The sequence below is a fragment of the Erpetoichthys calabaricus genome, chromosome 3 (assembly GCF_900747795.2).
Source record: "Erpetoichthys calabaricus chromosome 3, fErpCal1.3, whole genome shotgun sequence".
Taxonomy (NCBI): Eukaryota; Metazoa; Chordata; class Cladistia; order Polypteriformes; family Polypteridae; genus Erpetoichthys; species Erpetoichthys calabaricus.
The window spans coordinates 304,887,885-305,165,974 of NC_041396.2; the positions used below are offsets into that span (position 1 = coordinate 304,887,885).

General features: G+C 44.3%; 3 protein-coding genes across 8 annotated transcripts; 2 read left to right on the top strand and 1 right to left on the bottom strand.

Moving 5' to 3' along the window:
* Positions 1-6,570: 6,570 nt before the first annotated feature.
* cdk4 (cyclin-dependent kinase 4) lies at positions 6,571-61,225 on the top strand. 2 transcript variants are annotated; one of them, XM_028798655.2, is made up of 9 exons: positions 6,609-6,721; positions 41,004-41,138; positions 51,638-51,863; positions 52,928-53,063; positions 53,157-53,324; positions 53,425-53,534; positions 53,677-53,727; positions 60,736-60,871; positions 60,955-61,225. In XM_028798655.2, exons 3-9 carry the CDS (start codon positions 51,646-51,648, stop codon positions 61,033-61,035), a joined length of 900 nt encoding a protein of 299 aa, XP_028654488.2. In that variant the 5' UTR covers positions 6,609-6,721; positions 41,004-41,138; positions 51,638-51,645; the 3' UTR covers positions 61,036-61,225. The 2 variants fall into 2 exon arrangements, with proteins under 2 accessions (XP_051781051.1, XP_028654488.2); XM_051925091.1 differs by lacking the exon at positions 41,004-41,138 and having other exon boundaries at positions 6,571-6,721.
* A 44-nt stretch (positions 61,226-61,269) lies between these two features.
* On the bottom strand, positions 61,270-159,592 carry tspan31 (tetraspanin 31). Its single transcript, XM_028798658.2, has 6 exons — positions 159,430-159,592; positions 113,962-114,129; positions 100,616-100,696; positions 100,363-100,503; positions 99,997-100,107; positions 61,270-61,934 (listed from the first exon to the last, which is right to left on the bottom strand). Exons 1-6 carry the CDS (start codon positions 159,490-159,492, stop codon positions 61,860-61,862), a joined length of 639 nt encoding a protein of 212 aa, XP_028654491.1. The 5' UTR covers positions 159,493-159,592; the 3' UTR covers positions 61,270-61,859.
* A 59,532-nt stretch (positions 159,593-219,124) lies between these two features.
* agap2 (ArfGAP with GTPase domain, ankyrin repeat and PH domain 2) lies at positions 219,125-271,503 on the top strand. 5 transcript variants are annotated; one of them, XM_028798636.2, is made up of 19 exons: positions 219,125-219,591; positions 228,131-228,189; positions 228,289-228,376; positions 228,713-228,798; positions 232,806-232,947; positions 246,080-246,214; positions 246,313-246,434; positions 248,151-248,303; positions 248,409-248,495; positions 248,573-248,677; positions 254,241-254,406; positions 254,945-255,049; positions 255,228-255,392; positions 260,370-260,429; positions 263,204-263,355; positions 266,260-266,350; positions 266,441-266,663; positions 268,778-269,039; positions 269,126-271,503. In XM_028798636.2, exons 1-19 carry the CDS (start codon positions 219,435-219,437, stop codon positions 269,330-269,332), a joined length of 2,565 nt encoding a protein of 854 aa, XP_028654469.1. In that variant the 5' UTR covers positions 219,125-219,434; the 3' UTR covers positions 269,333-271,503. The 5 variants fall into 5 exon arrangements, with proteins under 5 accessions (XP_028654469.1, XP_028654471.1, XP_028654466.1 ...); XM_028798633.2 differs by lacking the exon at positions 219,125-219,591 and adding an exon at positions 221,777-223,394; XM_028798634.2 differs by lacking the exon at positions 219,125-219,591 and adding an exon at positions 221,777-223,394 and having other exon boundaries at positions 255,231-255,392.
* Positions 271,504-278,090: the final 6,587 nt, after the last annotated feature.

The following is a 278,090-nucleotide window of genomic DNA, read 5'->3' on the forward strand; positions in this document are numbered from 1 at the left end:
TTGCTGTCCAGTGTAAGGCACCTTTGAATGTGAATTTGAATTGTGAAGCCCCTGGACCAATTTGCATTGAAAGAAACGAAAGACGTCCCCTCGAAACCCTTAATAAAGCCTATCTGAGTAGCCACTTGAAAAGGGAGAAACACTCGAGGACTGGAAAGTTGCACATGTAATTCCAGTCATAAAAGGAAGGAGACAAAATGGATCTGTCAATCGCAGAGCTATAGCCCTTATACTGCATCTGTATCCTATGGAAACAATTCTGCTCATAAAAATAAAAGGAAGACTTTTTAATGAGAGTATAGCATCAAGTCAATGACACTTGTGGGCTATTGATCTGCTCAGTTAAGTAGCAGGGGGGCTTGTTCTTCAGTTTCTGCTGCTTTGGTGCACTAGAGGGGCAACAATGAGACGATCCCCCAAAACAGGAATGAATGGTTTAACAGGTGGAGGGAGGCCACTGACATTTTTCCCTCCTCATCTGTTTTGTCACTCATTTTGCATTTGGCTATGGTCAGTGTCACTACTGGTAGCATGAGGCCATACCTGGACCTTACAGAGCTGGCACAGGTAGTCCAACTTCTCCAGGATGCCACATCAATACCACGTGGCATTGCCAGAAGTTTTGCTGTGTCTCCCAGCACAGTCTCAAGGGCATGGAGGAGATTCCAGGAGACAGACAGGCAGTTACTCTAGGAGAGCTGGCAGGGCCCCTCCTAGAAGGTCCTTAACCCATCAGCAGGACCGAGGAACAGGATGAGCATTGGCAGAGCCTACAAAATGACCTCCAGCAGGCAGGCAGGCCGGCCACTGGTGTGAATGTCTCTGAGCAAACAATCAGAAACTGACTTCATGAGGGGGGCCTGAAGGCCTGACGTCCTCTAGTGGGCACCGTGGAGCTCGATTGGCATTTGCCATAGAATACCAGAATTGGTGCCCAGTGCTTTTCACAGATGAGAGTAGGTTCACCCTGAGCACATGTGACAGACGTGAAAGAGTCTGGAGAAGCCGTGGAGAACGTTATGCTGCCTGACCAGTTTGGTGGTGGGTCAGTGATGGTATATCTGGGGAGGCATATCCATGGAGGGACGCACAGACCTCTACAGGCTAGACAACGGCGGGCACCTTGACTGTGTGGGGAACAGCCTGGACACAGACAGGCAGACATCGTTTTGTTACCCAACACACGTTTATTATACAACTGTTACTTACAATTATTGTGCCACACAACCCACAGACTCCCCCCAAAGTCCAGGCCAATACCACAACGCCTTTCCTTCAGACCGCCTCCTTCTCTCTCCTTCCAGACCTCGTCCTCTTCCACCTGACTCCAGCCTCGAATGAAGGGAAGCGGCCCCTTTTATCCATACCTGGATGTGCTCCAGGTGTGCACTGGCAATCTTCCACCCGACACACCCCAGTGTGGTGGAAGTGCCGGCTGTCTCCCCGGAAGCACTCCAGGTGTTCCCTCTCTTCTTCCCCCCAGCACTTCCTGGTGTGGCGGAAGTGCTGGGGTCCAGGGTCCATCAGGCACAGGAACGCCCCCTGGCGGGGACCACAGGCCCCTACAGGGTTGAGCTTCTAAGCTCTGTACCCGTGGCCCCCAATACAACCAGGGCGGTCGCCCCCTCGTGGTCTGGAGGAGGCATGAGCCCTCCTCCTGTCTCCCTGGGCGTCCCAGCCGGGTAGGAACCCCAGCTGGGTGCCACAACTGCTATTAGGTATTGGGATGAAATCCTTGGACCCATTGTCAGACCCTATGTTGGTTCCTCCTGGTGCACGACAATGCCCGGCCGCATGTGGCGAGAGGATGAAGAGATTGTTACCATTGACTGCCCCCCCACCCTCTCACTCGCCTGACATCAATCCAGTAGAACACCTCTGGGTGGGACACTATGTTTGGGTCTATCCTACGCCTGAGCCTGTCCAGGAGCTCAGTGATGCCCTGGTCCAGATCTGGGAGGAGTTCCCTCAGGACACCATCCCTCGTCTTATTAGGACGTTGTCAGGCATGGGTGGGGGGCATACAAACTACTGAGTACGATTTGGAGTTGCTGCAATGAAATTTCGGCTAAATGGACTCGCCTGCCTGCCCGCCTCATCATTTTTCCCTTTGATTTTCAGGGTGTCCCCCTGTAGGTTCATCATTTTCATTTCCATCCTTTCGTTCCTCAAACATCACCATGTCAGTCCAGATCAGTTGAGAGAGCCAGCATTGAGATCTGATGGGTTTTCAAAGTGGTCCTTTAATTTTTTTGTGCAGCTTATAATAAGTAACAAGTTAGAACCGAACCTGTATAAAATAATAATATACTAAATAACAGCCAGCATGGGTTTATGGTTGGAAGATCTTGCCAAACCAATCTTTTAAACTGGAATGGTAGACAAAAACAAAGCACACGTCACAATTGACTTTGATTGGGGTGGAGTGGTGGCTATGAAGCAACGGATAGTTGCTGCAATCGGAAGGTTGCTGGTTCGAATCCCATAAATGCCAGGTGTGACTCTACTCCGTTGGGAACCTTGAGCAAGACCCTCAACCTGCAATTGCTTCATCCTGGGTATGATGTTAACATGCATCCAGCCCTTCAAGCGGGTCCTCCAAGTTGCAGGGAAAACCGGTGGCAGGATTGGCACTTCAGCCACCGTAAAAAAAAACCTCACAATGTTCCAGTGTGGTGCTGAGGTATCAACTGCTGCACGGCTGCACTCAGGTCCCAATCTGGGGGTTTCTTCACATGGCAATGCATTGTAAGCCGCAAAAGCTCCCAACCTCTTTGATACAGTGGTCCCACACTGTTGATTAATTCTGAAACTAGAAACTGTAGACATAAGAGGTAACGTACAAAAGTGGAAATCAGGTTGGTGAGCCAGCATGAGACAAAGAGTGCAGGTAAGAGGAAAATGGAGTGAGATCATCAGCGGAGTCCATCTGGGCTCTGTCCTGGGACTAGTGTTAGATCTGTACTAAAATTGTGACTTCGGAATTGATGGCACTTTTTGGGACTCCGTACTGGAAATCAAAATGGTACCAAAAAAAAAAACTAATGGATAACAGGAGTTACCCCCCTATCCCCAACCCCCGTCCTAAAGCAGCCTCCCTGCTCCGCCACACAAGTGAGCACCTCCCTGCATCGCCACACTCCACAAAATCAATACAAGGAGCGGGCGTTTTGGTGAAGACAGCAACATGTAATACACATATATTTTATCAAAGAATGGGGATGGTGGAGAAGATCTCCGGCAGTTGTGATCAACTGAATGCAAGGTGCATGAAAACTACAACTTACTTCTGGTACCGAAATTAAGGAAATACCGGTGTACTGTACGGTATTAAAAATGGTCTTTCAATACCAATATACTGTGCAACCCTACCTAGGACCCTTGATTACCTTTTCTGATTTATAGTAATACCACTGACTGCCAAACTGGTGAAATTAGCAGATACGGAAATTGGAGGAATGGCAGACACTGAGGGGGCAGCAAAAACAATTCAAAATAATTTGGCAAGTTTTCAAAATGGGGGAACGTGCAGTTAAATGAAGAAAAGTGCAAAGTGCTACACATAGGGAAAAGTAACAGAAATTATAAGTGCTAGATAGATAGATAGATAGATAGATAGATAGATAGATAGATAGATAGATAGATAGATAGATAGATAGATAGATAGATAGATAATTCATCCCCTCATGAAATTCAGGAAGGTGGGACACACTGTTGTAAAGGAAGCAACCTCTGAGAAGGATTTAGGGGTTAATATGGACACAACATTTTCACCATCTTAGCAGTGCACAGAAGTGATTTAAAAAGCAAATAAAATGTTAGGCAATGTCATAAAAAACATTGAATATGAATTAAGAAATATTACGCTCAGTCTATATAATAAATTAATGAGCCACAGCATGAAGTTATGGGAAAGAGAAGTGGAAGCTCAGATAAGAAGTGAGGTGATGATTAGTGAGCAGTAGGATGGTTTCATGCCAAGAAAGAGCACCACAGATGAGATATTTGCTCCAAGGTTGTTGACAGAGAAGTAGAGAGAGAAGGCCAGAAAGAGTTGCATTGCGTCTTTGTGGACCTGGAAAAAGCAGATGACAGGGGGCCTCAAGAGGAGCTGTGGTATTGTATGAGGAAGTCGGGAGTGGCAGACAAGTACATAAGAGTTGTACAGGATATGTACGAGGGAAGTGTGGCTGTGGTGAGGTCTGCGGTAGGAGTGACGGAGGTGGGATTACATCAGGGATCGGCTCTGAGCCCTTTCTTATTTTAATGGTGATGGACAGGTTGACAGATTAGATTAGACAGGAGACCCCGTGGACTGTGATGTTTGCCAATGACATTGTGATCTGTAGCGAGAGTAGGGAGCAGGTTGAGGAGACCCTGGAGATGTGAAGATCTGCTCTAGAGAGAAGAAGAATGAAGGTCAGTAGGAACAAGACAGAATACATGTGTGTGAATGAGAGGGAGGTCAGTGGAATGGTGAGGATGCAGGGAGTAGAATTGACAAAGGTGGAGGAGTTTAAATACTTGGGATCAACAGTACAGAGTAATGGGGATTCCACAAGAGAAGTGAAAAAGAGAGTGCAGGCAGGGTGGAATGAGTGGAAAAGAGTGTCAGGAGTGATTTGTGACAGACGGGTATCAGCAAGAATGAAAGGGAAGGTCTACAGGACGGTAGTGAGACCATCTATGTTATATGGGCTGGAGACGGTGGCACAGGAGACAGAGCTGGAGGTGGCAGAGTTAAAGATGCTAAGATTCGCATTGAGCGTGACAAGGATGGATAGGATTAGAAATGAGGACATTAGAGGGTCAGCTCAGGTGGGATGGTTGGGAGCCAAAGTCAGAGAGGCGAGATTGCGTTTGTTTGGACATGTGCAGAGGAGAAGTGCTGGGGATATTGGGAGAAGGATGCTAAGGATAGAGCTGCCAGGTAAGAGGAGAAGAGGAAGGCCTAAGAGGTTTATGGATATGGTGAGAGAGGACATGTAGGTGATGGGTGTGACAGAACAAGATGACGAGGAGAGGAAGGTATGGAAGAAGATGATCCGCTGTAGCAACCCCTAACAGGAGCAGCCCAAAGAAGAAGCAGAAGAACAACACTCAGACTATATAATGCGGTAGTGATACCACATCCGGAGTATTAAGGTTGCCAAGCTAGAAGAAAGAGATAGCAGCACTTGAAGAAGGGCAGTGAAAAGCAACCAAGTGCATCCCAGGAAATGCCGTAATCTGACAAACTCAGAGAATTAAACCTGTTTAGATTCCAGCAACGGAGACCATGCAGGAGGACCTTATCCAGGTCTTCCAAATCCTCAAAGGGAATTGATGAAGAAGATCCAGCAGAATTCTTTCAGCTCAACGGTGAACCACGTACTAAAAGAGACCTGTGGAAATTAAGGGAAAGTGCATTTAGGACTGAAGCCAGGAAGCACTTCTTTAGTCAAACAGCTGTGGGATTTTGGAACACACTATTGAGTCATGGAGTTAGATCATAAGAACAAAAGAAATTTGACAGATGAGAGGAGACTAGATAGATAGATAGATAGATAGATAGATAGATAGATAGGATACTTTATTAATCCCAAGGGGAAATTCACTAATTAATTAGTTACTATTCAATCCATCAGGCTTGTTTGTTTAACTAATAGCTAAGCTGTCCCGGGGTCTCTTCTATATACTTCAAGCAGAAATCCTTCAAGGTTTTAGGACTGAAGCCAGAAAGCAGCTATTTATGAAAATAGTTGTTGGGAATCTGGAACAAACTACTGAGACATGGAGTTGAAGCAGACACAGTGACAGCTCTTAAGAAATGTCTGGGCCAGATATAGGGACAGCTTAGCTATTAGGTACACAAATGACTGACAAATGGACAGAATGGTCTCTTCTTGTTTGTCAGATTTCTTATGTAACTGGTGCAGCAGGAACCTCAGCCCTGATGTTCTCAGACATCCGTGTAAGAAACACGTAAGTGCCACTGAGACTACTGGGACCCTCGCCAAAAATCTGGTAGAAACTGTCGTTTTTATTTTACCCAATAAGATGGCTTCATCCGGTCTCTTGTTTTTATGCATTCTTTAACACTTACGCCATCCCTGCCTTCAACATCATGACAGGCTTCCCACACACAGGCAGTCAGTTGACCGCTGGCTGTCAAATGTCTCGACGATGCCAAGATGTCTCCAGCCTGAGGCTAACAAGGGCCCTGAAAAAGATGGCATAACGTCCGATCCTCCTCTCACAATTGTAACTCTGTCAGCGCCCACACACCGAGGTGAACAACTGTGACGGGGGCGGGGGAATGTGGATTCGGACGTTCTACTTTTACCCACCCGTCCGTCCGTCTGTCCGTCCATCCGCCGCCCTCGTTTTCGAACAGCTGACAAGACAACAATGCGGAAGGAAACGAGGCGAGGCCTCCGTACGCAGCCGGCGACCTGCCTAGCAACAGAGCCTGGCCTCCAATCGAGAGGCTGCAGGCGGGAGCTACCGGCGCAGAGGTGTATGGGAGAAGACGTCAACTCTGGCGCGTGCTGCCGCACTTGAGCCACGCCCCCAATTTGGGCGGGCTAACCGTTCTCGACTTTGATTGGCTGCCGGGTGTAAGGAACGATGAATGGAATCGGTGAATGAAGAGTCTGTGCATGGGCCGCAGTAAGCGCGCGTTTCGGCTGGATGTCACCAAGGCTTGTGAAGATGTTCGCCTCGCGGTGAGCACCGGCGGGTAAGTAACAAAATGAAAGTGGGGGGAATGTTTGGGAACAATGAGCTAGATTGGCCAGGAAAATGAGCTTTGAAGCAACAGCGGTAGCAGCGTTTGGTGTATCCCCGAAGTGGATAGCGAGGAAAGGCGCGAACGGCACCATGTGCAGACCTCAACTACCCCGCCTGGGCCCGAGGGGGAGGGGAGGAAAGGAAAGAAAAGAAAAACAAGTGGAAGTGCGAGGTGGGCCAAGGCGAGCACTCGAGGGTCCCGGCGGCTGCAAACAAAGAGCACCAGAGAGCCGGGGAAGGGGGGGATCTCGGATAGGCCGAGCCGAGGCCCCCCTCTGCAACTTCCATCCAGAGCCCCCCTGGTTCTTCGCGTCTCGTGTGACTCCGCTGGACTGCGCCCAGGCTCCCCTTCCACGCCTCCCAGCTCGGGCAGGATGCGCTCCGCGTGCCGTTTGTTCTTGTCCCGTAGATTCGGGGATTTTCTTTGTGCGACTTTTTAGCAGACTTCTGTGGCACAAAACCCGCGGAGCTCCGTATTTACGCCCAGCATTGCCGTTCCCAGACTGTCGAGTTGACTTCCCAGTGTGCCTTTAACACGATTTATGTAAGCTCAGGGATGGCGTCCCTCGGCATTTTTTTTTACCAGTTCCCCCGAGGGCCTTCGGTTTGTCTGGCTTTAACTTATGCGGTGCTTTTTCAGGTTATTCCCATTTGTTCCTTTTTCAGTGGTCCTCTTCTGGTTTACCAGCCATTACGTGTTCCAGGCTCATGATACTCGCCTAACTGCACGTTTTAATTCCCTGCCCCAACCAATTTCTGTTCTTGTTAGAGAAAAGTGGATTCTGGGATTGTCTGCAGTACACCTCTTTATTTGGCCCCAGAGGGAACTTTGACCAATTACAGAGGCTCTTTAAATATAAATAGGCACACACTATGGTCTAAACCAGGAGTCTCCAACTCCAATCCTGAACGGCCCCAGTGGCTGCTGGTTTTCATTCTAACCCTATTCTTGATTAATGACCTGTTTTTGCTGCTAATGAACTTCTTTTGAATTAATTTTAATTGAATTTTTTTAAAGATTTGTTTTCTGGAAATTCTTCATCGTTCCTCTGAATTGCTTCATTTCTTTCCGTTAAACAGAAATGAAATGTGAAGTTAGTGAGCCAACAGAAGACAAGTTCTGGTTCTCAAACTCCAACCAATTTCATTCCAACCAGTTGCTTAATTAGGTGCAGAGTCTTGTTAATTAAACCCGTTTTTTTAATTCCATGGCTTGTTGCTGCTCTCATTGTGCAACAGCATACATTTTCAAAATAGATTTTTTTATTTTCTTTACTTTTCTTAAGAGCAGTGTTAATGTTTTGGGGACCTCAGCAAATCAACATTCCTGAGACCTCCACTCTTTTTATTTTCAGATATTGTGCGATGGTCACATGTTTTGGTTAATTTTGTATGTCATTATTGTTTGCTGGCTAATTAAGGAAAAAGAAACAAGGAGTCTGAGTCTTCAAGTGCAAGTCATTCAAAATTAATCCAAAAGAAGTTCATTAGCAGCAAAAAGAGGTCACTAATTAATTAAGAAAAGGGTTAGAATGAAAAGCTGCAGCAACTGTGGTCCTCTAGGACCGGAGTTTGAGATCCCTGGTCTAAACACACATCAAAACGACTAACGGGGCTGTAGAGTTGCACATACTGATTCCTCAGTATTTGTTAACTTTAACTCCTCGGTTTGTAGTTAAACTCATTATATTTTCTATGTTGATTGAAAGCCCTCAACATACAAGATACAAGGCATTGTGTTACTGCCAGCGTGACTCATCAGGCTGCTTTTTAGCACTTGAACCGGTTGATGTTTGGGTTCAAAGGCTGTAGCAATGTTCTTGTGGCTCACGCATGCTAAATGACATTAAAGATAAGACTAAACTTGAAAAATTGATGCCATATTTTTATGCAAAGTCTAGAAAATAGTTTTAATCAAGTTGGTATATGTGAAATAAAAAATTTTAACACATTATATGACAATTTACATTTAGTCAGTCGGTACATTTTTACAGACTCCAGTATCCCAATAATTTCTTTCGACTTCTCAGCCATGCTGACTTAAAGGGAAGAAAATCTAATTAAAAAGAGAAACTTCTGACTTGACAGTCCCAGTGAGGTGCTATACAGGCGTATTACCGTTGATATAAAGGAACTCTTAGTAGTTTTTCTTGGCACATTTCTGCCGAATAATCTGTTGTGTGAAATGTCCTCCGTGTTAGTGTGACAGAGAGATGTGTAGCATTATTCATAATGGAACTCAGATCTGTTTTAATTACCTCCTTTGCTGCAACCTCCAGGTCGTCTAGAGTGCGTCCCATAGCATGCCCTTTTAATTTACTTGTTGATTCGGTGGGCCTCTGTTGAAATGATGTTACCAGGACAGCACACCACAAGTGTAGAAAAATTGCACTGGCTATCAGAAGATGTGAAGTATTTCGCTACCCACATTAAAGGAATACAGTCTTGTAAAAAAAAAATGGAGCATGCTTTGCCCTTTCTTAAATAGCTTTTCTGTTGTGACTGCAGTCCAACTTGTCATTGACATGGAGCCCCAAGTACTTCTAGCAGGTCACCACCTCCACATCTTCTCCCTGAATAGTGACCGGTCATAGAGGCTCTTTGGTGCAGCGAAGGTTAATAATCAGTTCCTTCGTTTTGCTGAAGTTCCAGATGATTCTTTCTCCTCCTGACTGTTATATTCTATCTCATTCCTCTTATCAATACACCCCATAAGTGCAGAATTGTCTTGAGAATTTCTGCAAGTGATATGACCTGCTGTTATTTGTATAGTCTGAGTTGTACAGAATGAAGAATAAATGAGACGATGGTTCCCTGTGGTGCTTACCACGGTTCTATGGGATGAGAATTTGTTTTGTACCCATATTTATCAAGTGTCTTATGGTAGGAAAAATGGTCCTAACTAGTTCAAACATTCTCTGAGTGATAGCCCTACTCTTAGAAGTAGTAGTAAAAGGATTTTATCAGTTTTCCTAATTTAGGAAAGAACCCCTAGCTTAATCAGGAATTAGCAGAGCTTGTGAGCTATCCTAACTTGCTAGCAGCTATCAGAAAATGGCATTCGGCAGATATTGGCATGCACTTCCCCAGGAAAGGCTGAATGTTTTGGAAACACTTTATAATAATGAACCTACACATATCAGTTTGACAGAGATGGAATAGTAGTATTTGTAACCAGTCTTGCATGCGTTACATAATCAATCTATCTACACAAAGAAGCATTGCATTTTTAGCTGAAATGAAAAATGTTGATAGCGTTACTTTTTTGGCCATAAGGAAAATGCACATTTGCAGTAGTGATGATCTGGGTCTCTTGCAATCAGCCATTTCTGAAATTTTTCACTAAACTTTGAAGGGCCTTGCAATGCAAAGAGTGATATGCAGATTCATTCATTTTCACACCACTCCACTTGTGGTCATGTTGGAGCAAGGTGCACTCATGCAATTTGGCATGCACATAAAGATTGTTGCCCCAAGTGTAGATGAGCACACACGTGAATTGCACGCAATATTGTAGTGACAATAGACAGGTGGTCATGGATGTAAAAGTAGTTGGCATATTACTCTAAAGCAGTGGTCTGAAACTCCAGTCCTGGAGGGCCACGGTGGCTGCAGGTTTTCATTCTAACGCTTTTCTTAATTGGTGACCTTTTTTGCTGCTGATTAACTTCTTTTGACTTAATTTTAATTGTCTTGTTTTTTTTTTAAGATTTGTTCCCCTGAATTTCTTCATCGTTCCTCTGAATTGCTTCATTTCTTTCTTTAAACAGAAATGAAATGTGAAGTGAGTGAGCCAACAGAAGACCAACTAAGTCAGGTCCGCCAACTCCAACCAATTTCATTCCAGCCAGCTGTATAATTAGGCGCCGAGTCTTGTCATTAATTAAACCCGTTCTTTAATTCCACGGCTTGTTGCTGCTCTCATTGTGCAATAGCAGACATTTTCAAAATTGTTGATTTTTTTTTTTCTTTTGTAAGAGCACTTTTAAAATGTTTTGGGGTCCTGAGCAGATCAACATTCCTGAAGCCTCCACCCTTTTTATTTTCAGATATTATGTGATGGTCACAGTTTGCTGCTCATGTTTTTGGTTCATTTTGTATCTCATTACTGTTTAGCTGCTAAGTAAGGAAAAAGAAAGTTACTGGGTCTGAGTCTTCAAGAACAAGTCAATTAAAATTAATTCCAAGGAAGTTAATTAGCAGCAAAAACAGGTCACTAATTAAGAAAAGGGTTAGAATGAAAAGCTGCAGCCACTGCGGCCCTCCAGGACTGGAGTTTGAGATCGCTGCTGTAAAGATGGGTGGATCTGCATGGATGATGAACAGAAAATGTTACCAAAGTACAGTGAACTCTGTATTACACAAACCTTTGAAATGTTCATGTTGCACTTTATAAACCCAGTAAGGTTCAAGAAGGTGAGGGGTAGATGAATACAACATTTTATTTCTAGAGCACATTTTCATACTTTATAGGATGAAGAGAAAAAAGACAAAATATAAAAAAATTAGGTAATACTAATTAACATAGAATAAAAGCAAGGTCTGATGTCCAGGGAGGACAGAAAATACAAAATACAGCCTGGTACCATATAAGGAGGGAATCGTGGAAAGGGACACGGCATGCAACACTGGAAGCTGAAGGGTACATACGACTTATAGCTGTAGCTGATTTCAGTAACTGTTACTTTACGAGGCATTTCCTCTTCTGAAAGTACAGCTGTGGATCATTTATCGTGGAATAAATGTCATTTATTGGGGCTTATTCTTATTCACTGTGTGTCTTGGTTTGCCCATCGTGGTGCTCTTTACACTAGTATTCTTAATGGTTTTGAGAACTGGCAACAGTTAGGTGCAGCTTAGCTCAATATCTTCTTTTTCTTCCTCTTCTCATCTTCCTACTTTGAATATTTATTATTACCTTTGTGGTGAAGACTTAGGATCAGTATCCGAAAGCTACAAAACATCATAGGTGCCAAATGTGCAGCAAGGGGTTGTGTAAAATCATGTCGTCATTCATTCTCCGACATGGACAAGTAGAATTCCTTGTTACAACTTGTCATGTTCTCCTCTGAAGTAGGACAAATTCATACCCTAATCATACTTTTAGTGCAATTCTAAGGTGCTTGATATGTATGGGCGCTAATCTTCCTTTTTACTGTGTTTAAAATTCCAGGTGTAGCTGGCCAGCAGGCTGTTTCTGAAATTTTATAGGCTTGCTGAACCAGTCTTCCTCCTACACTTATACAACATGATTTTCTTTAGAAGTTTATTAGTAGCCCAGTGTTTGCACTATTAGGCTGCAATTTCAGAGATTCTGAAATGCTAACATGTTTTTAAAGGATTACTTTTTACTTATGCCATACTTTTTGTAGTGATGGCTGAGACAAATTTTGTTACATTTTTGGGGGAGAAGGTACGTGACAGAAATTCTAGTAGAACAGAACCCAATTGTGGCCAGCACTGGATAGTGGCAAGCAATGGTGGGGATGCCCATGAAAAATATTCTCGTGTGGTTCATTTTGTATAATTCACTTGTCCGTTATACATTTGTATGCTTAGGTTGGGAGCATGCACTGATACAGCGTATTGCCACCCCCACCACAGGCCAAACTAGGACCCAAATTAGGACACGAGCATAGCTTGAACCGTGAAGAATACATGCATTTTATTTTAAAATAGTGCCAGCAGCCATAGTACCTGGCATTTCAGAACAGGTAATCCACCTGAAGCTAAGCATGTTTGGGCCTGGCCAGTACTTGGCTGGGAGATCATCTAAGAAAAGCTTGGGTTGCTGGTGAAAGAGAGGTATTGGTGAGGCTAGCTGAGGGCACTTACCCAGTTGTCTGTTTGTGAATCCCAATGACACGGGCACTGTGCTTTGGATGGCACATAAAACCAAAGTCTTTACTCTCTGTGGTCATTAAAGATCTCTGGGTATTTTTTTGAAAAGTGTAGGGTTTCTCCTTGGTATGCTCTCATCAGGTTTTTTAAGGCCAATACCAATTTCATGTTATTTGATTAGGCGATTCTGATTCATATCTTAATACATAATTCGCCAGCCTCCTCACTCACTCACGTCCGTCTGAAGCCGAATGCGCAGTAGCCCGAAAAACATTACGAGACCGGCATTGCGGCAGGCGGTGGACTTACGGCTGCGAAAATTCAAAGAGAAAGGCGACTTCGATTAAAGCTCTAGAGGCCTGAAAGGCGATTTCGACCACAGCTCGAGGCCTAATTACGCATTCTGATTCAATTACGCATTCATTCAATACACCGATATCAGGTTTGTGGTGCTTATACTTATTACTATTCCACTTGTGCCCGTTTCCTCTTACGTTGTCGAAACGGGCTCTTTGTCTAGTGTGTGTGTGTGTATACAGTGGTGTGAAAAACTATTTGCCCCCTTCCTGATTTCTTATTCTTTTGCATGTTTGTCACACAAAATGTTTCTGATCATCAAACACATTTAACCATTAGTCAAATATAACACAAGTAAACACAAAATGCAGTTTTTAAATGATGGTTTTTATTATTTAGGGAGAAAAAAAATCCAAACCTACATGGCCCTGTGTGAAAAAGTAATTGCCCCCTTGTTAAAAAATAACCTAACTGTGGTGTATCACACCTGAGTTCAATTTCCGTAGCCACCCCCAGGCCTGATTACTGCCACACCTGTTTCAATCAAGAAATCACTTAAATAGGAGCTGCCTGACACAGAGAAGTAGACCAAAAGCACCTCAAAAGCTAGACATCATGCCAAGATCCAAAGAAATTCAGGAACAAATGAGAACAGAAGTAATTGAGATCTATCAGTCTGGTAAAGGTGTTAAAGCCATTTCTAAAGCTTTGGGACTTCAGCGAACCACAGTGAGAGCCATTATCCACAAATGGCAAAAACATGGAACAGCGGTGAACCTTCCCAGGAGTGGCCAGCCGACCAAAATTACCCCAAGAGCGCAGAGACGACTCATCCGAACGGTCACAAAAGACCCCAGGACAACGTCTAAAGAACTGCAGGCCTCACTTGCCTCAATTAAGGTCAGTGTTCACGACTCCACCATAAGAAAGAGACTGGGCAAAAACGGCCTGCATGGCAGATTTCCAAGACGCAAACCACTGTTAAGCAAAAAGAACATTAGGGCTCGTCTCAATTTTGCTAAGAAACATCTCAATGATTGCCAAGACTTTTGGGAAAATACCTTGTGGACTGATGAGTCAAAAGTTGAACTTTTTGGAAGGCAAATGTCCCGTTACATCTGGCGTAAAAGGAACACAGCATTTCAGAAAAAGAACATCATACCAACAGTAAAATATGGTGGTGGTAGTGTGATGGTCTGGGGTTGTTTTGCTGCTTCAGGACCTGGAAGGCTTGCTGTGATAGATGGAACCATGAATTCTACTGTCTACCAAAAAAATCCTGAAGGAGAATGTCCGGCCATCTGTTCGTCAACTCAAGCTGAAGCGATCTTGGGTGCTGCAACAGGACAATGACCCAAAACACACCAGCAAATCCACCTCTGAATGGCTGAAGAAAAACAAAATGAAGACTTTGGAGTGGCCTAGTCAAAGTCCTGACCTGAATCCAATTGAGATGCTATGGCATGACCTTAAAAAGGCGGTTCATGCTAGAAAACCCTCAAATAAAGGTGAATTACAACAATTTTGCAAAGATGAGTGGGCCAAAATTCCTCCAGAGCGCTGTCAAAGACTCATTGCAAGTTATCGCAAACGCTTGATTGCAGTTATTGCTGCTAAGGGTGGCCCAACCAGTTATTAGGTTCAGGGGGCAATTACTTTTTCACACAGGGCCATGTAGGTTTGGATTTTTTTTTTCTCCCTAAATAAATAATAAAAACCACCATTTACAAACTGCATTTTGTGTTTACTTGTGTTATATTTGACTAATGGTTAAATGTGTTTGATGATCAGAAACATTTTGTGTGACAAACATGCAAAAGAATAAGAAATCAGGAAGGGGGCAAATAGTTTTTCACACCACTGTGTGTGTATATATATATATATATATATATATATATATATATAAAATTTTCTTGCTCCCGCTATCTCACCAGAGCCACAAACATCGTTAACCTCCTTCTGGGGGGGAAAAAACACTTAAAAAGCGTTGCATTTTAATTTTTTTTCTGTTGTAGGTAGACATTTTGATTATGTACCTACAAGATGCTCTGGATTGATCCACAATGTGCAGGGTCAACTTGTGTCTCTTTAGCGGTGGTGTGGAAATGATTTGTTCTACAAGCTGACATGTAAAGTTTGCATTACATGCAGTTTTACCATCTTTTTGTTTGTATAAGACAAATGTATTCCAAATGAACCGTTCCACCAGATAATGAAATATTTTTGTAGTATTTCTTTTGTTGCTGCCGCATGACAGGATAGAAAGTCAATTTTTGATCTGCACGATCTGCTCTCGTGCAACTACTCCCCAGTGGAATGGTATAACTTTTACTGTATTACTTACTACCGGTTCCATTGTCATTTTATCTCATTTCTTTTGAACTATTTTTTTCCTGTTTGCTTTGTGTATCCAGTTGGAGAGGCCCTCATAATTTTGTGGTAATTATTTTACATTGACAATAAAGGCTTTCAGTTCAGTTTCTTGGCTTGGGACTGGATCCATGAGTTAATAATAATAATAATAATATTTAAAATATTAACTAGCCTTGATAACTGTCAGATGGGTTTAAGAAAAAAAAAATTGTAAAAATATTTGCTATCTTTTACCATACAAGTATTGGAGCCTTTCTTGATCTGCTCTCCCTCTTCGAGCACATTCCCAAAAGGCCTGCTTCTCAGTTCAAGGCACCATGCTTGCCTCCTTTTGCTTTTGTACTTCTGTCTTTGAAGATGACTCTTTGCCTGCCTCCTACACCTTTTATTCCTCCTTGTGTTTCTCAGATTTGCACTTCCTCTTTCAATCACGTCACCAATACCAAACTGACCAGATTGTTCTGTGGGACTGGGCACTCAGACTTCAGTGTTTTATTACATTGTAGACGGCTGAAAACAACAGCAGGTGTTCCACCCATTCTACTTAACATAAATGATCTCAATCAGTCCTAATGATTTTCAGGCTTCACATGGAAGAACTTGATGATGATGGTCATGTGGAACTCTGGCCTGCAATCCATCAATGTAAGGACAGCACGTCGGACCTTACTTTTATTCTATGTTAATTAGTATTGCCTAATATTTTTTTATATTTTGTCTTTTTTCTCTCTCTCTCTTCAACTTGTAAAGCAGGGGTCACCAAGTCCGGTCCTGGAGGACCACAGTGGCTGCTGGTTTTCATTGTAACCCCTTTTTTTTTTTTTTTTATATATATATATTTTTTTTAGTGAGTGCCCTGTTTGTGCTGCTAATTAACTTCTTGTGAATTAATTTTAATTGAATTGCTTTTTGAGATTTGTTCCCCTGAATTTCTTCGTTTGTCTGAATTGCTTCATTACTTTTCTTAAATGGTACCTAAACAGAAATGAAATGTGAAGTGAGGGAGCCAACAGAAGACCAACTCAGTCAGGGTCCCAAATGCCAACCAATTTCACTCCAACCAGCTGCTTCATGAGGTGCCAATTCTTGTCGTTAATTAAACTCGTTCTCTAATTCCGTGGCATGTTGCTGCACTCATGGTGCATTAGCAGACATTTCTGAAATTGTTGACTTTCTTTCTAAGAGCACTGTTAAAATGTTTTGGGGACCTGAGCAGATCATCATTCTTGAGACCTTCATCTTTCTTTTATTTTCAGATTTTATACTTTGGACACCAGTTGTTTTGGCTCATTTTGTGTATCATTGTTTGCTAATTAAGGAAAAAGAAACAAGAGGTCAGAGTCTACAGGAGCAAGTCAATTAAAATGAATTCAAAAGACATTAATTAGCAGCAAAAACGGGTCACTCATTAAGAAAAGGGTGAGAATGAAAACCTGCAGCCACTGTGGTCCTCCAGGAAAGGAGTTAAAGCACTTGTGAGCTACATCATTTGTATGAAAATGTGCTATAGAAATAAATGTTGTTGTAGATACACGATGTAAATGACACATTCCCATAATGCAGTGCTTTTTAAATGAAGATGGGATTTTTGAGTGAGGGGGAGAGGCAGATCCACAAATGGATAACAGACTATTTGACTGTATGTTACAATTTTTTTTCAGTGAAATCTTTTGATTGCATTTTTTTTTTTTGTTTAACCAACTCTGCAAACTACATGGTAGCATGTAAATTATCATTTTTGAGTAGAGTATTCCTTTAGGGAAATAGAAAATTGAGCTTTTGAAATGCCCTGTAAAATGAAGGTAGTTTTGAGTGTGTCCTTGTGTAGGTTGACAAAGGAACTTCCTGAGTGGTTAAGTGGGCATATTGCGGCTGAACTAGGATGAGTGGATGCTGCCGGTTGGAGATGTGAGGAAAGACTGAAGGAGTTTGTGCACTGTGATAAAGGCGCTATATATGTGTCCGACCTGAGACAGACACTGGAGGCATACTGATAAAACAAATGTTTAATTTTTATTTCTTCGCCTGTGAGCAACGCCTTCCCTGTTCCCACAGGTACAACACAGTCCCCACAAGCACAACTCCACACAATACTTTTATGTCTTATTCTTCCTCCCCTCCTCCTCCTCCTCCCGACTCTGGCCTCCGGAGTAGTGGCTGCTGGCTCCTTTTATAATACACCCGGAAGTGCTCCAGGTGCTTGATGACTTAATTTCCGGCAGCACTTCCAGGTGTGGTGGAAGGACTGCCCATAAGGGCTCAGCAGCTCCATCTACAGCACCTCCTGGCGGTGCCTATGGATCCCAACAGGGCTGCACCAAAGTCCATCTCCCATGAAGCCCTGTGGGAGTCCAAGGCACCGCTACAACCCAGTGGGGTTGCCATCTAGCATCCCGGGGCGGTAACGTACTGGCTACGCTTCCTCCCCTGGTCCTCTTGGAGTGGAGGTGTTTCAGGCCGCACACTAAAGCACTTAACCACTGACGGACGTTAAGAGGTGACATGAAGTGCTTAAATTTACGATGTAAATTAGTCCACTGGGTCGAAACTATTAGTTAAAATGAGTTCAACAAGAACACAGAAACACAGCTGGAAACTTCTTAAGGTAAATTTCATGCAAATGTTAGGAAGGTTTTATTCACAAAGAGAACTTGGTCACTTGTTTCATGTGTCTACAGTAATGTGGTAGACAGCAGGATTCCAGGAACACTGAAAAATTTAAAATTGATGTTTTTTGATTAATTTGGTGGATAGGATTGGCAAGCTTTGGACTGAAAGGCCTGTTCTCGTCAAAAGTTTTTCAAATGTTCTTTTTCTGTTTGCACTTTGAGCTACATTATTTGTATGAAAATGTGCTATATAAATAATTGTTGTTTGTGCACACCTGGCCTGTGTTGTCACATTTACCTGAAAACAGGTCGGAGAAGAGCTGAACAGATTGATTAGAGTTGGTCTGTTGAAATTTACAACATATTGTGTGTATTCAAATTGAGACTCTGTTTGAAGCTATGTCACTTTAATAAATGAGAGCAAAAGCAATCCTGATGTGCACTTAAATGGTGTGTAACCGTTGAGTTTTGCTTTGCTATTTTCTGACAAGTTCATCTTTATTTACATTTACTTGTGAATCGTCCAGGACATAATGATCAAATTTTACTTTTACTGTAGTGCTGTAACACTAGGGCTTTGATTTCAACAAAATTCATAAATATGCATATTTACACCAGACATGAGACCACTAACTTTTTTTGGGGTTGTGGTGAAGGTTTCCAATGGAGTGTTGGAGAATAAAAAATATCTTGCTTGTTTCATTTGGAATTGTTTTTTAATTCAAACGTTCATTGCTGGTGAGAAGACTTGACACTTTCACTTAGGAGATATCCCACCTGTCCCCTTCACTTCATGGATTGTTAAGTGATCGCTGATTTTTTTTGTTTTTTTGGACCAGAGGGGCTAATAGCAGGAGTAGCTTCATTGTATATTTCCAAAATAGTTCCAGGTAAGTTGTACTTGGAAAGGTTTGAGGATCAAAAGTCTCTTGTGTTTTAAAAATTTGGTAAAATTCAAAGCAAAGCATTCACCTAAAGGAACACATTGATTATGCACATACAAAAGTACTTCTTTCTATGCTACTTATGTTTAAGGCTTAAGTAGCTTGATTTTCTTTAAGTTTCTTTAACACATGAATTGTGGCATACAGTACCTCCTGACATGGTCAGAGAGCTTTATGCCTCTACTATACCATTTTTAGTCCAGTGGTCTCAAATTCTGGTCCTGGAGGGCCGCAGTGGCTATAGATTTTCATTCTCACCCTTTTCTTAATTAGTGACCTGTTTTTGCTGCTAATTCTTTTTAATTCATTTTAATTGACTTGCTCTTGAAGACCCAGGCCTCTTAATTGTTTGCTTTACCTTAATTAGCAGCCAAACAATAATGAGATATAAAATGAGTCAAAACATGAGCAGCAAACTGTGGCCATCATACGATATCTGAAAATACAGAAAGATGACGGTCTCAGGAATCTTGATGTGCTCAGGTGCCCAAAACATTTTAACAGTGCTCTTACAAAAGAGAAAATCGACAATTACGGAAATGTATGCTTTTGTACAGTAAGAGCAGCAACAAGCCATGGAATTAAAGAATGGGTTTAATTACCAAGAATCAGCACCTAATTAAGCAACTGGTTGGAATGAAATTGATTGGCGTTTGAGGCCCTGACTTAGTTTGTCTCCTGTTGGCTCACTCACTTCATGTTTCATTTCTGCTTGGGTGCCATTTATGGAAAGAAGTGAAGCAATTCAGAGGAATAATGAAGGAATTCAGGGGAATAATTCTTAAAAAAAAAAAAAAAAAAAAAAAGAAAGAAAATGAGTTAATTAGCAGCAAAAATTGGTCACCAGTTAAGAAAAGTGTTAGAATGAAAACATGTAGCCCTCCAGGACTGGAGTTTGAGACCACTGTTTTAGTCTAATCCAGGGGTCTCCAACTCCAGTCCTGGAGATCTACTTTGACTGCAAGTTTTCATTCTAACTCTTTTTAATTAGTGACCAGTTTTTGCTTCTAATTATTTCCCTTTATTTTAATTGACTTGGACCGCTGAATTGTTTTTTTTTTTTTTTTTTTTTTTTTTTTTTTCCCCTTAAACGGCACCTAAACATAAATTTGATGTGAACTGAGCCAACAGACGACCAACTAAATTGGGGACTCAAACTCCAACCAATTTCAGTTTCTTAATTTGAAGTCAGTTCTCATTGCTAATTAAAACTTATGTAATTCCATGGTGCACATTCTACCATGGCAGACATTTCTAAAACTGTTGATTTATCTTTTTTAAGAGCGTGTGGACCTGAGCAGATCAATATTACTGAGGCCGTCACCTTTCTTTATTTTGTTATTGTGTGATGGACACAGGTTGTTGTTTGTGTTGGTACATTTTCAGTATTAATATTGTTTGGTTGCTAATTAAGGAAAAAATAATTAAGGGGCCTGAATCTTAAGTTCTGCATCAATTAAAATTAAGGCAAAGAGTTAATTAGCAGCAAAATCTGGGCACTAATTAAGAAAAGAGTTAGAATGAAAACCTGCAGCCACAGTAGCTCTCCAGAACTGGAGTTGGAGACCCCCGGTCTAAATAGTTCATGTTTCTGTGTAACTGTTTATTCTATTGTTACACCTTGCCTGAAGAAGGGGCCTGAGTTGCCTCAAAAGCTTGCATATTGTAATCTTTTTAGTTAGCCAATAAAAGGTGTCATTTTGCTTGGATTTTCTCTATTGTTACTCCAGAAATAGACAGAACTTTATTTTTCCCCGTGGGAAATTTGGCAATATAATAGTTTTAAGAATATTCCATTATCAAGTTGGCTACATGGATAATGGAAGATTCCCTATAAGCTATGCTAAACCTACATTCTATTCTAATTAATTAATTCTGTGAAATTAACATTAACTTTCAAAGACTGGCTCTTACAGCAAGAGTAACTGAAGTATTAAGAAACCCAATATGACTCCCAGCCCGATTTTTTTTTTTTTTTTTTTTTTTTTTAAAAATATTCCCACTTCTAGCATATGCATGTCTTTGTATGTGATTGCTTTCTTTTCTAAGTATGCATCTGCATTTCTGTAAGAGTCAACCTCCTGAAAAGTATCCCATCAGTAATTGTATCGACGGCTGCTTCTCTCTTCAGCATTTGCAATCATTAAGTTCCAGATGTCATCACATCTGATACAAGGCAACAAGTCTGCCATATCAGTAAGGGAAATCCCATAGGAGTTGTTGTGCAAAAAGTAGATTCAGAATTGTTCACCAGAATCTCAAAACATTCAGACACCGAGGTAATAATGAGAGATGACATGAATTGCAACCTTGTGTAATTGATGATTATCATCATTCTGTGCAGGGAGGTAACTGGAGAGAAACGCCTTTTGACATGCTTGAAAGCAGTGAAGTACACACATACCTCATCAGTGTTTTAAGGAACTGCATGCTTTTTAAGATTAGGATTGTAATCACATTAAAAAGTGTAAACTGTTAATCCTGTGAGCTTGTTTGGTTATCGAATAGTTATCTCGTCCAGATACGTTTTAAAAGTTGTCAGGGTTTAATACTTGAGCACAACTTGGTGGCTTGTTCCAAGTTACCATTACCTTTCTTGTGAAAATGTGTGACTTCCACAAGGTGTCCTAATACACATGATTCACTCTTTAAATAATTCTTATATATCGCTTTTATCAGTGCCTTTGACAAATCTGAAGACCTGGATCAGAGTCCTTGTGCTGCTGTCTCTGCTCAAGACTAACGCAGATTTAATGTCCTTAGCCTATCCAGGGAGTGACTTGCCCTTTATTCCCAGAATTCACTTGGTTTCTCGTTTATGCACGGACCTGTAGATCTGCTTATTGTAACATGATGACCCAGAACTGCACACAGCACTCCGCAAATGTGGTCTTACTGGCACATCTGAACAACATGGGCTAAGTTTTTATTCGCCATGTAAATCTCAAGTCAGTGTTGCTCATCTTGCATTTGTGTGGTATGCACTGTACCTTCTCCTTTGTGTACTACTTTGTACTTGACTGCTTTTTCAACATAATGAATTGTCCAAGTGTTTACTTTATTTTTCCTCTACCTCCAATTTTCATATTTAAGTTTCTTGAGTTTAGTAACTATATCAGAATCTTTATTAATTTATATTAGAAAGAGTAGCAGTCTGAGCAAAGATGGGCTTCACTGGTGTCCTCGTCCCATTCTTCTCCTATTTGTACTCTTTGTCTCTCTGGCTAATTAAGCATCTTAAAACTTAGTTGTGTATGTTGCATCTGACACCAGTGGTTTCTAGTTTCAGAATTAATTTGGATTGGTGTTGTAACAGAGACTGTTCGAAAGTACAATAAAGTTATCCTGTTTTTATTTGGTTTTCTACTCGGGTTTCTGAGAGAAACTTGTAAAAGGTATACAACTATATGAATTAAATACAAATTGTCTTTCATGTAAATGTGACATCCTGATTTTTTTTTTTTCGGTGTTATTATGAAAAGAATTTTGTTCACTGAGCCGTAGTCTTTCAGAAATGTTGCTCCATTTATAAAATACTTAAGTCTGTGTTCCTAAAGGTAATTCTTTCTCTACCTTCTATCATGTTTCCTTTTGTCTTTACCTGGAAGGGAACAAAGGCAAAATTGTCACGAGGCCTAGTGGCAGCAGATGTAAAATTGCCCGCTTTTCTCCTTGGTCACTGCATGTGCTCTGTAGTATGATACAACTTCTTTTAACTTGCAAGTATGCCCACAGTAAGGCACATTACACAATAATGATATATGACTTCCTTAAAATACCTTTTCAAAACCTATCGCCACCTCTGTGGACATAAGCCCATTTGAACTGTTGCTCCCATTTCAACCTGCTCTTGTCAGTTGCACTTGTTTTCCAGTGTTGTGGCAATTTGTCAGTCAGTCATTTTCTAACCCGCTGTATCCTAACACAGGGTCACAGGGGTCTGATGGAGCCAATTCAAGCCAGCACAGGGCGCAAGGCAGGAACAAACCCTGGGCAGGGTGCCAGCCCACCACAGGGCACACACACACACTAGGGACAATTTAGGATTGGCAGTACACCTAACCTGCATGTCTTTGGACTGTGGGAGGAAACCAGAGCACCCGGAGGAAATCCATGCAGACATGGGGAGAACATGCAAGCTCCACGCAGGGAGGGCCCGGGAAGTGAACCCAGGTGTCCTTACTGCGAGGCAGCCGCGCTACCACTGCATCACTGTGCCGCCCCCTGTGGCATTTTGTGTTTACAAAAATACTGAGCACAAGCCTTATTGTCTTATTCGGTTTTATTTACCTGACATCTTTATCCAGGGTGACTTGAATCATTTGAGAGGTTCAATTCTGCCCCCAAATTGGAAAATTTCCCATGGCAATTCAATATCAGTTGTGACATTAGAACCCACAACTTCAAGGTTTAACGTCTTAACCTCATAACCCCTAGCCCACTACTGCCTACAAGGCAAAATAGTTTCTGGACCCGAAAGAGCACAGCTCATCTGCACTTTTCATTACTAACTATTTATCTATCACTGGGTAGTCTACTCTTGTCCTGGAGGTCTGCATTGGTTGCTGGTGTTTTGCTTTAAGTCAATTTTTAATTGGAATCCTTTTACTTATTAAAAGCAAGATTTTTTTTTTTTTATTTAGTTCTGCTTATTTGGTGAACACCTTTATGCAAAGTGACTTATAACATTTGAGATGCAATTCCTCTGCGCCTCCCCCTATTCCCCAGTATAAGCACAGGCGGGTGAAGTGACTTGTACGTGGTCACACAGTGTCGCTAGCAGGATTTAAAACGACATCCTCGGTCCAAAGCCTAAACCAACACATAACACTGCCTGATAACTCGTTAGTTACGTTTCAGAATTGTTTATTGCCTGCTGTTTAGTTTTAAACAGCAACATTTTAGTTTTTGTTGGTTGGTTGCGAAAACGGGCAACCTCAATTAATAATGAGGTGCAGATGACAAAGGAACCAGCAGCTCTTCAGCTACTGTGATTCTATTTAAACCTGTGTGTGTGTGTGTGTGTGTGCAGCATGAAGTGTCTGTGTTGATGCTGTGTTTTGAAATAAATGAGAAAGAGAAGGGAAGGATCAAGAGATAAAAATTGCTTCTGCACCACAAAACATATAGATAATAATCTCCAAAAAAAAAAAAAAAATTCATGTGATAAAGAATGAAATCACTAACAAGTTATATAATAATCTGCTAGGCCTGGCTTCTGACTATGAATTCAGTTGCAATGAAAGCCTGCAGCCACTGTGGACCTCCAAGACAGGAGCTGAATTTCCCTTTCTCTAGACTGGTAAAAAATAATAATTTTATTTCTATAGTGCCTTTCCCATGCTCAAGGCATTAATTTACTTACACCCAACCATTCTGGTGTGGGCTACAGCATTCCTTGAGCCTCAGCTGGAATAAGTGCATTCAGGAGTGGATAGATGAACTGTCAAATTGTTTACACCTGAAGAAAATTAGATTGATTTTATCAGGGAATCCCATTGGTTATTGCTCCATCCACAATTTCATCACTGGGGTATTGGCAAGACCGCTTGCCCAAACAAATACTAATGTTACTTTTAGCAACTTCCCGCCATGCCACCCCCCCCCCCCCCTTTCTTTCTTTTAAACCACAAACTTTCAAAGGAGGAACATCCATTCTCCGATTTAATTGGTAACACAAATTACAAGTTGCATTCTTAAACACATTGTATTTCTACTTGCTGTTCGGCAGTGTTTATTTATTTATTTATTTTTTTAAACCATTTTATTGCAGGAAGGATGTCTGCTTTCTTAATTTATGAACAAACTACACATTAAGCCCGTTATAATAACGGGCGCTAGAACAGTAGACCATAAAGATTAGTAGGAACAGTCTATATTAAATGGCAAGGGACCTTTTACCTCATTACATTTTTTCCGTAAAATGCGTGTAATTTTCTGTGACAGTAATACTGGCTTTGCTGTCCGTAATATGCATTTAATTTTTTGTCACAACAGTGGGCAATCAGCAGATTCTCCCCAGCAACTGATGTAATGTGTGTGAAAATAAATCTACTTGTACTTTACCGGGCCAAGCTTCTTAATCGCAAATCTGACTTCCTCAGAGTGAACACTTGCACAACAATGGGGAAGCTAGTCTCCGCGTCTCAGTATCCGATTGGATTTTTCGTTTTTTCTGTTTTAGATCTTACCTCATTTACCGAAATCCGATTGGATCTGCCGCGCGATATTTTATAGGTCCTGCCTTCTCTATCTTGTGTGACGCGTCAGGCGGCCTTTTTATGCATCTGCTTTGAAGCATCGCACCGTGCCCCGCGCATGCGCTCTTCACCAGAAGACACACACACACAGGCACTGGATGCACACAGGGGTTTTATTAAAGAGGATTAATTTGTAACATCTTGTGCTGAACTTATCCCTGTCATTTTGGGTTAAAGTATATTGACAATATGCAACATATATTCAAATAATGTCAGTAAAAATTGCCTGATATCCGTGTATTGTCAAACCTTGGTACATGGGTGCTTGGAAAGAGTTCACAGAAAAAGAGGGTTTGAGTGGAGGACTTGAGGAAACGCACAGAAACAAGGAAGGAGGATGGATTCAGGTGTGTTTGAGGAGATTACCAAACTTTTTATATATTGGTTCTGTTTTTTTTTTGTTTTTTTTTTTTTTTTTTTTTTTCTAGCAAAACCAGGACACATCTTTTCACCTAGTGGAAAAAAGTTTTTCTTTTCAGAGCATGTAAGCTGATGGAAATGGGGAACTGTCCACATGACCTTTGGCAAGTTGACCACTGCTGTTGTGCTATTGTTTGGTGCAGCTTCATTTAACATTGATGGAATAAGCTATTTGACTTTTGTGATCGTAGGCTAGAGCAGTGGTTCTCAAACTATGTCATGAGGGACCCCATGTGGCTGCAGATTTTTGTTCCAACCAACTTCCATTTTTAATTGAACTCTGCCTAATTAAGTGAGCTGGGTAATTTTTTTTATTAAGCAGTTATATACAAATAATTTGGTTAATAACTTTTTAACAATATTTTTAATCGACTTTTCCAGATGGGGGGTATTCCATGAAGCTCACTTATGAAATCAAGACTTGGCTGAGGATGCCTCGCTTGAATAAACCTCGTTTTCCAGTCTAGGCCCAGTCAGCTCCATGAACACCGAAGTGTTTCTCGTTAACTCCAAACAGGCTTTGACAATCCACGATTATGCGTACACTTATGCGATTTAAGCAGCTCCGAGAACCAATCCTCAATAACATCTATCAGGGCTCAAAAAGCACTGCGGTGTGGTGTGATATCTCGGTGTATTGAGTACCTGGGACTTTAAGCGTGAAATGGTTGTGATGTATTATGGGATAGCTTAAAAATGAGTTTTATTTAATTGGGTAAAGTTTTGTTTTTTTGAATCGGCATAAAATGGAAGAACATTAACTGTAAAAGTGGTGGTCCTTTCAGCAGTTGATCAAAAAATAATAGTTGAGCAATAACTCACAATGCAAATGTCTGCTCTTAAAGCTGGAGAGGCTGCAAGGCAATCCAGACCAATGTCCAAGAACATTACAGTTCTGAATTTGTGCATTACATAATTAAATATTAATGGCATTATTCATATCTGTATGTTATATAGTGCCTTTCGCATCTATCTTCTGTCTATCAATCAAAAAATCCAATATCCACTTTTCATGAGTGAACTACTTAACGGATTTAGGTCAGGTTTTTCCTATAATTTGCTTGAACATTCAGGGTGATATTGCGTCTTCTCTCATCGCACTAAGTATCATAGTTTGCTTGCAGGAGTGATTTAGTAGCACTAATCTGAGACAGAGGCTGCGGGCCGGTGGGAGGGGGAAGCATGACGTTAGGAGTGTGGAGCCAGGCAGGGCCCTCATCAGTCACGGGCTAGCCTCTGTTCGAATCAGTCTACCTCTGGCCACGTTTTGGAGTGTATCTTGCCTCCGCTTAGCTAGCATACCTATTTGTTTATTGACTTTTAAAGTTTGTCCTATTTCACTTCTATGTGGCCAGAGCTGCAGGTGACAGCTAGTTAAAAAAATATTTAAACATTAATTTATGAACATCATGCTTGAAACACTTAAAAGAAGTATTCAGTAGTGATATTAAGCGCATTTGGCATCAATTGAAAATTATATACAAGAAAGTACTTCATAATTCCTAGAATACAGTCAAAGTAAAAAGTATGTGAACCCCTAGGAATTAGACATATAGATAATTCCCATATAAAACATGGTTGTATCTTCATGTCAGTCACAACAAGTAAGCCCGCGATTCGCTAGCAAATCGGAAATCCAGGAATGGCAATCGGTTTCTGTTCCGTCCAATATCTGGATGGATGACACATCATGGAGGGTGGGTGCATCTGGGGAAATGTCATTTAATTCAATACGCATATCTGTATTAAAGCGGTTTCGTTCTGTGGAGACGTGATTCTGTTGCCTTTGCTGACACCGACTGCTGGGTCTATATTACTGGCACAGTGGATTAGAGCAAGTGTAGTGAACAGGTTGTGTTGTTTGGGTGGCACCTACTGACTCTGGGAAGCCGCTGCGTTTGACTCTGAGGCGTGTGCCACAGCGCGATATGCGCCTCGGTGGGAAGCCGCTGCGTGATGAAATATCATGGAGGGTATATGCGGTGGTGTGGGCGGTTGCGTCCGGGCGGCTGTACAACCTGGCGTGCACGCTGTACCTCGGGTGTAGTTCACAGATCGTAGGCATGGTAAAGTTTCCATTTAATTCACTAACCCTATTTGAACTAAAGCGGTTTCTTTGTGTGGGCGCCTTCGTTCATTGTTTGTATCCATGACTGTACAGGTTGTGTTGTCTGGGCGTCACCTACTGACTCTGGGAAGCTGCCGCGTTTTGGGAAGCCGCTGCGTTTGACTCTGGGGCGGGCGCCGCTGCGTTTTGGGAAGCCGCTGCGTTTGACTCTGGACTCTGGGGCGGGCGCCAAGGCCACAGTGAGCATGCATGCATTTGACTCTGGACTCTGGAGCGGGCGCCAAGGCCGCAGTGCGCATGCGCCTTGGTGCGTCCGCCGTGCATAAATTAACTGTGGTTTAGTAAGATAGATAATAAACAAACAGTCTCCTATAACTAATCATACACAGATTTTCAGAGAATTTTTGACCATTTTGAATAAATCATTCAAACTATGAAACTGAAGGTTGGACAAAGTAAGTGAACCCTAAGCTAATGACTTTTTAAAAAGCTCATTGCAGTCAGAATTTAGCACACCTGGAGTCCATTTAATGAAACGTGTTCAGAGGTGTGGCATAGAATTACTTTGATTGATCAAAAACACTAAACTTTGAGCTTTTGACAAGAAGCATACCCAGATGGGAATCATGTCTTGCAGAAAAGAGCTGAGAATTGTTAATCTACAGAAGGCTGGAAAGGGTTACAAAGTCCTCTCAAAGATTTGAGATATTCATCAGTCTACTGTTAGGCAAGTTGTCTATAAATGGAGACAATTTGGTATTGTGGCTACTCTGCCTAGAAGTGGGCGCCCTGCCAAGATGACCCCAAAAGCACAACGCAAAGTCAGCAATGAGGTAAAGAAGAACCCTAGAGTGACAGCAAAGGACTTGAAGAAGTCATTAGAACTGGCTAACATCTCTGTTCATGAGTCAACTATACACAAAACATTGAACAAGAAAGGAGTCCATGGCAGGACACCAAGAAGGAAGACACTGCTATCAAAAAAAGAACATTGCTGAATGCCTGAAGTTTGGGAAAGAGCACTTGGACACTCCACAACGGTACCGGGAAAATGTTTTGTGGAGTGATGAAACCAAAATTGAATTATTTGGGAGGAACAAGCAGAACTTCATTTGGCTTAAAGGGCACTGCATATCAACATCAAAACATCATCCCTACAGCAAAGTATGGTGGAGAAAACATCATGATTTGGGCCTGCTTTGCTGCATCAGGGCCTGGACAGCTTGTCATCCTTGAGGGGGGAAAATGAATTCTCACGTTTATCAACAAATTCTCCAGGATAATGTGAGGGTGTCTGTCTGTCAACTTAAGCTCAGAAGAGGCTGGGTGATGCAACAGGACAATGACCCCAAACATCGCAGCAAATCCACAGCACAATGGCTTCAGAAGAACAAACTCCGCCTTTTGGAGTGGCCCAATCAGAGCCCAGATCTCAATCCTATTGAGATAATGTGGAATGACTTGAAGCGAACCATACACAGAAGACAACCAAAGAATATAGAAGAGTTAAGGCAGTTCTGCAGGGAAGATTGGGCTCAACTTCTACCTGCACGATGTGCAGGTCTGATCTGCGGTTGCAGGAAGCGCCTGTTTGAGGTCATTGCTGCCAAAGGAGGGTCAACCAGTTATTAAATACCAAGGTTCAGTTACTTTTTCCACTAGCACTGTGAACGCTGAATGCATTTGTAAAATAGACATGAAAGAATAGATTTTTTTGTGTGTCATTGGCTTAAGCTCATTGTGTATATCAGTACCTGTGACTTAGATGAAGATCAGATCACTTTTTATGACCATTTCATACAGTAAACCAGATAATTCTAAAGGGTTCACATACTTTTTACTTTGACTGTATATTTAATTGCAAATCTTTGCTCTCATCAGAATGTCAGATCGGACAATGTGACTGGTCATCCACATCATTGTCATTTGAAAGAAATGTCCTCTGCATTGATGTTATGAATGCTTTTTTCATTTACATATCTGGTCACTGATTAGCTTGGCACTACCATTATTTATACATTAGTGTAGTCTGTTGGGCTTATGACGTTTGGAAAGCTGAAATAACCTTATCAACAGTCACCAATACGACTTTGGATAAATGCACATCCAAAAACAAAGTCCTATTAATACCAATGAATTGCACACTGCTCAGACATTTGCTGCGGCAATGTCTGGATTCAACTAATTACATATGAAGCAGTTCTTTGTAATTTTGTAGTCACCAGGAAATGCCAGTGTCGTCTGCACTGTGTAGTCCTGCCCTTTTAACTCTTTGCTGCAGACAGCCCAAGTGGGCTCATTCATTGGAATAGACCCACCATTATTGATTCCACAGGCTGTTGAAAGCAAACCAACTTTTTAGGCATTGAATGTAACCACGAACATCTGTGTGAAAATCCTCATCACGAGGACCAGCCGTGACAAATTTATTGTAATGAGTTTTGTACTTACTGCCTTATCCTCAATTACAGAACATTTTGTATTTTTAATATTTTGATACTGGCTTGGGGGGGGGGGGGGGAAACAATGGATTATTTTAAAAATAGTAATTGTATTGATGTTTGCAATTTAATCTATTAATATATTATACTCCATTATTTTACAATGTACATAGCCCACTGTCTTTTTGATACAAGTCATGACAGTGTTTCTTTCTAATCCTTATTTGTGCAGATGGTTTAAAGCTCTAAGCCATATGTGACGATGTGAGAACGCTGTGATTGATCCTAGCAGGTCTTTAAGTGTGCCATTTTTTTTTTCTTTTACATTCCACATCTCTGAGCTACTTTAGTTGTACTTTCATAAACTGATTTTAATACAGAACTCAGTTTTTTTTTTTTACCTTTAACTATTGCTGCTATCTTTTTCTGTCTCGCTGACTAAAATGGCAATCCTGTCGCTCATAAAAGGCTGAAACAAATGGCATAATTTTAAGTGATGTTCATTTGCAATCGTAGTTTAGGTTTAAATTTTTTACCATTTTGTAGGGAACGTGTAAGATTAATTTTAATGGAGAATTCTGCAACATTAGATATGTCCCAAAAAAAAACCTTCATTTTGCTTCTCTTCGAAAATGCTACTGGACACGGCTTTGTGTATTTTATTTTCTGCTTGTGACTAGGAATTGAATCCATAAGAATGTAGCAAAACCGTTGAGAAATTATGAGCATATGGTGTGCTTTGTAATGTGATACTTCAGCCACCTCATCTCCTTTGTAAGTCACCTCATATTTGGACCTGCAGAATTGTGGTATACTTGATTGATTGATTGATTGATTTTATTTTTTTAATTCTCCTTTTCACTACTGTTTGCCCATGTGATTTTCTTTCTCTTTTTATAGGTATTCCTTTTGTGCATTTGTATGTATATGCAGTATATTGTATGTGTGTGTATATATTGTACTAGCTATCCCCTGCAGCTTGCCCGCGTATTAGTGAAACAGGGCAGTGAGGTGGGCCCGACCCAGCTCTCTACTCCTGACGTCACTCTTCCCCCACCCCTTGGCCCGCAGCCTCTGTCTTGGATTAGTGCGAATATATTGCTCCTGCAAGCGAACTATGATTCTTAGCGCAATGAGAGACGTCGAAAAATCAACCAAATGTTTAAGCAGTTCTGTCGTTCGCTAACTAAATGGAGTTAAGGTTATGACCTGAGGCAGACGCGCGAGTGCTTGCAGCCCGATGAGTCTCTCTCGGATTTGCGTTAATACATCGGTATCGCGAGCGAACTGTGATACTCCGCATGATGAGAAAGTCGCAAAATCAACGGAATGTTCAAGCAAATTATAGAACCCCCCCCCCCGATCTAAATCCGTTAAGTAGTTCTCTCGTGAAAAGCGGACAGACATACAAACGGGTCTAAAAAAACTATAATAAATTTTGCGCTTGGACCACGACATTTTTAAAACCGTTTCTTAGCGAGCACCTTATAGGCAAAGGGTAACCTACATTCCAAATTTCAAGTCCTCAAGGTTCATGATGAGTGAATCGGTGGTATTTGGCTTTTATATATATAGACGAGACATTAAGCCCGTTACAGTAACGGGCGCTAGAACAGTAGTGCATAAACATTAGTAGGAACAGTCTATATTAAATGGCAAGGGACCGTCTATTTTCTGTTACAGTAATACTGGCTTGTATGTGGCTGTAATATGCATCACTGTATTGTGTGCCTTTAATTTTCTCTTGCAGTAATACGTCTCTCCAGCAAGTACTGTGCAGTTGCCCAGCAAGTATTTTAATCTGTGCTGGCGTGCAGCTGATTATTGTATGTGTGGCGTCTCCCCAGCAACGGATTTTATGTGTGCGAAAATAAATCTACTTTTAAAAGTCATCCTATTGTAATATCATGAAAATTCATATATTTAGGAAAACCCTTTCAACGACTGACACTTTAACAAACTTGGCCCAGTAAAGTATAATCGCAAATCTGACATCCTCAGAGTGAACACTTGCACAACAACAAACACTAATCCCACCTCTTTGGGGAAGCTGGTCTCCGCATCTCAGTACCCGATTGGATTTTTCGTGCGTTATGTTTTAGGTCTTACCTCATTTACAGAAATCCGATTGGATCGGCCGCGCGATATTTTATAGGTCCCGCCCTCTCTCTTGTGTGACGTGTCGGACGGCCTTTGAAGCATCGCACCGTGCCCCTCGCATGCGCATTTCACCAGAAGACACACACGCGGACACATGGACGCACACAGGGGTTTTATTAAAGAGGATATAGAGATATGAAACATACATAGATGGCTCATTGAAAATCTTGGCCACACATACATAAAAACATACCCCAGTTACAAACAAGTGACTCATGAAAATGCGCGTATAAGAAAGTCATTTAACTCTCTTGAGTCTGATTTTTCTTTTTTCATCATGGCAACATGCATTTTATTTAAAAAAAAAACCAAACAAAAAAAAAAACAAACTCCCTTTTCATGAAAAATGTCAAAATTCTATTTTTATTACTCAAACTGTGGAAAACACACATTTATTAGTTGTATCAGCTCTCTGCACATGACAGTTTTGAAGTGTATGAAACTGTTCAAAGCAAACAATTGCATGCACTGCTAAGCCACATGGCATTCCATTTTTCTGCAGCCCTGTCATTTTCTTGTGACAGCTCCAAATCCTCCTCTGAAAATGCAGAATCCAAACTGTCAACAATACACAAAGTGTATTCTGCAAAGGATATTTTTGACAAGTGCCACTAGCAGTATTTAATGCCATGCTGTAAGTGCACCCAACTTGCTTTATCTTGAGGCCTTTGGTGCCATCTAGTGCATCAAACTCCTTAATATATTGTAGGGAACTTTTTCTCTACTACATGTAAGGGGCAAAATCACATACTCGAGGATGTCTGTGGAAATGAAGAAGTGCATTTAACACTGAAGCTAGGAAGCACTTCTTTACACACAGACTTCTGAGACATGGATTTGAAGCAGAAACCATGGGAACTCGTAAGAATCTGAATGAGATATTAGGACAGCTTTGATATTAGCTGAACAAACGGGCCTGATGGACTGAGTGGGCTCCTCTTGTTTGTCAAATTTCTTACGTTCCTAAATGTTTCTCTGTGTGCAGCCTTCAATTCTTTAATGCTGACTCCCCACCCCGACACCTGCCCTTGAAAAAGTTAATACCCATTTTATTTTAACAAAACCGCAGTGAAGCTGAATATTTGAAGTTTCAAGGACCAAGTGTGGTTCGAGTTTTCCAGCGTGTGCTGCCAGCTCTAACGCTGGATCATCTTCAGTCATTACGAGTGCATCTTGCTGCTTCCTGCAGGTCAGAGAGGGACTGGATGCAGCAAACACCTTTTGACCTAATCACAGTCTCTCAGTCAATCATAGGGTTAGGGTTAGTATGTGTTCGTATGCTATTGTTTTAGTTTGTTTGTCGTGTGTTGCTCACATATCTTCTTGCATTATCCTGAGTATCCTGCCTGTAAAACAAGATAGTGAAATAGCTGAAAAAGACCATTGGTCTCATTGTTTTTGAATGTGAAACCTGCAGTGATGAAGCTTGGGTAAACAGCCTTATGTTTAATGGAGGGAAGTTTCATCAAAATAAACCCAAATAAGACAAATGTTCTTATTCTAGTTGTAACAATTTTTGTACAGGTTAGATTGTTGTCTGGGGCCAACATTTTTTTTCTTTTTGAATTTAAATTTATGTTTGTGTTGCAAAATTTACCTTATTAAGGAGTTCTTAGAATGGATTAGACTCACAAAGTAAGAAATCGCTGTCTTTTGAATTATGGCCCAGGCGTGCATGCAGTGGTTGCTTCAGCCAGTGCAATTTTGAGTAATTCCAAGTAGGAGAGGTCAGCACAAGAGAAATGTTGTTGTGTGTTCTTGAAGATCGCTGATGTTTGGATGGGCCTCATTCCGTGACCTGTCAGTTGATGCTGATAGGTTACATTTCTGTTGAAATGCGTGGTTATCTGTCATGCGGTTTATTAGCCTGCATGTGTTAACTGGCACATTTGTGCAGAATGTTGAAGGGGGTAAAGACAGTTTTCTGATATTTGGCTCGGCTGAGGCTTGTGTTGCTCACCAACATGTCAAGAATAAACGTTATATATCATGAGGTGAACAGCTCTTTTAGAAAAACCTCAAAATGGTTTCCTTAATTCTCAAGTGTGGTAGGTGAAGTGACTAAATTGGCAATCTTGTATTTTACCCTTTTTAGGCAGTAGTGGACAAACTGCTTTAGTTTTCAATTTTTGCACTGCGTTTCTCTTGGTTGTCCAAAACTTGGTCTGTTGGTATTGACTTGGGAAATTTCAAAGCATGATTGTACTATTTGAGAAGCTATGCTGTGTCACATTTTATTTGTTTTTTACCCCCAAGTTCATTAAGAGTCGTATCAATACAAACTCCATATGTGACTCATGGAAGGTCCTCTAATGCAGAGCTAAAGGCCATTCGAAGGTGTATGGCAGCAGGAAGCTAAGCGGTAGTTTTAAGATGGCTTAATCTGGTTAATGGGTAAGCTTACTATTTTTCTGTCACCTGTGAACCCCAAGTTACAAAGAGTACCATTGTAAGCTGCAACAACAGACTTTTTAAAATGTATAAAAAAAATTCTTCACTTTAGAACACAGGGGTGCGGAAATCCAACGCCCGACTCGTCCGACACAGGTAAATTGACCGTCGGACAAGCGTGTTTTTCTGGTTTCAGTTGTCCGCGGACAAGTGCAAGAGACAAGAGAAAAAATATGTGTTGTGCAGGGCACATCTTTAACACTACTTTCAAATTTTAAACATTTGGGTATGTACTTCATGCGGAAACCGTCTACTTAAGCATGTTCTTCATGTCTGAAATTGGTCTTCAATATTGTTTACAAAATGACGGCTGATTTTTCAAAGGGGAAGCACTCTTATGGTCTTGCATAAGTATTTTACCCTACTATTTACACACTTGGAGATGCGGTCATTTTTTTCATGCTGACATTACGATGTAATCTGATGATTTTTCATTTTAATCAATAACTTTTATATATTACCAGTAACGGTGTACTGCACGGTAACGTGCAGTGAATACACTTGACTTGTACATTCCTAGTTTTCATCCTCTTTCTCTGTCTCTGTTTAGCATTCGTTTGCTCAGAGGTTGATGCGCTTGCTGCTTCCTGAGCAGTTCTTCTTTTCTCCACCCTAGCGGCTCACTGCTTCTCTTCTTTCGTTGGCATCTTTTTGCTTTAAAACTGATTGTTAGTTTTTGTGTTGCAATTACTTAGTACGTTTTCTTTAATTTTTCACTTAAGCTGGCACTTAAGCCTTCAATCTGCCACAAGAATGATTAGCGAAGGTGGTGGGGAATGAGAACGGCGCATATACGCATGCGCCGCACGGCCTCCCTGCTGCGCGGTGCTGAGAGTTGATTCAACAATAAAATAAAATAACAATGAAGAGTAATACAAATCACCCCAAAAGCGGATAGTAGACGTCACGTAGTATATGTGTACCAAATTTCAAGTCAATAAGTGAAACGGTTTGCGAGCTACAGGTGATTTAAAATCCTGGCCAGACAAACAGCCACGGTAGTGTACAGTATTATAGAAGACGATTGATAAAATTCATTGTTTCTACATAAAAATGCGGTCATTTTACTTACAATGCAAATGTTTTCACCACATAACAAAGCTTGTTAGGCAGTTAATCTTTCCTGAAATTTGCGATTTCACGTAGGTTGTGATATATTGAGGAGTTAAGAAATTTATTGCGTGACAACATCAATTTTGATGAGCTGTCTATAGATCGTTTTTGATTTAGAGAATTTTTCATATAAAACAAGTTGGTTTCACGCTGTCAGTTTATTAAAAATAAAGAAGAAAACATTCTAACGGTTTCCAAATGTTATGAAATATCTATATAAATCTTCACTTAGACGTGATTATTTTTTCTTCTTGTGAGAGATTATTCTCCAATATGAATTTAGTAAAGAGTTCTCTAAGAACCCGCCTGACTCAGGAAAACCTTCAAAACCAGATGCGCATTGTTGTTAATGGCAAACCTTTAGAAGAGTATGACCCACTACCAGCTGTGGAATTCTGGCTGTCATCTGGCAACAGGCACATCGCTCATAAAAACCTGAAAAGTCATCAGCAATCCACTTCTGCAGGACCATCAGTCCAGGAACCATGCAGTTCAGCTCAAGCAGAAATGAACAGCATTCAGTCCATGCTGTCTGAGATGGTAAAGATTCTTGGGGGAGAAGATGTTGCAAGACAAAAGCTGAAGAACATGGCAAAAAATGAATCAGGACAGTGTTCTGTTACGTAACTGTAATATGTGAAACAGAACTAGTGTAGCTATAATGAAGGCATTGTTTATTAGTGAGTTAAAATGAGAAGAGAATCTTTATATAATGTTCTAGAGCAAGGTGGCAAAATACTACTCCCTGAAAGAACTTTTTTCAGTTTTAAAATGGAAGGCAGTTTTGGTATCAATAAAAGAGATCAGAAAAAATAAACTATTTTTCACTTTTGTTATTTGTTTATGGGCAAGTGAATTTAACTGGCGGACAAGTGGATTTTCTAAGTTTACTTGTCCGTGGACAAATAGAAAAAAATTTGATTTCCACACCCCTGGAACACAATGTCATCTGGCAAATTAACGCATACCATGATTGTGAAGAGACATTTTCGACTTGGGGAAAAAAAATACTGAACCTTTTTGTGCACTTTTAATCTTTCCCCACTAGATGTCACTGATTTTCCAAACCTAGTGTTTATTATGCTTATTGCTCATACTGCAGTACAGCACTAATTCCATGTTTGGACCGGTTTAATCTTCAGGCGTTTTTCACACTCATATTTCGTCTGCTTTGTGCTGAATTGGGAGATGATTAGTTACTTAAACGTCTCAAGATAGTTTTGGGTTGCATTTCACACAGGAAGCTTTCAAGCAAACCAGAAGTAACAAATGCCCCATGGGTGTGTTCTGGATTGCATTCATTGCGGCAGAGGCAATGTTTTATTTAGGGAAAATCGTCTTGAAGATTCAACAAGAGCACCGATACATTTACAATGATTATTTGTTTAACAAGTAGAGCTCTGTGGGCAGAATGTCTTTGTATCTGATAATTAGAAGAGAACATGAAAATGCGTTGCTGTGCATATTACAGAAAGGACACATTCCCTCGAGGTTATTCTTTGGTAAGTTCTACTGAGGGAATACAGTGACGTGCATCAGTTTCCTTTAGACAGTAGACGTATCGAGTGAAATTTCATTTCTGTTCATGATGTTGCATATTTCCTCTCCAATAGCCTAATCTCATCTCTTATTTGAGTTCTCTTTAAATCACGTGTCCACTGTCTTTTAGTACAGTAAATATTGATTCGTAGTGTTTATTTGGGATTGTTGATTCATATTTGCTTACTAGTGTTGCATCGGTACCAAAATTTTGACTTCAGTATCAATACCCGCATCTGAAGCTCAGTACCACTAATAAACGGTTCCAAAACAAATAGCGGAACTCCACAACCTCCCCTCCCTGATGTGCTGCACCATCTCGCAAACGACGCATTGCTTCCCTCTTGATAACCATGAACTCCCGATTACGTCAAAGTAATAATTCTCCTGTGAAGTACAGATCACATTGAAGCATTTAGTCTCATTCCGTGAGGTCTTGAAATGGACATATTTTTTTCTACAAGTGCCATAGCAAGTTTTTGGAGTGACAACAACTCTGCAATTGACAGGAAACTTGATGTTTCCTTCTAGTACTGTAAACCCCAAAATGCTTGTACTGTTTTAAAATTAATATGCGGCCACATGTCTGGGACACTCGGGTAAAGAGAGGGGTGGAGCTGTCAACTGATCACCACCTGGGAGGATGTGGGGGGGTGGGGGAGGATTCCAGTCAGGCCTGGTAGGCCCAAGCGTGTTATGAGGGTCTGCTGGGAACGTCTGGCAGAGCCCCCTGTCAGAAGCAGCTTCAACTCCCACCTTTGGCGGAACTTCAACCACGTCCCGAGGGAGGTGGGGGACATTGAATCCGAATGGGCCATGTTCTGTGCCTCTATTGTTGAGGCGGCTGACCGGAGCTGTGGCCGTAATGTGGTCGGTGCCTGTTGTGGCGGCAATCCCCGAACCCGTTGGTGGACACCGGCGATGAAGGATGCCGTCAAGCTGAAGGAGTCCTACCGGTCCCTTTTGTCCAGTGGGACTCTGGAGGCAGCTAATAGGTACCGGCAGGCCAAGCGGAATGCGGCTTCGGTGGTTGCTGAGGCAAAAACTCTGGTGTGGGAGGAGTTTGGGGAGGCCATGGAGAACGACTTTCGGACGGCTTCGAGGAGATTCTGGTCCACCATCCGGCGTCTCAGGAGGGGGAAGCAGTGCAGTGTCAACACTGTGTATATGGTGGGGATGGTGCGCTGCTGACCTCGACTCGGGTCGGTGGGGGGGGAGTACTTCGAAGACCACCTCAATCCCACTAACATGCCTTCCAATGAGGAAGCAGAGCCTGGGGACTTGGAGGTGGGCTCCCCCATCTCTGGGACTGAGGTCACTGAGATGGTCAAAAAAACTCCTTGGTGGCAGGGCCCCGGGGGTGGATGAGATACTCCCGGAGTTCCTCAAGGCTCTGGATATTGTAGGACTGTCTTGGTTGACACGTCTCTGCAACATCGCATGGACATCAGGGACAGTGCCTCTGGATTGGCAGACTGGGGTGGTGGTCCCCCTCTTTAAGAAGGGGGACCGGAGGGTGTGTTCCAACTACAGAGGGATCACACTTCTCAGCCTCTCTGGAAAAGTCTATTCGGGGGTTCTGGAGAGGAGGGTCCGTCGGATATTCGAACCTCGGATTCAGGAGGATCAATGTGGTTTTTGTCCTAGTTGTGGACCAGCTCTACACCCTTAGCAGAGTCCTGTAGGGTGCATGGGAGTTCGCCCAACCAGTCTACATGTGTTTTGTGGACTTGGAAAAGGCGTTCGACCGTGTCCCTCGGGGAATCCTGTGGGGGGTGGTCCGGGAGTATGGGGTACCGGACCCCCTGATAAGGGCTGTTCGGTCCCTGTACAATCGGTGCCAGAGCTTGGTCCGCATTGCCGGCAGTAAGTCGAACCCGTTTCCAGTGAGAGTTGGACTCCGCCATGGCTGCCCTTTGTCACCGATTCTGTTCATAACTTTTATGGACGGAATTTCTAGGCGCAGCCAGGGTGTTGAGGGGGTCCGGTTTGGTGGACTCAGGATTGGGTCACTGCTTTTTGCAGATGATGTTGTCTTGTTTGCTTCATCAGGCAGTGATCTTCAGCTCTCTCTGGATTGGTTCGCAGCTGAGTGTGAAGCGGCTGGGATGGGAATCAGCACCTCAAAATCTGAGACCATGGTCCTCAGCCGGAAAAGGGTGGAGTGCCCTCTCAGGGTTGGGAGCGAGATCCTGCCTCAAGTGGAGGAGTTCAAGTATCTCGGGGTCTTGTTCACGAGTGAGGGAAGAATGGAGCGTGAGATCGACAGGCGGATCGGTGCGGCGTCCACAGTGATGAGGACTCTGCATCGGTCTGTCATGGTGAAAAAGGAGCTGAGCCATAAGGCAAAGCTCTCAATTTACCAGTCGATCTACGCTCCTACCCTCACCTATGGTCATGAGCTATGGGTAGTGACCGAAAGAATGAGATCGCGAATACAAGTGGCTGAAATGAGTTTCCTCCGCAGGGTGTCTGGGCTCTCCCTTAAAGATAGGGTGAGAAGCTCAGTCATCCGGGAGGGGCTCAGAGTAGAGCCGCTGCTCCTCCGCATCGAGGGGAGTCAGATGAGGTGGCTCGGGCATCTGATCAGGATGCCTCCTGGACGCCTGCCTGGTGAGGTGTTCCGGGCACGTCCAACCGGAAGGAGGCCCCGAGGAAGACCCAGGACACGCTGGAGGGACTATGTCTCCCGGCTGGCCTGGGAACACCTCCGGATTCTCCCGGAAGAGCTAGAAGAAGTGGCTGGGGAGAGGGAAGTCTGGGCATCTCTGCTCAAGCTGCTGCCCCCGCAACCCGACCTCGGATAAGTGGAAGAGGGTGGATGGATGGATGGATGGATGTATATGCATGTGTGGATTTATTTTTATACTGAGATTGCCTAGTTACTGGTAGAAATGTTTTCCCATAATGCACTGTATTCCCTGTAGTTAGATTGGTCCCTTGTTAAATCAGTCATTCTAGGGTTTGCTTGGTGTTGCACTGAGACCCTTTGGAAATGGTGATGGTTTTGGTTGGCACTACAGTGCGATTGGCATGTCTGCATCTACCTATGGGTAAAATCACTCCAGAGTTCCAAAAAATCTGTTCCAAATGAACAAGGTGAGCGAAAACACCACAAGTTACGGCCCTGTGGGTCATTAGTCCTACACAGGCAATGTCAAGTCACCTAGCATGCAGTTCTTTGGAAGTGGAGATGAAAAGCAACATACTTACAGAATGAGCAAAGACCCCAGAGACACTAAGAGGATAAATCGGCCATTGCTAAATTTTAGTGTGCAGGAATGTAATTGGCGTATATATTTTGAGGATTGTGTGTCCAGTGGGTGGACAGAAAGCCACTGTAGTTGTCAGCTGTAATTGCAGAGACTGATTCATGAAGGAAAAAGCTCTTTTGGAGCTGGCTGTGCTACTCAGCAGGCATGCTAGCAGTGACATTAAGGCTTGGCTCGTGGTCACTGCTGATTATAGCCTCTATACCACACACCCATGACCAGCTAACAAAATGGATTCAGCTGTAAGGTTGCTGGTCCTGTGCAACCCTGAGCAAGTTACATAACCCGTTGGAGAGCCATGCAAAGCAAAAAAACGTACATACCACTCAATCTGTACTTAAAGGGTTTTGCAGTGCTGTTTGCTTTAGAAAAGTGCTAAACAAAATAAAGGTGATTTTGTTTTGTTCTCATTCCTGTTTTTTATATATATATGTTTAAACTTAGACCTCTGATTTGTGTGCTGCCTTTGTCGGATTTGTGTTTCCACATACCGTGATGTGGAATTCGGATTTCGAATTACCAGTGGCGTCCACCTTGCACATTGTGTCGTGGATTTGCGCTCGCTGTCAGGTCTGAACGGTATGTGACACGCTTGTTGTTGATGTAGCATATTGAAGGGGGTCCTCCCACTGCTGACTCATACAAAATTTGAAGTGCCTGGTCTGTCCATGTGAATGTGTTGCTAGGTTGCTAGTGTTTTGTCAAGTATGCTGGCTTTGCACTCGCTGCCTGCCATCTGACTACCAGATTTCATAACCGTACTTAAGTATAAACCTAACATCTTGACCTGTTTGTGTGTGTTTTAAACTGATGGCTTGGGGACTGCCAATGGACAACAGTTAGTGGTGGGGTAGGAATCGCCCTTGGAATCCATGATGGCATGTCAATCATGATAATCATTTTTGAACTAATCTTACATGTAGACATTTGTTCCCATTACATATTGAAGTGTACCCCAAATCAGTTGTTCCCTCCAGGGTCCCATGTCTTGCACTGTACCAATAGGAACAGCAGTGGTGCCATCTTACCAGCTAAGGGAGCTGCAGCATCACGTGTCTGTTAAAGGACTATATTAGAGAAGCAGCGGCAGCCTGACCCCAATTTTAAATGGACTCGTTGGATGCTCCTTTTGTGATGCAGAGAGATCTAGGTTAACCACAGTTTAGAAAGAGGACAGCCAGTTCTTCAACGCAATTAGCTGAGAAGAATTCCATCTGGAAGCAAGGAGCAGTTTAGCGGCTACTGCATCCAAGCAGATAAACCAGAGAGAGCAGGGCCTGAGAGGTTTAGGAGAATAAGAATTCATAGCATAGCAGAAATTGTAGCTGACATCAAAGATGGCGAGTGAAAAACGATGGAGCAGGAAGATGAAACTGGCAAATGTGCATAAACACTTGGAGAACACCGAGGGAGCAAAGATGAAGAGGATCAATGCAAATGCCTGGTAAATGTAGTCTATGAGCAGCAAGATCAAGAATATGCCCACTGAGGTTATCCATCCATCCATCCATTATCCAACCCGCTATATCCTAACTACAGGGTCACGGGAGGTCTGCTGGAGCCAATCCCAGCCAACACAGGGCGCAAGGTAGGAACAAACCCCGGGCAGGGTGCCAGCCCACCGCAGCACTGAGGTTATCAAAAGTATCAAAATAATGATAAAATATCGGTTTGTAACCTTTTTTTTAAAAAAAAAAAAAATGTTTCAATACTCCTTTTTCATGGGATGAGTCCTTATAGCCTACATTAGGAATGCATTTCCGGTTTGCTTTGGCTTTTGACAATTGAGTCTCATAGGTTGCCAGTGTGCATGGCTGGACTTGCAGCACCTTTTCTATCAAATCACAGGTATTAATAAGATGGCAACTTCAGCAGTGTCAGAACCTTAATTGGCGTGATAATGTAAGTCTGTATGAAATTGACATTGTTACTGCACAATGCCAACTAAAGGGGCTAACGCAACCAATTATACCAAACCCATGAAGGACCCTATATGCAAGTCGATACAAGGAATTTGAAGTGGGCATTGTGGAACAGAGTGACTTGTAGAGTCCCAGAAATAGTTGGGGTGCCAGCTGGGCCACTCTGTTTCATTTTCTTTGCAGAAATAAGAACTAAAAAGACTGAAATTAATATTCACATGGAAGAGACGCTATAACACAGGAGGCGCTCAAGTAGCATCGAACTGGGAGTTCTGTCCTGCTGTGAGTTCAGGTTATCAGTGACACTCCACCTTATGGGATGGGCCCTTTCGTTTCTTTTGGACTGGAAAGGTATGGGGCATGGTCACTGTTTCCTGGGCTGGCTTCTCAGAGGTGTGGTGCTAAGTGACAATACTGTCGGCGACGGTGACCTCTCTCGCCCTGGTGTCATACCGCATACCTGATCAGAGCCGGCAAGGTGGTTCTTGGATGCACATGTGTGAAAGTATCTTATTTCTCAATTATGGAAATATTCATCAGTTAAAGCCTATAAACTATTGCATTTGAAGTAGGGATGTGGCTTTTACTTATTTTTTATTTTTCTTTCCCCCCCCCTCTCTACAGGTTAAAATGTTTTTGTCAACTATTAAACATTTTGTTGCATTAAGACGGGGGTCTACAACTATTTATCTGTGGGACAGTTTTTATTCTGCACTGTTCAGAATTGGTGGCAACAAGTGCTGGTGATAGTGGCAACACTCTTTAGTACGAGGGCTCTGTCTCTCCCATAATATTTAAACTCTCGCTGGAAACTGTATTGCTGCAGCACGTTGGTTTCTGTTGATACATTTTCATTTCCTCACATTTACTATATGAAGTTGAGCGCTGTGCTTAGTTGCACAAACATTTGTGTGCTCATTTGCTTCCAGCTGTGCTGCAGAGCATGTGTTTAGTATGGCACGGCTCAATTGCAGCCCAACAAGAGCTTGCCGTGGCTTCGTGGAAGAGCATGTCGACATATTAGCCTTTCTTGAAAAAAAAAAAAAAAGTGGAAGTTGCCGAGACATCGTGGTCTTGTTACAGAAAAACGCAGTGTGCCTGTTTGCATTTATGCAAAGCCTGCAAGTGTCTTGGTGGTCTATTTGTGGGTTAATTTTCTGAATAAGTGCACTACTTTGTTTATATTAATGTAAAGTTTATTTACCGTTTACAGAAGGCACATTGTTTTTTACTTGAATGTTTAGATTAACCTTAGTAATCCCATGGGGAAATTCATATATCTATAATATATCTCTGTCTTACATCTTATAAAAATAAATATATATATTATACTGCATATAAATGTCTATACGTGGAAGTGTGTGCATCTGTCTGTCCAGCCCAGATGTGAGAGGTGGAGTCGGGGTGAGGGCTCCACCTCCAAGGATACGCAAGCGAGGCCAGCATGTTGGCAAAGTGAAACCTCCTAAGAAAGACTTACTCACTTAGCGGCTAATACACAAGCGAAGCGAGCTCGCCGGCAAAATGAAACCTCTGAAGAAACTGTTACCTGACATCTCATTTTATTAACATTTATTTATTTATTTATTTTTTCTTGACAATTCCAATAGTTTCCATGACCCCGTGCTTTTTACAGCACAGGCTTACACAGCTAGTTTATATATAAATGTCTACGCATGGAAGTGTGTGTGTGTCTGTCTGTCCGGCCCAGACATGAGAGGTGGAGTTGGGGTAAGGGATCCAACTTCGTTGGATACACAAGCCAGGCCAGCACGTCGGCAAAACAAAAACTCAGAAGAAAGACAGTCACTTAGCTGTGAACATCGGCAAAATGTTATCCCTTTAACTTTTCCTCCTGCTGCTAATGCACAAGCGAGGCGAGCACATCAGCAAAACGAATCCTCTTAGGAGAGAGAGTAGTTTGTTTCAATTATCGAACATATCTTCATTTCAGTTTTTTTTTTTTTTTTTCCTGATGATTTCAATAGTTTCTAGGACCCCGGGCTTTTACAGCACGGGCTTACACAGCTAGTAAACATCCTCTTTAATAAAACCCCTGTGTGCATCCAGTGTCCGTGTGTGTGCGTCTTCTGGTGGAGTGCGCATGCACGGGGCATGGTGCGATGCTTCAAGGGCTGCCAAGCGTCACACAAAACAGAGAGGGCGGGACCTATAAAATATCGCGTGGCGATCCAATCAGATTTCAGTAAATGAGGTAACACTTAAAAAATAAGGCACGAAAAATCCAATCGGGTACTGAGATGCGGAGACCAGCTTCCCCCAAAGAGGTGGGATTAGTGTGTGTTGTTGTGCAATTGTTCACTCTGAGGATGTCAGCTTGGCCCGGTAAAGTGTCAGTCGTTGAAGGGGTTTTCCTAAATATACAAATTTTCATGATATTACAATAGGATGACTTTTAAAAGTAGATTTATTTTCGCGCACATAAAATCCGTTGCTGGGGAGATGCCACACATACAGTAATCAGCTGCACACCAGCACAGATTAAAATACTTGCTAGGGAACTGCACAGTACTTGCTAGGGAGACACAACAGGCATAATTATCAGCTGCACGCCACACATTACATCAGTTGCTGGGGAGAATCTGCTGATTGCCCACTATTGTGACAGAAAATTAAACACATTTTACAGACATCAAAGCCAGTATTACTGTCAGAATTACAGGCATTTTACGGAAATACAAACCAGTAATACTGCGAGAGAAAATTAAAGGCACACAATACAGAGACGCATATTACAGCCACATACAAGCCAGTAAATATATAGCCATTTAATATAGACTGTTCCTACTAATGTTTATGCACTGCTGTTCTTAATGTCTAGTAAACATAATAAAAGAAGATAAAGGAAGAGGTTGGAATGCCAAAGTGAGGCTGAGGATTCTGGGATGATTGAAGGCCAGAAATATCAGATTCTTGTTTTTCTTCCATCTGTGTGTGTTGTATCAATATAAATAAAGTTAGAAGTTTGAGTGGGTATTTATCTGCCACCTGGTGGTCTAATTGCTGACACCACAATCTGTTACATTACAGTGCTCTGAGCTGGCATTCGGTGAAGATCACCCTATAAAAATAAACTGAATTACATTACCTGATGCGAGTCGGACAAAAGGGTGATGCCATACTGCACAGAATTAACTACATGTTACTCAGTTATTAAAACTAGGCCTGGCATATGCCAGTTGATTACAGAGCCTGACTGTCTTTTGTTTCGTGCCAGATTTAGATGGGATATGCTGCAATGGGTTGCTTGCAAAGCTTACAGGTCTTCAGATCTGAATTGACACAAACTTTTGCATTTAGTTAATAGAGGAAGTAGATTGAATTCCAAATGTGATAGGGAGACTCCTGCATACTAGGGACACTCCGATCAGGGCCGATACCAATCATTGATTTGGTGTTACCGAATATTCTGTGGTTTGTTTTTTAATATAACTTTGGGTTTGCAGGAGCTTAGTGTAAGACACAGACGTCTGGTGTTCTATATGAAAGTGTTAACTTGTGTTAGGGCTGGGCGGTATGACCAAAATTCTATATCGTGGTATTATTCAAAATTAATACCAGTTTCACAGTATTCAACAGTATTTTTTTTCCCCCATGAACGAGTGGATGTTAACCACATTTTCCACTGCAATTACTGCAGTAGACTGGCTAAGAATCCCTATTCCACTGTTCTGGGAATTGTACATTGTACAAGAAAACATCTCAATGTGCACAAAAGTATTAATACAGGTTTGCATGGCCCCATAAAGTGATAGTTTTCAAGGGGGTGGCACTAATGAAGAGAAGGAATCACATTGTATTACAGTTGCAGTCAAAATATAGAACCATTTTACTGAACAAATTTTGCAAACAACATATTTTTAACCATCCAAAGAGACATTTAGACTTAGTAAAATATCCAGAGGTGCTTGTCAAAAGTTGTATTGCAGTGAACATCTTAGAAAAAGAATAAATAGTAAATTATTTTTTGTAAACTAACTCCACTTTCTGTTAATGTTAATCTCTGTCAACTGACACGTTAGCTATATGGACTGTAATGCCATTGGTTATCTCGATCCACCGCTTGCTTTTTTTGTCGTAAGCAGTACTCTAGCAAATGCGTCTACAAGTGACGTCTGACTCGAGTGTCTGCTAGCTTTTTCAGTTTTAGGACGTGGAGGGTGCCAATCTTAGTTTCATACATTCATGGTACTCCAAAGCATGTTTGTGGCTAAGGTGGTGCAGCAAATTGCTTGTATTGCCGCCTTCGGCAGCAACTTTAGCTCGACACCATTTGTAGTAAATAGTTGTTTGGTCCACATCCGACCTTTTAAAACCAAAATCTCCAGACAACACACGTGGCTCCTTTTTTCAGCAAAAGTTCTTCTGTGTCATCATGTTCAAGTTTATCGTCTGCTACAGCTTCAATTTCAGAATGTTCTCTGTCCATTTTCACTGCTCAATACCTCCACTAACGCATGTACTCCGTTGCATGCGTGTTTAGCGGTGTAGCAGTGAAAAAGGTCCCCCCTTAAACAGTTTCCCGCTGCGCCATGTTCTAAATGCTGTTTAGGCTATTTAAACCGGTATTGTGGTATAAGAAAAATCCATATCATAACAAAAATAAACTGTTTTCGGTATGAACCGCTATACCTCCCAGCACTAACTTGTGTATTTTTATAATTAAATTATAGACCACACATGTTAGCTGTTTATTGACAAAATGAAATTCAGTAGGCTTTATGTTAAAAAATAAATTTGTATTGTCTGCATATTGATTTGGCAAAGTGAAGGTTTATGGATGTGGTGAGAGAGGGCATGCAGGTGATGGGTGTGACAGAACAAGATGCAGAGGACAGAAAGATATGGAAGAAGATGATCCCTAACGGGAGCAGCCGAAAAGAAGAAAAATGTTAAAAAAGAAAACTAAAACAAAATGAGAGCTCTCAGGTTAGCCAACAAATATAGTTAAAACTTTAGCACACATTTGAATGTATTCAAACATACAATACTCAGAATTGTTACTTAATGTATGTCTTTTAAATACACTATATTATGAATAGTAACCGTAGCGGCAGTAGAAACCACAGCAAAATCGAAAGCAAAGAGTTCAAAATCCTTTCTGTACTCGGCGACTGTTATTTAAATTTCAAAGCCACCGCACAGGTGCTCCCTATAAGAGACACGAATGTGCACAGTTTTCTGCTGTCTGGAACTGACTGCTGAGTGAGCAAGCCTACACGTAGCACTTTACTGCTTGTCAGGACTGCAAGCTGTAAATGAAATTGACCATGAAAAGAGTGCAAATCCTTCCATCCATAAACACTAGCACAGTGCTTCACTGCATTTTTGATTTCTTTTTACTTGCAGTGCGTCTACAAGCATGCAGCCCTTACGAATCAGTTGTGTGGATTTTGCAGCCTTCAAAATAAGGGGTGGATGAAAACACGGCCTTTTCCCCCAAAATGGAATTCCCTATGTATCCAAAGTGACATTATCGAGAAGAATACAAAACCGCACACACACACACACACACTTGGTCCACCCTGTACTGCTGACACCCATGCTTTCTTAAAAGAAGCTAATTGGCTCTCTGGTCCTTGAAGGAAAAAAAATAGAAGAAAATGACAAGATCTGTAGGATGTCATTAGTTAAAATTAACAAAGTAAATTTGCCCTGGTACATAGTGTGTGGACTCCGACTTGTTAAGTTTGAAGCGCTGAACTCCAAAAGCTTGTGTTTAATGAGAAACGGATGGAATAAAACTGAATGGAGTCTTTTACCCCCTTTTATCTATGCAGCAGAACAGTAATAAAGGTATCCTGAATATTGTTAATGACTCCTCTTTGTTTTAGGTGTTGTGTGTCAAGCCAGCAGCCATGTTGGATGGGGACGCCACATATTGGTGGCGGTAGCTAAAGTGCATTGGTGACACTGAAAAAGCAGTTCACGGGGGAGATTTTAAATTGTTATTTTTCATTTGCATTAATGAGAATGTCTCGGTGTTGAGCTGCAGTTAGGGAATCACAGGATTTTAAGAGTGTTTTGGGACAGGACCAGGAAATGAATGATACTTCTGGGGTACCAGAGATGTGCTTCTATATTTAATAAAGATACTAATAAGTAAAGTGCTGTTTAAAAAGGGGAGCAGTGGGGCAGACAAGTTTCCCAAACTGTGACGTCGGGCACAATGATGTGTTAATAATGACAATTCCACATTATGATGTGCAAAATATCACAACTACGAGAAGCGTGTCTGGAGTAACACAGCACTGAAATTGGTACGAGGAAATCCGAATCACAGTTGAGCGTCTGCCTTTGCCTTTTGAATGGGACCCATTTCAGATCAATTCAAATCATGAAGTTCCATCTGACAGCCCTAAAATAAATAAAATGAACTTAAATGCATACTTTTTTAAGTAATAAAATATATATGGAAAATATGTATTCATAATACATGCAGTGTAAAATAAAATGCTTCTAATTACAAGCTGTCTTAACTTTTTTTTTTTTTTTTTGTAATGTGTCAGTTTATTTAAAAAAAGTAGTGCTCACCTTTTCTCCAACAAGACGACATGTCTGTTCTGACACATTAATTCAATCAGTTGATTTTGGCAGGTAAACATGGCTTAAATGTACATAAGTATACAAGCACTTCTGCTTTTGAATCCTTCTTAATCAGTAATTGCACTACGGCTTTTTTTGCTGTTAAAATGCTCATTTTCTTTGTTTATGCAGGGTTTTTTTTTTTTTTTTCTCTGCAGTGTACAAAGTTAGATGTTCATAATTCTTGATGTAATTATAAATGTAGATTGCTATTTTAATTATTCGCTACTTTTTACTTACCAAAACGTACACTGTATGATGCACAAACAAGTAGTAAACACAGTACAGACCATTAAATAAAAGCTGCAAATCAATCTAAGATGTTTATGAAGAAGACACAAGGCTGACATGTTCAATGTGCCAAATTGTTCACAAGCCTGTTTACTAAGCAGTCATTTCAAATTATTCTTTATATCTTCGTTTTTCTAATTAAAAATGTAAGCTGCTGTACTTGAGAACTGTAGGAATTTGACAGATGAGGTGAGACCATTCCATCCGTCCAGCTTGTTTGTTTAGCTGACGGCCAATATCTCCTCCAGATTCTTCTTGGAGATTCCCAAGGTTTCTGCTTCAACTCCATGTCTTGGTAGTTTGTTCCAGAGTCCCCACAACTCTTTGCATAAACGTGCTTCCTGGTGTCCGTTTTAAATGCACTTTCCACTGATGCCCTCGAGTACGTGATTCACCCTTAAACCAAAAGAATGTTGCTGGATCTCCTTCATCAAAGCCTTTGAGGATTTTAAATACCTGGATGAGGTCCCACTGCAGTCTCCTCTGCTCAGATTTGAACAGGTTTAAATGTCTGAACATGTCATTCAGTCCCATGATGCACTTTGTTGCTCTTCTATGCGCACCTTCTAGTGCTGCTATGTCTGTCTAGTAGTGTGGTCACCAGAACTGCACACAGCACTCCAGATGCGGTCTTAAGAGTGCATTATATAGTTGTCCCTCGACTTAAATTCAACAGTTTTTATGGTATAACCTAACATAGTTTGCCTTTTTAATTGCTTTTGATGATGAAAATGTTGCATCAACATAAACCCCTAAGCCTTTTTCAGAGGTTGCTTCCTGTAGCTCAATGTCTCCCATCTTGTATTTATAATTGACGTAATGAGTAATTTTGCTCACGTGTAGCACTTTGCACTTTCCTACAAAACAAAGTTTTCCAGATGTTCGTCCAGTGCTGACTAATCCATCCATCCATCCATTTTCCAACCCGCTGAATCCGAACACAGGGTCACGGGGGTCTGCTGGAGCCAATCCCAGCCAACACAGGGCACAAGGCAGGAAACAATCCAGGGCAGGGTGCCAACCCACCGCAGGACACACACAAACACACCCACACACCAAGCACACACTAGGGCCAATTTAGAATCGCCAATCCACCTAACCAGCATGTCTTTAGACTGTGGGAGGAAACCGGAGCGCCCGGAGGAAACCCACGCAGACACGGGGAGAACATGCAAACTCCACGCAGGGAGGACCCAGGAATCGAACCCAGGTCCCCAGATCTCCCAACTGCGAGGCAGCAGCGCTACCCACTGCGCCACCGTGCCGCCCGTGCTGACTAATCTTAATTGTAATTGATTTTTCTTTTCTTATAACTTTCTCATCTCATAAAGCACTTTGAGCTACATTGTTGTATGAAAATGTGTCACAGAAATAAATGTTGCAACACTTGCCTTCAGTTTACTGATGATCTGGCCAAAAGAAAAAATAACAGTTCTTTATCCATAGCTAGCAGTATCCTTGTGTTGTATATTTTAAGAGAGAAAAATCTCAATGCACCGAATTTCAGGATACAAAATGTGGCCAATATAATATGCATTGTGTGACATTACCACTTAACTGAAATGAAACACACAAAACAAATGCAAACGAAAGCCGGGTTGAGGTTTAAAAATGTAATTGAAAAGATAGATAGATACTTTATTAATCCCGAGGGGAAATTCACATTTCATCAGCTAAGGGATATGCCAGCCTGACTGCAATGTGGCAGAACTGTAATTCACAGGCTCTATAAAGAAGTGAAGGTGAAAGTTGTCCGTGCATAACACTCTGTGTAAATGGGGGCTGGGACCACCAGGTAATGGTTTCCCTCAACGCACCCACAAATTCAGTACAACTGTCATTGTTATTGCAAAAAATCTACAGAATGAAAATGCAAACTTGGTTTTGACCTTCTGTGTTCGTGTCCCCTTTCTCCATTGCCTCAGATGTGTGTTTTTGTGTGTCCATTCCTTATTTTTATTCTTTGAGTCTGTGCCGATGAAGCCGCACACACTTCCCCATATGGTGCACTTGTCTTCAAGGTCTGGATGAGAGGCGCCTGGGTAGCCTTTGTACTTCTAAGCACTGTTAACCAGATTGGGTTTCACTGCTGCCTCAATAATTTTATGGCCTTCATTTTAAAACTCTTTCCTGGTCACTCGGCTCCTGTCAACTTTGGAGAGTGCCCAAGTTTGTTCCTGGAGTGATCTGCTCCCATGTGTGCCCACTTGAATGGTCAAACAGCATTGCTTGATCTCGAGTGTCCTTTTGTTCCCGCAGCTCCAGACATGGCACAGGAGTGTCAAATGCAGTATGAGCCAGTGGCCGAGATAGGAGGCGGCGCTTATGGCACGGTATACAAGGCCCGGGACCTGCAGAGCGGGAAATTTGTGGCCTTGAAGAGTGTCCGAGTTCAGAGGGATCAGGATGGGGTGCCATTATCAACACTCCGGGAAGTGACCCTTCTGAAACAGCTGGAACAGTTTGACCACCCGAACATCGTCAAGTAAGTAAGATGCGTTTTGTGGTGAGGCCCAGGCACTTGATTGATTTTTAGGCTCTTCTTTTAGTAGTTTCCTGGCCACTGTATGCCAGTGTCGAAATGTGTGATGTAGGTGGCATTACCATTGTCCAGTCCAGATGTAATCCGTAGGGGCCACAGTGTCTGCCGGTTTTGCTTCCTGTCTTAAATCGGTGATTGTTTTCTACTGTTAATTGACTTCTGTTCTCTTCATTTTAATTCCCTTGGTTTTTGTGAGACTTGGTTCTCTGAATTGCACCTTTTTTCCATAAGTGACCTCTTCTTCTTTCAGCTGCTCCCATTAGGGGTTGCCACAGCGGATAATCTTCTTCCATATCTTTAACCCGGGGCTCGACCGATCTGTTATGGAAATTTGTACTGTTGTCCGCATGTTGATTTGGCAAAATTTTACACCGGATGCCCTTCCTGATGTAACCCTCCCCATTTATCCGGGCTTGGGACTGCCATGAAGAAACACACTGGTTTGTGCATCCCCTGTGGTTGGGTTCTAAATGACCGCCAAACAAAAATGAGATGTGATGCGAGCAAACAGGTAAGTCGGGCTTCAAACCCCAACCAGGGTTCCTTAATTAGAAGCTGAATAGCGCTATTAATTTAACCAGTTATTTAATTCCATGGGCTATTGCTTGCACTCTCATTCTGCACAGCAAACATTTCCAAAATGGTGGATCTTCTTTACTCTACTCTAAGAGAACCTTCAAAAAGTTTTGTAGACCTGAGCACATTACTGGGACCTTCACCTTCCTCTATTTCCAGATATTGTGTGATGGCCAACTAACCGGAGTCTGTGTGTTGGCTTGTTTTGAATATCATTGTTTGGCTTCTAATTAAGGAAAAAAGAAACAATTAAGGAGTCTTAAATAGCAAGTCCATTACAATTAAGGCAAAAGAAGTAGGAGCAACAACTGGCCACTAATAAAGAAGATGGTTAGAATGAAAAACCTGCAGCCACCGCAGTCCTTGAGTAGCACAACTAGGACACTTCACTAGTTGCACAGCTCCAGCTCTCTTGTTTCCGTTTGCTGCAGGTTGATGGATGTGTGTGCCACCATCCGAACAGACCAGGAGATTAGAGTTACATTAGTGTTTGAGCATGTGGACCAAGACCTGAAGACCTACCTAGAGAAGGCTCCAGCCCCAGGGCTTCCTGCCTGCAGGATCCAGGTGTGTTTTTTTTTCTTTTTTCTGTCTGGTTTGTGCACAGCTGCACATTTTGACACCATGTTCCATAACACAGTGTGTTTCCTTTATTTTTAGGACCTCATGAAGCAGCTCCTGAGTGGCCTGTCCTTTCTCCACGCAAACCGGATTGTCCATCGTGACCTCAAGCCCGAGAACATTCTGGTGACCAGCCGCGGGCAAGTGAAACTGGCCGACTTTGGCCTGGCCCGTATTTACAGCTGTCACATGGCGCTGACACCAGTGGTAAGAGCTCTGTTATTGCTTCAAGGGTCTGCACCACCACTTGTAGTTATGTCTCTCCCCCTTCCCTACTCCCAACAATACTCTCCTCTGACCTTTACAGGTGGTGACACTCTGGTACCGGGCTCCAGAGGTGCTGCTGCTGTCCACATACGCCACGCCGGTTGACATCTGGAGCACTGGCTGCATCTTTGCAGAAATGTTCAGACGGAAGTAAGTTTTCATGTCTTCCTCGTTGTGGTGGATGTTTTGTGCTTCTGTGTATGTGTTCCATTCCTGGTGTGTCCGATGGGAGGCTGTGACTGTCGGATTACTCTTCTACTATTCATTCAGCATTCTCTCTCTCGCCTTACAGGCCGCTGTTCTGTGGAGATTCAGAGATGAGTCAGCTGGGAAAGATTTTTGAGTAAGTGAACCGTACATAATAGCGATGTGGGAGCGCATTTAAACACTTGTTCATTTTCTGAGAAGTTTTTACCAGCCTCTTTTCTTGATCTATCCGCGCATTTATCTTACATTTCAGAATTACTCCTAAGAATCACACTAAAGGCCTGACTAAGATAAGAATTTGTGCTGCCTCAGAGTAGGACACCAGAAGTAGTTTTTGAAACATCCTTCGCCTAATCAGTTAGTTGTTTGAGAATGAATGACATCATGATTTTATGGCAGTCTGAGCCACAGAATTGCACTTGTGATGATAGTTGGTAGTTTCCTTGGAAATGTCATTTTGTGGTTTTCTGATGCTAAAACTTAGTAGTCAAACGAACAGGATTACTACCTTCAAATAAAAGGTTTATGACACTCTCATGAAGTACTCCAGAGTCGCATGTTGACGCAGGCTACTTTGTAACAAAGTCAAGAATAAAACTAACAAGCACCGAGATGGAAAGGCTGAGACAAACACCGAATAAGAGTTAAGCCTGATAATGGAAGTGTTTATTCAACCATGAACGATCCACAGCCATAGTTACACACGAATCACCATCCCTGCTGTTTAGGCCACAGGAAATGCCTCGTAAAATCTCTTTAGTGTTCATTCCGGAGATTGGTTTGCAGCAACTCTCCACTCCTCTTGTTTTTCCACTGCCTTTTTCATTTTTTTGGGTTGTTCCTGCTTCCTACATCTTTCATTTGCTTAAGATATTACAAATGTGGTCTTCCTCAGCCTCCTGAGACTTTCCTTTCGGCAGAATTCAATTAACTTCTCGCCCCTCTCATTTCTAATCCAAAATCCCCAACAACATCTTCATCTTTTCCCTGTCCTACGACTGCATTCATATCACCCATTATGACAGGATTCCCATCTCCCTTTACTCTACCGGTTATTTCTTCCAAGTCATCCTGTCAAGTCTCTTCTTCATGGCTTGTGACTATAATAGTGTCCCTGGGTTTTTTTTTCCCCTACTCAAATCATTTACACTTGTCCTCTTATTCTCATTCTTTTTCCTTATAGTCCTGCTGTTCCAGAATGAGTAACCCTGTAGTTGCCACTCCAAAAATCACCAGGATTCAGTCGTCATGTTTGTAATACTCCCAGTACATTAATTTTCATTCCTTGTTTCAAATTCTCTAGCTTTCTGTACCCTAAAAGAGAGCAAATGTTCCATGTGGCTATCCTTCTTTCTTGATCTTTTGTTACTTTCGGTCATTGTATTATCATGGCAATTCCCTCTACTTAACCTTTCCCTATTTTCTTTAAGGGTAAGTGAACTCATCAGGTTTGTTACTGGGTTGTTCTACTGTCACACTTTACGAATAGCACACACATACATAGATATATACATAGACTAACCACAAAAGCACCGTATGAAAGACATACGTATACACATGCATGTTATTACCACACGAGTACCTCATGAATAACACGTGCACTGTCCGCTTTCCCTAGTACTCCAAGGGACTTGCTTATCGTAGGCTTGAACAACCTGCAATGTCTTACATATACAGTGGAACCTCGGTTCACGAACGTCTCTGAACACGTACAAATCGGATTACGACCAAAAAGTTTGCCGATCTTTTGCATCTGTTCACGACCACACACTCAGTTGATGAACAAGCCAGTTTCCCTTCCGGTTTGTACGTGCCGATTTCCACACGTGTTGCATTGTTCTTGGTCCGACATGCGTGCTTTCACTGTGAACTCTTTGTGCGCTATTTCGTTTCCCTTCCGGGTTGTACGCGCCGGTGATTTGTGCATGTGTTCAGTCTCTCCCTGTAGTACATTGTTCTCGGTCAGACATGCATCGCGCGGAGGGACTCTCCCTCAAAACTGTAACTTCCTCTCCACTCAGCTTCCTGCTCACTTCCTTCATGCCAGAACTTGACTCATGCAAGGTTAGTTTTCTTGGTTGTTTATGGTTAGTTTTTTTTTATAAATTGCAGATTTTTCAAATGTTCATTTTTTTTCCCTGTGCTTAAAACTTTATATAAAAAAAAAAAAAAAAAAAAAAAAAAAAAAAAAAGTGTTTACAGCGAGCGGTTCGTAAGCCTGATAGCGTGAACTTCTGCAATGTTAGTTTTCTGTTATTCAATGTTTTTACATTTAGTTTACTATTACACTGTGCATTCTATGGTATAATTAACTATTTTTGTGCTTAAAAATCTTTTTTAAAAATATATTTACATACAGTTTGTACCGTCCAGAATGGATCAATTATATTTACATACAATCCTGTGGGGGAAATTACTTCGGGTCATGACCAAAGTGGGTTGCGACCAGAGTTTTGGAATGAATTACGGTTGTGACCCGAGGTTCCACTGTATCCCAGACCTAAATGGTCTCCAAGAATATATTAAAACTAGGGGGTCCCCCCCCACTCTCCAACCCCCCCGGCCTGCGCTATGTGCCAGCCACTTCACGTCTCTGCCGCTCGCGTTGTCAAGAGACGGGGCTGAACAGACCCCAGGGACACGCGGTCGCTCCTCTTAAACGGTGATACAATGGGAACCAGTTTTTTTCACGGGGGGTAAAAGTCTTAGCAGTGAGGCTCATACGTGATTTTCCCCCTAGTCATGTTTAAAGTCATACTGTGGGAACCGAAGGAGTTCCCTTGGCCATCTGGCAGGTATAACCCTCCCAGCAAGCCCTGGGTTTTTATCTCGGCTGGCCGTGCCCTTACGTTTTCTGCATTCCATATCTGAACCACCTCAATTGGCTTCTCTCGAGGTGGAGGGTCCGCGGCTCTACTCTGAGCCTCTGCTGGATGGCTGTGCTTCTCACCCCCTCTCTAAAGGGAGAGCCCAGCCATCTTGCAGCTTGTACCCTTGATCTCATTCATTTGGTCATTACTCCCAAGCACATGACCATAGGTGAGGGTAGGGACGTAGATCGACTAGTAAATCGAGACTTTCACCTTCCGACTCGGCTCTTTCTTCATCATTCTGTCGATCTCGCCCTTTGAACGACCCACTGTGTACAGTTTTATATAAAATCTGTTACTAAACAGGGTGGCTACCAACATCCACTCCAGTCATTGTACCGGACATAACCAGTGTGTATAGTCCATCTATCTTCGGGAAAACTAGCAAATTGCATAAATGCACCTTGCTCAGGGCTGTCTTTTTGCATGGCACGCTGGGCAGTTGCTAATCTATGTATGTTGGGACTTGCTTGAGTGGTTGTGTAGGTGCCCCAGTGCACTGCTTTGCTGGGGGGGGGGGTTTATAATGCTGTTAAGCCGGCATTGACCTTGCTTTAATTTAACAATACCTCCCCCCTCCGCCGGTATTCAACATGAGGTAATGTTATTATTAATCTGTGTTACCTTGTGTGGCGTAAGGGTGCAAAAATTCAAGAATTGGTTGTAACATCATTGCAATGGCAAAGCTGCCCTTTAAGCATAACATTGTCAACACTTTATTTTGACTGACAGCACTTCACTCATTTTAGCAGTCACATGATGTACGTGGTTTGAATATTTTTCCATCTCGTGTTAAGAGTTTGTTGTTCACGTTGCACCCAGAATACTTCCCACCTCTCTCTCTCTCTCTCTCTTCCGGCAGCTTCTAGCGCGTTAGCACAGCTGCTCTCCTAAATCCCAGAGAAGTTTGGAGTAGTTTCCTACATTGACAAAAAATTGTTAAAAGTGTTTTTACTCCTGAGGGGAGGACTGAGATTTGAACCATCCATCCATTCATCCTCTTCCGCTTATCCGAGATTGGGTCGTGGGGGCAGCAGCTTGAGCAGAAATGCCCAGACTTCCCTCTCCCCGGCCACTTCTTCTAGCTCTTCCGGGAGAATCCCGAGGTGTTCCCAGGCCAGCCGAGAGATATAGTCCCTCCAGTGTGTCCTGGGTCTTCCCTGGGGCCTCCTCCTGGTTAGACGTGCCCAGAACACGTCACCAGGGAGGCATCCTGATCAGATGCCCGAGCCACCTCATGTGACTCCTCTCAATGCGGAGGAGCAGCGGCTCTACTCTGAACTTCTTACCCTGTCTTTAAGGGAAAGCCCGCTTGTATTCGCAATCTTGTTCTTTCGGTCACTACCCATAGCTCATGACCATAGGTGAGGGTAGGAACATAGATCGACTGGTAAATTGAGAGCTTTGCCTTGCGGCTCAGCCCCTTTTTCTCCACGACAGACCGATGCAGAACCCTCATCACTGCAGACGCCGCACCGATCCGCCTGTCGATCTCACGCTGCATTCTTCCCTCACTCGTAAACAAGACCCTGAGATACTTGAACTCCTCCACTTGGGGCAGGATCTCGCTCCCAACCCTGAGAGGGCACTCCACCCTTTTCCGGCTGAGGACCATGGTCTCGGATTTGGAGGTGCTGATTCCCATCCCAGCTGCTTCACACTCAGCTGCGAACCGATCCAGAGAGAGCTGAAGATCACGGCCTGATGAAGCAAACAGGACAACATCATCTGCAAAAAGCAGTGACCCAGGCCTAAGCCCACCAAACTGGACCCCCTCAACACCCTGGCTGCACCTAGAAATTCTGTCCATAAAAGTTATGAACAGAATTGGTGACAAAGGGCAGCCCTGGCGGAGTCCAACTCTCACTGGAAATGGGTTCGACTTACTGCCGACAATGCGGACGAAGCTCTGACACCGGTTGTACAGGGACCGAACAGCCCTTGTCAGGGGGTCCGGTACCCCATACTCCCGGAGCATGCCCCACAGGATTCCCTGAGGGACACGGTCAAACGCCTTTTCCAAGTCCACAAAACACATGTAGACTGGTTGGGCAAACTCCCATACACCCTCCAGGACCCTGCCAAGGGTGTAGAGCTGGTCCACGACTAGGACAATAACCACACTGATCCTCCTGAATCCGAGGTGCGACTATGTGACGGACCCTCCTCTCCAGGAGCCCCGAATAGACTTTTCCAGGGAGGCTGAGGAGTGTGATCCCTCTGTTGTTGGAACACACCCTCCGGTCCCCCTTCTTAAAGAGGGGGATGACCACCCTGGTCTGCCAATCCAGAGGTTGAGATTTGAGCCTGTTAGGACCATTTTCCTACTCTGAGACACCTGGGAACGTTGCCCGTATCTTATTTCTCGGACATTCTCTCTCAATGGAAGTGTCGCGTAATCTCTTGGCTCCACGTCCTCATTTGCTGGTACAGTGAGTTGAAAAAGTATTTGAGCCCCTAGACAAAGTTTAAAATTTCTTGTAATATTTTTGGGCGGCATGGTGGCGCAGTGGTAGCGCTGCTGCCTCCCAGTTAGGAGACCTGGGTTTGCTTCCCGGGTCCTCCGTGTGTGGAGTTTGCATGTTCTCCCCGTGTCCGCGTGGGTTTCCTCCCAACGTCCAAAGACATGCAGGTTAGGTGCATTAGCGATCCTAAATTGTCCCTAGTGTGTGTGAATGTGTGCCCTGCGGTGGGCTGGCACCCTGCCTGGGGTTTGTCTCCTACCTTGCGCCCTGTGCTGGCTGGGACTGGCTCCAGCAGACCCCCCGTGACCCTGTATTAGGATATAGCGGGTTGGGTGATGGATGGATGTAATATTTTTTTCTTTGAAAATGCATCTTTAGTTTCATACTGTTACATGTAAATGAGGACCTCTTGGACAATACATTTTCACTAAAAAAAATAATGAAAAATCAAATCATGCTACAACGATAAAGAACATATCAGTGAAATCTGCTGTCGAATAAGTATTCGAGCCCTAATAGCTTGGAGACTGTATGATTGTTAACAGCGTAATAAAGGTAATGAGAATGGGTGTAAACAGTCAAGCCATAAATCCTCTAGCAGGTTGACAGGTCTCGAAGTGATTTAGGCCAGTTCTTAGGAACATACGACTGAGAAATCTGCACAAGTGGCTTATTTGGTGAAACCTCAAAAACTGACAAAAATGAAGACAAGGGAACTTTCTAATGACTGGAGACACTCTGTGATTAAGATGGTTAAAGATGGCAATAGAGTGCCAGGAAGACTGCCAAGCTCCTTAGCCTCAGTGTGTCCACTGTGAAGGCCATCATAGTGAAGTTGAAGACAACTGGAACCCTAGTAAACGGGCCTAGGTCAGGCCACCCTGTTAAAAGAACAAAGAAAATGTCAAGACCAGTCTGAGACGAGCAAAGAACGGTCTGCAGCTGGAGTGCACAAGACTACAATATCGAAGGAAGGCTGTATGACAGAGTTGCCAGAAAAAAAAGCCACTACTAAAAAAAAAATGCCATCCGAAAGCTCGATTCAAATTCGCTAACAGACATCTTGACAAGAGTTCTGCAATCTGGAGTCAGGTACTTTGGTCTGATATGAGAGCAAAATTGAATTTTTGGCCTCAACACAAAGGTAAACGTTTGTCTTGGGGACAGAAAGGCAAACACCATACCTACCGTCAAGCATGGGGGTGGGGGGGATTTTGGAAGAAAGCCTTCAAAAGTCAGTCATGAAATTGGGACTCTGACGACACTATCCCCTTTTCAACAGGACAATGATGTGAAACACTGGACAAAAGTAACCCAAGCATGGTTCAACAAAAAGAAGACCCAGGTTTTGCAGTGGCCAACCCAGAGGCTAGATCTGAAAATTTGTGGCATGATCTCTAAATTGCAGGTTGCAAACGAAAGACTTTGCCCAGTTGGAGCAGTTCTGTGAGCTGCTATTCTCCATCTTAGGTGTGCTAAGCTTGTAGATGGCTATCCAAAGCGATGGCAAGCAGTTATTGGTGCTGCTACCACGTATTGACTGGGTGTCATGTGAAGGGGTCCGTTACTTTTTCAACAGCATTTTTCACGACATGCCTGTCAATTTGCATTTGTGTAGTTCACCAAGCTGTAAATGTTTGAAAATACGTACAAAGAAATAAAAGTTCACTGTGATTTTTTTATAGGTTGTAATGATGCAAGATGGAAATATGGGGGGGGGGGGGGGGGGGGGTTGAGTAATTTTTCAACCCACTGTAAGTGCTTTGTTGCTCTCTTCATCTGCCATTTTTGTTTTTGAAATTTCTGCAGCTTCATTGGCCTTCCTCCAGAAGATGAATGGCCTACTGCCGTTACCGTGCCACGCTGCACTTTTGCGTCTCCGAGCCCACGACCAGTTGGGGATTACGTCCCAGAGATGGATCCACAGGGAGCTGCGTTGTTACGGGTATGACACACACACCATTTGATCCGGGTGTGACGCCACATCTCTCCTCGGTTCTCCTCACTGTTCTGCCTTTTCTCTTGCAGGAAATGTTAACGTTCAACCCACTTCGGCGCATCTCCGCACAGAAGGCCTTGGAGCACCCGTACTTCACAGAGATGGTCTGAGGTGAACCTACCTGCCCGTGGTGGCGTTTTTTTTTTTTTGAAATGTTTCTACACAAAGCAGATTGACACTTTGAGCACATATGTGGCTGGTAGCTCTGCTCCCAAAGCAGCCTCATGGCACACCGATTATGTTGGAACTGGGATGGTGCGATGTAAAGTTGGTAATTTTTATTAAACATTTACATTTTGAGCGGTTCAAGTGGTTTGATTGTGGAAGGAAGCAGGAGACACACAGAGGGAGGGCACTAAAGCCTTTATTCCATAAAAATCACATTAAATTGCACAATGACATCACTGGGAACAAAAAAAAAAAAAGCACAAATTCATAATTGTTCCAGCACATTTTTTTTTTGGCAAATTAAATTAAGAAAAATGATGCTTGCAGGTACCACCGGGGGCAGTGGAGCTGGCACTGCCAGAGTGAAGCTGTTTGCCTCGATGGCTGAAGGACTGTCTGGGTGCACAGAGGGTGCTTGTGGCACACTGGCTCAGTTGTTGTATGGCAGCGGTTTGTGTACAGGAGACTCGAGTCCGAGGGGATGTGTGCTGCTGGAAGGGGGTGGGGGGGGGGGGGGAGAGAAGGAGTCCATAATTCACTTCAGGCTTTGGGGGATAACCCCACTTCCATGTGTCATAAGTTAGTCGCACCCAATAGCAAAGAATGTGCAGTAGTGACCTGGGAGGAGCCACCTTCCTCTTCTTCCTCCCACTCGAGTATCAGTAAGCATAGTGGGGGGTGTGGTGGGGGGGGTCAGACTGCCATCCATGGGGGGGTGAAGGCTGACGGGCTGGGTGTGCACAGGTAACAGAAGGACACAAGATGTTTACAAGAAGGCGCTGGGATTGGCTCGGGGGTCCTTCTGGTTTCTGTACCGCATGGCCAACCAAACACCCAGGATCTGAAAGACAAAAGTAACACAGGATTTGTTAGTGGGGGGGGGGGCACTATAGTGGCTTGGCTGGCTTTGAGATGGGGGGGGGGGGGTTACTGGCTGTAACTTGCATTGTCTTATAGTTGAGGGTCGACATTTCTGTGTGGGTTTACTGGAGAATTCCACATTCAGGCGTTTTTTGGGAACTGGATTCTAAACCCGGGCAGCACGATGCTGTGAAAAAGTATTTGCCCCTCCCTGATCTACAGTTGTAAGTTTGGAATAATGAATTCCCACAGGCAGACTGTAATATTGCAGAAAGGGGGAGAAGAGTAAATGTAGGCCACCATGCTGATTAGATAACGTTTTAATATATTAACAGCTGTACTGCCTCTGTGAAGAAGGGAATGTAGCCAGCCCTGCATCATCCAAACCTCACCACGTATACAGAGTTTACTTGAAGAACACAGGGCCTCGATTACAGAAAATTCCAGAAGTTGTTCTGAATCTGAATTCTTTATTGGCCAACTACACTACTGTGCCTTAGGAATGTCAATGCAACATAACAGGGATGATACGGAATACAAAAGATAAATAGAAGATGAAATATGAGGCAGCGTACAAGCGGAATTAAAGTGTCCAGGCAGTCCAGTGTGCAGGAATAGCGAGTAGAAGCTCAGACCTGATCAGTCAGATTAATGTCACTTGTTTAAGTTTGCCAGACAGGTGATGCCCTGGCGAGTCAGATCAGCGATAATCTTTTGTGCCCACCGCCCGCTCACCCTGCACTCGTATAGCAGTTCATTGTGCGGTCGCTTCCAGCCTATGATACATTCACTGGCTCAGATGATGCGTTGAAACTAAGTGGTCAGAAACCATAATTGGGTCACAGGAGGAGTTTAAAAAAAAAAAAAAAAAAAAAAAAGTACCATCTCTGACTAAATATAAATTGCAGTTGTGTTCAGAATAATTGCAGTGTGTTTAAAAAAAGTGAATCAAGCTGTAAATCCTTAAGTCATTTCTGCTAAAGGGGGCAATGCTGGCTTCTGAGGCCAATTAGATTATTACATCAATTTGATATTTACAGAGGTGTTCAGAACAGTGACGTGTGGCAAGGACTCCTTCAGAGTCAGAATTACAAATCTGTGCACCCCAAAGAGTCTCTTATAGACTATTCAGTTGGCACATTGACTACTGGTTATGTGTCATATCTCATCTCACTCTTTATACACACACACACAGGAGAGGTGCATATTTGGCTAAGAAGGAACATTATGTTTATAGCGGCGACAGAGAGCGCATTTGCTCCTCGCCCTCCATGTGTTGTAAAGTTGCCGTTGCAATTCCACAATTCAAACTCATTCAATACAAATGAAAGTACAGAGTGGTGTAAAAAAAAACAAAAAAAAAACGGATTTCACTTTTGACCTTAACTGAAATATTTAGTTGTTTTTAAAAGCTTAATGCTGATACTTTAATCAATTTTAATACAGACTGTTCAACAAAAGGATATCAAGACAAACAAAAGAATATTTAACTTAATGTCAAAATTTAGTTTTTAAATATTAGATTGTTTTTTTTTCTTAGTCTGATCATTTTTTATAAAATTGAAAAACGTTTATGGTCTTACCATTATTTGTAAATGACGTCCATGCGCCTATCCTACTCCTTGAAAATCTGTCACTTTCTTATAAAAGTCCTCCTTATTCTCCTTTAGTTTTAAAAATTTTAATCTTCCATTTTGGCAGTAAGTCAGAACAAAAATTAAAACTAAATGGCCCACTGCAGTGCACTTGACTTTCTGATGTCACTAACTTATCAGCGCCTCTGCGGAGAAGAACAGCAACAATGAGCACCTGTTGGGCTCACATGTGCCCCCTTCTGGGCGCCATGGTACTGTCAGCCTCACTCGCCTTGTGCCTTCTCCCTGCAGTTTTATGTCTGATCATCGAGATTAAATATGTCCCACACATTCATTAAAGATATTCACCAGACTGTGGAAGGTCAGGGTGTATAATAAACGGGTATGCAAACCTTATATTGGTGACAGACAGACAGGCATCGACCCAGCGTGTGAGGGAGAGCGCAGTCCGAGGGGAGGGGAGACTCCTTGCTGCCGCATGTCTCCGCTGTATTTGAACAGGAAATGCGCCAATTCAGCAATTTTGACTACAAAAATGATCGAAATTATTGGAATCATACACCTTTGTTATCATTATTGGTATTTTTACTTTTCATAATGACAGGGGAGGCTCACCTGCCTCCCCTGACCGCACACCCCTGGTTCAGAATATAATAGCAGTGTGTTTTTAAAAAAGTGAATCAAGCTCCACATCCTTATCAGAGCTTTTATTTCCATACATGCAAATGCGTCGGGTCCACTGCACATTCTATTACAACAAATCCAACCATGAAGAAAAATTGATCAAAAATGGAATATTAGGCTGTTCAAAATAATAGCAGTGTGGAGTTCAATTCGTGAGGTTCTCAATTATGGCCCTTATTTAAGGAAGGAAGGCAGCAGACGTCGCACATGCTAGTCAGAGTGCACTTCTCTCTGAAAGTCTGGGTAAGAGAGGTCACTCCAGACATTGTTCAAAAGAACAGCGTACTTTGATTAAAAAGTTGATTGTTGAGAAGAAAACCTGAAAAGTGCAGAAAATGAGCAGCTGCTCAGCTCAAATGATTACAAATGGCAACCAAAAAATTGAAAGACATGGAAGAAAACTGAAAACTACCATTGGAATGGATCAAAGAATAACCAAAATGACAAAGACTCGTCTGAAGTGACCTGTGAGTACCTGTGTGACAATCTGCCAAAGAACACACTAAAGAGAAATGGCACATCATTTTGTGGACTGTTCTTTTTAGGTTTTGGTGCAAACGACCCCCCAAAAATGAAATTCAAGCCACGGAACACTGAAGCATCATGATATGGGGATGTTTCTCATGCGGTGTGCTATCGGGCCTATTTATCATGGATCAGTTTGAAGACCTCAGAATACCTGAAGAGGAAATGCCCTCGAAATGGGGGCTTCAACAAGACCACGACCCCAAAACACACCAATAACCCAGCAACAGGATTGACGTTACGGAGCGGCCAGCCCAATCCCCGGACCTTAACTTGTGGGCTCATATCAAAAATGATGTTTCTGAGGCAAAACCAAGAACTGAGGAATGAAGTTGGTCAACTCCATGCCAACAGAGACGGGCAGCAGTTCTCAGAAACAACAAAATAGGAGTTCAGTGATGCAAAGGAAAGCAAAACCTTGAAACATTTTTCAGTTTATACAGCAAAATGATTTGAGTTTGTCAAGAAGAGTGCAGACACTTCTATTTGTTTCCCTTTTCTTCACTTTCTGTACAGGAATAACACAAATTTGATGAAGTTTTTCTTCATGTGTTGATTTGGAACAGAATGTGCAGTGTTCCAATGCATTTGCGTGTACAGAAAGAAAAGCAATGATGAGGACTCTGTGCTTTATTCACTTTTTTTAAACACACTGCCTACGGATTCAATGAAGCGTTTCTTTTAATGCTCGGTCTCCTATATAATAAAACAGTAAGGGCTGTGTGTCCAGTCCCACAGAGCAATCTGATTGGTCAGTTTAGGCTTTTGGTGAGGCGATGAAACAGGAAGTGAGAGGAGGAGGAGGAATAGTGGAGGAGGCACACTGAGGGAGTCGTCACCAAAAATGACAGGAGGAGAGAAAGGCACCTTGAAAATCTGAGCAGCCAGCTTTACACGGCCAAGAGAGGCTCAGACACACCCGAAAACAAGGAAAGGCGCTGAAGGAACACACGGGGCAAAAATATTTGCGATTGCAGGTCTTCAATAATAAATAATTTGGGGGAAAAAGCCACAGCGCCATCGCTATGGCATTTAAACCCAAACGTGAACGGGTTCGAGTCTTGAGGAGGAGTCTGCTGATGATGCGGGAGGGGAGTGCTGAAGCGCCCTTTGTCTTGTAGCAAATCTACGAGAGAAGTTGGAGGAATGAGAAATTGACGAGGCGGTGGGTTTTGTGTTGTGTGTTTATTAGATGTTGAGGCACAAACCCACCGTCTTTATTAAAAAAAAAAAAAACACCTCCATTTTACACGGGTGTGTCACTCCACTTGGGGTGATGTCCTTTGGCAAAAAAAAAAAACACCGTGCTGAAATGTCGTCACGGGCTGCCATAAATTGCCAAACAAGCACGAAACCACTGTGGGCGACGTCACTTTTAAAAGTAACTTGGCTACATTACACATTTTTGACTGCGACGGTCCAGGTTGGCTCCACACTCCTCGAGACGCTTCTAGGACTTGCCTGACCCCACAGCCATCAATGAAGAGGACACACCGTGTCACAAAAACAGCTAGGGGTTCAAATCAAATCCCCTCAGTGCAAAATATCCAAAATACTTATAAATAGTCCGGAATAAAAAAGCAAAAGTAAACAGGGTGGAGGTTAAGGAAAGGCCAAAGTCAAACGCTAAATGGTGCATTAAAATGAAGGGCAGGACCAACAGCCAGCGCCACGGCCCTGCCTCTCTAAACCTGACATTTCCTCGGCTTACCCCGCAGCACAGAGCGACGTCTCCACAACTGACACATCAACCGTTACATCCAGACTCGTGTCCCCTACTGGCAGACCCTCTGTGTTCTGCAGGGGCTTTGCTCCTATTTGTGCTGCCATTCCCTCATTGCCCACAGAAGTCTTCACGTGCGCCCACCTGGCACTTCAAAAGACGATGAACCACAGCGAGTGGCCAAAACGGTAACTGACGGACTGACAGACCACCAGCCTGCCCACTTTCATCTCTCTGTGACACTGCCCTTTCTTACCTTTAAATTTCTGACGTCTTGCATCATCCTGTTCTTATCATTCTCTTTTGTTTCTTCCCCATCCTCGTGCCTTAGCTTTTGGGGGGGGGGGGGGCAGTTGCAGCAGTCATGCCCCCCCCATAGCTAACGAGGGAATGGGTCAGTACTGCACATGTTGCATATCAATACTCCATTCCCCCGCACGCTACCTACACACCACCCAAGGGCTAAGATTTTTTTTTTTTGTCCCCCCCCACCCCAACATAACAGACAGCAGAGAAGAATTTTTAAAAAGCTCGGCAAGGTGAGGTGCATCAAGTGGAATGGCAGGAGTATCGGGGTGGCAAACCCGTGCCGAAGCAGTGGAGACGAGCGACTGACTGTTCAAAAACAAGAGGGCAGGGAGAGACGAGGAGGTCTGCGCTTCTGCACTTGCTGGGGCTCAACGCCTTATTTTTTTTTATTGAAGTTTAGCAGGCAAAGAAAATAAAAAAAAGATAGAAACGACTAACTACTGTACGCAGCTGAATGTGCAATTGTCCAATGTGCAGATCCGCTCTGCTGAACCTTAATAATAATAATAATTCATTACATTTATATAGCACTTTTCTCAGTACTCAAAGTGCTATCCACACTGGGAGGTACCGGAAAGTGAACCCACAATCTTCCACAGTCTCCTTACTGCAAAGCAGCAGCACTACCACTGCGCCACCTGTGAGGACAATGCACAGGGGGAAAAAGACCACCGGCTGGGGTTTGTTTCTGAAAATTTTTCCCAGTGGGGCATTTTATTCAGTGACGACCCCCCCCTCCTCCCCAAGGAGTCTACACAATTTCTGAGGGATTAATGGGAGCTGCTCCCCCAAGTTGGGTTGAGTGGGTTCAGTTTCGAGGAGGGTCTCGCTGCAGACCTCTGGGGCCGCACCAAAGTGAGCTCAGACCCCTTCAGTTTTTTAGACACTTTGTTAGCCTTAATAATTCATTACATTTATTTAGCGCTTTTCTCAGTACTCAAAGCGCTATCCACACAGGGAGGAACCGGGAAGCGAACCCACAATCTTCCACAGTCTCCTTACTGCAAAGCAGCAGCACTACTACTGCGTCAAGTACTATACAATACAATACAATTTATTATTGTAAAGCCCAAACTCACACAAGAAGTGCTGCAATGGGCTTTAACAGGCCCTGCCTCTTGACAGCCCCCCCAAGCCCCAGCCTTGACTCTCTAAGAAGACAAGGAACAACTCCCCCCTCCCCAAAAAAATGGAAGCAGCCTTGGGAAAGGCAGTTGAAAGAGAGACCCCTTTCCAGGTAGGTTGGGCATAGAGTGGGAGTCAATACAATGATATCACAAATGAATTGTATTGTATTGTACTGTACTGTACTCTGCTCTACTGGCAGCCACTTCATCATGGAGTCCCCATTAATTTTACTGAATCAGCCCGCAGTCTCTTTGTTATCTTTGACTTTCGCAGGTCATTACAAAGTTGTCCAAATCAGGTTTCTTCCATCTTAAAAATGTTGGGAAATTAAGGCGTTTTCTAAATAAGCGGAATACTGAGAAATTACTTCCTGCATTTATTTCTAGTAGGATTGACTACTGCAATGCGGTGTTCACTGGATGTTCAAACTGTTCTTCAGTCAGCTGCCAGTTAATCCAAAATGTTGCTGCAAGAACAACAAAATACGAACACATCACTCCAATCCTCACACTCGCTCCCGGTTAAGTTCAAAATCCTCCTTTTAACAGATGAAGCCTTAAATGGCCGAGGTCCGGCTTACTTATCTGAACTTATCATGACTTACAAACCTGAGCGCACATTAAGATCTCAAGGTGCCGGTCTGCTTAGGATCCCAAGGATTAATAAAATAACAGTGGGAGGTATTGTAATGCCGGCTGCCCGCTCACCGGTTATTTTTTGCCTCCACTCTGTCATGCCAAGGCATGGCAATGCACCATAAGGATTAATGGCTTGGACCTGAGACCCTGAGGTTGTGAGGTCAAATCTCACTACTGACACCTGTGTGACCCCGAGCAGGTCACTTCACTTGCCTCTGTGTTCCAACTGGAGAAACAAAACAAATGTTAACAATTGTATCTCAAATGCTGTAAGTCACCTTTTGTAGGGTTATATTAAAAGAGGGGCATTGGGGTTAAAGATGTGCGGGTTGTGAGGTCAAGTCCCATGCCTGACGCCTGTGTGACCCTGAGCTCCAATTCGAAGAACAATACAAAAGAAATGTAAACAATTGTCTCCTCAGATGTTGTAAATCGCTTTGGATAAATGTGTCGACCAAATCATAACGGCAGCCATGCTAAGATGGATTATAGGCCCTACAGCAGGTTTAAGGGCTGTAGTGGTTTAGGCTTTGGACTCCAAACCCTGAGGTTATGAGGTTCAAATCCCATTACTGACACCACTGTGTGACTCTGCGCAAGTCCCCTGGACCTGCCTGTGTGCTCCAATTGGAAAAACCAAAAAATAAATGGAACCAACCGTATTAGAAATGTTGCAAGTCCATCCATCGTCCAACCCGCTATATCCTAACTACAGGGTCACTGGGGTCTGCTGCAGCCAAAACCAGCCAACACAGGGCACAAGGCAGGAAACAAACCCCGGGCAGGGTGCCAGCCCACCGCAGATGTTGTAAGTCACCTTGGACAAAGGTGTCAGCCATTGTCAATCTACTGTTTTATATAGTGCCTTTCACCCCTATCTGTCTGCCTAGGCACTGTGGCTTAGCAGTTCTACAGCTTTGGACTTTGGGTTGTGAGGTCAAATCCAACTACTGACACCACTGTGTGACTCTGCGCAAGTCCCCTTGACCTGCCTGTGTGCTCCAATTGGAAAAACCAAAACAGAAATGAAACCAACCGTATTAGGAATGTTGTAAGTCACCTTGGATGAAGGCGTCAGCCAGGTAAGTAAAAGTAGATGGATGGCCGGTCGTAGTCTGGTGGATCCAGAGCTGTGTCAGGTTAGCTCGTCGCTCTGTTAACTATTTAAGGTTTTAGCCCCGTCTCGCTAACAGCCACACCTCCAGGTGCGTCGCACTAAACAAGCAAGCAGAGAAAACTGACATTTCCAGCAAACCTCCTGTAGGAGGCGACGGAGTGCACAGGAAAGGCCGTGTCACAAGCCTAACGAGGACGGAAAGGGCGTCCATCTGAGTGTCAGACTTGAAGTGTTAAAGCACCGGCATGAAAGGAAACGTCCGCTTCAAATTATTATTAAAGCAACGCGGTCCACTCGCATGTTTTGAACACAAATGGAGGTCATGTGTGAGCCCCCAGGGATGCTTACAGATATTTGTCATTTAAATGAAAGGCCTTCGGGAAAACAGGTGTTGGTGTAAAGTGGGAATGAACCCGTGCAAGAAACCCTTAACTGATCTTTATGGGATGGCACGACGGGCAAAGATACCAACTGGACAGAAATTGAGCCAAAACGAGAAAATAAAGAAGTCTGTGTGCCCTATCCAGTGGGCATCAAATGTTCAAGGGGGCAGAAAGCACAGTCCAGAAATGACCCCGTAAGAAACGCATTGGCTGGAGAGCGGACAGATTTTCAAAAGCAGAATTAGACGAGCCCTCCAAGGGCACATCCAGGAAGACCACCGGGGTAATCCATCTTTATTTAGGAAAAAACAGCTTCCTGTCACTCGGGTCTGAAATTGGGCTACCAGTTGTGACTAGGAAAGCAAAAGCCATAATGTGATGGGGGGGCACACTGATGGACGGCTGATCAACGCTGGCAAAGGAGAGAGGAGGGACAGCACAGGGCAGTTCACTAAGAGACGACTAAGTCCACTGGGCCAGTTAAAACGGCTCAGCAACGGCTTTGTTATCTCGCTGCTCTCTTGTGAGGAAGGTTTTGACAGGAGGGCATCAGAGCGCGGTGTGCCAACTGCACAGCAGCAGACTGGAGGCCATTACAGAGAGTCGCCAATACAGTGCAAAAGACCACTGGACTTCCTCTGCCCTCACGGGAGGAAGACCTGCTGCCTCCGCAGAGCCTGCACCATCTCAAGGGTACAACTCAGCCCGGCATCACCTTTTTTTTCTGTGCGTTCCCAGACCCTGAGGACTCGCACTAAAAGGCTCAAATCCAGTTAAACTCCAGTTCAGCTCAGAATCGTAGGTCGTCGGGTAAAGTATTTAACGTATACCTCACGTACATGTACTCTGGTGCATGGAATGGAATGGAGAAGACCCAGCATGACATGTCAGAGGCACAGGAGTGTAGAAGAGAGAGAAGGGCGTGTGTTTGAACTACAATGGTGGAACTGCACGGGGAAGTAGCAAAAGCAGACCAACGGGGAGAATACCAGGAGGGATTTGCGATACGAGAGGCGTGTGATCAAATGAAGAGAAGTGGAAATACACGGTACAGTGATTTGGGGGGTGTGTGGGGGGTTCCAGCTGGTAACTGGAAGGGTGCGGGTTCAAATCCCAGCAGTGCCAGAAGGAAAGCTACTCTGGTGGGCTTCTGAACAAGGCCCTTAACTTGCAGTTGCTCCAGGGGTGCTGTATGGATAGCTGAGCCTGTACTCGGACCCCCCAGTGCTTGTCTCTTTCTCCCTCTCCGTGCATCTTCTTAATGCAAGAAATTGTATATGGTAAACAGAATGAATTATATTTTTTTTTCTGGGGAGATCAACCTTCTCCAAAAGGTGGAGTGGTGGCTCTGAGGCTAGGGGTCTGCACTGGCCATCGGAAGGTTGCCGGTTCAAATCCCGTAAAATGCCAATAGGGACTCTGCTCTGTTAGATAGATAGATACTTTATTAATCCCGTTGGGCCCTTAACCTGCAATTGCTGAGTGCTTTGAGTAGTGAGAAAAGCGCTATATAAATGCAAAGAATTTATTATTATTAAAAGTGATGTTCCACATGGTGACCAGCAGGGGTCAGTGCTGGACCGCTGCTCTTTTTAACATCAGTGAATTCGGACCGTCTTCAGACCCCTGCACTTTCTCGCTTTACTGGGTTGTAGATTTCATAAATTTGACATTTTTGGCGGGCGGCACGGTGGCGCAGTGGGTAGCGCTGCTGCCTCGCAGTTGGGAGATCTGGGGGACCTGGGTTCGCTTCCCGGGTCCTCCCTGCGTGGAGTTTGCATGTTCTCCCCGTGTCTGCGTGGGTTTCCTCCGGGCGCTCCGGTTTCCTCCCACAGTCCAAAGACATGCAGGTTAGGTGGATTGGCAATTCTAAATTGGCCCTACTGTGTGCTTGGTGTGTGGGTGTGTTTGTGTGTGGCCTGCGGTGGGCTGGCACCCTGCCCGGGATTGTTTCCTGCCTTGTGCCCTGTGTTGGCTGGGATTGGATCCAGCGGACCCACGTGACCCTGTGTTCGGATTCAGCGGGTTGGAAAATGGATGGATGGATGGACATTTTTGGCCCGTCAACCAACCCTCAGTAACCCATAATGACAAAGTGAAAATGTTTTGCAACTTTAAAAAGCACAAACTGAAACCTCTCATTCCTACACGTGTTCAGACCCTTCATTCTGTACTTTGTAGAAGACCCTCCCTCTGGCAGCGATTCCACCTTTGAGTCTTTTTTTTGGCGAATCTCTACAAGCTTTGCACCCCTGCGTTTCGGCAGTTTATCCCCTTTCTTCCTGGCAGATCCTCTCAAGTGCCGTTGGACTGGATGGGAAGCGTCTTCGGCCCTCTTCTGGTCACACTTTGGGCTGGGCCACTCGAGGACACTTTGTCCCAAAGCAACTGCACTCTATGCTTCGGGTCACTGAGATGGCATGCACTCTGAAGCAGGTCCTCTTCAAGGACCACCCTGTGTTTGGCTGCATTGATCCTTTGCGCAATTCTTTCCAGACCCCCTGCTACCCATTAACATGGCACGGCCCCCGTCAGGCAGGTCTCCTCCAGGCGTAGTGGTTGCAGTCCCATCTCTCGTCTCGTCGTCTTCTCAGTCTACTTGGCAAATGCCTACTCAAGAGCGGCTCCTGTCTGGCCCACCTTACCATAAAAGTGTGGGGTTCTTGGGAGCGCCGATGATGGGGTCGTCCTTCCGGCAGCTTCTCCCATCTTAGCAGAGGACATCTGAAGCTTTGGGTTCTCGCTCACCAACTTGTCCGGGGTCTACCTTGCCCAATTACTCAATTTGGCTGGTTGACTCTAAGACTCTTCTCGAGGTCACAGTGCTCCTGGGGACCCTCAAAGCTTTTGAATTATTATTACTATTTTTTTTTTTAGATACCCTCACCCTAAATCTCTGCCTCACCTAATTTTAATCGTGGAGGTCATTTCTTGGTGTTTATCCCGACAGGCGGTGTGAATCATTGGCACACCCGGGCCTTTCTAAACGACGTCCAGTCGACTCGGCTTGTCGAGTTCTAGAAACATCTCGAGGAGAATTAAAAGCAAACAGGGGGCACTTGAGCGCCTGAGAATATTTGGGGGGGGTCCACAGCAAAGGGGGACCGAGTGATTTCAGTTTTGGGGTTTGAATAAAATGGCCGACCTTTTATCAAAACATGTTGTCACTTTGTCATTACGGGTTATTAAGGGGTAGAGCAATGGGCAAAAATGTCAAAGTTGTCCTTTTAAAATAAAATCTTCAACTCTATTAGGTGTGCAGAAAGTCAAGGGGGGGCTGAAGACGTTCAAATTCAGTGCTTTTACAGTTCAGTGCGTACGTTTAGTAAAAGACAGTAAACTTTATTACATTTGTTCATACAGAGTTATGATTTATTTGATAAACTGATAAAAACACTGCATTGTGATTTTCACTCCCCACCTTACATTTACTAACGTTCAAATTTCTGTCGCACCTGCATGTGCTTCAAATTTTGCCGCCTGTCCGTCAGCTGCCCTGTACACCAGGTTATCGATTGTATTCTTGTCAAATCGTTTAGAGATGGTACCCTCCCTCATGTCACGTTTACCCCCACAAAGAGTCAAAGAACGTAACATTTTTTTCAACAACAGAAAATGTTATTAACGTGTAACATGAATAAAGTAGGAAAGGCCTGTCGAGTGTCACCGCGTCACGGGACCAACACCAACACACAGCCCCCCTGCGTGCGGCACAGTCGCTCTTTCTTGGCACACATTGCTTATTTTTTTTTTTTTCTGTTGCTGGCACATGAGAGGGTAGAATGTCCATGCCAGACCAGCACGATGGACGCACCCTTTGTGTTATCGTAGGCGACCACAGTGCCAGGCTAAGTAACTGAAAACATTGACAAACACAGCTTAGGGGGGCTAACATCTCTCTCGTCATTCTACTTGACGGCAATCATTTTGCTCTTTTATGAAATGCAGCTTACTAACACCACAGCAGGCAGGCACATCACGGCGGTTTGATCACCCAGTGCCCTGGCATACAGCAGCTTCACCTCCTCAACACCATCGCTGGATTCTAAACTAACCGTTTAATGTCACTTTACTCTAAACCTGCCGTTACGACTCGTCACTGACACGCCGCTGTGCTCCGCTTCAGGGCACTGCCACGCTAACTGTGATTGTGAAAAACATGCAGCAGTAGTCACCAAGTTTTGATAGAATGACGTTACTTCAACCACTAGACAGAGAAGAATGCTGTCCACACACAGACACAGTACACAGACCCTGGAGAGCGGACATCACAAGGCTCCCCAAGTGAGACTCGGGATACATCCATTAATATATGGGAAGAGTGAAGAGGAACAGGCCTGGTGATCTGCTCGGGGAACACAGTTAGACAATACGGTGTGTGCGAGCCATATGAGTTAGAGATGGTGGTTTGATGTGTAATCTGACCACCTTATCAAATATTAGATTCTCTCTAAAGATCTGAAGCCATTCATTATGATATCTGTCTATCTATATATACATACACATACACATCTGGAAAGATGGATAGATATGAAAGGCACTATATGATAGATACTGTGGTGGGCTGGCACCCTGCCCGGGGTTTGTTTCCTGCCTTGAGCCCTATGTTGGCTGGGATTGGCTCCAGCAGACCCCCGTGACCCTGTAGTTAGGATATAGCGGGTTGGATACTGGATGGATATATAATAGATATGAAAGGCACTATATAATATAGATATGAAAGGCACTTTATAAGATACATAGATATGAAAGGCACTATATGATAGATAGATCGATATGAAAGGCACTATATGATAGATATGAAAGGCGCTATATAAGAGATATGAAAGGCACTATATGATAGATATGAAAGGCACTTTATAATAGATATGAAAGGCACTATATAAGAGATATGAAAGGCACTTTATAATAGATAGATATGAAAGGCGCTATATAATAGATAGATACCTAGATAGATAGATTCTGCACATGAGAATGGGGTCAAATACATTCAAACATCACAACAATCTGGATCATTAAGCTGAACTAAGCTCACCAGTCCTGTCCACTTCATTCTTCTAAAGTAACATCAAGTTGAGTGCGGAGGGTCCCTAAAGTCCTCCTGTCCACCACACCATCTGGTGACTTCTTCCAAGTGTCCGTGCTTCTGTTTCCTAATGTTTTTGTGACATTCACCCTTCTCAAGTTTACAGCTGTGTCCCCGTGTTCTTGATGACTTCATTTTAAAGTCACCGTCTGATCCACTACACTAATTCCCTTCCTCATTTTAAATACTTCAGTCAGGTCTCCTCCTCATCTCTGTAAAGGCTCAGCTCTTTTAATCTTTCCTCGTAACTGTAGCCCCTCAATCAGCCTCGTACCTCTTCTCTGGACTTTCTCCAGTGCTGCTGTGTCTTTATGGAGTCATAAACTGACCACACCAGTGTGTTATAAAACTTGAGCAGAACCTCCTGTGACTTGTACTCCACACATCAAGGCGCTATATAACCTGACATTGTTAGCCTTCTTAATGGCTTCTGAACACTGCCTGGTGGTCGATAGCTTAGAGTCCACTACGACTCCTAAATCCTTCTCATAAGGTGGTCTTTTTATTTTCAGACCCCCCATTGTGTATTCACACCTCCCATTTTTCCTTCCTATGTGTCTTTACATTTACTGACATTAAATTTCATCTGCCCAAGCCTGTCTGCTGTCCCAGTCCCTCCGTGATGATGTAACAGATTCTTGATGATCTTCCAGTCCACCTATCTTGGTATCATCTGCCAACTTCACCAGCTTGTTCCTTATATTCTTATCTAAAACATTGTTACCGGCAATGTATGAAAAGCAGGTGTTGTATAGAATGCCAAAAATTGGACGTCAAAGTATGAAATGATTTAATACTTCACAAATTTCCTAAGCATTGTATGCAATGCCAAAAGACAAACCAGCAAAGTAGGAAAATACTCCCATTAATGACGTTTCTAATGTCACGTGACTTTCAACGCTCACCTAAGACGGAGAATTCCCCATTTGCATTTCATTCTTTGTTCGAAGTGACGACATTCGCTATTTTGACTTTGTTCAGCAAGGACTCTAGTCTAGCCCATACTGTGCTGTATGAAAATGGAAGAGCAAGATGTAGTGTCCGAGAAGGAATCACGGCGTGTTGACATGCAATGACGATTCTACGATGAACTGTCTAAAGTGCGAGCCAATGCTGCAAAAAAAAACAGTGCTCTCCTAACTGAAACTACTTACCAGAAGTTAGCGAGTGATGTGAAAAAGGCCAAGATGACTACTAAGAAGGAACCACAGGACTACCGGCTGCTGAATCGCTATGATGTGATGTTAGTGGAAACTGATTCATCCTGTTAAAGAAGGCGTTAGTGCTCTCCAGCAGTTCGACATCACGGACTCCGAGTTATTTAACGCACTTCATGGCGCTCATTTGGCCACGGATGACGTGACAGAATGTTGAAAGAACTTTCACCCAAATACAAGAACGTTACTCGTCGTGATATTGAAGTGTACATTCACCTTTGTGAGCCGTGCCAGAAAAAACAAAAAGGTATTAAAAGGTGCTGTTGTGAAGCCTGTGCTTCTTTCTGAATTGAATTCCCATCGTCAGGTCGATGTCATTGATTTTCAGTCCCAACCTGACAGGGAATACAAATTGATAATGGTGTGCCAAGATCATCTCACGAATTCAGTGGTTCTCAAGGTTCTGACTTCTCTCACAGGTGGCGCGGTGGTAGCGCCACTGCTTTGCAATAAGGAGATTGTGGGTTGGCATCCCGGGTCCTCCCTGTGTGGAGTGGTGAGAAAAGCGCCACATAAATGTAAAGAATTATTAATGAGAATGGAAGAAGTTGCCTACAACCTGGTGACATATTCTTGTAGCCTGGGGCTCCATCCATTCTACAGTCTGACAACGGCAGGGAATTTGAGAACAACGTGCTGAGCAGCTTGAAGGAGTATTGAAGGCCTTTTCAAGTTTGCTATGTTTGCTGGCGGTGATCAGCATGAGCTCAAGCACGTGCAGAAGGAATTCCGCATCAAGCTCAGGGCGGCAAAGGAGCAGTACAGGAGAAAGCTGGAGCAGAAGTTGCAGAATAACAGCATGAAGAAAGTGTGGAATGGGATGAAGATCATCTCTGGCTGCAGCTCGAAGCGGGGTGCCACCATCGAGGGAGACGTGGAGAGAGCACACCAGATGAACAACTTCTTTAACAGGCTTGACCACCCTAATCCACTCTCACCTTGGAGTACTGCACCCTCCACACATCCTTCTGCTGATACCAGCATAGGAGAGACATCCCCACCCATAATTACAACAGCGCAAGTGAGCAGAGAGCTGAGGAGAGTTCATGCCAGCAAAGCAGCAGGTCCAGATGGAGTATCGCCATGACTGCTGAAGGCCTGTGCACCGGAGCTGGGGAGTCCTCTACAGAGCATCTTCAACCTGAGCCTGGAACAGGGGAGAGTCCCGAGGCTTTGGAAAACATCTTGTATCACCCCAGTCCCAAAGGTATCATGTCCTAGTGAGCTGAATGACTTCCGGCCTGTCGCTCTAACATCACATGTGATTAAGACCATGGAGAGGCTGCTGCTTCACCAATGGAGGCCACAGGTTCAACACGCCCTTGACCCTCTGCAGTTTGCATATCAGGAGAAGGTGGGAGCGGAGGATGCCATCATCTACATGCAACACCGATCCCTCTCTCACTTGGACAGAGGCAGTGGTGCAGTAAGAATTATGTTTCTGGACTTCTCTAGCGCCTTCAACACCATCCAACCTCTGCTCCTTAGGGACAAGCTGACAGAGATAGGATTAGATTCATACCTGGTGTCATGGATCATGGACTATCTTACAGACAGACCTCAGTATGTGCGTCTTGGGAACTGCAGGTCTGACATTGTGGTCAGCAGCACAGGAGCGCCACAGCGGACTGTACTTTCACCGGTCCTGTTCAGCCTATATACATCAGACTTCCAATACAACTCAGGAGTCCTGCCATGTGCAAAAGTTCACTGACGACTCTGCTATCGTGGGCTGCATCAGGAGTGGGCAGGAGGAGGAGTATAGGGACATCATCAATGACTTTGTTAAATGGTGCGACTCAAACCACCTACAACTGAACACCAGCAAAACCAAGGAGCTGGTGATGGATTTAGGAGGCCCAGACCCCTCATGGACCCCGTGATCATCAGTGGTGACTGTGTGCAGATGGTGCAGACCTATAAATACCTGGGAGTGCAGCTGGATGATAAATTAGACTGGACTGCCAATACTGATGATCTGTGCAAGAGAGGACAGAGCCGACTATACTTCCTGAGAAGGCTGGCGTCCTTCAACATCTGCAATAAGATGCTGCAGATGTTCTATCAGACAGTTGTGGTGAGCGCCCTCTTCTACGCGGTGGTGTGCTGGAGAGGCAGCATAAAGAAGAGGGACGCCTCACGCCTGGACAGACTGGTGAGGAAGGCAGGCTCTATTGTAGGTATGGAGCTGGACAGTTTGACATCCGTGGCAGAGCGACGGGCGCTGAGCAGACTCCTGTCAATCATGGAGAATCCACTGCATCCACTAAACAGGATCATCTCCAGACAGAAGAGCAGCTTCAGCGACAGACTGCTGTCACCGTCCTGCTCCACTGACAGACTGAGGAGATCGTTCCTCCACCACACTATGCGACTCTTCAATTCCACTCAGGGGGGTAAACGTTAACATTATATAAAGTTACTGTCTGTTATACCTGCATTGTTATCACTCTTTAATTTAATATTGTTATTGTCAGTATGCTGCTGCTGGAGTATGGGAATTTAACAAAGTATCTATCTATCTATATTATATAGTGCCTTTCACACCTATCTATCTATCTAAGGCCTTTTCACGTTTGACTTTTTTGTGCAAAAGACAATTCAGTGCAATTTAAAATACATTTTTTTTCCCTTCCTTGCTGCAACAAGTAGGTTCAAATTTTATTTTCTTGTTTTCCTCAATAAGAAAGTCCTATTCTTTATTTTGTATTTCTTTCTTTCTCATATACGCCTTTTCAAGACTCTCTTTTAATACTCTGTCTGAATAGCCTTTGTCATTCTATACAATGCCTAGGGAAAGCATATATAATAATTTGGATATTTCATACTTTGCCCAATAACACCAGGAATTCTATATATTAGACCATCAATTATGTTCTCTGTTAGGCTTTTCTCTGAATTTACTATCTTACTCCTCTTTATTTATTTATCTGGTTTAGTACAATGCTCTGTACTAATTTCCCATCGGGATTAATAAAGTATCTATCTATCTATCTATCTATCTATCTATCTATCTATCTATCTATCTATCTATCTATCTATCTATCTATCTATCTACCCTGCCGTTCTTTCTTAAATTTTCTTTCTTGTGACGTGCCTTGAGCATTGGAAAGGTGCTATATAAATAAAATGTGTTATTATATATTGCCTAGGCGTTCTATACAATGCCTGCTTTTCATACATTGCTGATATATATTTATATTACAAATTGCAGCCACCCCACACTGCCCCCTGCTGGTCACCACTCTTAACGTCCCCCAGTTTTGATGAGGTTCCTCACCCCATCACCCTCTGCTTCCTGTCTTTGAGCCAATTCTGCCCCCATCTACACCCCCACCCTGCACTGCCACTTCTTTATAGTATGTGAATATACAAAAGCACATTTCTTTCTTTTTATTTTGTATATGATGCACTGAATTAATCTCTGAGCAGAGCATATGCTGTAGATGATAACATGCTGATGTAATATAAAGAGGTCCATATATACAGGTGCTGGTCATAAAATTAGAATATCATGACAAAGTTGATTTATTTCAGTAATTCCATTGAAAAAGTGAAACTTGTATATTAGATTCATTCATTACACACAGACTGATGTATTTCCAATGTTTATTTCTTTTAATGTTGATGATTTTAACTGACAACTAATGAAAGTCCCAAATTCAGTATCTCGGAAAATTAGAATATCAGTTAAGACCAATGCAAAAAAAGGATTTTTAGAAATGTTGGCCAACTGAAAGGTATGAACATGAAAAGTATGAGCATGTACAGCACTCAATATTTCGTTGGGGCTCCTCTGGCCTGGATTACTGCAGCAATGCGGCGTGGCATGGAGTCGATCAGTCTGTGGCACTGCTCAGGTGTTATGAGAGCCCATGTTGCTCTGATAGTGGCCTTCAGCTCTTCTGAATTGTTGGGTCTGGCGTATTGCATCTTCCTCTTCACAATACCTCATAGATTTTCTATGGGGTTAAGGTCAGGCGAGTTTGCTGGCCAATCAAGAACAGGGATACCATGGTCCTTAAACCAGGTACTGGTAGCTTTGGCACTGTGTGCAGGTGCCAGGTCCTGTTGGAAAATGAAATCTGCATCTCCATAAAGTTCGTCAGCAGCAGGAAGCATGAAGTGCTCTAAAACTTCCTGATAGATGGCTGGCGTTGACCTTGGACCCTAAGAAAACACAAGGAACCAACACCAGCAGATGATATGGCACCCCAAACCATCACTGACTGTGGAAACTTTACACTGGACCTCAGGCAACGTGGATTCTGTGCCTCTCCTCTCTTCCCCCAGACTCTGGGACCTTGATTTCCAAAGGAAATGCAAAATTTACTTTCCTCAGAGAACATAACTTTGGACCACTCAGCAGCAGTCCCAGGTGAGACGCTTCTGACGCTGTCTCTTGTTCAAGAGTGGCTTGACACAAGGAATGCGACAGCTGAAACCCATGTCTTGCATACGTCTGTGCCTGGTGGTTCTTCAAGCACTGACTCCAGCTGCAGTCCACTCTTTGTGAATCTCCCCCACATTTTTGAATGGGTTTTGTTTCCCAATCCTCTCCAGGGTGCGGTTATCCCTATTGCTTGTACACTTTTTTCTACCACATCTTGTCCTTCCCTTCGCCTCTCTATTAATGTGCTTGGACACAGAGCTCTGTGAACAGCCAGCCTCTTTAGCAATGACCTTTTGTGTCTTGTCCTCCTTGTACGAGGTGTCAATGGTCGTCTTTTGGACAACTGTCAAGTCTGCAGTCTTCCCTATGATTGTGTAGCCTACAGAACTCGACTGAGAGACCATTTAAAGGCTTTTGAGTTAATTAGCTGATTAGAGTGTGGCACCAGGTGTCTTCAATATTGAACCTTTTCACAATATTCTAATTTTCCAAGATACTGAATTTGGGACTTTCATTAGTTGTCAGTTATAATCATCAACATTAAAAGAAATAAACATTTGAAATACATCAGTCTGTGTGTAATGAATGAATCTAATATACAAGTTTCACTTTTTAAATGGAATTACTGAAATAAATCAACTTTTTCATGATATTCTAATTTTATGAGCAGCACCTGTATGACATGAGATCATCCTGTATTACATTCCATAGAGAGACAAACAATGCATTCCTTCCAAGGCTCAGGGCGACCCTAAGGGTGCGCATACTTGAATCATTTCACCCAACTTACAGCAGATGAATAAAACGCAATCTAACTGAAAAGCGCTCCGTGTCACTAGTGAGGCCCAGAGCCGAGGGTGTTACTCACACAGGAAGTCCTCAGTCACAAATGACTAATTACTTCTCTCAGACCGTAACGGGACTGTCTCACTTACTACTAGTGGGATTACTATTCACATAAAGTATTTTCATTACTTTCTAAAGCCCCGTGAAAACAAAACTTCACAGCAGAGAAATGACTGGCTCCACCACCAGCACACTGTACAGTCGGGGCCAAAAAGTTTGGAGCGTGAGCCCAGTGTTGGTTTGCCGCTTCAGTGTTTTTAGATCTTTATATCAGATGCAGCTCAGAAGTTTCAAAGGCTTTCATTGACAATGACATGAAGTTGATGCACATGCGACTCTTCAGTACCACCCGGGGGGGGGTAAACATTAACATTATTCAAAGTTATTGTCTGTCTGTATACCTGCATTGTTATCACTCTTTCATTTAATATTGTTCTTTATCAGTATGCTGCTGCTGGAGTATGTGAATTTCCCCTTGGGATTAATAAAGTATCTATCTATCTATTATATAGTGTCTTCTATCTATCTATCTGCAGTGTTGGCCCTTCTTTCTTTTTCAAGACCTCTGTGATTCGCCCTGGCAGGCTGTCAGTCAACTTCTGGGCCCAATCCTGACTGATGGCCACCGCCCATTCTTGTAAAGTCAGAATTGGTGGCTTTTTGTTTGTCCACCCGCCTCTTGCATGGCCATCTTAACAGCATTATAGGCCCCGGCCCCCAAAAAGGGCAAAGCAGTACACTGGGCTCCCTACCTACACAACCACTCAGCAAGTCACAACATTCATAGATTAGCATGGGACCCCCGGCAACTGCCCAGCATGCCCATGCGTTAAGACAGCCCTGGCCTCTTGAGGATTGACCCCAAATTCTCAATGGGGAGTTTCCAGGCCATGAACTCCAAATGTCGATGTTTTGTTCCCCGAGCCACTCACTTCTCATTTTTTGATTGACAATGACATAAACTTGATGCACAGTGTCTCCACATTGGCAGTGTTGGCCCTTCTTTCTTTTTTAAGACCTCTGTGATTCACCCTGGCAGGCTGTCAATCAACTTCTGGGCCCAATCCTGACTGATGGCCGCCGCCCATTCTTGCAGAATCAGAACTGGTGGCTTTTTGTTTGTCCACCCGCCTCTTGAGGATGTACTTCAAGTTCTCCATTGGGCCATGGGCCCCAAATGTCAGTGTTTTGTTCCCCCAATCCACTCAGTTGTAACTTTTGCTTTATGGCCCGGTGCTCCATTATGTTGGTCACCAAACTGTTGTTGGATGGTTGGTAGAAGTTGCTCACGGGTGGTGTTTTGCTCCCATTCTTTATTCTTGGCTGTGCTTGTGACCTGCACTTGCCTTGGCTGACATGAATGGTCTCAGGATGCTTAACTGTTGGCCTGGCACAGGACTAATGGTAGCGCCGCTCACCTTTTCTTCATCAGAGACAATGACTTGACCCCAGCAGTCCAATCCCAGAATATCAGTCTGTCCCTGATGGCTTCTTTGCTGCTCTACTTGACACCCACCAGGCCATCCTCCACAAGTCTTCACCTCACTCACATCTGCCTGCCTGCTGCCATTCCTGAGCCAGCTCTGCCCTGACAGTGCCCTGATGCCAAACCATGAATAAAGAATGGGACCCAAACATCCTCCGAGAGCAACTTCTGCCAACCATCCAAGAACAGTTTGGTGACCAACATGACAGAGCAGTGGGGCAGAAGGCAAAAGTGACAATTGAGTGGCTTGGGGATCAAATCATCGACATTTGGGGGTCCTTGGCCAGGAAACTCCCCATTTGAGAATTTGGGGTCAATCCTCAAGAGGCCAGGGCTGTCTTAATGCATGGGCATGCCGGGCAGTTGCCGGGGGTCCCATGCTATTCTATGAATGTTGTCATTGGTTGGTTGGTAGGTAGGTAGGTAGATAGATAGATAGATAGATAGATGTGAAAGGCACTATATAACAGATAGATATATAGTGCCTTTCACATCTATCTATCTATCTATCTGTTATAGTGCCTTTCACATCTATCTATCTATCTATCTGTTATAGTGCCTTTCACATCTATCTATCTATCTATCTGTTATAGTGCCTTTCATATCTATCTATCTATTATATAGTGCCTTTCACATCTATCTATCTATCTATCTAATAGATAGATAGATAGATGTGAAAGGCACTATAACAGATAGATAGATAGATAGATAGATAGATAGATAGATAGATAGATAGATAGATAGATAGATAGATAGATAGATGTGAAAGGCACTATATAATAGATAGATAGATAGATGTGAAAGGCACTATATAATAGATAGATAGATAGATGTGAAAGGCACTATATAATAGATACTTTATTAATCCCAAGGGGAAATTCACATACTCCAGCAGCAGCAGCATACTGATATAAAAAACAATATTAAATTAAAGAGTGATAACAATGTAGGTAAAAACAGACAATAACTTTGAATAATGTTAACGTTTACCCACCCCGTGTGGAATTGAAGAGTCGCATAGTTTAGGGGAGGAACGATCTCCTCAGTCTGTCAGGGGAGCAGGACGGTGACAGCAGTCTGTCACTGAAGCTGTTCCTTTGTCTGGAGATGACACTGTTTAGTGGATGCATTAGACGGTTGTGTAGGTAGAGGGGTCCCAGTGCACTGCTTTGCCCGGGGGGCTATAATGCTGTTAAGATGGTCTTGCAAGAGGCGGGTGGACAAACAAAACCCGACCAATTCTGATTCTGCAAGGATGGGAGGCGGCCATCAGTCAGGATTGGGCCCAGAAGTTGATTGACAGCCTGCCAGGGCGAATCACAGAAGTCTTGAAAAAGAAACATTGCCAATATGGACACTGTGCATAAACGCCATGTCATTGTCAATCAAAGCCTTTGAAACTTCTGAGCTGCTTGTCATTCTACTTCAGTATCTCATCTGACAAAGATCTAAAAACACTGAAGCGGCAGACTTTGTGAACACCAACACTGGGCTCATTCTCAAAACGTCTGGCCACAACTGTACCTTAAATTAACTCACTAAAAAAACAGAACACCGTCACTGGCGGGGTTTGGCCACTAGGGGACCGCACTTCCTACAAATTTTAAAAGAATGGTATAATACAGTAAGTCTGTGTTGCGTTAGCCTAAAGACTGAGACAATGTCTGTGAGTAGCAGGAGTGACGGGTCCAAGTCCACAGACAGCCTCAAGCATTTGTTACTTTTGGAAATGAACCAGAAAGGAGAGTGAGAGGCAGCAACATCCAGAGGTTATAAGTGCCAGGCTAAGATCATGACTGGCACAGGATGTTCTGGATCAAGGCCTGCCAGGGGGGGCTTCAATGACTATGAATGGACTAGTGTGCTAAGTGCACTTAGAAACCAAACATTCTATGAAACTGCTGTGCTTTCTGAGATTATTTTGTGTTATTAATGACTCAAGTGCAGTTTTCATGCTGTAATTAACAGGCTACAGCTCTGCTCTACTCTGACAGACTCAGAAGATTAAACCTGTTAAGAGGAGACTGTGTGGGGACCTCCTCAATGGCAAGTCGATCCAGCAACAGCACTCCTTCGGCTTAAGGATGAGTCGCATACTCAAGGACATCAGCGGAAATGAAGGGGAAGTGCACTTAAAACTGAAGGCGTGTTATGGGGCTCTGGAATAAAAAACTACCGAGACGTGGCGTTGAAGCAGAAACCCTGACAACCATTAAGAAGCACCTGGGTGACATTTTGGGACAAGTGACAAATGGGCTGAGTGGTCTCCTCTGATTTGTCACAATTCTTATGTAGCAGCAGGCCGAGTGGGGCTAGGCACTCAAGTCTCAGTTGAATGGGAGGGGCTACATGCTTGAGTGGCCAGAGACTGGGTGGGGCTAGACACTTGAGTCTCAATTAAATGGGAGGGGCTAGGCACTTGAGTCTCAATTAAATGGGAGGGGCTAGGCACTTGAGTCTCAATTAAATGGGAGGGGCTACATGCTTGAGTTATACTTCACGCGACGCATGCTGCAGCGGATGCTCCTGCTACGCAAGCGTTGTAAGTGTTTATACCTGCGTGTGTACCTTACGTAAATCTGGAGGATCTGGTGTGTAACAACTTCTTTCTTTATTCTTGTGTGGATCATTTGCCTTTAATTTTCACTAAATATTTTTATAAATGAACTTTTGGACGGAGAGATTTGTTTCGACACGCGTTTTACCCGTGCTTGAACTCACCTTATACTTCGGCGGCTACAGTGCGTTTATTTTAGTTTTTGGGACTGCGTTAGGGCTGAGGGACACAGAGAAGGGGTGGCACGGTGGCGCAGTGGGTAGCGCTGCTGCCTCGCAGTTGGGAGACCTGGGGGCCTGGGTTCGCTTCCCGGGTCGTCCCTGCGTGGAGTTTGCATGTTCTCCCCGTGTCTGCGTGGGTTTCCACCCACAGTCCAAAGACATGCAGGTTAGGTGGATTGGCGATTTTAAATTGGCCCTAGTGTGTGCTTGGTGTGTTTGTGTGTGTCCTGTGGTGGGTTGGCACCCTGCCCGGGATTGGTTCCTGCCTTGTGCCCTGTGTTGGCTGCGATTGGCTCCAGCAGACCCCCGTGACCCTGTGTTCGGATTCAGCGGGTTGGATAATGGATGGATGGATGGACACGGGGAAGACGTGGATGTCAGCTGAAGAAAATATTGTTGATTTTAGTGTGCCTCCATTGTCAGTCTGTGCCGGGCTGGGTGAGTATATAGCGCCTTTTATCACAACACTAAAATAAATTAAAAAAAGGAGCTTACAAACAATAAACTGCTGCAAGGGAGGCAGGCCCATCTGCTCGGGCTGTAGGAATTCACTGAATGGCAGGGGTCCACCAACAGCGTAAATGTGATCTAATTTGTACAAAAGGAGAGGGGGCTTTGATAACGGACAGCAAGGATCTACTAAGACAGACTGGGCAAAAATACTAATGAAGATCACCATTCCGGTTTGAATCATCAAGTGTGTGGCACAAGGACAGCAGAGAACCAATCATTTCTACACTGGCTGGACACGAAGCACCAAATCTGTAATGGCGCCAGCCTTTTAACAGTAACAGGAATACTGAGCTACACTCAAGTGTGACTACAAGTAGACAAATTAGTCCAGAAGGAACAATCATATAAACCCCCAAGTAAAAACGAAACGTACAAATAAGTCACAGTGGTGATGGCAGAACATCAGAAATTTGAGAAACGAGGGGAGACCATCCAGTCTATAAGGCCTGTTTATTTAGCTAAGCTGTCCCAACTTCTCATCGATTCGTCTCAAAGGTGGTGCAAGGTTTCTGCTTCAAATCCACTTGGTCATGCATGCACGTTGGAGGACCTCCTCATGGGCGCAATCGAGGTACATGATAACCTACCGTGGCGAGAGGGGGCGCTGCTGCCAACCTTCTCCTCTCCCCGCAGCCCCTTCCGGCGCATGCACTATTTATAAAGAAGCTGGGCTGCTCAGAAGGAGTCGTCAATTCTCTCCCGAGAGCAAATCACTGCATGGAGCTCCCAAGAAATGACCCTGACGCTACGTCAAAAAAAAAAGCTGACGGCGTATTTTGGGGTTTGTCCAAGTGGCATGTGAGGTGCATTTTGAGCTGGGCTTCCTACAATGAAATGGGACGACTCTGTTGGCATCACGAAATTGTCGTCCTGCCATTCCTGCTCACAGTCACAATATACAGTAGATATACTTACCGGGTCAGGTCAGGTTGGGGAGCCTGCACTCATACAGCGCGCTGCCGCACCCACCACACGACGAAACAGTTCAGGATCCTGCTTGGTGCCATGAGGCAGACACGCGGTGCAGTCCCACCCTTCACAAATGACCATCTATCTGCTGCTGCCAGGTGTTACGCGAGTGTCCCCTTCACCTGGTCCAGCCACTCGGTTCCTCAACAATGAGGGTCCTGCAAGCTGGACCACCCTTGGGTAACGGTGCCACATGGCCGTAGTGCCGTAACTGACACCCCCTCACAATGCAGGTCATGTGCTTCGTTCATTCAGGGCTCTGTGAGCAACACAAAGTCACACCAGAGGTACCCAAGGACCCACTGAAGAGACGCACATGAAGGAGTCCAGTCTTCATCTCAGGTCACTGGATAGCGTCACAAACCGGGGGCACCAGGACTCTAAAGACTTGGACCTTCGTCCTTTTGCAGATATCGGGAGGGCCACACACAGCGACTTCATGACCCGCCATAGGAAGAGTCACCAGACGAGGTCAATGACGAGGTTGACACTCTCTCCACAGACAGACACACTGCTGATGGCCGTGCCCAAGAGGTCATTAAAGGCCTGGTTCTTTGGTTTTTATCAGGACCTTCGCAAGCCCAGACACTCCCAACTACTCGCTCAGTCTCTCGAGACCCCCCATCAACTCCGCGGAGATCACAGCATCATCAGCAAAGTCGAGATCAGTGAATCTCTCTTTGCCAACAGATGCCCCCCAGCTACTGGACCCCATGACTCTGCCCAACACACAGTCCATACAAGCATTGAACAGAGTAGGAGCAGAACACACCACTGACGGACCCCAAAATCAACTGAGACGGTCTGCCTCCACTTTGCAGAGCACTCGCAGTACCAGTGGACAGGCCGGCCATGATATCCAGCAACCTTGAGGGGATCCCGTAAAGACTCAGGATGTCCTACAGGACAATCAAGTCAAATGCTTTATGAAAATTGAAAAAAAAGGCTGCAAAAAACTCTGCCGATATTTGCATTTGCGCTCCATGAGAGCCCTCAGTGCCAGGATGAGGTCGATGGTCGACTTCTTAGGTGTAAAACCAGACGGATCAGGGAGACTGGGTGGTTCACAGCTAACTGGAGAATCAGCCTCAAAAACCAGGGACCCAGAGATATCCACTGTCGGCCAAATCGGGAAATGGCCAGTGTCGCTGTAAATTGACCGGCCAATGTCCAATCTTTTCCTCAATTTTGGGATTTGGCCAGCCAGTTTGCGAAATAGCATGGGGTGATCGGACAAAGTCGGAAGAAAAAAGGCACGATAAGGCGATTTGTTGAGCACTTAGTAGTTTGATTGCATCGAGTGCAGCCTTGGCGGCTCTTGTTGAGAAAGCGGACGCCACTTGGTTGTTTCACAATAATTAAGATTAGGCATATACAGTGGGGCAAAAAAGTATTTAGTCAGCCACCAATTGTGCAAGTTCTTCCACTTAAAAAGATGAGAGAGGCCTGTAATTTTCATCATAGGTATACCTCAACTATGAGAGACAAAATGAGAAAAAAAAATCCAGAAAATCACATTGTCTGATTTTTAAAGAATTTATTTGCAAATTATGGTGGAAAATAAGTATTTGGTCACCTACAAACAAGCAAGATTTCTGGCTCTCACAGACCTGTAACTTCTTCTGTAAGAGGAGCTCCTCTGTCCTCCACTCGTTACCTGTATTAATGGCAGCTGTTTGAACTCGTTATCAATATAAAAGACACCTGTCCACAACCTCAAACAGTCACACTCCAAACTCCACTATGGCCAAGACCAAAGAGCTGTCAAAGGACACCAGAAACAAAATTGTAGACCTGCACCAGGCTGGGAAGACTGAATCTGCAATAGGTAAGCAGCTTGGTGTGAAGAAATCAACTGTGGGAGCAATTATTAGAAAATGGAAGACATACAAGACCACTGATAATCTCCCTCGATCTGGGGCTCCACGCAAGATCTCACCCCGTGGGGTCAAAATGATCACAAGAATGGTGAGCAAAAATCCCAGAACCACACGGGGGGGACCTAGTGAATGACCTGCAGAGAGCTGGGACCAAAGTAACAAAGGCTACCATCAGTAACACACTACGCCACCAGGGACTCAAATCCTGCAATGCCAGACGTGTCCCCCTGCTTAAGCCAGTACATGTGCAGGCCCGTCTGAAGTTTGATGGAGAGCATTTGGATGATCCAGAAGAGGATTGGGAGAATGTCATATGGTCAGATGAAAAAAACTCTACTAGTCGTGTTTGGAGGAGAAAGAATGCTTTGTTGCATCCAAAGAACACCATGTAAGCTTGATGTGATGGCACTTCTCAGACACAAGCAAGAGATTATATTCGAAAATAATCTTATTCGTATTTTTCCCGACTTCTCACCATCAACAGCTGCAAAACGCAGATCCTACAACGACATTAAAAGGATGCTACGGGAAGCCGATATCAAATACAGCCTCTTGTATCCTGCCAAACTGAAAGTGGAAGTTCAAGATGGACATTATATTTTCTTCAGCAAAGAAGAAGCTGAAAAAGAATTAAAGAAGCTGTTTCCGACACTTTTTTTGAAAGTTAATTAAAATTAAAGAGCCGTATTCTATCAAGGCACGGGAAAGACCTATGATCTGATCGCTGGATCCATGTTTAAAGAGACTGGTATTATAATTATACATCTCTTATTTTCTTTTTTTTTTTTTAATCTTAATATCTTAACTTAAAAGCGCTGAAGATTATTTCAAGATTAAATATTGTTAATGAGAACATTTTCGGCAGATAGTATTAAGGATTTAACTGTAAAAGATATCTCTATTTTAATTCTGTAACGCCGCTGCAGGGTGGGGTTTGTTTTGTTTTGGACGTGCTCTGTCTCTTCGTATGTCAGAGGACTGGAACATCGCGAAGTGGAGTCTAGCCTCATGTGGGGAGGCAAAATGGGGGGGTGGGGGGATAAAGGGGGGAGAGAAGGAGAGCAGGTTATATCTAATCTATTCTTATAATCCTTATAATTATAAATATCAATGCAGCAACAGGCTAACATGCAACAACTCCTGGGGAATCTTGAAACTAAGATTAAAACTGCCATATTACCAATTAAAACTATAAAATGACATTAAAAACTCAGAATCAATGTCTCCATGATGGGACAGTTAACTTTGTGAGCTGGAATGTTAAAGGCCTGAATCACGAATTAAAGAGAAAGAAAGTATGCTCTCACCTAACAGGCTTAAACGCTAAAATAGTATTTTTACAGGAGACCCACTTACTAGCCAAGGATCAGTTCAGATTACAAAAAGACTGGACTGGCCAAATGTTCCATTCTAGCTTTATAAAGAAAACTAGAGGGGTGGGAATTCTCATACACAGAACAGTTCCATTTGTAGCATCAGAGGTAGTGTCGGACCCAGAAGGGAGATATGTGATGGTCATGGGCAACTTATATAACAGTAAAATGATTTTGATAAATGTTTATGCACCCAATGTTGATGATAAGGAATTCATGCAAAATCTATTTGCATCCATTCCCAATGTGAACACTCATAAAATTATAATGGCTGGGGACTTTAATTGTGTTTTAAATCCACTCTTAGATAGGACTCCTGTGACAGGGGGGACGACATCTAATACTGCAAAGATAATTACACAGTTTTTAAATGATCACAACTTATCAGACCCCTGGAGGTTTCTTAACCCAAACTCAAGAACATATTCGTTCTACTCACCAGTGCATTATAGCTACTCAAGAATTGATTATTTTTTTATAGATAATAATTTCCTGCCTACAATTAAATCATGCAAATATGACACAATTGCTATCTCTGACCATGCCCCTCTAGTCTTGGAGCTAAAATCAATAAGCCCCTCGTACTCACCTCGTAGATGGCGTCTTAACCCTCTTTTATTGGCAGACGAGAACTGCACAGAATTTATATCCAAACAAATCAGCTTCTTCCTAGAGACAAACACGTCTACAGAGGTTTCTGCAGGAACACTCTGGGAAACTCTAAAGGCCTTCCTAAGAGGCCAGATTATTTCATATCTTTCCCATAGAAATAAATTAGAAACCAAGAAAGTGTCAGAGCTAAGAAATGAAATTACTAGAATAGATGAAGAACAAGCCAGGCGTCCAAGTGAAGCTCTTCACAGGAAAAGGCAGGCCCTGCATACAGAACTTAACATCTTAACAACTAAAGAAACTGAACAACTTATTTATAAGTCTAGACAGCATTACTATGAACACGGAGAAAAAGCTAATAAGCTTTTAGCTCAACAAATTCATAAACAAGAAGTTCACAATGCAATACCAGTAATCACCAACAAGAATGGAGAAGAAATCATCGACCATAATAAAATAATGCACACATTTAGAGATTACTATAAGTCTTTATATTCCACTGATCCCAAAGAAGACAACACGCAATCTAATGCATTTCTGGATAATTCACAAATACCACAAATAGATGCTTTAAGTGCTGAGGAACTGGATAAACCTCTAACGCTAACAGAATTACTAGACGCTATAAAGTCACTACAAAGCGGGAAATCATCAGGCCCTGATGGTTACCCCGTAGAGTTTTATAAGAAATTCTCCACTCAGCTAGCTCCACTCTTATTGGTAACATTTACAGAAGCTAAAGACCACCAAATACTACCTCAAACATTTCGACAAGCATTAATCACCGTCTTTCCTAAACAAAATAAGGACTTGTTACAATGTGCATCATATAGACCAATTTCACTCCTGAATAATGATGTTAAGATACTCTCAAAAATCCTAGCTAGAAGGATGGAGAAAGTGCTGCCCTCGGTAATATCACAAGATCAAACTGGATTTATTAAAGGCCGACATCTATCTTCAAATCTCCGACGCTTGTTTAATGTTATATATTCACCAGCAAAATCAAACACCCCAGAGATATTACTATCATTAGACGCAGAAAAGGCATTTGACATGATCGAATGGAATTACCTTTTCACTGCATTGGAGAAATTTGGGTTTGGCCCGAATATTTGTGCTTGGATTAAACTACTGTATACCAGTCCAGAAGCTTCAGTTTGTATTAATAAAATTTGCTCAGACTACTTTAAACTAGAACGTGGTACCAGACAAGGATGTCCCTTGTCGCCACTGTTGTTTGCAATCGCTATTGAACCACTGGCGGTTCACTGCCGAAATTCTCATCAGATAAAGGGGATTGTCAGAGAAGGACTGGAACAGAAAATTTCTCTATATGCAGATGATATGGTCTTATATATATCGGACCCAGAAAACACTGTCCCTGCTGTTTTAACAGCACTAACAGAATTTCAAAAGATATCTGGTCTTAGAATTAATCTGAATAAAAGTATACTCTTTCCAGTGAACTCACAAGCATATAATATTAAATTAGACACCCTACCTTTTACCATAGCAGATCAGTTTAAATACCTAGGGGTAAATATCACAAGTAAACATAAAGCTCTTTATCAACAAAATTTTGGCGTCTGTATGGAAAAAATTAAGCAAGACTTGCATAGATGGTCAACCCTTCATCTCACTCTAGCCGGAAGAATTAACATTGTTAAGATGAATATCCTTCCTAAACTTCTCTTTTTATTTCAAAACATTTCAATATATATCAATAAATCGTTTTTTAAACAGTTAGATTCAATAATAACCTCATTCATTTGGAACTCAAAACACCCACGTATCCGAAGAGCGACCCTACAAAGACCTCAGGCAGAAGGTGGCATGGCTTTACCTAATTTTCAGTTTTATTACTGGGCAGCAAACATACAAGCCATAAAAACCTTGACACAAATAAATGCACATACACAGGCTTGGTCTGCAATAGAAGTAAAATCCTGTAGTACTTCTTTATATTCCCTGCTCTGCTCTCCAATAAATGAAAGTTATCGCAAATATACTAATAACCCAATTGTGCTTTACTCACTCAGAATATGGAACCAAATTAGGAAGCATTTTAAGATGGAAAATCTTTTATCAGTGGCACCTTTGCAAGGGAACCACCTCTTTCAACCGTCGCAAGTATATCCAGTTTTTAATACCTGGAAAAGTTTTGGGATTAAAATGCTCAGAGATCTTTATATAGACAACATATTTACATCTTTTGAACAATTACGTTCAAAATTTAACCTCCCAGCTACACATTTCTTTTACTATCTTCAAATTAGAAATTTTGTTAAACAGAAATTGCCCGATTTCCCCCACCTTGCACCCTCCACAATGCTGGAAAAAATACTGCTCAATTCCGAGGAAACAAACACTATTTCCGCAATATATAAAATCTTATTAGAGTCCCTACCTTTCAAAGATCCAAGAGGACATTGGGAAGAAGATCTCTTAATCAATATATCAGAAAAGGAGTGGAAGGTAGCAAAGCAGAGAATTCACTCGAGTTCTATATGCGCAAAGCATAGAATTATTCAACTAAAAATTATATATCGAGCTCATCTGTCTCGCTTAAAACTGTCCAAAATGTTTCCAGGCCAGGATCCAACCTGCGAGCGCTGCAACCAAGCTCCTGCCTCAATGGGTCACATGTTCTGGGCCTGCACCAAACTAACATCATTTTGGACAAAAATTTTTAAGTGCCTCTCAGACAGCCTTAGTATCGCAATCCCTCCTAACCCACTAACAGCTGTGTTTGGTGTTCTTCCAGATGGACTTGAAGTGGAGAAGGACAAGCAAACGGTGATTGCATTCACTACACTCTTGGCACGCAGACTTATTTTGTTAAATTGGAAGAATCCTAATTCTCCTCTTATAAGTCAGTGGGAAACTGATGTTTTATATTATTTGAAATTGGAAAAAATCAAATTTTCAGTTAGAGGATCTGTACAAAATTTTTTCAAAACTTGGCAGGATTTAATCAATATTATTTTAGAATAAGAGAATTAACTATTATTGTATTTAACTCCCTTCTCCATCTCTTATTTATATAGATATTTACTTCTCCCCTTCTTTTGTCTAATGTTGCCTTATTAAAAAGCTTAAAGAAATTTTCCTTTAGCTAAGCTCTCCTTCTCAGGGGTGGGGTTTGATTTGTTTTCAAATTTGTTGGGTTATAAATGGATCTGTTTGTATGGAATGATTACAATGAAAATTAATAAAATAAAAATATAAAAAAAAAAAAAAAAAAAAAAAAAACCAAAGAACACCATACCTACTGTAAAGCATGGGGGTGGACACATCATGCTTTGGGGCTGTTTTTCTGCAAAGGGACCAGGATGACTGATCCGTGTAAAGGAAAGAATGAATGGGGCCATGTATCGTCAGATTTTGAGTGAAAACCTCCTTCCATCAGCAAGGGCATTGAAGATGAAACGTGACTGGGTCTTTCAGCATGACAATGACCCAAACACACCGCCCGGGTAACGAAGGAGTGGCTTCGTAAGAAGCATTTCAAGGTCCTGGAGTGGCCTAGCCAGTCTTCAGATCTCAACCCCATAGAAAATCTTTGGAGGGAGTTGAAAGTCCGTGTTGCCCAGCGACACCCCCAAAACATCACTGCTCTAGAGGAGATCTGCATGGAGGAATGGGCCAAAATACCAGCAACAGTGTGTGAAAACCTTGTGAAGACTTACAGAAAACGTTTGACCTCTGTCATTGCCAACAAAGGGTATATAACAAAGTATTGAGATGAACTTTTGTTATTGACCAAATACTTTTTTTCCACCATAATTTGCAAATAAATTCTTCAACAATCAGACAATGTGATTTTCTGGTTTTTTTTTCTCATTTTGTCTCTCATAGTTGAGGTATACCTATGATGAAAATTACAGGCCTCTCTCATCTTTTTAAGTGGGAGAACTTGCACAATTGGTGGCCGACTAAATACTTTTTTGCCCCACTGTAAGCAGGTTTCACATTTCTGTTATCATTTTAGCCCTAAAATAGTGACTTAACATCAGGGACCTGTTTTATTGACCTTAAGGTTAGCGTTTGGGCGAGAGGAAGGCCGTCTCACGTGGCGTCCGCTTTTTGAACAAGACCCGCCTTGAGCACCTTTCTTGTGCAGAATGGACAATTCACTTCTGAATCTGCATCTGAAAGTTTTTAGACATCTTCACACCTTGAGCAGACAGTCTGACATCAGCGCATCGGATTTTGGTCAGGGAATTGTCTCCACTTCGTGAAATGGTCGGCCAAAGTAGCATATACGCTGGTATATATTGTAGTAATTTGGACTTTCGCCACACCTCTCGGCCAAAATGCGAAACGACCAGCCAATTCAGGAACTGGCCAAACTTTGGATTTTGGCCGTAACATACATACACGTATATATACCGTATTTTTTACTCAATAAGACGTACTTTATTTTCCCCAAAGGAAGGGTGGAAATGTCTGTGTGTCTTATGGAGCGAATATTGTGTCACAGACCGTGATGTGTACAGGGTCCGTATACCCCTATCTTTGGGAGGATTTTGAAAGCTAAAGGTTACCTCTTAGGAATCCAAAACATCTGTATGGGTCCCTCCATGATCTCTGCATAGCTGAATGCACCGCCAGGTTCTCCTGCTCATGTTCTGCAACATTTGCGGGGTGACTTTCTGGAACGCTGCATGAACCGCATGTTTCAGTTCATCATTCGGTGAATAATGGCACTTCTGCGCGTCTTCTTTGATAAACCCCCAGAGTGCACTATCTGGAGTTGTGAGATCAGGGCTTCTCAGAGGCCACAGAAGAGGAGTGGGATTGTTGTTTGATCCTCGTCTGATCCAACTATTCCCAAAAACATCGTTGAGGCGATCACGCATGGTGATTGCAACATGGGCATGTGCCCCGTCTTGTTGAAACCAAACACTGTCAAGGAAGCCCTGGTTTCTCAGTTGCGGGATGAGCCAGCCATTCAGCATTTCCAGATAACTGATTTGGTTAACAGAACCATCAAAAAAATAAGGGCCAAACAAATGCCGTGCTGTCATTCCGGCCCAGATCATCACGTGTGGTGGGCTCTGCTCAATTTCTTCAAAGAAATGTGGATTTTCTTTTCCCCAGAAAAACATGTTTCGATTGCGGGAGCTGCGATAAATCACGCACTCGTCAGAGAACATAACCTTTTCCTTCTCAGCATTTTTTGGAAATTAGTGCAGCATCAGATCACAAGCTTCCTGACTTATGTCACCCATCGCTTCGTCTTGGAACAACCGCCACGTTGTTGCGATTTCTTGAGCGGCAGCACCAGACGGGATGTCGGAAACACACCTCGAAATACCGGGAAGACTTGGGCTGATGTCCACAGGAACCAAATTGTCATGGTTATTCCTATAAATGCTCCTAAAGATAGGGGTATATGGACTTTGTCCAGATGTCGAGGGCAGCAATCAGCTGTTAATGACGACAAAACTCACTGCTACGTCCATAGGCATTCCCTCTTTGCTTGGAGGAATGTTAGACTCATTGACTCGCCATCTAATTCTTGCGTGTGCGTGAGTTACGAAATGTAAACAAAGGCAAGATGGCATCGATGTCTCACGAGGGAGTGAAGCGAGTGCAGAAAACAAAATACTCGGCAGACAATGTTTTGCACATTATCGCTGATTTTTCTGAATCTGATTTTGTTGACAGTGATCAGGAGATCGAGCAGGAGAGTGAGGAACTGGCATCAGCTGATCGGACACCAGCCAATGCCGCCCCAGCTGAGCGCATTCGTGCAGCCGACATACTTATGGCAAGGTTCGTGTGGGACGAATACTCAATACAAACTGGCTACCGGACTTCACAAGACAGCACGGCTTGCCGTTGGACATGACGGATTACCAGCCGCTGGACTACTTCAGGCTGCTGTCTCCTGATGCTGTCAGACGAGACACACAGGTATGCAGAGCAATGCTTTGAATCGCGGGCTTCGCTTGCACCGCATTCTCGTTTTTCAAAGTGGAAACTCACAACAAAAGACGAGATGAAGGGCTTTGTGGCATTACAAATAGAGATGGGACTGGACTGGCGATATAACTTCAGGGAGCATTGGTCCAAACGTGCTTTGTCCCCTGGTGGCTTTGGACAGGTTATGCTGCATGATGATAGGTACGTGCTGCTGCAAAGTGACTGTGAGCAACTCAGCTTCATAAATTCTGACACTAGCGATGAGGAGTTCTTGGGGTTTCCATAAAACTAGAAGAGTGTTTGAACCTTAAAGTACAGCACAATACAATTTGTGTTTAGCCCAAAATCACACAAGAAGTGCCGCAATGGGCTTTAACAGGCCCTGCCTCTTGATAGCCCCCCAGCCTTGACTCTCTAAGAAGACAAGAAAAAACTCCCAAAAATGACCCTTGTAGGGGAAAAAATGGAAGAAACCCTGGAAAGACCCCTTTCCAGGTAGGGTGGGTGTGCAGTGGGTGTCAAAAAGAATGGGGGGGGGGGGGTCAGTACAATAAAATACAATACAATACACAGTCTCTCCTCATACGTTAATGACAGAGATGATGGTTCTTAATGCCGCTGTCGACTTTACATGGTTGAAATGTTATTCTGCTATATTTCACATAGATAGATAGATAGATAGATAGATAGATAGATAGATAGATAGATAGATAGATAGATAGATAGATAGATAGATAGATAGATAGATAGATAGATAGATAGATAGATAGATAGATAGATAGATAGATAGATAGATAGATAGATAGATAGATAGATAGATAGATAGATAGATAGATAGATAGATAGATAGATAGATAGATAGATAGATAGATAGATAGATAGATAGATAGATAGATAGATAGATAGATAGATAGATAGATAGATAGATAGATAGATAGATAGATAGATAGATAGATAGATAGATAGATAGATAGATAGATAGATAGATAGATAGATAGATAGATAGATAGATAGATAGATAGATAGATAGATAGATAGATAGATAGATACTTTATTAATCCCAAGAGGAAATTCACAAAAATATTGTAATAGTAAGTGCGTCCAGGGAACGAATCCACATAAAATAAAATGATAGGAGTGATCAATAAAAAAGAGAAAAATAAAAGTAGAAAAATGAAGTTGTACACGGAGCTGCTGAAAAGGCTGCCACTGTCGGCGGTGCCTGAGTCATCAACATCGATGAGCACATAAAATAGTACACCATTTGGATCAGAATAATTTTTTTCTTGTTTCTCTCCTCTAAACCTAGGAGCTTCTAATGGTCAGGTGCGTCTCAAGGAGCGAAAAATACAGCATACACACACACACATACATACATATATGATGTGGTGAGAGAAGACATGCAGGTAATAATAATAATTAATTACATTTATATAGCACTTTTCTCAGTACTCAAAGTGCTATCCACACAGGGAGGAACCGGGAAGCGAACCACCAATCTTCCAAAGTCTCCTTACTGCAAATCAGCAGCACTACCACTGCGCCACCTAATGGACGTGACAGAGCACGATGACAGGGACAGGAAGATATGGAACAAGATGATCTGCTGTGGCGACCCCTAACGGGAGTGCGTGCACACACACACACACACACACACACACACACACATCTATATCAAAAGCTCTACTCCACAAATCCATCCATCCATTATCCAACCTGCTATATCCTAACACAGGGTCACGGGGGGTCTGCCGGAGCCAATCCCAGCCAACGCAAGGCACAAGGCAGGAAACAACCCCGGGCAGGGCGCCAGCCCACCACAGCGTGCACACACACACACACACACACACACACACACACACACACACAAGGGACAATTTAGAATCACCAATGCACCCAACCTGCATGTCTTTAGACTGTGGGAGGAAACCCACACAGGCACGGGGAGAACATGCAAACTCCATTAGATTTATGAAGGAGTGTCATGTGGTGCTCCCTTGTCCATTTTTCTTTACAGAAGACCATTATGACCATAATCCTGTACACCTTTAAGTGTATTATTTATTTATTAAGCGTAGTTCAGGTGCTTAAACCAAATATGCTGCCATTTTTAAACATCGTCATAACATTTCCTCTTAAAATAATGTATGAAAGAATTACATTTGTATTAATTATAAACTAACAGAAACAAACCAAAAGAGGAAGACATATACACCAATGTGGGTGACAAGGGCTTAATGTTCCAAATCACTTCCTTGTGTTGGGTATGATTGCGCCTGTGGTTTGGGGCTCATACGTCTACATTTATTTATATCAAAATGTCCACTCCAGAAACGTTACAAATATTTGATGCTGATGAGCGTCATGAGTATCCATTTTGCTCTCTAGGAGACAAGACCATTACGACGCCATTCCCAATGTGAACTGGTTTACTATTCAAAGGCAGCAGGTTACAACCTTTCCATGACAGTCTGAGACAGCTGTTATCGAGTGTTATTTATTTATTAAGTGTGGTTCAACATTCAGATGCTTAAACCAAAATAGGCTGCCATTTTTATCTTCATCTTGAATAATGTGTGCAAAAATGACATTTTTATTAATTATGAACTAACAAAAACAATAAAAAAAAAAAAAGGAGGAGGGCAGACACACCGATGTGGGTGGCAAGGGCACAAGTTACCTGGTGCCTCCACTTTCCAGAAGCACCAATGAAAATCGACCACCGGTAACAAATTGAACTCAGCAAATCCGCACTGCGAGACGCTGAACACAAAAGCACATGCAAGACGACAGCGGGCTCATCTCTGAGCATCTGATGAAATTTCTATGAGTCAACACACAGAAAGACCTCACCTCTGTGAAACTGAAAAACAGGCCAACTCCGCCAAGGATCTGCAGGGCCTCCTTTGAATGATGAAGCATCTTCTCACCGCATGTGAAGCAGGGGAGCGACTGTTTACAAGTCTAGGGTTAAAAAAAAATAGATAAATAAACAAAACAAGCTAGAGAGGCAGTCTAAGAAGAGTGACGCCAAGGGGCATTCACAGGTTTACGTCTAGTTACAAAAGTAGAAACTCAGTAGGTTGCTCACAGACTTCAAGCACGGACTGAGGCCTGAAGACTCTGTGGAGCCTGCCTGGGCTGAGAGAGCTCAGAGACCGCGGCCCGTTACCCAACCTCACACCAAATTATGAAGTGCTGTGACCCAAAACCACTCACCGCCGGACAGCTGCTGTAGTCTGCCTGGAAGATGGCGGCGCTCTGTGTGTTATTGAGCATCCCGCAGCAGTTGAGTTGCTTTTCTACACTCTGCCGGGTGTTGTTGCTCAGGGTCCCCCAGGTAGCATTCAGCAGTTGTACCTGTGGGTGGGGGGGAAAAATGAGCCGTACAGGTTAATTCTGCGCACAGGGCACTTGAAATAAAAATTTACAAACAAACAAAAAACGTGCAGAGAAGGCTGACTTGGCATACCTGCTGATCTTGATTCATCGCCAAACAGGAACAAGACACCCCAAACTGAATGAGGAAGACCAGAAACAAGATGACCATGTACTGGAAAGAGTTAAGAGAAACAGAGCAGCACCTAAAACCACAACATCCTGCGTGACACGGCAAGAGCTGCCACCATGTTAACTTGTGGTCTACGCAGCAGCAGCAGCAACTACAGCGAAGATCAGCCACAAGAAGTGCACACTTAGCATTGGCATGATGCACTTTTATTATATTTCCACATTTTGATTAAGTAACACCACCTTTTAGGAAGCCACAATATGTGACATCGTTTTTCAGACCCCCGGTGGGATATGGAAGGTGTTTGGCAGGATTATCTGAAAAACTTCAGCTTAACAGGGACGCAGTTTTATTTTTTATAGATCTTAAACTAAGAATTGTGAGAGAATAATTTAGATGTAATATAATTTCGACTAAGGGGCTCGGCCCCCTTGCTTGCACTACACCCTGTTTAAATCAGTTCCTTAGTGATTATGATGATTATTACTATTTTACATTATAAAAACTAGGGGGTTTTGCCCCCTGCTCACTTCACTCGCCAACCCCCAGGTGGGCACTACGCGCTAGCCTCTTGGCGGCTCTGCCTCTCGTGAATGGGGAAGCGGATGTCCAATTTAAACAGATTTGTTATTTTCATTGCTATTGTTACATATGCATAATAGAGCTAACTACTTTACATGACAGCGAGTAAGTAACCAAAGTAAAAAATAGTAAAATGTAAATAAATCGAAAGAAAATTCTGTTTCATGTTGCGTTAGAGGTATTCATTGCGTTATATGTTTTTGCTCTTTTTGGCTTCGAAATTAACACACAAACACTTTTTAAACTTACTTCCTTCTTTCGGCTGCTCCCGTTAGGGGTCACCACAGTGGATCATCATCCTTCATATCTTTCTGTCTTCTGCATCTAACACTTTTCAGTAAAAACAATATTTAGAATGAACTTTTCGTCAATATCACTTTGAATGTTGATTTTCAAATGTTGAATGTTGTTGTTAGGAGTTACATCGTGACAACGCAGCGTATAACTGCCTGTGAGTGAATTTCGTTTCTTTCTCTCTAATAAATAAACCGACTTTTTCGAATGTTTGTCTCTGTGATTTGTTAATTGTCATAGCAAAAGCTATTCTAACAGGAAACCGTAAACGTTTGAATGAATGGCATATCAAGATCTCCTTTGGTGTCTAATGTTAGATTTACTCCATTACCTTTCTTGTCACCTGTTAAAATTTGACATGTCAGAATAGTTCGACCAATTTTCAGTACAACTAATCTTATCCTATTGCATAGCCCATTACTCAGACATCAATTACACAATTACATTACAATACGTCCTTCTTTTTACGTTAATTCGGCCGGTGGCAGACTGCACGGTGTTAACGGTTGCAGATATTCTTCATGATATTATAAGCTGATGTTTTCATCTTCCACACCATCACCACCAACTGTTCCATCAGAGTCTATTAATACTCATTTAACTAATTTGCCATGTAACTGATCGACAATTTTCATGTTAATTCATTTGACTTTGTCGTTTCTCGGTTTACCCGTGTACTCATTTCTTCTGTTGATAACCGTTCAATAAGATTTGGACACAATATGTCTTCTTTAATTGGGAACTTAAAGTGAGGAAAACTATTTTACATTACAGCGAGTAATTAACCGTAGTAAAAAATAGTCAAACTTCATAAATTGAAAGAAAACGTGTATGTTTTTGCATTTACATCATTTTTATTAAGTTCAAAATAAGAATTTTATTTTTTCGCTACCTGTAAAGCTTGTGCTTCTTCACCTTCTTTAAATTGAATCATATTCCTAATCGGTAATAAGTCAACAGAAAGACTTCGACAGTTCCATTAAGTGCCACCCGCTTTCCATTGCACTGACGCACCGAGTATTTAAATATGCTTGAACTTCGTCCTGAGACTGTTCTTTCGATAAAGTTATGCGTACTCTATTGTGCCCTTTATACTCATAACCGATGCACAACACTCAACATTAATGTCACCATCGAATAGTTTGAGCCAATACGGGTTATACGGTACAATCATTAAAATATCAATCATCACAATTTTAACAACTTTCTTTACGTGATTAGTGTGTTGTTCGTGACGATTATCTCGGCATCGATAATCAGGAAAGCCAGCCTTAGTCATATTTGTTGTTTGAACGAACGCTTTAGGAAATTTCTTTAAACACTTCTTTTCTTTCGAGTCCCAACATACTGAATCTTTTAAATGAGTGAGACGTGTTTAATGACTTTGTACCATCATTCAGGATTGGTCTCTCTGTTTAGAAGTTCAGCACAGACAAAATGATCGACATCATCAGGAGGTAATCAGTTATTTTGCAAAGTAACTAATAAATGCATGTGAGGGGTTTGCAGATAAATTTCGTGTACAGGTCGATACTTTTTGGACGTATGGATTTGTATCCATTATTGGCAGTAGAATTTCTAATAAGTCCAATTGTTTAACTCTTTCGATTCTTTGTTGCATCAATAGAATAGAAACCTGAACAAACTGTGGTTTCTTTACAATTAAACTTGTCGTAGTTTTAATTGTTGTGGGACCACAGATTCTCATAGCGTATGGTCCTGAATCGTGTAAATCTACCTTTTTGGGCGTTGGATGATGCAAACGTGAACAGATTATTGTAGACTCGGTAATTTTTGCCTGTAGTGTTTGTGGATTTCACTTTCACCAAACAACAAATCTTTTAATTCTCGTGGATATGCTTTCCTAATTGGGAAGAATCCCTACTTTTCCCTGATGGCAACACAAATTAGACAATCTACAAGTCTCTGACTTAAAGTTTAAAGCCGAACAATCTCTACCTACTTCTGTCATATCACCTGTGTCAATATATTCAATCTGTTTTCGCTGTTTCGTTATTTCATCAAGTACAGTACACCCCCAAAATTCATGTGAAAGGTGTTAAGACACATGAACCGAGGCAGTGCTTTGAGAGCTGGGTCTACGTTAGACATTGCAGGGGACGATGATAAGGGACACAGTTATTAACTTCTTTTGCCCTTTTTTAACCTTAAAGTGGAAGAGGATACCCTGGAGGACCTCTGACTGCACTTCTGCTACCACCTTTTCTGGTCCATTCACTACATAAGAAGTGCTCAGACCAGAAGATGCTGTTTATTCACAGAATCTGCTACCCAAGAAAACAGATCCTCGTTATATGAAGCAAACCCCAAACGCCTGAGAAGTTCATATTTTGGAACTTAACTTTTCTTTTTCATCCAAATAAAACAGGTTGTCTCCTTGCTGGGACCCCAATCCTTTAACTGTTCCAGTCTCCATTTGTTACACCAGTGAAAGAGAAGGACGAGAGCTACCGTATATACTCGCAGATAAGTTCTTCCGTGGATAAGTCAGGAGTTGATTTTATCGTATAATTTCTGGTATTTTATAATGTCGGTCGTGTAAGTCGAATGTGGAAAACTCACGCTATTGGTACAAGGGATTACAATATGCTAATGCCCACCTGAGAGAGTAACCACTTGTATTGTGCCTACGTGACCACATGGTAATACCCAAACTATTCCAAAATGATGTTTGCACTGATTTGTGTTTTTTGTATCACACACCCTCATACACCTTTATCGTAAGAGCATCCCTTATCTACGATGGATTGTTCAATCAGAAGAAAATATGAAGCTGGTTTTAAATTAAATGTTGTTGGAGTAGCGAAAGAAATTGGTGACTGCGCTGCTGCAACAAAATTTAATGCGCCTGAAAAACTGGTGTGAGATTGGAGGAGGCAAGAAGATGCATCTCTATTATAAAAAAAAATCTTGTCAGAGAGACAAGATCTTCTCGCAAGTCAATTTGACGTCCCGCGAGAGACACTTTAACATCAGCGAGACAGAAGGACACCTGCTGTACAGGCTTTTAAATGATCGTCGCGCAGCGAGACAAGCAGAACACGCAGCTCGGCAGCAGCAGCACAAACAGCAGCTGATCCATCTGCTTCTCCTTAGCGTATATATATATATATATATATATATATATATATATATCATTCATAGGTTGAATGACTTTCGGCCTGTTGCTCTGACATCACATGTGATGAAGACCATGGAGAGGCTGCTGCTTCACCACCTTAGGCCACAGGTTCAACACGCCCTCGACCCTCTGCAGTTTGCATATCAGGAGAAGGTGGGAGCGGAGGATGCCATCATCTATATGCTACACTGATCACTCTCTCACTTGGACAGAGGCAGTGGTGCTGTAAGAATTATGTTTCTAGACTTCTCTAGCGCCTTCAACACAATCCAACCTCTGCTCCTTAGGGTCAAGCTGACAGAGATGGGAGTAGATTCATACCTAGTGCCATGGATCGTGGACTATCTTACAGACAGACCTCAGTATGTGCGTCTTGAGAACTGCAGGTCTGACATTGTGGTCAGCAACACAGGAGCGTCACAAGGGACTGTACTTTCTCCGGTCCTGTTCAGCCTATATACATCAGACTTCCAATACAACTTGGAGTCCTGCCACGTGCAAAAGTTCGCTGATGACACTGCTATCGTGGGCTGCATCAGGAGTGGGCTGGAGGAGGAGTATAGGGACCTAATCAATGACTTTGTTAAATGGTGCAACTGAACACCAGCAAAACCAAAGAGCTGGTGGTGGATTTTAGGAGGCCCAGACCCCTCATGGACCCCGTGATCATCAGAGGTGACTGTGTGCAGAGGGTGCAGACCTATAAATACCTGGGAGTGCAGCTGGATGATAAATTAGACTGGACTGCCAATACTGATGATCTGTGCAAGAGAGGACAGAGCCGACTATACTTCCTTAGAAGGCTGGCGTCCTGCAACATCTGCAATAAGATGCTGCAGATGTTCTATCAAACGGTTGTGGCGAGCGCCCTCTTCTACACGGTGGTGTGCTGGGGAGGCAGCATTAAGAAGAAAGATGCCTCACGCCTGGACAAACTGGTGAGGAAGGCAGGCTCTGTCCAGCTCCATGCCAAGTTTGACATCTGTGGCAGAGCGACGGGCGCTCAGCAGGCTCCTATCAATTATGGAGAATCCACTGCATCCACTAAGTAGTATCATCTCTAAACAGAGGAGCACCTTCAGCGACAGACTGCTGTCAATGTCCTGCTCCACTGACAGACTGAGGAGTTCGTTCCTCCCCCAAACTATGCGACTCTTCAATTCCACCCGGGGGGGTAAACGTTAACATTTAACATTATACATAGTTATTGTCTGTTTTTTCACCTGCATTATCATCATTCTTTAATTTAATATTATTTATTGTATCAGTATGCTGCTGCTGGAGAATGTGAATTTCCCATTGGGATTAATAAAGTATCTATCTATCATAGGAAGCAAAACCCGTGAGACTGTGACTTTTGCACGTCACGCCCTACTTACAAACAATTTAAAACAAGTCCACGGATATCTAACCTCGCAGTTGTTGGAATGCTTTTGGCAGACACACTTCATGTGCTCCCAGCAAGCCAGCAGATGATCCGACCGCATCTCCTTGGCATGCATTCAGCCCCCCCCCCAATTCACAACGCGAGCAGCGTTATACGTCCCGTAAGAAAGAGATGTAACCACGCCTGGGGCCAGAAATAAAAGGACAAATATTGTTTTTACAAAAGTTTTAAAGTAAAAGTGAAAATAATGCATATGTAACAATTCACATGTAAATAACGACCTCTTTAAATCGTTTATCCGGTTAACCAAACCTGGGGGTGGGCGAGCAAAGCGAGCAGGGGGTGGGGCACCCTAATAAATAAATGTGTCATTTTTTTGAATCAGCGTACAAGTCGGAGTCTGATTTTATGGGTTGCAAGATCTATGTGAGTATATACGCTATTAGTAATGCAGAAGGTGTATAATAACACTATACAAAGTTATTGTCTGTTTTACGTGTATTTTTATCACTCTTTAATATTGTTTTTTTTATCAGTATGCTGCTGGAATATGTGAATTGGGATTAATAAAGTATCTATCTATCTAATGAAGGGAGATGCTGGAATGGCAGGTGACTGGGTGGGGATTTTCGGGTCTTTAGTGTCCCGTGTTCTCAGGTCAGTGAAATTCTAATCCATATGCAACTCATTCCCACTACTCTGCACCATAATTAGTGAGTAGAATAACCTGACCTCAAAACTTAAATAATTACATAATTGCAGTAATAATTAATGCCAAAGACGTCGTTTAACAACAAAAAAACAATTATATGTACATTTTTTTATTTAACTAAAACGAAAGCATTTCCACAAAAAGGCATACATGCAAATTGGAATTGGAATGCCATTTTCTAACCTGTTATAATTAGTAGGTCAGCACACTTCTGACTGTCTGCTTTGCATTACAAATTCATTTGCTGAAGTGGCATGAGAGCTGCAGGAATGCATTTGATTTGGATGGGAGGCAAGGTGGGGGACCTAAAGGCTTGGTCAGCTTCACACCTCGCAAGAAGAAGTTGAAGATGGAAGGACAGCAGCTGCTCAAATCTCACCACTCCTCGGCCACTAAACCACAACTGAATTTCGCCGAGTGACTACAAATCACAAGATTGTTTTGAGTTGTCACGCCAATTCCAAGAAGCTTATTGTAATGTGTGGGTAAGCAAAGGTGACAATCATTCTGGCAGCTTGCCAATGTAAAGAGCACCAGGATATGAACAAGGACATAACACGAAAGGGAGCAAATAAACCCCACGGGCAACTCCACTGCCGTGTGCACCTTTCACAGCTATTGAGTGAATGAGTTCAGTCTGCTTTAAATCTGGACGCTGCGATGTCTCACATCTCCAATGGATTACCGAGAGGGCCTACAAACTGACTACAGTGGTAAGGGACGCACCATACAGCTAAGAAGATGAAATTCCTGGCTTTACAGAACCCCATTTGACTCTGTGGTCAGAGATACTGGGGCTGGGTGGTCTCGTGCCCTTGGAACCCCTGCAGATTTTTTTTTTTTTTTTTCTCCAGCCCTCTGGATTTTTTTTTTCTGCCCTCTCTGGCCATCTGACCTTAATTTATTGTTTGTTATTTAGAGTTGCCTAATTTTATTTATTTTATATAAATATATATATAATGTATATATACACATACATATACTGTATATACATACATACACACACACACAGTTAGGTCCATAAATATTTGGACAGAGACAACTTTTGTCTAATTTTGGTTCCGTACATTACCACAATGAATTTTAAATGAAACAACTCCGATGCAGTTGAAGTGCAGACTTTCAGCTTTAATTCAGTGGGGTGAACAAAACGATTACACAAAAATGTGAGGCAACTAAAGCATTTTGTGAACACAATCCCTTCATTTCAGGAGCTCAAAAGTAATTGGACAATTGACTCAAAGGCTATTTCATGGGCAGGTGTGTGCAAGTCCGTCGTTATGTCCTCATCAACTAAGCAGATAAAAGGCCTGGAGTTGATTTGAGGTGCGGTGCTTGCATGTGGAAGATTTTGCTGTGAACAGACAACATGCGGTCAAAGGAGCTCTCCATGTAGGTGAATGAAGCCATCCTTAAGCTGCGAAAACAGAAAAAACCCATCTGAGAAATTGCTACAATATTACGAGTGTCAAAATCGACAATTTGGTACATCCTGAGAAAGAAAGCAAGCACTGGTGAAGTCAGCAACGCAAAAAGACCTGGACGTCCACGGAAGACAACAGTGGTGGATGATCGCAGAATCATTTCCATGGTGAAGAGAAACCCCTTCACAACAGCCAACCAAGTGAACAACACTCTCCAGGGGGTCGGCGTATCGATATCCAAGTCTACCATAAAGAGAAGACTGCATGAAAGTAAATACAGAGGGTGCACTGCAAGGTGTAAGCCACTCATAAGCCTCAAGAATAGAAAGGCGAGATTGGACTTTGCTAAAGAACATCTAAAAAAGCCAGCACAGTTCTGGAAAAACATTCTTTGGACAGATGAGACCAAGATCAACCTCTACCAGAATGATGGCAAGAAAAAAGTATGGAGAAGGCGTGGAACAGCTCATTATCCAAAGCATAGCACATCATCTGTAAAACACGGTGGAGGGAGGCAGTGTGATGGCTGCCAGTGGCACTGGGACACTAGTGTTTATTGATGATGTGACACAGGACAGAAGCAGCCGAATGAATTCTGAGGTGTTCAGAGACATACTGTCGCTCAAATCCAGCTAAATACAGCAGTCAAAGTGATTCATGATACAGATGGACAATGACCCAAAACATACAGCCAAAGCAACCCAGGAGTTTATTAAAGCAAAGAAGTGGAAAATTCTTGAATGGCCAAGTCAGTCACCTGATCTTAACCCAACTGAGCAGGCATTTCACTTGTTGAAGACTAAACTTCAGACAGAAAGGCCCACAAACAAACAGCAACTGAAAGCCGCTGCAGTAAAGGCCTGGCAGAGCATTAAAAAGGAGGAAACCCAACATCTGGTGATGTCCAGGAGTTCAGGCTGTCATTGCCAGCAAAGGGTTTTCAACCAAGTATTAGAAATGAACATTTGATTTCCAGTTATTTCATTTGTCCAATTACTTTTGAGCCTCTGAAATGAAGGGATTGTGTTCACAAAATGCTTTAGTTGCCTCACATTTTTATGCAATCGTTTTGTTCCTCCTAAAGTACATCAAGGATGCCATCCCTGCTAGATTTGACAACCATCAGTTCGCCTACAGGAGGAACAGATGTACAGAGGATGCCGTCTCAATGGCACTTCACATCTGCAGTGCCCTAACACTTACGTTAGGATGCTATTTGTCGATTTGAGTTCAGTGTTTAACACCACAATCCCAGAGAAGCTGGTACAAAAGCTTCATAATCTGAGTCTGTCCACATCATTGTGTCTATGGATCAGGGACTTTCTCACCAACAGGCCTCAGGTGGTTAGAATTGGAGATCGTACATCAGCCACACTGGTTTTGAACACGGGGACGCCACAGGGTTGTGTGCTCAGCCCAGCACTCTTCACATTATTTACGCACGACTGCTCTGCCATCCATGCCACAAATATGGTTGTGAAGTCTACGGATGATATGGCTGTGGTGGGTCTCATATCAGACATTGATGAGACTCAGTACAGAAAGGAGATACAACACATAGCACTATGGTGCTCAGCCAACAACCTCATCTTGAACACCAGCAAGACCAAAGAGCTCATTGTGGACTATAGGAGGTCCAGAAGAACAGAACATGCTCCTATATTCATACATGAGGAGGCTGTAATGTGTGTGTGGACAATATCAAGTTCTTGGGTATCCACATCATATCGGATCTGACCAGGTCTTTGAGCACATCTCACTTGATAAAGAAGGCCCAACAAAGACTCTTCTTCCTCAGGAAGATGAGATGTGCTGGATTCTCCTCTCCACTGCTCACAAACTTGTACAGATCCACTAGACACTCTGTGCACAATTATTATGCGAGTATTTTGACTGTATCATAATTTTCATGCATATATTCCATCTGCAAGTTGTATAAACTTAAATGCTTATTTGATTTAAGCATATCAGGTGATGTGTATTTGTGTAATGAGGGAGGGTGAGGCCTAAGGAGACCAACACCCTATATCAAGGTGTGCATAATTATTAGGCATCTTCTGTTCCTCAGGCAAAATGGGCCAAAAAAATTAGATTTAACTCACTCTGAAAAGTCAAAAATTGTAAAAAGTCTTTCAGAGGGATGCAGCGCTCTCCAAACTGCTAAGATATTGGGGCCTGATCATACAACCATCAAGCATTTTGTTGCAAATAGTCAACAGGGTCGCAAGAAATGTGTTGAGAAAAAAAAGACGCAAATTAACTTCCACAGATTTGAGAAGAATCAAACGTGAAGCAACCAGGAACCCGTTATCTTCTAGTGCTGTCAAATTCCAGAACTGCAACCTACCTGTAGTGCCTAGAAGTGCAAGGTGTTCAGTGCTCAGAGACACGGCCAAGGTAAGGAAGCTGAAACCCGACCACCACTCAACAAGACACATAAACTGAAACGTCAAGACTGGGCCAAGGAGTATCTGAAAACAGATTTGTCAAAGGTTTTATGGACCGATGAGACGAGAGTGACACTTGATGGACCAGATGGATGGGTCCGTGGCTGGATCAGTCAGGATTTGACTCAGATGCCAGTACCAGTGGGGTACTGGTATGGGCTGGTATTATTAAAGATGAGCTAGTTGGACCTTTTCGGGTTGAAGATGGACTCAAATTCAACTCCCAAACCCACTGCCAGTTTTTAGAAGACACTTTCTTCAAGCAGTGGTACAGGAAAAAGGCAGCATCTTTCAAGAGGACCATGATTTAGATGCAGGACAATGCTCCATCATACACATCCAAGTACTCCACTGCGTGGCTAGCCAGTAAAGGCCTCAAAGATGACAGAATAATGACATGGCCCCCTTCCTCACCTCACCTGACCTAAACCCTATTGAGAACTTGTGGGCCCTTCTTAAACGGGAGGTTTACAGGGAAGGAAAACAGTCCACCTCTCTGAACAGAGTCTGGGAGGCTGTGGTCACTGCTGCACAAAAAGTCGATCGGCAACAGATCAAGAAACTGACAGATTCCATGAATAGAAGGCTTACTTGCTAGAGTATGTGAATTTGCTCTTGGGATTAATAAAGTATCTTATCTATCTATCTATATTATATAGTGCCTTTCATACCCATCTATCTATCACTGTTATTGAAAAGAAGGGTGGCTATACTGGACACGGATTTCTTTTTTCATGCCAGAAATATTTGGAAATTATATGTTGTTTGTTTATTATTCTCACTTTAACAGATGATAACAAGGGAGATCAGGAAAATGTACATTTATGATTTAGTTGCATAATACAGTGCATCCAGAAAGTATTCACAGCACGTCACTTTTTCCACATTTTGTTATTTTACAGCCTTATTCCAAAATGGATTCAATTCATTTTTTCCTCAGAATTCTACACACAACACCCCATAATGACAACGTGAAAAAAGTTTACTTGAGGTTTTTGCAAATTTATTAAAAATAAAAAAACTGAGAAATCCCATGTCCATAAGTATTCACAGCCTTTGCTCAATACTTTGTCGATGCACCTTTGGCCACAATTCCAGCCTCAAGTCTTTTTGAATATGATGCCACAAGCTTGGCACACCTATCCTTGGCCAGTTTGGCCCATTCCTCTTTGCAGCACCTCTCTAGCTCCATCAGGTTGGATGGGAAGCGTCGGTGCACAGCCATTTTAAGATCTCTCCAGAGATGTTCAATCGGATTCAAGTCTGGGCTCTGGCTGGGCCACTCAAGGACATTCACAGAGTTGTCCTGAAGCCACTCCTTTGATATCTTGGCTGTGTGCTTAGGGTTGTTGTCCTGCTGAAAGATGAACCGTCGCCCCAGTCTGAGGTCAAGAGCGCTCTGGAGCAGGTTTTCATCCAGGATGTCTCTGTTCATTGCTGCAGTCATCTTTCCCTTTATCCTGACTAGTCTCCCAGTTCCCCACAGCATGATGCTGCCACCACCATGCTTCACTGTAGGGATGGTATTGGCCTGGTGATGAGTGGTGCCTGGTTTCCTCCAAATGTGACGCCTGGCATTCACACCAAAGAGTTCAATCTTTGTCTCATCAGACCAGAGAATTTTCTTTCTCATGGTTTGAGAGTCCTTCAGATGCCTTTTGGCAAACTCCAGGTGGGCTGCCATGTGCCTTTTACTAAGGAGTGGCTTCCGTCTGGCCACTCTACCATACAGGCCTAACTGGTGGATTGCTGCAGAGATGGTTGTCCTTCTGGAAGGCTCTCCTCTCTCCACAGAGGACCTCTGACAGAGTGACCATCGGGTTCTTGGTCACCTCCCTGACTAAGGCCCTTCTCCCCCAATCACTCAGTTTAGATGGCCGGCCAGCTCTAGGAAGAGTCCTGGTGGTTTCAAACTTCTTCCACTTATGGATGATGGAGGCCACTGTGCTCATTGGGACCTTCAAAGCAGCAGAAATTTTTCTGTAACCTTCCTCAGATTTGTGCCTCGAGACAATCCTGTCTCGGAGGTCTACAGACAATTCCTTTGACTTCATGCTTGGTTTGTGCTCTGACATGAACTGTCAACTGTTGGACCTTATATAGACAGGTGTGTGCCTTTCCAAATCATGTCCAGTCAACTGAATTTACCACAGGTGGACTGCAGTGAAGCTGCAGAAACATCTCAAGGATGATCAGGGGAAACAGGATGCACCTGAGCTCAATTTGGAGCTTCATGGCAAAGGCTGTGAATACTTATGGACATGGGATTTCTCAGTTTTTTTATTTTTAATAAATTTGCAAAAACTTCAAGTAAACGTTTTTCACGTTGTCATTATGGGGTGTTGTGTGTAGAATTCTGAGGAAAAAAATGAATTTAATCCATTTTGGAATAAGGCTGTAACATAACAAAATGTGGAGAAAGTGATGCACTGGGAATACTTTCCGGATGCACTGTAATTCTGCACACTAATAGTTGCCTAATAATTGTGCACACACGTGTATTCCCCTGATAATGTTCACACTCACATTTCCCTTGCATAACATTCAGGTTTCAGGTTTATTCATATTTTGGATTGACTGATGGCACTGTATTTGTTTCATATTAAAATTAATACAAAAATACAACTTGCCTAATAATAATTGTGCACACAGTGTAGAAAGCATTCTCAGTCACAGTATGACAGTGTGGTACGGCAGCTGCACAGGACAGGACAGGAAGGACTTGGCATGGGTGGTGAGAACAGCACAGGGGATTGTGGGAAGTCCTCTCCTAGACCTGGACTCTGTATATGCTGGAAGGGTGCAGAAGAAGGCCAAATGTATAGCTGCAGATCTCACCCATCTAGGAAATGGGCTGTTTGCCTTCGGGAAAGCGGTACAGAAACATAAAAACACGTACCAGAAGACTGAAAGACAGCTTTTTCCCCAGAGCTGTGAAGTCCATCTGCCCCTGCTGATACCCACACACACACATCTACCCCTAACCTGCCCCCCTGTAGACGTGCACACGCACTTTTCCTCGTAATCCTCCCCTGCAGACCCACACACAAAGATCACTGGTCTCTGCAGGCGTACTACCTCAGGAAAAGTCTGGACTTGATGTTGTATTGCTGCTGTCTTTTACACTTATTATGTCTATTTATTTTATTATTTATAGTGTATTGTGTATTTAAGTATTCTGCCTTGAAGCAGAGTCCTACCAACAAAACATTTCGTTATGTGTATGCATAATGACAACACAGAATTCTATCTATCTATCTATGTAACTTGTCACCGTACTCTGCACTGAATGGGTGACATTTTTCTGATGAAAGGATACAAAGAAGAGCATCACTTGATGGTGGTTTACGGCACCAATGAGTCCCACAAAGGAGATCAGTAGCAGGAAGACGCCAACAGCGATGACTCCGCCGATGATGTGGATACTCGAGACGATGCCAAACCCTTTTCCCCAGGCAGCGACGCCAATCAGCAGCAGGCCCACCAACTAGAAGAATGACAGAGAAAGAAAGAGAGATCAATGAGACAGCCTACCGGAAGTCTTGGCCAGAGCCATCCCTGACCACAATACTCCGACAGATATGGCAATGTAAAAAACATGAGAGCCCAGTTAAGTCCATCTGTCTGTTTATTTGCTGTAAAGACCAAAACTGCTGTAGCACTGAGTGCTGACGTCGAGTGCGAGACAGTTGGACCAGAGTCCATGAGGCCAGGGAGACAACAATAACTGCATGTTTACTGCTTCACAAGACTTTATTATTAACTGCAGTGTTCTGCCTGTGGACTTTTTGCCGCACTGCATTTTAGTTTGCCTTAGTAGTGTTCTCTGCGATTGGTTGGCACCCTGCCCGGGATTGGTTCCTGCCGTGTGCCCTGTGTTGGCTGGGATTGGCTCCAGCAGACCCCCGTGACCCTGTGTTCGGATTCAGCGGGTTGGAAAATGGATGGATAGTAGTGTTCTCCCCACTGAACAGTTGGCTGGCTGGTGAGCTCTGCAGTGACTTGCAGTAAATGGGTAAGGAGCGTGTAAGCTAAAGGAAAGAGGTGGTCAGATGATACGTCTGGAGACAACTCTGAATGAATCTCGCTCGAGTAGATGGTTCAGCACATGTGACATTTCTCAACCAATCCAATACCCCCTTAAAGGCGGAGCTCAAAACAGCAACAGGAATTTAAACAGCAAAGATCTATGAAGCTCTTGTGAACGTCCAATGACCGATAAGCAAGCCTGTGGTTATGATGGATAAACTGTTGTGAAGCCAACCCCGGACACAGACTGGCAGGGCACCAATCTGGCACACACAGTCCTTTCTTGTCGCCAGTCCTTCTGCCTCCACTCCCCTACCCCCCCCCCCCCCCCCCCCCCCATTGGTAGGGCCTAGCTCCCTTTATAGGGCACCCAAAAGGACTCCAGGTGCCCAACGAGCTTCTTCAAGCCACACTTCCAGGTGGCCAAATTAAAGGCCCTGGAAATGTCCTTGTCCCATGACCCCACTAGAAACCAAGGGGGCTGTGTGTCCGGGGGAGAAACTGTCCTGAAAATACTCTCCCCCCCATCCCCCCCCCCTCCGGGTCCTTCCACATTTAGGGTGTCCCGGCCGCCCGCCTGCCACACTAGCCATGGCTGTAAAGACTCTCAAAAATGTTAAACACGTACAGTGCCCACCATAATATTTGGGACAAAGACACGTTTTTCCTTGACTTCCCCTTCCGCTCCACAGTTTAAAACTACAAATCAAACCATTGAGACGTCATCATAGTGCACATGGGAGATTTTGATTTAAGGTTTTCTGCATACACTTTGGTCAAGTCAAGTTGGGGAGCATGCACTGGTACAGCATGTTGGTCCACCCACTACACGACGAAACCCCCCAGGCAGACACGCGGTCCAGTCCCACCCTCGGGAAACGACCCTCTATCTGTCACAGCCAGATGTTATGTGGGCGTCCCCTTGGCCTGATCCAGCCACTCGGGTCCCCAACAATGAGGATCTTACGCGCTCTATCACGCCATGGCCGTAGTGCCATAACTGACGCTCCCTCACAATGCTGGTCATGTGCCTCATTCGGGACTCCATGAGCAACACAAAGTCAAACCAGCGGGACCCAAGGATTCTACAAAGAGACACAGGAGTCCAGTCTTCATCTCAGGTCACTGATCTCACAAACATATACAGTTGTGCTTGAAAGTTTGTGAACCCTCTAGAATTTTCTAGATTTCTGCCTAAATTTGACCTAAAACATCATCAGATTTTCACTCAAGTCCTAAAAGTAGATAAAGAGAAACCAGTTAAACAAATGAGACAAAAATATTATACTTGGTCATTTATTTATTAAGGAAAATGATCGAATATTCCATATTGGTGAGTGGCAAAAGTATGTGAACCTTTGCTTTCAGTATCTGGTGTGACCCCCCCATTGCAGCAATAACTGCAACTAAACGTTTGGGGTGACTGTTGATCAGCCCTGAATTTGAGCCCATTCCTCCGCACAGAACAGCTTCAACTCTGGGATGTTGGTGGGTTTCCTCACATGAACTGCTCCCTTCAGGTCCTTCCACAACATTTCGATTGGACTTTGACTTGGCCATTCCAAAACATTCACTTTATTCTTCTTCAACCATTCTTTGGTAGAACGACTTGTGTGCTTAGGGGTCGTTGTCTTGCTGTATGACCCACCTTCTCTTGAGATTCAGTTCATGGACAGATGTCCTGACATTTTCCTTTAGAATTCTCTGATACAATTCAGAATTCATTGTTCCATCAATGAAGGCAAGCCGTCCTGGCCCAGATGCAGCAAAACAGGCCCAAGCCATGATACCACCACCACCATGTTTCACAGATGGGATAAGGTTCTTATGCTGGAATGCAGTGTTTTCCTTTCTCCACACAACACGTTTCATTTAAACCAAAAAGTTCTATTTTGGTCTCATCCGTCCACAAAACCTTCTTCCAGTAGCCTTCTGGTTTGTTCACGTGATCTTTAGCAAACTGCAGACGAGCAGCAATGTTTTTTTGGAGAGCAGTGGCTTTCTCCTTGCCACCCTGCAATGCACACCATTGTTGTTGAGTGTTCTCATGATGGTGGACTCATGAACATGAACATCAGCCAATGTGAGAGAGGCCTTCAGTTGCTTAGAAGTCACCCTGGGGTCCTTTGTGACCTCGCCGACTATTACACACCTTGCTCTTGGAGTGATCTTTGTTGGTCGACACTCCTGGGGAGGGTAACAATGGTCTTGAATTTCCTCCATTTGTACGAAATCTGTCTGACTGTGGATTGGTGGAGTCCAAACTCTTTAGAGATGGTTTTGTAACCTTTTCCAGCCTGATGAGCTTCAACAACTCTTTATCTGAGGTCCTCAGAAATCTCCTTTGTTTGTGCCATGATACACTTCCACAAAGATGTGTTGTGAAGAGCAGACTTTGATAGATCAAAACTCAGGGTGCCCACTCACACCTGATTGTCATCCCATTGACTCGAATTTCACCTTCAAACTAACTGCTAATCCTAGAGCTTCACATACTTTTGCCACTCACAAATATGGAATATTCGATCATTTTCCTCAATAAATAAATGACCAAGTATAATATTTTTGTCTCATTTGTTTAACTGGTTTCTCTTTATCTACTTTTAGAACTTGAGTGAAAATCTGATGATGTTTTAGGTCATATTGATGGAGAAATCTAGAAAATTCTAAAGGGTTCACAAACTTTCAAGCACAACTGTAGCAAGACAGGAAGCACCAGGACTCTAAAGACTTGGACCTTCATCCTTTTGTATAGATATCGGGAGAGGCACGCACCCCTTTCCAGCGACCTCTTAACCCCCCCATGCTCTTCCAATCCATCTACTGACTTCATAGGAAGAGTCACCAGAGTCGCATGAATGTCACTGCCGAGGTAAGTAAGCCCCTCGACGAGGTCGACATTCTCTCCGCAGACAGACACACCGCTGCTGGCCGTGCCCAAGAGGTCAGACCACGTAGAAATTTCTACAGTTTTTCTACATTAGATAGGCATGTTATTGATGGACCGAAATGTGCAGATGTGATGGATGGATATGAAAGGCACTATATACCAGATAGACAGACAGACAGATATGAAAGGCACTATATGATAGATAGACAGACAGACAGACAGACAGACAGACAGACATTATTAATCCCAATGGGAAATTCATTGTATTGAAATGGTGGAAGGAGTACTTTGGAGAACTTGCGAACACAGACAATGAGAGAGAGTGTGAGTTGGATGAAGTGGAGATAGTAAATCACAAAAGTACTGGGATCAGCAAGGCTGAAGTGAGGAGAAGCAATGAAGGGGGTGAAAAGTGGAACAATAGTTGGCCCAGATAATGTACAAGTGGAGGTATGGAGATGTTTAGATGAGATGTCAGTAGAGTTTCTAATTAGAATTTTTAACAACATTTTGCCTGAGGAGTGGAGAAAAAATATATTAGTACCAGTTTTCAAGAATAAGGGAGATGTGCAGAGCTGCAGTAACTACAGGGGTATAAAGTTGATCAGCAACACCATGAAGATATGGGAAAGAGTGATGGATGCTAGGCTGAGAGGAGCGGTGGAGATCTGTGAGCAGCAATATGGTTTCATGCCTGGAAAGAGTACTACAGATATGATGATTGCTTTAAGAGTGTTGATGATGAAGTACAGAGAAGGTCAGAAGGAACTGCATTGCGCGTTTGTGGACTTAGAGACAAAGAGTATGACAAGGTGCCAAGTGAGGAGTTGTGGTACTGTATGAGGAAGTCGGGAGTGGCAGTCAAGTATGAGGGCTGTGCAGGATGTGAGTGAGGACAGTGTAACTGCAGTGAGGTGTGCGTTACGAATGACAGCCTGGTCCAAGGTGAGAGTGGGATTACATCAGGGATTGGCTCGGAGCCCTTTTCTGGTTGCAATGGTGAAGGACGGGTTGACAGATGAGGTGGACTGTGATGTTTGCGGATGACATTGTGAACTGTAGTGAGAGTAGAGAGCAGGTTGAGATGAACCTGGAGAGGTGTACAGTAGGGACAGACTGGGGAGAAAGGGAATGATAGTCAATTGGAGTGAGATGGAGTCCATGCGTGTTAATGAGAGGGGCGGTGGTGGAAGGAGCACAGGTGGTGAAGGTAGACAAGCTTAAATACTTGTGTTCAACAGGCCAAAGCAACAGAGAGGTGAAGAATGGCATGTGTGCGATTTGTGACAGAAGAATACCTGCAAGAGTGAAAAGGAAGGCAGTGGGACCAGCTATGTTGATGTCTGGTTTGGAGACGGTGGCACTGATGAAAAGGCTGAAGTGGCGGAGTTGAAGAGGAAAAGATTTTTCACTCGGGGTAATGAGGGTAGACGGGATTAGGTAGGAGTATATTAGAGGGACAACAGAGGTATGACAGTTTGGTGACCAAGTGACAGAGGCGAGATCGAGACGGTTTGAGCACGATATGCAGAGGAGAGGCGAGGGGTACATCGGGAAAAGAATGTGGAGGAAGGAACTGTCAGACAAGAGGAAAAGAGAAAGGCCAAAGAGGAGGACATGAAGGAAGCTGGAATGGCAGAAAATGATGTCAAAGACGGGAAGAGATGGAGACGCATGATCTACTGTGGAGACCCTACATTGGAGCAGCCAGAAGAAGAAGAAGATGACGACGACATGTTTGTATTGCACATGTCAAAAGACACTGCAAGTTATTATGACAAAATTTCACTTCAGCTTTTCAGTCTGTGGTGCTGTTAGCAAACACATCTGCCGTGTCCACACAACGCAAGGGCCAAGCGTTGATTTCGTTAAAAACAAGTTTAAAAAAAATAAAACTGGGTATGCAGTCCTACACAAAGCAAAGCAACTTTTGAATATGCGTCTTTATTTACAGTGCACTTAAAAAAAATCATCAGAACCCTTCACTTTCTTTGTACTTTGCATTGTCGTGATGAAAGTCCAAACACGGAATCCAAATCCAATGCGATATTGATGAAAACGTAATTTAAAAAAAAATTGTTCTTACACTTTTACTGTAAAACTCCAGTAAGTTTAAAAAAATGTGTGTGTTAATTTCAAAGTCAAACAGAACAAAATCGTATAATGCAACGAAAAGCTCGAACGCAACATGAAACAATTTTCTTTCAATTATTTACTAGGGTTAATTACTCGCTGTAATGTAAGACAGTTAGTTCTATTAGGCGGAGTGGTGGCTCTGAGGCTAGGGAGCTGCACTGGCAATCGGAAGGTTGCCGGTTCGAATCCCGTAAATGCCAATATGGACTCTGCTCTGTTGGGCCCTTAAGCAAGGCCCTTAACCTGCAATTGCTAAGCGCTTTGAGTAGTGAGAAAAGCGCTATATAAATGCAAAAAAAAAAAAATTATAATTATTATTATTATGCATACGTAACAATACCCATGAAAATAACAATCTGTTTAAATTGGACATCCGCATCCCCATACGTGAGCAGCAGAGCCGCCAACAGGCTAGCGCATAGTGCCCACCTGGGGGTTGGCGAGTGAAGTGAGCAGGGGGCAAAGCCCCCTAGTTTGTACAATATATATATTATATATATATATATATATATATATATATATATATATATATATATATATATATATATATATATATACTATCTCATCAGAACTTACTCAGCTCACAACCTGCCTTAGTGAAATTAAAACCTGGATGGAGCAGAACTCTTTAAAATTAAATTGCAATAAAACTGAACTCCTGCAAATTGGGACTAAAATGCAACTTAATAAAATGAGCTCCTTCCCAGTCCATCTTGGCGGTGATCTCATCAGACCTGCCTCTACTGTAAAAAATCTTGGTGTCATTTTTGATTCCTCCCTCACTTATTCCACCCACATAAATCACATTAAGAAACTTTCTTACTTTCACCTCCGTAACATATCCCGTGTTCGCTCCTTCCTCTCCTTCTCTAACGCTGAGAAACTTGTCCCTGCTTTTATCACATCCCGCATCGATTATTGTAATTCCCTACTGGCAGGTGCCCCTTCTAATCTTAGATCACAGCTCCAGCTTATTCAAAACTCGGCTGTAAGAGTCCTTACTCGAACCAGCAGCAGCGAGCACATCACACCCATCCTGCTCCGTCTCCACTGGCTCCCTGTGTCCTACAGAATCGAATATAAAATCCTACTAATAACCTACAAAGCCTTAAATGCCCTCGCACCAAACTACATCAGTGACCTCCTCCATCACTATGTGCCTGCCCGCCCACTAAGGTCCTCTGATTCTGGTAATCTTGTTGTGCCCCTCACTAATCTACACTCCATGGGTGACAGCAGGGCCTTCAGCTGTATAGCGTCCAGACTCTGGAATGACCTACCGAAATTAATCAGGACAGCTGACTCCATGAATTCTTTTAAAAAACAACTCAAAACTCATCTGTTCAGTTTGTCTTTTAGCTCGACTTGACTTTATTACCCTTCTCTCAGTTTACTTCTCTGTCAAGATGCCAACGTAACCTGTGTGTGTGTGTGTGTGTGTGTGTGTGCGAGACCATCAATTATGGTGTCTGTTTTTTTTTTTTCAGAATTTACTGTCTAAATCTTCTTTATTTATTTATCTGGTTTGTACAATGCTATATACTGTATATGCTGCCGTTCTTTATTATATTCTGTAAGTGCCTTGAGCATGGGAAAGGCGCTATATAAATAAAATGTATTATTATTATTATTATTATAATGTAAAATAGTTATAATCACTACGTAAAACAGCAAGATATACTTGATGGGGCCTCCTGAACAAAACAGGGACATTTTTCCAGGAGGAACCCCCAACAAAAGGGGTGCCCCCCCACTGCTACAATTTCCATGGGGAAACGCTAAATGTTGTTTGTCTGTGTAAATTATTTCAGATTTAAATAAAGAACAAACAATGTGAGCAAAATGATAAATAAAGCAATTAACAGCCTGCATTCCCATAGTAACGGAAACTTCCACTTTTCTGATTTACTGTTGCTGCTACTGTATGTCATTCGTTTATTCATTCTATTTCTAATTTGTGTTTTTCATTGGTTCCTGCTTTGTCTTTGACATCTTGTAAAGCACTTTGAGCTTCGTTCTAGGAATGAAAATGTGCTATAGAAATGTTATTGGTTTGTATAAAAAAGGTGAACACACAAAAAGATCAGATAAAAAAAAAAACATGCAAAGCAATAGAACAATCTAAATAAAGGCAGACATATGTTGACAAATGTAACACTTTTTGCATAGTGCGGCTCACATCACATCACCTCGCTCATTCTCAGACTCTTCTTTCTTCTCACAATTCCATAGCAGTTGACCACATTTATACAACAAAGTGTAAATTCAGCTGTAGTCGGGCAAACGAAACCGCAAACAGGGGTGGTGAGAGCAGAACAGCAGAGCCAATTAACGTGAATGACGATCAAAGCTTCTCTCTCATTTTTAACTAACAACTTATGAAAACAGGAAACAAGAAAAACCTCAATTCAGCCATTTAAAAATGAAGTAAGCAATTAAGGGTTCAGAATTGTACCAAGCGAGTCAAATAAAAAAGGGCGCTGAGCAGACTCCTGTCAATTATGGAGAATCCACTGAACAGGATCATCTCCAGACAGAGGAGCAGCTTCAGAGACAGACTTCTGTCACCGTCCTTCTCACTGACAGACTGAGGAGATCGTTCCTCCCCCACACTACGCAACTTTTCAATTCCACCCGGGGGGGTAAACGTTAACATTATACAAAGTTACAAAGTATACCTGCATTGTTACCACTCTAATTTAATATTGTTTTTATCAGTATGCTGCTGCTGGAGTATGTGAATTTAATGAAGTATCTATCTATTGTCACACACGTGCGCATGGGAGGCAGCTAAAGGGCTTGAGTGACAGCAGTTCTGAGACATGCCAGGAGGTGGCAGAGTGCACCAACTCTTTTTCTCTCTTGCCTGCAGACCATTCCTGGGAGGTTCCACCTGGCTCTCGTGACATCATTTCCAGGACCGAGCCAATGGAACGAGACCTTACTGGCTCCAGCCCCTCTGACATCACGTCCGGGCTCAAACCAATGGAGAACGAACACGACCCTGATCCTTATGACCTCACTTCCTGTCTTCCCCTTTAAAACCCTGCCCTTTTTCCAAAGTCCTCAGTCTTGTCTTGGACTCAGTTGTACGCACATCAGTGCTGTGTATTTTCATAAAAACGACTTTGCAGCCAGGATACCAGATTATACGGGTGGCTGCCCCAAACCTTTATCTGAGTATGTCTCATTTTTGTGACACTATCTAAAAATAAAGGTCAAGAAACACACACTGTTTAACCCCTTAACCGCCCTCTGCCGGATATATCTGGCATCGTAGCGTTATTGCGGACACCTTACTGCCGGAATTATCCGTCACATTTGCCTGTGGTTATGTGAATGCCTGGCGCGTAGTATAACTGACAGTTTGGCGTGGGTATTATTACTACGTTGTATTTCGACAACTCTGCGCTTGTATTGGCTGCTCACGTGACATGATTCAAAAGTGAAAGCTGTGAATATGGCGAAACGTAAACTGACTTCAAGTGAGGTTTTGCAGGCGATTTTGGACAATAATTCTGATCATGATTGTAGCAGTTCTGAAGAAGATTTTAGCGACAATGATGATCAGCAACGTGCGCTGCATGATACTGTGAATGACGACGCATCGGATGATGGCGATGAGTGGGTGTATTCCCAGCATCTCAACTGGACTGCTGCCCGTTATCTGAGCCAGATATGAAAGATCCAAACCGTGACCGCTTGTTCAAGCTACGTCCTTTGATTGACCATTTATTTGAAACATTTCAGCAGGTATTTCAGCAGGTAAATACTGCTTGAATAAATGTAAAGTAAAAAAACAAAAATTGTTCAGATTTCTCCTGGCATGGGGAATATTTAGGGAGTTGGCGGTTAAGGGGTTAAGTAGCAAATAAATGAGTTCTAATTAAGAAACTGCTTGAAGCAAAACCCTGCAGCCGCTGCGGCCCTCCAAATGTGCACGAGTGAGGACCATTAAAAAAGTCACCCTATTGAAGACGGGGAGAGACGGGGGCTTCATTTCATTTCAAAGTTTTCCATCAGGTTTGCCTGAAGAGGACATTGGGTAGGACTGGACTTGTCCACTGGAGGTGATCTACCTGAAGTCTGAATAAGAAACATTGATATTATGCCGACGAGTGTTGCACCGAAATGGTTTTGATTTGAACTGAACCCCCAAAGGCTTTGGTATCAATCCCCCCCCCCCCCCCAAAAAAATACTGTCACATCCCAGGCCACCAATGAGGTGACGGAGTCAGGTAGTGCTTTGGTCAGGCCAGCATTTTCATGTCAGTTTTCATTTTCCCAATACAGTGGAACCTCGGGTCACGACCGCAATTTGTTCTAAAACTCTGGTTGCAACCCAATTAATTTCCCCCCATAGGATTGTATGTAAATACAATTAATCCGTTCCGGACCGTACAAATTGTATGTAAATATTTTTTTTTTTTTTTTTTTTAAGATTTTTAAGCACAGAAATAATTACAGTAATCCCTCCTCCATCGCGGAGGTTGCGTTCCAGAGCCACCCGCGAAATAAGAAAATCCGCGAAGTAGAAACCATATGTTTATATGGTTATTTTTATATTGTCATGCTTGGGTCACAGATTTGCAAAGAAACACAGGAGGTTGTAGAGAGACAGGAACGTTATTCAAACACTGCAAACAAACATTTGTCTCTTTTTCAAAAGTTTAAACTGTGCTCCATGACAAGACAGAGATGACAGTTCTGTCTCACAATTAAAAGAATGCAAACATATCTTCCTCTTCAAAGGAGTGCGCGTCAGGAGCACAGAATGTCAGAAAGAGAGAGGAAAGCAAACAAATCAATACGCTGTTTGGCTTTTAAGTATGCAAAGCACCGCGGCACAAAGCTGTTGAAGGCGGCAGCTCACACCCCCTCCGTCAGAGAGATAGAGAGACAGAGTTTGTTTTTCAGTCAAAAATCAATACGTGCCCTTCGAGCTTTTAAGTATGCGAAGCACCGTGCAGCATGTCGTTTCAGGAAGCAACTGCACAAAAGATAGCAACGTGAAGATAATCTTTCAGCATTTTTAGACGAGTGTCCGTATTGTCTAGGTGTGCGAACAGCCCCCCTGCTCAATCCCCCTACATCAGGATCAGAGAAAGTCAGCGCAAGAGACAGAGAAAAGTAAGTTGGGTAGCTTCTCAGCCATCTGCCAATAGCGTCCCTTGTATGAAATCAACTGGGCAAACCAACTGAGGAAGCATGTACCAGAAATTAAAAGACCCATTGTCCTCAGAAACCCGCAAAGCAGCGAAAAATCTGCGATATATATTTAAATATGCTTACATATAAAATCCGCGATAGAGTGAAGCCGCGAAAGGCGAAGCGTGATATGGTGAGGGATCACTGTATAGCATTGTACAAACCAGATAAATAAATAAAGAAGATTAAGACAGTGAATTCTGAAAAAAAAAGAAACAGACAACATAACTGATGGTTTTGCACACACACACACAGGATACATGAGCATCTTGACAGAGAAGGGTAATAAAGTCAAGTAGACCTAAAAGCCTTCCTGAACAGATGAGTTTTGAGTTGTTTTTTAAAAGAATTCATGGAGTCAGCTGACCTGATTAATTTCGGTAGGTGATTCCAGAGTCTGGGCGCTATACAGCTGAAGGCCCTGCTGTCACCCATGGAGTGTAGATTAGTGAGGGGCACAACAAGATTACCAGAATCAGAGGACCTTAGTGGGCGGGCAGGCACATAGTGATGGAGAAGGTCACTGATGTAGTTTGGTGCGAGGTTATTTAAGGCTTTGTAGGTTATTAGTAGGATTTTATATTCAATTCTGTAAGACACAGGGAGCCAGTGGAGACGGAGCAGGATGGGTGTGATGTGCTCACTGTACAGGCTTTACAATGATCGACGGGCAGTGCAACAACAGCAGAAAGACAGCAGATGACCCGATGGCATCTCCTTAGCGTGTGTTCAGCTGCACCCCCTTCACAACACAAGCAGCGTTATACGTCCTGAGAAAGAGATGTAACCACACCCAGGGCCGGAAATAAAGGACAAGTATTGTTTTTAAAACATCACACGAGACAAGGCAGTGAGACATCATTTAAAACAAGTCCACAGACATCTAACCTGGCAGTTGTTGGATTGCTTTTGGCAGACACGCTTCATGTGCTCCCAGCTCTTAAAACAATGACAAGCAAAACACGCAGCTCGCCAGCAGCAGAAAGCCTGCAGATGATCTGACCGCTTCTCCTTAGCATGCGTTCAGCCAACCTAACCCTCGCCACCCCCTTCACAACGCGAGCGACAGAGATGCAAAGTGGCAAAAGGACAGCTGCTGTATAGGCTTTGAAATGATCGGGCAGCAAGACAAGCAGAACACACGGCTCGCCAGCAGCAACAAGCCAGCAGATGATCCGACGGCATCTCCTTAGCGTGCGTTCAGCCGCACCCCCTTCACAACGCAAGCGGCGTTATACATCCTGCGAGAAAGAGATGCAACTACACCCGGGGCCGGAAATAAAGTATTGTTTTTACAAAAGTTTTAAAATAAAGGTGAAAATAAAGCATATGTAAATACCCATTAAACTAACAATCTCTTTAAATTATATATCCGGTAAACCAAACCCAGGGGTGGGCAAGCAAACCTAGTCTTGCTAAAATATTGGGATGGGTTGCAGGGTTTGTTCCTACCTTGTACTCTATACTGGCTGGGATAGGCTCCAGCACCCCCACTCACAAACTTGGTCTGAAACAGCGGGTTACAAAATGTCATAACATACTGGCAGATACTTCTGGGGGGTGTGGGGGGTAATCACTGCACATCATAAACTGGAAATGCAGGTCCCCATGGGATGGCCTTTTTGAATTACAGACTCTTGGACCAATGAATTAAGATGTGTGCCGATTTTTCTAGTAGTATCTATTTAACAATATTTTAGAAAAAGAAAAAAAAAAAACGTGTTTTGCACATTTTGGACACAGGACTGGATAACCGACATGTGGATTATGCAACACCAATAATGTGAGAATTGTTTTTCCCCTACAGACATTGTTTTAATTACATCACTTACACACTGTACAGTATTGGCCACTGTTAGCCTGTAAACGTTTTAAATCTCCATTCTGCATGAAAAGATTAAAATGATCTTTCTTTACCATTACTACAAACTACACATGGTGACAGACATAAAAAAATACAATTGTTCCTTTAAGCATTTAATGTAATGGTTGTCTTGGATATGTGTGGGTGTCACTGGCAGTTTGCACCTTTCCCCAATTCCTGTTGGCTGAATGTGTATGGCCGGCCAATGGTACATGGGGAGGAGAGCAAATGGCTCGGAGGGCCAATCAAACTGTATGGGGAGGAGCAAGCATTATGTAAATGTGTGGCGGGAGAAGAGAGCTCAGAGACAAAGGAGAAGGAGACAAACATCTACTCAACTCTGGGAGAAAAGTCAAGTGAACACGCGTGGACCTGGCGGGCCAGTGAATCCAGCAGGGGGCACTAGCATCCTGGTTGGAATAAGTTCTTTTATAATTGCGGCATGTTACATAACCCGAAACGATATAGATATAATATAAAAAGGCGAAACCCCTCCCTTAGTGATACGGCAGTAAGAAATCACATAGGAGAAATAACTTAGCTTTCTTAAATGACGGCTTACGCTGCATAACAGAAGAGGAAGCCATGACAAGACCTTGTGTAGAGTCACTGTGCTGGAAGGATTCTCAGGATCGGATGACGACATCTCCCATTCGTTTGTCGGCTTCAAAAGGTGTGCCGGGCAATGTTCCAAGGTTTTATACTCTCTTCATGTGCAGGTGAATCATGCCATTCCAAATAAGGTAAAGAGAGGCATGCTGACTCTGACACACCGTAATAATACAAGGCCCATTTCGCAGTTGTCCCTGTCTTGTCTTCTAATGCTTGCCTAGCAGTTCTAAATGATGAGCCCTGTGTGCTAAATCTGGCCTCGTGTTAGCTGTACATGTGAGTGGAATCTAACATTTTTTTGTACAGAGCACAGTGACATATTAAAACTTTTATACTTATTACAGCCAGCATAAGGGACTGAGTAGCGGTAAGTTTCCCAGAACAGGAGGTACGGCTCGGCGCATCCTTCGCCATCACAGACTGTAAATAATCAGGTTTAACAGTGAAGAATTAAAGTACATTCATTTTCATTAATTTCTTTTTCACATTTGTGTATTAGGGGTTGTGAGGGATGGCCGGCCATTTACCCCGGCCAATACCCCCAGGCCGCTAGATGGAGCCCTCCCTGTAGCATGGAAGTGCCCCGAAGACCAGCAGGGACTTATGGACAATGGAGTTTTTATTCCCAACCCTGCTGGACACCATGGGGCCCACCAGAGGACGCTGCAGGGAGGCTCAAGGACTTATACGTGCCCTATGACCCGGAAACACGTCATGATCATATGACCAGAGGGAACGACATGTTTCCGGGTTGAAAAGAAGGACTTTTTATCTGACCCGGAAGTGATAAGAAATCACATGGACTGTAGGATGGGAAACACTTCCGGGTCAGGGAATATAAAAGGATGATGGGAATTCCCAGACGTTGAGCTGAGCGGAAGGGGTGGCAACGCGTCTGGGAGTGGAGGATTGTTTATCATTGGTGATTTATTGGAGTAGTGGTGCTTTGTGCACTTATTATTATAATAAATACAGTAGAACCTCGGTTAGAGAACGCCTTTGATAACGAACAATTCGGATAACGACCAATAATTTCACTAAAAATTTGCCTCCGATAGCGAACAAAATTTCGGATAGCGACGCACACGCGGCCAGCTTCCCATCTTCCTTTGCGCTCGAGACACGGTTACGAACAGACGTTCATTATCTTTATCAGTGTGCATCCTTCTTATTTAGTGATTTTGTTGCTTTATTTAATAATATATAGCCCTCAATCATGGCTCCAAAGAAGACTAAGAAAGCTGGTAGCAGTGCAGTAATAAGGCAGCGGCCAACAATTGAATTGAAAAAAGAAATTATTGCCAAGTATGAACGAGGCATGCGTGTGTCGGATATCGCAAGAGAATACGGCAAGTCAAAGTCGACAATCTCGACGATTTTAAAGAAAAAGGAGCAGGTTAAAGAAGCTAATGTGTCAAAAGGAATGACTGTTATAACAAAGCAAAGGCCTCAAATAATAGACGAAGCAGTAATTCCACCCCTTCCTCCCCACACCTCCATAAAAAAAAAAAAGCATAAAAATAAAAAAAAAGTGTTTTGTAAATTAGTTTCGTAAAATAAAGTTATGTACAGTAAACAGTAAAATGTGTTTACGTATTAAAGTTACCCAGTGCTATTGTTTTCTGCCATACGTAGCGTATCTGTCATATGCCCTCCCTCCTCTGCCGTGACCCTCCCTTTGCTGTCGTAATCGCCTCACTAGAAAGGTAAGATTCCACATTTTTTTTTTTTTATTCCATGCTGTAGTGTCATTTCTTTAGTTTTTAGTTACAGAATTATGTTATGTGCTTATTCATAATGATTTTGTTCCTACACATTGCATTTTCAGTCGGTCATAGCTAAGCCTACCAATGCTACATGTCAGTCAAAACGATAAGTTTTCCTATGTTTTCTTATGTTTAAATGCTTTCTTTAATGTTTTTATTTTTATTTAACATCATTTGTACTGTATTATAACTGTTCCCAAAAAAAAACATACCTATATAGCCTGTAACTTTCATATATTAGCGAGTCAACAGGGGCTAGGAACCAATTATTTCTATTTCCTTTATTCCTTATGGAGAAAATTGTTTCGGATAGCGACCATTTCGGATAACGACCCACTTTTCGGAACGGATTGTGGTCGTTATCCGAGGTATTACTGTATTATTATTTGGACTTTTATCTGGTGTCTGACGTCTGGTCCGAGGGTTCAAGGGGTCACGGAGACCTTAAACTGTCGCAGGGTGTATGTTGTTAATTGTTCTGTTCTCGTGATTCATGTGGGGGGGCTGCAGTACAGTATTATGTATACAGGGGTTTGCTTATATGGCGGAGTGGTGGCTCGGAGGCTAGGGGTCTGCACTGGCAATCACAAGGTTGCCAGTTCGAATCCCGTAAATACCAATAAGGACTCTGCTCTGTTGGGCCCTTTACCTGCAATTGCTGAGCGCTTTGAGTAGTGAGAAAAGCGCTATATAAATGCAAAGAATTATTATTATTTATTATTGTTTCTTGTGTCCAATGCATGCCTCATTTTACGGGACAATAATAATTCTTTTATAACTCCACTTTGCATTCACTGGTGTGTTTCTGCACTTGTGGTGGCGTAGGTGGGAAGTAGTGTGGGTCGCTCGCGCCCCAGATCATTTCTTTATTATTTTTTTCTTTCTCTTTGCTGCCACTCTAGGACAGCAGTGCAGATTATAAAATTGTGCCAGCTTGGGAAGCGCTACAAAGCACAAATATCGAAATTTCTGAATTTCTTAGAATAGAGAAAGGCAGAGCTAACTAAACAATGGGATCAATTCAAACTACATTATCATTCACAGATTGTGAAACTGGTTGGAGTCAAAACATGCCGCCATAGTGGAGTCCTATTGGACTGAACCTCAAAACAAGGACTGAGGAAACATAAAAAAAAAAAAATGCTATAAACGCAAGCACACAATTTCTCTTTTTGTTGACTCCATACCAGACTGGAAAATACGGCAAGACATTATGCAATCAGCACTTCCATTTGTTACAAAACCAATTATTATTCATCATGAAAAGTATTAACAGCACAAGTTGGTCGCACCATAAGAGACAACAATTCAACATTATATAAAGGAATTTCTGTATACAGGGGGTCCTCGGGTTACGACGTCTCGACATACGATGTTTCGAATTTACGATGTTTGCTCCCATAAAAAACTTTTAAAAAATTGACACGCGAGTGTTTCAGCTTACACTGCTAGTGTCGTACTTACAGATTACATGGGCGAACTGGTTTGGTTGCGCGTAGCACAAGTGTTCCGTTTGTGTTGCGACTTTTTGGCCCTTATCATGGATCCTAAACGAAAGTCAGAGTCTTCAGATGGTAGTGCTTCGAAGAAGAGGAAGGCCATCACGATGGAAGTGAAATTAGACAGATGCATTTGGAGGTGGGATTACATCAGAGATCAGCTCTGAGCCCTTTCTTATTTGTAATGGTGATGGACAGGCTGACAGACGAGATTAGACAGGAGTCCCCGTGGACTGTGATGTTTGCTGATGACATTGTGATCTGTAGAGACAGTAGGGAGCAGGGTGAGGAGTCCCTGGAGAGGTGGAGATATGAGAGGAGAGGAATGAAGGTCAGTAGGACCACCAATACATGTGTGTGTGTGAATGAGAGGGAGGTCATTGGAATGGTGAGGATGAGGGGAGTAGAGTTGGCGAAGGTGGATGAGTTTAAATACTTGGGATCAACAGTTAATGTTTACATACTAATCGACTAATTTAACTATAGTAAGTTGTTTTATAAAGATTTATTCTGCCAAACTTAGCGAAACTCTGACAAAGTACTTGGAAAGTAATTATTATTATTATATGCTTTAACTTGCTGTAACTCTGCTTTTTAAATTTTATAAAGTAAAGTTACTTCCCTACTTTATAAATCACCATTACTGTGGAACTGGTGGGCGGTTAGAAAATTTTACTACTAACAGAGATACAAAAGTGGGCAGTAGGTATAAAAAGGTTGACTACCCCTGTTCTAGATTATGATTTTGCAAATGTGTTAGAATAGGTAAGTGACTTAGGCAAGGGTGTGTTTTGACTTACATGACTGTCGTAGGAACGGAACTGTGTCGTAACCCCCTGTAGTTACACAAGCTGTCCTACCAGTCTAAGACGGGCTGAAATCAAAGTAATCAACGCCTGCCTCAGCGTTAAAGATGGCAGTACACCATGCAATGCATAGGTCTCTGTTGTATGCCACTTCTTAAGAGAATCGTAAAAGCAGTGTTAATGTTTGTGATGTGCCCTCTGTTAGAATGACAAATACAATGTATACACATGGTGGTAAGTATTTGATCCCCTGCTGAAATTGTCAAGTTTGCTCACTTACAAAAAAAAATGAACAGTTTTTAATTTGTATGGTAGTTTCATTTTAAATGAGAGAGAGAGACAGAATATCAATCAAAAATCCAGAAAAAAACGCATGACATAAAAGGTTGTAGGGTATCAAATCCTTATTTCACTCAATGACATGCAAATCAATTTCTAACTTTTATGTAATGTGTCTTTTCTGGATTTTTGGTTGATATTCCGTCTCTCTCCATTAGAATGAAACTACAATAAAAATTAGAGACGGTTCATTTCATTGTAAGTGAGCAAACTTACAAATTCAGCACGGGATCAGAGACTTATTTCCCTGACTGTAAACCTCTTATGTGCCATTTATTATATGGGATTTGTAACAGCCATGTTACTGCATGTGAAATGCCATGTGTTGGAAAGACAAATGCAATGCATAGATATCCATTATGCACCATACAGTATGGAATTCATAAAAGCAGTGTTAATGTTTATGATGTGCTTCACTGACAAATGCAATGCATTTTATTATGACAAATGTTTGTAATGTGCCATCAAAATGCACAACCATTTGTTTGTGATGCGCCATCATTATCTTGATTTTCAGAAGACACTTGATAAGGTGCCACACGAGAGGTTGGCCATCAAAACTAAAAGAAGTGGCAGTTCAGGATGTGGTGTGTGTAGATGGGGGCAGAACTGGCTCAGACACAGGAAGCAGAGGGTGATGGGGTGAAGAGCCTCATCAGAATTGGGTGATGTTAAGAGTGGTGACCATGAGGGGGCAGTGCTTGGGCCGCTGCTATTTTTAATATTTATAAATGATTTGGATAGGAATAGAAAGAACAAGCTGGTTAAGTTGGTAGAAGATACCACGATAGGTGGATTAGCAGATAATCAAGAATTTATTGAATCATCACAGGGGGACTTGTAAAGAAAGGAAAAATGTCAGGTTTGAAAACACATCTGAAACTCGAAAGTCCACCTTATGAGAAGGATTTAGGAGTGGACACGTCACTATCAATTGGCAGACAGTGCTCAGAAGACATTAAGAAGGCTTGCAGAATGTCAGGTTATATAGCGCCTTGATGTGTGGAGTACAAGTCACAGGAGGTTTATAACACACTGGTGAGGCCTCATCTGGAGTCCTGTGGTCAGTTTATGACTCCATAAAGACACAGCAGCACTGGAGAAAGTCCAGAGAAGAGCAATGAGGCTGATTGAGGGGCTACAGGGGGTGAGTTATGAGGAAAGATTAAAAGAGCCGAGCCTTTACAGTGATGAAGAGGAGACCTGAATGAAGTGTTTAGTCCAGTGGATCAAGACAGTGACTTTAAACTGAGTTCATCAAGGACATGGGGACACAGCTGGAAACTTGTGAAGGGTGAATTTCATACAAACATCAGGAAGCTTGTCTTCACACAAAGTACCGCAGACACATGAAATGAGTGACCAAGTAGTGTGGTGGACAGTAGGGACCTTCAAAACTCGACTTCATGTTATTTTAAAATAATGAAGTGGACAGGACTGGCTTTGTTGTGCTAAATAGCCTGTTCGTGTCCATATTGTTCTAATGTTCTAATCCACGGGTGGGCAGATTCAGTCCTGGAGGGCCGCAGTGGTTGCAGGTTTTTGTTCCAACACAGTTGCTTAATTAAAAAAACAATCCTTGTCAATTATTTAATTTCACTGCTTGTTAGTGCTTTAACTCTGCTTTATCAGGTAATTCTCAGATCCTAGATTTTGTTTCCTTTCTAAGGATATCATCCAAATGATTAGAAGTCTAAAACAGACAAGTTATTCCCAGTCCTTCACTTTTTTCTCTTCACTTTCCTTCCAAGTATTTAATTAACCCCAATAGTGCATGATAAATACACACGGGTGTAAATGGAAACAAGCTAAATGGAGAAATGCTGGTTTCTTTTGTAATTTGCATCTTATTGCTAATAAAGAGCAATTAAAAACCAAGACTACAGCTGTTTAAGACTAAAACAAGCAATAAGGGTTCAAAATCTTAATGAGCGAGACAACTGAAGTGAAGCAGATGTGTTACTTGAGCAATAAGAGCTTCTTATTAAGCAACTGGGTTGGAACAAAAACCTGCAGCCACTGCGGCCCTCCAGTACTGAATCTGCCCACCCCTGTAATCTAATCAATTGGTATGACAGACACCGAGCAAGTGGACACACAGACACGTCCGCTTTTATTAAGGTGGATTACGGCACCTGAATAGAAACTGCGTTGAACTGTCAGGTGCCTAGTGATTCCCAACCCCACATGGTGCCTTGGACAAAGGTGTCAACCACGCATACAATAACAACAAGCCTCCCTTCAGTAATTTGGGTTTACAGAGCTGCATTGCCCCTCTCCGCCTGTAGGTACTCTTTTGTTCAACAAAATGGCTCATTACACTGAAAAGCGACAGTTGCAATTAAGATGGCAGTCTCTTTCATACCTAAACACAAACAACCTGCCCCATTGCTGCACACTGCTTGCTTTTTATAAAGGCAGGAAATATTTACCTTTTTTAACACAACTTTTTTGGATATCCTGCTGAGGCATATGCACAGTAAGAGGCCCTGGAGGATTCACGTTCTGGTAATTACTCGTTTAAGGCAAGATTTGGTTATTGTTCTCAGAGTTTTATTGTTCTCATGTGACAAGAGCTGTAATGGTTCTGTAATGATGCTGTTTACTGCGTGCGTTCATCGGATTTATTTCAGGCAGGAAAAAGTTAGAACCAGATTTAAATTGCAATCTCAATATTAGCAACAAATATCACAAATTGATCTATTTTATAATATTTGTACAGCCCTACTGTACACCGACGCACCCATTTATTTAAAGTCACAAGGAACTGCGAACACCGCAGCAGCAAAAGGCAGAAGGCAGGAAGCAACATCTTATTAAGTTTTACCAAGTCAACAATATCTCGACTCTTCAGCTATTCTTGTTTTATTTTTAGCACAAATACTCAAATTGACCTGTCGACAAGATGTGCACTGGACACCATACATCCAAGCAGGCCCCGGAAGGTGGCATCTGATGTTGACAACCCACAGGACACAAAGGACAGAGCACCAGTGTGACCACGATAGTTACTCCGGAGAAGAGAATCTTTTCTTTTGGGGCTGCTGTAGCAAATGCATGGTCAGAATATCAGAGTATCTTTATTGTCATTGTAACAAATACAACGAAATTAGGTGCAGTGCCTGTGGTGTCAAAATAGAAATAAAATATAATTAAGGATAAGAAGAAATAAGGCAGAACACAAACAGAATTCAACATAAGACCTTAATTGCACATGAACACTATTGCACAAGATGTCATCTACTGCACTGCTGCATTGGAGGTGATCAGGTGGCATTCAGTGCCCTAACAGCAACAGGGCAGAAACGGTTATTCAGTGTATTAGTCTTTATATTTATATTATAATAATATAATATCGTCTTCTATAATACGCTACCGTGGCTGTTCGTTTGTCTGTCCAGGATTTTAAATCACCTGTAGCTCGCAAACCATTTCATCTATTGACTTGAAATTTGGTACACATATACTACGTGACGTCTACTATCTCCGCTTTTGGGGTGATGATTTTATTACTCTTTTAATTTTTACTTTATTTTATTGTAGAATCAACTCTGGGCAGCATGCAGCCGTGTGGCGCATGCGTACGGGCGCCGTTCTCAGTCCCTACCACCTTCATTAATCATTCTTGAGGCAGATTGAAGACTTAAGTGCCAGATTAAGTGAAAGATTAAAGAAAATGTATTAAGCAATTGCAACACAAAAACTAACTTAAATCAGTTTTATCACGAAATGATGCCGACGAAAGGAGAAGCAGGGGGCCGCTAGGGTGTCCTCACAGGTGGCGCAGTGGTAGTGCTGCTGCTTTGCAGTAAGGAGACTGTGGAAGATTGTGGGTTCACTTCCCGGTTCCTCCCTGTGTGGATAGCGCTTTGAGTACTGAGAAAAGCGCTATATAAATGTAATGAATTATTATTAATTATTATTATTATTAGGGTGGAGTAAAGAACAGCTGCTCAGGAATCAGCAAGCACATCATCTCTGAGCAGACAAATGATAAACGTACTGAGAAAGAGGATGAATACTAGGAATGATCAAGTCAAGTGGATTCACTGCACGTTATTGTGCAGTGCGCTGTTACTGGTACTATATACAATTATATATTTCTATAATTTAAATTTATATAATGATATAATACATAATGATATAAATGAGGTCTGGCAACCTCATTTTAATATAATGTTTGCAAATCAAAGAGCCCTCAAGGGCACAATATAAACAAAGACTAATAGATATATATATTATATATCTAATAATACAGTAATCCCTCGGTATATCACACTTCGACTTTCGCGGCTTCACTCTATCGCGGATTTTATATGTAAGCATATCTAAATATATAACGCGGATTTTTCGCTGTTTCGCGGGATTCTGCGGACAATGGGTCTTTTTACTTCTGGTACTTGCTTCCTCAGTTGGTTTGCCCAGTTGATTTCATACAAGGGACGTTATTGGCGGATGGCTGAGAAGCTGCCCAATCAGAGCACGCAGTTAAGTTCCTGTGTGCTGATTGGCTCAGCGATGAAGCACAGAATTCAATTCCGCTGCGTTAACCAGGAAGTGTCGTCTCACTCATTCAGCATCAACGTGCTCCTGCTACTGCTTCAGGGGCCGTGCCCAAGCGCCAATGATTTCCGAAAAGGTAAAAGTTTTGGATATGTTGAAGGAAGGGAACAGCTACACCGCTGCAGGACGCCATTACGGAATCAATGAGTCCACGATTCTTTTTTATTTAAAAAGGAGGAAAAGAATATAAGATCTATGGCTGCAGTGTCCTTTAACCAGGGTGCAAAACGAGTTGTAAGTGGATGTAATAAGGCGATAGTCCGGATGGAGTCTGCTTTAGGGATCTGGATTGAAGAACAACGGCGGTGCTACACAGTCGCCTGAAGAGGCTCCTTTAGAAGAGCTGTAACGCTCTCCTTTGTTGTGCAGTAAAATTAAACTCATCATTATCGGACAAGTCGGCGTGTCATTGTTGGTGAGTAACAATTAATTTTCTATGTACAGTACTTATTACATGTACATAGTTTAGTATCACTGTACACACATTTTACTGTATACAATTTTTCTTGCATTGTACATATTTATTGCTGGTGGCCTGCCTGTCGTAATGGCTGTAACATATGTGATATCGGAGACGCTCGATATCTTTAAATAATATTTAGGTTTTACTGTATATAAACAGTGTGTTTACACACATAATTTCAATGAATCTTACCTAATATCTAAGAGAATACAAAGGGTTTATGCTGTATAATTGTGCAGGAAATGTTTATAAGAGTGTGGGTGAGTTTATAAGGGCTTAAAATATATAAAAATAACTATATGAACATATGGTTTTTGCTTAGTGGATTTTCACCTTTCGCGGGGGGTTCTGGAATGCAATCCCCACGATCGAGGAGGGATTACTGTATATATTAATAGATATACAATATATATATCTATTAGTCTTTATGTTTATATTGTGCCCTTGAGGGTTCTTTGATTTGCAAACATTATATTAAAATGAGGTTGCCAGACTGGCATTTCAATTTTCCTTCCTGGCAATTGGTGGTCTGTCTACCTGATCACCATATGTCATTCTTTAGGCTGATCCTGCTATCCACATCAACCAAGCATGCCCTGCCAGTCGCATCTTACATTTCATCACGCTGTGCTACAGTAAGGGGCTTCATGCAGAATGCCGTGCTTAGAATTCGCACTATAAAACATGACGTAAGCACAAAAGCCGAAATGTGCTTACGCACAGAACAAAAATCCAGATGCATGAATCTGTACATTTGCCAACTTCCGCGTTCTTCTGCTCCATAAATCCCGCTCTACGTGGAAATAAACGCACGTGCACAGGCCTGCTGTCCCGCCCCAACTCCTCCCAGAATTACACCTCTTTGAATACACAAATCAATATAAATAGCCCTTAAGCTCAGTGTTCTGTGAAAAGGCAATGGCAAAAGTACGAGGAAAAATAGAAGAATTTCAGCGAATACCAAGTGGAGGAAAAGAAAAACGTACTATTTGTTGGTTTAAACAGTTATATAAACAACAAAAGGAAGTTGATCGAGTGACATAGCGTGTCGGTGAAACTCGAAAGCTCAAGTTCACAAAGTCGCACAGTGCCCGAAATAAAAGAAGTTGTCAGAAGGCGAGACGTAGCCCACCATCTGAGTGTCATATGAAAGCTTATTAGGGTACAGAGAAAAAAAAAGGCACACAGTGTGAAAAAAGCATGAAATGTCAACTTTAATCTCGAAATTTCTACTTTAATCACGTAGTTTATTTTGTCATTAAAGTAAAACATCATAAACTTCATCTTAAAATCGTTTAACTTGCTAGTTTCTCAAATCCCATCGTAACTAAAGTAGCACGTTAAATGCTTTGTTGTGTATTTGATCTTCTTTGTGCTCTATGTGTGTTAATCACTACGTGCTCTTCCTCCAACAGGACACAGAATCCATGACATTCGTAATATTACAGCTCTCTGAATAATTAAAATACTGAGATGTATACGTGATATCATTTTCAAGATGATAGGAGTTAAAGCATGTTATTAAACATGGGAACACGGTGGCGCAGTGATTGTTCATGTCTTACAGCAAGATGCTTGCCGCGGGACCTTCAATGAAATGCTTTATTACAGAAGTACTGCCTTTTTCAAACGTACTAACCACCAATTCCTGTCCTTACTTTTCTTTCTCCAAATACCCAATCGCCACACAATCAGCTCTGTAATAGACATTAAGCCATCTGTAATCCGATTCTTCAAAACTTTTAAGGAACATTGAAATATCTTCGTAATGTTTAATTATTCTATCCATCTATCCTTCCAGTGTCGTGCCAGCCACAGCATGAAAACAGCGCGAGGCAGGAACAAACTGTGAACGAATCTCAAGCTCGCTAGCGCTGCAGCACCGTGTAGTTAAAGTTTTATCTGTATAATATAAAATCAACATATTTTGCTGCATTTCATCTTAAAAATGATATCGTCATCATATGTAAATACACGCTTTATAAAGTGACTCAGGTTGTGCAATATTATAACTGTATCATAAGTACAATTACCTCACTGTAACTTATAAGTACAAACAGTTCTACAAGGAGCACTTGATGGACTGATTGAGTGCGTTTAGAGTTCTTGGGATGAAACTGTTTGTGAACCGCGAGGTCCGAACAGGAAAGGCTCTGAAGCGTTGGTCAGATGAGAGCAGTTCAAATAAAGAATGGCTGAGGCAGCGAGTGCTTGATGCTGTATATCGATAATTCTCTTTCCGATCAGCTGCTGTACAGCTGTGATTCACACTCAGATACAGTGATATAAATACACGAGTGGTGCAGTGAGAGTAATATGGAAAAAGATGATCCGCTGTGACAACACCTGATAGATAGATAGATAGATAGATAGATAGATAGATAGATAGATAGATAGATAGATAGATAGATAGATAGATAGATAGATAGATAGATAGATAGATAGATAGATAGATAGATAGATAGATAGATAGATAGATAGATAGATAGATAGATAGATAGATAGATAGATAGATGCAGCTGAAAGAAGAAGAAGAAGAAGAAGAAGGTGCAGCGAGAGTAACAACGCTAAAGCAGTTATGGTATTTAGAATAGTTTGACCATTCTGTGGACCATTATATTGTTACAGGTTAATTACAATCAGATGCATTAAATTTATGAACAATATGCGGTTAATTTCAGTGTATTTGATAAAGCCGCCGTCGTGGATGTGGATCTAAGAAAGGGTAACCACGCAGGAACAGTAGCACTGCTTTGACGCTGGGTGCCGCCAGTCCACAAAACAGAGTGGAGAACTTGCGTACGACAGGGTATGAGCTACCGTGGAAAAGTGCGTGTCTTTACGCCAAGTGTAGGTTTTATACATCGCAATTTGAACGTGGAAACGTTCTTACGCAACATTTCTGTGCGTACACACCGTTTGTACATGAGGCGTCAGGAGTTTGGGATTTCCAGCTTAAAAGTGAGGGCCGTGAGGTATTGTAATCTGTTTTTACAAGGTCTACTATTCATTTATTTACACATACATTTTTGAATTTCTTGAATTATATTTTCTCTGGTGAAGCCGTTTTGTCTTCAGTTTTTTGAATGGTTGCCACCATTTTCAGTCTCAGCTTTCAAATCCCAGCTGAAGACTCACTACTTCAGTTTAGCACACCCTGACTAGAGCTGCTGATTAACTGTACAGACTGCATCTCTGTTGTTAGTCATTAGCACTAAAACATAAGTAACATGATAGTTACAATTAGTTACTAACACTCACCTATTCTGTTTCTCTTCTCGGTACACAAATGTGGCACTTGCTGCCACTGTCCACCTGCCATGTTGTTTTACCTGCCTAAGGTAAAGTCATCTTTGATGGAGGATTGCAGGAATCATCAGGTAGAGGGGTCCTTTCATCTACCAAGGTCTCCAGGACTCTGCACATATCCAAATCATATTATGTAATATCGTCTACTGTTGAATTCTGCTCTGTACTAGTAATATTTCAATTTTACTGTTATACTGTATTAAGGATTACTTCTGTTCTGTGTATTGTGTTATATTGTATTGGCCCCCTTGTTATTGACTCCCAATGTACACCCAACCTACCTGGAAAGGGGTCTCTCTTTGAAATGCCCGATCTGTGAAGCCCTGAACGTGGAGTGTATTTCCAGGATAGTTTCTCCCCTGGACTGACAGAGGGCAGCCCCCTTGGTTTCCAGCAGGGCCACGGGTCATGAGCATGGGAGCTCAAACCCTGTTTGGGCCCGTGGCCTCCGCCAGGGGGCGCACGGACATTTTCAGGGCCCTATTTGTAGAAGTGTGGCCGGAAGAACCGTGCTGAGCACTTCGAGTCCTTCTGGGTATCCTATAAAGGAAGCCAGTCACCACCACTCGAATGGCCAGAGTCGTGAGGAAGAGGAAAAAGCCTGAAGAGGAGTGGAGGAAGGACTGGTGGCTCAAGGGACTGTGTTGTGTTGGTGATTGGTGCACTGTGCTGTGAGGAGCAGGGTGAAACGCTCCCCAGTTTTAAATAAAAGGTGTGCTGGGTGCAAAACTCGTCTATGTGCCTGTCTGCAGATAATTTGGAATCTGTTACATCATCACAGAAGGACTTGGACAGCAGACAGGCTTGGGCAGATTTGTGGACGATGACATTTAATGTCAGTAAATGTAAAGAATTACACATAGGAAGTAAAAATGTGAGGTTTGGATACACAATGGGCAGTTGGAAAATCGAGAGTCCACTTTATGAGAAGGATTTAGGAGTCGTAGTGGACTCTAAGCTATCAACTACCAGACAGTGTTCAGAAGCCATTAAGAAGGCTAACAGAATGTCAGGTTATATAGCACCTTGATGTGTGGAGTACAAGTCACAGGAGGTTCTGCTCAAGCTTTATAACACACTGGTGAGGCCTCATCTGGAGTCCTGTGGTCAGCTTATGACTCCATAAAGACACAGCAGCACTGGAGAAAGTCCAGAGAACAATGACAAGGCTGATTGAGGGCTACAGGGGATGAGTTATGAAGATTAAAAGAGCTGAGCCTTTACAGTGATGAAGAGAAGACCTGACTGAAGAGGTTAAAATGAGGAAGTGAATTAGTCCAGTGGATCCAGACTTTTATTTTAAAATAAGGTCTTCAAGAACACAGGGACACAGTTGCAAACTTGTCAAGGGTAAATTTTGCACAAACATTAGGAAGTTTTTCTTTACATAGACACTTGGAATGACAGACCAAGTAGTGTTGTAGACAGTAAGACGTTGGGGACATTTTCAAAACTCGACTTGATGTTTCTTTGGAAGAAATACGTGGATAGTACTGGCGAGCTTTGTTGGGCTGAATGGCCTGTTCTTGTCCAGTGTTCTAATATCTGTGTCGGGTTGGGGCAGCTGTACGCACCCTGGGCTTTCACAATTCACATAAACACAACTTTGCATGCATGGCTCGGTCATTAAGTCTTTCTAAGTTTCATCAATGGAAATTAAGGCGAAGTGCACTTAAAACTGAGGCCAGAAAACCCTTCTTTACGTAAAAAGTTGCTGCACCCTGAACAGACAACTGAGACATGGAGTTGAAGCAGAAAGCTTAATAACATTTAAGAAGAATCTGAATATTAGGACAGCTTAGGTATTATCTAAACATGTGGGCTTGATGGACTGAATGGTCTTCTCTTGTTTGTCAAATATTTTATATTCTAATACATTGTGGACATCTGGTTCAGGCCTGGTGGTTCACGAGTAGCAGCACACAGTGGAAGCCGGGGCCACCATTCTTATTCCTATCACTTAATTGGCTTCTGCAATTTGCTTCACTCTCAGCAGATGCCCCCTGCTCTTGTTCCCTCTGCCACGTCACCTTCTTGATCAGTTTGCCATAAGAAATAATAATAATAATTCTTTGCATTTACAGTGGGTACGGAAAGTATTCAGACCCCCTTCAATTTTTCACTCTTTGTCATATTGCAGCCATTTGCTAAAATCATTTAAATTAATTTTTTCCCTCATTAATGTACACACAGCACCCCATATTGACAGACAAAAAAAAGAATTTTTGAAATTGTTGCAGATTTATTAAAAAAGACAAACTGAAATATCACATGGTCCTAAGTATTCAGACCCTTTGCTCAGTATTTAGTAGAAGCACCCTTTTGAGCTAATACAGCCAGGAGTCTTCTTGGGAAAGATGCAACAAGTTTTTCACACCTGGATTTGGGGATCCTCTGCCATTCCTCCTTGCAGATCCTCTCCAGTTCTGTCAGGTTGGATGGTAAACGTTGGTGGACAGCCATTTTTAGGTCTCTCCAGAGATGCTCAATTGGGTTTAAGTCAGGGCTCTGGCTGGGCCATTCAAGAACAGTCACAGAGTTGTCCTGAAGCCACTCCTTCGTTATTTTAGCTGTGTGCTTAGGGTCATTGTCTTGTTGGAAGGTAAACCTTCGGCCCAGTCTGAGATCCTTAGCACTCTGGAGAAGGTTTTTGTCCAGGATATCCCTGTACTTGGCCGCATTCATCTTTCCCTCGATTGCAACCAGTCGTCCTGTCCCTGCAGCTGAAAAACACCCCCACAGCATGATGCTGCCACCGCCATGCTTCACTGTGGGGACTGTATTGGACAAGTGATGAGCAGTGCCTGGTTGTCTCCACACATACCGCTTAGAATTAAGGCCAAAAAGTTCCATCTTGGTCTCATCAGACCAGAGAATCTTATTTCTGACCATCTCAGAGTCCTTCAGGTGTCTTTTAGCAAACTCCATGCGGGAGTTGGCCTTAATTCTAAGCGGTATGTGTGGAGACAACCAGGCACTGCTCAGCACTTGTCCAATACAGTCCCCACAGTGAAGCATGGCGGTGGCAGCATCATGCTGTGGGGGTGTTTTTCAGCTGCAGGGACAGGACGACTGGTTGCAATCAAGGGAAAGATGAATGCGGTCAAGTACAGGGATATCCTGGACAAAAACCTTCTCCAAAGTGCTAAGGACCTCAGACTGGGCCGAAGGTTTACCTTCCAACAAGACAATGACCCTAAGCACACAGCTAAAATAACGAAGGAGTGGCTTCACAACAACTCTGTGACTGTTCTTGAATGGCCCAGCCAGAGCCCTGACTTAAACCCAATTGAGCATCTCTGGAGAGACCTAAAAATGGCTGTCCACCAACGTTTACCATCCAACCTGACAGAACTGGAGAGGATCTGCAAGGAGGAATGGCAGAGGATCCCCAAATCCAGGTGTGAAAAACTTGTTGCATCTTTCCCAAGAAGACTCATGGCTGTATTAGCTCAAAAGGGCGCTTCTACTAAATACTGAGCAAAGGCTCTGAATACTTAGGACCATGTGATATTTCAGTTTTTCTTTTTTAATAAATCTGCAACAATTTCAAAAATTCTTTTTTTTGGTCTGTCAATATGGGGTGCTGTGTGTACATTAATGAGGGGAAAAAATTAATTTAAATGATTTTAGCAAATTGCTGCAACATGACAAAGAGTGAAAAATTGAAGGGGGTCTGAATACTTTCCATACCCACTGTACATGGCGCTTTTCTCACCACTCAAAGCGCTCAGCAATTGCAGGTTAAGGGCCTTGCTCAAGGGCCCAACACAGCAGAGTCCCTTTTGGCATTTTACGGGATTCGAACCGGCAACCTTCCGATTGCCAGTGCAGATCCTTAGCCTCCGAGCCACCACTCCACCTAAAATGAATGACACAGACACTTGTAACCCCTGTGGAGTAAGTGCTCTGTTGGCGCCAACCAGACATAGACGGACAACGGAGGCACAGGTGAAAATGAACACAAATATCTATTTTTTTATTCTTCAGTCGTGGGGCAAGTCTTTCCAGTGTCCCACAAGCCCTACACAGTCCCCAAAAACACACCAAACGAAAACACTAAAAAAAAAACAAAAAAAAAAAAAAAAAAACACTTCTTTCTCCACTCCTCCCAGGCAGCTTTGTCCTCCTCCATCCCGACTCTGGCGCCTCGAGTAGTGGCTGCAGGCTTCTCTTATAGCCCACCCGGTAGTGCTTCAGGTGATTATTAACCTAATTCAGGCTACACTTCCAGGTGTGGCCACGGAGCCCAACAGGTCTGAGCCCTGAAGTCCCACGCCTGTGGCCCCGATGTAACCCAGGAGGGCAGCCACCACGCGTTCTGGGGGATGTAGTGTGCATCCCATGGCTGCTTCCCCCGGACCCAGTGTCAAAGGGGTGTCCACCACACCACCTTTCAGGTAGGTTAGGCATTCAGTGGGTGTCAAAAAAATGGGGGTAAATACAAGAGACGTTCAGAAAGTTTCTGCGCTTTTTTTTTTTTCCCTTTAACTCTATTAAGAATTTCAAAAACAAATGACATCACTTTTCTACATAGTCACCTTCTTTTGTGATGCAATTTTCCCCAGCAACGTACCAACTTTTTAATGCTCAATTACTACTCCCGCAGCCTTCACCGTTTCTAACGAAAATATAAAAGTGCAGAAACTTTTTGAACGTCCCTCGTAGAATACACTAACCAGATGTGATGTAAGATTTTGCATATAACTTGATAAATATTTTGTATGTCTTTATTTGTAATTTAGGCAAAGCAATGTAATATTAGTGAGAAGCATTCATGTTTACACCCCAAGGAATGGGGGTCTCTTTGAATTTTACGACAGGATTTGGGGGAAGTGCCTTAAACCAGTTTGGCGAGTGTTTCTCTGCTAAAGCCTTTCAACCCCCGCAAGAAAGCCAGGTTACGTTAACATGTGGTTTGGAGGGATGGCAGGTGTTAAGATGTTCTATTTCCCCCATTGGTCTGAAGTATGGCTGTTTGGAATTGGCTTGGATCAGACGCTTTTAAGTACCATGATGTCCTAATGTCTTGGGACATTAATAATTATAAATAATAAATAAATAATAATAATAATAATAATAATAATAATAATAAAGTCTTGGGAACTGCACGTCTGACATTGTGGTCAGCAACACAGGAGCGCCACAAGGGACTGTACTTTCTTCAGTCCTGTTCAGCCATCAGACTTCCAATACAACTCGGAGTCCTGCCACGTGCAAAAGTTCACTGACGACACTGCTATCGTGGGCTACATCAGGAGGGGGCAGGAGGAGGAGTATAGGGACCTAATCAATGACTTTGTTAAATGGTGCGACTCAAACCACCTACAACTGAACACCAGCAAAACCAAGGAGCTGGTGATGGATTTTAGGAGGACCAGACCCCTCATGGACCCCGTGATCATCAGAGGTGACTGTGTGCAGAGGGTGCAGACCTATAAATACCTGGGAGTGCAGCTGGATGATAAATTAGACTGGACTGCCAATACTGATGATCTGTGCAAGAGAGGACAGAGCCGACTATACTTCCTTAGGAGACTGGCGTCCTTCAACATCTGTAATAAGATGCTGCAGATGTTCTATCAGACAGTTGTGGCGAGCACCCTCTTCTACACGGTGGTGTGCTGGGGAGGCAGCATAAAGAAGAGGGATGCCTCACGCCTGGACAAACTGGTGAGGAGGAAGGCTCTATTGTAGGCACAGAGCTGGACAGTCTGACATCTGTGGCGGAGCGACGGGCGCTGAGCAGACTCCTGTCAATCATGGAGAATCCACTGCATCCACTGAACAGGATCATCTCCAGACAGAGGAGCAGCTTCAGCGACAGACTGCTGTCACCATCCTGCTCCACTGACAGACTGAGAAGATCGTTCCTCCTCACACTATGCGACTCTTCAATTCCACCCGGGGGGGTAAACGTTAACATTATATAAAGTTATTGTCTGTTTTTTTCCTGCATTATTATCAATCTTTAATTTAATATTGGTTTTTATTTTTTGGCTCTAGGGGTTGGACAGGTTTAACCTCACAATCTCTCTCTTATTAACGTAATCGGAAATCCTAGAATGGCAATCAGTTTCTGTTCCATCCGATATGTGGATGGATGACATATCATGGAGGGCGGGTGCGTCTGGGGAAATGTCACTTAATCCAATAAGCATATCTGTACTAAAGCGGTTTCGTTTTGTGGAGACGCGAGTCTGTTGCCTTCGCTGACACCGACTGCTTGAACAGGTTGTGTTGTTTGGGGGCCACCTACTGACTCTGGGAAGCCACTGCGTCTGAGTGTGGGGCAAGCGCCACGGCACAATATGTGCCTCGGAGGGAAGCCGCTGCGTGAAGACATATCATGGAGGGTATATGCGGTGGTGTGGGCAGTCGCATCCGGGCGGCTGTACAACCTGGCGTGCACGCTTCACCTCAGGTTGAGCCGCGACTCCTTTCGCAAGGGCGTTGTAGGCACGCGCGGCAGGCGGCACAGCGTTTTGGGACGCCGCTGCGTTTGACTCTGGACTCTGGGGCGGGCGCCAAACTGAATGACCGTTATGTGATCTACATTACTGGCACAGTGGATTAGAGCAAGTGTAGTTTACAGGTGGCGGGCTCGTTGCAGTGCGCATGACATCCGGTTTACAACCTTCTCGTTTCTGTGTTTTCTGTGCAATGCAGCAGTGCGTGTGCGCCTCAATGTGCCCAGCGCCCTGCGTCCATATCTGGTTTACAACCTTCGGTTAGTAAGATGGATCTCTTACTAACCTCTGATGATGAAGACAACACAATGAAGAGCACAGCTTAGCAGCCATATTGAACAGGCTTGCGGCCTGTTCTGATGAAAGCTGAGCACCAATGATGCCTTGACTAGAGACATTTTAAATAACTAACAAGTCTGTGTGCCGCCTGAAACCACACATCACCATTTAATCAGGTTGTATGGTTGCCAATATCCAAATGTACTTTGCATATTGTTATTTATGAATATTATCAATAATACATTATTTTATGTGTAACTTAACTCCTGCTTGTCTTTTTACTACACCTAATTGCCTGAGGTTATAGATGTAGAAGGGAAGGTGGGGATACGTTGTATACAATAATGTGGTAAGTCTGTGAGATTAGGCATTCTGACAAAGGCTACATATTAATAATACAAAGGGGAAAGTAGAGCAATACATTACTCTACCAAGACAGAACACCAGAACACAAGTAATCCTCTTCACAGAGCTAGATGGCCAAACTATCACGGTACAAACTACTTTATTCTTGCATGCCACACCTCACCAAGTACAGGTGCAGAGTGCCACGACCATCCTGAAGGAAAAATGCATGAAGAGATGATACCACTCACTAAATACAGAACTATCACGCATGAGATAACAGATTTGTTCAGCTACAATCAAAAACAAAGTAGAAACTAATTAACATAAATGAAAAACAACAATCCATCAGCTAATTGCAGAACCACAGACAGATAAAAAGAGTCAGAGAGGTCCTGGAGACCTTGGCCAGCTTGCCACCTCCCTGCCCTATTGGCCATTCTAGAGTGGAATCAGTGCTGGGCCGGCCAATCTGATGGAAGTACAACACAAATGCACCAAACTATGGTAGCCACCTGTCCTTAGGAGTAGAACAGCAAAGGATGGCCAACAGTACTCAGCACATTCTGCTGTCTGCAGTGTTCACATATCTGGGAAACGTAATCGGGTATTGGCTTCTGTTAATTAAGGAGAATTAAACTTGCACTGTCTAACCCGGATGTTAATGTGGAATGTTATCTGGGATGTAAACCACGGCTACTTCAGATAACTTTTTTTTATTGTACACCCCTTATCACATACAAGGTTATTTGAAAAACTTTGCTTCTGGCAAACAATCACAGGGCTTCAGCTTTCGATGGCATGTAAACTGAGACATGACTAACATAAGACGTTGTGCCCTACTAACCAGAGGGTGGAACTTTAATAAAGGTTGCCAGCTCTAAAACGTTCACTAGAAGATCCTCAAGGAGTCTTTTTGCTTTTCTGTGCTACAACTGAAAAAATAATTTTAAAACTGCTTTCATATATTGATATTAAAAGCACTCTTAGGTAGTAAGACAATAACTTTGACAAATGAGAGGAGACCATTCAGTCCATCAGGCCTGTTTGTTTAGCTAATAGAACATTAAGTTCTCCTAAGATCATGGTTTCAGGCCTGGTGGTTCACGAGAAGCTGCACACAGTGTAAGCCGGGGCCGCCATTCTTATTCCTATCACTTAATTGGCTTCACTCTCAGCAGATGCCCCCTGCTCTTCTTGTTCGCTCTGCCACATCACCTTCTTAATCAGTTTGCCGTAAGAAAGACACAAACACCTGTAATCCCTGTGGAATAAGCGCTCTGTTGGCACCAATCCGACACACACTGACAACAGAGGCACAGGTGAAAATGAACAAAAATATTTATTTCAGCCGTAAACTGAGACATGACTAATATAAGACGAGGTGCCCTACTAACCAGAGGGTGGAACTTTAATAAAGGTTGCCAGCTCTAAAATGCTCACTAGAAGATCCTCAAGGAGTCTTTTTGCTTTTCTGTGCTACAACTGAAGAACAATTTTCTTCTTATATTCTGTAAGTGCCTTGAGCATGGGAAAGGCGCTATATAAATAAAATGTATTATTATTATTAGTTATTTTCAAACTGCTTTCATATATAGAACATTCGGTTCTCCCAAGATCATGGTTTCAGGCCTGGTGGTTCACGAGTAGGTAGTAAGACAGTAAGTGTGACAAATGAGAAGAGACCATTCAGTCCATCAGGCCTGTTTGTTGAGCTAATAGAACTTTAGAACATTCTAGATGAGAACAGGTCATTCAATCCAACAAAGCTCGCCAGTCCTATCCACTTATTTCTTCCAAAAAAACATCAAGTCGAGTTTTAAGCATTCCTAAAGTCTTACTGTCTACCACACTACAGGGTCACTCATTCCAAGTGTCTTATCGTTCTTTATGTAAAGAAAAACTTCCTAATGTTTGTGTGACATTCGCCCTTCACAAGTTTCCAGCTGTGTCCCCACGTTCTTGATGACCTCATTTTAATGTCCCCGTCTGATCCACTGCACTAATTCCCTTCATCATTTTAAACACGTCAGTCAGGTCTCGTCTTCATCTCTGTAAAGGCTCAGCTCTTTTAATCTTTCTTTCCAACACATCCCCTGTAGGCCTGGAATCATCCTGTCGCTCTTCTCTGGACCTTTTCTAGTGCTGCTTTGTCCATTTTATTAATGCACTGTGTGTTACACACATATCTCTCTGTTAAATAAAAAAAAAAAAAAAATCCTGGCGGTGGTATGCCAAGACAAAAGGGCTCATCAACCTGGCTTTGAGTTTTCACGTGATAGTTGATCACATACTTGTCAACAGTTAAGCATTTGCTAGGAATTGTAGGTCTGCTATTGTCCAAAACCATGCTGTGGAACTGCTGTTAACAGAAAAACTAATAGCTATGATAATGTATGATAATGTAAACCTTTATATACTGTATGTAGGGAAGCCCTGATTAGATGGTACAACATTCTGGGGAACCTTGGCTTGAAACTTTGGCAAGCTACTTCTCAACAAACCCCTGGAATATAATAATCTCTCATATATAACTACTTAAGTACATCGAATGTTCAGCTTAATAAATGTTGATGATCACGGGGTCCATGAGAGGCCTGGTCCTCCTAAAATCCATCACCAGCTCCTTGGTTTTGCTGGTGTTCAGGTGTAGGTGGTTTGAGTAGCACCACTTAAAGTCCTTGATGAGGTTCCTATACTCCTCCTCCTGCTCACTCCTGATGCAGCCCACCATAGCAGTGTCGTCAGCGAACTTTTGCACGTGGCAGGACTCCGAGTTGTATTGGAAGTCCGATGGCTGAACAGGACCAGAGAAAGTACAGTCCCTTGTGGCGCTCCTGTGTTGCTGACCACAATGTCAGACGTGCAGTTCCCGAGACGCACATACTGAGGTGTGTCTGTAAGATAGTCCACGATCCATGACACCAGGTATGAATCTACTCCCATCTCTGTCAGCTTGTCCCTAAGGAGCAGAGGTTGGATTGTGTTGAAGGCGCTAGAGCAGTCTAGAAACATAATTCTTACAGCACCACTGCCTCTGTCCAAGTGAGAGAGGGATCAGTGTAGCATGTAGATGATGGCATCCTCCGCTCCCACCTTCTCCTGGTATGCAAACTGCAGAAGGTCGAGGGCGTGGCGGACCTGTGGCCTCAGGTGGTGAAGCAGCAGCCGCTACAATAGCATTCACACAAATGAGAAATGATTGAACCGTATGTGTGGTTATGTGGGCAAGACTTTTTCGAAATCTCTTTGCATAAACTCTTGTGTCGTGGGGCTTGAAATTTTCTCTCGCGGGATTTCACTTTCTCTAAACAACAAATCTTTAAATTCTCGCAGATACGCCTCTTCATTGGGGAAAAAACACTACTTTTTTTTTTTCCCTGATGGCAACACGCATTAGACGATCTACAAGTCTCCGACTTAAAGTTTAAATCTGAACAATATATTCAATCTCTTTTCGCTGTTCTGTTATTTCACCGAGTAATCATTTCCATTTGTTTGCACTAATACGATCTTGACTATCCTTTTTATTTTTTTTTTTTTTGAGACTTTCGAAATTCAAAAAATTTACTCGTTGTTACAGTTTACGATAAATTCCACTGTGTGGTGGCATTGCCATCCCTTCCAAGAATTTTTCCACCAGTCAGCACATGCGAAGTGTAGGCGAACGTCTAAATATGCATTTTGGGTTACTTTAGTGTCGATGGGGATACTTTCATAAGCAATGTGGGAAAATCTAGTGCAGATGGAGACCGTTTTTGTTTAAAAATGTTGTGTTTAAATACAAACTTACTAGTGTGGACCTGGCCTTCGTCAATGGTGCTCAGGTTTAGTCTTGCAAGGCTACGGTGGCTACAAGTTTTGATTCCAACTCAATTGCCTAATTAGAAGTCAATCGTTACTGGTAATACAACTTGTTTATTTTTATGGCTAAATAGTTATAACAACAACATTTTACATTTATATAGCACTTTGCAAACTCCTATGAGGGAGGACCGGGGACACAAACTCATGTTCTCCTTACTGCGAGACAGCAGCAGTGCTACCACTGCACAAGATTCATTTTCGTTCTACCACACTTCCGATATTGTAGATTTTTCCTTTTGGGAATATTAACTAAATATCTTGTAGGCCAAAGCAGATTAGCAATTCTTAGTCCATTATCTCCTCCATTTCATTTAAAATACTTTACTAAAAGTAACAAGTCATGATGAACACATACAGGTGCAAATGAATTCAGTGAAGCCCCGCTAAAAAGAGTTTTTCCATCCATACAGGGCCCTTAAACAAACCAGGAGTAGACCTCGCAACAACTTCTCGAAGAGGAGCACCAATAATGAAACCTACATCCTGCTGGTTCTCCTATTCCACTGTAACACACTCTCTCTGTGTGTCCCACAGGTCATTAAATAGAATTGACCCCATTCTGATGAATGATCCTTCCACAGAAGCCTCCCACCAAAACTCTTCCTTGATCTTCTTACATAGAAGATCATTGTCCTCACAGGTGGCGCGGTGGTAGTGCTGCTGCTTTGCAGTAAGGAGACTGTGGAAGATTGTGGGTTCACTTCCCGGTTCCTCCCTGTGTGGAGAGCGCTTTGAGTACTGAGAAAAGCACTATATAAATGTAATGAATTATTATTAATTATTATTATTATTATAGACCACCTACCCTACATAAACTTCTTGCCCACAGCTGACTTCACAAAACACAGCCACATTCCCCACCAGGCATTTCAAGCTGTAACGGGTGCTGCTGTGCCACCTGCAAATATGTCACCAACAATACCCACTTGGAAAGCCTCGAGACTCATGCAAGGCTTCCGTTTGTAGACTTCTTAACTTTTAACACCATGCAGGAACACCTTCTTGCAGAGACATTTCTAAAAAAGATTTTAATCTGGATTTCAGTTTCGTGGGGCGGCCAATTGACTTTTTAACCAGACAGGACTCAGAGTGAAACTCAATGGCTGTCTAACTGACATTCTGTCCTCATCCACAGGAAGTCTGCTCTTTCATACATTCTGTATACTGATGGATGTAGCAGTGAATTTGAAAACAGGTTTGTCTTAAATGTTGCCGATGACTTGGCGATTGTAAGCCTACTGAATAAGAATGAAACAAGTCCTGGTCGAGAGGTAGATGATTTTGTTACCTGGTGTGACCAGTCTGTTCAAAGCCTAAACAACACAAAAACAAAGGAAATTCTAACCAATTTAACAAGAAACACCATTCGCTCACAGGAACCGATCATCGAAGGCCAAGCAGTGGAGATTATTGACAGTTATAAATATCTGCGGACAACCAGAGACTCCAGACTGGCTTTTAAGGAAAACACAGAAGCCATCTGCAAAAACAAAAAGGGACAGCAGTGCCTCTATCGGTTAAGGAAGCCAAGTTTTTTTAAGCGCAAGTCCCACCATGAGGTCACTCTTTCGTACATCTTGTTTTGAGTCTGTCTGTGCTTACGTTCTGATGGCCTGGTTTGGAAATCTTAACGTTACCAACATCCATCCATCTATTTTCCAACCCGCTGAATCCGAACACAGGGTCACGGGGGTCTGCTGGAGCCAATCCCAGCCAACACAGGGCACAAGGCAGGAACCAATCCCGGGCAGGGTGCCAACCCACCACAGGACACACACAAACACACCCACACACCAAGCACACACTAGGGCCAATGTAGAATCGCCAATACGTTACCAACAAGGACAGAATAAATCAAAGTGTAAAACAGAGAAGTACAAATCACAAGATCTCAACAGTCCAGTCTAACGAACAAGTATTACAGAAGGCAGAGCACATTCTGACAGACGGGAGACTCACCCACGACATTGCCATCAGATGACAGGTTCAAAGTTCAAATGATAAAAGGCAACGAGTTCAGATACTCCTTCATGCCATGTGATATTAATAAGTTCAAATTTAATAAAATATCCACAGGCGTAAACCGTAGGACGAACAGCTGGGTTGTGTATCAATCATCAGTGGAGTCTGATATATTTGATCTAGTGTTTCACGGAAAGTGTTATTCTCATTGCTATGTTTTATTTATTACTACTAAGTTTATGTTCGAAGGCTGTGCCGTTTGTCGATGTGTTTTGCAATGTTGAGTCTTTGAGTAAAACCTACCGACAACCCTAATTTCCCTCATGTGAAAATAAACCTAACATGATGACATCATTCGCTTGCACACCTGATTAAGGTGACACAGCTGAAACGCTGGCGTCTTTTACCTTCTTTCCTTTTCAGCATGGAATTAATCTTTAACCGTTTGTGCTTTGCAGGTGTAAATGGGACCAAAGTCAGACGTGGCCTGCCGATTTCTTTGTCACTTGCATATCATTTTTAAACACTGGCTCATTAAGAAAGCAAGAAGTGATTAAGAATAGGGAATTGGGTTGTTTTAAGACTAATTGAAACCTAGGAGCCTCACCTGAAATGAAGCACAATACTGAATGATAACTAGTTACTAAATGAGACAATGGGGCTGGAACAATACCCCACAGCCCTCCATTAACCCAAACTGGGCACCCCTGCACTTGGCTCTGTTACATTTTTTGATCCTTCCTCTTGGATGGCATAACTGGCATATGCCAGGCAAAATTAGTTTCTCAAATTATGTTCATAAAAATGACTTCTGAACGCTTTGAAAAAAATCACCTCATTTATTTTTTGTCCAGTACTTCCTGACTTACCGGTACAAGAAAACCCCCACATGGGAAATGCCATTCGACTCGGCTTGATGTCTGGTTATTTAGGACGTCAAGCTTTATGGGGTTTCCCGCATGTCTGTGGAGCTTCTGACCCAAAAAAAAAACAAAACAATTTTTTACTCCCACTTTTAAACCATATTTTGTGTAGAAGGAAATTCTACTCTTATGATAAGAAGTAAACCAACAGGCGTCTGGCAAAAAAATAATAAAGAAGGACTTGAAGTTGTGCATGCCACATCAGCTGACCCAGGCATTCACCCTTACATGGTATACGACAGGGGTCTCCAACTTCGGTCCTGGACGGCCACAGTGGCTGCAGGTTTTCATTCTAACCTTCTTCTTAATTAGTGACCTGTTATTGCTGTTAATTAGCTTTTGAATTCATTTTAAATTGACTTGTTCTTGAAGACTCAGACCCCTTAATTGTTTCTTTTTCCTAAAATTAGCTGCCAAACAATAATGAGATACAAAATGAGCCAAAACAACTGGGGGGTATTTTCCATACGTCGCTTAAATCATCCAAGATCAGATGCCTCATCTTGGATGAGTTAACGCTGGTGAAACTCATCTGGGATAAGTCGGTTTTTCAAACGCAGCCGTGTAGTAGATTAGTCGAGCTGGATCTAATACAATACAATACAGTTTATTTTTGTGTAGCCCAAAATCACACAGGAAGTGCTGCAATGGGCTTTAACAGGCCCTGCCTCTTGACAGCCCCCCCAGCCTTGTCTCTCTAAGAAGACAAGGAAAAACTCCCAAAAAAACCTAGTAGGGAAAAATGGAAGAAACCTCAGGAAACGCAGTTCAAAGAGAGACCCCTTTCCAGGTAGGTTGGGTGTGCAGTGGGTGTCGAAAGAAGGGGATCAATACAATACAATACAATACACAGAATAGAACAAATCCTCCGTAAAAAATAAAAATTTTTTAGAAGTACGGAGCAGATCATCCGAGATGACTGCGTGCGCCCGCGCGAATTGAAAAGCCCATATATATTGAGTCTAGAAAACATGATCAGCAAGTCTTTGATAGGCTGGAACAAAATGACGAAAGAACGGGCGCATTTTTTTTTCACACAAGCGGAGCAAGACCTTTTATTCGAAGAACACAAAGAACTTCAAGATTTAATATGCACAAGGGGTAACACTGCAAAAGCAGCCCAAACCAGAAAAGACGGCTGGCAAAAAGTGGCCGACAAATTAAACGCCAAGTAGTGTGCATTGTACTTACTGAATGCAGAGTTTCATTTCCTATGTGTCAGATTAATTATTATTTAATATGTCATAATTCCAGATCAAACGTGAGCACAAGGAGAACACGGGAACAGGTTAAAGTGAAGTACAAAAATATACGTCAAGTTGGTATATAACTATTTAAATAATTGTTGACATAAAGAATCATATATAATGTAAAGAACATTAATTTTAAAGATAATAAGAAGGCAGACAAGCAAAAAACAGGTAGAGGTCCACGCGGTCCAGACCTAACCCCTGCAGAAGAGTTGGCTCTCCAGCAAAATGCCCATCGCCCTGTTTGTGAGGGCATTCCAGGGGGAAGCTCCTCCTCAGAACCAGTGGCAGGATGCAGTGGTCACTTCATTTCAGGTAAAGGATGGTCATTACATATATTTGTCCTCCATGTGTGCCATAGGTATGTTCCATATAGCCCTCTTTTTTTTTTGTTGGGTCAGTTGCAGGGAATGACATATCCTTAGAACTTGTGTCTGACCAACGAGATATTAACGAAGGTCAAATATTTGACCAAGATACTGTGTCTGATTTTTCATCAGGAGGAGAGGTACATTTTCCAAATAATGTTTGATCAAACTCCACTCTGATCAGTCCCATGTGCCCCAATCACATTTGGAAATCCTGGTAATGAGAACGTTAGGCTGACTGTGAGATTCTTTATGGAACTCTGGGTGTTTTTGCCTGTGTATTACCTACCTGCAATGGCAAGAAATGCCTCTTTTATTGTCTGCACGCGCAGGTGTCCAGGAAACACAATGAAAACCCAAAGGAAATATTTCAGAGCCAAACAGACTTTACGAATTGCCTGGCAAACTGCTCTTTTAGATAGATTTTTCCGCATCGCCTACAGTATATAAAAAAAGTGGCGCTTGCAAAAAAAACCCCAAAGCAATTCATACTGTCTGTGTGGTTGTGAGAGCCTGACTTCGAATATAAGGTGCTAATAAATCTTTGAGGTACAATCTTTTTCCACTAAACACGCATGCAACGGAGTACATGAGTTAGTGCAGGTATTGAGTGGTGAAAATGGACTGAGAACATTCTGAAACTGAGGCTGTTGCAGACAATAAAGTTGAACATAATAACACAAAAGAAAAGAGCCGCGTCTGTTGTCTGGAGATAGTTTGGTTTTAAAAGGTCAGATGTGGACCAAACAACTATTTACTGCAAATGCTGTCGAGCTAAAGTTGTCAACACAAGTAATTTGCTGCACCACCTTAGCCGCAAACATGCTTTGGAGTACCATCAGTGTATGGAACCGAGATTGGCACCCTCCACGTCCTCAGGTCAAACTGAAAAAGGTAGAGGACACTCGAGTCAGACACGTTTGCTAGAGGTAGTGCCTACGACAAAAACAGCAAGCAGAGGATCGAGATAACCAACGCCATTATAATCCATATAGCTAACGTGTCAATGGACAGAGACTGTTAACATTAACAGAAAGTGGAGTTGGTTTATAAAAAATATTTATTCCTTTTCTAAGACATGTTCAGTGCAATACAACTTTTGACAAGCACCTCTGGATATTTTACTAAGTCTAAGTGCCTCTTTGGATGGTTGAAAATATGTTGTCAAAACTATAGTTTAAGTTGTTTGCAAAATTTGTTCAATAAAAAGGTTCTATATTTTGACTGCAACTGTCATGCAATGTGATTCCTTCTCTCCATTAGTGCCACCCCCTTGAAAACTATCACTTTATGGGGCCATGCAAACCTGTATTAATACTTGTGTGCACATTAAAATGCCTTTTTGTACAATGTACAATACTTATGACAGTGGAATAGGTTATTCTTAGCCAGTAATTGCAGTGGAAAATGTGGTTAACATTCACTCATGCATGGGGAAAAAAAATACCGTCCAATACCGTGAAACTGGTATAATTTTGAAAAATACCGTGATATAGTATTTTAGTCATACCACCCAGCACTCTCTCTGACTTAGCTGGTTTTCTTTTGGCTTACTCACTTTGTGTTTCATTTCTGTTTGGGTGCCATTTAAGGAAAGAAATGATGCAATTCAGAGAAACGAAGAAATTCAAGGGAACAAATCTTAAAAAAAAAAAAAAAAAACAACAAGGCAATTAAAATGAAAGGAGAAGGAATTAATTAGCAGCAAGAACTGGTCACCAATTAAGAAAAGGGTTAGAATGAAAACCTGCAGCCACTGCTGCCCTCCAGGACCAGCGTTTACAAGGAGATCAAAGTCAAAGTGAACTTTATTGTCATCTCAACCATATACAAGTAAACAGAAAGACGAAATTGCGAAGCTCAGGGTCCACAGTGTAACAACATGAAGTGCAAATAAAAAATTAAAAATTTAAATTTAAATTAAAACAAAAACAAGCAAAGACAAGATTGATGCACTGTATGGTATTATGCAAACTAGATATAGTCTATATGGAATATCCATCCATCCATTATCCAACCCGCCATATCCTAGCTACAGGGTCACGGGGGTCTGCTGGAGCCAATCCCAGCCAACACAAGGCGCAAGGCAGGAACAAACCCCGGGCAGGGCGCCAGCCCACCGCAGGGCACACACACACACACCAGGCACACACTAGGGACAATTTAGAATCGCCAGTGCACCCAACCTGCATGTCTTTGGACTGTGGGAGGAAACCCACGCAGACACGGGGAGAACATGCAAACTCCACGCAGGGAGGACCCGGTAAGCAAACCCAGATCTCTTTACTGCGAGGCAGCAGCACTACCACTGCGCCACCGTGCCGCCCTCAATATGTAATATAATAAATAAATAATAAATATAGATAATACAGAAATTATCAGTGTATGATAATAGTTGTTTAAGACGTGTGTAAACAGTGACAGGTCAGAATGTTTCACAGCAGAAGGATATCAGGAATGTCAAAATCCTTAAAGGTCAGTATGAGATTTTCAGTTCTTCTCTACCTGCACACTCGTCTTTACAGGAAAGTGTCTCGCGTGTATAAAAGTTGTTTTTAGAGGTAGGTGGTTGAGGCCATGTGGAATATCCCAGGGGGCAGCATGGTGTTAAGGAGTCTAACAGTTTGGGGGTAAAAACCTCTCCTGCAGCCTGGCAGATCTGGCTCTGATGTTGCAGTATCCTCTTTTGGATGGCAGAAGTGTGAAAAGTCCATGTGAGGGGTGTAAGGGGTCCCGCATAATGCCGACACTGCGTTTGTAAAATATGTCCTGTAATGAGGGGAGAGGCACCCCAATAATGTTCTCTGCTGTCTTCACTATCCTTTTGCAGGCGCTTGCGGTCAGATATGTTGCAGTAAAAGTAAAAGTCACTCCTTTTCAGTAAGCCCCAGGGGGATTGAAGGTGGGAGAGGACAGGTAATATAGGCATACAGAGTGTAGCTTTATGCTATTGCAAGGATGCTGATCACAAATATAATATTGTTGATTTTTTTTTTACAGGTGGTCCTAACCCTCAAACAGCTTCTTCTAGGTTATAACTGAGAAATTAGATACATAGGGATGTGGGGTATTGCTTTAGATTATGAATATGATGTTGTTTTGACCCTTTACTAAAGATTTATTCTCTATGGACCCCTACCAGAGGGTGAAAAAAAAGGCATTTCTTTTATAAATGAGAAATTGTTCACTTTAAACATTTATATTGATGTACATATTTTAATATTTCAGATATCTGACGCAATTACTCTTGTTTATTATGTACTTCTCCCTCAAGAAGTAAATCATTACCTTTCTTATCAACACCCCGAAACAGAGCGGCTTATGCTCATTCAGACTTTTTCGGATTGATTTCTCCATTCGGTCTCCACCGGAGGACTGATCGATGTTTCCCAGCTCCTCCTTATTTTTTTTATTAACACCAGATTTATTTTAAATTATTACTATTATTTAAATTTGATTCTAATCCCGACTGTCAGTGTTATTGTTTCTGGGATACGCCTTGCTATTGTGCATATTGTTAACGGCGCTATACAGCAGATAATAAACAGTGATTTATGCCCAGCAACATCCGTTATGTAGTGTTAACTACAGCGCTCACCGGCAGCACTCGACCAACCAACGGTCATAAAGGAGGATAAACGGCTGCCTCCAAAATTCTCACAGGAATTCGCTCAGTCTGTCACCTGCAGTGCTCACCGGCCCAAAATCCGGGGCTCCCTACCGGCTCTTACGCACTCACTCAAAAGGCTTCCCTATTCTCAGAGAGGCCTACCACCCCGCGAATGCCCACCTCTCCGCATCTCACAGACACCCTCTCGCTACCCGGGAACGGGACTCACCATGTACACGACGTTGAGGGAACAGAGTGCATTTTTGGAGCACGTGAAGCCGCCGCACACCATCTTGAGCAGCGCCCGGATAACAGAACGCTTCACTGGCGGCTTCTTCTCGATCAGCGTCCGGGCGGTAGGCTACTCTTTGACGGCACAGCCGATTGGCTCGTGTCGCTGTCAATCGCACTTTTCGCTTCACGACGATTGCAGAGGAAACACCTCATTAGCGTCGTGATTGGCAACGAACGTTAAAGGCGGGTGCTTGAGGATGCGCCGTCCTTCGCTGCATTCTATTGGATACAGTGGGCGACGCATCAAATGGGAAGTGTAACCATTGGCTACCTGAGCAGCCAAACACTGCATTTGTTACCACCCCCTTCAGCTTTGCGCGTCATGCTCGCAAAGGGTGCCCGAGGGAGGGAGGCGGCTCGACGATACTGAGCAGCGGTAAACCGATGGGCGGAGAGCAGCGTGCTCTGCTTCTGTCGTATACTGCAGTAATTCTTAAACTTTTTGAGACTGCGGAGCCCTGTATAATGTATATATGATTGATATCCGATGAACATTGATGAAAATGTAAAAAAAAGGTGATTACAAAAGAGAAAGTTATGTGAAGGATGTTGCTCAAGTGTATGAGTGTATGCTTATAATAATAACAATTCTTTGCATTTATATAGCGCTTTTCTTACTACTCAAAGCGCTCAACAATTGTAGCTTAAGGGCCTTGCTCAAGGGCCCAACAGAGCAGTCTCTTTTGGCATTTACGGGATTCGAAACTGGCCAGTGCAAATCCTTAGCCTCAGAGCCACCTGTAAAATGATGTAATGATTGAAACAGTTTCATATTTGTACTGACATTGTGTGACACAAGTCGTCCGTATCTGGTTTAAGATTTGTTAAAGACAGCTTTAATATGTTGTAGCTGTCGCAATTAGCCAATTTTGATATTTTGCTTTTGTTTTAGTGACAGTCGAAAATCTTCTTTCACATAAGCAGGTAGAAGCAAACTGGAGCAGAAACCTGAATGCTTACTCACTCGCTTAAAAATCCGAATTCACTATGATTTGTTTTTTGTTACCTAAAATTTCCTAAAAATTGTTACTTGTGTTCTGATTTGTGTATTTATCTACCTGTTTGGAAAGCACGGTGGCACGATGACAGCACTGCTGCCTTGCAGTAAGGAGACCAATGTTCATGTCCCAGGTCGGCCTTGTGTGGAGTTTGCATGTTCTCCCAGTGTCTTTGTGGGCTTGCTCCGGTTTCCTCCCACAGTCCAAAGACATGCAAGTTAGGTGGATTGTCAATGCTAAATTGGCTCAAGTATGTGGTTGATGTGTGTGTGTGTGTTCACTCTGTGATGGTCTGTCTTCTGCCTTGCACCACATACTGGCTGGGATAGGCACCAGTGCCCCCCGCGACCCTGTTCAGGACAATGTGGGTTAAAAGAATGACCGATTTAACCCATTTTTTACTTTCTCGTATACAAAATATAGGGAAAGTATTGTAATCGTCATATTGTAATAGTTTTAGACCTCCCTGACTTTCTCGTATGTGAAGAATGGGGAAAGTATAGGAATCCTCCAAAAATTCCACTTTGAGATTTTGATGAATCTCGACATTTTAGACCTCTCTGAGTCCATAAATACCATTTTTGGAATTATGTCTGTGTGGGTCCTGTGTGCTGCCTCACAGGAAGGAGACCTGGGTTCGCTTCCCGGGTCCTCCCTGTGTGGAGTTTGCATGTTCTCCCCATGTCTGTGTGGGTTTCCTCCCACAGTCCAAAGACATGCAGGTTAGGTGCATTGGCGATTCTAAATTGTCCGTAGTGTGTGCTTTGTGTGTGTGCCCAGCGGTGGGCTGGCGCCCTGCCCGGGGTTTATTTCCTGCTAGCTGGGATTGGCTCCAGCAGACCCCCGTGATATAGCAGGTTGGATAATGGATGGATGTGTGTGTGTGTAAACACGATAACTTGAGTACGCTTTCACTTAGGTCAACCAAATTTTGCATACAAGTATTAAGTACAAAACGTAGATTTCTGTCAACTTTTGAGCTATTCCTGTTAACCAAAAGTGGTACTTACCTGTTATTCATGCAGCTGCAGAGTCCATTTTATTCAACTTTACTTTTCTAATAATTGGTCTACTAGGGTGTTGTACCGTGTTAGCCATTATGAATGTAGAGAAAAGCCAAGCAAAATGACACCTTTTATTGGCTAACTAAAAAGATTACATCTTGCCTGAAGAAGGGACCTGAGTTGCCTCGAAAGCTTGCATATTGTAATCTTTTTAGTTAGTTAGTTAGTTAGCCAATAAAACGTGTCATTTTGCTTGGCTTTTCTCTAATAATTGTTCAAAATTTTATTAATTTGATCTGATTTGTCTGCGGTGGGTTGGCACCCTGCCCGGGATTGGTTCCTGCCTTGTGCCCTGTGTTGGCTGGGATTGGCTCCAGCAGACCCCCGTGACCCTGTGTTCGGATTCAGCGGGTTGGAAAATGGATGGATGGATGGATCTGATTTGTTGTTGATGGTTCTTTAATGTACATAATATAAAATTATAATCATTGTCTTGTGGTTTACTCCTCAAATTTCCATCCCCATATCTGAATATACAAGAAAGTCGAGGGGAGACCACTCCTGATTTTTTTTTAAACCCATTGCCCACCCAACATACCTCTCTCTCTGAATTGCTTTTCCCAAGATTTCTTCCATTTTTTTTCCCCAACAAGGGTCTTTCTTAATTGGGGGGGAGTTTTCTTGTCTTCTTAGGGAGTCAAGGCTGGGGGAGCTGTCAAAAAACAGGGCCTGTTAAATTCCATTGAGGCATTCCTTGTGTGATTTTCAGCTATACAAGAAATAAATTGTTGTTGTTATCAGTTAGTCTTTCAAAATAAGGATTTGCATCTCCGCACAAAAGTCTTTGTCTACCAAACCATCTGCGTTATCACCCTCCTCTACAGATGTTAAGCTTGGGTAATTTAAAGCTGCCACATTAAGCTTCTGGAGCATTTCCATATATGCTGCCTGCAGAGCTTCTTGGGAACTGTGTGGTGTGATCACGTGCCTCACTGTGAAATACTCAAAAAAAAAAACAAACCAAACAACTGCAGAAGTATGGAGACCCTGATCATCCAGCACCAGCTACGATGGCTGGGACAAGTGGTAGGGATGCCCCCCAAATTGTCCGCCACCCAGAATGCTATATGGCTAGCTACGTCGTGGACGATGCTCTGCTTGGGGGCGAGAGGAAGCGCTATAAGGATCAGTTGAAGATCATGTTAAAGTGCAAAATCAGGCCAGAGGACCTGGAAGATGTTGCTACTGACTGTAACTCCTGGAGGCAGATGGGCTCAGATTGGATACGTATGCTAGAGGAGTAAAGGGGAGCCAGGAGACAGCAGAACACACTCAGGAGGAACACAGTCATGGCTGCCACTACCACATAGACTGTACATGTCCAATCTGCAATAGCACTTGTTCCAGGATAGGACAACTCAGTAAAGGCAGAAGTGGACCTCATCATTGGGTACAATGGGCAGCCAGTTACATACTTTACTGACTTACTTACTACATGTAATATCAAGAAGTTAACTAGATTTGTATATAAATGTCTCTGCATGGAAGTGTGTGTGTCTGTCTGTCTGGCCCGGAAGTGAGTGCTGGAGTCGCAGTAAGGGCTCCACCTCCAAGGATACGCAAGCAAGGCCAGCGTGTCGACAAAACGAAACCTCCAAAGAAAGACAAAGTCGCTTAGCTGCTAATGCACAAGCGAGGTGAACACTTCGGCAAAATGAAACCTCCTAGGAGAGAGATGCCCGGAGTAGTTCCTTTCAATTACCTGACATCTGTACATTTCAATTTTTTTTCTGACGATTTCAATAGTTTCTGGGATTCTGGGCTTTTTACTGCATGGGCTTACACAGCTAGTTTAATATAATGTTCGAGGAACGATCATCTCAATATATCTTCTTCATTCATAGATACAGTCATATGAAAAAGTTTGGGAACCCCTCTTAATTCTTTGGATTTTTGTTTCTCATTGGCTGAGCTTTCAAAGTAGCAACTTCCTTTTAATATGTGACATGCCTTATGGAGACAGTAGGATTTCAGCAGTGACATTAAGTTTATTGCATTAACAGAAAATATGCAATATGCATCATAACAAAATTACACAGGTGCATAAATGTGGGCACCACAACAGAGATACGACATCAATACTTAGTTGAGCCTCCTTTGAGCCTCTAGACGCTGTCCTCCTATAGCCTCTAATGAGTGTCTGATTCTGGATGGAGGTCTTGTTGACCATTCTTCATACAAAATCTCTCCAGTCCAGTTCAATTTGATGGACAGCCTGCTTCAAATCATCCCATAGATTGTCGATGATATTCAAGTCAGGGGACTGTGATGGCCATTCCAGAACATTGTACTTCTCCCTCTGCATGAATGCCTTTGTAGATTTCCAACTGTGTTTTGGGTCATTGCCTTGTTGGAATATCCAACCCCTGCATAACTTCAACTTTGTGACTGATGCTCGAACATTATCCTGAAGAATTTGTTGATCTTGGGTTGAATTCATGCAACCCTCGACTTTAACAAGGACCCCAGTCCCTGAACTAGCCACACAGCCCCACAGCATGATGGAACCTCCACCAAATGTGACAGTAGGTAGCAGGTGTTTTTCTTCCACCATGCAAAGTGCTTTTTGTTCTGACCAAATAACTCCATTTTTGTCTCATCAGTCCAAAGCACTTTGATCCAAAATGAATCTGGCTTGTTTAAATGAGCATTGGCATACAACAAGTAACTCTGTTTGTGGCGTGAGTGCAGAAAGGGCTTCTTTCTCATCACCCTGCCATACAGATGCGCTGAATTGTAGAACGATGTACAGATACACCATCTGCAGCAAGATGTTCTTGCAGGTCTTTGGAGGTGATCTGTGGGTTGTCTGTCACCATTCTCACAATCCTGCTCATATGCCGCTCCTGTATTGTTCTTGGCCTGCCAGACCTGCTGGTTTAACAGCAACTGTGCCTGTGGCCTTCCATGTCCTGATTCCATTCCTTACAGTTACACAAACTGACAGTTTAAACCTCTGAGATGGCTTTTTGTAGCCTTCCCCTAAACCAGGAGACTCAACAATCTTTGTTTTCAGATCTTTGGAGAGTTGCTTTGAGGATCCCATGCTGTCACTCTTCAGAGGAGAGTCAAAGGGAAGGAAGCACAACTTGTAATTGACCACCTTAAATACCTTTATATCTCATGATGGACATTCCTGTCTATGAAGGGTTAATGAGCTCATCACACCAAGTCATCAGCACTGAGCAGTGACAGACATTCAAATCAGCACAATGACAAGGGGACCCACATTTGTGCACAGCCAGTTTTTCACATTTGATTTAATTTCATACAACTAAATACTGCGTCACTAAAAATCTTTGTTCGGAAAACACCGCAGTACTCAGATGTTCCTAGGGAATGAAAGACAGACCACTGTTATCTTTATTGTTGAAAGGAGAGTCAATTATTATGCAGGCTGAGAGGGGGTCCCAAACGTTTTCATATGACTGTAGATCATTCTTTACTTATTCATTAAGATTAAATGGATGCAGAACACCACAAAAAACCTTCTCCTGAGCTCTGACCTTTAGGGAATACTCTTCAAATTTAACTGATGACATTTTGTAAACAGTTGATGACAGTACATTTTATATTAGATTTGATTTGATTAGCTCAGCTTTGTTAATCCCAATGGGAAATTCAAATACCTACGCTGCAGAAACATTAAAAAAAACAAGGATAGAAATGCAAATAATACAGCCTGACAATCAAAAAAATGGATCAATAAGTCGATAAATAAATTTGAATATTTAATTAAAAAATAAATAAATGTATATTGTGCAGATATTTTAAAATTAATTTAGCTGGATAAAATTGTAATCTTCATTTCTCCTTTCTGCCTCATTCATTTGGGCTGTTAGGTTTTGAAGTCATCAAAGAAAAGATTATCAATTAATTTTTATGCATGGTTTCATTATAAACATGTGTGTGTCTGTCTGTCTGTCCGGCCCGGAAGTGTGAGGCTACAGCATGAAGCTCAAAGAGCTGGCAAGGCAGCCCCAAGTTAATGAGTCGGAAGAAGAAAGAAGTGTGAGGCTATAGCATGAAGCTGAAAGAAAGCGACTCCGTTGCCAAAGTGAAACCGCTGATGGAAGACAAACTCACTTAGTCGCTAATACATAAGCGAGGCGAGCACATCTGCAAAACGAAACCTCAGAGGAGAGAGAAACTCGCTTAGCCACTGATACTAAAGCGAGGCCTGCACACCGGCAAAAGGAAACCTCCAAAGAAAGACAGTCGCTTAGCCGCTAATGCACAAACGATGTGAGCACATCGGCAACATGAAACCTCCTAGGAGAGAGACGCCCCGAGTAGTTCCTTTCAATTACCTGACATCTCTACATTTCATTTTTTTTTCTGACGATTTCAATAGTTTCTATGAGCCCGGGCTTTTTACAGCACAGGCTTACACTGCTAGTTTTATTATAACTGTCAAAAATTGTTCCTGTGTTTCCAGAAGCTGAAATATGTCTGCGTTGTATCATACACTATAAAAAAATCGGGAGTGGTCGTCCCTCGACTTTCTCGTATACTCAGATATGGGAATGGATATTTGAGGAGTAAACCGCAGGACAATGATTATATTTTTACATTATGTACATTAAAGAACAATCAACAACAAATAAATCAAATTAATAACATATTGAACAATTATTATACTGTGGTGGGTTGGCACCCTGCCCGGGATTGGTTCCTGCCTTGTGCCCTGTGTTGGCTGGGATTGGCTCCAGCAGACCCCCGTGACCCTGTGTTTGGATTCAGCGGGTTGGAAAATGGATGGACAATTATTATAAAAGTCAAGTTGAATAAATCAGACTCTGCAGCCGCATGAATAAAAGTTAAAGTACCACATTTGGTTAACAGGAATAGCTCAAAAGTTGACAGAAATCGATGTTTTGTACCTAATACTTGTATGCAAAATGTGGTTGACCTAAGTGAAAGCGTACTCAAGTTATCGTGTTTACACACACACACACATACAGACATCCATCCATCCATTATCCAACCCACTATATCCTAACTACAGGGTCACGGGGGTCTGCTGGAGCCAATCCCAGCTAACACAGGAAACAAACCCTGGGCAGGGCGCCAGCCCACCGCAGAGCACACACACAGGTGACCAGGGATCCTGCCCCACCGGGTAGTCTGGAAGAAGGACGGACCAGGAGAGGGGCACTATCTTTCCCTGGGCGCAAGAGGGCATCCCACCTGGATTCCATCAGAGCCACGGAAATGGAGCTGGGAAGCTCAACCCTGTTGGGACCCATGGCTACCACCAGGGGGATCCTGAAGCCCTCGAGGACAGCACTTCCACTACACCAGGAAGTGCTGCCGAACCAGGAAGCAGGTACACCCGGAGTGTTTCCAGGTGCCCATTGTGCACTTCTGTCACACCAGAAAGTGCTGCAGGGACATCATCGGGAGCACATCCGGGTGCATTATAAAAGGGGCCGCCTCACACCATTCGGGGAGCCGGAGTCGGGAGGGAGAAGGCGGAGCCTGCGAGAGAGGAGTGAAGGCGGCTGAAGAATAGTGAAGGAAAAGGACTGAGTAGTTGTGTGAGTTGGTGGAACCAGATTGTGTAAATAGTAATTGTAAATATCCCGTGTGTGTCGTGGACATCTGGTGTTGTGTCGGTCTGTGGCTGGGCTATCTTTTACACATATATAATTAAATACTTTTTTATTACATTAATTTTAGACATTTTTTATTGTGAATATCGATTTTTATTCATAAATCATTCATGAAAATCAAAAATCATTTATGTTTGTGATGGCTCTTAATGTCGCTGGAAATGCAACAGCTGCTTCTGTATCTCCACTTGCCACTTCTCCAGTAATCTGCATGTTATGAAGATTGTTTCTGTTTTTAAATCGATGGAACCATCCTCGACTAGCTATGAAAATTTTCACTGGTGTCACCATTTGCATTCTGAATGTGGTGAAAAAATAATTTTGCTTTTTCGATTATGATGGCTTGACTTAATGGCATACTGCGGCAGTTCTCAACCTGTTGGGCGCGCCCCCCTAGTAACAAAAAAGGGGGCGCAAAGATGTGAAAAAAAGAACACACAAGAAAAATAACACAAAGGGGCATCTCCTCGCCAGCTACTTTGGTTCTCGTGAATCCAAAATATAAATACTCTTCAGAATATTTTCTTGATTTAACCTTCGGAACGACGCTCCTCTCCGCACTTGTTGATGCTTCACCATTGTCTGATGATCGTTTGCGCCCAATTAAAAATGTATCCATGGTGGTGAGTTTAAAAATGTTTGGTTTTTACAACGTATATTCGAGTTGCTACGAACACTATCGAGTACTTAAGTCAAAAAAACAGACTAAAATATGGCATCGGCGAGACAAAGTTCACATTTATACTAGCAGGTGCATCTCTAGTAAATTCGGCAAAGATTGAAACTTTCCATGAAAGCGCGAGAAATGAGAAGAGGTGGGCAGTGTTGCCATATGTGGCATAATTTTGCTATTCATAGGGAAATTTTAAACTTGTAGCGGTGTATCAGCAGCAAAAAATATTGGAATAAATTTTACTAGGGTTTCAAAAAAACGTTAGGGGGGCGCAATTAAAACTGTTATGAAAACTCGGGTCGCAAATACTTAAAGGTTGAGAAACGCTGGCATACTGCGTTCAACGTTCATCGTCAATCCAGATGGAAAGTCGTTTTTCTATTTCCTCAATCACATTGCTTCTGGAACGGGTAATTTTTGTTGCAGAACTCGTTGTGGTTGTAGTTGGTGATGCTACGATTTTCTCTTTATTTTTTAAAATTGTCCGTATTATTGAAGTTGACAAATCTAATGCAGTGCCGATATCAATTTGCCGTTCACCTGAATCTAATCATCTGAGAATTATAGTTTCCAGCGAAATGCTTTTTCTTGTCACTTTACTTTCTTTCTTTTTCTTTGCAACCACTCATTTTAAAACTAAATGGGATAATTGTTATTTAATACAATAAAATAAAATGTTATGTTTATTTCCTTGCACAATAACGTTGGTGACCAATCATAACTGAATAGTGACGCAGCAGGCATACATAATGTGCTGTACTGCACTGGTATGAAACGTGCGGCAAGACTGCATGCAAGTATCTAATCAAGTCGTGTGATTGTGGAGAAAATCGACATTTTTGCCAAAAAAACATGCTTTTATGTGACTACAAATTGAATCAATGAACAATTAGAATTCGGGGAAAAAAAGGCATAATACCAAAACTGCATTAAACGGAGCAGCGTCAAGTGGGGTCTTACTGTATTATTAATAATAATAAACAGGAAGACATTTTAGAACATACAGGCCATTCAGTCGAACAACGCTCGCCAGTCCTATCCACTTATTTCTTCCAAAAAAGTGAGTTTTGAAAGTCCCTAAAGTCCTACTGTCTACCACACTGCTTGGTCGTGAAGGCCTAAGTGAAGGTTTATGGATGTTGTGAGAGAAGACATGCAGGTGATGGGTGTAACAGGGCAAGATGACGATTACAGAAAGATATGGAAGTAGATGATCCGCTGTGGCGACCCCTAACAGGAGCAGCCGAAAGAAGAAGAAGAGGGTCAGCTCAGGTTGGGAGACAAAGTCAGAGAGGCGAGATCGTGTTGGTCTGGATATGTGCAGAGGAGAGATGAGGGGTATAATGAGAGAAGGGTACTAAGGATAGAGCTGCCAGGGAAGAGGAAAAGAGGAAGAACTAAGCAAAGGTTTATGGATGTGGTGAGAGAGGACATACAGGTGATGGGTGTAACAGAGCAAGATGACGAGGACAGAAAGATATGGAAGAAGATGATCCACTGTGGCAACCCCTAACGGGAGCAGCTGAAAGAAGAAGAAGAGGGTCAGCTCACGTTGGGAGACAAAGTCAGAGAGGCGAGATTGTGTTGGTTTGGACATGTGCAGAGGAGAGATGAGGAGTATAATGAGAGAAGGGTGCTAAGGATAGAGCTGATAGGTAAGAGGAAAAGAGGAAGGCCTAAGAGAAGGTTTATGGATGTGGTGAGAGAGGACATGCAGGTGATGGGTGTGACAGAACAAGATGCAGAGGACAGAAAGATATGGAAGAAGATGATCCACTGTGGCGACCCCTAACGGGAGCAGCTGAAAGAAGAAGAAGAGGGTCAGCTCACGTTGGGAGACAAAGTCAGAGAGGCGAGATCATGTTGGTCTGGATATGTGCAGAGGAGAGATGAGGGGTATAATGAGAGAAGGGTGCTACGGATAGAGCTGCCAGGTTTATGGATGTGGTGAGACAGGACATGCAGGTGATGGGTGTAACAGAGCAAGATGCAGAGGACAGAAAGATATGGAAGAAGATGATCCGCTGTGGCAACCCCTAACGGGAGCAGCCAAAAGAAGACTGACATTAAATTTCATCTGCCACAAATCTGCCCAAGCCTGTCTGCTGTCCAAGTCCTTCTGTGATGATATAATGAATTCCAAATCGTCTGCCAATCCACCTATCTTGGTATCATCTGCAAACTTAACCAGCTTGTTATTTATATTACTATCTAAATCATTTATATGTATTAAAAATAGCAGCTGCCCCTGCACTGCCCCCTGCTGGTCACCACTCTTAACATCACCCAATTCTGATGAGGTTCCTCACACCATCACCCTCTGCTTCCTGTGTCTGAGCCAATTCTGCACCCATCTACACCCCACGCCCTGAACTGCCACTTCTTTTAGTCTGATGCCCACCTCTCATGTGGCACCTTATCAAGCAAATGGGAGAAGACTGGCATGCCAAGGATAAAGTCGCAAAATCAACCGGAATGTTCAAGCAAATTCTAGAAAAAAACCCGAACTAAATCTGTTAAGTATTTCTCTCATTTGCTAGGTAAGCGGATGTAAGAAACACTCCGAGGCTGGCACGTGAGTGAGGACAGCCCCACCCCCTCCTCTCGGCCCGCTGCATGTCTCTCGGATTCGTGCGAATAAATCGGTACTGCAAGCGAACTCTGATAGTTAGCGCAATGAGAGAAGTCACAAAATCAACCAGAATGTTCAAGCAAATTCTAGAAAAAAACCTGCTGTAGTAGTCCTCTCGTTTGCTAGCTAAGCGGATGTAAGACACGCCTCGAGGCTGACGCGTGAGTGAGTACGGCCCCGCCCAGCTCCTTACTCCTGAGGTCCTGCCCCCCTCCCCTCGGCCCGCTATGTGTGTGTCTCTTGGAATCGCGCAAATAATTTGATACTGCAAGTGAACTATGATACATAGGGCAATGAGAGAAGTCGCAAAATCAACCGGAATGTTCAAGCAAATTCTAGAAAAAAACCCGATCTAAATCCGTTAAGTAGTTCTCTCGTGAAAAGCGGACATGCAGACAGAGAGACAGACGTTGGATTTTATATATATATAGAGATGCATATCTTTACACATAAGAAATGGATAGAAGGTACCAGACATTTCTAAGAACAACGTGGCACATGATGAGGGATACTTTGATAGTAGTGAACAATTCATTTTTGTTTTTTGACACATAGTGAACCCTCGTTTATCACGGTTAATCCGTTCCAGACTCTACCGCGATAAATGGATTTTCACGAAGTAGGATTTTTTATTTATAAATCGAATATTTTCGCAGTTAGAGTATAGAAAACCTGTTTACGACCTTCAAAATACGTTTTTTAACATTATTAGAGCCCTCTAGACATGAAATAACACCCTTTAGTCACCATTACACTCGTGTTACCCAATATATTAGACAAAATAAGAGAAAATAAGACATATTAGACGTTACAAATATCATTATTATTGGACTGTACATTTAATTACACACACACACACAGTTCTTACACACAACCACTAACCTATGAAGGCACGAGCTCAGTAGGAGAGTCTTCAGGTGGTGCAGTATCTTCAGCAGGTACGTCGTTGTCTTCTTATGCTGAAGGAGTACTAGGAGTAGGCAGTGGGTGTCTGGGTGCGCAGCTGAAGAACATCGTGATAGGCAGTTGCTGGCGCTGTCTTTTCATATGCGTGAGGAGGCTTTTGTAGGGTATTACCATCTTAGATCATATCCAAGACTTTCACCTTCTCCTGGAAGGTAAGCATCTTCCACCGGCACTTAGTTTCATCATGGGGCTTAGATAAAAGTTCTCAGAAAGCGCATGCATAGTGACGTAAGCGTGTATGAGAAAAAATCGCGATAGAGTGAAGCCGCGAAAGTCGAATATAGCGAGGGATCACTGTACAGTATAAGTGACTAGCAGCAGCAGCACCCGACATTGCCTGGGTACGTAAGGCAGAACTATCTAACTTCTATAAAGGGTGCCCTCCTAGAGACTAACTGAATGCACATAATTTATTTCGGGTCTCAAAATCCAGTAAAAGAGACACCCAATCAAGGTAACCCGGTTCAAAATTTTGGGCTCCAAGTAGTCCACAGCCTCTTCCTGACAAAGTGAGATACGTGGGCAAAACTTTTGTTGAGATTGGACCAAGAGTGTGGAATTATATGAAGAACAAACATGCCCACCAACACATTGAAGTTCAGATATTAGATCTCAAAAAACATTCTAAGGAGCAGCTTGCAGGCTTGGATAATGGCAGTGGCCCCACCGGGACACAAGAGGGCGCTCTTGACTAATGCCTTATCTCTTCCTCCTTCTGCAGAGCGGAAGATTGACGGCTTTATCATCCTCAATGTCACTTCTGGTGTCCGCCTATCTAGACCTGCCTCTTCCTGCCGGAGGTCCTTATAAGCAGGAGCTCCACCATCTTGAATCGGTCTACTTGGACACTCGCATCTGGTACGACATTTTCTTTTATTTTTAATGTATTTGCTTGAATTATATGGCGTCTGCCTATGGGTGCTCCAACACTGCACAGTTGTCTGACAGTTGTATCCCCCTCTAGTGGGCGTTGTGTTCTTTCTTACAAAGGATAAAGACCACGTATAATGATAACTAGCCGACGCCCGCCGTAGCATACGGCGGTGTAAGAATAGGAACGGAGAATGGTGAGAAAGGAATTCAGAAATCAAGAAGAAATGAATACTTCTTGAAAGACGCAGTTGTGAATCGGTGTTTTGGTGGAGACGACAGATAATGAGTCGAAAGATCTAACCCCAGAAAAAGCCACGGTCTGAAGACTGGTTGTTTGTAGATTAACGCAAATCTTTGCAAACGTTTGTCCTTGGGACTTGTTGATAGTCATGGAGAAGGCGAGTCTGAGTGGGAATTGTGTGCGTTTAAATTTAAAAGGGAGATTGGTGTCGGAAGGAAGGAGAGAGATTCTGGGAATGAAGATTGTTTCAATGTGATGCAACGAAATCTACTGCCCTATGTCGTAGTGAGAGTGCATTGCCTTCGTCAACCGTTTGTGTCAAGAAATAACCCACTGATAGGAACAGGCAGTTGCCGGATCACGGAATAGAGATGACGTTGTACAAAAACCCATCGACAGAGAAGATACTATCGTTCATTTTATAACAGGCTTAGGAAACAACCATCGCAGTACAGTAATCCCTCTATATATCGCGCTTCGACTTTTGCGGCTTCACTCTATCGCGGATTTTATATGTAAGCATATCTAAATATATAACGTGGATTTTTTGCTGCTTCACGGGATTCTGCGGACAATGGGTCTTTTTACTTCTGAAACTTGCTTCCTCAGTTGGTTTGCCCAGTTGATTTCATACAAGGGATGCTATTGGCGGATGGCTGAGAAGCTGCCCAATCAGAGCACGCAGTTAAGTTCCTGTGTGCTGATTGGCTCAGCGACGGAGCACAGAATTCAATTCCGCTGCGTTAACCAGGAAGTCTCGTCTCGCTCATTCAGCATCAACGTGCTCCTGCTACTGCTTCAGGGGCCGTGCCCGAGCGCCAACGGAAGATGCTAACGATTTCCGAAAAGGTAAAAGTATTGGATTTGTTGAAGGAAGGGAACAGCTACACCGCTGCAGGACGCCATTACGGAATCAATGAGTCCACGATTCTTTTTTATTTAAAAAGGAGGAAAAGAATATAAGATCTATGGCAGCAGTGTCCTTTAACCAGGGCGCAAAACGAGGTGTAAGCAGATGTAATAAGGCGATAGTCCAGATGGAATCTGCTTTAGGGATCTGGATTGAAGAACAACGGCGGTGCTACACAGTCGCCTGAAGAGGCTCCTTTAGAAGAGCTGTAACGCTCTCCTTTGTTGTGCAGTAAAATTAAACTCATCGTTATCGGACAAGTCGCAGTGTCATTGTTGGTGAGTAACATAATTAATTTTCTACGTACAGTACTTATTACATGTACATAGTTTAGTGTCACTGTACACACATTTTGCTGTATACAATTTTTCTTGCATTGTATGTATTTATTGCTGGTGGCCTGTCTGTCGTAATGGCTGTAACATATGTGATATCGGAGACGCTCGATATCTTTAAATAATATTTAGGTTTTACTGTATATAAACAGTGTGTTTACACACATAATTTCAATGAATCTTACCTAGTATCTAAGAGAATACAAAGGGTTTATGCTGTATAATTGTGTGAGAAATGTTTATAAGAGTGTGGGTGAGTTTATAAGGGCTTAAAATATATAAAAATTAACTATATGAACATATGGTTTTTACTTAGCGGATTTTCACCTTTCGCGGTGGGTTCTGGAACGCAACCCCCACGATCGAGGAGGGATCACTGTATAACAAAAATACGAAGGAGCGAAACCAATGCCAATGGTCGGCAGAGTACCTTTCTTTAGCAGGCTACGGAAAAGACTCCCAGGCGCACACATGACTGAAGTGAAAGGTGACGCGGTCAGGCTAGATATAGCTCACCAAGAACCAGGGGACCATTACGGTGACGTTAACCCGGAAGTACTTAGGAGTCATGAGGACGGAAACCCGCAGTACTTCCAGGACACCTGAAGAAGACGTTTGACCCGGAGACGGAAAACTTCCGGGTTGTGGACTATACAAGGATTATGGGAAACCCCAGCATATCGAGCCGGAGTTGGGTGGGAGTGTAACAGAGCTGCTGGGAGTTGGAGGATTGTGTTTATTGTTAATGATTACTAGCAAAATACCCGCGCTTCGCAGCGGAGAAGTAGTGTGTTAAAGAGGTTATGAAAAAGTAAAGGAAACATTTTAAAAATAACGTAACATGATTGTCAATGTAATTGTGTTGTCATTGTTATGAGTGTTGCTGTCATATATATATATACATATACACATATACACACACATATACACACATATACAGATATATTATATATACATATACACATATATTTTTTATATATATATTTTATATATATATATATATATATATATATATATATATATATATATATACACACATACATACATACATATACACACATAGATGCACTTACAATAACATAGAAATCAATATAAACAACATTAACATCATTATCATATGAGAATATGAAGTAATATATAAGAAGCACATTTCATATAAATATAAATTATTAAACAGTAAAATCTTCTTCTATAATTTGCTACCGTGGCTTTTCGTTGGTCTGTCCAGGATTTTAAATCACATGTAGCTTGCAAACCGTTTCACGTATTGACTTGAAATGTGGTACACATATAGTACGTCACGTCTGCTATCCGCTTTATGGGTGATGATTGTATTACTCTTTTTATGTTTATTTTATTTTAGAATCAACTCCTATCTGCGCACACCAGGGCGGCCGTGGGCAGATGCGTATGGTGTATTCACTCCATGTTATCGTGCATTGCGCTGTCAGTGGTATTTTGATAAAAGAATTTGAACAATATATAAGAAGCGTATAAATTATTAAACAGTAATACATTAAGATTTAAGAAGTAAAGTTACATTGAGTACTACTGCAGTGCCTTCGGGTATACCTCATTTTTTGTTTGCCCATTACATGCTTAAATGTATACATTTTTTGGTGTACCTACCCGAGAACACGCGACATATAACCGAGCGTGGAAGAAGCATGGATTTTAAACATGCGTTGAGTTCATCTGCTGGTCTCCCTCGTGGAATAACTGGTAATGTTTGACTAAAATCTACAGCGAGTAAAACGACATTACCTCCTTTTTTTTTTTTTACGATCTCTCAGATCTTGCTTTTTTCGGTTCAAGGCTTCATAAGCTGTTTTATGTTCCATGGTGTACTTAATAAGTACTAATTATCCCAAACCATCATCTTTGAATGTTGCAAGACTTTCGCCTTGTATGTAGATCGGGGTAATTACATTCATTGCATTCCTAGTCTGAATCACAATCTGATTGTATGGGTGGTTACCTGGCACTGTAGGGTTGCCACCCGTCCTTTAAAATACGGAATCGTGCCGCGTTTGAGAATGAAATTGCGCGTCCCGTTTTGAATCAACACTGGACGGGATTTATCCCGTATTTTTTTTATCATTTTTTTTTTAAAGCAGCGTCTCATGCAAATCATCCCACACGCATTTTATGAAGATGCCTCCTTTCCTACTTTTGATTGGGTAATACTTGATGTCATCATTAGTTTGATTGGTGTTTTTAACTGTCCAGTGAGGAGGGCGTGTCTTTTAAGTACAGTCTGCAAAGTGTTGGCACTGAGATGTGGCGTCAGCGCCATAGTTGAAGCCCCTAACGTTGCGGTCAGCAAGTCGGCTAACATCCGCCATGTGCCGTCTTTCAGTTGCGAGAAGCAGATCATAGAATGGTTGAAACTGTTGCCCCTAACGTTGCGCCACGGCGTGTGCTTCGTTTATACCTCGTGTCTTCTCATTAAAGTTTTATCTCGCGAATATGTTATTGCAATCCGCAGCGGGAGCGTTTCTATAAACTTCATTTAAACTTACGTTTTACACCGTGCTTTGTTTCCCTTATGAACATGCTTGTATGCTTAACTCGCTCAGTTCTCAATTGTTTAATTAATTTTTTGCTCTTCGCTGTTTGCGGCTGTTCCTCCATTTCCCCCTACTTCGTTCTTTTATCTTGCGAATATGTTATTGCAATCCTTAACGGGAGCGTTTCAATAAACTGATTGAAAATAGTTTTGCATTTACCTTTTTAGTAAAAGGCGAGCTTTTAAGCCTGAGAAATCACCCCGTAAATGCACACGTTTAATTGGACATGTGTTAATATGTATGGTTACACAGTATTAAAAGACAGTGAACAACGTCAGTTACCTTTCTTCCTGCGTTTGATAAAAGGTGAGCTTTTAAGCCTGAGAAATCACCCCGTAAATGCACACGTTTAATTGCACATGTGTTAATATGTATGCTCACACAGTATTAAAAGACAGTCAAAAATTAACGTCATTTACCTTCGTTCCCGCGTGTGACTCGTGCTGTAAATGTCTTCCTTGTTTTTAGTTCACGTGATTACGTAGGAGGCGTGATGACGCGATATGTGACTCCGCCTCCTCCATTACAGTGTATGGACAAAAAATATGTTCCAGTTATGACCATTACACTTTGAATTTCGAAATGAAACCTGCCTAACTTTTGTAAGTAAGCTGTAAGGTATGAGCCTGCCAAATTTCAGCCTTCCACCTACACGGGAAGTTGGAGAATTAGTGATGAGTGAGTCAGTGAGTGAGTGAGTCAGTCAGTCAGTGAGGGCTTTGCCTTTTATTATTATAGATTGTGGAGTGTGCGGTGCTTTGTGCACAGTTATTGTAGAATATTATAATGAAAATCTTCTTGTGCTTTTACACGTGTGTCTGGGACGTCTGTCTGGTGGGTTCAACGGGGTGCTATATAGCACCTTATACCACACGGTGTAATATAATTTATGATTATTTGTTTGGGTAAAAGAGAATTCCTGATTATTTTTAGTTCTATTAATTTTGTTTTGTTAGTGTATAATTAAACAGGGAGTGTATCATTTTTTTATAACCCAGTTTCTTGGTGTTTTATTATATTTTTATGTTTAGCATAAACTATTGGTTTGGGAACAAATGTTAACGGGTAACTACCTTTATTTATTTGTTATTACCTGACCAGTGTATTGCTAGACTTAAGTAATAAGGTTTTGTTTATAGTGACCCGAGACTCAAAATATTAAAGTAATTAGAGTAAATTAGGCATTGGAGTAAAGAAATCAGGGCCCCTTTCTACACACAGTTAGAGTAGACGGGCTACATGTGCCATTTCTGTAGACCACCACTATGATTGCCCTATTAAAAGCAAAAATATCTGACCAGTTTTCACAATTGAGTTAATTTTTCAGTGAAGTTTGATTTCTTGGGGCTCACGGCCATAAAACTATTCCAGGTCAGGTCAGGTTGGAGAGCCTGCACTGGTACAGCGAGTTGTCACGCCCACCACATGATGGATCCTGGGGGCAACCCCCATGTGGACATGCAGTCCACTACCACCCATCTATCTGCTACGGCCAGGTGTTACAGTACGTGGGCATCCCCTCGGTCTGGTCCAGCCACTTGGGTCCTCAACAATGAGCCGGATCACCCTCGGGTAATGGTGCCACATGGCCGTAGTGCCATAACTCCATGAGTAACACAGTCAAACCAGTGGGACCCAAGGATTCTCCAAAGAGACACAGTACCGAAAGAGTCCAGTCTTCATCTCAGGTCACTGAATAACATCTACTGTATGTCTCACAAACAAGAAGCCCCAAGACTCTAAACCAAAGCATGTATTGGTATAGCATGTTGCCACCCTCACCACATGATGAAACAGCTTGGGATCCTGGTTGGTAACCCCCAAGGCAGACACCCTCCGGAAATGACCCTCTATCTGCCGCGGACAGGTGTTACGTGGGTGACCCCATGACCCAGTCCAGCCACTCGGGTCTCCAACGATGAAGATCCTGTGAGCTGGATCACCCTCGGGTAATGGCGCCACATGGCCGTAGTGCCGTAACTGACACTCCCTCACAATGCAGGTCATGTGCCTCATTGGGGACTCCATTAGCAATACAAAGTCAAATCAGCGGGACCCAAGGATTCTCCAAAGAGACACACATGAAGGAGTCCAGTCTTCATCTCAAGTCACTGAATAACGTCTATGTCTCACAAACAGGCAGCCCGAAGACTCTAAACCAGGGGTCTCCAACCTTTTTTCCCCTGAGAGCTACTTTTACAAAATGAAAATGGCCGAGAGCTCCTCATGTTTTCTAAATTTTATTCTCAGAGCTTATTTCAACCCAAACAAATTGAATACGCTTGTTTTGCCTGAACATTTACAAAATGTTGGTGTCCACAACTCACATTTTGCATTAAAACATCACAAAAAATATTGAGTTCACCTGCAAGTGAATTTCCCCCTGGGATTAATAAAGTATCTATCTATCTATCTATCTATCTATCTATCTATCTATCTATCTATCTATCTATCTATCTATCTGTCTGTCTGTCTGTCTGTCTGTCTGTCTGTCTGTCTGTCTGTCTGTCTGTCTGTCTGTCTGTCTGTCTGTCTGTCTGTCTGTCTATCTATCTCATGTCTGTGTGCATCTCACACTATTGAATTAAAACATGAATGCTGTCAACACAAAACAATGCAATTCCAAATACACAGTGTGGTAGGCGGCCGGGTCCCATGCCCGGCCGGGATGCCCCTTTTACATCTGTTTCGGGGGAGCAACCATAGGCGTCTCAGTACCTCCCCTGGGACGCTTGGTGGCAGCCTCCCTGGCTGACGATGGTGCCTCAGTTTAACGCACTGCTCCATGGGAAATGGAGTTCTCCACAGCCCTGTTGGGATCTGGGGTGGCTGCCAGGGGGTGCTGCATGGGTCTCTGAGCCGGCCTGGACAACTCTACAGCCCCACTAGGTGATCAAGCACCTGGAGCACTTCCGGGCGGGGTATAAAAATGGCCAGCATCCACCACTCAGGAGCCAGAATCAGGAGGAAGAGGACGAGGTTGCCAGGGAGGAGTGGTGGTGCCAGAGGGAAGAGTGTGTTGACTTGTGGTGTTTGACTATACTGTGCTTGGGACTGTGTGTTTTACATGTGCCTCAGTGTGAGTCTGTGCCGGGTCGGGCGCTATATAGCGTCTAATTCACAACAGATATGACTTGCTCATTTGTCATTTTGTCACATGTCACTGTGTCACTTTATTCACAGGTCCAGTCGCATGTGTGACGTGTTGTTTAGTTAGTCAGATGACAGGCACTGAGGTGTATGGTGGAGTGGAGCCACTGAGGTTCACTCTGATGGAGTCATTTCAATGTCCGCCTGTCAGTCTTGTTCTGAACTTTGACTTCATGACATTCATTTCAGACTCGGAGAGATATGGAGACCCAAACAAAGTAGACATTTTCAGAGCTTCTTGGTGAAGATTCTTCTAGTTATCGGGCTCTGCTAAGCTCCAGAAATGCTGTGGAGACTTTAACTGCACATTATTTTGAAGGTTTACTAATATATAATTTATAAAATCCAATGTCTCTCTGTCTGTCAGTCTGTCCGCTTTTCATGAGAGAACTACTTCACGGATTTAGATCAGGTTTTTTTTCCATAATTTGCTTGAACTTTCCCGTTGATTTTGCGCCTTCTCTCATTTCATTATGTATCAGGGTTCGCTTGGCGTGCCGATTTATTAGTGCGAATCCAGGAAAGACACAGTGGGCCGGGGTGTGGGGCCTTCCTGACTCCTGACCAGCTTTGCGGCGTGGTCCTTAACTCCGCTTAGCTAGCGAACGAGAGAACAATTGAATTCAACTTTGTTTGATATTTAAAATAAAGCGTTACTTAGGTCTTGATGAGTTTGAGTCTGGATATTCTCTTATTGAAAAGATAGATTGCAATTCAGATTGTGGATTGTGATTTTGTGTTAAAAGGATCGTGATATGATTTATTGGAAAGATCGCCCACCCCTAATGTGACTAATTAAGTTTTCAAATTTATTTAGGATTCATTAATCCTTTGGCGAGTTACTTGGAAAGGGGTTGCGAGCTACTGGTAGCTCACGAGCGACGTGTTGGAGACCCCTGATCTACAGACTTGGACCTTCATCCTTTTGCAGAGATATTGGGAGCACCACACACCCCTTTAAAGTGACCTCATGACCCCCCATGCTCTCCCAATCTGTCTACTGACTTCATAGGAAGAGTCACCAGAGTCACATGAATGTCATTGCCGAGGTAAGTAAACCTCTCGATGACGAGGTTGACACTCTCTCTGCAGACAGACACACTGCTGATGGCCGTGCCCAAGAGGTCATTAAAGGCCTGGCTCTTTGGTTTTTATCAGGACACTCACAAGCCCAGACACTCAGACTCCTCACTCAGTCTCTCGAGCGCCCCAATCAGAGCCTCCATTGACTCCATGAAGATCACAGCATCGTCAGCAAAGTCAAGATCCCTGAATCTTTCTTCACCAACAGATGCCCCACAGCCACTGCACCCCATGACTTTGCCCAACACCCAGTCCATACAAGCATTGAACAGATTAGGAGCAGAACAAGTTGACGCTTTTGTTTTCAGTCGACTAGATTACCGTAACGGTCTCCTCTCAGGGACCACCCAAAAAAAGACATCAATCGATTGCAACGAGTGCAGAATGCAGCTGCTAGAATCTTAACTCGGAAATGAAAATCCGAGCACAGTTTCATAATAAGCATTGTCACACACGTGCGTCTGAGGATCTCTTTGAGGGCTCATTTGAGGTAAATGGTAACCCACCAGGGCGAGAGGGGGTGCTGTTGCTAAACTTGTTCTCTCAAGCTCCCAGAAACCTTCCTGTGAAGGAAATTAGCTCCACCCCTTTCCGGTCCTCCCATTATAAAAAGACCGGGTGCCTCCACTAAGGTGTCTTGACTTGATGAGACCAGTTCTGGAGAGTGAAAGCTCTGGGAAAACGTCTGTTGTTTAGTTTGCTGAAACTAAGCTCTGTAGTAGTTTTTGTTTTGTTCTCGCTTGGCCTTATGTTGAGTGTTACAAGATGGCACCTGTTTAAGTTTGAAAAATTTGAAAGAATTAAAAAGGGACTCCCCGGCTGGTGTCCCAAACATTTTTGATTTGTTCCAGCTTTGTTTGAACCTGAGTTTGGCCACCTCACAGCATTAAGCACCATGGAGCATAAAGAATATTGGAATATTAGAACACTCTAGACGAGAACAGGCCATTCAGCCCAACAAAGCTCGCCAGTACTATCCACTTATTTCTTCCAAGAAAACATCAGGTGGAGTTTTGAAAGACCCTAACGTCTTACTGTCTACCACACTACTTGGTAGCTTATTCCAAGTTTCTATCGTTCTTTGTGTAAAGAAAAACTTCCTAATGTTTGTGTGAAATTTACCCTTAACAAGTTTCCAACTGTGTCCCCGTGTTCTTGATGAACTCATTTTAAAATAAGTCTCGATGAACTGGACTAATTCCCTTCATAATTTTAAACACCTCAATCATGTCACCTCTTAATCTTCTTTTGCTTAAACTGTAAAGGCTCAGCTCTTTTAATCTTTCCTCATAATTCAACCCCTGTAGCCCTGGAATCAGCCTTGTCGCTCTTCACTGGACCTTCTCTACTGCTGCTATGTCCTTTTTGAAGCCTGGAGACCAAAACTGCACACAGTACTCCAGATGAGGCCTCACCAGTGCATTATAAAGGTTGAGCAGAACCTCCTGTGACTTGTACTCTACTCATCAAGGCGCTATATAACCTGACATTCTGTTAGCCTTCTTAATGACTTCTGAACCATGTCGGGAAGTCGATAGCTTAGAGTCCACTATGACTCCTAAATCCTTCACATAAAGTGGACTCTCGATTTTCCGACCGCCCATTGTGTATTCAAACCTCTCATTTTTACTTCCTATGTGTGATTCTTTACATTGACTGACATTAAATTTCATCTGCCACAAATCTGCCCAAGTCTGTATGCTATCCAAGTCCTTCTGTGATGATATAACGGATTCCAAATTATCTGCTAATCTGCTAATAAGACTCCCATCTGACCCCCACTGTAGTTACCAGTATGTGTTCTATATATTAGCAGTTGTAAAGGCCAGCCCTGACACAGACAGACGTAGGACACGGGTTCAAAGCACACAGGTCTTTTATGTTCTTTTTCCCCCTTGTGGAAATGTCTTCCCCGTTCCCACAAGCTCAACAACACAGTCCCAAACACCAAAACACAATTCTTTTCTTTTCTCTTCTCTTTCTTTCTTTTTTTCTTTCTCCTCCAGCACTCTTCCTGCCAAGCTTCGTCTCCCTCCTCCCGACTTTGGCTCCTGGAGTAGTCGGCTGCTGGCTCCTTTTATAAGGCACCCAGAAGTCCTCCAGATGCTTGATTGTTTGTTTCTGTCTGCACTTCCCGGTGTGGCGGAAGAACAACCCACACAGACACAGGAGTCACTGCAGCGCCTCCTTGTGGCACACCCAGACCCCAACAGGGATGAAGAGAACTCCATCTCTCATGGAGCCCTGCAGGTATCTGAGGCACCACTGCCACACAGGGGGGCTGCCATCTAGCGTCCCGGGGGAGGTATTGTGCAGCCCATGCCTGTTCCCCCGGACTATATGCAGAAGAGGCGTCCCGGCCGGGCATAGGCCCCAGCTGTCCGCCACACAGTACAGTTATGCCATCTGCAGAACTGCCTTTTGTACGTATCTTTCCACAAAACTTTACCGTATATCTTTAGCCAGTCCAAGATCAGGCAGGCTGAAATACCTCTCACTTTCTATAGGGTGTCCATTGATATGCCATGTGATCTCCGGTTTAGGCAGTCCATTTGCTCGACAAATAAGATTTCCATCTTCCTCCGGAGCAAGGATCCGATTTTTTTTCGGTTCAGACAGCCAGTATGGTGAAGCTGTATAAGATAGGCAAGATAGAAAATAGAATAAAATCAGAACAACAGCTGGCTAGTGTGGTGGATTGCCGGCTTCGTACCCCGGCCCTCACCCCCAGGCCGCCAGGAGGAGCTCTCCGGACAGCATAAACGTGCCCCGAGTTCCAGCAGGGCCTCATGGACTTTGTAGTTTCTACACACAGCCCTGCTGGATACCTTGGGGGCCACCAGGAGTCGCTGTAGGGGGGCTCGTGGGCTCTTATGTGCCCTCTAACCCGGGAGTACGTCATGGTCAAGTGACAGGAAGAAACGACGTGCTCCCGGGTTGAAGAAAAGGACTGTTTACCCTGACCCGGAAGGAATAAGGAACTGTGGACTGTTGGGCAGGAACACCTCCGGGTCAGGGTGTATAAAAGGACTCTGGGAAAGCCCAGACATTGAGCTGAGCTGGGAGGTAGGGTGGCAAGTGTCTGGGCGAGGAGGAGAGTGTATTGTATTGTAGAGAGTTTTATTATATGAATAGTGTGGAGTGGAGGGTGCTTGGTGCACTGTACAAGAGTACAATAAAGAGGAATTGTACATTCATCTGGTGTTTGGAGTGGTACCTGAGGGTCCAAGAGGTGGAGCAAAGCCTTATCTGCTACACTAGTTACACTAGTATTCATTTTGCTTTATTCAACACTAGCTGTACCCTGTGGCTTTGCTCACATAGTAATGAAACAGGACAAACTTGGCACTATATCTGATCTTGTTCAGCTCTGACAGGAGAGCGTTCCCCACGTGGGGAGAAAAGTACGTGGCCGTGATATCTCTGACAACCAGCTGCTACCCTCTAAAACACACGGAGCTCTGATCTCTCTCTCAAAAATGTCAAATGTAACTCCTTAACAATCTGTAGATGATAATGTCTGCTAAACAAACACTTATCGCTAGCTAAGCGGAGGCAAGGTGCACTCCAACACGTGGCGAGACGCAGACTAACTCGAAACAGAGACTGGCGAGGTGTGACACCTTATAGTTCATACTTCCCAGTCCTTTAATCAGCCTAGCCCAGGGGTAGGCAACGTCAGTAATGGAGAGCCGCAGTGGTTGCAGGTTTTTGTTCCAACCCAGTTTCTTAATGAGCAATCAATTAAGCTGCTAGATGGAGAACTTCTGGCTGCTTTGTCTTTTACATCTTATTACTAAATAAGGAGCCATTAACACACTGAATGCAGCTGTTTAAGATTGAAATAAGCAATTAAGGGCGGGGAGACTTAACAAGCGAGACCACTAAAATGAAGCATCAAACTATCACTTAAGCAATAAGTGTTTCATCAGCAATAATTGATTGCTCATTAAGAAACTGGGTTGGAACAAAAACCTGCAACCACTGCGGCTCTCCAGGACTGACGTTGCCTACCCCTGGCCTAGCCCAGTGGTTCTCAATCTGTGGGGCGGACCCCCCTAGGGGGGCGCGAAGATGTGAGAAAAAGAAAACAAGAATCAAAAATATGAAAAATACATCTACTGAAACCAAAACAAATTAACTTAAACTACATTCTGATACTAGAAAAATAAATATAGAGTTAGATCAATGTCGATAAAAGTTATGTAGGTATAATAAAATATCCATCCATCCACTTTCCAACCCGCTGAATCCGAACACGGGGGTCTGCTGGAGCCAATCCCAGGGCACAAGGCAGGAAACAAACCCGGGCAGGGTGTCAATCCACCGCAGGACACACACAAACACACCAAGCACACACTAGGGACAATTTAGAATCGCCAATGCACCTAACCTGCATGTCTTTGGACTGTGGGAGGAAACCCACGCAGACACGGGGAGAACATGCAAACTCCACGCAGGGAGTACCCAGGAAGTGAACCCGGGTCCCCAGGTCTCCCAACTGCGAGGCAGCAGTGCTACCGACTGCGCCACCATGCCGCCCCTAATAAAATATGCATCTATGATATATCATTAATTAAAAAAGAACAAATTGTTATTAGTGGGCTCCTTTCAAAAAAAACATTAGGGGGGCACGATTAAAACTGTTATGAAAACTCGGGTCTCAGATACTTAAAGGTTGAAAAATGCTTTCCTAGATGCTCTTCTTGGGATTTTCTGTAGCACTGCTGTGTCTCTTTATATAAAACAGAATGAGGTATCCCAGGGTGAGGCCTCACTAGTGTGTTATTTAGCTTGAGCAGAACCTCAGTTGACTTGTACTCCCCACATCAAAACTTGCTGTTGTGGGTTGCAAAATCTGTACATTTTGGATTATATTTCCATTATATTTTGTTCTTGAAGACAAGACAAAAGATGAACTACGTTCAGGACAAATCAAAGCATGTCTTCTTCCCAGTTATATCTCACTTTTAAAACAGCTGTTCCAACATAGAAAGGAAGATATGCTGGTGGCTCAGGCTATCAATTACTTTATAACCTGAGAAAGGATGGACATCTAATTATTTTATAGCCTGGGAAAGGAAGACATTACGACACCTCAGAGAACATAAAAAGTTTTATTGTTTGGGAAATCGGACAGTGAATTCATTCATCATATTGACAGCCAGCCAATCAGAATATCTAACAATCACATCTTGCAAAACCCCCGTACAATTTTAGAATAAATATGCCCTGTCTGAGGAGCGATAAAGTAAGCGAGAAAGGAAGTAAGAAAGTTGAGGATGGAGGGAGGAAGAAGAAGGGAAGGAGACGTCAGAAGAGGACAGAGCAACTGGTCATCAGAAAAGCATCATAAACAACTACGAGTGCTAAATCACAAGCCACCTGTGACATTCATCCTTGTCATTTCTACTTTTTTTGTTAAGCTTTTACTAAAGATTATATATATCCAGATTTTTCTATCAGTCCTATTTTCTATTATTCTTTGTTCCAGTGATATTATTATTATTCCTGTAATACCAGGCTGCTTTTAACTTTGTATGCATTGTCTTCATGTCTAGACTGATTGAAGTAATAAGGTCGATTTCTTTGAGCGCCTGGTACGGCCGGAGGTTTTCCATACACTGTGCTGCGAGGTTTATTAAGGCTGAGGGTGTGAGCTCCACCCAATAGTAGGGAACAGGACTTCAAGTAAGGCATTCTTGGCTGATAAATGGCCTGTGGTCAAGGATGCTGAGCGTTTGTGTGTTTAAATGTATTCTTGTAGACCAAAAGTAATATTTAGGTGTGAGATATCATTAAAACATTGTATGTTGTTTGTGCCGATAATAAGTAAGTCTCTTGAAGTACTGAGAGAGTGACAGGTTGTGTTATTCCTAAAACATTTGTGTTGTTTAAAGTGCTAAAGGTTAATCAGCGTGTGTGTGTCATTCGTGGGGCACTACTGTGGTGAGGGTCAGTGTGTATGCATATAGCTATGTATGTGTGTGTTCATCTCAAAGTGCAACAGTAGACCAACCCGGTGACGAACTTGACGAGTACACTTACTCTTGAGAAAACAGGTAAAGGGTAAGTAGAGGGAAATATTACGATAATACAGTACACTTGCATATGCATTAAAATCGAAATGAGCATACGCAACGTCCTACGCAAATAAAGAAAAGTTGATGCGGAAGCTTGCATCTATTAACAGTAACTCTGACCCCATGTGTATGCAAAATTACAGTAAAATGGGAAATGGCGACACCTTTGATCAAGCAGGAAAATGCAGGCAAACTGGCTAAATGATGAGTCACACCTAGAATAAATCATACCACTGAGTCATTATTAGAATGTGCACTGACGTGACAAACAGGGGATGACTTTAATGTCCAGACTGTAGTTTAGTTCCTGTTTTAGAGGGCAAATACTGCATATTTGCACTGAAGGCCTTTTTCATTTTTTCATCAGTTTAAATCAGCCACTTCTTAGTGAATTGGCCAACTGGTCAGGAATATCTCAGCCAAGCTGCAACTCCATCATGACTGCTATACTGGACGACATTAACCAAACGACAAGGCGCTACATCCAGTTTTCGTGTGGTGTGGGTTGTGACACTAGAGGGCGCTGTCGCTCCTCAAACCCCACAGACAACACGTCAGGACACCAGGTAAAAGTAACAGAAATAATTTTAATTTCTTCAATAATGTGCACAAAGCACCTCCACCTCCACAATACTCAATAATTAATACAATATTCACAATAAATCCTCCTCTTCAGCCAGCAGCTCCGTCACACTTCCTCCCAACTCCGGCTCACCTTGTTGGGTTTCCCATAGTCCTTTATATAGTCCATGACCCGGAAGTGCTCCTGTCCTTCAGTCCATGTGATTCACTAGCACTTCCGGGTCGGTTGAAAATTCTTATTTTCCTTCAGCCTGGAAGTACTTCTGTCCTTCCGTCCCGATGACTTGGGAGTACTTCCGGGTTTTAATAGAAACAACAATCTTCATGTCTCCCTGCAGTGTCCCCTGGTGGCACCCACGGAATCAAGCAGGGCTGTGAAGCCGAAATCCATTTTCCATGATGTCCCTGTGGGAATCCGGGGCACCTCCATGTTGCAGGGAGGACTCCATCTAGCGGCCGGGATAAGCTGCCAGCCATCTCTCACAGGGTGTACATGCATAACACATAACAGGTGTTTGCCAACATACAAAGTCCATTTGTAGCTGTGTCCGGTTCTCCTAACGTAATCGGAGCAGTCGACCGCACTCATATTGTGATGAGGCCACTTAGTGACAATGAAGCTGCCGTTATTAACTGTCAGCAGGGACAGTCCATTAGTGCACCAGTCATCCAAGATGTGATGGACAAACATCAAGTCTCAAAGGCCTGGGTTTTAATTTATATAGGATTAATTTATTTTAAGGCAAAGTAGCTTTGACGGACATACAGTCATATGAAAAAATGTTTGTGACCCCCTCTCAGCCTGCATAATAATTGACTCTCCTTTCAACAATAAAGATAACAGTGGTATGTCTTTCATTTCCTAGGAGTACTGCGGTGTTTTCTGAACAAAGATTTTTAGTGACGCAGTATTTAGTTGTATGAAATGAAATCAAATGTGAAAAACTGGCTGTGCACAAATGTGTGTCCCCTTGTCATTGCGCTGATTTGAATGCCTGTCACTGCTCAATGCTGATTGCTTGGTGTGATGAGCTCATTAACCCTTCATAGACAGGTGTGTCCATCATGAGATATAAAGGTACTTAAGGTGGTCAATTACAAGTTGTGCTTCCTTCCCTTTGACGCTCCTCTGAAGAGTGACAGCATGGGATCCTCAAAGCAACTCTCCAAAGATCTGAAAACAAAGATTGTTGAGTCTCCTGGTTTAGGGGAAGACTACAAAAAGCCATCTCAGAGGTTTAAACTGTCAGTTTCTGTAACTGTAAGGAATGGAATCAGGAAATGGAAGGCCACAGGCACAGTTGCTGTTAAACCCAGCAGGTCTGGCAGACCAAGAAAAATACAGGAGCGGCATATGGGCAGGATTGTGAGAATGGTGACAGACAACCCACAGATCACCTCCAAAGACCTGCAAGAACATCTGGCTGCAGATGGTGTATCTGTACATCGTTCTACAATTCAAACATCTGTATGGCAGGGTGATGAGAAAGAAGCCCTTTCTGCACTCACGCCACAAACAGTCGCTTGTTGTATGCCAATGCTCATTTAGACAAGCCAGATTCATTTGGGAACAAACTGCTTTGGACTGATGAGACAAAAATGGAGTTATTTGGTCAGAACAAAAAGCGCTTTGAATGGCGGAAGAACACCGCATTCCAAGAAAAACATCTGCTACCTACTGTCAAATTTGGTGGAGGTTCCATCATGCTGTGGGGCTGTGTGGCTAGTTCAGGGACTGGGGCCCTAGTTAAAGTCGAGGGTCAGATGAATTCAACCCAATATCAACAAATTCTTCAGGATAATGTTCAAGCATCAGTCACAAAGTTGAAGTTACGCAGAAGTTGGATATTCCAACAAGACAATGACCCAAAACACAGTTTGAAATCTACAAAGGTGTTCATGCAGAGGGAGAAGTACAACGTTCTGGAATGGCCGTCACAGTCCCCTGACTTGAATATCATCGACAAATCTATGGGATGATTTGAAGCAGGCTGTCCATCAAATTGAATTGAACTGGAGAGATTTTGTATGAAGAATGGTCAACAAGACCTCCATCCAGAATCTAAAGGCTATAGGAGGACAGCGTCTAGAGGCTCAAAGGAGGCTCAACTAAGTATTGATGTCATATCCCTGTTGGGGTGCCCACATTTATGCACCTGTCTAATTTTGTTATGATGCATATTTTCTGTTAATCCAATAAACTTAATGTCACTGCTGAAATCCTACTGTGTCCATAAGGCATGTCACATATTAAAAGGAAGTTCAGCCAACAAGAAACAAAAATGCAAAGAATTAAGAGGGGTTCCCAAACTTTTTCATATGACTGTATGTAGTGATGTAGTGGGTGTAGTGGTGGCTTATTGATAAAGTAACTGGCTGACCCCTCAGTATTTCACATGGCCTGTACTGTTCATTGTAACAGCAATCACATCATTACAGGTACCAGGAGATAGCGACTACCCACCCAGACACTGGCGCCGCCTTACGCCCTTCCCAGACCCTCAGAGCACAGACGAGAGGCGCTATAATGCGGCATGTGATCTTGCGCTCTCAGTTGTGGAGCACAGCCAGATACTCTTGAATGTAGGGGGCGGAGTCTCAATGTGTCAGGTGGGGGACAGTCAGTGAAATTCTACAGCACCCTGATTGCATATGTATGAGGTTGATTAGCATATTCCTTATATGGATGCTTGAGGGTGGTGCGTTCACGTCTACACATTTCCAAGGTGATTATGATTTATAAACAGTGTATTAATACACATATGGCAAGTTTTATAACATCTGATTTTTGTTGTGCTGAACGCATTTTTTTTTTGCCATGTGCATATTTTCACACTCGAATCCACACAAAGGTTGATAAATGAGGACTCCAGGAAACTATATAGTCTAACATCCCATTAGCCTTCATCAGTACAAGCTCTTCAGAACAAGCGGGGTTGACGGACTGAATGGTCAGATTTCTTATGTTCACTGTGACTCTTCAGTCCTCCTCACAAGGTACGCTCTTTGAAGTTTCCAACTGCCCATTATTCAGCTCTCACAGGTATGACCTTACATTTCTTTCCATTATATTTCATCTCTCCTGTATTCTGCCCGCTCTCGGCTCAGAATGCCCGCCAACCCTTTCTCGGTCTTTGTCATGACTAACTTGTGTGTGGCTACTGAGGTAGTCAAAAGCACATTTGTGCTATTAGTGTCTCGCTAACTTCTTCATTTCTTATAAAGAAATATTTAGGAAAAAGAAAAATCAGCAAGTTTAATGTGAAAAGGCACAGTGACAGACAGGAACGACCGCAAGAGCAAAAGCAGATTTAGGAGAAACTGCAGCTTCAGTGTTTTCTGTACCGCTATTTTGGTTGGTTAGGATCATAGGATACTAGAGCACTACAACAATCGGGACGAGAGCAGGCGAACCAAAGCTCACCAGTCCTGTCCACTTAACTCCTCCAATAGAACATTAAGTCAAGTTTTGAAAGTCCCTAAAGTCCTCCTGCACGAGATGTTCACCGTATGCTTACAGACCAACGCCTGTATAATTACAGTCCTCTAACATACCTCATGAGGAGTAAGCTGGTGTGCACGTGCCTTGTGTGTGCATCTCTCCCAGTTTAATAATAATAATAATAATAATTCTTTACATTTATATAGCGCCTTTCTCACTACTCAAAGCGCTCTCCACACAGGGAGGACCCAGGAAGCGAACTCACAATCTCCCACAATCTCCTTACTGCAAAGCAGCAGCACTACCACTGCACCACCTGTGAGTTTGACGAGAACAGGCCAGTCAGCCCACCAAAGCTTGCCAAGGATCATGGGATACGAGAGCATTCGAACAATCCGGACAAGAGCAGGCCACTCTGCGCACCAAAGCTTGCCGGTCCTGTCCACTTAACTCCTGCAAAAAAACATCACGATAAGTTTGAAGGTCCCTGAAGTCCTCCTGCCCACCACACTACTTGACCACTCATTCCATGTGTCTGAGGTTCTCTGTGTGAAGAGAAACTTCCTGATGTTTGTGTGACATTCACCCTTCTCAAGTTTCCAGTTGTGTCCCCGTGTTCTTGATGACCTCATTTTAAAGTCACCGTCTGATCCACTGCATTAATTCCCTTCCTCATTTTAAACACGTCAGTCAGGTCTCCTCTTCATCACTGTAAAGGCTCAGCTCTTTTAATCTTCATAACTGACCCCCTGTAGCCCTCAGTCAGCCTTGTTGTTCTTCTCTGGACGTCTTTATGGAGTCATAGACTGACCACAGGACTCCAGATGAGGCCTCACCAGTGTGTTATGAACCTCCTGTGACTTGTACTGCACATATCAAGGCGCTATATAACCTGACATTCTGTTCTTTCGAAACTATTATCGCTGATAATTCGTCACATGTTGGCTTATTATATATGTGAGTGTGATCTTTTGGATTCATATAGAAATCCAAGAAAACTTCTTTGTCCGTGTTTTTTCAGATAAATTTTGTGTAAAGTGCAATACTTTTGGACATATGGATTTGTAGATAGATAGATAGATAGATAGATAGATAGATAGATAGATAGATAGATAGATAGATAGATAGATAGATAGATAGATAGATAGATAGATAGATAGATAGATAGAAGGCACTATATAACTGATAGATAGATAGATAGATAGATAGATAGATAGATAGATAGATAGATAGATAGATAGATAGATAGATAGATATGAGTGAAAGGCACTATATAATAGATAGATAGATAGATAGATAGATAGATAGATAGATAGATAGATAGATAGATAGATAGATAGATAGATAGATACTGTATTAATCCCAAGGGGAATTTCACATTCTCCAGCAGCAGCATACTGATAATAAACAATATTAAATTAAAGATTGATAATAATGCGGGTGAAAAACAGACAATAACTTTATATAATGTTAAATGTTAACGTTTAACCCCCCCCCAACCCCCACCCCCAGGTGGAATTGAAGAGTCGCATAGTGTGGTGGACGAACGATCTCCTCAGTCTGTCAGTGAGCAGGACGGTGACAGCAGTCTGTCGCTGAAGCTGCTCCTCTGTCTGGAGATGATCCTGTTCAGTGGATGTAGTGGATTCTCCATGATTGACAGGAGTCTGCTCAGCGCCCATCGCTCTGCCATGGATGTCAGACTGTCCAGCTCCGTGCCTACAATAGAGCCTGCCTTCCTCACCAGTTTGTCCAGGCGTGAGGCGTCCTTCTTCTTAATGCTGCCTCCCCAGCACACCACCGCGTAGAAGAGGGTGCTCGCCACAACCGTCTGATAGAACATCTGCCGCATCTTTTTGCAGATGTTCCAGGACGCCAGCCTTCTAAGGAAGTATAGCCGGCTCTGTCCTCTCTTGCACAGCTCATCAGTATTGGCAGTCCAGTCCAGTTTATCATCCAGCTGCACTCCCAGGTATTTATAGGTCTGCACCCTCTGCACACACTCACCTCTGATGATCACGGGGTCCATGAGGGGTCTGGGCGTACTAAAATCCACCACCAGCTCCTTGGTTTTGCTGGTGTTCAGGTGTAGGTGGTTTGAGTCGCACCATTTAACAAAGTCCTTGATTAGGTTCCTATACTCCTCCTCCTGCCCACTCCTGATGCAGCCCACGATAGCAGTGTCGTCAGCGAACTTTTGCACGTGGCAGGACTCCGAGTTGTGTTGGAAGTCCGATGTATATAGGCTGAACAGGACCGGAGAAAGTACAGTCCCCTGCGGTGCTCCTGTGTTGCTGACCACAATGTCAGACCTGCAGTTCCCGAGACGCACATACTGAGGTCTGTCTGTAAGATAGTCCACGATCCATGCCACCAGGTATGAATCTACTCCCATCTCTGTCAGCTTGTCCCTAAGGAGCAGAGGTTGGATTGTGTTGAAGGCGCTAGAGAAGTCTAGAAACATAATTCTTACAGCACCACTGCCTCTGAGAGAGGGATCGGTGTAGCATGTAGATGATGGCATCCTCCGCTCCCACCTTCTCCTGGTATGCGAACTGCAGAGGGTCGAGGGCGTGGCGGACCTGTGGCCTAAGGTGGTGAAGCAGCAGCCACTCCATGGTCTTCATCACATGTGATGTCAGAGCAACAGGCCGGAAGTCATTCAGCTCACCAGGACTTGATACCTTTGGGACGGGGGTGATGCAAGATGTTTTCCAAAGCCTCTGGACTCTCCCCTGTTCCAGGCTCAGGTTGAAGATGCGCTGTAGAGGACCCCCCAGCTCCGATGCACAGACCTTCAGCAGTCGTGGCGATACTCCATCTGGACCCGCTGCTTTGCTGGCACGAAGTCTCCTCAGCTCTCTGCTCACCTGCGCTGCTGTAATTATGGGTGGGGATGTCTCTCCTATGTTGGTATCAGCAGAAGGATGTGTGGAGGAAGCAGTACTCCGAGGTGAGAGTGAGAGTGGGTTAGGGTGGTATCCATTATTGGCTGTAGAATTTCTATTACGTCCGGTCGTTTAACTCTTTCGATTCTATGTTGCATCACTTCTCCGTGATCATGAATATAAACCTGACCGAATTGTGGTTTCTTCGAAATTAAACTTGTCACAGCTGTAATTGTTGCGGCACCACAGATTCTCATAGCGTTTGGTCCTGAATCGTGTAAATCTACGTTTTGAGCATTGAACGATACGAACGCAAACAGATTATTGTAAATGTGAATATTTTTGCCTGTAGTGTTTGTACAGTAGATTTCACTTTCACCAAACAACAAATCTTTTCACTCTCATGGATACGCCTCTTCATTGGGAAGAAACACTACTTTTCACTGATGGCAACACCAATTAGACGATCTACAAGTCTCTGACTTAAAGTATAAATCTGAACACTATCTACATACTTCCGTCATGTCACCTATGTCCATATATTTGATCTCTTTTCTTTTTTCGTCAATATCACATTGAATTTTGATTCTTTGTTTGGAATTACATCGTGACAACGCAACGTAATAACTGCCGTGACTGAATATCGTTTCTTTCTCTCTACACGAACTGTGTCTGACAATAGCATTCACACAAATGAGAAATGATTGAACCGTGTGCGTGGTGTGGTAGGTAGCCTGGACACAGATGGACGGACATCGTGTTTGCATCCAACACACGTTTATTTATAATATTTACAATTATAATTCAAAGCACAAACCCAGTGCCGCAGCACCAATCACCCCAACAGTCCAGGCCAACACCACAGTCTGCCTTTCCTTTCTTCAGGCTGCCTCTTTCCTCTCCCAGACCTCATCCTCTTCCATCCGACTCCAGCCTTGAATAAAGGGAGGTGGCTCCTTTTATTATCCCCCGGATGTGCTCCAGGTGTGCTCCGGCAATCTTCCATCGACACACCCCAGTGTGGCAGAAGTGCCAGCTGTATCCCCAGAAGCACTCCGGGTGTCCCTGCTCCTCTTCCCCCCAGCACTTCCTTTAGTGGTGGAAGTGCTGAGGTCCGGGGCTCTCCAGGCATTGAGGCGCCCCCTGGCAGTGACCACGGGCCCATACAGGGTTGGGCTTCTCAGCCCTGTAACCGTGGTCCCCAACACAACCAGGGAGGATGCCCCCTCGTGGTCTGGAGGAGGTGTGAGCCCTCCTCCGGTCCTCTTGGGCGTCCCGGCTGGGTACCATCCCCAGCCGCGTGCCATACTGGTTATGTGGGCAGGACTTTTCCAGATCTCTTTGTCTTGTCTCGTGGGGCTTGAAATTTTGTCTCACAGAATTTCACTTTCACCAAACAACTTCTTCTTTCAGCTGCTCCTGTTAGGGGTTGCCACAGCAGATCATCTTTCTGTCCTCATCATCTTGTTCTGTTACACCCACCACCTCCATGTCCTCTCTCACCACATCCATAAACCTCCTCTTAGGCCTTCCTCTTTTCCTCTTACCTGGCAGCTCTATCCTTAGCATCCTTCTCCCAATATACCCCTCATCTCTCCTCTGCACATGTCCAAACCAACCAAATCTCGCCTCTCGGACTTTGTCTCCCAACCGTCCCACCTGAGCTGACTCTCTAATGTCCTCATTTCTAATTCTGTCCATCCTCATCATACTCAATGCAAATCTTAGCATCTTTAACTCTGCCACCTCCATCTCTGTCTCCTGTGCCACCGTCTCCAGCCCATATAACATAGCTGGTCTCACTACCATCCTGTAGACCTTCCCTTTCACTCTTGCTGATACCCGTCTGTCACAAATCACTCCTGACACTCTTCTCCACCCTGCCTGCACTCTCTTCCTAACTTCTCTTCCACAATCCCCATTACTCTGTACTGCTGATCCCAAGTATTTAAACTCATCCACCTTCGCCAACTCTACTCCCTTCATCTTCACCATTCCACTGACCTCCCTCTCATTCACACACATGTATTCTGTCTTGGTGGTCCTACTGACCTTCATTCTTCTCCTCCTCATATCTCCACCTCTCCAGGGTCTCCTCAACCTGCTCCCTACTATCACTACAGATCACAATGTCATCAGCAAACATCATAGTCCACATAGACTCCTGTCTAATCTCGTCTGTCAACCTCTCCATCACCATTACAAGTAAGAAAGGGCTCAGAGCCGATCCCTGATGTAATCCCACCTCTGTCACTCCTACTGCAGACCTCACCACAGTCACACTCCCCTCGTACATATCCTCTACCAGTCTTACGTACTTCTCTGCCACTCCCGATGTCCTCATACAATATCACAGCTCCTCTCAGTCACCCTGTCATATGCTTTCTTCAGGTCCACAAAGACACAATGCAACTCCTTCTGACCTTCTCTAAACTTCTCAATCAACACCCTCAGAGCAAACATCTCATCTGTGGTGCTCTTTCTTGGCATGAAACCACACTGCTGCTCACTAATCATCAATTCCCTTCTTATCTGAGCTTTCACTACTCTTTCCAATAACTTCATGCTGTGGCCAGGATGTCCTGAAAAGGAAAAGATGGGATAAGACAGCAACTTTTGGACACTTTCTCCCCCAAGACGCTAGATGGCAGCTCCCCTGGAGTGGAACAGTGCCCCGGATACCCGCAGGGCATTCAGGGACTTGGAGTTTTATGTTTCACAGCCCTGTTGACTTTCCCTATAGCCCGGAAGTACTAATGGATCACGTGGACAGGAGCCCCGAGGTACTTCCGGGCTGACTAAAGAATTGGAGTTCTCCATCTGACCTGGGAGTGCTGGCAAGTCACGTGGGAGGAAAAACAGAAGCACTTCTGGGTCGGGCACTAAATAACAGACTGCTGAAGACCCAGAGTTGGGAGATAGAGGACAGAGCTTGCTGAGAGGAGTGGAGGGGAAATTATTGTGATTATTATTATTATTATTATTATTATTAATATTATTGCTATTGAATTGCCTGTGTATGGTGGCAGAGGTGCTTGGAGGCACTGAAAACAAGAAGAAATTAATGAAATAGATAGAAAGGCGCTATATAATAGATAGATAGATAGATATGAAAGGTGCTATATAATAGATAGATAGATAGATAGATAGATAGATAGATAGATAGATAGATAGATAGATAGATAGATAGATAGATAGATAGATAGATAGATAGATAGATAGATAGATAGATAGATAGATAGAAAGGTGCTATACTGTATAATAGATAGACAGACAGATAGATAGATAGAAGTGCGCTATATAATAGATAGATAGAAAGGTGCTATATAATAGATAGATAGAAAGGCACTATATAATAGATAGATAGATAGATAGATAGATAGATAGATAGATAGATAGATAGATAGATAGATAGATAGATAGATAGATAGATAGATAGAAAGGTGCTATATAATAGATAGATAGATAGATAGATAGATAGATAGATAGATAGATAGATAGATAGATAGATAGATAGATAGATAGATAGATAGATAGATAGATAGATAGATAGAAAGGTGCTATACTGTATAATAGATAGACAGACAGATAGATAGATAGATAGAAGTGCGCTATGTAATAGATAGATAGAAAGGTGCTATATAATAGATAGATAGAAAGGTGCTATATAATAGATAGATAGAAAGGCACTATATAATAGATAGATAGATAGATAGATAGATAGATAGATAGATAGATAGATAGATAGATAGATAGATAGATAGATAGATAGATAGATAGAAAGGTGCTATATATAATAGATAGATAGATAGATAGATAGATAGATAGATAGATAGATAGATAGATAGATAGATAGATAGATAGATAGATAGATAGATAGATAGAAAGGCACTATATAGTAGATAGATAGATAGAAAGGCACTATATAGTAGATAGATAGATAGATTGCCCCCAGGAGATTATTTAACTCGACAGTATGTACTCCATTTCCATTTTCTCTGTTTACTCCATATGAGTGTGTGATGAAGCGCTTCTCCTTTTCACTTCCCCTCTGGCTGCTTCGTGTCCCAGTTTGTGGCTTGAATGGTCTTCAGTCCAGCATCACTGTCACGTTACGTCCCTCTTGTTCTTCCTCCACTGGCTATCGGCTGTGCGCTGCTTTCACATCTGCAGTGTCCTCTTAGTAAGCCACCAGGCGCCGTGTCCTTTTGTGCCTCCACAACATCGTTGTCCCCTCTTATGCTCCATGCAGGTGACATCTGGATGCCTGATGAGCACAATGTCAGCAGCCTTGGCCCCCTGTCACAATTAGATATGCTGATCCCAAGTGCCTTTTCCAAAAGACTTCATTTACAGACTCTTATCTAACTTTGGAGACATTGCAGCTCCTCTGTGGACTTTCCATGCTGTGATTATTGAGGAGGATTTCTAGTCATTTTAAACTGGATTCCTGTTTGTCTTCCCAGTCATTTCAGTCGACTCCTGCTTTATGTGAGTTGTTGTGGTGAATTCACTGTGAAGATAATAAAATGACACCAAAGGTACCAGAGGTGTCCCAAAGGGAATAATCGCTTTAGGTGTCCCGCTAAAAAACTAGTGACACCATTTATGAAAAGAAACCAAATAAAAAATATTAACATAAGTTGAGACCAGAGACAAGTTTTCAGAAGACTTTGATTAGAACGAACACAGGATTGGCAAAAATGTTTTTGGAATCCAGTTTTCAATGACCTTTTATGTCATGAACTTTGAGCCCAAGGCATGTAAATCTGGGCAGTTCCGAAAAATGGCCACTAGAGGGGGAAATCACATCAAAAACCCTGGCTAGACACAAAAAGAGCCTTGTAGAATCTTTATGAAATAAAAAGAGTTAGTCTTAATGAAAATGCTCGGATATGACATGAAGCTCCAGTGAGTTCAGGCAATCAAAGTGAACAATGTGTCAAATACACCATCCAGTCGCAAAGCCAAGAAAACTAGAGCATAAAGTAGAAAAAAACCTAAATCACGATCAGCACAGGAAATCACAGTAAGTCACTGAGAAAAAAAAAAAAATCGGACCCCCGGGAACTGTGGGAAACCTTCTGTTTTTTTAGGGAGCAGGGGGGCAGTAATTGTCAGGTGACCCCACCCCTTGAGGGACCACCCACAATATACGTGGAGCAAAGCATAATAAATTAAAGTAACATTAACATAAAACAGTAACTGAAAAGTGAACAAAACGGACCAAGAAAAGCAAACATATGAGGAGGAACCCCAGTCTAAAATATAAAATTTTAATCCCGCCCCTAACAACAGGGGCACACCCCTAACGAAGGGGAAACATCCTAACAATGGCAGCACAAATAACAATGACCATGAAACACCAACAATGGCAGCAAAAACAGCCCAAGTAAATCTCTAAAATGGAAACCAAGGTGCTGATCCACAAACAAGTGGGAAGATTTAGAACAAAAAATAAAGAATAAAGCAATCATGACAGAAGTAATGCAAATGCTCACCCCAAGAACTGCGATTGGCTGTTTTTGGTCCTGGAAATAAAGTCCAAACAAACAAAACAAAAAAAAAAAACAAAAGGGCAAAATCAAGACAATGGTTTGCGTTAGGATTTGTTGGGTTCTCAAAACTCAGGACTGCAGGCTTTACCTCCGGGAGTAGGCCTCAAAGCTTCAGTGAGGCCTGCTGTCAAAAATGAGCCTCACCCCCAAACTCAGGCTCTGTTGGGCTGAATGGCCTGTTCTTGTCCAAATTGTTCAGTAATTCCATATTTCAGAAGTCGATTTAGAAGTCGTAGTGGAGTTGACAACATCAAGTGCCAGACAGTGTTCAGAAACCATTAAGAAGGCTAACAGAATGTCAGGTTATATAGCACTGCGTTGGACACCATTGACCATTCTGTTTTACTGTCCAGACTGGAAACTGACGTTGGGCTCACAGGCGCTGACCGTCCTTACTTGGTTTAGTTCTTAACCCAGAACCGGTTTGACCCTCTAAGCGTCCCCAGTTCGCCTTCAGCTCCTGGTGATGTAATTGTGGTAGGTGATTCTATTGTTAGGAACCTCAACATCACTTGCCCTAATAGAAAATCTTTTGTTTCTTGTTTTCCCGGTGCTCGTGTCCGAGATGTGACGAGACGTGCACCGGCGATCTACAAGAACAGGGCAGTTGGAGCCGTTGTTATACATGCTGGCGTAAACGACATAAGGCACCGACAGTCGGAGATCCTCAAGGCAGACTTCACTGCATTAATTAAAGATACAAAGGAGAGGACCCCATCGACAAAGATCTTCATCTCGGGTCCACTCCCTCTCGTCAGACGATCAAACGAGTATTACAGTCGTCTGCTTGGTTTAAACAACTGGCTGCAGGGCTTCTGCAAGAATCAAGACATCGGGTTCATTAACAACTGGGACCTCTTTTGGGAAAGACCGCGTTTCTTCAAGCGAGATGGCCTGCATCCGAACAGCTTCGGCGCCCGGGTCCTCTCCGAAAACATATCGAAGGTAATTCGTTTATCTTGACTATCTATCTCTGCTTTTAACCCCTTCCGAAATGCCACTCCTGTGTTTGGTCATGATAATTGTTTAATAAAACCTTCCATAAAAGTGCACAACATAAATACTGTAATAACCAATCTTAATGCACATAGAAAATCTAGGCAATACGGCATAAACGCCAATAATTTAATTAAAGTTACTACTTTAGATGAACAATGTATTAAAACTGTAAAAACAGATCATAGATTAAACAAAAAATACACACAGAGCGGCGCTAATAAAAATAACTTAATTCCGGTTCCCTATATCAATAACGCACATAGTATTCATCTCTGCTCCTCCGAAACATTGAATATGGCACTATTAAATATTAGAGCTTTAACTAACAAGACGTTTTTTATCAACGACATTATTAGTGAAAAAAAAATAGATTTTATTGCACTAAGTGAAACGTGGCTTAGCTCAGATGGCGCAGCTGTTTAAATCGAATCTGCGCCTCCGGATTACAGTTTTACTCGTGCTGATCGCCAAGGAAAGAGAGGTGGCGGATTAGCAAACATTTACTCGTGCCGGTTAAAATGTAAAAATATCAGTTTTGGTAAGTTCAAGTCTTTTGAGTATCTCGCCATTGTTATTCAGGGAGATTCTCACGTTCTAGTATTATCCGTGTATAGACCTCCTAAATTCAACGCGTCTTTCTTTGAGGAATTCTCTGACTTGATGTCAATCTTAATTACGAACTATGACGCACTCTTAATAGTCGGCGACTTTAATTTTCATGTAGATAATCAATGTGACCAAAAAGTAAAAGAATTTATGAACCTCCTGGACTCTTTTGATTTGAGACAGCTCGTTAATCAGCCTACACATAAAGCAGGTCATACGTTAGACTTAGTAATTACTAAAGGACTAAAAGTTGATATAAAGCAGGTCATTGATACGGGTCTTTCAGACCATTTTCTTCTACTTTTTAATATAGAAATAATGATAGAAAACACTCATGAGAAGCATATTGTTAAAAAACGCTTCTTTGACTCATCAGCAACTTTAAAACTTACAAACATTCTAACCAATCAGTCCGTTTATAGTGCCAACTATAATAGCGAGGAGAATGTAAATAGTAAGCTGGAAAGATTTAATACTAAAGTGAGGGCTGCTGTTGACATAGTTGCACCTGAAAAGACAGTTAAAAAATCTTCTAGCATTGTTATACCATGGAAGACCCAAAGAGTGTCTGATTTAAAGAGAACATGCCGTAGAGCTGAGCGTAAATGGAGGAAGACTAAACTAACTATTGACTATGAGATATTAAAAGTTAAAATAACAGAATACAATAACACAGTCCGTCTTGAGAGGCGCTGCTATTTCTCTAAGATTATAAATAACAATGCTAGTAATCCCAGAGTCTTATTTTCGACAATTGATCATCTGTTAAACCCAGGTAACTCAAAGGAATGCCTCCTAAGTACTTCCAGTAAAACCTGTGAGGCTATCGCTGTATTTTTCAATCAAAAAATTAATGATATTAGAAATAACATAGTATATCTCCCCAACACTAAGGATCCCCCGAAACCCCAGTACTCCATAATAAATAAATTAGAGTCTTTCACTAGGATAGATTTACCTGATTTACATAAAATAATTTCTCAAATGAAACCATCCACTTGTGCCCTTGACCCAATACCAACAAATTTTTTCAAAGAAGTATCGGGTGTGCTTATTGATAATGTTCTTGACATAGTAAATTCGTCATTAGATACGGGGGTCTTCCCAGACTGTCTTAAGACTGCGGTAGTTAAACCCCTACTTAAGAAAAATAATCTCGACCCCTCTGCTCTTGAAAATTATAGACCCATCTCTAACCTGCCTTTCTTAAGTAAAATTCTAGAGAAGGCAGTCATTATGCAGTTAAATGAGCACCTCAATAAACATGCTATTCTTGATAAATTTCAGTCAGGTTTTAGAACAAATCACAGCACAGAAACTGCACTCGTTAAAGTAGTAAATGACTTGCGGGTAAATGCAGACAGAGGCCATTTATCTGTTCTCATCCTCTTAGATTTGAGTGCCGCATTTGACACTATTGATCATAATATTCTTAAGAATCGCCTTAGTCAATGGGTGGGCCTCTCTGGCAGTGTCTTAAACTGGTTTGAATCCTACCTGGCAGGGAGAAAATTCTTTGTTAGTTGTGGTAATTATAACTCAAAGACACATGATATTCTATATGGTGTTCCACAAGGCTCTATCCTGGGTCCGCTGCTCTTCTCAATCTACATGCTTCCATTAGGTCAGATTATCTCGGGACATAACGTGAGCTACCACAGCTATGCTGATGACACACAGCTGTATTTATCAATAGCACCTGATGACCCCAAATCTCTTGATTCGCTAACACAATGTCTAACTTGTATCTCAGAATGGATGAATAGTAACTTTCTCAAATTAAATAAAGAAAAAACCGAAATCTTAGTGATTGGCAATAATGGATACAATGAGGCTATTAGAAATAAACTGGATGCATTAGGATTAAAAGTCAAATCGGAGGTAAAAAGCTTAGGGGTAACCGTTGATTGTAATCTGAATTTTAAATCGCATATTAATAAAATCACTAGGACAGCATTTTTTCACCTAAGGAACATAGCAAAAGTTAGACCTCTTATATCATCGAAAGATGCAGAGAAATTAGTTCATGCGTTTGTCTTTAGTCGGCTAGATTACTGTAATGCACTCCTCTCAGGACTACCCAAAAAAGACATCAATCGTTTGCAGTTAGTGCAGAATGCAGCTGCTAGAATCCTTACCAGGAAAAGAAAATCCGAACACATTTCTCCAGTTTTGATGTCACTACACTGGTTACCTGTGTCATTCAGAATTGACTTTAAAATTCTGCTTATGGTTTATAAAGCTTTAAATAATCTCGCCCCGTCTTATATATCGGAATGTCTGACACCTTATATTCCAAATCGCAACCTCAGATCCTCAACTGAGTGTCTCCTTAGAATTCCAAGAGCAAAACTTAAAAGAAGTGGTGAGGCGGCCTTCTGCTGTTATGCACCTAAAATCTGGAATAGCCTGCCAGTAGGAATTCGCCAGGCTAATACAGTGGAGCACTTTAAAAAACTACTGAAAACACATTACTGTAACATGGCCTTCTCATAACTTCACTGTAATTTAATCCTGACACTCTGTATATCCAATTCATTATAATAACTATTCATTCAAAATTTGTACTAACCCCTACTCTCTCTTCTGTTTCCTTTTCCGGTGTCCTATTGGTGGTGGCTTGTGCCACCACCATCTACCCAAAGCACCATGATGTTCCAACAATGATGGATGGATTAAAAGCCAGAAGTCTGTATAACCATCAGCATAAAGTGACTCCGTGAGAACCCTAACTACAAAGAGGACTATTTCATTTATGTTAGGTAGAATGCCCAAAGGGGACTGGGCGGTCTCGTGGCCTGGAACCCCTACAGATTTTATTTTTTTCTCCAGCCTTCTGGAGTTTTTTTTTGTTTTTTCTGTCCACCCTGGCCATCGGACCTTACTCCTTTTTATGTTAACTAAGGTTGTCTTATTTTAATTTCTTATTTGTCTTTTATTCTTCTTTTCTTCATTATGTAAAGCACTTTGAGCTACTTTTTGTATGAAAATGTGCTATATAAATAAATGTTGTTGTTGTTGTTGTATTTATCAAATCGATTCCAATATGTACAGAAATGTGCTGACAGGACTGCATCATCATACACAGAAGTTCAATATGGTGTCCCGCAGCGCTCAGTACTCTGACCTTCACTGTTTCACTTTACAGGCTTCCACTGGGATCTCTCATTAGATGTTAATGTTCACTCGTACGCAGAGGACACCCAGTCCTACCTGTCTTTTAGACCAAATGAAGTTTCTCCGATGTTGTCTTTAATTAGTTGTGTTAGTGAATTAAAGCAGTGGATGGATGAGAACGAGAGATGTTAGTTATTGGAGGGAGTGACGCTGATCACAACAATATATCGTCATCACCTAACTCAGATGGAGTCCCCATTAATTTTACTGAATCAGCCCGCAGTCTCTAGCAGGTCATTTAAAGCGCACATTACAAAGTTGTCCAAACTTACGTTTTCTAAAAGAGTAGAATTCTGAGAAATTAATTCCTGCATTTATCTCTAGTAGGATTGACTTCTGCAATGCACTGTTCACTGGATGTTCAAACTGTTCTTTATTCAGCCTCCAGTTAATCCAAAATGCTGCTGCAAGAATTATTACAAGAACAAGAAAATACGAACACATAACCCTAGTCCTAGAGTCGTTACACTGGCTCCCGGTTAAGTTTAGGGCTGATTTCAAAATCCTCCTTTTAACATAGAAAGCTTTAAATGGCCGAGGTCCGGCTTACTTGTCTGAACTTATCATGACTTACAAACCTGAGCACACATTAAGATCTCAAGATGCTGGTCTGCTTAGGATTCCAAGGGTTAATAAAATAACAGTGGGAGGTCGAACTTTTAGTTACAGGACCCCCTAAGCTGTGGAGTGGTCTGCCTGCTACTATAAGAGACGCCCCTTTGGTCTCAGCTTTCAAATTCCAGCTGACTCACCACTTCAGTTTAGTACACCCTGACTAGAGCTGCTGATCAACTGTGCAGACTGCATCTCTGTTGTCAGTCAGTAGCACTAAAACATAAGTCACATGACAGTTATGATTTGTTACTAACCCTCCTCACCTATTCTGTGTCTCTTTTCGATACTCAGATGTGGCACTTGGTGCCACTGCCCACCTGCATGCCTAAGGTAAAGTCATCTCTGATGGAGGATCGCAAGAATCGTCAGGTAGAAAGGTCCTTTAATGGGATTGGCTGGCCCAGCAGTGACTCAGCTGTGGAATGACCAGAAAGGGGTGTGGCTTGTTGGCCGAGGTCTCCAGGATTCTGAACAAATCCGAATCCTATTATGTGATATCATCTACTGTTAAATTCTGCTCTGTCCTTGTAATATTTCTGTTGTACTATTGTATTGTATTGAGGATTACTTGTGTTCTGTTCTGTGTATTGTATTTTATTGTATTGTACTGACCCCCCCTTCTTTTTGACACACACTGCATACCCACCCTACCTGGAAAGGAGTCTCTCTTTGAATTGCCTTTCCTGAGGTTTCTTCCATTTTTTTTCCCTACAAGGGTCTTTTCTTGTCTTCTTAGAGAGTCAAGGCTGGGGGGCTGTCAAGAGGCAGGGCCTGTTAAAGCCCATTGCGGCACTTCTTGTGTGATTTTGGGCTATACAACAATAAATTGTACTGTATTATATAGCGCCTTGATGTGTGGAGTACAAGTCACAGGAGGTTCTGCTCAAGCTTTATAACACACTGGTGAGGCCTCATCTGGAGTCCTGTGGTCAGTTTATGACTCCGTAAAGACACAGCAGCACTGGAGAAAGTCCAGAGAAGAGCGACGAGGCTGATTGAGGGGCTACAGGGGGTGAGTTATGAGGAAAGATTAAAAGGATTTAGGAGTCGTAGTCGACTTTAAGCTATCAACTACCAGACAGTGTTCAGAAGCCATTAAGAAGGCTAACAGAATGTCAGGTTATATAGCGCCTTGATGTGTGCAGTACAAGTCCCAGGAGGTTCTGCTCAAGGTTTATAACACACTGGTGAGGTCTCATCTGGACTCCTGGGTGATGTTTGTGACTTGTGACAGACAGCTGGTAGCTCAACCCGGCAGGGACACCCTGAGATTGAAGGGATGGGGGACGGCAGCTACTTGTGGACACTTCCTCCCCCAAAACGCTAGATGGCAGCTAACCCTGGCATATAGCGGTGCCCCGGATTCCCACAGGGCAACTTGGGACTTGCAGTTCGCTATTTCAGCCCTGTTGGGTGCCAACAGAGGATGCTATGGAAGGACCGGGGGGAGTTGTGCTTCCCTTATAGCCCAGAAGTACTGTTGAGTTGAATCATGAGGACGGAAATTCACAAGTAATTCCGGGCTGACGATAAACTTGAATTCTCTGTCTGACCCGGAAGTGCTGGCAAATCTCGTGGAAGGTAGAGCAGAAGCACTTCTGGCTCAAGGAGTACATAAAGGACTGCTGAAGACCCAGCCAGCGAGCCAGAGTCGGGAGGAGGTGGACGACGCTTGCTAGGAGGTATGGAGAAGAGATTTAAGATTATTGTGCTTGGTATTTGTTTGTTTATTGGTGACTGCGGGGCTTACAGGCTCTATTCAAAGAAGAAAAAGCATTAAAATACTTCTTGGTGCTTTAAGCCTGCGCCCTGTCTGTTGGGTTTAAAGGGGTAACAGCGACCCCTAGTGTTCACAGACTCTATAAAGACACAGCAGCACTGGAGAAAGTCCAGAGAAGAGCGACAAGGCTGATTGAGGGCTACAGGGGATGAGTTATGAAGATTGAAAGAGCTGAGCCTTTACAGTGATGAAGAGGAGACCTGACTGAAGTGTTTAAAATGATGAAGGGAATTAATGCAGTGGATCAGACGGTGACTTTAAAATGAGTTCATCAAGAACACGGGGACACAGCTGGAAACTTGTGAAGGGGAAATGTCACACAAACATTAGGAACTTTGTCTTCTCACTGAGAGCCACAGGCACTTGGAATAAGCGACCAAGTAGTGTGGTGGACAGGAGGACATTAGGGACTTTCAAAACTCAACTTGATGTCATTTTAGAGGAATTAATTGGATAGAATTGGCAAGCTTTGTTGGTTGAATGGCCTGCTCTCATTTAGATTGTTCTAATGTTCTAAGAAATCCAGAAGCCATTATGAAGGGTAACAGAATGTTAGGTTATATAGCGCCTTGATGTGTGGCGTACAAGTCCCAGGAGGTTCTGCTCAAGCTTTATAACACACTGGTGAGGCCTCATCTGGAGTCCTGGGTGCAGTTTTGGTCTCCAGGCTACAAAAAGGACATAGCAGGACTAGAAAAGGCCCAGAGAAGACCAGCGAGGCTGATTAAGGGCTACAGGGGGCGAGGTATGAGGAAAAGATTAAAGGATTTAGGAGTCATAGTGGACTCGACACTATCAATTACCAGACAGTGTTCAGAAGCCATTAAGAAGGCTAACAGAATGTCAGGTTATATAGCGCCTTGATGTGTGGAGTACAAGTCACAGGAGGTTCTGCTCAAGTCTTTATAACACACTGGTGAGGCCTCATCTGGAGTCATGTGGTCAGTTTATGACTCCATAAAGACACAGCAGCACTGGAGAAAGTCCAGAGATGAGCAACTTGATGTCATTTTAGAGGAATTAATAGGATAGAATTGGCAAGCTTTGTTGGCTGAATGGCCTGCTCTCGTTTAGATTGTTCTAATGTTCTAAGAAATCCAGAAGCCATTGTCCCAGTTGGATGGGGACCCTACCCAGCCGGGACGCCTGGATGGTCCCTGTGATGGACAATACCTCCCTTGGGCCACGAGGGGGCAGCCACCTGGGGCTACTTATGGGCCACTGGACTGGAGCTGAGACACTTATCCCTACCGGAGGACATGGCCACCGCCAGGGGGCGCCCACACAGCTGTGAGGTCCTGGATGGCAGCACTTCCGCCACACCAGGAAGTGTTGTCAGGGGGAGCAACTGGAGCTCATCCGGGTCGGTATATAAGGGACCACCTCCCTCCAGAAGCTGAGCCAGAGTTGGGAGGAAGGAGACAAGGCTTGTGAGGAGGGGAGAGGAGGTTGGAAAGAGAAAGAGGAAAGAGTGTTGGAGGAAGGCATTGTGGTGCATAAAGGAAATAAAAAGTGTTTTGGACATTCTGGTATCTGTCCGTCTGTGTCCGGGGGTATGCTTTCCACACCATTAAGAAGGCTAACAGAATATCAGGTTATACAGTGGAACCTCGGTTTGCGAGTATAATTCGTTCCAGAAACGTGCTCGTAGTCCAAAGCACTCGTATATCAAAGTGAATTTCCCTATAAGAAATAATGGAAACTCAGATGATTTGTTCCACAACGCAAAACTATTCAAATAAAAATGATTAATACAAAATATAAAGTAAAAATACATAAAACAAATTAACTTGCATTTTACCTTTGAAAAGAATCATGGCTGGTGTGAGTGAGTTTCTAAACTCTTGTGGGATTCCACCCAACGGGATGACACTCTGAAGAGCGTCCCAAAGCAATCGCAGTCTCCCAGCACTGTAGCAGTTTGCCGTAAAAGTGAATCTGAAAAGATCGTGGATGTGCTAAAGCGCCTGCCGTCGATGGGTGATACAAGGAACATTATAAATGTGCAGGGCCCTGCCTGACTGCTGTGTCTGTGTATAAATAACCGCGCTGTTGCTGTTTCAAGCTGAATAAAGCTGGTGTTGCTAAAGTACTGAGACTCAGCTTCGTGTTTTAGGGTACAAGACGGGGACTCGCACGTCACAGCACACACTACAGCATTAGTATTGTGACTGTGTGCACACACACACACACACACACACACACACGCACACACGCGCGCGCACACAGTCACAATGCTAATGCTGCAGTAAACACTATACGCTCGTACGGATGTTGACTATATGAGTGAGGCACGCCGACTCAGACGGAGAATAGGAGACGATTGCCCACAATCCCGCAGCGAGAGAGAGAGAAGAACCATCAGCTCAGTTGTGATCACATGACGCTCAGCAGACATACTACTCGTACTGCAAGACCTCGCTCGTTTATCAAGTGAAAATTTATTACAAATTTTTGCTCGTCTTGCAAAACACTCGTAAACCAAGTTACTCGCAAACCGAGGTTCCACTGTATAGCGCCTTGATGTGTGGAGTACAAGTCACAGGAGGTTCTGATGCAGCTTTATAACACACTGGTGAGGCCTCATCTGGAGTCCGGTGGTCAGTTTATGACTCCATAAAGACACAGCAGCACTGGAGAAAGTCCAGAGAAGAGCGACGAGGCTGATTGAGGGGCTACAGGGGACGAGTTATGAAGATTAAAAGAGCTGAGCCTTTACAGTGATGAAGAGGAGACCTGACTGACGTGTTTAAAATGAGGAAGGGAATCAGTGCAGTGGATCAGACGGTGACTTTAAAATGAGGTCATCAAGAACACGGGGACACAGTTGGAAAATTAACAGTAAATTTCACACAAACATTAGGAAGTTTTTCTCCACATAGAGAGTCTCAGACACATGGAATGAGTGACCAAGTAGTGTGGTGGACAAGAGGACTTTAAGGATGTTGATGTTATTGTGGAGGAGTTAATTGGACACGACTGGTGAGATTTGTTGGGCTGAGTGGCCTGTCCTCATCCAGAGTATTCTAGAGTGGCACCCCACCTCCTCCGTTACGTGTGGACGCCTTGGAGAAGTCTGAGCTTCAGCAGACTGTGGAGTCTCACCGTGTGGAGTATGGCCGGGGGGACCGCTGGTCACTTAATGTGTGGATTTCAAGCTCATTTTCCCAATCAGACTGGTGGTCAGGTGCCAAGGAATTGGGGCTGGGGGTGGTGGGGGGGTTCCTTGGCTATAATTTCAGGTATCTCTTCTTGTTTTTCCGCTCATTCCGACTCCATTTGCAGAATTTTGACAGCTGCTCTGTTGTGTTTCGGTTGCTAGGCGACTGACCAGCGAGTCTACACTTCCAAGGTCAGGCGTAGAAATTTCCCCCTCAAGTCGTTCACTCGCCGAGTTTGCAGATCAATTAAAAAGAAGTTTGCGGGAGCCTTTTCTAATTTTGTTGTTTTATATGCTGAGACATCAATTCTTGTTTCCCATTTTGCTACTTTAAAAGATGGGATGGCCTTGCGGTGTTGATTTCTTTTGTGGTGACCTCCATTATTTTATGTAGTCTGTCCTTCTGACAATAGAAGGTTTGAGACACAAGTTACCCACCCTAGCGATGAAGCTACGCTGTGGAGCCACTCAAGTTATAGAGGAACTTCATTGAGGCGTGTGAACGCTAGGTGGCGCTGTTGCCCCTTTAAACCCAACAGACAGACACGCAGGACGCAGGGTAAAAGCACTAAGAAGATTTTGAATTTCTTTTTCAGTGCCTCCAAGCACCACAGCCACAATAAACACAAATACAATAATAGTCGCAATTCTCTCTATATACTCTATACTGTGGCAGGCGGCCGGGGTCCATACCCGGTCGGGACGCCCCTGCACACTATATCCAGGGGGAGCAGCCCTGGACAGTGCAATACCTCCCCTTGGACGCTAGATGGGCACCCTGCCCACTGGGTTGGAGCGATGCCTCGGTTTCCCACAGGGCTCCATGGGAATTGGAGTTAGGTCCCGCTGTGTTTGGGACTCGGTGATCAAGCACCTGGAACACTAATAAAGGAGCCAGCGACCATCACTCAGCGGCCAGAGTCGGGTGGGAGGAGGACAACGCTTGCTGAGGAGTGGTGGTGATGCTGAGAGGAAAGAGAAATGCTTCTGTGTCTCATTGTGTGCTGTGGTTGGGACTGTGTATTGCCTGTGGGACACGGGGAAGACGTGCGCCCACAGGGGAGGAAAAATGAATAATTGTTTTATTTGAAACGTGCCTCCCGTGTTCAATCTGTGTCGGGTTGGGTGATAGATAGATAGATAGATAGATAGATAGATAGATAGATAGATAGATAGATAGATAGATAGATAGATAGATAGATAGATAGATAGATAGATAGATAGATACTTTATTAATCCCAATGGGAAATTCACAATAGCGTCCTTCTTACAATACATATCTCCTCCACACCTCCCAGCAAGCTTCGTCCACCTCTTCCCGATTCAAGCTCACTTGCTGGGTCCTCAGCAGTCCTTTATATAGTCCTTGACCCGGAAGTTCCATCCATGTGACCTGCCAGCACTTCCGGGTCAGATGGAGAATTCAAGTTTTTAATCAGCCCGGAAATACTTTGGGGCTTCCATCCTCGTGATCCATTAGTACTTCTGGGATAGGTGAGAATTTATTCTCCCACCATCTTCCCACAGCCGGCACCCACGGTACCCAGCAGGGCTGTGTGTTGCCGACTACCGAACTCCATGTCCCATAGTGCACTGCGGGAATCTGGGGTTCCCGCTGCAGTCCAGGGGAGCTGACACCTAGCGTCTTGGGGGATGCAGTGTCCTCGAAAAACTGCCTTCCCCCGTCCTTCCATCTCAGGGGCAGCCTGGCCAGGTTGAACTCTTACAGGTGCCATGCGTTGTCACATGACATCCCTGAAAACCTCATAAAATGGATTCTCTGTAATCAAAAAAAAAAAATTAAAGCTCTCATCCAGCTTATGAACATTCTCCACATTTCAGCCAGGGTTCCTTCCTCTTGTTTTATGTCTTCTTTCATTCATTTTTTTATTCTCTTATTCATGTTAGGCGGCACGGTGGTGCAGTGGGTAGCGCTGCTGCCTCGCAGTTTGGAGACCTGGGGATCCGGGTTCGCTTCCCGGGCCCTCCCTGCGTGGAGTTTGCATGTTCTCCCCGTGTCTGTGTGGGTTTCCTCCCACAGTCCAAAGATATGCAGGTTAGGTGGATTGGTGATTCTAAATTGGCCCTGGTGTGTGCTTGGTGTGTTTGTGTGTGTCCTGCGGTGGGTTGGCACCCTGCCTGGGATTGGTTCCTGCCTTGTGCCCTATGTTGGCTGGGATTGGCTCCAGCAGACCCCCGTGACCCTGTGTTCGGATTCAGTGGGTTGGATAATGGGTGGATGGATTATTCATGCTACTGTGGTGTAGCAGGTCCACAGTTCAGATTGAAGTAGAAAATCACCGCATTCATGGCTTATAGAGGCTCGTGGTAGTGTGGCCGGAGGGGTTCCTGGCTGCTTTGTGATGTGGGTGGTCCTCGCTTAAGTGCACAGGTGAGGAGTCGTCCGCATCCGTATTTGATACCAGGAGCTGCTAATTGCCACATCTGATCCACGTCCCCGTTATACATACAGTCATATGAAAAAGTTTGGGACCCCCTCTTAATTCTTTGGATTTTTGTTTCTCGTTGGCTGAACTTCCTTTTAATATCTGACATGCCTTATGGAGACAGTAGGATTTCAGCAGTGACATGAAGTTTACTGGATTAACAGACAATATGCAATATGCATCATAACAAAATTAGACAGGTGCATAAATGTGGGCACCCCAACAGAGATGTGACATCAATACTTAGTGGAGCCTCCTTTTGTCCTCTAGACGCTGTCCTCCTACATCCTCTGATGAGTGTCTGGATTCTGGACCATTCTTCATACAAAATCTCTCCAGTTCAGTTCAATTTGATGGACAGCCTGCTTCAAATCATCCCATAGATTTCGATGATATTCAAGTCAGGGGACTGTGACAGCCATTCCAGAACATTGTACTTCTCCCTCTGCATGAATGCCTTTGTAGATTTCCAACTGTGTTTTGGCTCATTGTCTTGTTGGAATATCCAACCCCTGCGTAACTTCAACTTAGTGACTGATGCTTGAACATTATCCTGAAGAATATGTCGATATTGGGTTGAATTCATCTGACCCTTGACTTTAACAAGGACCCCAGTCCCTGAACTGGCCACACAGCCCCACAGCATGATGGAACCTCCACCAAATTTGACAGTAGGTAGCAGGTGTTTTTCTTGAAATGCGGTGTTCTTCTTCCGCCATGCAAAGTGCTTTTTGTTCTGACCAAATAACTCCATTTGTGTCTCATCAGTCCAAAGCACTTTGTTCCAAAATGAATCTGACTTGTCTAAATGAGCATTGGCATACAACAAGCGACTCTGTTTGTGGCGTGAGTGCAGAAAGGGCTTCTTTCTCATCACCCTGCCATACAGATGTTTGAATTGTAGAACGATGTACAGATACACCATCTGCAGCAAGATGTTCTTGCAGGTCTTTGGAGGTGATCTGTGGGTTGTCTGTAAGCATTCTCACAATCCTGCTCATATGCCGCTCCTGTATTTTTCTTGGCCTGCCAGACCTGCTGAGTTGAACAGCAACTGTGCCTGTGGCCTTCCATTTCCTGATTCCATTCCTTACAGTTACAGAAACTGACAGTTTAAACCTCTGAGATGGCTTTTTGTAGCCTTCACCTAAACCAGGAGACTCAACAATCTTTGTTTTCAGATCTTTTGAGAGTTGCTTTGAGGATCCCATGCTGTTACTCTTCAGAGGAGAGTCAAAGGGAAGGAAGCACAACTTATGATTGACCACCTTAAATATCTTTATATCTCATGATGGACACTCCTGTCTATGAAGGGTTAATGAGCTCATCACACCAAGTAATCAGCATTGAGCAGTGACAGGCATTCAAATCAGCACAATGACAAGGGGACCCACATTTGTGCACAGCCAGTTTTTCACATTTGATTTAATTTCATACAACTAAATACTGCGTCACTAAAAATCTTTGTTTGGAAAACACCGCAGTACTCAGATGTTCATGGAAATGAAAGACATACCACTGTTATCTTTATTGTTGGAAGGAGAGTCAATTATCATGCAGGCTGAGAGGGGGTCCCAAACTTATTCATATGACTATAAAAGGAGTGCGAGTGTGGAAGGGAGAAAGAAAGAAAGAAAGAAAGAAAGAAAGAAAGAAAGAAAGAAAGAAAGAAAGAAAGAAAGAAAGAAAGAAAGAAAGAAAGAAAGAAAGAAAGAAAAGAAACAGAGGTTAAAGAAGAAGGCAGCTGGGAGAGGCGAGCCTTAGTGGGGTGTTTGGCCGACACCGGGGGGTCGCTCCTGCTGAGTGCTTGTATGGAGCAGGAGTGACTGGGAGAAGGTTGGCTCGCCGTAGTGAAGGCTGTGTCCTGGCCATTGGGGGAAGCCAAGTTTTGGTCTGCCAGGGGCTGAAAGAAGCCAGGGATCGGGACCCCACCAGACCAGCCAAATGGAGAAGGTCAGCTGCAGATAGGGTGACTCCCCTGATGCATAGCCTGGATGGGAGAAGCAGGGGAGTTGCCAGTAAAAGAAGGCAACAGGCTTTACTTTAAAATTCTGCTTCCAGCCATTGTTTTTAGCCTCGTTTTTATGGATCTATTTATATGATTTTTAACCTCCACGTTTTTCACTAGCTTTTAATGGGTTATTTATTCAATGACTTATTTGAAGCACTGCACTATTTGGACACTGTTTGTGGTTGATTTTTAATTAAAGCACGTTGCACATTTTTGCACCATCCCCTTTGCTTCGTTGTGTCTCACTGTCCAGCTCATCGATGACATTAAGAGCTCCCAGAAGCCAGATGGGAGCGTGGAGCCGAACCCGCATCGTCACAGCTACCCTTACTTCTGTTAATCATTTACTTTTATTCCCTGCGCCTGCTGTTGTGTTCCTTGTGTTTTGTGGGTTGTTCCCCAAGGGGGCAGGGCCAACCTAAGGGACTCCCCTCAGCCCTGTGTAGGCGGGGACAACCCAGAATCCTTTGCACTTGTGAGTTGGTGAGCGATCCTCTGAGATTTTTTTTTTGGATTGGATTTCTTGATGGGTGGCACGGTGGCACAGTGGGTAGCGCTGCTGCCCCACAGTTAGGAGATCTGGGTTCACTTCCCAGGTCCTCCCTGCGTGGAGTTTGCATGTTCTCCCCGTGTCTGGGTGGGTTTCTTCCCACAGTCCAAAGACATGCAGGTCAGGTGCATTGGCGATTCTAAATTGTCCCTAGTGGGTGTGTGCTTGGTGTGTGTGCCCTGCCCTGCCCGGGTTTGTTTCCTACCTTGTGCCCCTGTGTTGGCTGGGATTGGCTCCAGCAGACCCCCATGACCCTGTAGTTAGGATATAGTTTCCGACTTTGCTTTCTGGATTTTTTTGCCTTGGATTGCCTCATCTTCTCAGGTTTTGTACTCCGCAGAACTTGCTTTTCCTTCAGAGAAGACAAACCCTTTGTGTCCTGTTCGGTGCGTCGTTTTGTATCACAGGCCCAACCTACCTGGAACAGGGGTGGGGGTCTCGCTCTCTTGGAATTGCCTTTGCCAAAATTTCTTCCATTTTTTTTTCTCTACATGGGGCTTTTTCTCTTCTTCATAGGGAGTCAAGGTTGTCCAAAAATAGGACCTGTGAAGGCCCATTGCGGCACTCCAGGTGTGATTTTGGGCTGTACAAGAACTAAATTGTTGTTGCTCTTATAAAGATCCTGGGTTTTTGCCCCCTGTTTCTAGCCGGGGTTTGGTGGTTTCCCCTTCTGCTGGGCATTTCTGGAATCTTCTTTATGCTTGGGAGCTTTTGAGTTTGTAACAAACACAAAGGGCAGCCCGGTGGCACAGTGGTTATCACTGCTGCCTCGCAGTAAGGAGACCTGGGTTGGTTTCCCGGGTCCTCCCTGCATGGAGTTTGCATGTTCTCCCCGTGTCTCCGTGGGTTTACTCCCACAGTCCAAAGACATGCAGGTCAGGTGCATTGGCGATCCTACATTGTCCCTAGTGTGTGCTGGGTGTGTGTATGTGCCCTGCCTGGGGTTTGTTCCTGCCTTGCGCCCTGTGCTGGCTGAGATTGGCTCCAGCAGACCCCCATGACCCTGTGTTAGGATAAAGATGGTTGGATGAAATACTTCTGTCAGTTGTTTCTTTCTTTACTTATTTCAGTGACTCCTGTGCAGCATGAAATGCACAATGAAATGAAAACTGTCAGAATCACTCATCAGAGCTGAGTGGGCGGGCTCTAGCCAGTTCTGTGTTCTGATTGGTGAATCGTCCACAGAGTTGGCGTATGCACTTGACTTGACTTATTAACCCCGTGTCTCACGCACACGCTCAACATTTCCTCCCACGGTCCAAAGACATGCAGGTTAGGTGCATTGGCGATCCTAAATTGTCCCCAGTGTGTGCTCGGTGTGTGTGGCACCCTGCCCGGGATTGGTTCCTGCCTTGCGCCCTGTGTTGGCTGGGATTGGCTCCAGCAGACCCCCGTGACCCTGTGTTAGGATATAGTGGGATGGAGAATGACTGACTGACTATATAATAGATAGATAGATAGATAGATAGATAGATAGATAGATAGATAGATAGATAGATATGAAAGGCACTATATAATAGACAGATAGATAGATAGATAGATAGATAGATAGATAGATAGATAGATAGATAGATAGATATGAAAGGCACTATATAATAGACAGATAGATAGATAGATAGATAGATAGATAGATAGATAGATAGATAGATAGATAGATAGATAGATAGATAGATAGATAGATGTGAAAGGCACTATATAATAGATAGATAGATAGATAGATAGATAGATAGATAGATAGATAGATAGATAGATAGATAGATAGATAGATAGATAGCTGTGAAAGGCACTATATAATAGATAGATAGATAGATAGATAGATAGATAGATAGATAGATAGATAGATAGATAGATAGATAGATAGATAGCTGTGAAAGGCACTATATAATAGATAGATAGATAGATAGATAGATAGATAGATAGATAGATAGATAGATAGATAGATAGATGTGAAAGGCACTATATAATAGATAGATAGATAGATAGATAGATAGATAGATAGATAGATAGATAGATAGATAGATAGATAGATAGATATGAAAGGCACTATATAATAGATAGATAGATAGATAGATAGATAGATAGATAGATAGATAGATAGATAGATAGATGTGAAAGGCACTATATAATAGATAGATAGATAGATAGATAGATAGATAGATAGATAGATAGATAGATAGATAGATAGATAGCTGTGAAAGGCACTATATAATAGATAGATAGATAGATAGCTGTGAAAGGCACTATATAATAGATAGATAGTAAAGGCACTATATGATAGATAGATAGATAGATAGATAGATAGATAGATAGATAGATAGATAGATAGATAGATAGATGTGAAAGGCACTATATAATAGATAGATAGATAGATAGATAGATAGATAGATAGATAGATAGATAGATAGATAGATATGAAAGGCACTATATAATAGACAGATAGATAGATAGATAGATAGATAGATAGATAGATAGATAGATAGATAGATAGATAGATAGATAGATAGATAGATAGATAGATGTGAAAGGCACTATATAATAGATAGATAGATAGATAGATAGATAGATAGATAGATAGATAGATAGATAGATAGCTGTGAAAGGCACTATATAATAGATAGATAGATAGATAGATAGCTGTGAAAGGCACTATATAATAGATAGATAGTAAAGGCACTATATGATAGATAGATAGATAGATAGATAGATAGATAGATAGATAGATGTGAAAGGCACTATATAATAGATAGATAGATAGATAGATAGATAGATAGATAGATAGATAGATGTGAAAGGCACTATATAATAGATAGATAGATAGATAGATAGATAGATAGATAGATAGATAGATAGATAGATAGATAGCTGTGAAAGGCACTATATAATAGATAGATAGATAGATAGCTGTGAAAGGCACTATATAATAGATAGATAGTAAAGGCACTATATGATAGATAGATAGATAGATAGATAGATAGATAGATAGATAGATAGATAGATAGATAGATAGATAGATAGATGTGAAAGGCACTATATAATAGATAGATAGCTAGATAGATAGATAGATAGATAGATGTGAAAGGCACTATATAATAGATAGATAGATAGATAGATAGATAGATAGATAGATAGCTGTGAAAGGCACTATATAATAGATAGATAGATAGATAGCTGTGAAAGGCACTATATAATAGATAGATAGTAAAGGCACTATATGATAGATAGATAGATAGATAGATAGATAGATAGATAGATAGATAGATAGATAGATAGATGTGAAAGGCACTATATAATAGATAGATAGATAGATAGATAGATAGATAGATAGATAGATAGATAGATAGATAGATAGATAGATGTGAAAGGCACTATATAATAGATAGATAGCTGTGAAAAGCACTATATAATAGATAGATAGATAGATAGATAGATAGATAGATAGATAGATAGATAGATAGATAGATAGATAGATGTGGAAGGCGCTATATAATAGATAGATAGATAGATAGATAGATAGATAGATAGATAGATAGATAGATAGATAGATGTGAAAGGCACTATATAATAGATAGATAGATAGATAGGAAAGGTGCTATATAATAGATAGATAGATAGATGTGAAAGGCACTATATAATAGGTAGATATGAAAAGCACTACTCTGTACATGTACCTCAAATTTACTGGACACACGTGACAGTTTTGACCCTATAAATATAATTTTATAGTGCCTTTCATATGACTCTGTCTATTATATAATTCTTTTCACATTTGTCTTCCATTTAGATAGACAGTCAGACATGATAGGCACTATATATCTGTCTTAAGACTGCTACACTCACTAATTGTGGGGCTTGAGATTGGCAAGGTCTTCTGTGTTAATTAGCACATTAAAGAAGAGTTTCACAGAACTCTGTAGATGTGACAATAAGGACCCTATTAATATTATATTGTGTCTATCTATCTATCTAGTGCTTTTCACTCTATCTAGATAGATAGATAGATAGATAGATAGATAGATAGATAGATAGATAGATAGATAGATAGATAGATAGATAGATAGATATGAAAGGCACTATAAATATATTATCTATCTATTAGTTTTCACTAATCATGGTTTTAGACAAAGGTGGCATGTTGCTGAGTAGCTCCTGTAATAAAGGTAGACAGTTAGATCAGAAAGGCACTATATAATAGATAGACGGACTGTCAGTAATTCCGTCAGCCCTCCTCCTCCGCTCACGCGTGCCCACCCCGCACCCTCCGACCGCACCTTACACTGCACGGCTTTCTCCGTCCCACCGAAACTCTCAAACAGACGCCTTGGACTGCCAGTCCTCCTTTACCCACAATCCTCCAAGAGATTATTTGCATTCGACAGACTTTCCCGAGGTGTGCAAGTTTAACTTTTCAAATGTCGTTGACTTTTTTGGTGTAAAAGTGGAAGTGATACCTTCTCCATTAGTAATATCGTTAAAAGCCCCTGACTACGGAAAAAGCGCGTCAGTTTGTATAGCGCCTTTGATCGTAGTGCTACAATATGTCCGCGCAGGTAGGGCTGTTCCCGTGAGTTTAGGCGAGAGTCCCGTCAGTCGAAGGTGAGCACCACGGTGTCACAACACGCAGCAACAGCGGCGAGCGAGCGCAGCAGCCCAGGACGGGGACCGAAGACGACGGGACTTTCGAGCGGGGAGTGTGACGTCACGCGGCCGCTATCAGGTGCAAAGATCTTTTCTGAAAAAAAAAAAGCTGTCATTTGTTCCAAATCAGGAAGTGCGGAGGGAGCCAGACGAGCACACGAAAAAGTGACGACACTTAGCGGCAGTGTCTCCGCCGCGCGGGTGCTGGACATGTCGCCCCCACCTGTTTCCGAGCCACTTCGGACCGGCCGGGTGATGTCTGGGTGAGCCCCGCCACCGTCACCGCCACAAGCAGCAATGAACCAGAAAGCGCAGCTGTCTGCCGCCATCCGGGCGGAGGTGAAGCGGCACGAGGCCGTCCGGAGCAACCTGAGCAAACTTTTCAAACTGTTGGACCGGGTGAGCGATGCGCCGCTGCAGAGCCGTCTCAAGATGCAACTGCTCAGCATCCAAGGTGAGCATCCGGTTACGGCAGCCGGGGTGGGGAAGTCGAGTGGGTTCGGCTCGATTCGGGATGACGCGTGTCACTCGGCTTGTTCCAGTAGACGGGATGCCACGGATGGCTGCTGTGGCAGTGGGCTGTTGAGCTGAGTTAGCCGCCTGTCACCAAACTGAACTGGGTGCTCAGCCCCCCTGGTTCTTTACATGGCCGTGTCCACCTTCACTCGACTTGCTAAGTGGGCAAGCTGAACGGGTGCCAATTCATATCCCTGGTGAATAACCTCGAGCAAGTGGCATCACTTATAAAAATTTGTCTGCTGTCAAATTCTAGGATGTAAGGCGCTATATAAAAGGTGGGGTAGGCATCATTAGTGTAGCTGCCAGCTGATGGATGTACATGATGAGCACCACATGCAGTTTGGGGGTCTGGCGTGTATGGGGGGGGGTTTAGCATTGAGGTTCTTTTTTTTTTGTAGTTATGCTGCTGCACTTGCTCAAAACAGGACCCCCCCCCCCCCCCCCAGACTGACTATGTTGACCTCCTTTGTAAGTTACTTTGGCTGTGCAAATAACTAAAAGATGGCAGTGTAGCTCAGGACCAGTGGCAGGTAAAAGACAATGGCGCTGCGGAAGGCGCTATATAACAGATGGAAATGATCTCCCATCTACACTTGGGTCATGTGGTCTCTGCCCCCTCCCTCTGGACTACAAGTGATGGAGTTTTTGGGACCTTCTGCTTAATGCAGCCCCGGGGAGGGGGAGGGGGGGGGGGTACCTCCTCGTCCACCGCCACTTGTGATGTTGTCGGCTTCACGGTGAGGCTTTCTGATGCCCGCTGGGGGGTGATCGCCATGCCATGCAAGCACTCGTCAGTGAAACAGCACATATTTGGCGGAGGAAGACGGGTAACATGGCACCCTGGAGGGTCTGACCTGCTTTTCTGCAGACTGAGCCTGAGCGGCAGGCGCACAAACAGGGTGGCTTGTTTCCGGCATGATGGCGTAGTAGCGTGAGGCTGCACTTCCTCCCTTGAAGCCACTTCCTCCTGCTGAGTGGCGAGAGGCCCGCTGGGTTCATGCGAACTGAGTCCTGAACTGGCACGTCTGACTCCTAGGGTGCCCCACATTTACAGCTTGTGTTCACCCCCCCTCCTTCGGTGGGCATGAGGCTGTTGGGGTCTCATGAGCTCGTCTTGAGTTATTAGTCTTTGCTTCCCTTCGTGACTCTTGCATCCTGTGGCATTTGCTGTTCTGTGCCCACCTTTCGGTGGGCACTCTGATTTCACTGCTGTGGCTGTTCAGGGCCTTTTTAAATGTTTGCTTCGAATGCCTCTATGCCAGTCTCTGCTTCTGCCCCCATATGCCACACTGTGTGTCTTCTCTGCCCCCTCAGCTGTCTCTCATTTTTTTTTCCTAAAACATCTGCCCATGGCACTTTGCCCCTCCTGCTCCTGCCAGCCAACTTGTGAATGCCCCTTCCCTCAAAGCTTCTGATTTCAGTGGCGGTAGTGAGGACGGTGCGTGGGTGTCACCTCCGTGTCTTCAGCTTGAGGTGTCCTAAAGTGCCACCACACACACACACATACACTGTCCCCTCGCGTGGCTGACACTCTACAGGGGGGCGTCACAAGGACGCTGGGATTGGAACAGAACTGTTGGCACTGAACAATGGGGATTCAAGTGTGTCGTGGGCTTTGCAAGCTGGTTGCCATGGTTACCTGCGATTTTACACACAGTATTTTTATAAAAGACACCAACATGTGAGTCAGTGTGCAGTGAGTCACACCTGGCAGCGAGGGCACTCTGTTTGTCCTGCTCAGTGTGTGTGTGTGTGTGTGACCCGTACTCGGTAGGCCCCTTTTCACCCGTGTTTTCTCTGCCCTATGACCTCACCACCTGCCATGCGATTGGTTGGCACATGCCCGTTTCACGCCATGCAACAGGGGCCCGCACCCTTCAGATGGCAGCGGGGCCCAAAATTGATCACTCATCCAAAATGCCACTGAGACTCCCATCGCAGGGGAGGTGCTGCAGATGGCACAAATGTGGCAAGCCGAACCGTGACATGGCACACACACACACACACACATGAAGAGACAAGTGTTTGCTCGCACTCTCCCCCCCCCCCCCCCCTAGCTGCGCACACTCAGTCAGAGGCGCACGCCCCTACCAATCACACACACACAGACCCCCCCCCCCCCACATACGGGCGCACACGCGGCTCGCTGCCGCCTGACAGTCTCTCTCGGATGCGCTCCGTAATGAGCATTTGCAAGTCCTTAAGAAGCGGCCGCCTGCTCCTCTCCTCCTCTCCCTCACTCCCTCGCTCTCTCTCTCTCTCTCTCTCTCTCCTCCCGCCATCGAAGGAGCCTTTTTGTTTGCCTGGCTGCAGTGACGGGGGCGGCTCGTCCGGCTCTTCATTATTCCCGGATTCTCCCGGAGGCGTGCGTCGCTTCATTCGAGCGCTCGGGCTCCCGTTCGCCTGGCTCTCCTGCTTGCAGCCCGCGCCCCGGACGGATTGATTGAATTGCAAATCGCCTGCCGCTCGCCGGAGATGAATGGGGGAGGTGACGTTGCCTGGGTGAGACTCGACTCCTTCCACCTTCTCCTCGCCTGTCCTGACCGTTCCCCTCACCGGCGCTAGGAGCATTTCGGTCTTCGTCTACATGGCGTCGCCCGCTGCCTCGGACACGACGGCGTCTCGGCTGTAGCCCGCCTCGGTAGCGGTGGCCCACCCAGACCTGCGGGGATGGCGGCTGCTGGGACCGAATCTGCCAGATAAGACGTCTCTGCGTGTGTGGTGAGAAGCCAGCGAGCGGACAGGTCACACATGCACCAGCCTGTGCCACCCAGCTGTCTATGGTGTGCCGGATCCCTCCTGAACCCATGAGCCGGGCAGCGTCTCTGCAGAGGAAGACCACCTACCTGATCTCGCTCACCCTCGTGAAGCTAGAGGCAGTCGAGGCCTCGGAGGGCGGAGGTGAGGGTGCGGCCCCTGCAGAGCTCGAGGGTGCCTGTGTGCGGGCAGAGGAGCAGGCTGCGGGCACCAGTGCCCAGGAGGGAGACGAGCAGCCCAGCCCTGGCAGCCCCGAGGATGAATCACCCAGCCACGAAAAGGCTCCACCACTTCCGGCTGGCGAGCTCTTGGGAAAGCGCCCCATACAGACCACGCCACGACAAGCGGAGCGCGGGAGACGGGCGCCCCTCTCCGTTGCCCCTGTGACCTTTAGCTGTGCGGGCGAGGACCAGCACTTGGCACCTCTTGGAGTTCTGGAAGGTCCCCGGCCCTTTAGAGGGGTCCGAGATGTTAAAGCCTGGAGATCGGTGGATGTGGACACCTGCCGGATCCCGGTCCGAGTTGGCCAGAAGCCAGCGCTGCTTCTGAAATCCCACAGCACCAGCCGACGGGAGGTGCCGCTGCCCACTGCCGCCAAGAGCTTGGATCGGAGGGAAAAGGCCCCCAAGGCCGGGGGTAACCGCCTGTCCTGGCCGGAAAATGAGGCCAAGCCCAAGCCGAGACCGATTATACCTGCCAGGGGCAGCCCCAGAACAGAAGGCCATAGGGTCAGGACCACCGTGGCTCCCCTGTCCACAGTCACACTTCTGCCCAAAGCCCCCCGTAAGGGCAAGAGCCAGACACTGGACAATAGCGACCTTCACGTCCTGGGCAAGGACTACGAAAAATCCCGGAGTTCGGCACGCGACCGCAAGATGCTCCGGTTCATCAGCGGCATCTTCACCAAGAGCTCGCCGGCGGCGGGACTGACGAGCTACCGGGCCCTGGAGCGGGAGTCGAGTGACGAGGACATGCCGGAGGGTAAGCAGCCCGCTCCGCTTCCATCCTCCCATTACGCTGCTATGGTGGCAGGATACCAGCACCAGAGCCACCCAGTCATCCGTCCATCTGTCCATCCATGTTCCATTGTCGCTCGCAGGGACCTTTCGGAGGCCCACCCATTGTCACCCCGAGCTGAGCTCAGACCTCCATAGTGGCATTCAGGTTGTTGAATATAAAATCGGAGCCCCGTTTGCTGCTTTATGAAAGGCGCTATATACAGTGCAGTTTTCCATCCCTCATCCATAGACACTAAACGTGGTGGTGGTGGGGGGGTCCTGTGGTGGAAAGGAAAACACCTTGAGTCCTGTCAGAGAAGTGTGACGAGACGACCCACAATGCTCTGCTCGTTATGCAAATTCAGCCTAAATTTAGATTTCAAAGGCATTGTCTTAAAAACGAGCGGTGGGACGACAGGCGTAGCTGACCACTTGGCATCAGATCAGGGAGGGATGGGTGATCAAGGACAGACAAAGAGTGAGCGAGGAGTGATCAAGTGGCAAATCAAGTGTGAACCAGAAAGGAGAGGAATAGAGAGAGAGTGACAAGTGACCGGAGGCGAGCAAAGGAGGATCACAGAGTGACCTAAGAGTGAGTGGCTCTAACTGTAGGAACAGAACAATAAAGGGGGGCTGAGGAGGAACCAGGGGTGAAAAGAGAAAGACTAGGAAGTGAGCTGGTGCTGAAGAAACGTGTCACTCTGAATTTATAGTGAGCCAAGGAAAAGGTACACGAGGAGTGACCAGATGGTGAATGAAAAATAGAGGGAATTAGAAATGACCCGGCGGTGTCACTCTGAATTTACAGAAAGATCAGTGAGGAGTAACCAGGGGTGAAAAGAGAGTGACTGAGAAGTGAGGAGGAAAAAAATAAAATATGGCCGAGGGTGACCCAGAAGTAGCGTGAAAAGTGCCAAATAAAGTAGAGTGAGACAAGTATAAGGTGCATGAAGAGTGACCAAAACAGTGAATAAAAAGTAGAGAGTGACGTCAAATAAAGTGTCACTTAGACAAATAAAGGGTGACGCGTTGTGGCCTACAAGTGATTGAGAAGTTAGCAGGAGGTACTAAAAGAGTGACTAAATAGTGACAAGATGCCGAATAAAGTGTAACTCTGAATTTACAGAGATTAGTGAGGAGTAACCAGGGGTGGAAAGAGTGTGACCGAGAAGTGAGAAGGTACAAAAATGACTGAGGGTGACCCTAGGAGTAAATAAAATGTAGAGTAACGTGTCACTCTGAAATGATTAGGGTATATGAGGAGTGACCAAACAGTGAATTAAAAGTAGAGTGACAGAGAAGGGACCTGGTGCCGAGTGAAGTGTCATTGTAGAGTGACGGTGAGTCAAGAGTGAGCAAGGAGTGAATGCAGAGTGACTGAGCGATGGCCTGTTTCTGGATTCAGTATCACACTGAATTTCTAGAGAGCAGAGAGAGTGCATTAAAACGTAACTAGGGAGTGAATAAAGAGAAATGGGCGAAATGAGTAAAGACTAAATAAAGTCTCACCACAGAGTGATAATGAGTGCATCAGGAGTGACTAAAGAGTGAATAAAACACCGTCGAAAAATAAATGAACAGAAACTGAACATACCAAAGTCCAAAAATATAGTGACTTAGGGGTGAGAGACGAATGAATGAAGAGTGATTTGGAACCGATTGAGGGATAACGAGTGAAATGAAATGAGAGTGAGCCACACTTGAGCTAAAAGGACTAATTGGAGTGAAAGTGGCACAGGGGACTCAAACGGGCAGAACAAGAGTGACTTGGGGTTCACTGAGAGGGTTGATTGCCAAATGAGTGACAAGAGAGTCACAATAAGCGCCAAGCCTCAGGAGTGACTGGGGGTGAGTGGGGTTCAATGAGGAGTGACTGAGGGGTGAAGAGAGGCAGTGATTGTGGCCTGTAATATGCATAACAACAACAACAACGGAATGGCACTCAGCTGAGGAGAGTAAAGAAAGTGAGCAGGGAGTGAGCAGCCAGACAGACAGACAGGAGCTTGGGCTTCATAAAGAGTGACAAAGGGCGGCTCGGGAGGTGAACACAAAGCACATCAGCTTCAGGTCCGGACCACCCTGACTGGGGGGGGTTCAAGAATGATGTTGTGGGAATTTATGGACCCCCGCCCCCCCCCCCCCTTGCATCTGTTGGTCAGCAGGGCAGCACCGATCGCCAGTGGTCAGCAGAAGGACACTGCCGGCCCGCCGTGTGAGCAGCCAATATGTGAGGTAGGCGAAGGAGAGACGCGGCACAGATGGGGCAGGAACGGGGGAGGAGGGCCTTGTGTGCTTGTTGCCATGGAGACGGCCGAGCTGCAAAGCAGCCTACTGGCTTGGATGGGCACAGCGACTGCACCAGTTTGTGATGTGTGCTTGCCGAGCTTCACTCATTTGGCAGCCCCTCACCACTGAATGGCCCACCGTGACATCACATCACATCTCCTGCCCTGGCATTTAGGCGAGCCTTTATCATGAGGCTGATTGGGCAAATTCGGGAAGAAATCGTTTATTAGCGTGGCACCTGAGCGTTCAAAGCAGCGGACATGCCACAGACCGCTCAGTCACCCTCCTGGCCCGCAGACAGACACGGGGCTGGGCTTTGTCTGTTTGAGAGACACAGCACTCTGTGCAGGAACGACTCTGGGTGGGAGTCAGTGAAGGGGTGGGAGATGCGCTGCCAGTCATTTTACTGTGGCAAACAGAAAATGCTCTAGAATGACCACTTTGACTTTCACTTCAAGGCTGGCATCAGAGCACAAGAGTGGCATATCCAGTGTGAATAATATGTGAATCTGAGAACCACAGAGATTGGAGGCACATGGGCATATGCAGTGGGAGCCCATTTAGTCAGAGAACCACACTGGCATCTCCAACATGAAAGGCCAGACTGGCGTTTTCTATATGAGCTTAATGAGACTAAAAAGCAGTTTGGCATTTCCAGTGTAACAGAACTGAGCTTCACAACCAGACTGGCATCTCCAATGTGAATTCACAGAGGGCTGCAACCAGGCTGGCATCTCCTGTCTAACACCATTGAGTGCCACAACCAGACTGGCATTTCCAGTGTAATTCCAGTAAATCTCTGAACCAGACTGCCATCACCAGTCTGAATCTACCAGACACTTTCAGATCTCCAGTGTATGCCCAGTTAGTCTGTGAACCATTTTGGCATCTGCAATATGAAATCCTGGCTGGCATTTTCTGTAAATGAGCGTAATGAGAGTAAGGAGCAGTTTGACATCTCCATTGTGATTTTAGAACCAGACTGGCATATCCTGTGTGACTGAAGTCAATCTCAGAACCTGGACTGGCATCTCCAGTGTGAATTCACCGAGTGTTGCAATCAGGCTGACATTTCCTGTCTAAGTGCCACAGCCAGATTGGCATCTCCAGTGTAATTCCAGTGAATTTCAGAACCACACTGTCATCTTCAATCTGAGTCTGCCAGACACACTGGCATCTTAAATGTTTACCTAGTTAGTCTGATAACCACACTGGCATCTCCAATATGGAATCCAAGCTGGCATGTTTGGTATATGAGCCTAACGAGTGGACGGAGCAGTCTGGCATCTCTTGTATGAATCAAATCATTCTCACAACCTGGACTGGCATGTCCAGTGGGAACTTATTGAATCTCTGAACCAGACTGCAATCGCCAGTCTGAATCTGCAAGACACTTTAGTATATCCAGTGTATGCCCAGTTAGTCTGATAACCACATTGGTATCTCCAATATGAAATCCAAGCTGGCATTTTCTGTATATGAGCCTAATAAGCCTAAGAAGCAGTTTGACATCTCCATTGTGATTTTAGAACCATGTTGGCATCTCCAATGCGACTCAAATGAATCTCAGAACAAGAACTGGCATCTCTAGTGTGAACTTACTGAGTGTTGCAATCAGACTGATATCTCTTGTCTAAGTGCCACAGCTAAATTGGCATCTCCAGTGTAATTGCAGTGAATCTCGGAACCACACTGTCATCTCCAGTCTGAGTCTACTAGACACATTGGCTTTTCAAATGTATGCCCAGTTAGTGTGATAACCACACTGGCATCTCCAACATGGACTCCAAGCTGGCATTTTCTGTGTATGAGTCTAACGAGTGTAAGGAACAGTCTAACATCTTCAGTGGGACTTCAGAACCAACCTGGCATCTCCAGTGTTGCAACCCAGCTGGCATCTCCTGTTCAGCACCATTATGTGTCACAGACAGTCAGGATCTCAGAAACCGACTGGCATCTCCAGTCTGAATCTACCAGACACTTTCAGATCTCCAGTGTTAGCCCAGTTAGTCTGAGAGTCACTCTGGCATCTCCAATATGAAATTCAGATTTCCATTTTCTTTTAAAGCCTATGAGGTCTAAGAAGAAGTTTGGCATCTGTATTATGAATCTCAGAACCAGTCTGGCATCTCAAGGGGAGCACCACTGTGGTTCACACTGGCGTTGTCTTTGTGACTCCTTAGAATCAAACTTGTTCAGCCCTGTGCCAGCTTTAATGTCAGATGCTGTGAGTCGAACATACAGACTGGCATCTCCAATGTGAATGCACAGCAGTTTCAGTATAAACCTAGTGCCTGTGCCCCCCAGTAAGTGTCAAGACCTGTCTGGTGCCAGATCTCTGTGCCCTCTCAGCTCCTCATGATCACTAAAGGACCACCAATCCGGGCTGGAGACCCTGCTGACTGGCCTCTCTTCTTCTTCTTTCTTTCTTAGCTGCCTTTGTGAATAACCAGGAGTGGACGCTGAGCCGCAGCATATCTGAGCTCCACCTGGTGAGTGCCATCCTTTCTTTTAAGGGGGTGGTGGGCTTTTGAAGGTTCTGCCCGACCGACTTGCCCATCTTAATGGATGTCCTCTCCTTCTTTGTGCAGGGAGTTCTGGGAAGCCTGCGTAGTGGAAAGTCGGCACTGGTCCATCGATTCCTCACTGGAAGCTACTTGCCACTGGAGTCACCCGAAGGTAGGTGCTTATGGGTGGGTGCTGCTGTGTGACAGTTAACTTCAGTCTAGGCAGTCAGATTTTGCTGAGAGGCAACAGGAAGTGGCTTCTGAACAGCAACAGGAAGTGGGCACACTGGTTTGTGAGGTGCCAGCCTACTGGTGCCACAGAAGCAGCAAGTATGAGAGCTCAGTGAGCAATTGTGATGGGTGAGAGTGATGCCTTTCCCTGGTGATGGGCCAGGGTTGGCACATGGAGGCATTTCTTGGCAGTGGAGGGCAGGGGTACAGAAGCCTGCTGTACACGCCATCATGACCCTTTCTAACACTTGGTGCCTGCTGCTGTCGTCTCTTCCAGGAGGAAGATTCAAGAAGGAGGTGGTGGTGGAGGGACAAAGCCACTTGCTGCTTATCCGAGAGGAAGGAGGACCTCCCGATGCACAGGTAAGGACCCCTGAACATTACTCTGCCAACCAACCAGCCACATCGTTCAGGGAATGTGGGAAGAACATGAAGCTGGAGGTCCCAGAGTTCCCAGAGCCACAACCCTCCCACTGGGGTCACCTGAGAGTTTGTTTAGCAGGCAGGTTCTTCCATCATGAACTCTATGAATGTGTCTTGTGGACATTAGAGGGCGCCAAACCCAACACCACAGACAAAGGGCACAAGTTAAAAGCACACGAGAGCTTTTTATTTCGGAAAACTCTTCCCTTGAGCGTTTCCCACAATCACAGCCATAAATATATAAATGGCACGGCACGCAGTTGTTCTTCTTTCTCTCTTCTCTCTCACTCTTTGCCTCCTCCGCTCCTCCCAGCAAGCTTCGCCCACCTTCCACCCGACTCTGGCTCTTCCCTGTGAGGTTGGTCAAGTCCTTTTATATCCGCCAACCCAGATGTGATTCTGCAGGTCTTCGGGTCAGGTGGAAACCTCATGCCATACGGCTCCTCCATTTTCACAGCACCCCCTGGTGGCACTCACGGTACACAACAGGGCTGAGATACAGAACTCCAACTCCCATGATGCCCTGTGTGGAATCTTGGGGCACCACTGCAATCCAGGGGAGCTGCCATCTAGCTTCTTTTGGGCACTGCCTTCCCACATCCTTCCATTTCTTGGGCGTCCCAGCCGGGTTGTTAGGCTGCCAGCCGTCTCTCTTACACGTTGCTGGTCCTTCTAGAATGATCTTGGCCATTGGTGTGCTGTGATCTGCACCTTGGCCTTCTCTCCCATGATCCTTGCCTGCTACTGCAGTCCTCATTTATCTCAACCAACCGAAAGTTGCCAACCACATCCTTTGTGGTTCTCTTTATTTGCTCTGATCTTCATGGCACCAGTGCCACTGGTGGCTGTCATGTCCTCATGCTGGCAAAAGGCTCCCATGCCATGTAAATCTGGAGGTCCAGCCAGAGAGGTCTGCAGAGGGGACTGAAGGACAAGCATGGGGTTGCTAACTTGGTCTTCACTCTAATTGTATGAGGTGTCCATTGCATGTTGCCCCCCCTAATGTTTCTCCAGCAACTGTGGTGCCCACCCTCCTCAGAAGCCAGGACTCTGCAATTCTAGACTGGCTGGCTGTCAGGAAGTCTGGGTTTCTGCCCAGTGGCCGTCACAGCAGGGACAGGCTGGACTCTCCGCTAGTGGAGTGGACACTGAAATGGGAAATGGTGGAGTGTGTGTATGTGTGAGATAGGAGCGAAGTCCAAACTTAGACTAAGAGATGGGTGGGTGGGATATACACGGTATGTACAGTGGGTTCAGAAAGACCCCTCACCTTCTGCACACTTTAACTGTGTTGTTGAAATTTGACATTTTGAACTTTTGCCCATCAATCTACACTCAGTAGCCCATCAGGACAAAGTGAGGACGTGTCTTCAGAAAGGATTGCTCACCCCTAGGGGTAATCTGACCCTTTGTTGAAGTCCTCCACGTTGTGCTTCTGTCTACTTTACTTCGCCTTGAGATGTTTCTAGAACTCGACTGGAGTCCACCTGTGGTAAACTGAATTGACTGGACATCAGGTGTCCCTGTGTGTATATAGAGGGTCCCACAATTCCAAGCCATGAAGTCCAAGGAACACTCTGTAGACACCCACCATCAAATTGCGGTGAGGCACAGATCAGGGCAAGGGGGTCAAACCGTTTGTAAAGCTTGGGGTCTTCCCCCCAAGAACTGGGAAATGAACAAAGTCTGGAACCACCAGGACCCTTCCTAGAGCTGTCCGTCCAGACAAACTCAGTAACCGAGAAAGGAGGACCTCGGTCAGGGAGGTGACCAAGACCCCAGTGTTCACTCTAACAGAGTGTCAGATGGAAGTTTGACCATCTCTGCTGTACTCCATCAATCGGACATTTAAGCCACTCTTCAGTGAAAGGCGCCTGACAGCTCACTAGTCTGATGGGACAAAAATGAAGCTCTTGGGGGGCAGAACTCCAAGTACGGTGTCTGGAGAAGATCAGGCACCCCTCAATATGGTGAAGTATGGAGGTGGCAGTGTCAAGCAATGGGGACAGGGAGACTGTTCAGAATTGAGGGAAGGATGATTGCATGCAAATCTAGAGGGGTCCCTGAAGAAGACCTCCATGCCACCTCAGAGTGGGACGAGTGCTCAGTGATTTGAAAGGTACAGTCGGGACAATGCTGGGGTGGCTTCAGGACAAGTCACTGAGTGTCATTAAGTGGCCCAGACATAACTCCCAGAGAACATGTGTGGAGATACCCGAAGATGAGATGGCAGTGTGCAGACACCTTGCCATCCCATCTCATGGGGCTTCAGAGGATCCTGGGGTGCAGAGCTTGGGGGTGACCTACCAGGAAGACTCCAAGTTGGCATTGCTGCCAATGAGGCTTCTAATATGCACTGAACAAAGGGTCATAAGTGAGTATTGCATCCAATGAACAAACCGAAGCGATTGTTGGGGCACCAACTGGGTCACCCCTTTTAATATATTCATAACAAAAACCAAAACTGGTGCCACTGGCACAGCCAAAATAGCCCTTCTCAGATGCTGTTTCTCCCTTCTTTCTGTCGGGCATTCGAGGCTCGGGTCCAAGTGAACTGCATCTTTCTGCTGATGCCCATTTTCAAGGTGTCTGGGGTGGAAGGGGTGTGGCCAATGTGGGTGGCGGTAGGCGGGGCTAGGCCTATTTGTCTGAACTGGAGTGGAGGAAAGAGATGCCATTGTTTGCCTCTTGTCATCCCGGAGTGGTAGTGCCCACCATAACAGAGCTGGTAAGGTGGTCTCAAGGTGCACATGCGTGACAGAAGACATACGAGAGGTTCCAGTTTATGATTTTAATAAAGGTACAAACCTTTCATGAAAATGTAGTGTCACTTTGTCACCGTGGGTTATTGAGTGTCCATTGATGGGCAACAAATGGCAAATGTATCCATTGAAAATGAAACCAACGACCCAATAAAGAGTGCAGAACGTGAAGGGGTCTGTAGACTTTGTGAATCCCCTCTATAGCGGGTGGGGGAGTCTGAGCTGGGGGGGTCAGCTTTGTAGGACTGGGGTGAAACATCTAGTCAGGTTAGAGAATAGTATGGTGGAGGGGGTGAAAAGTGAGGTGGGTACTGGGGGGGTCTCAGCTTGTTGAGCAGGGGGCATCTTAATGGACTGGGTGTAGAAGAGCAAGAAGGTGATGGGGGGGTGGGAGCTGTTCATAGTGGGCTGGGGGTGTACAGATGGGAGAGTAGTGGATAGCTGAGCAGAGAGAGAGAGTGTGCTGTGTGTAGTGGGGGTCCTGCGGGGGTCCGTCTTGTTGGGTTGTGAAGTTAAGAGGGAGGCTGCTGAGGATAGTAGGTGGGCAGGGGGGGGGGGTGTAACTAATAGATATTGGAGTAAATTTGAGTTCTGTATTGGGGGGGTAGACTGGGGGTAATGAAGGATAAAGGAGGGTCTGAGCTGAGGGGGGGCAGCAAGGTGGTCTGAAAAGCGAGGTCAAATCTGAGCGTGGCACAGGAGCTCTGAGGAAGAGACTGAAGTGGATAGTGAGGGGTCTCCGCTCAGTGACTGGGGGTGCTGGTCTTAGTGGGATTGGTGGAGAACAGAGAGTGGAGTATGTGGTGGGGGGGTCGGGGTCAGGGGGGGCTCATATTATGACATAAGGAAGGGGACACTGCAGTGGATTTGGACTTTAAGTGGAAGAAAGTGGGGAAAGTCAGAGTTTAGTGTTTGGGGGGGAGACTGGGGGTGTGAGGTAAGAGTGAATATGAAGCGCAGTGGGGGAGTCTGGGGGACTGGGCTGAGCTCAGTATGGGGGGGGGCTCAAGAATTAGGGTTAAGTCCACCTCAATGGACTTGGTGGTGCAATGGTTAGTGATTTGGGGGGGGGGGGGGTTCTTAGGAAATGTTTAAGACTGAGTAGTAAATGGCCGATGGGCCTCGGTGCTTCTTCCTGCCTGCCCAATAAGGTGGTCTCACCCACTTTTTTTTTCCATTTGCCAGTTTGCTTCCTGGATGGACGCCGTGATCTTTGTCTTCAGCTTAGAGAACGAGTCCAGCTTCCAGGAGGTCTTCCAGCAGTTCACCCAGCTGACCCAACACCGAAGCAGCAGCGAGTTTGCAATCATATTGGTGGGCACTCAGGGTAAGTCATCAGGATTGGGTTATTAGAGCAGTCAGCTGAGGAACACATTTAATGAATGAAAGAATGGGAGACATTTGTGTAGCTGCTTTTTAGACACTCAAAGCCCTCCATGTAGACGGGCGAGGGGGGGGGGGGCAACATGCCGCACCCACCTGGATGATGTGGTGAAGGGGGTGGACAAATGTGTTGGTCTCCTTAGAACTCATGGAAGAAGTGCCACATGCCTCATGCAAAGTGACAAAATGAACAGCCATTGTCCCCTGCATACCTTTGATGTGTCATCGAGTAAAGCAAAGCAAGTGTGACAAGAGATCGAGTGTTGCTTCTTCTACAAAGATCTTCTTAAAGGACCTGAACACATTTGTGAAGACCCCTAGAGATGTTCCTCGATAACTGGATTTGATTCAAACTCGCCGTTTTCTTGAATTCGTGTCACACACACGTGTCTCCAATTGTGCAATCGGCTGGTTTCAGTAGAGAAGTGTCATCACTCTGCTGTTTGGTGTCATTGTGTGTCCCACACTGAACACGGACCAGAGACAGCAAAGGAGAGAGTCGTGTGAGGAGATCACAAAGAAGATGACAGACCAAGAGATTGAGTGTTGCTTCTTCTACAAAGATCTTCTTAAAGGACCTGAACACGTTTGTGAAGACCCCTAGAGATGTTCCTCGATAACTGGATTTGATTCAAACTCGCCGTTTTCTTGAATTCGTGTCACACACACGTGTCTCCAATTGTGCAATCGGCTGGTTTCAGTAGAGAAGTGTCGTCACTCTGCTGTTTGGTGTCATTGGGTGTCCCACACTGAACACGGACCAGAGACAGCAAAGGAGAGAGTCGTGTGAGGAGATCACAAAGAAGATGACAGACCAAGGCTAGAAGACCACCATCGGCAAGCAGCTTGATGTTCCGGTGACAATAGTGGCAAATATTATGAAGAAGCTGAAGGTCCATGGGACTGTAGCCAACCTCCCTGAACACGACCCCCAAGTGAGAATGGCAGACAAAAAGCCGAGGACAATGTCCATAGAGAGAGAAACTAAACTCCATCCAGTGGGCTCAATGGAAGAAGACCAACCAGGAGGACTCCACATAAAACAGCCAGAATGCTCAAATTCATATTGATGAGCCGCAATGCTTCTTGAAGAAGGTCCTTTGGACAGACGAGACCCAACTGGAGCTTTCTGGCAGGTCACAGCAGCTGTGTGTCTATAGATGAGAATGTAAAGCTTTCTAAGAAAAGACCACCATAGCTGCTGTGAGATATGGAGGAGTCTCACTTATGCTTGGGGGCTGCTTTGCTGTGTCTGGCAAAGGGGGCCTTGAGTCTGTGCAGGAAACATTGAAATCTCAAGCCTATCAAAACATTCTGGAGTAAAATGTCCTCCTGCCCGGTGTCACCAAGCTCTGGCACAGTCACAGCTCATGAACCCTCCAACAGCATAAGGAGCCAAAAACAAGAACAAAACATTGGACTATTCTGAGGTGGGCTTCTATGAGCCCTGGTTTGAATCCCATCGAACATCTGTGGGAACATCTGAAACATTTGCCGTCTGGTGAAGACTCCCTTCACACCTGGCCCAGCTGGAGCAGTTTGCTCAGGACCACCTGTGGACAGGTGCAGACGTCTCGTGGAGAGTTCCAGTAAAATCGCTCGTGTGCAGGGATTGCAAACTCCAAAGGCTGTTCGACCAGACATGAGGTGAAAGGGTCCTGTCGTTTCTGTCCCCACCATGTTCATTTGTGGTCTTATTTGAAACATTCGGTGGAATGAAGCAGAAGGACGAAAGAGTGAATTATGCCAAAGAGGCTTGTGCGTCTCAGGAGCATCTTCATGGCCCCAGGAAGGTGACCGCTTTCCCTTAAAATGCTTGGGGGTCCGCCAAGACCACCACCACCTATGCCTCCTTTTTTTTTTTTTACATCTGTAGACCTGAGGGTGAGTGTTTCACCCGGGACGGGTGTACCCCCTAAACTGTATATATAGATAAGGGAAACCCCTCCTCACTATTTCTGCGACTCCCAATATACGTAGTGTAGCAGTAGAGCGTATCAGTGCTCCCTCAGGTATGACTCCAAACACCAGGTAAAACTATAATTATTTATTTTACAATAATAATGTGCACCAAGCACTCTACACTCCTCACTACACATACAATAGTATAATTTCTCCAATAATCAAACCAATCCTCCTCTCCCAGACGCGTTGCCACCCTTCCTCCCAGCTCAGCTCAGCGTCTGGGCTTTCCCAGAGTCCTTTTATACTCTCTGACCCAGAAGTGGCTCCAGCCCAGCAGTCCACGAGTCCTTATCACTTCCGGGTCAGATTAAAAGTCCTTTTCTTCAACCCGGACACACGTCGTCCCTTCTGGTCATATGATGATGACGTGTTTCCGGGTTATAGGGCACGCATAACCTATATTGAGCCTCCCTGCGGCGTCCTCTGGTGGGCCCCACGGTGTCCAGCAGGGTTGGGAATAAAAACTTCACTGTCCACAACTCCCTGCTGGTCTTTGGGGCACTCCCATGCCACAGGGAGGGTTTCCATCTAGCGGCCTGGGGGTGCTGTCCGGGATAAACATCTCCCACAGTAGGAAGCCCAAATTTCCCATTCTCATCCTTTACACTGTACTTACTGTACAAATGTTAAGTATGTTTCATTTGCCTCGTAACGAACTTTTGAAAATAACGTCTTCTTTTTGGAGGTTCTCACCATTATCCGATAAGGAATGTTCGGAACTGACCTCTCCTTTTGGCGGTCTCATTCCTTAGTTCCGTTAACAGGGGACGCACAAGGGCCGCCCCCGGTCCCCCTTCCTTTTTCCACCCGGCCGCTGTACCACATGGTTGGCTCCCTGCCGATATACATTAACGACATCCTCATGTGCCTCCTCACTCGCTTCCTTACTTTCCTCCGCTGTTCGTCGTGCTCATTGCTCCCTTCTTCCCATTATTGCTGGCCTTGTTTCACTTCACGTCTTTGTCTTTTCTTTTATTCTTTTATTCTTCAAGGCTGTCATTGTTGGGCTTCCTTACTTCCTCGCGTACGTCTTCCTGGTGCTGACTTCTGCTTTTTATTCTCTGCTACACCAATTCTTGCCTTCCTTCGTACTTTCTTTCTCAACGGGTGCAAGTTTACCCCAAAATAATAATAAATAATTCATTACATTTATATAGCGCTTTTCTCAGTACTCAAAGTGCTATCCACACAGGGAGGAACCGGGAAGCGAACCCACAATCTTCCACAGTCTCCTTACTGCAAAGCAGCAGCACTACTACTGCGCCACCTGTGTGAATAACAAGTCTATTCCAGTGATCACCGTCGATCACAACTTCACCGACCCGTACCCAGTGGTCTCCACGCCCAGAGATTGCTTCTGCTTCTTCCATTCTCTCTCTCTTACTGATTGCGTGGCCATATCAGTCTCATCCTTGATATCCGCAGAGACATTGTGTCTCACGGGACTGATGACGGTGCAGGAGAAGACAATTATACTACACAGGAGCACTAGAGCAGTGAAATGCTTCAGCTCTCAACCTATGATTCTGCATGTGAACTGATGGAACTGATGAATTGTTTCGTTGTCGTCTTCAAGTGTATAGAAATGGGGAAATATGTTACACCTTTGGACAACCGGGGAACGCCTGTTAAACATCTCAGATTCACGGGTAGCGATTTGGGTAGTAGACCCTTCGATGTTTGTGAATGTTTCAACTCTGACAACGTGGACACAAACTGTATCAATGAAACTTGTCAAACGCAGAATGTCACTTGAACACAACACGCGCTCCAAATACAAACGTGATTGAAAGAAATAATGACAATCAGATCCTTGATGACAGCAACACCCATCCATCCATCCATTTTCCAACCCGCTGAATCCAAACACAGGGTTACAGGGGTCTGCTGGAGCCAATCCCAGCCAACACAGGGCACAAGGCAGGAACCAATCCTGGGCAGGGTGCCAACCCACCGCAGAGCAACACTCATAACAGTGACAAAACAAATATGTTGCATTATTTTTAAAATGTCTCCTTTTCTTTTTCATAACTTTTTTAACACACTACTTCTCTGCTGCGAAGCGCTGATATTTTAATAGTATATATATTGTAAGAAAGGCGCTATATTGCACCCGATCCGACACAGATTTGACATGGGAGGCACATATAAAAATAAACCAAGGTTTTATTTTTTGCAGCTGGAGGGCACGTCTTCCCCCGTGAACCCCCCCCACCCCCCACACAGTCCCAAGCACAAGACACTCAATACTCCTTTCTCTTTCTTTCTTTTTCTCCCTCTTCCACCACCACTCCACCACAAGCTTTGTCCTCCTTCCACCCGACTCTGGCCATTGAGTGGTGGCTGCTGGCTCCTTTTATGGCCCACCCAGAACTGCTGCAGGTGCTTGATCACCTGTTTCCGGTCGCACTCCCGGGTGGGGCTGAAGAGTAGTCAAGGTGGGCCACCCCAGACCCTAACAGGGCTGTGGAGAACTCCATCTCCCATGAAGCCCTACGAGAGACTGAGGCACCTCTCCAACCCAGGGGGCCGGCCATCCAGCGTGCAGGGGGAGGTACTGCACCATCCAGGGCTACTCCCCCCTGAATATACAGTGAAGGGGCGTCCTGGCCGGGTCCCATGCCACAATATATATATATATATATAGATATATATATATATATATTTATATATATATATATATATATATATATATATATATATACAGTGTAGGGCCATTAAGCTGCGGGGATTGGGGTCCAAACTGCTTAACCGCGGCTTAGGTGGTCCGCGGTTTAAATATTTTTTGATAATGCATAAATTACAATGGGCGGCACGGTGGCGCAGTGGGTAGCGCTGCTGCCTCGCAGTTGGGAGATCTGGGGACCTGGGTTCGCTTCCCGGGTCCGCCCTGCGTGGAGTTTGCATGTTCTCCCCGTGTCTGCGTGGGTTTCCTCCGGGCGCTCCGGTTTCCTCCCACAGTCCAAAGACATGCAGGTTAGGTGGATTGGCGATTCTAAATTGGCCCTAGTGTGTGCTTGGTGTGTGGGTGTGTTTGTGTGTGTCCTGCGGTGGGTTGGCACCCTGCCCAGGATTGGTTCCCTGCCTTGTGCCCTGTGTTGGCTGGGATTGGCTCCAGCAGACCCCCGTGACCCTGTGTTCGGATTCAGCGGGTTGGAAAATGGATGGATGGATGGATAAATTACAATTTGCGGATTTACCGCGGATTAACTTTGTAGCATTGTAAGGTGTGAATCAGTTAAAATGGCGGCCTCCATAATGCTGACACTCAGCGTGGATAAAACAGATTAATATTTGAATTTCATTGTAAGTTATTTTATTGTTTATTGATAAATAAAAGACTAATCTTCTATAAATACCTCTTTGAAGTTATAAGCCAGCATTTAAATATTTAATCCGCGATAGTGCATAGCATGTCAATTACGGACATTCGAAATGCCAAAATGACAGCTGTCAACACCTGTCTCGAGTGTTTGAGGGGCCATGTTTAGGTCTGTGCGCTCCATAGTGTCAAAAAATTGGAATCCAAGCTTTTTGTGCGGCTTAAGCAATTTCGTGGATTACTGGCCCGCGGCTTAATGGCCCTACACTGTGTATGTATATATATATATATATATATGGAAGTGAAGGTCTGTGATGTGGTTTGCATATTAGCAGCTGGAGATCCACAAAGGGAGAAAAATGAATCACATATCATAAAGTAGTTTTTATTCCTGAGCTTTCAGCCCCTACCAGGGGTCTTCATCAGAGGATAATGATTAGATTTACAAGAATCAAAGGCAACATACAGCAAAAAATTATGTAGGGGGGGTGGAGGAGGTGGCTAAGTCAGTGTGATCAGGAGAGGGTGGGGGGGTGTACAGTTTATTTATTATGAACATGTTTTCTTAAGTTTGCATATGCTGGATTTATGTCCAAGTGTCTGTTGAAGGCGTTTTCATTTGATAGCCAAGATTCGGCCAACTCTCTGGCACTTTTAGTACTGGCCTTAAATTTTACTTGTACATTGTCCCAGTAAATAATAATAATAATAATTCATTTCATTTATATAGTGCTTTTCTCAGTACTCACAGCGCTATCCACACAGGGAGGAACTGGGAAGCGAACCCACAATCTTCCACAGTCTCCTTACTGCAAAGCAGCAGCACAACCAGTCTGTCCTGTCGATTTAGTATGCGTGTAGATCAATGAAAGTGAGTCCTTTCTTCTGATGGCGTTGTTATGTTCCTGTATACGTGTTGCGATTCTTTTTGAAGTTTGTCCTATGTACTGTATACCGCTGAGCAAGAACTGCATGGAATGCTATAAACTGCGTTTCGTGTTTCTGCTATCGATTTCTTGTTTTTAGCATTAAATAATAATAATTTCTTTGCATTTATATAGCGCTTTTCTCACTACTCAAAGCACTCAGCAATTGCAGGTTAAGGGCCTCGCTTAAGGGCCCAACAGAGCAGAGTCCCTTTTGGCATTTACGGGATTCGAACCGGCAACCTTCTGATTGCCAGTGCAGATCCCTAGCCTCAGAGCCACCACTCCGTGCGCAGATTGTTGGTGGGTTTGTGTGCTACTCTGACGCCTGACTTGGCCAGGATGCGCGCTGGACCTTCAGACACCTTGTGGTGATAAGGGAGTGAGTGCCAGGTGGGGTGGGGGATAGATAGATAGATAGATAGATAGATGTGAAAGGCACTATATAATAGATAGATAGATAGATAGATAGATAGATAGATAGATAGATAGATAGATAGATAGATAGATAGATAGATAGATAGATAGATAGATGTGAAAGGCACTATATAATAGATAGATAGATAGATAGATAGATAGATAGATAGATAGATAGATAGATAGATAGATAGATGTGAAAGGCACTATATAATAGATAGATAGATAGATAGATAGATAGATAGATAGATAGATAGATAGATAGATAGATAGATAGATAGATAGATAGATAGATAGATAGATAGATAGATAGATAGATACTTTATTAATTCCCATACTCCAGCAGCAGCATACTGATAATAACAATATTAAATTAAAGAGTGATAACAATGCAGGTATACAGACAGACAATAACTTTATATAATGTTAACGTTTACCCCCCCGGTGGAACTGAAGAGTCTCATAGTTTGGGTGAGGAACGATCTCCTCAGTCTGTCAGTGGAGCAGGACGGTGACAGCAGTCTGTCTCTGAAGCTGCTCCTCTGTCTGGAGATGATCCTGTTCAGTGGATGCAGTGGATTCTCCATGATTGACAGGAGTCTGCTCAGCGCCCATTGCTCTGCCACAGATGTTAAACTGTCCAGCTCCATGCCTACAATAGAGCCTGCCTTCCTCACCAGTTTGTCCAGTCGTGCGGCATCTTTCTTCTTTATGCTGCCTCCCCAGCACATCACCGCTTAGAAGAGGGCACTCGCCACAACCGTCTGATAGAACATCTGCAGCATCTTATTAGATGTTGAAGGATGCCAGCCTTCTAGTGAAGTATAGTCGGCTCTGTCCTCTCTTGCACAGATCATCAGTATTGGCAGTCCAGTCTAATTTATCGTCCAGCTGCACTCCCATGTATTTATAGGTCTGCGCCATCTGCACACAGTCACCTCTGATGATCACAGGGTCCATGAGGGGCCTGGTCCTCCTAAAATCCACCACCAGCTCCTTGGTTTTGCTGGTGTTCAGGTGTAGGTGATTTGAGTCGCACTATTTAATAAAGTCATTGATTAGGTCCCTATACTCCTCCTCCTGCCCACTCCTGATGCAGCCCATGATAGCAGTGTCGTCAGTGAACTTTTGCACGTGGCAGGACTCCGAGTTGTAAGTTGTAAGTCTGATGTATATAGGCTGAACAGGACCGGAGAAAGTACAGTCCCCTGCGGCGCTCCTGTGCTGCTGACCACAATGTCAGACCTGCAGTTCCCGAGATGAACATACTGAGGTCTGTCTGTAAGATAGTCCATGATCCATGACACTAGGTATGAATCTACTCCCATCTCTGTCAGCTTGTCCCTAAGGAGCAGAGGTTGGATTGTGTTGAAGGCGCTAGAGAAGTCCAGAAACATAATTCTTACAGCACCACTGCCTCTGTCCAAGTGGGAGAGGGATTGGTGTAGCATATAGATGATGGCATCTTCCGCTCTCACCTTCTCCTGGTATGCGAACTGCAGAGGGTCGAGGGCGTGTTGAACCTGTAGTTTCAGGTGGTGAAGCAGCAGCCTCTCCATGGTCTTCATTACATGCTCACTAGGATGTGATACCTTTGGGACTGGGGTGATACAAGATGTTTTCCAAAGCCTCGGGACTCTCCCCTGTTCCAGGCTCAGGTTGAAGATGCGCTGTAGAGGACCCCCCAGCTCCAATGCACAGACCTTCAGCAGTCGTGGTGATACTCCATCTGGACCCACTGCTTTGCTGGCACAAAGTCTCCTCAGCTCTCTGCTCACCTGGGCTGCTGAAATTGTTTTGGGGGGAACTCTCTGCTAAGAAGGATGGGTGGAGGGTGCAGTACTCTGAGGTGAGAGTGGGTTAGGGTGGTCAAACCTGTTAAAGAAGTTGTTCATCTGGTGTGCTCTCTCCACGTCTCTCTCGATGGTGGTACCCCAGCCAGTGATGATCTTCATCCCATCCCACACTTCCTTCATGCTGTTATTCTGCTCCAGCTTTCTCCTGTAATGTTCCTTTGCCGCCCTGAGCTGGATTCAGAGTTCCTTCTGCATTCTGGGTTCTGATTCAGGTTGATTGTTTGCTGAGTTTTTTGGCGTCTTCTGTGTAAGCTCCGATTAATGAATGTTTTTGAGTATCCGTTTGAAGTGAAAAGATGGAAGAGATAGCGTCTCTCATTCATTTTTGTTTCCTTCGTATTACAATGGGTGTGGACTCTTCTGAATAGAGCTTTAACACAGTGGTTGCTGGTGAAGTGTTATATCTTGTCTGAAGAAAGGACTCACTTTCATTGATCTATACGCATACTAAATCAACAGGACAGACATTTAACTGGGATAATATACAAGTAAGAATTAGGGCCAGTACTAAGAGTGCCAGAGAGCTGGCTATCAAATGAGAACGCCATCAACAGACACTTGGACATAAATCCAGCATATGCAAACTTAAGAAGAACATCCTCATAATAAATAAACTGTACACCCCCCCCCCCTCCTGATCACACTGACTTAGCCACCTGAGCCACCCCCCACCACCCCATCCCCACGTAATTTTTTGCTGTATGTTTCCTTTGATTCTGGTAAATCTAAGCATCATCCTCTGATGAAGACCCCTGGTAGGGGTTGAAAGCTCAGGAATAAAAACTACTTTATGATACCTGATTCATCTTCTCCCTTTGTGGATCACCAGCTGCAAATATATATCTATATCTATCTATATATATATATATATATATATATATATATATACACACTATGAGGCTCTGCCCCCTGCTTACTTTGCTTGCCAATCCCTGTGCTTGGTTAACTGGATATACAATTTAAAGAGATTGTTAGTTTCATGGGAATTGTTACATATGCGTTATTTTCACTTTTACTTTAAAACTTCAATAAAAACAATTTTTGGAATGAACTTTTCATCAGTATCTCATTGAATTTTGATTCCGTGTTTGGAGTTACCATTGTGACAACGCAACATATAACTGCCCGTGAGTGAATATCGTTTCTTTCTCTCTTATAAATAAACCGACTCTTTTGAATGTTTGTCTCTGTGTTTTGTGAATTGTCATAGCAACAGCTATTCTAAAGAGAAACCGTAAACGTTTTAATACGACTGGCATATCGAGATCTCCTTTGTTGTCTCATGTTAGATGTACTCCATTACATTTCTTGTCACCTGTTAAAATTTGACATGTCAGAATTGTTCGACCAATTTTCAATACAACTAATCTCGTCCTATTGCATAGCCCATCACTCAGACATCAATTACACAATTACATTACGATACGTCCTTCTTTCTACAGTAATTCGGCCGGTGGGATGACTGCACGATGTTAACGGTTGTAAATATTCTATGGGATTTTGCAGCGTTTCTCAACCTTTAAGTATTTGCGACCCGAGTTTTCATAACAGTTTTAATCGCGCCCCCCCTAACGTTTTTTTGAAAGGAGCCCACTAATACCAATTTGTTCTTTTTTAATTAATGATATATCATAGATGCGTATTTTATTATACCTACTTAACTTTTATCGACATTTATCTAACTCTTTATTTATTTTTCTAGTATCAGAATGTTGTTTAAGTTAATTTGTTTTGGTTTCAATAGATGTATTTTCCATATTTTTTGATACTTGTTTTCTTTTTTTCACATCTTTGCACCCCCCCTAGGGGGGCCCGCCCCACAGATTGAGAACCACTGGGATATTGTAACTTGATGTTTTCATCTTCCACACCATCACCACCAACAATTAACTAATTTGCCGTGTAACCCATCGACAATTTTGCCATTAATTCATTTAACATCATCGTTTCTCGGTGCTAGGATTGCCCGTGTGCTCAACCCTTCGTGATGAAATTCTTCAATAAGATTTGGACATAATACGTCTTCTTTTATTGGGAACTTAAAGTGAGGAAAACGTAAAAATGTATAAGAGCTGAGAGCGCAGGAAGTGTGATGACAAAAGCATTCACACCAATGAGAGGAGAGAGGACTGTGGGCGTGGGCCATGAACCAGAAATGGTGGAGAGGAGGGCGGGACTTGAGAAAATCTCTTGGCAATGGTCTCGTCTTATCTCAAGATTCTCTTGTATAATAGAGAGACATGCCAATGCTTCTTTATACAGCTTAGTGCTAATAACAAAAGGCTACAGTAGCACTTATCAGTTAGCTTAAAGACTCAGTTGTTAACGGCTTTGTCTTTTTAGCTTCTATCAATTATGAAGCACAAGATTATTTGCAGCTCACTTGCAATCACTGGCACAGTCGCCTATTATGTTAGCCTTAGCCTTCTAGGACGTTATTGAATTATTAATTAGGCAGGCCAGTTTTCATCTATGGGTCCTTCTGATCCCAACTTAATTGTTAAGATTTGAAAATTTGAGAATTAGTCAACTGTGATCTTTAACAGCTCAGGATTAGGCCGTGAGAATGAATGGAGGTGATGCTCACCACCAGGTGGCAAACACGTCCTACCAGGCAAAAGTGGTTGTTATGAGAAGGTCTACTGGGAAGAAGATTATTATGGGAGGGGGGGTGTCTACAGGGGCAAGAGTATTGTTATGAGAAGGTCTGCCACACCAGGGGCCTCATGCATAACGCTGGGTGTAGAATTCACTCTAAAACATGGCGTATGCACAAAAGCGGAAATGTGCGTATGCACAGAAAAATCTGTGCGTACGCCAACTTCCATGTTCTTTTGCTACATAAATCCTGGTCAGCGTGAAAAGTAACACACGTGCACGCATCTGCTGTCCCGCCTCGTCTCCTCCCAGAAGTACGCCTCTTTGAATATGTAAATCAATACACTGTAAGTAGCCTAAAAGAAAGAAAAATGTACTATTTGTTGGTTTAAGCAGTGGTATAAACAACAAAAGGAAGTTGATTGAGTGACATAGCGTGTCAGAGAAACTCAAAAGCTCAAGTTCAGAAAGTCACACAGTGCCCGAAATAAAAAAGAAGCGGTCAGACATCATGAAAAGGTGACTTGTAGCCCACCGTTCTAAATCGACTTGGAAGCCAGTCGTCATCATATGTGAATACGCGCTTTATAAAGTGTCTCAGGTTGTGTGATATTATAACTGTATCGCAAGTTTACAGTGAGGTAATTGTACTTATAAGTATAAACAGTTCTACATGGAGCACTTGATAGACTGACTGAGTGCGTTTAGAGCTCTTGGGATGAAACTGTTTGTGAACCGCAAGCTCCGAACAGGAAAGACTCTGAAGCGTCTGCCGTATGGGCGAAGATCAAATAGACTGTGTGCATGGCTTAAGTAGCGATTGCTTGATGCTGTGTACCGATAATCCGATCAGCTGCTTCAGAGCTGTGATTCCACACTCGGATACAGTGGGTTAAAATACTCTGAGTGGTGCACTGAGAGTAACAACACTAAAGCAGCTATGGTATTTGTAATAGTTTGGCCATTCGGTGCACCATTATATTGTTACAGGTTAATTACATTCAGATGCCTTAATCTAATAAACGATATGTGGTTAATTTCAGTATATTTGATAAAGCTGCGTCAGGGACGTGCATCTAAAAAATAAAGGGAAACCACACAGGAACAAAAGCACTGCTTTGATGCCGGGTGGCACCAATTTGCCAAACCGAGCCAAGAACTCACGTACGCCAGGGATTGAGCCGACATTTACGCCAAGTTTAGCTTTTATACATCGTGATTTGAGCTTGGAAACGGGTGTACGCAACATTTATACATGATGCCCCTGGTGATTGTTATGGGAAACGATGCTGAGTGGGGACAACATCATGAGAAGCCCCGCACAGGAGATGTTGGGAAACTAGTCTGGGAAGGGGGGGCATTTTGTGAGAAGAACTGTAATATATTTGGGGCTCACCGTACACTCGGGGCACACTTCATGAACTGAGACAGGCTTCATGCACTCTGCAATTGTTTTCTATGCTGTCCAATAAAGTCTAAATTCTCCACAACAAGGGCCGTCCCTTGATGGTGATGGGCAAGTGGCACTGGCTCTTGGGGGACCACCCACAAAACACATGGGGCAAAAAAAAAAGTTATTGACACATAGAAACTAAATAATCAACAATGTTAAGTGGACAAAATTGACGTAAATGAGACATTTGAACCCCAGCCAGGGGAACCCATCTTATCCTCAGGTCACTTAGAAGAAGAAGGAGATCATTCCAGGCTTTTACCAAAACAGGCCCAATACTGTCTTAACCCTAAAATCAGATTCGATTTGGCTGTGAGCCAGGTACCCAAAATGGAAGTTTCAAAATTGGTCCAAAAAAAAAAAGAACCACCTGGGGCATCCTGGTGGGGTCAGTGAGACCAGAGCAGTTATGTGTGCCCTCTTGCCATCTGAATTTGATTTCCTCCTGAGAGGTGGGTGGCCAAACCCCCTTGTTTGTCACTGTCATTGTGGACGTTGTCCACATGCCTTCATGTCTTCATGTGTTCTTTCCTCCACAGACAGGATCAGCGCTTCCAACCCTCGGGTGATTGAAGATGGGCGTGCAGCGCAGCTTTGCGCAGACCTCAAACGCTGTGCCTACTTTGAGACCTGTTCCACCTATGGGCTCAACGTGGACCGCGTTTTTAATGAAGGTAACTGGCTGCTTGGGGTGGGGGGGGGGGAGAGTCCCGTTTCGGTCGGACCTCTGGGCTTGATGTGCACCTTCCATAATTGTGTGTTTGTCTTTCAGCGGCTCAGAAAATCGTGGCGATCAAGAAACAGAGCGCGCTGATGGCAGCCTGCAAGTCTCTCCCCAGCTCTCCGAGTCACTCGGCAGGATCCACGCCCGTCTCCGGACAAATGGCGATGCAGGTATGCTGTAAGCACGAGTGTGTAAACGCACACACACAAAACCTGACATCTGTTTACATGCAAACGTCCACTTACTGAGTCCTCCTTTGATAAAATGTTGTAAAGAGAGTTAAACGTCGTCATCGGCCTCCATGAATCTGAAGACAAGCTTGGAGTCTGAGATCATTTCTTGTGTTTTATAAATACGTTTAGTGCTGCGAAGTTAAAAACATCCAACGCCTTTTAATGACTACGATCTGAGCGATTGGTGATTCGCAGTATGAACACTGTGCCACCCAATCACACGGGTTTAACGTGAAAGCTAAACTGACGCGTCATTATTAGTAGGCTCCTGGTACTGGCTTTGAATGCAGGACTCTCTTTTCTGCTTGGCTGGGCAACTGAGCCCTGCAAAGGACTGGCATACCCAGTGCTGCTGGAATAAGAAAAGCACCCGTGTATTTTAACTTCAAAAACATATTAGAACATTAGAAGAATCTGGGTAAGAACAGGCCACTCAGCCAGTCCTGTCCACTTCATTCTTCTACAATAACATCAGCTTGAGTTTTGAAAGTCCCTGAAGTCCTCGTGTCCACCACACTACTTGGTCGCTTATTCCAAGTGTCTGTGATCCTCTGTGTGTGACATTCACCCTTCACAAGTCTAGAGCTTTGCCCCCGTGTTCTTCATGACCTCATTTTAAAGTCTCGACCCACTGCACTTCATCATTTTAAACCCGGCAGTCAGGTCTCCTCTTCATCTCTGTAAATCGGGTTGCAACCAGAGTTTTGGAACGAATTACGGTCATGACCTGAGGTTCCACTGTATTAAAAATAGCAGCAGCCCGCACTGCCCCCTGCTGGTCATCTCTCTTAACATCAATAGCAGACAGGCTTGGGCAGATTTGTGGCAGATAGAATTTAATGTCAGTAAATGTAAAGTGCTCCTCCATCAGAGATAACTTTACCTTAGGCAGGCAGGTGGGCAGTGGCACCAACTGGCACATTTGAGTACAGGGAAGAGAAACAGAATACGTGAGGGTTAGCAACAAATTCTAACTATCTTATTACTTATGTTTTAGTGCTAATGACTGACAACAGAGATGCAGTCTGTACAGTTAATCAGCAGCTCTAGTCAGGGTGTGCTAAACTGAACTTGTGAGTCTTCAGCCAGGATTTGAAAGCTGTATCAGGCAGACCACTCCACAGCTTAGGGGGTCTTGTAACTAAAAGCTCGACCTCCCGCTGTTAATTTTATTAATCCTTGGAATCCTAAGCAGACCGGCAGTTGATCACGATATAAAAGACGAGAGTCACATCCCAAAAAGAAGATGCCAGCAGTCCGCTCCTCGAGGGGCACAAGGAGGCACCTCACAGGATTTCCTCTGTCAAACGTGGTCAATGTGACCCTCCGGTCATTTTAAATCATTTCCTGATCCTGCCCATTGATAGCCCCCCCCCCCCCCCCCACCCCCATACTGCCCACCCCAGCTTGGGTAGTTAGCACAATGAGACATTCAGGAAGGGGAGACAGCTCCCTTTACTTGGCACTGCCACCAGTCAGCCCTCTTGTGTCCTGTGTTCTGTACCCATCTCGTAACGTTACTGTACCCCCCGCTCCTCTGCCATGTCACGTTTCATTGCCATGTCGTGTCCCCTGCATGCAGTGGTTTGTTCGCCATCTCTCCTTCTTCTCTATGCCCCCTGAGTTCATCTGTCCTGTCCCCATTTGTTACAGACCAGCAATGGAGGCCACACCAGCGACTACTTCTCCTCTCTGCCATCCACTCCAAACATCCCACACCGGGAGCTGCGGGGTGAGCCGGTGCCAGGCTCTGTGACCCCTGGGTCTCTGCACCGTGGCCCTCGCCGGAGGACGTCTCTCTTCACGGTGAGTGACTTCTCCGGTCTTCAGGTGTTGTGGCACTGGGTGTGTGTGTGTGTGTGTGTGTGTGTGTGTTGTCACTTGACTGAGACCCTCTGTCTGCTGTCTTAGAATCGCAGGGGCAGCGACTCGGACAAGAGAAGCCTGGACAGTAAAGGTGACAACATTGGCATTGGCCGTGCCATCCCCATCAAGCAGGTGAGCCGCACTCTGTGACTACCCCGCGGTGCCCGGCCCTGCTGTGGCGCTCACAAGCTTCTTGGTTTCTTTTTCAGAGCCTCTTATTAAAGCGAAGCGGCAACTCGCTGAACAAGGAGTGGAAGAAGAAATACGTGACACTCTCGAACAACGGCATCCTGTCGTACCACTCCAGCGTCCACGTGAGCACCCAGGGGCCGCAGGGGGATAGGGAGGGAGGGGGGGACAGCGTCCACCCTTTTGTGATTTAGTGATGGCAAACAGGTCTGCCGTGGTGTTGTTTGAGGCTTTTGATTGTGCAGAATTCATTTTGTGATTATTTCTGTGATATATTGTCATTTTGACCATTTACATTTTTGAAGCCATTTTAGTTATTGTTTGCAAAGCACAGGTGCTGCCATTTTGTATCACTTGTTGTTGGTACAGCAGTGTTTTGATTGCCACCAAAGTAATGTCATCAGATCAGCTGGCGACGCACTGCATCAAGTTCCTCGATACAGCAGGGGGCGCAGTCACCACCCAAATCCTGTAACAAATGGCATATAATTGACAAGTACAGCAACAGACAACTTAATAAGGGAAAAGTGAAATGGGGGGCAGCACGGTGGCACAGTGGTAGCAGTAAGGAGACTTGGGTTGGCTTCCCAGGTCCTCCCTGCGTGGAGTTTGCATGTTCTCCCTGTGTCTGCGTGGGTCTCCTCCCACAGTCCAAAGACATGCAGGTGAGGTGGATTGGTGACCTGAAATAAAGTGTGTGTGTGTGTGTGTGCTCTGCGGTGGGCTGGCACCCTGCCCAGGGTTTGTTCCTGCCTTGTGCCCGGTGTTGGCTGGTATTGGCTCCAGCAGACCCCAGTGACCCTGTAGTTAGGATATTGTGGGATGGAGAATGACTGACTGACTGAAATGGGCAAAAATTCTGTTTAATATTAATAATTTAAATTATGGTCCATCTGGCAGCAACAACATAAAGAAAATGCCTGCTGCCACAAAACTCCCTTTGGACACGGTCACTGATGTCACTCACGGCACACCTGCAAATCTTCATTAACAGAAGTCACATTAATGGCTGTCAGTTTGTTGAGTAAAGAAGGATAATCAACATGATAGATAGATAGATAGATAGATAGATAGATAGATAGATAGATAGATAGATAGATAGATAGATAGATAAAAGGCACTATATGATAGATAGATAGATAGATAGATAGATAGATAGATAGATAGATAGATAGATAGATAGATAGATAGATAGATAGATAGATAGATAGAGTGTATCCAGAAAGTATTCACAGCACATCACTTTTTCCACATTTTGTTATGTTACAGCCTTATTCCAAAATGGATTAAATTAATTTTTTTCCACAGAATTCTACACACAACACCCCATAATGACAACGTGAAAAAAGTTTACTTGAGGTTTTTGCAAATTTATTAAAAATAAAAACACTGAGAAATCCCATGTCCATAAGTATTCACAGCCTCTGCTCAATACTTTGTCGATGCCCCGTTGGCAGCAATTCCAGCCTCAAGTCTTGTTGAATATGATGCCACAAGCTTGGCACTCCTATCCTTGGCCAGTTTCGCCCATTCCTCTTTGCAGCACCTCTCAAGCTCCATCAGGTTGGATGGGAAGCGTCGGTGCACAGCCATTTTAAGATCTCTCCAGAGATGTTCAATCGGATTCAAGTCTGGGCTCTGGCTGGGCCACTCAAGGACATTCACAGAGTTGTCCTGAAGCCACTCCTTTGATATCTTGGCTGTGTGCTTAGGGTCGTTGTCCTGCTGAAAGATGAACCGTCGCCCCAGTCTGAGGTCAAGAGCGCTCTGGAGCAGGTTTTCATCCAGGATGTCTCTGTACATTGCTGCAGTCATCTTTCCCTTTATCCTGACTAGTCTCCCAGTCCCCACAGCATGATGCTGCCACCACCATGCTTCACTGTAGAGATGGTATTGGCCTGGTGATGAGCGGTGCCTGGTTTCCTCCACACATGACGCCTGGCATTCACACCAAAGAGTTCAATCTTTGTTTCATCAGACCAGAGAATTTTCTTTCTCATGGTCTGAGAGTCCTTCAGGTGCCTTTTGGCAAACTCCAGGCGGGCTGCCGTGTGCCGTTTACTAAGGAGTGGCTTCCATCTGGCCACTCTACCATACAGGCCTGATTGGTGGATTGCTGCAGAGATGGTTGTCCTTCTGGAAGGTTCTCCTCTCTCAAACAGAGGACCTCTGGAGCTCTGACAGAGTGACCATCGGGTTCTTGGTCACCTCCCTGACTAAGGCCCTTCTCCCCCGATCGCTCAGTTTAGATGGCCGGCCAGCTCTAGGAAGAGTCCTGGTGGTTTCGAACTTCTTCCACTTACGGATGATGGAGGCCACTGTGCTCATTGGGACCTTCAAAGCAGCAGAAATTTTTCTGTAACCTTCCCCAGATTTGTGCCTCGAGACAATCCTGTCTCGGAGGTCTACAGACAATTCCTTTGACTTCATGCTGGGTTTGTGCTCTGACATGAACTGTTAGCTGTGGGACCTTCTATAGACAGGTGTGTGCCTTTCCAAATCAGGTCCAGTCAACTGAATTTACCACAGGTGGACTTCAATGAAGCTGCAGAAACATCTCAAGGATGATCAGGGGAAACAGGATGCACCGGAGCTCAATTTGGAGCTTCATGGCAAAGGCTGTGAATACTTATGGACATGTGCTTTCTCAATGTTTTTATTTTTAATAAATTTGCAAAAACCTCAAGTAAACTTTTTTTCACATTGTCATTATGGGGTGTTGTGTGTAGAATTCTGAGGAAAAAATTAATTTAATCCATTTTGGAATAAGGCTGTGACATAACAAAATGTGGAAAAAGTGATGTGCTGTGAATACTTTCTGGATGCACTGTAGATAGAAATGCACTGTATGATAGATAGATAGATAGATAGATAGATAGATAGATAGATAGATAGATAGATAGATAGATAGATAGATAGATAGATAGATAGATGTGAAAGGCGCTATATAATAGATAGATAGATAGATAGATAGATAGATAGATAGATAGATAGATAGATAGATAGATAGATAGATAGATAGATAGATAGATAGATAGATAGATAGATGTGAAAGGCGCTATATAATAGATAGATAGATAGACGCGTCTGTTCCTTCTGGAGTTCTCCGTAATTGTTTCCCGTTTTCCGGCTGATCAGCTCCTTCAGAAGGACACGGACTTGAGTTTTGTTCCATCCTCACTCTTTGTGGCCCACTCAGTGCACCGTAGCTTCTCTTTGTGCACCCATTATTAGCTTAGTCCTTGTTTTTCATGTCCCGTGGCTCCCACCTTCCACCCGCATATCCACTGCAGTCTCCTTCCTGATCCCACCCTGTGTTTATATCAGTTATGGGAGCGGCGCCTTTCACGTGTAATTCATTAGTTTACACATCTTCTAGCTGCAGCTTGATAACGGTCATTCTTTACAGTTACAATCTGCAGATTATGCAGCCGTGAGTTTGTTTTTAGTGTAATGTAAATACCAAACCCGTATTTGTTCGTTCACATTTACATAATTGATTTCCTCTTCCGTTCATTTACAGATTGGACACTTTTCATTTTTTAACTCTTACGCTTAACTTACCTTCAGGCAGCAGGAGATGTGTGGTGGGCTAGCAGAGGCCTGCACTCCTGCACTTCTCCCAGCCTTTGTTTGAAGGCTCTGTCACATTAGACGACTTTTCCAGTAATTTCCGTAATTTTAGCGAGTTTGAGGCGGTTGCGGCGTGCAGGCAGTCGTCTAGTCTGACACACCCGGTGACTCAGACCAACTAGCCCGTGACTTGCCCCTCAGACAGGTTTGATTTTGACTTTAGGTCGTCAGGGTGGGCTTTGCCTGCATGATGGCTGACAACCAATGAATGTGCATCTAGAGTTGCAGTGCACAGAGAAAGGTGCGTGTTTCGGACCACCAGAACTGGAGAGGAGCTCATCGGTCTGATGTCTCGTGCTTTATGTACCACGGGAGAATGAAAAATAGAAACGAAAAAACAAAAAGGGGGCGGAGATTGCGGTTCAGCCCACCGTAGCTGGAAAGCCTTCATCCGGTGCTGGCTTTGTTTGGCAGCACATAATTGGCTGTCAAAGAAAGGCGTGTCTTGCTGTGGCAGGGTCCTGGTGGTGACCCTATCTGCCCTTTTTGACTCTTTACTACGTCGGATACCCCGAGTCTGTGCAGTCGCCCTCTTAGGGTCTTTATACCCCCCCTTTATATCCAGCAGCAAAAGAACAAGCAGGAGCATAAGTGACGTCTTTTATTCACAGGTTAATAATGTTAAGGTTTCCAGTTGTGTCCCAGAATATAAGCTGCATTATATAATATAAATTATTAAATAATTTATGCGATTTTTGCTATGCATATGCTGCATTTAATATAAAGTGCATGTTGACTAATGTAACCTGATTGATAAGGCAGGCAGTGTGGCGTAGTGGTTAAGGCTTTGGATTTGAAGTGCTGAGGTTGTGGAAATCCCACCGCTGACACCAGTCAGTGGTGCCTGTGCTCCAGTTTGAAAAACAAAAGATTTGCAGCCAGTTGTGTGTTTCAAATGTTGGAAGCCATGTTGGATAAAGACATCAGCTGAGCCAATAAATAATAATAATAATAATAATAATAATAATAATAATAATAATATTCAATTCTTCTTGCTTAGACTACCAGGTGGCTCTCGGTCTTAGTATGTTGGTTGTTCTCGGGGCAGCACTGAGTCCAAATTCCACTCTTCAACAAACAAACGTCTTTCTGTGGCGGAGTTTTTAATTCACGGTGGTCCCAGTTGCTAGGTTCGTGTTTCCGGTTTGCTCCTGACTTCTCCTAACAATTGACGTCTTTTGATTGTCCTGACTCCTGGCTTTGACCCCTCGCTTTGTCTTGACCACATCCCGGTTTGACGTCAGCCACCTTCGCACTAATCCTCGGGACGCGTTTTGCGTTGGTGGGTCATGTGACCTTTTGGTTCTTTCCTGTTCTCCCCTGCTTGCTTGTTTGACTACATGCTTCATCTTCACGTCCTTCTTCCTTCGAAGTAATTGAATTGTACATCGTGTACGATCAAGAAGGAATCATTTACGCCCAAGGCCAGCCAGTAATTGGTTTAAAAATGGATGATGGGAAAAATCGTACTTGGCAAACAGCCATATCAAAGCAAATAAACGTCGAGGGACCAACCTGTCCTCCTCAAGTCGTGGTCCTCTAGTGAACATCTACTTCCGGTGGCTTAAAAATCCTTTACTGTAGATCACTGACCCCAGAAGGGGCGGGGCTTTGTGGCGGAGGCTGGGTCACTCATCATTCAGCCAATGATGGAAAAGGAGGTGGAGTTAGTGATAGCGCCCCCTCTCTGTTTGGGCTGGCATCGCTTACCTAATCAGATCCCTGAGGATGTCCCCTAAGGGCATGTGCCTGACAATCCGGTCACATGACACCGATCTGATTCAGACATCTCCTGACCACCGAGATCCGCTATAAACGGGTATTCGCATTAGAAGAGCATCACAAGCAGACCCCAAACCTTAGAACCCAAGAGCCCCAGATAGGGGGCACCACAAATGGGAATGGACTGACGAGCCCGTGGACGCCAGCTGTTTCTGTCTTCTGGGCTGGCAGTCTCGTTTTGTTCGGATCAATTGGTTTTGTATTGTGGTACCTGTTCACGTTCATGCAGTGTGAGATGATCTCTTGGTGCTAACCGACATTTCACGTTCCTAGGACTACATGCAGAACTGCCACGGGAAGGAGATCGACCTGCTGCGCACCACGGTCAAAGTGCCAGGGAAAAGGCCGCCACGTGCCATCTCAACGTGTACATCTTCAGCGGGCATCAACGGGCTGGTCAAGGACGTGACAGGCACTTCTGTATCAGACGCTTCTACCGGTGAGTGGGCCAACGGTCCAGACTGTCAGCTTCTCCTCAGTCTCTACATCCGCCATCACGGATTCTCCTGCCAGAAGAGACCTGAGATGGAACGGTCAGCGTTTGTAGCGCACGTCCAGGCCTATTGACCTTTGGCTTACCACCGTCTCAGGTCCTTCCTCAACAATTGTCACCAGTTTGGCTGGTTGGTAGCTTTTGTGTGCGGCCTTCAGGCTGTACCCGGCCATCTACAGTGCCCATCCCTATTTTGCCACTATTTTAAATGCCCAAAGCCCACCATGTGGTTCACCTTTGCTCCTCCAGTGTGTCCACCTTTCTCCTCTGCCCACATCATTTAATGGACCGAGTCCTTCATGTCATTCCATATTTCTTTGCGGTTTTCTATTTGACCATCACCTCCTCCCACTCCACCATCTCCCATACCAAAGTGTGAACCCCCACCCCCCTGCCTTTCTGGATTGACCTGAACGTCTTTGTGCCAGGGGGGTCACCGATGCCACTCACTAACTGTCTCTCTCGTCTCTCCAACTCTTCACAGCCTCCCTCGGATCCAGCAGCTTGCCACCTCCGGAGGAACCGTCTAAAATAGAGAAGAGTCTCCAGCGGTGCCCGTCTTCTCTGTCCAGCAAGGGCTCGATCTTTTGTACGTCCATCCTGTTGGCAATTTACACCAAGATGGTGACCTCCAGAGAGAGAGACAGATACCTCAGTCTCCTGCGAGCCAGGGGGGCACCGGTCACTTCAGAGTGAATGCCATGATGTTCATCTTGAGATCGCTGATCGTTGTCTCTCTCTCTCTCTCTCTCTCTCTCTCTGTCCAGCAGTGTCCATGTCTGAAGGCAGTCCTGCAGCGGAGGGCATTGGTAGCAGTGCCAGTGCCAAAGACCCACCCCAGTCCCAGCCTTCACCCATGATTGAAAGGAAGAAGCAGCGGAGGAAGAAGAGCATGAACCTGAAGGGCGACACTGCAATGGGGCAGGCAGAGGGTAAGTGGGATGTTTACTCCATGCGCTCTGGTCACCTGATGGTGGGCACCCGGCATGCCACCTCCCTCCTTCTGCGCTCAGAGCCCACCCCCCCCCCCCACATGCCGAGTCCATCTTCTATAAACACCCACCGGCCTCACAGCACACTCCCTCGGCATGCCCCATTACACAGACCCTCCTAATTCCTGTCATTGACACCCTCCACACCACCTGCAGCTCCTCCAGTTTCTCAGTAGTGGGCACACAGTCGGCACCCACTACCCTCTGTGACAGGCCACGTCGACATGCTCCCTCCTTATGCTCCAAGCCCTAACCCCTGCCGCACACCCCATAATGGTCTCGGTGTCCCATTTTGCGTCTTCATCCACACACTCCACCCCTTTGAGATGTTCTCGCCTTCACTTCAGGCTGTTTATGACGGGCACGTTCTGCCCACTCTTGGCACCTGACACGTGCGCTCCTTTTGCCCTGTGCCTCTCCACGCTAATGCCATCTTGTCTCATCTTCTCTGCTCTTAACACACAACCTGGCACACTCCCATCACTTCACTATGAGGTCCACTCCCTGACCCTAACCCAGTCCACACACCCAGTGGCCCTCACAGTCCCTCCATCCTTCTTTGGTATTTTGGTATTTTACAAACACAACCAATGCAATCATAGAATAATGAGTACATAGGTGTCTTTATGACACCAGCCAAGAACATCACACCACACACACAACTCCTTTCTTGTATCATATTAAAAAAAATCAAATCTCAAGCAACACCTAACTTGTACTTGTGGCCTAAAAAGATCATCACAATAGATGCTGAGAAGATTCTGATTGGGTAGATGTTCTGTCAATAAAGTAAATAAGGCCACTTATATTTCCATAAAATGTGCATCTTTATACTAGAGTGTCTAGCTACATATCCATATTACTACTCAGTGGAGATTCAGAAGGGACTACTATCGGCATTAAAGTCATGGATTTGCAACTTGGAGAGGGTCCTTGCTGCAAGACACAAGATGGGGCAGGAGCAAATGAAGGCAAGGATAACGCGACGATACAAGACTGAGTTCGGTGGTATATGTCCCTCCATCCTTCTACACTGATCCTCGAGTCCCTCCAATGTCTGAGAACTGGTCACACTGTGGGCACCCATGTCCCTCTGCTCCGGGTCGCCTATGACACGTAGCCCCCCTCTGCTCTGAGTCTTCATTGTGACGTCTCCTCCCAGTCTTATGGCATTTATGGCGTTCAGTAGTCATTATCACTTTCACACGCTCCACTCTTTGAGTGCTGTGGGCACACTGAGGGCACCCATGACCCTCTGTTCTGGGCTGCCTATGACACGTAGCCACCCTCTGTCTCTGAGTCTTCATTGTGAGGTCTCCTCCAAGTCTCACGGTGATCAGTAGTCCTCTCTGACTCTCCTTCTTTGTGGCTTTCACACTGTGGGCTCCCTCTGCTCTAAGCCTTTCTATGCCCATGGCCATGACCAGTACCCTCCTCATGCCCACTGTCGTCGACTCTTCTTTCTTAATCTTCTTCATGGCCTCCAGTTCTGGTCTCAGCCCTCCTTCACGTATTCCACACCCTTAAGCCATTCCAGCATTTGGGTCCCTCGCTCCTCGTACAGTTTGCCCCTGACACTCTTCTTCTCCCCCTCTGCCCAATGTATATGTATGCCCATCACACTCTGCCTTCATTCTCCACCGTATCCTCCATACCTTTCCTCCCTCTGCTATTCTGAGCCCCTTCATGCTAATTCCATCTTCTATGCCCCCCCCCCCCACCAACACACCTTTACTCTGTGTTATGTGGTCCCCTCCCCGCCTCACCCATCGCAGACCCTCCTTCTTTATGGCATTCCCATTCTCCACCACCTGTGGGCATTCACGTCCCCCTGCTCCAGGCCCAGACCCTCTGCTCATAGTTGTCCACCCTCCTCTCTCAGTCCTCATTTCTCTACTGCTTGATTCTGGGACACTCCATGCTGACTCCATCTTCTATAGCCCACCCTACACACACAATCCCCCCCTCTCTGTTATGAGGTCCCCTCCCAGCTTCACTGTGCCCAGTAGCCTTCGCAGACCCACCTTCTTCATGACATTAACACTGCTCGCACTGTGCCACCATGCCCCGAGTGTTTCTATGTCCTAAGTCCACACTTGGCCCTTAACCCTCGTGGTCCTGGCACTGGTCTCCATGCCCCCCCTTCACACACCTTACACCTTTAAGCCATATCAGCCTTCCTCTCATGATTTTGAGCCTCTCACTCTTTCCCTTTTTCTTGACACACTCTCTCCCCCTCAGCCGCCATTTCTTATTCTCCAACTCCCCTGAGAACTCCATCTTCTAAAGCCCCTCCACCTCATCCCTTTGCTGCGAGGTCCCCCCAGCCTCACTACCCTCAGTACCCTTTCAGAGACCCTCTTTCTTCATGGTGCTCACATTCTCCATCACCCCCCGGCCCCTCGACTTGGGTCACCCTGTGGACATCCACGTCCCTCCACTCCAGACCACCACTTGCTGGATGTGTACCCATCTGTGCCCCATTACCCCTGCCGCACACCTTCCCTCTGCTCACAGATGTCCTCTCTTTGCCCTTAGCCCTCATGGTGGTCCCCTGGCTTTTCCAGGCTTCTCTCACTCCTCGCCTTAATCTTGACACACTTGACACTCTCTGCCTCCCTCTTGTCCAAGTTCTTTCTCTGCTCGCTGCCGTCCACTCTCCTCTCTCAGCTCTCATTTCTCCACTGCGTCTTCCACACCCTCTGGCATCCTGAGCCCCTCCATGCTGACCCCATCTTGTAGACCACACACACACACACACACACACACACACACACACACACACACACACACACACACATATATCCCTTCCCCCAGGTATGAGGTCTCCTCCCAGCCTCATCATGCCCCATGCCCAGTTGCCATAACAGGATCTGCTTCTTCCCCTGCTCCTCCTCTTCCTCCTCCTACTCCAGTTTGGTCACATTGTGGGCTTCCATGTCCCTCTGCTTTTGACCGCCCATGTATCGTATCCTACTTCTACTCCATGCCTGTCTATGCCCTTCATGCCAGCACACACCCTCCTTCTGCTCACAGCTGTCCACTCTTTGCCCTTAACCCTCATGGTGGTCCCCTGCTCAGACTCCGAGACCTCCTTCATGCAGTCCTCTCCCTTAAGCTGTCCCGGCCTTTTGAACCCCTCACTCCTTGCTCCTTTTCTCTTGTGTGACAGATAGGGGTCGCCACTGAGCTCCAAACCCCAGGAACAACTGACACGCACACAGTCACGGGTTCAAATCAGAGGCTTTTATTATGAAACACCTCACAGAAGGTTTCTTTCAGGTCACACAAGCACAAAGAGACATCTTCCTTTCCTCCTTCCGTCTCTTCTCTCTCTGCCCACCTCCCTCCAGTGAGTGTTACAGGAGGTTGGACAGCCAGCTTCCCTTTATGTCGGCCCCTTGGAGTATCTCTGGTGCCAGGAAGAAGTCACAGAAAGTTGGGATTGTGAACCCCCTCAGAGCTGACTCTCAGCACTACAACTCCCAGCATGCCCTGCAGGGTTTAAACATGGTTACCACAGTTCTAGGATGCTGCCATCAAGTGGATGGGGGATAAAATACACAAACTTAGGAGCTTTCCCCCCGACTGCTTCCTTATCTTGGCCTCCCGTCTAGGTAAGGATCCCACACTCACCCCGGCCAAGACGCCAGACAATCCTGCTTGGCACTTACACTTGACACACCCAGCGCACTCTTTTCACTTGACACACTCCAATCCTTCTGGTGCCCTCACCTCTGCCACACACCCCGCCCTCCTCCTACAGCCATCCAGTCTTTGCCCGTAACCCTCGTGGCGGTGCCCGGCTGTTCCAGCTTTCCTCCTGGTACTCTGAGCCTCTCGCCCCTTACTTTTTTCTTGACATGCCCTGTGCACTCTTTGCATTCGACACACTCCCTCCATCTTGTCCAAACCTATCCACGTCCTTCACCACAGCGCACGCCTTCCTTCTGCTCCTTGTCCTCGTCTGTGGTCTCAGCCACAGACTTATGATGTTCCTCCCAGCCTCGCCGTGCTCAGTGGCCGTCACAGACCCTCTTCCTTCATGTCATTCACATTCTCCTCCACTCCGGCCCCTCCTCCTCAGCTCTGGTCAGGCTTCAGACCACCGATGACTGGACATGCACCCTCCTTCTGCACCAAGCCTATCGATGCCCATACCTGTGCCACACCCCTTCCTTCCACCCACAGCCGTCCGCTCTTTGCCCATAGTCCTCATGGTGGTCCCCAACCTTCTCCTGGTATTCTGAGTCTCTCACTCCTTACTTTTTTCTTGATACCCCTGCACACTCCCTCACACCCTTCCAGCCAACACACACCCTCGCTCCAGTTACGGCCGTCCCTTGACCATTGTGGTGGTCCCCGGCTCTCTCCCCCCACCCCCATCTCTCTGCCATGTTTCACTCTTTGCTCCTGCTACCCTGCTCTACATCTCCCACTGTGTGCCCTGAAGGTTTGTGACACTCGCTCGGCGTGGCCTCTGATTTTTAGTCACACGCTCAGCACCCATCGCCCTTCCTCCGTGTGCCACTCCCACTACGCCTCCCCGAGCCTCACTCCCTGCACTCTCTGGCTGTGTGTGTCTCCTCTCTCTGGGGCACTCAGTGACTGTCCACACTCCCCCAGCTGTCCAGGTCCTGGTGACACTCCCTCCACTCCCACCTTGCTCTTGATGCCCCTGCTCACTCCTGCTCTCACCCTTACGGCTCGCCTCACTCCAGCGTCGGCCCGTCTGGTGTTATGCATGTGGCTCTGTGCTCTGGGCGCTTGCCGTGGTCTGACCCTCTGCCTGTCTTTTATCTCCCCTTCTCTGTGTTATTCCGGCCGCCTCACTCCTCTTCCTCCTCTCACTCTTTCTCTTTCTCTTTCTCTTCCCTTCTGCCCTCCACGGACCTGCCTGCCTTCCTTACTTTCTAGCTAAGCGCAAAATGTGGAAATTAAAAAGCTTTGGTAGCTTGAGAAACATTTACAAAACAGGTAACCCCTCCTTTCCCCTGCATGCATCGGGTTCAAATGCGCCTGTCCCCGTCACCGCATGCATGCCCCTCCCCTCCACCCCATTGTCCTTGTCCTGCTTGTCACCAGTGGGGTGGCTGTCTGTCTGTCTGCCCGCCTCTTTGTTCTTCTTGTTTGTCACATTATTTGGCGCTTTATTGGCATGACATGGCCTGCCGGAAGAGATACCCGACCTCACTCCTGGCACCTGCCTGGCACTGCCCATTTTTTCCCCCACTTTTTTTTTTCCATTTCCTGCCTTTGCTGGGTGGTCTTCCGGCTGCTTTCATTGTGCCCCATTGGCATGTCATTACTTTTGTGTCTCAGGCGGCTCAGTCGAATGGTGGAGCTTCAGAGAAACAGTGGACTCTTGCGGGTGGTGGAGGGTCCAACATGCCACATCCGTCTTGTCCCTGTGAGTGAAACTTTACAAGGGTTGTCCCCAAGTTGAGCGGTACAGAACCAGCAGCCACCAGGGGGCAGCAAGGCTGGGCTCAGGAAACGTGGAGCTGCTGGCCGGCCAAAACTGAAAAGCCAAACGATATCCATGAGGTCCACGTGCCATACACGTCCAGGGAGATGACCCTATTGTAGCTCAGATAATTATAATAGTAATGGTGGCTCATTGGCCAGCCCTGCTGCCACTCAGCTCCAGGGACCCGGCTCTGACATGTGGCCCCCCTCACTGTTTCTGTGGATCTCGCACACGTGTGTCCTTTTATTCTGCATGAATGCTCTTTGGGTACCCTGATTTCATCCCTAATGCCATCTTAGACTACTTGGCATCTCTGGATTGGGGTGTGTGTGCCAGCGTCTGCTCTGGGTGGAGGGGCTTACTGTCCAGAACTGGCCTCTGCCTTCTGCCCTTTGGCCTTGTAGTTTAGGATTATTATTGCTCTTATTATTAGAACATGGGCCTCACTTTTCCATCATGGTTGGCACTGCCATCTCACAGGAGAGGCATTTCAGGGGTGAATGGCAGTCTAGTCGAGGGTGCCTGTTCTCCCTGTGTCTCCATGTGGGTTCTTCTCCAGGTACTCCAGCTTTCCTCACATTTTAACTTTAAATTATGCCAGTGTGACTGGTGTGCCATCTGGGGGTTGTTCCTACCTTGTGCCAGGTTTTGCACCCCCTTGACCTTAAACTGGATTAAGTGAGTTTGATCAAATCTGGGGTGCCAATCCATTGTGGAGCGCTCTCTCTCTCTCTCTCTCACACACACACACACACACACACAGTGCCAGTTTAGAATCACCCACGTCTTGGGTACCTGCAGTTGTATTATAATTACCTATTTGGGCAATTGTGAGTCATTCAGCTCTTCATGCATTGCTGAGCAGGTGCCTGAGAATCCTTTATAGGGTTGCATATTGGCACAATGGGTCAATACCAGCTATGCCAGCCATGACAAGTGAAGTGCAGGTGAGCATGTAACACACTTTACATCTCAAATGTAGCAAGTGTGCATTTCTGCCCAGGGGTTGTAGGGCACAGTGTGCCGTTTGGGACAGGATGATGCACACTTGGGATGCCCTATGACAAAAGTGGCCTTGGGTGCATTTGAGCAGGCAGTCCAGGACTTTGTGCTTCATCTCCAGACTGTGGCCTCACTTCATTTTGACTCCACCCCCACGATGCCGTTACTCATCTTGACTCCACCCAAATAGAGATGCTTGTCTTACCTTGACTCCACCCACACACCGCCCCACCTCATCTTGACTCAACCGCATAATGCATGCCTATCTCACCATGACTCCACCCACACAGATCACTCCACCTCATTTTGACTCCACCCAAAATGCTCCCCTGTCTCAACTTGACTCCACCCCCACATTACCTAACATTTACTCCATCCTGGAATACATGGGTTCTTTTCCGTGACTCCACCCACATTCCACCCCATGACATCTTGACTCCACTCCAAAATGCATGCCAGTCTCACCTAGACTCCACCCACACACTACCTAAACCTTTATTTCGCCCTGAATTGAATGCTCCACCCACATCCCACCCCATCTTATGTTGACTCCGCCCCTAGAATGCATTTCTATCTCGTCTCGACTTCACCCAAACACTACCTAACGTTTACTCCATCCTGAAATGCATGCATTCTTCACTGTGATGCTACTCAACTATCACCTGATCTCACCTTGACTCCGACCGAGAATGCATGCCTGTCTCACCTTGACTCCACCCACTCACTACTTGACCTTGACTCCGCCCTGAAATGCTTGACTCTACACACTGCGCCCACTTAAAACTTGACTCCTCCCCACAATGCATGCCTGCCTTTCCTCGACTCCACCCATGCCCTGCCCCACTCTGCCTTAAACCCGCCTCAGACTGTAACTCCACCCCCACACTGGCCAGCTCCACCTCCTGCTCCAGACTCTCAGGAGTGAACGACTGACTTCTTTGTGTGTTCACAGGCAGGCAGTGACCCCTAGTGGCTACGGACCTGGACTTTAAAATATTGGGTTGCAGACTCGAACCCCCCCCGTGCTGGCCTATTGAGTCACTCGTTGTGACAGTATGTGTGGCTGTAAGTTGCACTGTACTCATGGTGTTCATATCCATAAAGAATGATGCCCTCCTTTGTTACCTTTGCGGGCCCTGGCTGAGTCCTGGGCTCTCACTTGAAGGTGGCAGGTCGGAGTTGTGACCTCTCTCTCTGTCCTCCCACATGGCGTTTCTTTTCACCGCTTGAGACTCGCAAACATGTCAGCTAACCGCTCACTGCTTTCTCTTTCCCACAGAGGAGGAGACCTTCGAGTTTATGATCGTGTCCAGTACCGGGCAGACGTGGCACTTTGAAGCACAGAGTCTGGAGGAGAGGGACTCGTGGGTACATGCCATCGAGAGTCAGATTCTGGCAAGTCTGCAGTCGTGTGAGAGCAGCAAGAACAAGGTAAGCCTTCTCAATGGCCATCCGTTTTACTGCTCACTTGCCAAGGCACACCTGGCACAACCTCAGCAGGTTCATCCCACAAAGCGCCAGGTTAACATCGTCACCATTCTGCTTCAACCCGATGCCACGTCAGAATGCATACTGCGTTCAGGCTGAGCTGAACCCACTCATGGAGCAAAATATCACACCTGTCGTAGACTCGCCTCACCTGGGTGATGTAGGACACATGGCCATGTCCGACATAATGCATCACATCTGACCCGAGCTCATCTGGGTCAAAGAGCAGCACACCTGCTTGATCCACCAAATCTGACGACACACCTTCTTCACCTGCGTGAAGTCACACACCTGTCACATCCTCACCTATGTAAACATATAATATGTGGCATTTGTTCACCTGCTGATGTGGCACACCTGTGGTCCCACTGGAATGAAGGTACACACCTGGCATAGCTTCATCTTGCAGGACCAGCCCCCCCAGGCACCCTCACCTGACTGGGTGAATGGCACACCAGGGACAGCATACCTGTCATGTAGTCACCAGAAAGAGCTGACACTCAAAGTGAAGAAGCACCCCAGCCTTACTTGATCTGGGATATCTGGACCATTCATACCTGAATAAGCACCTCATCTGGTATAGTATCACCTGGGTGAGGTAGCACCTTGAGCCACCATATTAGACACACCTTCACCTGTGTCAGAGAGAACTCCTGCTGCTGAATATTTAGGCTATGAGGTTGAAATAACCCACCGGCCACAAGTGTACCTGATCTGTCACACATTAAAATAGCACACCTGTCACACCTTCATATCATATGTGACATTTATCAACCCGAGTGACACAACACCTCAGGATCCTCACTGGAGTGGAAGAGCACTCAAGTGTGGCCTCAGCTCCCAGGAGGAGCATCCTGACAAACTCACCTGGCACATCTTCACCTGGCTGAATAACACACCTGGCACGAGTGAATGTCATTTCTGGAATACATTCATCTGAATGGAGTGTCACCCCTGCACCCCGAAAAAGCAGCTCAGCCATACTTAGTCCACAACATTTAAACTGAGCTCACCCAAGTCAAACGTTCCATCTGGCACAGACTCACCTGAGTGAAGTGTCACTCCATCATTAGTCGCACTTCAAGTAGCACACCTGTCACACCTTCAGCCAGGTGAAATATCATATGTGACATGTATTTACTTGAGTGACACGGCATCTCAGGACCCTCACTGGAGTGGAAGAGCACTCAAGTGTGGCCTCAGCTCTCGTGATCAGCACCCTGGCAGAGTCACCTGTTTTAATAGACCTGACCTGGTTGAGTAGCCCACCTGGCAGGAGTGAATGTCATATCTGAAATGTATTCATCTGAATGGAGTATCACCCCCTGCACCTTTGGCCTGAGTGAAAACGCAACACGGCCATCGTTGACCTGCAACATTTAAATGAAGCTCACCTGTGTCAAACATCCCATCTGGCACTGCGTCCACCTGAGTGAATTGTCACCTCACCGTAGTCACACTTGAACCACTATATTAGAGGCACCACCACCTGAGTGAAACAGAATTCCTGATGCTTGCTTTTCGGGCTTGATGAAGCCTTGTGTGTGTGAAATAGCACACCTGTCCCAACTGTACCTGATCTATCACACCTGGCACACATTATAGTAGTGCACCTGGCACATCTTCAGCCATGTGAAATATCACAGGTGGCATGAATGATATGGTACTTGAAAGAACATTCATGCATGGCATCAGCACTCAGGACCAGCACCCTGGTACACTCACCTGACCTCGCCTTACCTGGGTAAGAAGCACACCTGGCATGAAGGAATGTCATTTCTGGAGTTTTATGCACCTGAATGAAGCAGCGTGCCAGCACAGTCGTACTTGAACCACCATATTAGACACATTTTCACCCGAGGGAAATGCTTACTGCCCATGCTTGATGTGGTGCCCACAGTTATACCTGATGATCTATCACACCTGTCACATACAAACCTACTGTATGTGAGGAATATTCACCTGAATGACGCAGCACCACTGTGCCCTCTCCTAACCTAACCTCAGTTCTCAGGACTAGCACTCCTGGCACCCTCACTTGACTCTCTACACCCATCCTGGGTGACTAGCACACCTGGTATAGCCCACCTGAGTGCAGTATTATTTCTGTCATGTATTCACTTGAAAGAGCTGCCCTAAGTGAAAAGGCACCACAGCCCCACTCGGTCCATGACATCTGACATCCCACCTGCATAGCCTCACCTGAGTTAGTCACACCTTCACCTCAGTCAAACATCTCAGAGCCTCAACCGAGCTCTGAGTCTCATTATACACAACTGGAATAGACTTACCTCAATAAACGGGCACTCCGATACCCTTAACCTGGCAGCCGAGACCTGGCATAGTCTTACTTGGGAGGCAGCCCTGGCTCCAGCCCAAAATGCTAAGTGGACATCTGAAATACTAGGGGGTGTGTGGGGAGATCAAGTCCCAAATATCCACGTTAACAGTATGCCCGACTGTGTCGGGGGCCTTGCCCAGCTGATTGAGGCCCATGACCAGGTGTCTGACCCATCTAACACAATCTGACCTTAATTTTCAGAGCTGCACCCTGGCACGATCTTACCTGATCCATCACATTGCCTGGCATCGGTGCACCTTACCATTTTGACCTGGCATACCCTCACCTGTCCCATCACCTCACCCCTTGGCACACTATGCCTGACTCATCATCATCCCACTTTGCACAGGTGGCTCCATTCCTGTGGACACCTACTTTCTGACATGGTTTGTGCTTCTTCATGCTAGGATCCTTGTGTCCTCAGGTGTCCAACATTCCTTCTTCTTTCTCTTGGTGGACATGTGTGTCCATTTGTTGATTAACCTCTCCCTGGGGTCTCTCTGCAGGCCAAAATGGACAGTCAAAGTGAGGCGGTCGCTCTGCAGGCCATCAGAAACACAAAGGGCAATCACTTCTGCGTGGACTGTGGGGCGCTGAGTAAGTGGACTTCTGGGCTCAAGTGGATGTCTGGTCTTTTACGCTGCTTTGGAATGACAGTGCATCTCTCTCTTTATCCACCTTCCTCAGATCCCACCTGGGCCAGCCTCAACCTGGGGGCGCTGATCTGCATCGAATGCTCGGGGATCCACCGAAACCTGGGCACACATCTGTCTCGGGTGCGCTCACTGGATCTGGACGACTGGCCACTGGAGCTGACCCTCGTACTCAATTCCATCGGCAACGAGATGGTCAATAGCATCTGGGAAAGAAACACACAGAGCCGCAGCAAGCCGAGCCCAGAGTCGTCTAGGTGAGTACGGGGCACGGCCCACCAGCCCCTCTGCACATACCCAGTGCTGTGAAAAAGTCTTTGCCCCAGTCCTAATATCCCAAACGGCCAATGACCTCAGACCTTCAGACAAAACGCAGCATTAGTGGAAGGGGAACATACAGCACAGTTTTAAAATCAGGACATTCACAGAGCAAAATCACCGATGTGAAAAAGTAATTGCCCCCTACCTAATATCTGCTGTTCTGCATAATTTACATAGCCAATGACTCCAGACCTTCATACAAAATACAGCATTAGAGGAAGGGGACCTGAGGGAACACACATCACAGTTTTTAAATCAGGATTTTCTGTATTAAAGGAGCAAACTCACCTGTGTGAAAAAGTAATTGCCCCTTTCCTAATATCCATGGTTCTGCATATTTTACACAGCCAATGGCCCCAGAACTTCAGACAAAATACAGCATTAGAGGAAGGGCACCTGAGGGAACACACAGCACAGTGTTTTTTATTCACTGAGAAAAGTCTCCTGTCTGTCTATGGAGTCATCTATCTATCTATCTATCTATCTATCTATCTATCTATCTATCTATCTATCTATCTATCTATCTATCTATCTATCTATCTATCTATCTATCTATCTATCTATCTATCTATCTATCTATCAGTTATATAGTGCCTTTCATCACTATCATATAGTGCCATACATATCTATCTATCTCTCTATTAGTTATTTAGTGCCTTTCATCACTATCTATCTTTCTATTATATAGTGCTTTTCATATCTATCTATCTATCTATCTATCTATCTATCTATCTATCTATCTATCTATCTATCTATCTATCTATCTATCTATCTATCTATCTATCTATCTATCTATCTATCTATCTATCATATTGTGCCTTTCATATCTATCTATCTATTAGTCATATAGTGCCTTTCATCACTATCTATCTATCTATCTATCTATCTATCTATCTATCTATCTATCTATCTATCTATCTATCTATCTATCTATCTATCTATCTATCTATCGACTTCACTCATGGTGGTGATCAGTAGATGCTGTGGTCTCGATTAACGGGGCTAATTGTGTTCAGTCAGTGGCGCTGAATGCTCAGTGATCTTTGGTCAGTTGTTTTGAGTAACTAAGGGGGCAATTACCTTTTCACAGGAGTCCCAGAAATGTTTGACCTCAATATATTATCACATTTTTAATGGTGCTCTATGTTTCTTCAGGTTCTCCTTGTCTTATATTCCATTTTTCTGAAGCCTTCACTGTGACAAACATACAAGAATAGAGGAGACCAAGAAGGGGGCACACACTTTTTCACAGCAGGGCAGTTTCAGTTCAATTCCTCTCTTATTGCTGAAACTGATTTTCATTAGTGAAAGTAGAGAGGCGCAGTAAGCACAATCCATTGTGTCACTTCTGAATTTTGAGAACATGAGATCTGGAAGGGGGCAAATACTTTCTCACAGCACTGTAGGCGGCAGTCCACCTGGTCAGTATGAGAATCACCTTGTATTCTCCCAGAGGCCTGAATGAACTCCTCCTAAACTGTCATAGGTGTCACCCCAGTGCCCTATGCTGCAGATGCCAGCACCTCCAAAGCTCTTGCAGAAGTGCCAGCCCCAGTATCTCATGGGTCAGCATGTTTATTTCCATTATGGCCACTCATATTAAACCCACACAGACATTTTGGACTCGGAAGCCTCCTGGTCAGTGTGGATGCCAGTTAGTCTTCTAAATCACTACCCCACTTCACATACCATGTGCGGTCAGTTGACTTGGACATTCTGGTCAATGTGGGTGCACACTGCTGATACCCAAAACACCTGATTGAGGTGCCCCTCATCACCCCCAGTATACTCTGATCTGATGTCCATGCTGGCAAGTAGCCTAGAGCCCACCTGCTGGTAATCACTAGTCAGTATGGGTTTCAGGTGGACATACCCTAGAGAGCGCCCCAGCTTTCAAAGACAGCATTGGTGCCAGTCAGTGCCACTCCACGCCGGTGTGGGTCCTTGGTGGACATCCTGTATATGACCCTGAATGACAGCCAGCCTAAGACACTTATGCCCACCTTCTTCCTGCTCTATATGTGCACTCAGCTGCTTGTCTGTATTTCAGAGAGGAGCGGGAGGCATGGATCCGGGCGAAGTACGAGCAGAAGCTCTTCCTGCCTGTGCTGCCCCCATCTGACCTGCCAGTCCCAACGAGGCTTCTCAACACCGTGCTGGACAGGGACCTCCAGGGTCTGCTGCTCCTGCTCGCTCACAGCCGGAAGGAGGAGATCAATGCCCCTCAGCCACGAGGAGACAAAGACCGGCGCTCTGCACTGCATGCCGCCTGCCAGCAGCCCGACGTGGTCATGACTCAACTGCTCATATGGGTGAGTTAACCTCCTGTGCCATCCTCGTTGTGCCCATGTCCTTCACACAGCCACTAATGCCAGCATGTCTCTTTTTGATACTGCAGTATGGCAGTGATGTGAAGGCCCGGGATGCCCAGGGACAAACAGCATTGGCATATGCCCGCCGGGCAGGGAGCCAGGAATGCATAGATATCCTCGTCCAGCACGGCTGTCCCAACGAGGGCTTGCCAATGCTCCCCACACCGAAACTCAGCCGCAAGAGTAGCTCCACGAGCATCGGAAGAAGCAACTCCCGCCGGGGGATCTCCTAGCCCAGTGACCTGCGTCCACTAGAAGAAGAGGAGGAGGAAGTGGAAAAGGAGGAGGAGGAAGAGGAGGAGGAGGTCGGGACATCACGGTGCCCACATGGACAAGTGAGCCGGGAGCAGCGCCCGTGCCCAGCCTGTCTCATGGAGCCAGTGAGCAATCTGTGTCCACTGATGGCCTGCAGCCGGCCAGGACTTACCTAAGCAATAGACAAGCAGCGAGGGACAGGGAAGCAAGCCGCGGCCAAGTGGACGCACCCCCCGGAGTCTTGGGGTGACCTCTTTCAAAGGTGATGTGGATGGCGCCGTTTACCATCAGCTTATTCAGTATTCCGTCCAAAAGAAGAGCATCCATCCATTACGGTGACCCCTGCCCACTAAGACATGTTCTTCCTTACATGAGACCCTCAATATCTTGCCCATCCTTGACCTCCCCTTAGGACATCTGCCCATCCTCAGGTGACCCGATGACCTTCCAGGAGACCAGGAGGCGCCCTTATCAACTCTTGTGGTCTTGTTCCGCCCAGGAAAGCTGGTGGCCACTGAGAGTCCCGTGTCGGCGCTATACACGCTTCACGTCCTGTTCCCTTGGGGCCACTTGGCCGGCCATTCTTCTAGCCCAAGAGACTCTGTGTCCAGCCTTCCATCTCAGGAGTTCTCGAGTGCTCACTCGCATGTTCTTTCAGTCCTTCTGCCCACCATGCAGATGCCATTCTCACTGCCCGTGTGTGTCACCTCCAATCAGGAGACTTGTATCCACTCAGGTACCCCATCTTCTTGAAGGGACGTGCGCCTACTCCTGGAGGTCTTCTGTCCATCTTTCTCAAGGAGTTCATGGCCGCAGTCCTCTGTCCAGTAGGTTCGCCTCCGCATCCCGTCCAGTCCTTTTTGTCCACTCCCCCCTTTCCCAGGAGGTCCTTAATTGACACCCGGCTTTGCACTCCTGTCCTTCTTCTCAAACAAGTGGGTCACCTGAGTCCCGACATCCCCTTGTGACACTACAATGCAAGTCACCTCTGCAGAAAATCCCAGTGGTCAGTGGGCTCAGCTGGACGCAGAACTGGACTGCCCCTGTGTGACGTGGCAGCTTCATGTAGTGGACACCTCACTTTGGACTTTTCAGAATCCTCCCGTGTTTGAAAAGAGCGACGGCCGGACAGGGTGGGCGAGGGTGGAACTGCCTCTCCTTGCTATATGTCTTGCATCCTCACGATTGTGGCAGCAGCCCGCTGACCCTTTAAACCTTGCTGTGCTGAAGTGTCACCATGTGGCTCAGGTGACCGGCTAGTGGCTTTGCACCTTTACTGGGTTGAACAGGAGGGACGTTGGGACCTCCTGAGGTGGCCGCATGCTGAAGACCGGTCACCGTGACGACGGGAAAGTGCACTATAGGCTGATGAGCAGGTCTGGAGGAGGCGGGGCTTGTGGAGGACACTGGGCGGCGTGGCCACGCCCCCTCCCTACTTGCACAGTTACAGAGGTGTGCAGATGTGGCTGTGCACAAGCAGATGGACACATTTATGAACACACACACACACACACACACATGTACATGCATAGAAGAAACGGCAGACGCGCAAACACGCAGTTGTAGACACACACACACACTTGACTGCGCACATGCAGACACACAATTGTAGACATTTCAACACACACACTGCACACTCGTGACGATGCACACAGACAATACAGGTGACGTCATTCTAGCACACGCACACCCCAGTGACGCTCACACACACACACAACATCAGACTAAGCTGCGCACATGCAGACACACATTTATGAACACACACACAATCCCAGGCACTGTACAGCAAACACACACACACACACACAGAGTTCTACACACCCGTGGTACCCCGAAGCCGCGCGCCGCCCTGCCCTGCTGTCATTTGTACCCGTGGTTTTGTCGTCCGTGCGTCCAGCTGGGTGTTCTTGACCGTCCGTGTCGGTGCGGGAGACGCTCGTCCTCCGGTTGTGCTGCTGTTCTGTCCAGTGTTTGACTGCCGTGTTTCCTACTTTTTGATTTTGTACCGTTGTTACTTTTTTCGACTTCAAGTTGTATATCGGAGGGGGGGGGGGGTTTGGGGTGGGGGTCAGCGTCTCGTGACCCATGAACTCTGTGGCCACCAGCGGGGGAGGGGTGCCCTTCCTTTTTATAATAAACTTGATCTGTGCTGCCACTTGGCTCGTCATTTAACGTTTCTGTTTGGGTTTGTGTAGAGGTCCCCGTCACCCACCAGATGGGCATGAGGTTGGAGGGGGGGGGTTGAGGAGTACTCTGTCACCTTCAGTCCTTCATCTTCCTCACTTTTGAGCAGAGGTGTCCCTTGCCATTGGCAGCCGTTACTTGGCACTGCATTTACTACTCACTCTGACCAGCAGGGGGCAACATAAGGGAGGAGGTGGGGCGGGCGACTGGGTGGGGCTAATGTTGGCAGTTCAGAATGCCTCACAACCAAAGCTCCGCCTCAAGGAGGGACAAGTCAGGCTCCTCCCCTTCTGAACCTCGCTGACCATTTGCAAGCAACTTCAGGAAGTCAGTGCAGCAAGTGGACTCTGCCCAGTGGATATTAAAGAACAGACCCCCGTGGTTATTGGACAGGATGGGCAACTTCAGCACTTACTGCTCTCCTGTGGTGGCAACAAATAAAAAATAAAATTGGCAATCCCTACAGGTTGCCATCGAATGGGTGGGTCATCAAATGGGGCAGCATGATGTATGGGTCAGTGGTCAGTGCTGGACAGAGCTGACCCCAGGACTCATGGGACTGTTTCCAATCAACTCTCCTCTGTATAGTGCCTCTCCATAATGACCACACTACAAGGTGCGGACAGGGAATTCATGGCGTGCCATGGACCAGTGACAACAGAGTGACGCCCACAAATGACAAAAAAAGGACAGCAAAGATAATATATAAAAGAAACGCGTGTGCTTTGGTCATTAAGGGCAGTTTATAAGTGGCCTTATGGTCAACACCTTCCTCTAAACTGATGCTGTGGAAGGTGAGGGTCTTGAAAAGTGGCAGTGCCAGGTGCCCGTGGTCTTTAACCACCCTGTCAACAAGTATGTCACCTGAATCCTGGCATTCCCTTGTGACACAGCAATGAAATTCCACTCTGCAGAATGTCCCAGAGATGTTGGAGGAATATGACCCCCACTGCCCACTCTGTGACACGGTAGCTGCATGTTGGGGGGCATCTCACTTCTGAGCTTTCAGAAGCCTCAGGTGCTTAGAAAGGGTGGGCTGACCTGGCACTGCCTTTCCCTGCGGTTTGTGTCTGACATTGGTGGTGGCAGAAGTGTCACCCCATGGCTAGTGGCAACAAGTGTCCTTGCACTTTTCCTGTGACCTCCTGGGGTGCCCGTGTGCTGAAAGCCCCTCAATGCTTCTAGGAAAGTGTCATTCAGGATGATGAGCGGGGGGGAGGTCCCAGCCAGGTCTGAGGAGGCGGGGCTTGTGGAGAGCACCAGAAAATCTGGCCACGCCCCTAACATACTCATTCACAAATATGCAGATGTGGCCACACACATAATAATATAATTTTTTAATAATTTTTTTAATAATAATAATGGATTAAAGAAGCTTGCAGTGGTCAGCAGGAGTGGCCTGAGGGTCTTGACAAACAAGCAGCTGGGCTCTTGGATAACCCTGTTAGGTTGTCTTATGAATGTCCTAGAGAGAAAACAGAACATGCCAGCCAACATCACCACCCTCTGTAGTGCCCGATAGCCCAGCATGTGATGGAGCCACTGAGGATGACCACAGATAGAGACCACCATAGCCCATGTGTTGTGCCCACTTTAGCGATGGTCACACCAAGGCCATTTAAAGCTGCTGATGTGGTGATATATCGTGGTGTGCCTACCCCTTCCTGATGTTTTTGCCAGTATTGTTGCCCTGGCACCACTGAGTCAGAGGGCACATCTCGGTAAGCCATATGGTCCTAGGAGATGTTACATGGCAGCTGGTGGTGTTGGAGCATTGGTGGGTTTTGTGATTTAAGGTCAGACCCAGTGGTGGTCTATTGCATTAACATGGCATTGTGCCATAGCGCCAACCTCATTTGGAGCTCCTGCCAAGGGTCAAACACACAGAAGATCAAGAAACAAAAATATCACAATGGTGTGTTGCATATGAGCAGGTAATACAGAAACACAGCTTAAGTACCACCTGCCCTGCGTATCAAAGGCACTATATAATCAAACATATGGGAACGGGGCCAGGAGCTCAACTGATTTGGGTTTTGGCGTTAAATGAGAGTGGGCAGCATGGTGGCGCAGTGGGTAGCGCTGCTGCCTGGCAGTTAGGGGACCCGGGTTCGCTTCCTGGGTCCTCCCTGCATGGAGTTTGCATGTTCTCCCCGTGTCTGCGTGGGTTTCCTCCCACAGTCCAAAGGCATGCAGGTCAGGTGCATTGGTGTTCCTAAATTGTCCTTGGTGTGTGAGTGTGCCCTGCGGTGGGCTGCCGCCCTGCCCAGGATTTGTTCCTGCCTTCCGCCCTGTGTTGGCTGGGATTGGCTCCAGCAGACCGTGGTTAGGATATAGCGGGTTGGATAATGGATGGATAAAATGAGAGCTTTAGGGTCAGTGGAGGCCCTGCTGGGTACACTATATAGCACCTTTCAGTGTCATATTAGTTATCCTACTCCTCCCTACCTTTCCCAACCCGCTTGGCTTCATTCTGTCAGTTTGTACTTTATAGCGCCTTTAAACCACCCCAGCCCCACCCATATATTTCCCAACCCACTTAGCCTCATTCTTTTCATTTATACTTTATAGTGCCTTTCAGTGTCATACCATTCACCTGCACCCCCATACATTTCCCAGCCTGCTTAATTTCATTCTGTTTATTCTTTATAGCGCCTTTACATCTCATCAGTTCCCCAGTCCCTGTATTCATTTCCTAGACCACTTGGCCTATTTGTCTGTCTGTCTGTACTTTATAGCGCCTTTGAATGTTATATAAGTCACCCACCCCATACATTTCCTTTCTCACTTATGTGCAGTTCAGGGTAGCAGAGAGCTGGTGCTTCATCTGGCAACTTTAAGACTAGAATATAAAATCACCCTGAAGGGGGCGCCAGTCGACTTCACCCCGAGTATCAACAGCCTCCATTTCCAGCAAGCTGCACCTTTTTAGGATGCTGGAGCCACTCCGGTGTTCCCGGAGAAAAAGCGACACGAGCACAAGGAGAACATGCAGAGTGCTCATGGGGTCAGGGTGGGCACCCGGGACTGTGGGGCTGTCAGGCGGCTAACCAATCCACAACTGCTTATTTCGTATTGCATCATTCAGAGGGCACAGTCCAAAGCCAGCAAGTGACAATCTGGTGACATACAAGCTGTCACTTCAAACAAAAACAAAAAGAACACGTGACAAAGGCAACGCTTGGCGCAGAAGCGGCGACGACAGAAGGCGCAGGGGACAAGTGACAGCACAGGAAACCGCGGGCCGATCAACAGTTTGACGCGGGGAATCCCCTCCTGTGTCTGTCCGAAGGTCACTTATATAGCGCCTCCCACAGCAAGTCTGAATTAGTTTATAAAGCATTTATATAGCGCCTCTCATAGCAGTGGGGTACTTAGCACAGCAGTATAACCCTGGTAGCCATCCTTTATTTTCTGTAGCTCCGTTCACAGAGCACTTCAACAAGTGACTTTGTCATATAGCGCCTTCTGAGCCATTTCACAAGTATAAGGTCCCCTGATGCTCAGGCAGGTTACGTGAGTCGCTGGGGTCACACTGCCTGTATAGGCAGATCGACAAGGCAGGTGTTATTTTTGACGGTGCCCCAATAACCCACTCCACCTTGCCAGCCTGCTGACAGGGCACTTCTAGGGGGGTTCAAACTCACCCCTTCATTTTGATTGATAGTTTCAGGTCTCAGGCGGCTGCAGCCTTGCCAGCCTTGACATCGGGCACAAGGCAGGAGCCCACCCTGAACACAAGGCTGGTGAAAGGAAAAGAGAGGAAGCAATAACAGCAGCCCCCCCAGACATCAGATGACAGAAAACGCTCGCGCCCCCTGTTGGAGGCTGAAAGCCTGGCGCTCACTTAGCTTTGGTGAATGGTGGCCACTGGAGGGCGCCCGTTGTCTTTTCTCCGTTCATAAAGCACTCCATCCATCCATCCGTTATCCAACGCGCTGTATCCTAGCTACAGGGTCACGGGGGTCTGCTGGAGCCAATCCCAGCCAGCACAGGGCGCAAGGCAGGAAGAAATCCAGGGCAGGCTGCCAGCCCACCATAGGACACAAAATAGGGTCGCCAATGTGTCAAACCTGCATGTCTTTGGACTGTGGGAGGAAACCCACGCAGACACGGGGAGAACATGCAAACTGCATGCAGGGAGGACCCCATAAAGCTCTCCCAACAAGAAAGAAAACCTAATGACTTGATGTAATATAGCGCCTTTTGCACCATTACACAAGTGTAAGGACCCCTGGAAGTCGAGCAGGTGACATGACACTTCTGTCCATCCACTGGGGGCTCTTCGGTCCAGTCCGTCGCTTTTTTCAGTTGTTTACTCTCACGGAGTTCTTTCAGCAGCTTCTTCGTCTTCGGCCGTCCATTTTCCCATTCGACCTTTAGGATTCCTGAAGAAACCAACACCAGCCATAACGCAATTCCAGCCCACCGCAAGATCACGGCGACCTCCACGTCTGAATCGAACAGACTTGACGCAGAAATCGAAATCTGGAGAGCCGGAGGGAGAAGGAGGCTGAGGCGGCATCTCTCATCGCCTTGTGGGCGCTCGTTCAAGACGGGAACCAGAACCGGGCGGGGCTACAGACCACCACAACGCCCAGTCGGCAGTGTGTAAGAAATGAAGCGGCCCTCGAGCCAACGACGACGTCTGTGAGAGAAGGCGGCGAAACTGCGCCCCCATGTGGACACGGGGAGAACGTGCAGACTACAAGGGGAGACCGCGGACCTGCTGGATGGTAACGACCTCACATGGGCCGCTTGGATGGTTCTGAGAAGCAGACATTCTGTTCTGTCGTCGTTCTGTGAGGAAGCACCTGAGATGAGCAACTGCAGTGCCTCGTCGGAATGGCGTGATGAGATGAACACACAAACGGAAAGGCGCTATATGACGTCACCGAGTCGGCTCTTATTAGTGACTCCCAGCGCTGTGTCTGTGCGGTGATGACATCTTAGTGATACATCTAAAGTGGCAACACCATATGCTGGGCAAAGGCGCTATAAAGCAAAACTGGCCGAACGCTCCCCAGTGACTCCCAGCGTGCTCAGTCATCCATCATCCAACCCGCTATATCCTAACTACAGGATCACGGGGGTCTGCTGGAGCCAATCCCAGCCAGCACAGGGCGCAAGGCAGGAAATAAACCCCGGGCAGGGCGCCACACACACACCAAGCACACACTAGGGACAATTTAGAATCGCCAATGCACGTGACCTTCGGTCCACGGGGTGAACATGCAAACTCCACGCAGGGATGACCCAGGAAGCGACACGGGTCTCCTAACTGCGAGGCAGCAGCGCTACCCACTGCGCCACCGTGCCGCCCGCGCTCAGTCATGTTAGGGGAATATTTCTAGAGTTTTATGGAAAGGCACAGTTGAGGGTGAGGCTTTCGAACTGAGAGGGGCAAACCCATGACTGCCACAAAAATGCATGCCCACCACACATTCCAAGGGTTTAGCAAATGGTTGATTCAAAGCTGTCCAACGGGATGGAGGAATGGAGAGATTTACGGTACTTTAAGTCGCCCCCCCCCCACCATAGATGGGTTAGGCTGTGTGTGTGTGTTTGGGGGGGGCTGTATCCCTTGATTTTTGTTTATGTGCCGGGCAGCACGGTGGTGCAGTGGTAGCGGGTGCTCCAGTTTCCTCCCACAGTCCAAAGACATGCAGGTTAGGTGCATTGGCGATTCTAAATTGTCCCTAGTGTGTGCTTGCTGTGCGTGTGCCCTGCGGTGGGCTGGTATCCTGCTCAGGGTTTGTTCCTGCCTTGTGCCCTGTGCTGGTTGGGATTGGCTCCAGCGGACCGTGACCCTGTGTTAGGATATAGCAGGTTAGAAAATGACTGACTGACTGACTGACATTTGTGTGCCCCTCGTTTGGGTGCGGCCTCTGCACACTTGGAAAGGCACTATATAGCATCACTCTCAGTCTGTGCAATCTTCTGAATATTTCTGAAGTGGTAGACCCGTGCAAAGGCGCTATATAACATGACAGGCTTAACTGTTGCCAATGCCTGACGGTGCTCACTTTGTGCCGTTACTCACATCTTGATGCGACATTTCTAACGTTTTACACTGCACGCTATGAAAAGGCGCTATATAAAAAAAATCTCAGGATCAGTCCTTACCAGTGACCCCGAGCGCTCATTTTGTATAATGCTGACAAGTTAGTGTAATATTTCTAAAGTTGTATGGAAAGGCGCTATATAACATAACACATCGAGTCCTTACCAGTGACTCAGAGCACCCAGTTTGCACCAGTGCTTACACTGTAGTGTCATATTTCATGGGGTCATCTGAAGGTGTATGGAATGGCACTATATAGCATCAGCTTCAGTCCTTACCAGTGGCTCGGAGCGCTCAGTTTGTTCAGTGCTGATATTTTAGTGTAATGTTTCTGAAGTTGAAAGGCGCTATATAACATCACTGGTCCTTAACCAGTGACTTCCAGCACACAGTCTGTGCAGTGCTGACAGATTTGTAATATATGTGAGCGGTATCCCACATGCTGCTCAAAGGCGCTATATATCATCACGGACTCATAGTGGTTATTT

What these genes read in the sequence shown, in the direction of transcription:
- cdk4 (XM_051925091.1), top strand. Translation starts at nt 51,646, where the DNA reads ATGGCACAGGAGTGTCAAATGCAGTATGAGCCAGTGGCCGAGATAGGA. An exon ending in GCAGAAATGTTCAGACGGAA is followed by an intron (nt 53,535 to 53,676) that starts GTAAGTTTTCAT and finishes CTCGCCTTACAG; the next exon opens with GCCGCTGTTCTGTGGAGATT. An exon ending in CAGCTGGGAAAGATTTTTGA is followed by an intron (nt 53,728 to 60,735) that starts GTAAGTGAACCG and finishes AAATTTCTGCAG; the next exon opens with CTTCATTGGCCTTCCTCCAG.
- tspan31 (XM_028798658.2), bottom strand. Translation starts at nt 159,492, where the DNA reads ATGGTGTGCGGCGGCTTCACGTGCTCCAAAAATGCACTCTGTTCCCTC. An exon ending in CGATGAATCAAGATCAGCAG is followed by an intron (nt 100,504 to 100,615) that starts GTATGCCAAGTC and finishes CCCCACCCACAG; the next exon opens with GTACAACTGCTGAATGCTAC. An exon ending in ACTACAGCAGCTGTCCGGCG is followed by an intron (nt 100,108 to 100,362) that starts GTGAGTGGTTTT and finishes TTTTAACCCTAG; the next exon opens with ACTTGTAAACAGTCGCTCCC.
- agap2 (XM_028798633.2), top strand. Translation starts at nt 222,437, where the DNA reads ATGGTGTGCCGGATCCCTCCTGAACCCATGAGCCGGGCAGCGTCTCTG. An exon ending in CCGGACAAATGGCGATGCAG is followed by an intron (nt 246,435 to 248,150) that starts GTATGCTGTAAG and finishes CATTTGTTACAG; the next exon opens with ACCAGCAATGGAGGCCACAC. An exon ending in CGTGGACTGTGGGGCGCTGA is followed by an intron (nt 266,351 to 266,440) that starts GTAAGTGGACTT and finishes CACCTTCCTCAG; the next exon opens with ATCCCACCTGGGCCAGCCTC.